Consider the following 288,358-nt stretch of genomic DNA (forward strand, 5'->3'; position numbering starts at 1 on the left):
CATGGCCATACTTTTCCTACAACTTTTTTTTTTTTCCCTTATAGCGTGATACTCATCGAGTATGGAAGAGACACCAGGTTAGAGACCATAGGAAGTGATGTGCTTCTATCACTGATAGATTGGCATAAACCACCACAAAGAGATGAGCGGAAGTCTAGTTCCTTCATGTTTTCCCTGTTAAAGAGGTGATTGAAAACAACAACCCAACCCAAGCAGTGTAATCTAATGAGATGTTAAAAATAGGAAGAAAGAAAATTCAGGGAGGATAGCCAAAATGGTTGGTTATAACATAGGGAAGAGTTTTGTATGGATACTTAGTTTCTTTTAAAATTCTATAAGTGTATAAAAAGAAAGTCAGGACTTAACAAAGACACAACAGGGTTTCTAGAAGGCATGAACTAATTTCTTATCAGGTTTATTATGGTTGGTGACATTCATAATGCAAACTTGGGAAGAGCTTTGGGAAGCTTTCTTAGTTGAACAATAGAAATGGTTACCAACAGGTCAGCCAAGAAGGTGCTGTCATTGGGAGAACTCTAAAGGAAACAAGATTGAAGGACCATTGGGAACAATCTTGAAAAACTTCACAGATGTGCAAATGAAGTTCTCTTTATTATGTAATTACTAATGCTGAACTGTCCCTGGATTTTTTAAAGATGGGACACAGAAAAGATTTGCTGAAATTCAAACAGTACTTTGCTGGAATCAAAGTGGAAGGATTTCAGATATTGTGGAGTTTCAGTAGGTTCTACCAGAGGATGCTGCAGAATTTCTATGCCTGGAGATCTGTGAGAGGAGAACAGATTTTCAATGGGAATGTCACTGACATGGCCTGGGAGGTAGAAGGAATGGATTAAGAAATCTCTCAAAGCTCCTCCCATTCATCCTGAATCTAAGACTCTGGGTCCTAAGAAATGAGAAAATACTCAGGGAAGAAAAAATTGACAACCTAAGGAGAAGGAATGACTCTAGATGAGTGTTTCTTAGTCTACTTTTTTTCCCCATTATTTTTCTACTGAGGAACTTTTTTGGCATTTTACTCTTACTCATGTCCTCCCACCCCTTATTCCATCCTTCATAAGATTTTAATACCACATAAATACTTCGTATCTGATTATGTGCTGTGGTACTTTGGAGGGCTACAACATATTATAAGATCTAAGATTCTCTCTCCGAGAAACATTTGGAAATCCCTCTTAACAAGAAGGTTCTCTGAATAAACCATGGGTCTGAGTGGGAAGTCACTAAGGATAGGAAGATACAATGTTACATGTATTTCAACTCTGGCTATATGACCATACAAATTCTCATCAGCCAGCATGCCCACATATTGCCCACACAGGCAACTGTCCTGTTTCTCTTCCTTCTGTTAAATGGAAAGATATGAATCCTTTGCCACTGGTATATCATCTAACTGCAGTGAGTACTCTCTTTGGGGATCATGGACTCTGGTTATTAAGAAATGGATGCTTACATGTATAGCTTCACCCTCTATAAAAACTAGGCTTAGTGAACTTCAGAGCTTAATAATGAATCATAGACATTGATAATGGTTGGACCAGATAGATAGTACTTGCAGCCACTGATCCTTCTTAATATTATGAAGAGATGTTAGACATGTGCTTCCTGATGTGATGCAATAGGAAGAAACAACCTGACTTACATAGTATTCTTGCAAAAAAAAAAAAAAAAAGAGCATAATGAGGAAACAATCAGGAAACCAACCAAACAAAATCCTCCAGATTGTGGGACTTCCAGGAGTAAAGTGGCTCAAATTCTTTAATAATGTCAGTCAGCTGGGTACAGTGGTGCATGCCTGCAATCTCAGCAAGTTGCAAGGCTGGCATGGGAGAATCACAATTTCAAGGTCAGTCTCAGCAATTTAACAAGACCCCGTCTCAACATAAAAAGATTTTAAATATGAACTGAGGATTTTGTTCAGTGGTAAAGTGTCCCTGGGTTCAACACCCAGTAGGAAAAATGATAATAATGATCATAATGATGATGATGTCAGAGTCATGAACTGATGGACACACTGCACCATGTACACATAACACAACACAGTGCCCCACAAACACACCTCACCACACGTATACACAAAAGGGAAACTCTAGTCCATTATCTAAAGAGAAAAGCAATAAAAGGCAAAGTGTTATTCTTGATTGAATCCTAGATTTAAAAAAATAAACTATAAAGAATATTTTGAGTCAATTGAAGAATTTCAAACAGGGATTGTGTTGATGTTCAGTTTCTTGGAGGTGATAATGACACTGAAGATGATCAGGGCAAGGGTCATATTAAGAGGAGCTTGATGAAGTATCTTAAAGTTTTATGATGTCTACATCTTATTTTCAAATGATTGAGCACTCAGAACATGTATTTATGGTAAGAAAGAAAATGGAGCAAAATGTTAATTGATACACTTAAGGGCATAAGGATGGACACTCATTATAATCTTTTAACTTTGAAATTTTCACTCCCCCTACTCCCACTCAAGTGGGAAAACAAGGAGGAGAGGGGACCAGGTTGGGAGAAAGAAGCAGGGTTGCCTGTCTCTGACCCAGAGGAATGGAGAAATCTGGAGCCTTCCAGAAGCTCAGATTCTCTATTTGCAGTAAGAGATTTGTGGAAGACAAAATCAGGCCAAAGAGTTAAATTTTTTTTTCTATGAAGACTTTCCTTAGAATTTGCCAAACAAAGTTCTGTGGGAATAGGAACATCCTGTAATTAAAAAATACAAGAGCAGTTTTCTAGAATTTACTCTAGAAGAGTTGATTAGTGCAATTAGCAACATAGCCATGAGGAGAATGTTTCAAGAAGTACAAAAAATGTTTGGATGTTTAAGTTTATTTCATACAGTTAGTAGACAACAACTTTATTAATGACAAATGTCTTCAGATTCTAGCCTTCCATTTGATTAAGCATCATTGAAATGCAGGAACATGTTCAACTTTCTAAATGCAAACATCCTGTGGTTTTCCATGGTACAAAAAATCTCAAGGGCATGGGCTCCATTTCTTTGTCCCACCATCCTGCATTCCCAGGTGGTATTGCATATTACACATTTCAGGAATTAGGGGCTCTTGTTTCCTCTGTATCCTTAAGACAGTTTCCCTCCACCCCAGTCAAAAGTTAGGATGAGAAAAATTCTTGCCTATCTTGGCCTCTCCAAGTTACTTAAGAGAAAAAAGAAAGCTTATTGTTGACCAGCGTGAACAACATGGAGAGAGGTAGCAGCGTTTGGGTTCCATGAGACAATGTGTATAAGATAGGAAGCAAGGATCTGTCCACGTGGTTGGGTCAGTGTCGAAGGCCACTGTGCACACAGTCAGCCCTTTCTTGGTTTGGACAGAGATTTCATGCCCTCTAGGCTTTCGTGATAGCCACAAATGATGTTAACACATTATGTATAATAAAAGAAATCCAGAGTCGCTCATTTCTCTTTTAATTGTTATTATATTAAGTGTGCTAATACATTCTTATCTACTTCCCTCCACCAACAGATAATTCATTACACTCAAATATCACTGGAAGTATTATTACCCCCTCGTCACAGGCTGGGCTGACAGGACCCCGGTTTTTGTGAATGAATCAGAGAAGTCAACATTTCATCAATTACAACTATGTTAGGTTTCAAAAGGCAGGGCACAGTGCAGACTGTGTTATTCTGTCTACTGAAAGAGAAAAATTGGGGAGAAAATGGAATAATGAAGTTAGCTCCAGCTCTACTGCCACCTTGGTAACTGGGTACAATCAATGGGACTTTCCAGAAGTTAATTTTGTGCCATAACATAACATGGCAGAGGAGAAAGACTGGTTGAGTTTCAAGCTCAGAGAGCCAGTAAGTAAGGTGACAAATCAACAGAGAAGGGTGTATCATTGACATACACCAAATAACCAATTGTCCAGCCAGGACTCCCTGCTCTTTACAGAACAAACACCGCACTAATGTGGCTCAGGGATCTTACTGACCATTCTTGGTCATTTGTAACTTTCTTTTATTTCTCTTTTCTGGGAAACAGGAAAGAATATCAATAGAGGAGAGTCAAGGAATGATGCTTACTAAAAAAAAAAAAAAAGTACATTCTGATCAGGGCAAACTGGTAACTTGTTAGCTTTCTGCGAGTGGCCAGTCTCTTCCCTGGAGTTAGATTGTGAAGACCCTGTTTGGAACAGAGACAAGCCAGGCCCTGGAGTGGTCCCTGATAGAACTGCTTCTTAGGGAAATGGCATGGAAGCTGCCAGATGGGCTTCAGATCTCACAGCTCCACAGCCCTGCAGAATGTGAAGCCACAGGATCCGAGACCCAAAAGGAAGGCTTGTTATAGAAAAACTTGCTGTGTATCCAAAGTTCCCAAATTCACTTGGTACTTAGAAAGCAAATGACTGAAAAGTCAACCGGCTGACAAGACAGGTAAGTGGAAAGGTCCTAATAAACATCTCAGTCTTAAAACCTGAATTCCAGTAAAGCTGAGGCGGCAGGTCACTGGCAGAACCATGACATGCACGGAAGCGCAGAGGCCCCTCCTGGACGATTCCTGAGCCGGAAGGGTCAAGGGCTGGTCCTTCTTCCATGTTGTGGTCTTCTGGTCCACAGGTCTGGTCTAGCAGCACTCAGAGGGTTAAGAGCACATGAAGTGAGTGGGGAACGTGTCTCTCGGGGGTCACTGATGGACTCCACCTCTTCTGCTCCGGGAAGTAGGTGCACCGTTTCATCCAGGGAGGTCCACTTTCTGTCCACCTGGGGCTCCAGGAGGAAACGGCTTTCCTTTCTTCCGAAGGACGAGATGGAGCATTAGTGACACATCCTGCTCGTCATCTCTTTCTGGAAAGCAAGGAGAGAAGGATGGTTAGAAGGAACTATAAGCACAGCAATGATGGGATGAGGATTCTGAAGGCACTCTCAGGACCTGCAGGTTGCAAGCATGGCCCATGAATAAGGTTCAGCATGAGGATGTGTTCCATTCAGTCCACAGGCTTATTTATTTATGTATTTTCTTTAATTAAGGTACTGTTTAAAGAGTTTTACTGTCTTGCCAAAAATCCATGTTGCTTGCTTTTTCTGAAACTTTGTAAGATCTGGAGCCACTGAGCAGCTGGAGTTGAAGAATGGCTGTCCTCTTCAGACAGACAAAATGCTCTCCAGATTGTCCCAGTCCCCCCCCACACACTCTCAGTTGTGTCCCCAAGGGAAGTATCACTTGCCAACCAATATGATAAGTGGATTTGGACAGCTATTGTTAGAGAACAACTTCTCTTTAGCTAAGTTTCAGTCAAAGTTGGGAAAATGAATAATTTCAATATGTAAAAGTCAATAAAAAGCAGGAGGGAGGACATTCTTCATGGAAATGAAGACTGTACCAAAAGTTTCTGACGTGCAGGCACCTGATATTCACCCATAGACATCATGTACCTGGCCTTTGCGGGCATTCACGGATCCCAAATGTGCCATCCTTTCTCTTCCTCTGGGATTCTGCATGGGCTGAACCCCTTGCCTATGACCAGTTCCTGCCACATCCCACCTACCCCTCTTTAACTTGGTTAATTGACATTCATTTTCCCAACTCAGAAAAGATGACGTCCACCTTCCTGAAAGAACTTCTGGCACTCGATACCAACCACAGTGGAAACATCCATTCCCTCCACCTGTGCACACCTGGTCCTGGCATAGGGTGTACTGTTTGGAACCTTTGTGAGTGTGTGTGGGTGCTGGGCATGTCTGTGGGCCCTACTGGACTGCACATTACTAAGGGTCCAGAAGAGGAAACACTTCTCATATTACAACACATGCTTCAACCTTTGTATCCCCCACTCCCAGCACAAGACTGGGCACCGGCTAGGGACTCCTCTTTCATCTCCAAGGATAGTGTGGGTAGCAAGCTGAAAATGAGCTCTGTGCCATTCAACATTTCAGGAGGACAAGGACAATGTTATTTTAATTAGATGTGTGAGTTGTTTCCAAGTTGCATCCAATCACCTTGGCCTACAAAGCAGGCAACATCTGAATCAAAGGAGCTCGACATGGAAGGGCCCAGGTGCTCAGAGAGAGTTATGTTCTAAAACCATACAAATGTGTTGGTTAAAGAAACAATATACAGTGAAGAATCTAGGCACTTTTGCATCCCTATAATACTATTAAATATGGAAAATGACATACAAATGCATATATTGAAAAATTAAGCAACCATTTACTTATACATATTACTCATATTGCGTAGATGCCTGGGAGACAAGACTGCTGTATTCATGGAGCTGCAATCCATTGAGGAGAAAGAGGTGTGGATCACAAGCCAAAGCACCATTTCATCAATGTAAGAATTTATCAGAGGAGAGGCTATGAAGCACAGAGCTACCAAGCTCACATGGATTTCAGTCCTATTTCTGTCACACACTGCCCACCCATGTGATCTCCCCAAACCTCCAGATCTTAATGCCTAGTTTTAGGCACACTTTCTCTAACCCCATATTCCCCTCTTCCACCCTTTCATAGCACCCGTCTTCACAATTGGACTCATCTATTATTTTCCTTCCTCCTCCTGGATTCATCCTTTGTAAAATCCTGTGGATCTGAGAGAGAAGGGTTGTGCCTGTTGTTTGCTGTTGCATTCCCAGAGCTTGGCAATATTTTGTTTGATCAAGGAGTGAACAGGTCTTCTATGTCCTCATCCGTAATGCAGAGAGTGATACTGACTTGAAAAGGTCACAGCAAGGTCAAGTGTATTAACATATGCTCAAAATACCTTAATTCTTTTTCTGATCTCTTCCTACAGAAAGATGTGGTTCAGAAGCATGAACATGGAGGCAGTCTTTCTTGCTGTGGGGAGGAGGCCTTGGAGACTTTGATTACCACTAGAGAGATGCAAACTTTAGAAGGGAGGACCAATGGGGGTGGAGAGATGATACCTGACTAGGTATCTGGTGTTGCTATGATTGAAGCAGAGGGAGCTGTGACCAAAGCAGGATGTGGATAGGTGAGTGCATAACTGTGCAAAAGAAGAACCCATGCTTCTGGTGAGAGGAATAGATAAACACCATGGCAACTCTGCAACAAACTTGCTGTTCCTTTTTAAGAGGCTCTTGTGGTTTTTTGTTTGTTTGTTTGTTTTTTGAGAAATAGGGCCTCACTAAGTTTCTAGGTTGGCCTCAAACTTATGATCCCTCCTGCCTCTGCCTCCCAAGTCTCTGGGATTATAGGCATGTGCCACCCCACTTGGCAACTGAATTGAAATGTCAGGTGTGTTAACTTTTGATGAAAGAGACAGGAAAAATGAGGTGGGAATGTAACAAGGGTATGTGTGTACATTTGAAAGAAAAATAAAGGAAGATAGTAAATATGGGATGGAAACAATTTTAGCTTTATATCAAATATTATAATTATTTGCAACAGGTTAGCACTTTCAGAAAGAAAGAAACTAGTGTTTGTTAAATACCCATAAAGTGCCAGGTGCTTTGGGGTGGTTATGTCTTTGCATCTGTATAACCTTAAGAATGAATTATGATCTTCATTTGGCAGAAGAGTCCTGGTCTCTGGGCAGGATGATTTGCTGAAGATAAATAGGAAAACTGCAGAGACGAAACAGGAGCAGTTGCATCCATTAAACAGAGGCATCTGCGTATCAGTCCCAGTGTCTGCTGTTCCGCAGGTGTTATGTCACATAACCCTGACCCTGACACATGAAAGATGTGCCATCTCTATGGAATTATGAGGAGGCAAGTTCAGGGAAGGAAAGTAAATTATCAAAGTCACGCAGAATATGGCAGGTGTGGGATTTAAATTTAGGCCTATCTGGCTGCAAAGGTCAGCTCTTTCTACTATGCAATTTTAGTTTAAAGTTTTTCAGACATTCTTAGAAATATGCATTCAAGAGCTGTTGATGTATAAATTAATGACAGGTAGCTGTAAACCATTTTCTGAATTTTCAAGATGCCAGAAATATTTTTTTTCTCCACCTGGACTTATGCCAATTTGAATCATAAACTGCAATGAAGAAATACTAAAACAATTGTGCCACTGAAAAACTGTGGATACTAAAAATATGAAAGTATTATTTTTCTTTTTTAAAGATGGGTGAGGGTGAACAGTTTCAGAGAGGATCTAGACTTATCCAAGGTCACTGAGTTAGTTTGTGAAAACTTAGGATTGAGGCTTTCCTCACAGTGTGCTGCCTCAACATGAAGAAAAAATAAATAAATAAAAACAAAACCCTGTTTCCTGGGATGGCTGTTAAACTTTACAGGGAAAGAATGGTGGGAACGGCAGATCAGAAACTTGACATTTCAATTGGACCCCCTTCAAAAATCTACAAGTCCCCAAGTTGTATGCTAGCACTTGTCCACTGGATGGCGCCAATCCGCCGTTTAAAGAAAGCTCGTCTGCGGTGTGGGCTGCGGGGGCGGGGGAATCCAGCGGCCGTCCCCATCAGAGCCCTCCCGCAGGCATCCAGCAGGGCCAAACACATTCCTTCCTCCAGGGGACAGTGGTTCAAACTACTTCTAAGTAGAGTGCTAAAACGATTTTGCCATTGTTGGAGTCAGGGACGCCAGAAGTATTAAGACAGACCACTGAAAGAATTCCAAAAGGTGCTTTTGATTTCCGCAGATGATGAGAATTTTCGGAGAAATGTTCATAGAGCCTTACTCGACTAGTATATCAAGATTTTTTTTTTCTTTTAAACACCAGTTTCTTTCTTTTTTTTTTTTTTTTAATGTGTCCAGGAATAAAGCAGAGGTTTGGTTGAGCCACTCAGTATGGTTTGGTACCTGGTTCTCCACTGCCAACAGCTTGACAAAGGCTGTGGGTAGCCAGGTCCCTCCACCCTCTGCTGACCTGCTAATCCCCACCATTCACCACCCCAGCCAGGCCAATGGGGCTTCTAGCAGTTTCTGGGAGGCTGTTTCTTCTCCCTGGTAAATCCTTTCTGCTTTTCTATGCCTGGCAAATGTTCATATTCTTCAAGTTTCAACTTCAGCTCCCAGAAAGCAACTAATGCCCCTTGTGGGTTGCCCCAAGGCCTTGCTCACATGCCTTACATCACTTTCTATTAGAGTGGGAATTCATTTCATTTTTGCCTCAGTCCTAGAAAACTCTTAAAACTCTTTGTTTTATATTAATGTATGATGAGGGATATTTCTTTCCAAGTCACCTGCAGCATAGATGGTTTGAGGGATCCAGCTATTTTAGGGACAAAATAGAAATTATGGGTCTAACATGAGTTTTTTTTTTTTTCCTGTCTAAATGTAATTATGCACGTTTTCTATTTCTGATGTTTTGAGTTTTGCATAGTCTCTGCATTTTTATTTTAATACTCATACTTTTTTCTAAAAAAACAAGTTATAGTAATTTAGAGAGAAATGAACAGGGAAGTAGGTGCAGACTCCAGATTGAATCATATTTGGTTTTAGAAATGAAGTTACAGTGACCTTTGCCCCTAGCTTTTGTGGGGAACTTCTTCAATGTATATAACCTCTTTTTAAATTGAAACCGTTCTCCATTTGTTAGCCATTTCAAGAAGTCTTGGTATCCACAGACCAAACTTCCAGGAACTCTATGAGTCAGATGTTACTCTTATCTCTCAGCTTACCTATTTTTATAACTAAAGCAGAATAAATGGTCAAAAGAAATGCAATCACTTGAATGAACAATTTCTGACCCAGTCAAGACTACAAAGAAGACAACTCTTAACTCCTATTTTACAGCACTATGCCATTGCACATTTTAGCAATCTATTTTTTTACATAAAATGCATATAGAAAAAATATTTACTAGGTGTTGGCCATCATGCCAGCATAACAATTTCAATAGGTTGACTTTAAGCATTATGAAACAGGTTCTGAAAAACTGACATCACCATAGTAGACTCAGAGACCACTGCTCAGGCAGGGAGGAAACAGGGACATCATCTAGTCCAATGCCTTCACTTTAGAGATGCAGAAACTCAGATTGTCAGAGAGCAAGTGTCCTCCCCACTCTGTGGATCTGGAAGAGGAAACCTGTGTCAAGGAGTCCTCAGACTGGGCTTGGTATGCTTCAGTTAAAACCCAGTGTCACAGGATGGCACCCCTTAGCCTAAACTGCTGTCAGGGCTCTCCACGACTTTCCTGTTAATTCCCAACTGCAGCATCCACTGCATTTCCTGAGCGGGGCTCCTCCTACCCAGCCTCACCTCTGCACTCCCCATCACTCCTCCTCTCTTGACGCACCCATAGCCATTCTCCTACGGATGCTTTCACTTGTGCCTTTCTTCCCAGAACATCCTTCTCTCAACTCCATCACCCTTCAGTTCTCTCAGTCTGTTGTCACCTCCTCAGGGACATCTCTTACCCTACGTCACTCCCCTACCATCTGCAATAGGTCTCAGATGCTCCTTGTCCAGTTTCCCTTCATGCTTGTAGCACCTTCCAAATCATTCTGTGACCATTTATTACTTTTGTTCTAGCATGAGGCTACTCTCAAAGAGATGGATCAGATCTCATTTTCGCTTGAACCTTGGTACAAAGCACATATCAGGTGCTTTGAAAATATTTATTAGACTAAAATTAATTGAAAAGCAATAATCAGGCCAAATAACATGAGAAGCGGGGGGGGGGGGGGTGTGCAACATGCACTGAGTACCTCCCAAGGTAGAGGGATTTACACTTAACTCTGTGCACTTCTTTCTCACCCTACTGACAAACTAATTTACAGATGAGGAGTCACAGGCTCAGAGAATTGGAATATTGAGTCTCTTTCCCAAGCTCACCTAATTTGTAAGTACAAGAATAAGGACCTGAACCCAGACTTTGTTGACTCCAAAACAAGCAAACAAATAAAAACCATGCTGTTCTCACTACTTGGTGGGGGGAGGAATAGTATCTTAATATATATATATATATGAATAAAAGTGCTACAACAACAGCATCTTGAGACCCATGTCTTCCTTTTGTTCACCCACTTTCTACTAATTCTCGGAAACAATAAGGAGAAAATGAATATTCCAATAAAGAAGTAACTGAGGAAGAAAGTTCAGAGACAAAAAGAAGGTGGGTGTCAAAAGGTCAGCAGGGGTTGAGAGAAGCTTCGAGACCTGACTTTTATGTACTATGTACTTGAGCTCCTCCCCTCATCAGCCCCCTCCCCTCACTAAAAATCTCATGCTTAAAATAGGTAGTGAAAAGTATACAACATAATGCTAGATTTGGATCTAATAGAGAAGCAAGTTGCCTGTCGGCTAACATGGTGCACTGGGTACAGGACACACATTCTATCTATATCTGTATCTGTATCTCTATTTCAAAGAAAAAGGAGACAGAAAACAGGAGAGCTTCACTGCCCGGAGCACTTTCCCAATCAACACATTTTAAGGGTTATGCAAGATGATGGCTGCTCAAAAACAGTGAAATTGAGTCCACCAGTAAAAGCTGTGGAGGCAGCAGCCCAACCTCTGGGGATCCCTTCCCAGACCCCATGCTGGAGTCTGGCCTCCTCTCTTCTCCCCTCCTCACCTCTGTTCTCCTCAGGCCCATGCTCCACTAGAAAGAGATGGATCTAGAATGGGCTTGCACAGAAGCTCAGGGTGGACATTTCTGCTGGGCTGGATGTATATCACCAACATCCTATAACTGGGAAGGTTAGGCACTTTGTCTGTAGAGGCCAGGTCAGAAAGATGGTGTTAGGTGGTGCCTTTCACCTTACATTCAGACTCTCCATACGTATTCATATTATATCCATTTGTTTCTTGAACTATGAGCTATGTTTTTCCCCTCTTCCAGAAGTGTATGGAATAAAAATGTTGGCCATCTCAAAAATCCCATTTCTCCCACAGGGGTCCCCCTTTCCTCCATTCTGAAGAGCTGTGCTGGTGAGTTCTTTGCCAAGGTTTCACCCATCCTCCCTGCCCACCCTCTCTCCTGCCAACACCCATCTCTCCCTCAGGCCAGATTTCTACACTCAAATTCACATGGGTATTTTGCTCTTTTCTCCATCTCCAGATCTAACCCCTTATGCAAAAGCAAGTCCTTTGGTCCTGGCAGTGTTCTTGAAGGAGTGATGAGGAAGAGAACTAAGAAATGTGGATTGGCATCAGCAAGGAATGCTGGGGAACTCGGCTGGTCTGGGATAATTCCTGTCAGTAGACAGCAGCAAGGATCAGTGAGGTTCCTTCTGCCATCATGGCCCCAGGAGAGGCACGGTGATGCTGATGTCAAGGGTATTCCAGCATTGGGCCAGCATGATCTGAGGGACTGTGAAATCAGAAGAAGTAGCTACAAAAATAAAAATCAACTGATCTCTCTTCCTCTAGCAGAAGGACTCAGAAGTTCCCATGACAACGCACTGCCATGCAATGATACCAGTGTGTGGCCCAGGTGGAGAAGATGACTCTAAACCCTGCTGGTATCTTCAACAGTGCTGCCTAGGAAGATGAGGCTGAAGATACAAAGAGGCTTAAACTGGTCCTTACATCTCCATCTCGTCCCAGATAAAGTACCAGCAACTTCATGTGACCTTTATAATTTTAGGACCTGCCTCCCTCCCTTGGGCAGCCCAGCACCCAACCAGCTTCTATATGTTTCTGTACTGTTCTGCATGGAGTGACCAGAACACTCCAGCTCACACTTTTATGTCTATAAAGCCACCTAGCAATTTCAAGGAAGGGCACAGGACTCTAGTGTGAGGAAAGAGAAAGAAAAGCCCAGTAGCTGGTGGCTAAGGACATAGCCTGGCAGCTGGCCCTCCCTCAGACAGGGGCACAGTGCATTGCAAGGGAGATCCAGGACAATTATCAGGCTGTTTGCTGTAGGGAAATCCCTAGAAAAACAAAAGAAGGAAAAAAGTTAAGAAAAACAAACAAGCAAAATATAAAACATCCCAAACAACTCTTTGCCCGTTCCCTGTGGGGAAGCTGGAACTGTTGACGGGTAGAGATGGTCTTTGAGCAGCTCTCTTGTGGCCTTGGGGCTCAGGGAAGCTTTGTCACAGGGCCACAGCTGTCCAGATTACGATGACTTCCACTCTCAGTGGTGAGGGATTCCCCTCTCGTTTTCTAGAATCCAAATAGCTTCATGAATCGGAGGTGGTAATGCTGGCCTTCTAAATACCTTGACAATTCCAGGGACAGGGATCTTCCCACCCCAACTCTTGTGAATGTGCAGGGAACCCCACCGGTGGGGCCTCCTGGGCAGGACCTTCTAAGGAGTCTTCAGTTCCATCTGGGCAGTGTGAGGATGCAGCCTGGCTACACAGAATGCTCTCCTGGACCATTCCTAGCTGCTTCCCAGGATCCCGTGGGGGGAATGCTGCAGGTGGGGAGCTCTGTGTGCCGCCAGGGAGAATCTTCATGTCCCACACTCGCCCTGGACTCAGAGCTCTTCACTGTGGCCCCGGGGCCTCTGAAGCAAGGAGCATCTAGCTCCTCTGCAGCTGTCAAGAGGGCAGGGCCTCTCAGCTGGAAGCTTCTGTTCCGAGGACGCCAAACTGACCATCGAGTAAAGAGCACATTCCTTGCCAGGGGTCAGGAATGAGGCCTTAACATTATTTTCAAAACTATTTTTGTCATGTAGTTGTCATTTGACAGGAACTGAGAAAGAATTCCAGTAGGAGACTGACCGTAGTGACCCTAAATTGTTGGAACAAGGCCTTATACATACGTACATACATACATACCTACGTGTGTGCACACACACATTTAAAAGTTGCTTGATACATGGCTGGATGGAAGGACGAATAAAGTAGTAGCAGGCCACAGGAGAGTGAGCAAGATACAGCCATGATAACAGAACCCTAACTGATAAACAGAAGTGTCTTCCTCTCCTCATAGAGAACTATCATTCCCTGTGTCTCTCCTGTGTGCCAGGCACTGTGTTTGGTGTCGCACACTCATTATTCTTCTAATCAGTCCTTAGAGCAGTCCTGGGTGGCAAGAGGTCTTGTCCTTACTCTAGAGAGGGGGATCTGAGGGTAAGCACCTTGGCCAAGGTCACATAAGTAGTCATTAGGGTCACCAGGATTGAAACTTGCCCATCCGTATCCCATGACATCCTGCTGAACACCTTCATTTGTATCTTCACATCTCTCAGCTGGGTGTCTGAGCCAGCAGCCCTGCCACACCCACACGGGCCACAGACATGGGGAGGTGCAAGCAGTAATGGGGACATGCTGCAGGGAGGTCCACAGGCAGGGATACTGTCTTTCCTCGCTTGCTAGCGAGGAAAGTCTGAACTTGAAAAGGAAGGCAGGGCGGCCAGATTTAAAAAAAAAAAAAAAAAATTAAAGTTCTCCAAACTCTATAAATAAATGTGAGCTCCAGCTAGCACATAGGAAATGAAAATGTTCTTTCTGCTGTCTTTTAGGAATGTGGGTGACAAATAAGCCAAATGAAATAAAAATAGAAACACTCCAGGCCAGACCTCCCTAAACTGGAAAGAACAATATTTATTTGATTAATTCTGTTCCTAAACAGAAGCCCACATTACTGACACGGAGGGTGTTTCCACAATGTGTGTGTGTGTGTGTGTGTGTGTGTGTGTGTGTGTGTGTGCGCGCGCACATGCACGTGCCAACAAATATGAAGGCTCTCAAGTACATGTATACATGTGAATGGATAAACACATACCCGCCACCCACAGAGAATATTTATCCATACTGGTGTAAGAATCAAACTGCTCTTTTTCCAAACCCTACAAACATTAGAAATAAGTCACCAGAGGTAAACATATCCAGCCTCTGGATTTGCACTGGTTCATAGAAAGGCAGAGCTGCATATTTCTTAAGTCCTCTCATTGAACCAGGAGAGATGAGTGACAGACAGGTGGGGCTGCCTCCGTGCCTGAGGAGAGCCAGAGTGTGAGTCAAAACTGCTCCTCAAAATCCCCTCCCTGGAGCCCTGCAGGGACCTCATGTTTTTGAGCACCCTGACTGGCTCTGCAGATAGACCCACGGTGCCTTGCCATGCTGGTGCCCTGTTACCCCCTGACTAGGACAGTACAGTGGTGCAACATGATTTCTGTAGCCCTCTCTGACTTTCACTGCTGCTCTCTCCCACTAACACCCAGCTGGCCTCATTAGCCCCCTAGGAGGTCTGGGCAGTTATAAGGGTCTAGCCCCTCACTCCCACAATTGCATTCATCAGCACAGCTGGATGGGTGGCTGGCAGAAGCTCCTTGTGCCCTTATTTGGGGATGAGCCACATCTTCTATGAGGAATGGAAGATCTAAACATGGCCCACTACCCACCTGTGCCTGACTCTTTGAAAGCTGGGTGTGGGAGGACAGGGTAAGGAATCCTGACCTTGACTTTCATCAGGGATAGGCGGAGGTGAGGCTACAGGACCAGGCTTTCACCAAATGTCAGACAAGCTAAATGGGCCTAGCTTTAATGATATTTAAGAAGCCCTGAAGAAACATGATTTGTCATTTTGGCGGTTTTCTGAATTTCAGGGCATGGGTCCCTGAAGGAAGAATTTACCTCCCCCTGGGAAAACAAAGAATCCCATAGAAGCTGCCAGCTCTGCTGAACTTCACTGTGGGGCAGAGCTGCCATCACTTCATAAGACCTCTATTGTGTGTCTGATGAAAACATATGGGGAATTTTCATCCTCAGTGAGCCTGGAATTTAGGAAGTTTTGTCATTTCTTAGAAGGCTCATTACTTTGATAGAAACAAAGTATTACTTTGATGAAGTAAATAGACCTGGAATAAACTGGAAATTTTGTTTTAATAAAATCAGATCCATAGATGCTTCTTGACTTGCAATGGGATTATGTCCCGATAAAGCCATCACAAGTTGAAAACAGTGTAAGTCGAAATGCATCTAATACTCTAACCTACCAACCGACCATCCCAGCTGAGCAGCACAGCAGAGTGAGGTCTGTTCCCCCAAGCATTGACATGGCTGATGGGAGCTGAGGCCCATGGCTGCAATCTGGCATCTTGACAGAGCATCTTAGCACATTGCTAGCCTGGGAAAAGGTCAAAACTCAAAATCCAAAGTGTGGTTTCTACTGAATGTGTGTGTTACTTTTGCATTATCATAAAGAAAAAAAATGAAAAATAAAAAGTTGGACCATCATAAATTGAGCTGTTATAAGTTGAGCTGTTGTAGTTATTTGAATACCACCAACTGAAATGTTCTCCAGCTCCCAGAGAGAAAAAAATCGAGGCTCCTCAGAGCTTTAGCAGCTGAATCACGATTTTGTGTCCTACTTCATCACTGACTCTCCTCTCTGTGAGGTGGCCAATGGTGTTCCCCCTGTGGAGAAGCTGAAACTTGGTTTGGTGACTTGCCCAAGGTTATGTGATTAATACTTGGCAGAGAAAGAATCTGAACCAGGACTACCATTCAGATCTTGTCAACAGGCCTTGGAATCCTGTTTTCCCTAATTTATATCAGGGACCAGAAAAGTACAGCTCATGAGACAAATCCAGGCTTTACCTGTTTTCATGTGACCTATAAACTAGGAATGGTGATTGCATTTTCAAACAGTTGAAAAAAAAATAAAAAAAAAATCAAAATGTGCATATCATATGAAATTAAAATTTCAATGTCCATAAACAAACCTTACAGGAACACAGCCACATCCAAGGGCTCTGTATTGTTTGTGAATGCTCCCATACCTCAACAGCAGAGCTCAGGAGTGGTGACGGAGACCATAGGGCTCATATGCCCAAACTTTCAGCACTGGGCCTTCTTCAGAAAATGTTTGCTGAGCCTTGCCTGCACCAGGCCAACACCACAACCAGAGGGGCTCTATAAAGTCCACATGGTTACAAATGGATGCCCACTCTTTCTTTCCAAAATTGATCTGGCAATAAAAAGCCCATTATTTCTCCTATCTCAGGAGACCAGTCATGCCACACCAGTAAGTTCCTACACACCTGAGGCAAGAAAGGAGAGAGCTCAGCATGCCTGCAGTCCTTGACAGGTAGATGCCTAAGGCTTCAGAGGAGGGGGGAGGGGCAAGTCCTTTTATTTCCTTATTCTCAGACTCATGAATATGAACCACGAAAATGGTATGAGCTGTACCTTTAAGAAATCTGCCTACCAGGCTAAAGTGATTTGTACCTAGTGGAGTTCCTTATTCATTTGTTCTTCTGATATCTTACTATGAGAAAGGAATTTTAGAATTTTTAGCAATAGGGAACATTATGGGCTATTGTGATTATTCTGTGTTTTACTCTCCATAGAAAAGGGAAATTGCCTAATGTATTGGTAGGTAGCAGTTTGTAGCAGCACTACCTCAGTTCAAAAGAAATAAAAGATGTCCTTTTTCTTTGCATACTTTTGGTTCCCAGTTCTGGCCTCAATTGTATCTCCTAAGACCTGCTCATATGTGAGAAACAGCAACAATAAAAATAAAAATTACAGGCCTCAAGAAGGAAAGATCTAGAGCTGGATCGTAGTAATGGTTGCACAACAAGGTTAGTAAAATTAATACCACTGACCTGTGCATGTTACATAGTTGATAAATTTTATCTTATATATATTTTATCACAATTAAAAAACATTTTGAAAGCTTCATAACTATCGATTTTGGAAAAAAATAAATCTTCAAAAAGGAGGATTTTTATATACAATTCCATTAGCAAAAAGTTTTTTTAAAAGTTCTCAGAGAAGGGGTTTTGGAAGATATGAAGACTTATTGGGGAAAAAATTGAACACTACTGTGTGTTCGCATATATGCTTGTGAGAATATGTACCAGAAAATATCCATTTCCAACTAATTTAATTCCCTCTGTTCCTGCTGCCTGTCTTGGAATTAAAAATGTTTTCTAAAACTCTTCCATTTAGAATGATCTCTATCAGTGCAAAATGCCAAGTACCCTTTCACCAGCAACAGAAACCAAAATAGAATAACTATGTTTGAGAACTGCTTAGAACTGCGCCATCATACACCAGTGACACCACAGGCAACCAGCACAATCCCTGAGCACTTCCTGAGAGTCCCCTGTAGTGCACAGAGGAAGGCTGTTAAAGAGTGAGTTCCAAAGAAAGAAAAAAACCACAATAGAAACCTTAAGCTGAAAATGGAGTTCAGCCATGGGCAGGAGTGCCAACCTTAATGAGAAGTCTTCATCTTTAATCACTGGGCTGTAAAGCTAAAGCTGAATGTGCATGTGGTCAAACATCATAACCATTTCCCATCAATTTGCCAAGTTTTCCAAAGGTCCATAGGTTAAAACCTCTCAGCGTGTGCTGCGAGCACCCTGATGCTTTCCACCAGCTCCTCAGAGCTCGGGGGTGTGGGGTTGGTTCTGAAGACTCTTCTGTGTGGAGCGCACACAATAACAACAGCTGCTCACAGCCCGGGCCTGGCAGCGACGGGGTCAACACTCTCAATGCCAACTGGCAGTGACACTGGTCTTGTCAAGTGAAGCTGATGACAAAGGAACAGCCATGCTCTGTATCCCTTGGTCTCTTCAGCAAGACAGTCACTGCAGACCAGCAGTACCACTCCAGTACAAGGCAACATGCTATGAAGTTGACACTAACTCCATCAAATGACCTGTCTTGTCTGCTTCATCCAAGCCCTATACAACCCAGTTGTCCCCTCAGTTCCCAGCATACACACAAATACTTCACTTCATCTGCTTGCAAATTCTGGAGTCTCAAGATCAAGAAAATTTCTTAAAACAGTACTGTAAGTGTAGACACTGTACATGTGTAGCCAGGTTGTAATGGGCCAGAACCTCTCTTGCTTCCCACGGGCTCCATCTGAGGGCAAATGGATAACTCCTGAGCAAATCTGCACTCCAGGAAGGAACATTTTATGCCTGAGATTTAGAAATAAAATAATTGCTCTAATTAATTTCCACCACTTAAAATTCTTCACCTAAAATGTTCTAATTGCCTTTGGTTTGGAAACACTAGGTGTCTATGTCCACAATGAAACCATTAGCTGGAGATGCATGGTGGATGCTCCCTCAGGGTCTGACCTGTTAAGTCATATTCATTATCTATCTGGCTTCTGTAGGCTAAGGGTTTGGGTCTTTGGATTCACAGCCATTAAATGTGCTGAGGGGTCATCATGTCTTTTGAGTGGCCTCAGCACTTGGCGCCAGCTCTTTACACACCATTATCTCATTTGAGTCCCTCAACCATGAGCAACGCATTGGCTCAGCTGAAGTGACTTGACCATGGTCTCACAGCTAGACACTGCTGAGAGAGGGACAGAACCTCTGTTTTTGGACCTGGAGGCCCCTGGAAATCATCTAGCTGTTTTAGTCATCAGAACCCATTGGGGTAAGTATGTCCCTGAGGGAAAATCCTCTTCAGATGTATTTCATTAGCAGAGTATTGAATTTAAATGATTCAATAATTAAGTAAATGAATTTAAAGTGGTATTCATAGAATTGTGTATAGATTTGACTCATAGAATTGTGTGTAGATTATGTTCTGCCTGTGGGTGGCCCTTAAGATTCACATGTAGGAACCGAATACCCAATGTCATAGTATTAAGAAGTAACTTTTGGGAAGTGATTAAGTTATGAGGGCTTTGCTCTTACAAAAAAAAAAAAAAATGTTCCAGAAGTTCCCCTGGCCTTCTACCACGTGAGGATGCAGCTAGCATGAGCCATTTTAGAAGGGGATAGATAGCAAGCTGTTATGGCTTGAATGTGAGGTGTCCCCCACAAGCTCATGTGTGAGACAATGCAAGAGGTCTGGAAGAGAAATAACAGAATTGTGAATGCCTTAAACCAATCCTTGAATTAATTCCCCTGATGGGATTAATTGAGTGGTAACTGAAGGCAGGTGGGTTGTGACTGGAGGAAGTGGGACATGGCGGGGTGTGGATTTGAGGTATATATTTGTATCTGTCAAGTGTACTCTTTCTCTCTGCTCTCTGATCATCATGGGAGCTGCTTCCCTCCACCACACTCTTCTACCAAGATGTTCTGCCTCCCCTGGAGCCCCAAAGAATGGAGCCTGCTGTCTGTGGATTGAGAGCTCTAAACCACGAGCCCCCAAATAAACTTTTCCTCCTCTACAGTTGTGCTGCTCAGGACTTTTAGTCACAGCAGCTAAAAAGCTGACATACACAAGCCTTTACCAGACACAGAATCTGCCAGGGCAGGGATCTCAGACTCCTAAGCCTCCAGAGCAGTGAACAATAAATTTCTTTTGTCTCTAAATTTCCCAGCCTAAGATCTCTTGTTCTAGCAGCCTGAAAACACTAAGACTGGCCACTTTGGGGGTCTGAAGTAAAAATGAACTTGCTTAATTCCTGGTTCCATAAAGCTATGTGACATTGGACAAATGACTTTACCTCCTTATCTGATTTCCTTCCTTTCTGAAATGGAGTATTTCAGAAATAAAAAGAGTATTTATCTCACAGAACTGTGTGCAGATTAGTGGGTAATACATAAATATATTTCCTGTAGTACCTGGCTTATAGCTTTACTCAAAAATTCTCCATTATTATATCAAGGATTAAACAGAGCTAATAGAAAACATTTAGTGAGCTGGGCACAGTGGCGCATGCCTGTAATTCCAGCGGCTTTGGAGGCTGAGGCAGGAGGATCATGAGTTCAAAGCCAATGTCAGCAAAACAGTGAGTCACTAAGCAACTCAGTGAGACCCTGTCTCTAAATAAAATACAAAATAGGGCTGGGGATGTGGCTCAGTGGTCGAGTGCTCCTGAGTTTAATCTCAGTACAAAAAAAAAAAAAAAAAAAAAGAAAAGAAAACATTTAATGAGGTCTGGAGTCTAAGGTATGGTGATGATAGCTGCCCACAGGGGTTGAGAGAAACATCATTATGGTCTAGACAGGGTGCTGGGTGTAAGGTTGACTCATGGGGAAGGACTGGGGTGGGAAAGAAATTCTGAGCTTAGAAATAAAAGGAGAGGGCTACATGCATCTAAAAGTGAAGAGGTCACCCTCTAGTTCAGGAATCTTGTTGACCTCCAATTCTTCCCAGACATTTGAGAACAGAAAATTTGGTATTAGTTTCAAAATGTGATGCCTGGATCACCAGCATCCGAATTACCTGGGTGCCTATTAAAAATGCAGACCCATGAGCCACATACTGAGGCATCATAGGTAGGTGGTGCAGCCCATGCATCCAGGTCCCTCACAAGCTCCCCAGATGCTCGTGTACAGGAAAAAGTTTGAAAAGCCCCACACATAATCTTACTGGGGCATACCTAGGGTGTCCATGAGAACCATCTGGAGAGCTTTATTTTATCTTGGAGATTCTGATTTAGGGCTGGGATAGAGCCTGAGAATTGGTATACCTGAAATTGCCTCAGGTGATGTGAAGCAAGGAGAGAGAGAAACTGACTTGTAAACACCTGTTTGCATACCTGGAACAGCTATGGTGTATGGGGACTTAGGTCACGGGCCTGGGAGACAGATGCATTTCTCAGTCATGGCATCCATTGGGGCCAGTAAGAAGGCTGAGAGATGAGCGGTTTGACTGACTCCTCTGGGCACCCTCTGAAGAACCCCACACAGGCCTTTCCATCCAGCTGCTTTGGAGCCTGATGTTTAGGTCTGCTGCTTTTAACTTTAAAATTTATAGTAAGAGACGGACAAAGAGCTAAACGAAAAGTTTCCTGCCAGTGGGTTCCTCATGTCTCTCTCTGTGACATGGATCACTTTTTTGTTATTATAACCAACTGAAATGCAGATATTCTAATGGACCCTTAGAGATGAATGGCTACTTTTTTAGTTTTGTCTTACTAATTACCCAGGCAGCAAGGAAGTCAAAAGTTTTCAGCAAAGACTTGTCAAAACATTGATCTTCGGAATACTGAAGGTGTTTTAAAAATATGTTGGGGGCATTTCCTAAGAATATTTTTTAAAATAAAATTTATTGAGGTATATTTTGTCTTCAGTAATATGCTTTTATTTAAATGCACATCTTGATGAGTTTTGACAGATGTCTGGTCCCATGTAACTAACACCATAATCAAGGTACAGTGTTTCTATCACTCCTGAAAATTCTCCCTTGCCCCTTTGCAGTCAAACCCTTTGACCTGTCTGGGGCCCCTGCCAACCACTGATCTGCTTTCTGACACACTGGATTAGACTGTTCTAGAATTTGACATAAACAGAATCAAACTGTATGGGCCTTTTGCATCTGGTATCTTTTACTCAGTACAATACTTTTAAGAACTCTCCATAGCATGAATTATCAGTGAAATAATATTTCGGTTGCTTCTTTCATGTACCGGGCGTAAGTGTACGAGGGCCACAGGATCTTACTTCAATGGAAAGAGCAGGTTTCTGGAGTGGACAGCAGGTTACAGTGAATTGAAAGGGAAGTGAGAAAGCAGAGACAACTGGCTAGATTGGCTTCTTCCCAGGAAGGGGAAGAGACAGAGATCACAATGAGGTAATGGGAGTTTTCACTGAGGCTGGGGATTTCTAAGTGAATAGATAAGGGTGGAAAGTATGCTTTACCATTTCGGACACTAGTCCATAAAAGATGATGGCTTCCATCTTGGTTACCCTCTCTGGAATCAGGGCATCCAGGGAGTGAGCAGGGAACTAACTTGTAGAGTGAAGAATAGTCATCCCCCAGGAAGGGGCAGGTAAGCTGAGACCTGCAGAATTAGCAGGACTTAGAGAACACGGAGTGTTTTGTATACAGAATGGCTTGGAGGTGACAACACATGGCCCATCATTCAAGGAATGCTGGCAAGTTCCTTTTGGAATAGACTATATCTCTTTTCATTTAGATCTACCTGCATGCATTTATTTTTATTTGTTTTTCCAGTTAGATTCATGCTCTAATTGGAATCTATTAGCACTAACATGGTGGAGCTAGTATTGATTCGTACTCTGTCCCACTACTACATATAGCTGTACCTTTGCCAATGGCTTGCATATCTGACCTTCATACATAAGATTACATCATGAGAAAAGGTTCTAAGACCATACAAGTGGCCATGTGAGACCCTAGATGGGAGCTTGACTGTAATCTTATCCTCATGCCTTTATCTTGGTGGGACAGATGGGTGATGAGAGAAGACATAGTGTTACATTTCAATAAGTAAATCCTTCCTTCCTTCAAGCCAAAAGTTAATACTCATTTGATGGTTGTTGGAGCCAAAGAATCTGGTCTTATCTGGCCGGGAAATTTGAACTAGTCTAGACCACACATAGCAGCCAAAATTTGGCAGGCTTGCATTTGGGCACCAAGCCATACTGACTATTCATTCACATTTTCATATAAACGCTCAGGAAGATGAATTAATCCCTATTGCGATTGATATTTTGAAGCAATTTCCAACACTGTAGAACACAGAAAGGGGGGGGGGAATTCAATAAAGAATTGGTATCCCAGAGACCAACAGCACTCCTGATATTTTAAGCTCTTTCCTGACATGGAAGGTCTGATGTGAGTCCTGCAGAGAAATGTTGAGCTGACAGCTTTGAGTTTTATCTATTCTGTACCTGTAAAGTGGGAGAGAAGTGGCTTAGCAAAGAGAAGCAGATCAAACCAGGGGCTTAAAGAACAAAATGGAAATGGCCCATTCAGGTAGCATGGGAACAATTTAGAATACATGGCAGCCATCAGTGGTATGAGGGTATCCCTAGTGTGTTGTGGGAAGGACCTCTTGAAGATAGAACATTTGATCTGGAAATGTTGGACAGAATGTTCCATGATGATGAAAATGTTCAATAGATGTGACATGCAGTGCAACAGCCCTAGTCATCACATGTGGCTTTTGGGCATTTGAAATGTGGTTAGCAAGATTGAGAAATTATATTTTACTTTCATTAATTTTAGTTTAAATGGCCACGTATGGCTAGTGGCTACCATATTAGGTGGTACAATTCTAAGAATTAGACAAAAGGGTATCATTCTTTGAAAATGTGAGCTTCTTACAGAATGGAGATATGTGTTACTTGACTGTTACTCTGTGCTCAGCACAGTGTCTGACGTACAAACGTATTCTTTAATAGATACCCAGAAGCCCTAAGAGGGGCTTACGGTACAGAAGGTAGATCACATTAAGACTGTGTAGTCAGAATTTCCCAAACGGTATTTCAGAGCTTCAGACTTACAGAATGCTTGGTGGAAGAGAATCCTTGATCAAAGAAATGCTGCACATTCTATGTCTTTCTTAGAGAGTCAGGATGCACATTAGCAAATTGAAGAGACCTGAATTGCAGCATTAACTCAGTGTTTCCCATAGTTACCTGACCATGGAACCCCCTTTTCATATAATTTCTTTTGACCTCCCTTAGATCTAGTAGGTTCTGGGGAAAATACTTTGGGTAACAATGAGTAATGATGGGAGTAGAAGGAAAACTTCCAGTTAATTCCTAGAAGATAGGAACACTTGATTTTCAGCACATGGCCAGCAGCAAGTAATAAAGGTTTACTGAATGGTGTAAAAGGCACTCTGCTCCAGGCCAAATCAGAGGCAGCCCATAAACCAATTCCCCAGCTGAGGTCAGAGAGAGGACGGAAGTGTGCACGCAATTCTAAACATTCTCAGGCTGCCATAATGGGCACCTGCAGAGCACCACAATAATCCAGCACCTGAGAACTAGATGCAATAGCAATTCAAAACAGAAAAAGAGAGTTATTAATTGTTTTAAGCCTGCATTTTAAAATCTAAACAAAATGGCTAAATATTGAGAATTTGTTGTAATTAGAATATCAACCCCCATATAAAGAAAGGATCAATCAGAGATATCAGATGGTGTGAAGCAGGAGGGGGCATGGACATTAGTAGAAAAGAAAAATGATAAAATGGAAATGATTGAGACCAGGACAGAGGTTTGTTCCTTAGTACTTTCTAAGGCTTGAGTTTTGCTAATATTTTAATAAGGAAGGATTGGAGTTAAACATAATTAACTATAGTTTCAGCTAAATTTTATTTCTAGTTATTGTGCATGCACTTATCCTTAAATGTAATCAATTGTGTAAAGGCCATTACTTGGTATGGATTAATTTCTTTTTAACAAATCCATTTTTTTTCTCTTTCAAAACTTAAAGTTAGAGAAATATAAACAAATCTCTTCAGATCAAGTTAAAGAATCTGAGCCTTTTATTTTCACTGAGATAGGAGAGAGCCAACATAGTTCTCAGTCCTGGACCTACAGGCCTCTTGTCCTGTGAGCTCCAGTCTTTGTTGTAAAGGCCTTTTATATGTATGAGGGTTACTGATTACAGAAATGATACGTGTATGTGATGGAAAACCTGAAAAGCCCCAGAAAATATCAAAAAGAAGCATTGCCCATAATTCCATCCAGAGAGAACCACTATTGACATTTTTTGCTATATTTTCTTTTTCCACTATGGACATATGATTAGTGATTCTCCAATACAGCGCTGGAACCTGCTTTTATTTCTTAACATTAAGTGCTGACAACTTCCTGTGGGCACCATTTTCAACCCTAATTGATTATATTTTTAGGCCAGGAAATTAATTGAACTATATCTTACCCCTGACCTGATTAAATACAAAAAAAAAAACAAAACCAAAATAAGCAAACAATAAAGAGCAGAAAAATGAAACCCCAAACCAATCACCTACCATACTATAAAATAGAAGTAAAAGCTCCCTGGACATCAACAGGGATGAAAAAATAGAACTGGCAAAGACACGCTGAGTTTGCACAATGCAGCTCCCTGAGAATAATGACATATTTCTTTGCTGTTTTTCAAATTGACACATTTGAGTTTAACTTCCAAAGCTCCTAAAATAATCTCTGGCAGGCTCTCCATCTCACCTCTGGGCTTTTGGGTTGCCCTAAGCAACCAACCGCCAGCTGATACCAACACACACACACACACACACACACACACACACACACACATACATGCACATCATCCAAAGAGAAAAAGTCCTGTGGATGCAGACTGCAGCTACTGACTGTACCATGATGGGCTTTAATCCATGAAAATCCACAAAGGCCTCTCTAAGCAGAGAGAGGTTAGCTTGGATAGAAGATAACAAGCCTTGGGACATGTCAAAGATCGTAATCTCAGTCAGCCAACATGGGGGACTCTAGAGATTATTTCTTTTACAGATGGGAAAACAGAGACCCAGAGACATTACAAGCCTTGCTCCAGATCAGACAACTAATGTGGTAACTTAATAGTGGGAATGCCATTGTAAAGGCCAAAATTTGCCAGACTCATGGGCTGAAGATCTTTCTTCTACAAAGACTGTGTCCATGTTTGAGCCATTTGGCTGAAAGTCAAGGAACCTGCCTAACAAAAAGCAGTCTGCAGGCTTTTGTACAGATGATGTTTCAAAAGAAAAGGTCTTTTCAAAGGCCCCACAATGGCTTTTCATTGCCAGCTATTGTGGAGAGCTGCTTGGCTCATGTGGGAGGCTCTGCTTCTTTTCACAACCCTGACCTGATCTTGCCACTGCAGGCCAATCTTGGCGACTGCACTCACCCAAGTTTCTCCAAGGGAAGTGCAGGCACAGTCGGGCCATGTCTTAAGGGAACACAAGGTCTGCTTTTGCTTAGGCTCAGATGGGGGGTTTCATGAGATGAGGCTTTCTACATCTTTGGTCTTCAAATGTCTAGTCCTCAAACTGCTTTAAAAAGTTTCCATCTTAAAGTGATGAAGCCTAGTATGAAGGTCCATCATTCGTCAAGAGTTGCCAATCTTGTGGGTGGGGTGGGACCTGTGCCCCAGTGTGACAAAATGTCAGAATGAGGGATGGAGAAGAATGTGACTCACATGTTTAAAAACTGCCCACCACACCTCTCTGAAGTAATGGCGACAAGTGTGAGGGTAAGAAATAGCAGTAGAGTTGACAAAGTATCTGGAAGTCAAGAAAGGGAGCCACTGCTTATTTCTTGAAGACACTTGCACGTGGTGAGAACACAACCATGGGTGTCACACCACGTGGGAAGACTGAGGAGAAAGAACCAGTAGGACTGGGCTGTGAAGCCCTCTCAGATGGAACTTCTCTTCCCTCCTCTTTCTTGCTGGCTTTCCCTCTTCCTCACAGGCTTTTTGAGGAGCACTCCTGGCAAATACTCATCTTTCGATGTTTCTCCTTTGTTTCACTTTCCTGCCCCACTCAACTAACTCCCAATCCTAGAGGAGAAAAGACAATGTGCCAAAAATTGTATTTCTCAAAATTTGAGGATAATTTTCCTCTCAGGTCTTTTTCTTTAAAGCGTGGTCTGCAAACCAGCAGCACCACTGTCACCTGGGAGCAAAATGAACACTCTCAAGTCCCATCTTGTCAGACGTATGGAATCAGGATTTGCATTTTGGCAGATGATTCCTATGCACGATACAGTTTTGAGATGTACACGGAGGGTGCTTGGTATTAGGTGCTAAACCAGATGATTCTGATTTGCATAGCCTGGATGAAGCTCGGTTCTGCATGTTTAAAAACCCCATCCTCAGGGGACTCTGACGCAGGTAGTGTGTGGACTCCTACAAGGAAACACTGACTGAACCACAGATCTGCGGCCCAAGCACCCAGCCAGAAGTAACAGAATAGCCCTGCTGCAACCCTTGGTTTCACAGCAGCACCTCTACAAAGTGGGTGATGGTATAATCATTTTCCTGGTTAGCAATAAGGAATGGGGTCTGGGGGAAAGAATGGGAAGGCTCTGGACCTAGGTCACTCAAGGGTCAGAGGCTATATTAGGGTGTACCTTCCTGTCTGTTCTTCCCACCTTGCCAATCTTTCCATTCCTGCCCTAACCAGCTCTTCATTCACAGCTACTGCATGGCTAACAGCCCTCATTGAGTCTGATCTTGTTTTTAGTGAAAGGCCAACAAAATACTGCTGGTTGTTTGTGCTTCTTCAATCAGGGCCTGGCCCATTTTCCAATTACCAGCATCATTTGGGCTCCTTTCCTCCAACTCTGAACTTGCTTGAGTTCGGGTCATCTTCAGCCAATACATTTACATGAGAAATGGATGATCTGTCACATCTGTCAGTGTGCCAGCCTCCCCCTCCCTGTCAGATAGCAAGTGAAATGGCAAGTGTTTCCCTGGGTTCCCAGGCTGCTGGCTGCAGAGGTGGAGCAGCAGGTCCCAATGGGAGGCACAGTGCAAGCCCTGGAGGCTGACAGACATGCTGGCCTTCACTGTGCTGGCCAGTGTGACCTTTTCTCAGCTTCTGAATTCCAAACTGTATTCCCACTAAGAGGACTGAGAGGGTGACCAACTATCACAATTTGCCTGGGACCAAGGTTTTTCCCATGACATGGAATTTTCAGTGCTAGAATTGGTAGTGTTGGTCACCCTGTTTGGCATACCAGGACACAAAGGCAGTGTGAGAGCATTTGACATTTCCTGGGTGATCCATCTGGAATCTGGGACAGAGATCATTGAGGGCTGTGGCCACCTTTTTCTCTGTCAAGTCTGAAGCTTACAGTGCTTCCCTTCACTCATTTATGCCTTATTTTGTTTTTAATCTCTGTTACAAATTGGATAGGGTAAAGTATTATTTCCAAAAAGTAAATGGCTAAGGAAGATCTGCAGGCATGTTCTGAGGTAAGGAAGGTACAAAGGAATGGCGGGGGGGTGCAATCCCTTTGTCCCTAAAGTACTCTTCCCAATTCAAAAACATATTAGGTATTTATGATGAACTAGGGACCATGGAGGTTTATGTCCTGCTTATTCCCAGTCCTCAGAGAGCTGATAGCCCCATGGGAGAGACTGATTTAAGTACAGTTAATTATATTTGCTTCAAAGCTACCTAGGGGTTCATTAAGATGGAGAAAAGGCTGAGAAACCTAGGGAAGAATTAGGGTAATTCTTCCATACTATGTGCTAAGTACATTTCTTACATTCATGATGTCATTTAACAGCTAATATTTCTTAAGCATTTACCATGTGACTAACCCATTTCATTTTTAGAACTCTATATATACTTATTCCATGAATGAAGAAAATGGGGCTTTGAAAAGCTAAGTATCTTACTTAAGGTTGCAAATTAATAAATGGAGGGTCCAGGGTTGGAACCCAGTGAGTCTGAGTCTTGTCTCCTGCCTTGTATGACACTGAATCTCCTACCCTTCAGTGTGCTGGATCCTCAAAGTAACCACATGCCAGATACTCAGTCAACGTCACAAGAAAGCAGCTGGTTGGTCTCTGGGAGCAGAGGGTGGCTGTGCGTGGTGGAAGCACAGAGGAAAGAACGTGGTGGGTCTCTGAGTTCTTCACTGGAATCCCAAGGCATGACTCCAGGAGCGCACCACGGGTGCTGTGAAACCTCTGGGAATGCTAATTTTCTAAAGAAAACTGTCTGGACAAAGGGTGCCCTTCTGGCCCCTGGCTCTAGTAGAGTCTAAAGAATGTATGAACAGAATGTGAAGGCACAGACTGATTTCTTCCTCATCCTTCCAGGGCTGAAGTTGGGAGAGATTCATTATATTTTATTTCCCAGCCTGCTTTATAAGCTTCTGGAGAGCCTATCTTTCTTACGCATGTAGAATATTTGAGCAACTTGCTTTGTGCAAAGAGAGTACTTGAAATAGGCAAATCAGACAAAAATGCATTGATTTGATATGCCACATCTGATCATAACGTGTTCATTGCAACCGCAGACTCAGAAGTCTGATATTCCAGTACCATCAACTTACGTAAGTTTTAGCAATAATGATCCACAAGTGTAGCACTCTTCCTAGACACCAGATTAAGCATCCAGAGCCTGACATCCTAACACATCCTCAAAAACTGTCACAGCATCCATTCTTGTGCTTTATAGGTTTTGGTTTGGGTGAAGCAAATATATCATTTCAGAAAAATTAAGTATTAAAAAATACTAACATTAATTTCCCTATAACTATAATTAATAAAACATAAGTGTAGGAAGAATATTGTTCCTACGAAATTTATAGAAATAACAAACTTCTGGGGAAAAACTGATATTTGCTTGCCCACTTCCACTGTTAATAATTCCTGGTTAATATAATCATAGTTTTTCTCTCAGACCCCAAAGTGGGCCTGTTCAGGGCCTGCCTGTGACTATGAGACTTCAAGTCAGCTCCTGGCACTGCAAGGTGCTAGAATTCCTGGGGCCGTTCTTCTTCAGTTAGAGAGAAAACAAGATTATTTTTTCTTTCTTTCTTTCTTTCTTTCTTTTTTTTTTTTTTTGATGGCAAAGAAAGGCTTTCTCTACTTGCTGATTTATACTCAGCTTTATCCTACAATGGTCTTTATGCTTCTGTGCATAAAGGAGAAATTGACTTTCTGCTCTATCCATCTGATATTCTGTTCCTTTAGCTCAGCAACACTGAACAAGTGGGCACTCAGGATAGGCCTTCTTTAAGGCATGCCTTTGGGGAAGGTGTTTTTCTTCCACCTGTTGATACTCACTAAAGGGAACTGAACTCAAACCCTCAGACGCAGAACCATGTCCTCCACCTCTTCGTTGACATGGCCCCTCCCCAATCGTTCTTTTGTCCTTGACATTTTATGAAATTAGCTTTATCAATGGTTTCCACTCTTTTAACTTCCCTGAGTTATTTGCACAACCTTTTCTTCTTGTGGTGGCTGTTTACCCTCAACAGCCTTTATAAAGGACAAACTAGTAAAACTCCACCATCAATGAATTTCAGTTTATTTCTATTTGAGTTGTCCAACTATGTGCAGAGATAACTCAGTTTCTGCCCTCACCCAGAGCTTTCTAGAAAACTGTTGAGAAAGAAAATGAAGAAGGTTAGCTTTTCTTTAGCCAATGATATAACTTTTTTTTTTTTTTTGGTATCAGTGATCAAATTCAGGGGTGCTTAACTAGTGAGCCACATCTGCAAATCTTTTTTTTTATTTTCAGACAGGGTCTTGGTAAGTTTCTTAGGGAGGGCCTTGCTAAGTTCCTGAGGCTGGCTTTGAACCTGTGATCCGCCTTCCTCAGCCTCCCTACCTGCTAGGATTACAGGTATGCACCAGGCTGCTATATCTTAATTGTATGCAAAAAGTCTTGCTGTATTTCAGAAGAGTTTAGTGATGCAAAGAAAAATATTTTTTGCCACGTACTCCCACAGCACGATCATAGATTGTGAATTGAGAAATTCTAAAGGTGACATAAAGTTCATCAATATCTTCTTTGCCAAATACAGGTGCTGTACTATACTAAACATGTCTTTTATTTTTTGTATTTTGGTTCTTTTACATCTGGGCCCTATTGATCCTGGAGGCGCTGCCCCTCCCAGCAGCACTGGCTAATTCCTAGAGATAGTAAACAGCTCTTACCCAAACTGTTCACACAACAGCCAACACAAACCAGCCAATCCAGAGCCCACCTCCTCCATCAGGCTCTCACACCAACAGCCCCAGGGCCAGGACCAGACAAGTAGGAACAGCTCCTGTGCCCCAGAATCTGCTGAGATTATTCAAACTGGTGAACCCTAAACCTGTTTATCCTGCCATTCCCATTCCTTCTCATGGAAACTCCAGAAAAGGCTCTTGCCCGTTTTTTCCTTGTTCCCTTGGTCTCCTGGCTGACCCTTGTTTTTGGGTTGTGTGAGTATAACAAAGTCTTTTCAATGGCAGTTGTCTGACCTGTCAACCTAGATGTACCTACATCATAAAAAACCTATAATTTAAAACATGTAAATAAGGAGATTCAGGGTGGCAAAAACAGATATCCTGTCCCCAGCATTCTGGACGTCACTCAAATAAATTTAGATGAAACTTTGGTTGCTCTGTGAGCTGTACTAAGCAAAACTACCACTTTAACTGTTTTAAAAAAAGAAACGTTGATTTTAATACAAAGCAAAGTATGCTACTGTATAAGAAAGTACTCAATCAAGTGGAAATTGCTATGATTAAAGTGTTCACATTAAAGTACCTACCGATTCCAAAGGGGATGGGATTTTTAGGGTCCTAAAATTCCAAAGCACCCCTTGAATACAATGGTGAAAGTAGCTTAGAAAGAAAGTGAAAATAAGCCTCACTCACCTATACACAAATCCTAATGCTTCATCTTCAGTGTTCTGAATTCTAACACATTCACTATAATTTCACTATAGTGGATTCACTGTGAAGGCACTAATTCTTGTTTAAGGCTTACTTCCACTCTTTCTCAAAGGCAATTTTACTTAACTTTGTATGCCCAACAGCTGGCACAGAGTAGGTGTTAAAATATTCATTTACTGATAGAGAAAATAATTCTGAAACATCCTTGTGAATAATGTAAGCGATACCATAAGAGATCCAAGATGCCCCTTTAAGATATTAAGTAAGTAAGTGAATGGTTTCAGAGTTGAGAATTAAAGCTACTTCCTCCAGCCCAAACCACCATACCCACCCCCTACATTATGCCACCTCTCAGGAAACAATCTCAGACACTTAATGGCAACAGTGGACATCTTGGAGTCTCTGGGCTCAGCTGACTACTGAGCCCTCTAGTTCTGCAACTCTCCAGCTAACATTGTAGGCATTTTCCATGGGCCTGGCAATGCACTGTGGCAAATGGCTGAGCTCCTGGGGGTGATTTGGGTAACACTTACCAAGGGCTCTAGCTCCTTGCGGTCTATGAGGTTCATCTCTGTGACGAAGTAATAGAAGTGTTTGTAGCAGGTGTTGACATGAGCCTCTGCGCCCATCACAATGACCCGGTCAAAGTGGTGGATGTAGACATGGACGAAGACTCGGAAAAGGCGGCACAGGATCTTCTTGCAGATCTGAAGAAAGTTCTTTGGGAAGGGAACACCTAGAGAAGCAAAGAGGGAAAGGCATGAAACCACAGTGGTAGGAGGGAGTAGTGGGGAGGTGGCAAGTTAGGAAGTGCTTTTCTGCTTCTGTCCAAGGGGCAGCTGCTGCACTCTAGCCCAAGAGGCCAGAAGGGGATGGAGGATCAGGGTTATTAGAGCTTCTGATTTCTTAAGATAATTCAGAAACCTGCTGTTGTATGTGAGTCTGCTGTGTTTTATGTGATTCTGCTGTGTGTGTGTGGTTTTTTTTAATGTTAAGTGGAAGTTTAAGAAAAAAAATACAACACTAAATAGATGATAAAACAGAACATCTCTCTAAGTTAGGCTTGGTCTGCAAGCCAGCTTGTTTGTACATTCTGGTCCAAAACCTCTCCCAAGGTACATTGTTTCTGAGGTAGGCAAATTCAGCAAACTCCCCAGATACTATGCATTGGTAAGAGTTAGGGATTATGTTTCCTAAAACAGAAAGGGGGAATGACTGGAGAGTTACTCAGATTTCCACTGCTCTCAATTTGGCCAAAGCAGCACCGGGCAGAGTGGCAAGCCCACCTCCTTCCTCCCTCTCAAACACTATTTAAACTCTTATTATTTACACTGTCTTTAAGTGGCAGCATGTTGTAATGGATTCCTAAGTTAAACAGACTTTGTTTGAATTCTTATCTTCTCCTTTTCCAGCTGTTTGACTGTGGGCAAGTTATTGAACCTCTGTTTTCTCGTCTGTAAAAGAGAAATGGAAACAAAACAAAACAGTCATAGTAAGACCCTCCATGCAGTTGGGAGGATGTTACCATGAGTAAGAGCCTCTACCGTGCCTAGAACACTACAGTAACTCACTCAGTGGGACTCCCTACTCTTCTCTCTGCAAGGTAAGGTCCAGAGCACCTAGCTTCTGGAAAACTTCCTCATCAAGAAAAGACAGACAATGACCAGCCTTTCAGCAGAATTGCAGAGCTCTGCTCAGGGAATGCCCCAGGTTCCCAGGATGCCCAGAGTTTTGCTGTCCTTGCCTCCATGGGGACCTGGGGCAGTTGCCTGCTGTGAGACTCTGTAAAGGGATCACCTGGGTCCCCCAGGGCAGGATGAGAGAGACAGGACACAGCTGGCAGTCGGCAGTGACAGGATCTGCCTTTCCCAGGGTCCCCGCACTGATATTGGCTTTTCTTTAAAAACAAAATGGCAATATATCAAATGAACCCAGGGAGAGTCTCAGGCAAGGCTTGGCATCTGACTCTCTGGGTAACAGATGCTGGGGTGTGGGCGTAAGGGGGTGAGGTAAAGCCAGGGGGAAGGTGGAGGGCAGCCACTTGCACAGCCTATGGGCTTTCTCTGCTGGACCAGGGCCGCTGAACCACTGCTGGAGGTTAGGGAGGGTCTGGAGCCTTCCACAAAGCCCAAGTCCCAGAGGTGATGGGATCCCTGCTAAGATAGGTGTGTTGACTTCAGAAGGTGAGTGCTGTAACTCTTGCCAGAGGGTTAAAAATGTTTATCTTCACAACGCATCTGTGAAGTAGATCTTATTAGTCCCATTTCATAAGATGACCAACTCTGAGACTCTGAAGCATGACTCAACTTGCTAAAAAGTGGCAGGGCTGGGATTTAAACCAAGTCCGTCTGATTCTCAAATCCAAAGTGTGAGTACATCAGGAGTGTGACTGGCTTTCTTGCCTGGGTTAGAAGCACCACACAAAGGGGTCCCTGAGGCTTACTCCTGGGTTTTTTGTTGTTGTTGTTGTTGTTTCTTTGGTACCAGGGATTGAACCCAGAACCCAGAGGAACTTAACTACTGAGTCAAATCCCCAGCCTCTTTTTATTTCTTGTTTGAGACATGGCCTTCCTAAGTTGCATAGACTTCCTAAGTTGCTGAATCTGCTTTGAACTAGCGATCCTCCTGCATCAGCCTCCTGAGTCACTGCACCACATTGCACCCAGCTGAGGTGGTGCAGAAACATAAGTATGCATAAGAAAAGGGATGGAAAAAGAAGGGCCCAGAAAAAGTCCACAGGATTGGAAACCACATCTGGAGGCAATAGAAAGTCAGCTAATGTACTCTGCTGCCTACAAGAAAAAATGTGCTTTTCTTTCCCAGGCCTTACAACCATGGACCTGGGACTAAGAGTGAAAGCTAATATTTACTGAGCACTTAATATGTTCTAGGGCCCATGCCAAGAGCCTGGTAAGTGCTGATAGAGCTCTCAGAAAAGCCCTTCAATTATTATTTCCATCTCAAATTATTATTTCCATCTCACAGATGAGTAAATAGACTCAGGAAAATTAAGCAGCAGCTCAAGGTCACCTAGCAGGCAAACAGAGGAGGTATTTGGACCCAGGTAGCCTGACTTCAAGGGCATGAGCCCCTGGTAGCCTGAAACCCAGTGATGCTGCTCTAGGGCTCTACCCTCACCTCCAGCTCCACAGACCTTCCTTTCTGGACTCCTTCAGCTTACCATTCCCTCCCCTGGCTCTAGTCTGGTGGAGGTTCACCAGTTGCCAGGAGATGTGGGGAGTTCCAGCTGTGCCAGTTTCTCTTCCTGGCCCCAAAGGCAGTGCCTGCACCCTATGTGCTAACCACAGTGAGGCAAAATCAAGGACAAACAGAGGATGTTCACAGCAATTTCTGCATCCCTCCACATTATTCCCAGGCTGCTTTTCTCTATCCTGCCTCTGCTCAGCTCTGAACCCCTGGGCTCTGTCCTCTGTTTCTTACCTGGTCTCTGGCCTTGTCTCTGGCCTTGATGGCATTTGCCCTTGTCACTTCCCTTTGGGTTATAGCTTTAGTGTGATTGAGAGAAATTGATTTTGGAGTCTGGAAGACCTAGTTTCATATCCTAGCCCTTCTGTTCACTGGCTGAATCAGCAAGTCATATAATCAATCTAGTTTATTATAAAATTGATAAGCATATTTACTTTATAGCATTCTTATAACAATACATATGCTGTGCCTAGACCTTTGTAGGAACTTTGGAACTAAGCTTTACTTTGTTATTTTCTATCTGAATTCCTTGGGTAGATAGGTATTCTGGTTTGGATCTAAAAATGTCCCCCAAGGAGCTCATATTTTAGGTAATGCAGCAATGTTCAGAGGTGAAAAGACTGGATTATGAGAGTTGTAACCTCATCAGTGGATTAATCCCATTTGATGGGTTAATAATTTGAATAGACTATTGGGTAGTAACTGTAGGCAGGTGAAATGGTGCTGGAGGATAGGCCACTCGGGGGATGCCCTTGGACTATAAGTGTCATGGCCCCTCTTCCTTTCTCTTATTTTTGGACACCATGAGCTTTCCTTTGTCATGACGTTCTGCCTCACCTCAGTCAAGAGCAATGCTATCGACTAACCATGGACGGAACTTCTGAAACTGTGATCCTAAAGTGAACTTTTCTTTCTCTAAGGTGTTCTTCTCTGGTATTTTGGTCACAACAATGAAAAGTGTAGGACCCCAGGCTCGGAATCTCTTGGTTCTGGCTACACAGTTGGGCCTGACTTGCACTATTCCTTCTCTTGTGTGTGCTTTGTTCTCCAAGAGTGAAAGCTGAAAACGGGCTCAAGTCAAGACACGCTCAGCAGGCATGACTTATCACCCCAGGCCAGTTCTGAAAGCTGAGCAGCAGTTGGGCATTCTAGGGCGTCTGGAGCCAAGGGGGGTTTCCCACTAAGCTAGAGATAAGATGCAGGCCACAGAATGTGGGGTTCAAAATAGGAGAGCTACAGGCATTTGAGAAACTTGTTTGATTACTCAGGAGCCAGTTCTATAGTCCGTATATATGTTAAGCCTTTCCTCCCTTTCTCTCCTGCCTTCCAGACATTCAGATGTGTGTGTGTGTGTGTGCGCGTGTGCGTGTGCACGCGCACACACATACATGTATTTTAAATAAACCTTCAAAAGATGGGAAGTAGAAAGGATCATTCCCCTAGATATAAAGAACCTGTATGAACCTCCTCTTTGAAAGATTCTGGAATTTCTCATCCTGTGTAACTATGGCAGCAAGATAAGGCCAGAGTAATCCACTGACCCCAATCCCTTCAGTGATAGAATACTGACTGATTATTTTCTTCTTGGTGCTGCGAGGAAGTATCTAGTCTGAATTAAACAGCCACAAAAAATGGGAACCCTGAGTGATCCTGAGATATGCATGGATGTCAGTTAATTCCAGAAACAACCTGAGCAGTGGTATTGTTATTTCTGTATGTCAAAACAAGGAACCTGAGGCTTAGCTCAGCTAAAGAACATTTGCTTCATGCCACACAACTAAAGGAGATGGAATAGAGATCAGAGCCCAAGCTCATGTACATCCTGTGCCTTCTGGTGCCAAGAGACAGATGATTGAGTGTCACTTAGCTTACTTGCAGAAGAAGCTCAAAAAAAAATTTTTTTTTTTGTTCTTTAAAAAAGTATAGTAAGAAGAATGAAAGACTAATGGATTATCTGAAATGGACGCCTGGCTACTGACAGGGGCAGCTTGAATATGAGTAGTGTATTCATGGTGGAGTCTGAGCCAAAGGCAGTGTGTGGTCCACAGGGCACCATTCGCTTTCCTCCTGACCAGAGCCAAGCCCCTCCTTCCACCCTTTCCACCTCTTTTGAGTATATAATATACTATGTGCCCTTTACTTCAGGATTTTTCAAGATGTATTTTTTAAAAAATCATAATCCTGGGAAATTCTTGAATGAAAAGAGAAGGCCATGAGTTCAAACATATTTGCAAAAATGCCACTTTCATAAAAGTTTATAATACAACCAAGTGTAGTAAAGGATCTCAGAATACCTGTAGCAAAAAATCCCTTTCCTCATAATACCTGTTGGTTTAAAACAGTCTGTAATCAGTCTGCTCAGGTTTCATTTCTGGCTTTACCACGTAATAACAATGTAGCCATATGCAAATGGTTTAGTCATCCTAAACCTCAGTGTCCTCATCCCAAAAAACCCAGGATATAGTAATGTTACCTGTCACTCAAGAGGTTCTTGTGAGGATTGAATACATATGCATATAAAAAGCTTTCCTTAATGCCTTGCAGATGGTAAGCACTGTATTGTGAGCTAGTTTAATATCCCATTGACCAAATGTTCTTTGCAACATACTTTGGGATTAAATTCCCTGTATGTTTATTTTTAGGAGAGCAGTCTTGGTATTAATACATCAATTCTGAACTTGCAGGAACTTAAGAGTGGCAGATACTCAATTAAACACTAGGTTATACTCTGCTTTACATTATTTTCTCATACATATGTACTTATATATTGCTGTAAGTACTGGGGGGAAAAGACTGTCTCATATTTTGATTCTACTCTTTAAAAATACCTGGTACGAACAAGGCAGGTGATATGTCATATCGAAATTGAATCAGAAAAGACCAGTGGCATTATTTAGTCAAGACATGAATCCATCATCTCCTATTTGGGAGAGGAAAAAAAGCCCACAGCAGAAATAATACCTTTTTTTTTTTTTTTTTTTTTTGCCTGTCTTGATATAGTCCTGGCTTGGAAGGCTGCACACTACTTTTGGGAGAACTCTGTGATGCAGAATATTTTTGATCCAGTTTTGGGGTGGCAAGAAGGAATCTGAAACTCCTCTTTTGATTGTTCAAACCGCCTTTCTCTTTTCAGTCCAGTTTTTCAGGTGATGAGAGTTAATTTTCAGTCACTGTACTCCACTAGAAAGTTAATGCCAGACAATATTAACTGAAATTATTTCAGTCTTAACTGAAATAATATATCTTAAGGGTTTGGAGTTAGACTTTGACCAGACTTTGCATTCAGACTTTGAACTCTTAATTACACAGATAGTTTGATGACAATAATTCCTGACAGGTAAATATGAATCAATAATATAGAAAGCATCTAACCAGAAGTCTTTAAGTGACTTGTAGTCTCTCATTAGAATCTTGGAGCATATTCTTCGCCCTTCCTTTTTCTCACCCTCAGGACATCCTGTGACTCTCAGATTAAAGCTGGGAAATTTCAGACTCCAAGAAGTTGGCCTGAAATGAGAAAATGAGTCTAGACGGGTGCTCCACAAAGAAATGGTAGGCATCCAGGTGTGGGCAGATGACCTGAGGCTCGGATGACCCTAGGTCACGTGGAGTGGCTTGGTCTGGTGGGTAGGTCAGTACTGAAATGGAGTTAGTGAACCTGAAACAGAGCCAGGTTGAGCTCCGATTTCAGAATGGGACCAGGCAACCAACACGCCTGGGCAGAGGTCAGGATCCAAACCAGTCACTCTTATGAGATTCCGGCAGGAAATTGCTTAACAATTAGACCCAAGGCAGGACTATAGATTGCAGGGAGGAGGCTGGCCCTGGAGCTAGGGCAGAGGGGGAGGGGGAGGTGAGTACAGGCCTGGGGACTCTCTGGAAGCAGGAGAATTTGGTCCTCAGTCAAGAAGCCAGCATCTGACAGAGCCCTGCAGAGTTTATGCAGTGTCTAACCACAGCTTTCTGATCTCTAAGCCGAATTCAGTGAGAGAGCTAAATGGAGCATGGAATACAATATTTCTCTGGGGCCCGCCTGTGGATTTGCTCTCATCTCTGACTTAGCAAATCTCCTTTTTCCTAAATGAAATTCAATAAAAATTCCAGCAATTTCTCAGCTTCAAGCCATTTTTCTTGCTTCTTCTATCTCTCCTCTTCCCTCCTTTTCACTAAGTCCTCACGTGCCCCATTCAATTCTTCCTTTTGGGGCGCTCCAGAGAGGAAATAAGTTGCCCATGTGGCTTGTGTTATTCTTTTTATCCTGTTACGAAGACCACAAAGGGAGAGTCCCTTACACAATGTGGAAATGCTTTGGATGACAAAGCCAGACAAGATCTGGGGGATGTTTCTGAGCGATGGTTTTCTCTTTGCTTCTGAAGAGAAAGGCTGATGGTTGCCAATGAGACTCTATCCTGTGGTCAGTGCTAGGCTGAACTTGGGCTTTGGAGGGATGGAGCTTAGGACTTATCTCCATGGACCCCAGAAAACTGCCCTCAAAATACCTCAAGTTCTGCAAGCAGTTGGAAGATATTCCACCCTTTCTCTTTCCTTAATCAATGTCTCTTCTTTCTTTAGACCTTAGCTCAATCTTCCCTTATCCCACATTCAGGGTCTCTGGCATCTGCTGCCCTGCTCCTGAAATTTTCCTGAGCACAGATCACAAGTGGTGACTCCACAGTATCTGTGCGCATCCTTGCCTCAGGTCTGTGCCCAACCCCGTATCCCCCATCCACCCACTCCCACCCCGACCTTCAATCTCCTTGAGCACAGGGGCTGGGTCAGTCTCAAAATTGTCTCCTTAGTGCCTAGCATGAAGCCTGGAGTGGGATGGGTGTGAAAGCAATACTTGATACCTCTTGGAATGAGAGTCAAACTCCTCTGACATCTGCTTACCTGAAATCAAAGCTCAGAAAGATCATGGGGCAAACTTCTAGGACTTACAGAGCTAAGTCATGAGAGAAAGGGATCTGAATTCAAGTCTGTCTTGATTCCAAAGCCTCTACTCTTTCCACTCTGCCAGGAAACTTTGCAGAGTCCACATGGCTCCTTTTATCTTGCTCCAATCCATTTGTCAGAATTAGGGAAACAAAACTTATTAAAAGATGAAGGTAGAAAAGGGTTGTCTGGTTCTTACTTCCCCAAAGTTTTGTGCCAGCGTTAAGGACACTGGTTAAGGATTTGGCTCTGGAATGCTCCTACTTGGGTTTAGATTCCAGCTGTGAACTTCCATGCTTGCTTGCCCTTGAGCAAATCTGCTAACTTCCAAAAGGTTCCTTTTCCTTATCTGAGGAATATCGACACTGACACTAGCTGTGCAGGTGATTGAAGCCCTATGCCACAGACACACAGAGGAACCCAGTGAATGGCAGCTGAACCTTACAGATGGTTCTTCCTCATCGTGGCACCAGGTGAGAACAAGTAGAGCAGGAAGTGAAGCTGCCTTTTCCCCCAAAGGACAAACTCTTTCCTGGAAATCCGATTGGAAGAAATGCAATATATGGGAACTTCCACGTGACACATGACAAAAGCCAATGGCTGGCCAATCTTTTGGGGACTCCTGATGGCACATCATAACTGTGACAGGAAACATCCACTTGTATCCTTTAAACTGCTATTCATTCCTGAGAACATTGGCATTGTTCTTTCTGTCTTTGGAGTCCAGGAACAGGGTGCCACATGTGAAAATCCCTCTACAAGTCATAAAAATCACTCATTTTCAATAGCTCATGAATAAAAACAACATCCCACACACGTGGGAAAAGAAAACAGACCTCCTCTGGCAGTGTGGCTGAGAACACACTATTTCCAAAATCTTGCAAAACAAAATGCAATTGGATTATGAGGGGAAAAAATGAATTCAGATGTTTCTTAAAAATATGCAGTCCCCTCCTCTTAGTTTACTTTCCTCCTCCTTCATATGAATATTCCCATCCCCCACCTCTTGCAAAATGTAACTATCTACGTGTATATATTTATCAAAAGAAGCCTCATGCTCTTGCCGATGCTGATGAATTCAGCTGCGGAGGACCGATTCCTGCTAGCAGATGTTTTGTGTTATCTCAATATGTTCCTCAAGAAAGTGTCTGTTCATCATGCCAAAGAAAACAATCCCATGCTGCAAGACTTTGTTCCTTTGCCTTTATATATATATTTTTTAAAAAGTCCCCAAACAAACTGACAGCTGCAAATGGTTAGAAATAAACTGGTTACTACTCTGTTCTCCACCTCCCATTCTCTGCCCTTCCTTAGCTCCCTTGTGCAACCCTCCAACCTATCATGGTGGTTAGACTCAAAGAAAGGAAAAGAGACTAACCTGTGATTATCTGTTCTAAACGGATTGTTAATTCTTCCAGACATGCTATTTTCCAGGGACAGGAAGTGCTGTTTCAGCCACCCAAAGGAGTGACTGTAAATACAGTGTGCCTGCTTGTCACACTTCCTGCTGCTCCCTCAGTGCCACTTCTCAGCCACCAGAGGCTCCCCTCATGCTCCTCTCCAGAATGGCTGCCTTCGCCATCTTGCCCTCTTTCACATGGCATGCACACGGGTGGAAGTCAATGAAGAAAACTTGAGAAAAGTGTCTACTGTGGACGGACAACAAAAGCTACTGAAAACAATCCCTCACTCGTGCAAACCTGCCCAGTTTCCTGAAAATCAAATGGCCCCAATGCATGAGATGGAACAGGCAGAGAACAAGATGTTAGTGAACTTCAAGTTAGGTTAGAGAATCACTAGTTTGATCATGAGCCCCAGAATTTGAAAATGATCTAGATTCCTTATCTTGGATGTGATATTGTGAGTATATTCATAAATAAAACTTCTTTATTCACCAGCAAAATCTTTCTCCCATTATGTGAAGGGCAATTAGTACTAAGTCTTACTTGAATAGTTTCTAGTTCATAAATTTCTTTCCAACTCCAACAGCCTCTTTCCTAGCTCAATTTACCATCACCTTCTGCCTGGCTTATGTGGCTCTCCAGAAACCGAGCTTCCTTCTTCTAATCCAATTTCTAATTTCCAATATCCTGGTGGCAAGAATGGGATCTGCTAATATGCAAATCTAACCAGGAAATAAGTCTTGCTGCATAAAACAATAAAGCAGCTTCCTACTTCCTCCAAGGTGAAATCAAAGCTATGTAACATACATCCATTCACACACATGTATCTCTCCATCCTCATTGTCTGAATCCTCTCAACTTGCATGCAGAACTCCAGACACTTGGAGCTAAGATGCTCTGGCTTGTTCCCTTCTGGGTGTCTTCACATGCAGGAGGATTGGCAGCTGGAAACCTCTTCCTCATTTCTCTTTTTTTTGTGTGTGGCTAACTCCCACTTGTTATTCAAACCTCAACTAAGCTATCACTTCCCCAAGAATTTCCTCCTTGCCCACCACACCTTCAGTCAAGTTAGGCATGTCGTAACACCCTGTACTTCTCCTATGATTGTACTTAACTTTGTATTTTATTTAGAGACAGGGTCTCACTGAGTTGCTTAGCACCTTACTTTTGCTGAGGCTGGCTTTGAACCAGCCAACCTCCTGCCTCAGCCTCCCAGCCCACTGGGTTTACAGGCATACACCACTGTGCCTGGCCAAGAACTGGAGAATTTTGAGGAATGCTGCTCAGATGCTTCGCAGAATGTTCCTCATTTGGGTTTTGTCTGATGTTTTAATCTTGATAGTCAGATAGCATTGGTATGTTCTGGAGACAAACACCACAGAAACAAAGTGGCTTTTCCTTCCATGGTATCAAAGTTATGTGCTATGAACCTGATTTACCTGTACTAGTGTTAGCTGTGACCACTAACATTTTATTTAAAAATTGGGAAACAATAATATGAAGTTCAAGAATTCTAGCTTTCCTCAGAAAACCTGGCATATCTGGGAACTAAAATTCCCACAAGGTGATAGTAGTGTCTGTTCTCTATGCATGGGAGATACTGTACTTACCTGGGCAGCTCCATTCATGTATTCAAAAGATTGAAAGGATTACAAAAGAATCATCTTATAGTCTTTTCTGTTTGTTTCCCAGTGGATAAAAATTTTGTAATGTCAAGGAATGAATCTGTTCACAGTTACATCTCTGGCATCTCATGCAGGCCAGAACATGGTGGTTCTCAATAAGTATTTGCTGGGTGAAAGAAATGGACTGGAGGTTCATAATCCTCCTCAATTTTGTATTTGAAATTCTAAACCACAAGCTGATGATATCAAGGAGGTAGGAGCTTTGGGAGATGATTAGGTCACAAAAGCAGAAATTTTACAAATGGTATTAGTGTCGCTATAAATGAGATCCCTTTTCCATCTCCCATGTGACATTTTGGAAAAAAGACTGCCATCTTGAACCAGGAAGAGGTCCCTCACCAGACACTGAACCTGCCAGTGCTTTGATCTTAGATTCACCAGCCTCCAGAACTACAGAAATAAATACCTGTTGTATCTAAGCCACACAAGTTTAAGCTATTTTTGTTGTAGTGGCCCAAGTGTTCTAAGACAGTGAATAAATGAACAAATGACTACACAATCCACAGTAATGTGGGGGTGATGAGGAGCTTTCTCTGTTTGGGTTCCCATTACTTTTTCCAACTCCCAGCAGTGGCCCTCTTAAGTCACAGTTTTTAACCATTGCTCTGTAGAAAGATTCCCAGGGAATTGTAATAGGCTCATGTTTACCTTGACATGCAGTGAAAATTAATGCGCATTTATCTCTTAATAGCTCTGAGAGACATGCATCTTTTCATCAGGTTTTTAACTGATATTGAGGATAAAACTTCTCCTTCCACAGGTTGCACTGCATATTTATTAATATTCAAGTGCCTACTTTCATCTAAATAGAAAGGTGTGAAATGTGGCTTTCCAGAGTTTATAAAGTTTACAACAAGCCAGGATTGATGGAAAAATAACCCTGAAATACACAACGAAGAGAGAACATAGGAAAAGTAATTGATCCTCTTTAGTGAGGTGGGAGGATCTAGTAAGAATGATGATTGGAACCCAATTTGAGGGGTGCTTTGCAGAGCCAGAAGAAAACAGAAGTTCATCTGAAGCTGGAATACAACTATTGGGGGGATCTTCTGCAGACAGAAGGGGTCTAACAAAGGGAAACTTGACAAAGAAGTTCAAGGCAGACTCCGCCTGCTTACGCATGTAAGATCCAAGGAAGGTAAAGTTGATTGGATCCAAAGGAAACCAGAAATGTTCTAAATTCTGATCATGGGTCAGTGTTGACCTACATTCATGGACTAAACTATGTCATTTAAGTAAATTATTTACTTGAACATGTTTGAACCAGGAATCCTGTATTCCAAAGATTTAAGGTATTACAAAGGAACATAAATGAGTCAAGTAGGCTGGGTTTAATATGATAAGGAGTGGCATATACTTTGACAATCTACAGAGTACACAGAAATTATACAGGAAAGAGTATCTAGTGTGATACAGGAAAGGAACAAAGCCTCTCAGCCTCAGCTAATTGTTACACAGCAGGAAAATGGGTCCAGGATCGCCAGACCCCCTGGTCTTCAAGAGAATCCAGAAGTCTAGACATGTCTATGAAATCTTCTCATAGTTGAGTTGGTTAACTCAAAAATATTAAACCATTTTTCCAACATTTTACTTAACATGATTTTTATATGTTTAACTCATCCTGGAAGTCAACTACAAGATGACGAGGGAATGTCAAAGAACAGTGGAGACAAATATGAAGGAGAATGGCCCAAGCTAGGACCATCTGAGCAACTAAAGAAACACAGTAGCACTAGATTATAACCCAAGAATGTTAAAACTAGATTACAACATTCATGAACCTACACTGATATAAATAAATGGTTGAATAATAAATGGGAAGTTGACAAATTTCCTGTGCAGCAGAATTTCAAATAATTTATGTACATACTCTCCTCTGCAGGAGAAGGGGTCCTTGAGAGTGGGCTACACATGATGACTTGCTTTCAGTGGGGAGAAACCTGACAAACAGGACCTCATCCAAGCGGTCACAGCTAACACCAGTACAGGTAAATCAGGTTCATAGCACATAACTGTGATACCATGTGAGGAAAAGCTACTTTGCTTCTGTGGTGTTTGTCCCCAGAACATACCAATGCTATCTATCAAGATTAAAACATCAGACAAAACCCAAATGAGGAACATTCTGCGAAGCATCTGAGCAGCATTCCTCAAAATTCTCCAGTTCTTGGCCGGGCACAGTGTTGTATGCCTGTAAATCCAATGGACTAAGAGGCTGAGGCAGGAGGATGGCTGGTTCAAAGCCAGCCTCAGCAAAAGCAAGGTGCTAAACAACTCAGTGAGACCCTGTCTCTAAATAAAATACAAAATAGGGCTGGGGATGTGGCTCAGTTTCAATCCCCAGTACCTGCTAAAAATTCTCACTCAGTTCTTCAAAAATAAGGAAAAACAAGGAATGTCTGAGAAAAATATCATAGTAGAGGAGCCCAGGGAGACATAGTAACTAAATGTAAAGTCCTAAGTATCCTGGATGGAGCATGAACAGTAAAGGCATTAAGGAAAAACTAGTAAAATCTGAACACAATGAAATTTGGTCATAGTGACATTCCAATGTCAGTTCCCTAATTGTGACAAATGTAAATGTAACATAAGATGTAACCAATATAGGGAACTGGGTAAGGGAGACATGGATCTTCCTCAAATATCTTTGCAATTTTTCCATAAATCTAAAACTATTCTAAATTAAAAGCTTATTTATATGGACAGCGAGGGGAGTCACTTTGTGAGTCAAAAATATTTGATTGGTTCCAGGGGCTGCTGAGTTTGTCCCTCTGATGTATGTGCTGACATTTCTGTGTTTTACTGACAAAAATCTCTAATCAGGACTGTCTACATAATTTGAAGAACCCCTTGTTCAAAAATTATTCAGAATTTCAAGACAGTGACAACAGAGAATTAAACCAAGCACAGGTTCCGTCTGAGTGCGGGTGCTGTGTGTTAGTGCAGGGTGTACACGGGTGAGGATGGTGCTGTCTCCCTTTGTACCAAGATCCCAACAGAGCTGTCCTGCCAAGGGGCATCCTTGCCAGATGAAATCCCATCACATGCGCTAGATACTAGGAAATTAGCAATAGGCAAAAAAGTTAAATTGGGTGATAAGTCATCTGGTACTGAAAGTGACCCCAAGACCCCCATCAGGTGCAGATACCCCTGAGGTTCATCCCCTCACCCTCTCTATTTTCTCCCTTCTCAACTGCAACATGATCTATTACGACGGAACTTCTAAAGAAAGTGTATTTTTTAAATTCTAAAATTAAATACACAAAAGATTCTTAGGGTTGTTTTACAACATTTATGATTAAATGTTTTAATTACATTTGCTTCCAAGAGAAACTTTTACTTTCTGAGAATCTAATAGTATGAGATATTAATATATGTTACTATCTTTACCCAAATCCAACCAATCAGTGACCTAGGGCAAGTTATCTCTCCCATTTTGCAGATGAGAAAATGGGAAACTCACAGAGGTTATCACTTGTCCAAATGATACAGGTAATGGAGCTGGAATTTTAACCCTGATATAGCCTGCTCCAAAGCATCAATTTCCCAAAGAATAGACCATTTATCCCTCAAAAAATCAAGGCAGTTCCTTTACAATCATCTTTTAAATTAACTTCATCATCAAGAAAGTACCTCTCAATAGTTAGTCAGAGTTTTGAAATCTCAATTGAAATAAATTACCAATTAGGCCATTAGGGAATTTTAAGGTCCTTATGAAACATGAACTTTGAGAAGAATCTAAGAGTTCAGGAAATTTGTCTTTTAGAATTCGGAGGACTGCGGGGATGCAGATGACCAAACCAATTGCCCCTGAGATTCCAAGGCAGAAGTGAGACACTGAGGGCCCTAGCCTACGTCAGCCAGCAGGAGTGTTTTCTTTGGACTACGTAGTTTTGAAATGCTGCCAACATTTAAAAATTGGGAAACATAATATGAAGTCCAAGAATTCTAGCCTTCAGAAAAACTCAGAAAACCTGGGATATCTAGGAACTAAAATTCCCACATGGCGACAGCAGTGTCTGCTCCCTATGCATGGGAGAAGCTGGACTCACCTGGGAAGCCCCATTCATGCCACTCTTTTGTTTTACCCAGCCTGGACCTTTAAAGAAAACAATGCCTGTGGCTACAAATGGACTGTACAAATGGTAGGCACTGCTGTCTTTTTCTTGGGACAGGTCTTCTGCTCTCTAGGAAGGAGGGGCTCTGTCCATCATAGGCCACATCAGGATGGTGCCCACTGGCCTACCGTCTGCTCCTTTAGGCTGGATCACAGTCTCAGCCCTTGTAGAAGCTCCTGCCCAAACACTTTTTTGCTTGTTTTCTTTTACAAAACCTTGTGGTGGTTGGTTACATGAAAATATCTACTGACCAGAATTGGAAAAATCATTCCCTTAGCAACACTGCCTCTGAGTACCTCAGACTTTCAGATTTCTTCTTTTCCCAGGCACCACTGAGCATTGTAGTGGAATAGTCCCTTTCACATGTGGTAGTTGTCACAAATGTGCAGAAGGCACCATTGGCTAGTTGTCTAAAGATAACTAACCCAGGGAGCATGGACAGATAGACTTCTGAGAGTGACAAAGTAAATATGCTTGGTATTTTGCAACAGGGACAAATATCTTCTCCCTATGTCTTTTCTTTAATATTTATAAGTCATTCTCAAGTTACATACATTTGACTTTCTTATTACCTGCATACTGCACAGTACATGTGGACATTGCTAGATCTCTTTAATATGACACATTTGATCTAGGATACATTAATACAGTGATGCTTTGGTGACATTGCACAGGAGCACAACTGGCCAGCTATACTTGTTGAAGGACAGAACAAGAGCAAAAGCCTACCCCATCCCTTGCATCCTGAAAAGCCCAGGGAGCCACCTTGCAGAACAAAAGTCCCCTTGCTCAGCACCAGGTCCCTAGGTGCCTTTGAAAGTTCTCGTCTTTCCTGGGCTCAAAGGCATAATAGTATCCTTTGGGACTGTAGTTAAAATGTTTTCTAGTTCTCTGAAAAAGTTTCTAACTTATAAATTTATCGTTTGTATTTCACATAGGTGTTATAGAACACATTTTAAACAGCAGGTAAATGCCCAAATTCTTTTTTTATTCTAAACATAAATATAATATTGTTAAAAAACTTGAAAATGATGTCAAGTATAAATATCATTATCATTCATAATCCCACTAGGAAATAGCTTCTGGAAATATTTTGGTGTTAACTTCTGTTCTTTTTGCTGTGTGTGTGTTTCTTTAAAACATAAGATTAGAATCATACTTTATATTCAGCCTATATATTCCTTTCAGCACCTAAAATTCATTATATTAATTTTTTTCTTTCTTTCTTTCTTTTTTTTTTTGGTACCAAGGATTGAATCCAGGGGCACTTAACCACTGAGCTACATCCCCAGCCCTTTTATTTTATTTTTTTAATTTTTAAAATTAAAAAATTAAAATTGCTTAGGGCCTCCTAAATTGCTGACGATAGCTTTGAATTTGCCTCAGCCTCAGCCTCCTGAGTTGCTGGGATTACAGGTGTATATCACCATGATCGACCTAAGTATTCTTTAAGAACTCATAAAACTTAACATCAAAACAAGTAATCCACTAAAAAATTGGGCAAATAATCTGAACAGACACTTCTCAAAAAAAGGAAAGAAAGAAATACAAATGATTTGGTATTGTGTGACACACCTATAATCCCAATTATTTGGGAGCCTGAGATAGGAGGATTGCAAGTTCAAGTCCAGTCTGGGAAACTTAGTGAGACCCTGTCTCAAAATAAAAAGTAAAAAGGAGCTAGGATGTAGTTTAGTGGTAGAAGTCTGGGTTCAACCCCAAATACCACCAAAAAAAAAAAAAAAAAAAAAAACTCAGTATCTTTAGTTATCAGGGAAATACAAATCAAAAGTACATTGAGATTCTACCTCATTTTATTCAGAATGGTTATCATAGATGGCTATTCATATTATGTAGAAAAATGATAGAACTGGGCCCAACATGGTGGTGTACACCTGTAATACCAGCAACTCAGGAGGCTGAGGCAGGAGGATCTCAGGTTCAAAGCCAGTCTCAGCAACTTAGCAAGGCTATAAACAATCTAGCAAGACCCTGTCTCTAAATTAAAAAAAATAAAAAGGGCTGGGGATGTGGCTCAGTGATTAAACATCCTGGTACCAACAAAAAAAAAAAAAAAAAAAAAAGAGGAAGAAGAAGAAGAAGAAAGAAAGATAGATGGATGATAAAAGTGGAAGACATCATGCTACATGAAATAAGCCAGACACAGAACGACAAGTATTGCATGTTTTGCATGTTTTCTCTCATATGGGAAAACAGAGAGAGAGAGAGAGAGAGAGAGAGAGAGAGAGAGAGAGAGAGAGAGAGAGAGATCCAAATGTATAAAAGGGAGTATTAAGGAAATAGAAGGGCAGTGGTAAGAAATGGAAGGGAGGGTGGAAATGATTAAAGCAAGATATATACATGTATGCAAATATCTCAGTGAAACCTATTGCTTTGCATAATTAATAAGAATTAGTATTTATTGTAACAATAAAAAGGACACAAGTATTCTTATTGTATATTTCTCTCTGTAAGAAACACATTGTTGCTTTACAAATTCAAAAAAATTAAAATTAAAATCAACAAGGATGGGGAAGGTGGGGATTAAAGGCTGACTGAAACCAATGAGCCCAAGCACATTTCAAATGAACACCAACCACATGAAAGCAGTCTGGGTGGTAGGAGGACTGCAAACAAATCCTGAAGTTCTCTTAGGAGGTTTGTTTTTGTGGTGGTTGGAGCAGAGCAATTCTGAAAGTATTTTGGATATACTATGAGAAGAGCAAATGACTACATGTACTAATGTTACTGGGAGCCAGGGTTCTTATGTGGAAGGAAGGCAAGAAAGAATTGACGGGGATGGACAGGAATACTGAGGAGACTGTGTGACTTTAAAATACATAAAGCCGGCTGTCCTTGGATTTCGCATCCAACATTGAGCAACCACAGATCAAAAATAAACTTTTAAAAATTACTCTTTAATGAAAAATTAATAAGTTTTAATTTGAACAATGAATCATCATAACCCATCACATAGATTCAATAATTATTAGGACAAAGTAATGTCTAGAAGACACTACTACTATCTTTGGCAGTTAGTCTTTGATGATTTTCCTTGACTAGACTCCTAGGAGTGGATTGTATCCCACACTTTATTATTAAAAGTTCATTCACATTTTATATTATACTCCATGAAAGATCTGTTTGTTTTATAGAAAATATTAAAATTTCCCCAAATCCTGAATAAAATCAGGTAGCATTATTGATCTTGCTATGTTCACACTCCCTGGCACACCACTGAGCTCCCTGGCTGTGTGCACACCCCAGTTGGAGAAATACTAATATGGACTCAAAAGCCGAAGTCCTAAACAGCAGTTAGAGCGATCAGTACTCTTCCTTTGAGTACAACAGTGGTTCTCAACCCTAGCTGTGTGTTTGAGTTATCAGGGAAGTAAAAAAGAAAGAAAACTGAAATGCAGTGTCCTACTCTAGAGCAACTGAGTCAGAAATTCTCCAGAACTTCCCAGCCTAGAGCAGAGATCCTTAAAAATGTGGTCCCCTGACCAGTAGCACCAGTAGTATCTGGGAACTAGTCAGAATACAGCACTGAGTCAAACACTTCTGGAATAGGGTTCAGCAACCTGTCCTAAGATGTCCTCCAGCAATCCAGATCCATGCTAAATTTAAAAATCATAGGCCTAGAATGTTCCTTTTTGTGTAATCCTGGCTTAAGGAGACAGCCTTCTTAACCACGTAGTAAGATTGGTTGGAAATTCACAGAATCTGGTGCCAGACAGACTTGATTTCATGCCCTAGCCTGCTAGTTACTGGTCATGTGACCTTGAGTATGACATCCTCTCTGAGGCTCAGCTTTACCAGGTAAGGCATGGAGTATCTACCGCCTTGGGTTGTTGTGAAAATAAAATGAAAAATAAAATAGTGAAAGGTATTTTCCAATGTAGGTGGAGCTTGCTAAGTTTTGGCTATTATGACACATCAGAGAGTCATTACCAGTGGCCTAGGGATCTTGAAGTAAGCTCTGGAGTTGGAGGAAGCCACTAATCTAGAGATCTGAACATAGGAAACAGATGTCTTTATCCTGACTTCTCTGGACCTAAGCTTAAATTGAGATGACACCTGCCATAGGCATACACAAATGAGTCTTCTGGAACAGCTGTAAGTCATTCCCTTAGGTGCTGTCTCTAACCTGTGGAAGTGCTGGCAATATAAGGCTAGAGAGCCATGAGTGCTCACCTGGACCTAAAAACTGCCAAGGGTAAAGAAGGGAGAGAGCACCCTCCCAACACTTAGACCAGCATTCTCCAACGGGAGCCATGAGAAGCTCCGAGAAGGCTTGTTTAAACATAGACTGCTGGGCTGTACCACCAGGGGTTAAGTGGTTCTGGTAGTCGGGTGGGATGGGGTGGGGGTCCAAGGATTTGCACTTTGAACAAGTTCTCAGATGATTCTCCTACTGACCTGACCACACTGACTATGCTGAACTGAAAACACTATCTGAGAGTTTATGAAACTGGAAGACAACTGAACTGAGACTATAATCAAAGCTTAAGAAGTGGAAGTTGGTTTTGGGGACTTTCACATTTCTTCTGTTAAATTCAAATTTCCTTTGACATGCTATTTAGATTTGCTCGAGAATAAGTCTGGCAAGTTTACAGAGTCAGGGTTGGCAACATGTATATCGGAACTGCAGGTCCCATGGAGGTTGGTGGAGTGGGGTGAAGGGGCAGGCTGGCTGCTCTGCCCTCATGGGTGGTAGGGAAAGAACTCAATCATTCACTAGCAGACCACCAGATCAGTTAGGACCTACTCCCCACTCCCAAGAGGCTGACACGTATCAATCCTTTAGGATGTTAAGTGTCATCTAATCCTTCCTGCAATCCTATGATATTTTACTTGTATCCTCATTTTAGAGAAGTAGGAACTGATGCTCAGAGAGGAAACAGACTTTGGGAAGTCATGTGCCTAGTAATAGGGATCTTCAGGTTGAAACATCAGATCTCAAAACCTTTGCATTTTGTCTTTCATACCCACACAATGGGAGAAGATTCCTTACTCCTAGACTGAAATGACCAATGCCTGAGGATGAACCAGGCACAGTTGGTGGGGACATCCTGCATCTGAGCTAGATCAGCTAATAAGGATAGACTCTGTACCTGTGTCTGAGTAAGCAGGGTGCAGCCCTCATTCCTCCCCCACTACCTTCCACCATGCTCTGATCTCAGCATCTGACCAGGAGGGAGAGTTGGCTTGGACCCCATTCAGTGTCCTCAGGAATGTGGCCAGGATGACTACATCCCCTCTTAGTCCTAACTTCAAAGAAACACAGCCAGGGTTTAATCCAAGAACTCTAAGAACCAGAGGTCAGCTTGGCCAAATGATCACGCTGGTGAAGGATGAGAATTGGGTGTGCCAGAGACTGTTCACCTCCCTCTCCTATGGCTCACTCCTTGGATTTCTGGTGTATTCTCCCAGCCCTGGCTGGCCCTGATGCATTCCCTGGCAAAGAACCACTCCTGGGGCACTGGCAGAGTCTGGGCATGTGGTTGAAGTATAAGGGGAGTTGAGGTCTTAGATAAGGAGGGTAGAAGAAGACTGGAAGGATAGGAAGGATAGTCATTTGGAAGATGAAAGGGAGAAGAAAATAGCAAGCCACTTGCCCAGAGTCACAGAGCTAACAGGTACTGGACTGGACTTTAAGGCTATTTCTTTCTGACTTTAACACTTGTCCTCTTTCTACTACTTTATCCTGCCTCCTTATTGCCCAAGGCAACCTCTTCATTTTTATTTTTATTTTTTTATAAGAGAGAGAGAGAGAGAGAGAGAGAGAGAGAGAGAGAGAGAGAGAGAGAGAGAGAGAGAGAGAGATTTTAATATTTATTTTTTAGTTTTCGGCGGACACAACATCTTTGTTGGTATGTGGTGCTGAGGATCGAACCCGGGCTGCACGCATGCCAGGCCAGCGCGCTACCGCTTCAGCCACATCCCCAGCCCGGGGTTTCATTTTTAGATCAATGTGAAAACAACCTTCCATATTGCCTGAAGGATCCACAAGGGGATATCTCCAGTGATGGTAAGCTCTCCAGGAGGTGTTCAAGGAGAAGCCTGGAGATCACTCGCTGAGGCTGGAGAGAGGATTCAGACAAGAGAAGATGAGGTTACACATGACACCTGTCTGTGTTGCTTGTTAACAGAATTGATTCCCAGACTCCTCTCTGATTCACATTTTCTTGAGGGCAGTTAGAAATATGGAATTTTATAAGGCACCATCAGGGATTCTAATATGTTTTTATAAATCATTGTGCTTTCCTTTAACTCTGAAATACTGACTGTAGAGTGTTCATGTTGGTGATAACAATGTCAACAACACCTGAGTGTTGACTCCAGGCCAGGACCAGCAAGTAGCTCAAGAAGTCCTCACAATGACACCTACTGCCCTCCCCTAACCCCAGGCACTTTTCAAGAAGAGGACACAGGCAGAGCAAGAGTATGTTTCCTGCCCAAAGTCACAACACAAGGTACTAGAGGAGCCAGGCTATGAGTACAAGCAGTCTGAAATGATCCAAAGCTATCAGGTCCAAGAAAGGTTCTGAATGAAAGCCAGCAGAACCTAACCTCCCAAATAACAAAAACTGCACCAGGAAAGTGAAATAGACTCTTAGGCTGTTTAGGGTGAATTATGCCATAATTATGTCGTAAGTTTTAAACAGACTTAGAGATGACTATGAGTTTAAATTGTTGCCAAGCTCTCAAGGCATAAAGAATTTTATTTTGGAATGTGGTCTAAATGTATTGTATTTGTTTTTCAATTTAAACATTCCAGCATTATCTAAAGTGTACTCAGGCGATTCCTACTTCCATTTCTTCATTTAAAAATAAAACTTGCTGCCAGGTGAAGTAGAACACACCTGTAATCCCAGCTATTCAGGAAGCTGAGGAAGGAAAATCCCAAGCTTGAGGTCAGCCTGGATAATTTAGCAAGATCCTGTCTCAAAAAAAAGGGGTGGGGTGGTGGGGGGGGCAGACTATGTAGCTCAGTGGTAGAACATCTCGGCCCCCAATCCCTAATACCATGAAAAATAAACCAAACCAAACAAAAAAAAATGCTCATTAAAAATGGTTTTATCCTCTCATGGAATTTTCAAACAAAGTTTCATTAAGTTTATTGACACAATGGTTAAAACATTAACCTCAGTGAAACCTCCTGATGTGTTAATTCAATAGAAACTCCCATGCCTTTGTGGGAAAAGCCGGGTCAATACCTGTACCTTACAAGAGGTGTCCCAGCCCTCACCCACCAGTGGGTCTGGAGGCCATACCAGGAGAGCAGCACTTTCTCAACCAAATGTGTTCTTATTTCCTCTCTCAGGGTGACTCTTAAAGTTCTAGATGGAACTAGAGCAAGCATGGAGAAAGACGAGAGATTTCTATATTATGAGGGCTAAAGCCAACAGTGTCTTTCTTGGTTAAGTGCCTTATCAAAAAGTGGATTCTGGGCAAAATGGGGACTGGGGGAGGTGGTCCATCTCCTGACCCTCACCACACAGTGCAAATCTCCCTTGTGCCTGCTTTCAGCCCAAGGCTCTGAAACTATTCTAATTATTTAAGGTTATTTCTCTCTAAATATATATCTACTTAGGACTAAGTGAACTCCAAGGTTGTTTCAAAATCTGATGAGTAGGGAAAGAAGCCCCCCACACACACACAAAATAAATTAAGTCCAGGGGCTTCGTCAAAGTCACCCAGTTGTGTGGGACACCCTTTGCTTCAGACACCATATCAATACTCTTTCAACATGAACTTTTCTGCCTCAAGCCCCAGGCTTCCCATAATACAGTAGGATCAACCTAATTATTCCCTGACTCACTCACCCAGAAACCAGAAAGGATGTGTTTTTTCAGAAGATCTGTGCCAACCCTCTCCTCTCTTCCCTCCACCCTCATGGCTTAAGGCAGAAAAAAAACACCTAATAAATCAAGGCGCATGATAAGTTCCTCATGCTGACTCAGGTACATGGCTCCTTGGTTCCTACCTGGGCTGAGTAAAGACAAAACCAAGAATTCCCGGAAACTTGACTTAGCAAGACATAATAAAAACCTAATAAATGTGAACTTGTAGTGAGATACTAAGGCTCTCTGTGTCATGAAAGATGAAGGGATATATGCAGGGGCCAATCATGGTATTGCTACAGAGCAGAACTGGCAGAAACAGGGTGCTACCTGCAGTTCCTCCAAGGGGAGAGAAATGACCCAAACTCTTTTCTCCCGGTGTCCTATTCAAAGTCCCATAACTCTATCATGAACTTCAAAACTTTGGTGCTATGAGGTCTTTACAGGTGAAACATACAAATGACTCAGCAAATAAAAACGTACTGAGAAAGAAGGTATGGGGTGGGGGAGAATAAACTGGATAATAAAAAATAAGATTACAGTAGATGGGGTAGAGAGAGAAGATGGGAGGGGAGGGGAGGGGGGATAGTAGAGGATAGGAAAGGTAGCAGAATACAACAGTTACTAGTATGGCATTATGTAAAAATGTGGATGTGTAACCGATGTGATTCTGCAATCTGTATTTGGGGTAAAAATGGGAGTTCATAACTCACTTGAAGCTAATGTATGAAATATGATATGTCAAGAGCTTTGTAAGGTTTTGAACAACCAATAAAAAAATTAAAAAATAAAAAATAAGAGCTACATAGGGGGAAAGGATGTAGAGAGAGAAGAAAATGTTCAGTACACACCTACCATGTGCTGGGCATGATACAGGCTTTTTATATAAAAAAATTAAAGCAGTCAAGAGTGTTTAATCTGGGACCACAGATTATTATTATGTCTTGCCTGAGTTCACACTATGGCACATGGGTGCTTGCACACGTGGCCCCTCCTCATGTGCCTTGGAGGTAGTACCAGAATTCACCCACAGGGTTATGAAGACAGAATGAATCCATTTATATTGGAGTCCTTATGAAAAAGCCTGATAGTAGGAAGTGCTATAGAAGGAACTACTAACATGCATAGGGGTTCTCATTTACTCTCTCCAACTCACTTTGATTTTTATGAGGGAGTTAGGGTCCAGGCCTTATAGTTGGAGAAATTGAGGCACACAGAACTTTAATCTAGAGTCATGTGAATAGAAAGTGGAGGTTCAAACTCATTTGAACCTAAGTTCAATTAAATAAATAACACAGACTCATGAAGGTGACATGAAAAGAAAAAAAAGTTAACTTTTTTTGTTAAAGAGTGGACAGATGGGCTAGGGTGGGTCCTGCATCAAGTCTAGAGGAGCATCGGAGCTGTTCATATGTGCTTGTGAGTAGAGAGGGGAACCTTTCCTGGAAGCAGATTATTTTCCCTTTAAATCAGGACGGAAATACTCTGGGAACCCAGTAGGCTGGTGCCTTTGAAGTGTGTCATATATGTAGGTACATTTCCTGCTTGGGTAATAGTGGACTACGACCTTCATTTGATATTTATACTGCATTCCATCGTAAACATCGTGGGCACTTGATAATGATTGGGATTGCCCTTACCTACTCCTCTCTGTGTTGGCATGAGATTAAATTTACATGTATTATCCAGATTTCTCAAAGTCTGTTGTGATAATACAAGATGTTCCTTAAAAAATAACGGCAATCAGAGTTAAATAAAATGCTTTTACTTTAGTTCTCCAGGAAATTTCCTGGTGTGTGTATATATGTATTCTAAAGATTCTGAGAAATTTCACAGTAAAGAAAACTGCTTACTTTTAAAGCAATGTTGCCTAAACCTATTTAGCCATAGAACTCCTTTATATGTAATAGAAACTTTGGGGAAACTGAAACCAGCTGATTGAACTTTGACAACCCTACAAAGGAGGAATTATTAGTCTCATCTTCCCGGTAAACAAATTGAAGCTCATCCAGTAGACGGCAGAGTCATGGCTAAGACACCCACATCTCTGCCTCTGGAACAGAGGTTAGCCTTAACTTTTTTTTGTTAACTTTTTTTGTTTGTATGTTTTTTATCCTGCAAACATGAAGAAACAAGCAGCCATCATTGATAAGAATGGTTTGCACATACTCTAGCCTGAAGCTAAGACTTGGACCAGCAGCTGACCTCTGCTGGCATTGAGGATTAGCTCCATGAAAGGGACTGGGAAGACTGTTATTTCGAAACTCAACAGCTCAAACAATCCCAATCCATTTGTCTTAGCAACTCTGTGGCCTTATTGACTGATGAAAAATAGCTGGTCATTTGGCAGGCCAAATCACTCTCATTAAAATGATTGTTCTGCAGTGATTCTTATTCTTCCAGAGAAAACAGCAGTGGAGGCAAACTCACTTTAGATCTGGAACTTACACAGAGCAACATTCTTTCCAGCATTTCCCTGGCACATCTGAGTATTGGACAGAATCATCCCTGTCCCTGAGTCCTGCCAAATGCCCTGTAGCCCAGGCCACCCCGCTGATCTGCCAGAAAGTAACATCAGCGACCAAGGCAAGTCCTTCTGTCAAAATGGCATCTCCATACTCAGGGAGATGAGCTTGGGTGAGACTGAGGAGCTGAACCTGGTCCTTGACCAGCAGCCCCAGTCTACAGCCCCTCGGCTGGGATGCAGATAGTTTCTCCTAAAGCACATAGTTGTTAGGCAGGACCCATCAAGAGGAAGCAGGGTGAGCTCCTGGGGACAACTAAGGGTGGAGATGGGCATCTTTCCCTGGAAATAAGCATGAAGTCAAAACTGTTTAATTTCTGCTCCATAGTCCTGCAATGGGACAGGAAGCAGGAAGACTAGGAAGGAGAAAAAGGAGGATCTTCAGAGGAAGTTTCTCCGAAGGTGTTTTCCAGTTGAGTCTTTTCCATGGGGTTTAATGTGCTCCCCTGAATCCTTATATTCAACTAACACTTTTTAAAAAACAAAGCAGGACACCAAGGAACTGTGCTATTTCCCTAAGTCATATCAACCCAATCTAATATAATGAACACTTCAGAGGGTCAGGTCCTGTGCTAGGTAAGGTGAGATACAGTGGCAATAAGATACAGAAGAAAGTAGGCCAGAATAGACCAGTGGTCTTAAAACTGTGTTCTGCTAGTTTTACATAGGCACCTAAGAGGCCTTCAAGTAATGTGGGGGTGGTGAGGGGCTGATGGTGTGGGGTCCTTTTCCTGCCCACCTGCCCTCTCTCTCTCATTCTCTTTCCCCACCAACTTAAGCAGCTCTTTTGTTATCTGTTCTGTGTTTTTCCCTGTAGCAGAGCTGCTGGGAGGTTTAATTTATTGATGTCTGAAAAGCCTTTGGGAATTTTTTATGGTTTTCTGCTGGACTGGCCTGGGAGCAGGATTCTTATTAAGCATGCAAAGGCAGATGCCCATATTGATTGCCCTAATGGGTTCTGGCACAGGAAACACACTTAGAGTTCAGTGTTGGCTGAGTCCTTTCAAGTGAGCACAAGCACCAGTCAGGCCTGGCACTTACTCAAGCATCTGCTTGCTCCCTTCCACAGTTGCTTGTGGCAGCTGCTGGCATAAAACCCTGAACACCCTGAGGTTTGGACACGTCTCATGCAAACAGCTTGGAGAAGGACACCCTCCACACCTTGTGCATGGGAAATGAAGAAAGTTCTCAGATGCTTTCCCGTCAGACATGTCTAGGAGTGGTTTGCAACCTGGTGATCTCTGGACACCTGGATATCTGTACAGAAATGTGCAAGAGGCACAAGGACAATTCATCCTGCTGCCTTTTTTCCTTGGGCTATGGTGCTCAAAGGCGAAAGCATGTGGAAAGCACTAGGTGCCCAAGAATGGGTCCAAGGTTCGAGTCCTGGCCTATGACTGTCTTACTTGTGATCTTGGGCAAGTGACTCCTGTCGTTATGCCTGTATTTTTTCATTTGTAAATCATGGGACTGTGACTGTTCTTATCTCATGGAATTTAGGGGTTAATGTCTCCATATAAAATAAGTGCATGGTAAGTGCCCCATACATTTTAGCCATTTTTAATATCATTGTTATTATTATCAACATATCCAAGAGGAACAACTCAACAAGATCAAAGGAAACATCCAATAACAGCAATAACTCATTGATGATGTTGGTCTGGAAGCGACGCTTGTCAAACCAAAAACGAAAGCACATTGAAGAAACTGCTTTGTTGATGGCAATTTTCTTTCTCTTCAAGAATGGCATGAAGAACTTCTTATTTTTTTTTTCAGATGCTAAAATGAATAAATCCAAGAAGCTTCTCTCCTTACAGAAATTTACCAGATGGAAGCTTTTTTCAAAGGAATTTCAAAACCTATATATGTAGCACAACAGGGTCATGTGGAACCCTATACTGGCTGTCATCACATTTCTTGATGGCCCTTATGGCTCAGGCAGCCTGAGTTCCACTGATATTTTATTAGCTACAGGAATTACATTTAGAGCAGGTTTTGAAGGAAAGCATCACAAGCTTATCTTTCCAGGGGCTAAGGCAGCCATCAAAGTATCACCTCAGGGCTTTGTGTTATATCCCTCGTCCAAGTACACACCCCTCCGTCATCTATCTGAGGAGTGTCACGAAAAATTGTGAGCTCTCATCCCTGCAAACCAGAGACTCTGCACACCTGTAATCTTACAGCTACTTGCGGTTGCCTCATGATACAAATATTTGTGTTGACTTCTCCGTACGATCTGGAAATAGCAGCAAAATGTGGCAGAGTTGCTTCTGGGTTCCAAAAATAACAGTTACAAGTCACAATCACTATGACCTAATTGAAGTCTTTGCCCTAAATGTGGCTTGCTACAAAAGCTGAAGGTGGATGCCCCCTTTAAACAGAATGGAAGGAGAGAGATGAATGAATGAATGAATGAATGAATGAATGAATGAATGAATGAAATGCCCATTTAAAATATCATTGGTGGGAATCAACTATTTCTAAAATTCTACAGAATTTTTTTTTACTGAAAGGACTTTCAAATTTAGAAATATGAGTCAGGATTGTAGGTAATGAGTCTTAGCAAGAAGATTTTACACACTCATACTCTCTTCCATCAGATGCATGCCACTCCTTTGGAAACACAGAAGGTAAGACCCTATATCTGCTGTTACTTAACTATCTGTGTGATCTTGGGTAAGTCACTGCACCTCAGTTTCCTCACTTTATTTTTTTTAATAGAGAGAGAGAGAGAGAGAGAGAGAGAGAGAGAGAGAGAAGAGAGAATTTTTTATTATTTATTTTTCAGTTTTTGGCGGACACACCATCGTTGTTTGTATGTGGTGCTGAGGATCGAACCCGGGCCGCACGCATGCTTGAGCCACATCCCCAGCCCAGTTTCCTCACTTTAAAATGGGGATGATAATAACAGTACCAAAGGCATATCATTGTTGTGAGGATTCCATGAATTAACAGGTTTGAAATGTTTGGATCTGTGTATGGCACACTGGCCTATATAAATGTTAACCACCACAACTACTGTTATACCATCATGATCTTCACCAAATTCTCCTGTTACATTCTTCCTCCTCCAAATGCCCTGAAGTTCCTTGTATCAGCAATATCGACAGGACCATTTTAAGGCTTTTAAGGATAATGGTGTCTTCACCAAAAGGTCATTACGAGATCTCATTAATCAGTGATCTGGGTGGACATTTCAAGTGGATTGGAAGTCACCTTGGAAGACTGGGAGGCTGGCAGTGAAAACAATCACATTAAATGAGGAAGAGTTTGTTTTGGGGGCAAGAGGTACCACCAAAGGGTTGAAATGTCTTCTTTTTTTTTTTTTTTAAATATTTATTCCTAAGTTTTAGGTGGACACAATATCTTTATTTTACATTTATGTGGTGCTGAGGATTGAACCCAGTGCCTCTAGCATGCTAGGTGAGCACTCTACCACTGAGCCATAATCCCAGCCCCCTGAAATGTCTTCTTAGGGACATACTTCTCAATTGTCCTCCTGCAGGGGATATTTGTAAAGTCTGGGGACATTTTTTTGATGGCACATTTGGGAAGGGGTGTTATTGGCATCTGGAAGGCAGAGACCACAGATTCTTCTAAACATTTCACAATGCACAGCATAGTTTGCCACTGCAAAGAATTATCCCATTCAAATGTCAATAGTGCCAAAGCTGAAAAGACTGTTAGGTAAACTTTGGTGCAAAAGCCCCCTGGACCCTCAGATGCTGGGATATATTGTTAACTTCCAGCTGCCAAGTGCTAACCAAAGGTGCCTGGCCCAATTCTAAAATGGTGCACATGAGGTGCTACTCCTGTAGTGTAGCAGCAATTTATTTCAGATCAAAGATTTAAGATCTCACTTGGTCCCCCCAAACCCATATAGTTCTCATTTTAGCACTGACCAGGAGCCTATTTATTTCCTTCAATACTTTTAGTTCATGTACTGAAGCTTCTATACATTCCAGGCTCTGATCCTTCAGAGATGGTTCTTCAAATGTGACCTATCTAAAAATATCCAATTTATTCTTTTCCTCTACCTCCTACACATGCTCCTGCCCCAATATTACCCATCTTAATAAATCCTTTGACCCTCTTTCTTGTTTCTCAAGTCAAAAACCCAGGCATGTAATATCCTCCACTTCCTGTTGCACACATCACATTAGATGTAGATCACATTGTCTCCACCTCCTAAATTCATCTTGAATGCTTCCTCTTTTCTCTGCAGCCATTGCTTTCTCCTGAACACTGCAGATAACTTTCTAAATCATCTCCTCACTTTTATTCTTGATAATTTCTAACTCATTCTCTACACAATGGTCCAAGTCATTGTTTTAATAATAATAAATTAAAGGTTATCACTCTTGACTCCTTTGATGGCTTCCCATTAATGCTTCAAAGGAAATTCAAACCTTTTATATGGGCTTGAAGAAGCCTTATAGCGGAGTTCTCAAAGAGCTGCATCACCTGGAGCTTGTCAGAAATACAAATCTCATATCACCTCACTCAAGTCAGAATGGCAATTATCAAGAATACAAGTAACAATAAATGTTGGCAATGATGTTGTTGGGGAAAAGGTACACTCATATGTTGCCAATGGGCCTGCAGATTGGTGTGACCACTCTGGAAAGCATGGAGATTCTTCAGAAAACTTGGAATGGAACCACCATTTGATCCAGTTATCCCACTCCTAGGTCTATACCCCAAGGACATAAAATCAGCATACTACAGTGACCATATCAATGTTTATAGCCACTCAGTTCACAATAGGTAAGTTATGGATACAATCTAGGTACCCTCCAGCAGATGAATGGATAAAGAAAATGTGGTATATATATATATATATTACTAAGTCACATAAAAGAATGACTTTGTGACTTTTGCGGGTAAATGGATGGATCTGGACACTATCATGCTAAGTGAAATAAGCCAATCCCAAAAAACCAAAGGTCAAATGTTCTCTCTGATATGCAGATGCTAACACACAAAAAGGGGTGGGAGGAAGAAAAGAAGTTCAGTGATTTAGACAAAGGAGAATGTAAGGAAGGGAAGGGGGATGGGAATAGGAAAGAGTAAAATGAATTGGATATAATTTTTTATGTTCAAATATGAATATACCATCAGTGAAACTCCACATTATGTACAACCACAAGAATGGATCCTTATTAGAATAAGTTATACTCCATGCATGTACAATATGTCAAAATACAGTCTACTGTCATGTATATCTAAAAAAGGAATGTAAATCTCAGGCTCCTCCCCAGACCTGCTGGTTCACCAACTCAAGGGGTGCAGCAGCAATCCATGTTTAACAAACTCTCTGTGTGCTTCTAATACATACTCAATTTTGAGAATAGCTGCTTCATGTGCTCTGGTTCCTGGCTCCCCGTCCCTGATCACTTGGTTTCACTCTTTTTTCTGATTACACACAGCCAGACGGACTTCTTTCCAATTCCTTGAATATACCAAGTTCTTGTCTACTTCAGGTCCTCACACAGGCTGCTCTTGCGGCTGGGGCACATTTCACATCTCTCTTCTCATGCTGCAGGTCCAACTGAGATGTCCTCCCTGACCCCTCTCTTGTGGTAGCTTTCCACCTTTGATTTTTCTGTAGCTAAAACCAATGGCTTTCTTCACACATTCCCATGATTCATTATATGCTATCTTTATTTTCTAGTTTACTTACTATTCTCTGATTCCTTTATAGTCCATAGGGGTTGGTGGGTATTATGTGAGGGGGGCCCCCAAGAGTTTCTGTTAATGCAGGAATATTCAGAGGTAAAATGATTAGATTATGAGAGTTGTAACTAATCAGTCCACCCTAGTTTGAATGACTAGGTGATAACTATAGGCAAGTGAAGAATGGTTAGAGGAGGTGGGGCACACCCTAGAAGGGTGCATCTTCCCTGTGGCCCCTTCCCGGTTTCTCTCCTTGCTTCCTGACCCTGCCATGAGCTGAGCAGCTTTCCTCTGTTGGGGATGTGCTGCCTCACCTGGGGCCCAGAGTAATGGAGTCCAGCCATTCTGTGGACTGAGATCTCTGAAATTGTGAGCCTTAAAAAAACATTCCCTTCTCTAAGTTGTTCTTGTTGGGTATTTTGGTCACCGTGATGGAAAAGCTGACTAAAACAGTAGGCTAAGTCTGTATATAATGGATATACTACAGGGCTGAGTTAATAATAGGTGATCAATAAATAAACTCAAGAATGAATTGACAGTCTTAAGGCACTTTCAGGCAGGTGCAAAAAGAGAAAAATACATGGCATGGTGCTCCAGCTCTCAACCTTGATGAAGGCAGACATCATTACTTGATTTCCACAGTCATCATGGCCTAGCAATTTTTCAAGCATCAACTCAAAAAAAAAAAAGGTAAAAAGTTAAAAAATTACTTAAAATGGAAGTGGAAGTGACAAGTACATTAATTTCCTAAAATCATACTTTAAAAGCCTAATTGCTATTGTGTGTGTGTGTGTGTGTCTGTGTGTGTGTGTGTGTGCCATGTACTGCTAACATTTCATAACCATTAGTTCCCACACAGGGTAACTGACAGAGTAGGGATCTGAAGCCATTTGCCTGAGCTCATCCCTGAATCCTTTCACTACAGTGAGAAAAACAGATAATAGTTAGATACTGAGAGGGGAGCACTTCACCTACTTCAAGGTGTCAGAGGGTGGTGTAGTCTGAATGTGTGCCCCCTCAAAATTATTATGTTGGCATCTTAACCCCCAAGATGATGGCATAGTAGATTGAGTCTTTGGGGGTGATTAGAAAGTGATTTTGGAGGTGATTTGTGAGGGAGGAGTCCTCAGGAATGGGATTAGTATCCTTATAGAAGAGACCCCAGACAGCTCTCTCTCCACTTCCATCCTGAGGACACAGGAAGATGTTGGCAGTCTGCAACCTGGAAGACATCCTTTACCAGAACTGTCAGCACCCTGATTGTGGACTTCCAACGTCCAGAACTGTGAGAAACAAATTTGTGTTATTTATATAAGCCACTCCAGTCTATGGGATTTTGTTATAGTATCCTGAATGGACTAAGCCAGAGGAAATCCTGGAGCTCTAAGGCTTGAGTTAGTCAAGCAAAGAAGTTCAAAAGCAAAAGCATGAGCCTTTTACTTAAAAAAGACATCTTAGTTGGAAAGTGGAAAGCTTTGGTAAAATGCACCACATTCATAGGTGGATGTTTGAGTATGTTCTATTCAGAAGTAATGTTGCTACCTGCCTGTCACCTTAGCACATTTTTCACTGAAAATGTTTTTTTTTTTTTAATACTGGCAGCATATCTGATCTTAGTAAAGTTTATTTATGTAAGTGAACAGTAGGATGGGGTGCAAAGTGCTTAGAGGGTCTTTTGGAGAAGGGGCACAGCTTTTCAAGTTATTCTTGTGCTGTGGATAAATTGAGCACCTGTCCTGTGTTAATAATCCCTTTATAATGAGTTGTTATTATCAGAAATATGCTGTTCATATCAGAAATATGACAGCAGAACATGTTTGGAAACCATAGACATAGATTTTTAAAGCAATTTTAATGGAAGTGTTTATACTAAATATCTTCTCTGAATGTAATTAAAAAGTAGAAATAATTCTTAGCTGATTTGCAATAAAGGGAAACTGCACGGAGGTGGGATTTGTAGCATAGCTCTCTCTTTCATGGCAACCCGCTGATGTCACAAGCAGGACTGAGACTTTCCCAGTGGATCCAAGATTCAGTTTGGAAGGTTCTTCTGTGTAATTAAGCATAAAAAGGTCTACAAATTTAGGTAACCTTCTTTTTAAAAAAGATTAACTTTACTTAAGTTGAATTTGGAAGGAAGTGCTTAAAGCAAATCAGAAAGTTCTGCTCTAACATTTTAACAAGACATGGATGTAGATATGTCATATAATTCACAAATCTGAGTTTGATGTGATGTCATGCCTCTGTTTCTCTATGGAAATAATACAGAATTCTCCATGCATAAGAGAGATCACTTCCTATAACACCCAATGCCTTTATATTAGAGTTCCTGAAATTATTATCCTCATAGAAGTTGCATCCGAATCCCCTCAGAGGCTTGCTAAAAATTCCAGAACAGCTGGATCAGTCTTTGAGAGTGAGGCTCTGGGGTGTGAAATTTTAATATTTTTCAGAGATTTCTTATTTGAAACCATTTTTTGGGGGGTACTAAATAAAGGAACAAGAAAACATTCTTTTATCACATACAGAGGCATGTAATTCATGAAAATCATCAACACTTAATAGGCCATAGCACATACTGGGTCCCCAGGCTGTGGGCAGCACCCCACAGGTCAAGCAGGGGCATGGAAAACACTGGCAAGGATGGAAGGAAGCAAGATGGTGTGGCCTGGTAGTACTAGACTGCTGGGTTTCAGAATACTGCCAAAGTGTTAAAATTAAAGTAAGTTGTCTACTTGTACTTTGTCAACAAGGTCAATTATAAAACTCTCACCAATTCTCACTCTCATTTCATAAAAGAAAAGGCATTTAACAACAACAACCAAAAGAAAGAAAAGAGAAAAAAGCTGGAAAGATAAAATATCAGAATAAAGGACATCCCTCTACGTGGATAAATGCAGGAATAAAGATGGGCATTTGAAGTGTGCCCTGTTATCCTCATTTACTGATAGCATCACAACACTGATAATTAGGAAGCTCTCAGGTATTGGAAAGACCTGCATTTAGTAAAGAAAGTTCTAAGTTCTGGCCTGGCTATTATATGACTTGAACAGCACTAATAAAACTGATGTGTCTTGGTTTTCTTACCTATCAAGTAGGGAGAATCCATCTTAGGGACTGTTAATGACCTTACAGGGATTGATCGACTGGCATATAGAAGGGACTCAAATAATGAAAAAAAAAAATGTCCTCCAACTGGGTGCAGTAGGGCACTCTTGTAATCCCAGTTAGTTGGGAGGCTGAGGCAGGATGATTGCAAAGTCAAAGCCAGCCTGAGCAAGTCAGCAAGACTATCTCAAAATTTAAAACAGGGCAGGGAATGTAGCTCAGAGGTAGAATGCTCCTGGTTTCAATACCTAGCATGGAAATAAAAAATCCTTCTTTCCTGCATTCCTCTTCTAATGGATTTACAATCTACTAAGAATCTTGTTGGACTAGACATCAAAAGACTTGAGAGAGATAGAGATAGAGAGAGAGATAGAGATAGAGATAGAGATAGAGAGAGAGAGAGAGAGAGAGAGATGCTTGAGATAAAAAGGAAGATAAAATGCTGGATGGACCCCAGCATTTTATTTGCAGCTCCTCTCTTGCTTTAGATTCTAATGGAGTTCCTCATTAGAGCAATCTTGGCACCTTCTACTGAGTGTCTGAAACAGCACTTCTCTGCCTTGTTTGTCACATGACGCATGGGGAATAATTAAATAGCTGTCACACATGTTTACAATGCTTTTTCTCTTATGCCTCCTCTCAAATGAGTTACTTCCCCGAAGTAAATACAGGCCAGGTAATCATTTGTACAGGATGAAGAGATGTGTGTATATGCATACCTGTGTGCTTCTGTGTATGTGTGGGTGTGTGGGTGTTGTGGGAGGCAAGGAGGGGGTTGCTCAATTGTGCAACTCCAGGGGCACCATTCATACTCTGTTCTAAGGGAACAACGTCCCATTGTTAATCATGACCCTAGGAATTGAGCAAGATAGTGGATGAGGTGGAGAAAGGCATATAGATAAATATTATTTCACAAAGACCTCAACATGAACTCCAGGAATTTGTTAAGATAATTTCAGAGCCAACATTTTTTGAGTGCTTATGTGTTGAACACCATCCTAAGCACTTTATGTGCACTGTCACGTTTTACCCCTCACAAAACCCTGTGGTTATTATCCCCACATTCTAAGTAAGGAAACCAAGTCTTTAGTAGTCACTTGCTCAAAATCACTCATGCTTGTCAGTGGCAAAGGCAGAATTTGAAACCAGGTGTCTGGAACCAGAGTCCAAACTATACCACTTTTCTGAACCATCCGCCAAGTAGAAAACACAGGGAGAATGGAGATCTTGTTTCATATTCATAAACTCTCAGGGAGGATTGTTTTCCCTTCTTTCCTTCCTCTTAGACAGCAGTTGGCTAGGTCTGGCTCCTATTTTACCTGTGCCATGATAGGAAATAACTGCTTTGTTCAATAACCTGTTCAACAGTCCCTCTAGCAATGGTGTCTCTGTTTCATTGGGGCAGGGACACTTAAGCATTCAAGGTTCTCTCAGAATAAGTTGGTCATTGTACGCACAACCCCCCTTCTTCCAGAAGGAACCACAGACGCTCTGCTGAACTGGAAGAAAGTAGTAGCCAAGCGTCCTGTCATCGAGCCTCCTCCACGATCCCTCTGGTCAGTGGTTATTCTGGAAGTGGCTCTAATCTGTCATGGTAAGCGGCTTTTGGAAGACGCGCTTTATTAGCTACCACCAAGAGCTAATAGACCATGTCAGGAAGTCTCCCTAAGCTGTAAAAACATTTCCAAAGGTCACTGCCAACACTCCGGACTTCAATTACTTTTTAAAGGAAAAGCAAACAAAAGCGGAGGTCTAGAATTCCAAAACACAGAACTCCCAAGTGAAGCGTTCTCAAGTGAGCTGTCCAGGCTTACAAAGCCATCCTCCACCAGCCGGTGAGCAAGCCCTGTCCAGAAGCTGTCTTGAAGTCAAGGACTAAAAGCCCCAACCCAGCAGTGGGGATGATGGTGAAGAAGGAAAGAGGACACAGTTGTCCCTGGGTATCCACAATGGATTGATTTCAGGAACTGGCAGTTACCAAAATCTGAAGATGCTCAAGCCCCTTCAAATAGCACAATATTTACATCTAGTCTGGGCATATCCTCCAGTACACTTTAAATCAATTTGAGATTACTTACAACACTTAATACAATATAAATGCATGTAAATAATTGCTATGCTGTATTGTTTAAGGAATAACTACAGGTAAAAAGCCTGTACATGTTCAGTATAGAAGGAGCCACCAGAGGCCTGACTTTTTGATCCACAGTTGGATGAAACTACAAACACAGAGGGGGCCAAATGATTTCTCTTGGTTATTTAGATTTGGTGCATGAGGCATCTAACTCTCATCCCTACTCATACTTCCAGCACCTAACATGGACTCCTTTGTAAGCAATAATAGAGAAGTGATTAATTTGAAATTAACCCCAGTATATTAGACATTCTTCTTAATAAATTACATTTTTCTATTCTAATAGTAAACAGACATCCTAATTTTTTTTTTAAAAAGTAGTAAAACACATAAAGAAAAATGAATTACATCACCTTAAAACCTGACAATCTAGTTTGAGGCCCACTGGATATTTCTTGCATCAGGAGGTTTGCTTTGATTTGGGGATATCTCAAGGCAAGTGTCTGTAAGTCAGGGGTCCTACTAGATTGGAAACATTAATAAGCACTGAGATATCCATTCACTGCTGTTCTGAGGTCCAGCCACAGAGGAGACAATAACGTTTCATTCTGGCTCAGGATAAGAAATTTAGTCTTGAAATCCATATTTTGGGATTGAGCGAAAGGTCATCTGTAGAGTTATTAAGTCAAGGTGTCATATTGGAGAAGCATCCAAAAACTGTTGAGTAGGGAGAGGTTGGTCAAAGGGTATCAAGTTTCAGTTAGAAGGAATAAGTCCTAAAGATCTACTGTACTGCATGCTGGCTGGAGTTGATACTAATGTATTGCACTCTTAAAAGATTGCTAAGAGGTTTGAAATGTTCTCACAACAAGAACGTATGAGCAGTGAAATATAAGTTAATTAGCTTGAGTAATCATTCCACAGTGTATACACTTGTCAATACACCATGTTGTACACATTAAATATATATAATTTTTGTCAGTTTAAAATTTTAATTAACTAATTAAAAACAAAACAACAACAAAAAACAAACAAACAAATATTGATACGTTGGTTTATCCCAAATGGAGAGAGACAGGTTCTATCCTGCTTCAGAGCAGTTCCTGGCCTGTTCTGAAGCGCACATTGTACATGGCTGTCCTCAGTGATTTATTGCAGGTGTTCAATAGGAAGCAAACGTGATTCAAACCCTAAACATTCCAGTGTTTAGTGATCTAGTCAATAACGGGAGATCCCGCAGGGCTGAGCTGCTCCTTCCACTCTGCAGTTCCTGTTTTCTTTCTCCTCTCTTATTTTTTAATAAAGACAATCAAAGTACTAAAAGAATCTAGGCCTGGGGCAGGGATGTAGCTCAGTGGTAAAGCTAGTGCCCAGCACCAGGCCTAGTTCAATCTCCAGTGAAGGAGGAGGAGCCGCTGCCTAGGCCTTACAGTCCCTGCTCGGCCCTGTGTGCTTCTCTCTGTGGGTCCTTGGGCTGCTCCACTCAGCTGCATCTTCACCAGGGACATCACAACAGGGTGAGTCTCAGGTGCACTTAGAGGGTTAAATGAGACATGCTCTTAAGGCAAGAAGCTTGGCACCTCATAGGCATTATAAAAAATGAAGAATCCGCAATCATTGTGTTGCTAGATGAGGAGCTCTGAGAATAGGGGTCATGTTCTCTCTTTTGGAGTCTGAGCACAAGGTGCCTGGGACACCCAAGGCGGGGAGGCTCTAAAATGTTCAAGAGTAAATGAATTTGGCTGCATTTATTTCACTTCCTTTCCTGGTACGTGTGTGTGTGTGTGTGTGTGTGTGTGTGTATGTGTACATACATATGTGCACACACACACACACACATACACATATACATACATATATATATATTTTTTTTTTTCTTTTCCAAAAACAGTAAACTACATTTTCTCCTGCTTCGAACAGTTGTATCATCAATAGTATGGGTAAGGTTATCCAATTCTCTCTTATTCTTATTCTAGAAATATTTATATCTCTCATATTATTTTTTTCTATCCAGCCCTCTTTTCCCCTCTCTTTTTGTAGCTTTCCTCCCCAGTCCCTGGAGTTCCAGCAAGTGCACTATTTTGTTTTCTACACCCTCATACCGATGTACCCCTGGTCTCCACATACCCATAATTATCAGTGACTCTGATAAATCCTCTTTCCTATTCAGGTTAGGCAATCAATTCCTGTTGCTTGCAACCACAGGGCCCTACCTGACATGAATCTTGTTTTTAATTCCTTTCCAGTCATGTTTCTTTTCTACTTCATGGATGGTTTCCCATACCATTCTTTGACCATCCCCCACCAAATTGAACCTCCTCCACTGAACCTGGCTGAATTTATTACATTCTGTGAATGAGAGGGGCAGCTGTTCTCTTCTAGTATGTTCAACCGTCCTCTTAACTGTAGAGTAGTTCCACAAAATTCAGTTACCCACAGGCAGTCTGAATTTTTTCCCCAATGTGCCCGAGGGTTTGGCTCTAACCATTCCAAAATGGTAATGCACAAGAAGTAGCTACCATTTGCTTTGACTTTCCATTTTACCCTGAGGAAAAAGGAGGAGAACCTTTTAATGACTTGAGCAAGACCAAATCACTAAGGGACAGATTAGAACAATCTCATGATATTAGGTTTTATCAAATCTTATTAAGAAACTTACAAGAAAATAGTATTTTAAGAACTGTCCAAGCAAATGTCTTTGTAAAGTTGTAACATCTACAAAATAATCTTAAAATACAAACAGCTAAATATTGTTAAAAATAAAAGGAGATCAGGGAAGAAAGAAATGTAGGAAGAGAGAGAGGTGTCAGGAAAAAAATGCTTGGTATTATTTCTTAAGTAGTGCAGAAATCTTAAAAAACTGATAACTCCAAGTCATGTGGCAGGCTAGGATGAGATGTTGTGACTATGAGAGGGGAAAAGAGGGCTGGATAGAAAAAAATAATACAAGAAATATAAATATTTCTAGAGTAAGTAAATAAGAGAGAATTAGATAACCTTACCCTACTATTGATGATACAACTGTTTGAAGCAGGAGAAAAATGTAGACTACTTAAAAAAAAAAAAGATCAAGATTGCCATGTTAACAACTCCTTTTTAAAATAATTAATTAATTGATTGATTTTATTGGTGAACTATAATTATAAAAATAGTGGGATTCATTGTGACCTATTTGTACACGCACATAACAAAATTTGGTCAATGTCATTCCTTTGAATTCAAGGTTTTTCTTCGATTGAGCCATAGACTAGAGTTAGTACAAACATCTGAAAGCATTACCCAAATAAATGCAAATCAATCAGCTCTTCACTGATTATTCCATAAAGCAATATATTTCAAAGGAATACATCAACCTGCCTTAGTATTTTGAAGTTTTCACTAATTCCAGGTGGCTACCTCCTCCCTTTGCTCTGATGAGTACAAACTATGAAAAGGATTACATCTCTTTCCTTACTAAAATATAACTTTTGGAGTTCAAAGAATCCAATAATGATGATAGAGCCTCCCTTTTGAGGACCTATGTCATGACTAGTTTATAGTTTATAATTTGTAGTCATTGTCTATGTGTGTGCAAAGAAGTGCTTCCAAAATTCTTTTTTTCTTTAAGAGAGAGATTTTTTTTTAATATTTATTTTTTTTAAGTTTTCGGCGGACACAACATCTTTGTTTGTGTGTGGTGCTAAGGATCGAACCCGGGCCGCACGCATGCCAGAGGAGCGCGATATCGCTTGAGCCACATCCCCAGTCCCTTCCAAAATTCTTGAGAGTTCACAAAACCAATCAGTTCTCTTAGACCAGGTGAATGGTTTTACAGGCAAATGCTCTTTAGACCAGGGTGTCCTCACCTAACTCAATGCACATTTGGGGCAGGATAATTGTGTGAGAATCTGTCCTGTACACTGCAGGGTGTTTAGTGGTAACTGCCCACTAGATGCCAAATGTAACAATGAAAGCCTATCTAGACATTGCTAAAAGTTCCCCGAAAAGCAAAATCACTCCTCCCAGTTGGGAACTTGTGCTGTAGGCCATCACCAGTTGCTTATTAACTTCTCCTTTGTCTTGATAGAAAATCCAAAGATAAATTTTATGGTGTACTTCCTCCCCAGCCTAAAGATTGCCCTTCTGGCTATCTGAGTAGACACTGAAGTGGTTTTACCTTTAACTACACAGCATCCCTAGGAGGAGCTCATGTGTTATCTTCATTTCATTGTTGAGGAAAAAAAAAAAAAACTGATGTCATCCAGGGAGTCAGAGATATATAGTGTGTCCTGAAATGCTCCCCCCACACCCCGTCACCTCACCCAGTTGCCTTCTTCCGTTAGGGAAATAAAGTTTGCCCTGCAGGATTTCATGGTTCAGAGAAAGAAATAACCAATGACAACCATTTCTTAGGTAATGTCGGGCAAGTGATCTCATCTCTTAGAGCCTCCGTTTTCATAGCTATAACAATGAAGACAATAATTATACCTCTAAAGGTTGTTGCTTGGAATTGAAACACATGGCTTACATAAAGCAGAGTCCAGTACACAGTAGTTGAGCACAATGTTAGGTCTTTCATTCCCTCCATATGGGGAACCTCAAACCAGGACCATGATATGATCTAATTAGGAAGTCAAGATTAAGACTAAAAGGGCTGAGTGGAAAAGCAAGCAGAGCATATACCATCTACCACAGACTGGAAGAAAGGGGAGACTCAGCAATTATGGAAGAAAGCACCTCTGAGCATCTTAGTATTGACTGTGTAATACTGCCAAGTCTTTCTAAAAATGCAGCAAATTATTCAAAAGGTACATAAAATTTCTCTCATTTTCATCTCACAATCTTCATTCTTAGCTGTTTCTACGTTGGAGCAACCAAGCATATGAAACTGCTGAGGGTGGACTCTATTTTATCTGCAAATGGCAATTAGTTAGGGGTCAACTTAAATTGGTAGGGGGATGGTAAACTCATATATTTGAAATATTAAGTCTCTAAATGGAGATCAAATAATTTCTTATTTGTGGGAGAAAAATGCTGAGGAAACCATGCCCATATTAGATCTATCGGGATGTGTAAAAATTCCATTCTTCCCCATCTTTCTTTCATAAACCAAAGATGCAAATTTATAGAGCTCCCTTAAGATCCTACAACTAAATCGGGCATGGTGGCGCACACCTATAATCCCAGTGGCTCAGGAGGCTGAGACAGGGGAATCACAAGTTCAAAACCAACTCAGCAACGGGGAGGCGCTAAGCAACTCAGTTAGACCCTATCTCAAAATAAAATACAAAATAGGGCTGGGGAAGTGGCTCAGGGGCTGAGTGCCTTTGCCTTTAAGTTAAATTCCTGGCACCACCCCATCCCCCACAAAAAAAAAAAAGATCCTACAACCAAAGAGGCAGGAGGCAGGTGCTTGATATCAATTCCCAGCAGCACTCTGAATTAATCATGGGGGACTGGTGCTTACTAGGCAAGTAATCTATTACTGAACTACACCCCCAACCATCCAAAAAGTGGTTTTAAAACCTTTACATTGGGTGGACATTGTCCACATCGCACATCTGTGGCATTTATTTAAGTGAGAATATACATATAAATTATTTACTTTGCCTTTGATAGAGAATAATAAATAACACTTATAATAATTATTAACTGCATTGCTAAATATATATATATATATATATATATATATATATATATATATATATATATAATTTTTCAAAATCTGGTCCCACCAAACCTTTTTCTTGCCTCTCATGGGAACACCTGCTTTTCCAAGGGCACAGACTTCCTCCCAGTTCCATGAACTCAACAGCTGTTGTATATCTTCCTGCCTTTGAACATTCTGTCCCTGTACCTTGAGGGCCTGCTCCATCCTACCTTTCCAAACCACCCTTTAGGAGTCCTTCCCTTCTCAGATGAACATTTTCTTATCTTTACCATAGTAGCTCCCATATTGTAAGTTGACTCATTTGGTTACTTGCCTCTCTGTTAGACTGTGAATACTTAAGAACAGGTGAGACATTACTCATATCTTTCTACCTGTACCTAGCAAGGAACCTGAAGGGGCGGCTGGAGACCTGGGTGCAGTGATGGTTCTTCTAAGGTTACATTAAGTACTTACTTAAAAGGGACAGCTTTTCCTACCTCCTTCCCATTCCTTCTCACTGTGATACACATTACCTGTTACAGAATGTGCATTTTGATCTATCTGTGACAAGGAACAGAAATCCACTCAAGCTATTTAAATAGCTTGGGGGATTTGTTGTGATGGAACACAGTACCCCAGGACAGAAGATGAAGCACAGAGGTGGAACGGGGTCAAGGAGCAAAAGAGTGGGGACTAGAAGCTCTTTTCTCCCCACAGGCTATGTGGCCTCCCTTCTATGCCTCAGTCCAGTCCCTGAAGCCCTTCTCTTCTCTTTTTCATTCTGTGAGACTGTACTCCCTCTTCGTGGGACATAAAATGAGCCGTGAATGGCAGCCTTGGCCTGGTTCCCATTGCCTTTCAACTAAATGGCTAGCACTGGACTAATGACTTCCCATTGGGCCTTAGCATAGAGGTCCTGAGAGAGGGCTCTAGTTGACTCAGCTCTCCACAAGCCAAACCATTGGTGAACCTAGGTGTCTCAGGTCAGGTGTCCACCCTGGTCCAGTCACCTGTGTTAAGAAGGGGTGGGATCAAAGGCATAGAAGCCCTCTCATCTGGGACTCTGAGAGGGGTCACAGGCAGCACAAACACCTCCAATGGTGCGTTCTTCCACACCCCAAAGAATCTTGCCCTACATGTTTTTCCTCACCCCCTCTTCCTGGCAGCTCTGCTAGTATCCAAGGGCTAGATAGAGCACATCCAGCTGTCAAAAGTTAAATCCTCCTAATATAATAATGAGATTTCGAACCATTAAAGAAACTTCAAAGCAAGGAAAGTACAAGACAAACACAGGTAAGCCCAAAGCCAGAAACATGTGGCGAAGGTAGCAATCTATCTCCTATCTCAAAACAGCCTTTGAAACATGAGCATCCACAATGATTCAGGGAACTAAACATTATTTCATCTATGACTCTACATAAAAGGTGAGCATTATGCTCCATCTATATCCACTGACCCTCTACAACAGCATGGCCCATAACATGAAGCTATTTCTGGACTTGTGACCAAGGGAAATTCATCTAACTTCTCAATTCCAGTTTCTTTATCAAGTGGAAGTAATAAAATCAACCCTGTAGGGTTCTAGTGCATGTTAACTGTGACAATTACAAGGCTCATATTCTAATGCCTGGTGCACGGGAATCTGTCACTAAACAGGAAGTATTAGATTGAACCATATGGGGGTTGACATTTTGGTAGATCAAGCTCATATTGTATGTTTCCTCTGTCAGGGGACTTATTATCTTTATTATTATTCTGTGTTCATATTTTTCTACTGCTAAATGGTCAGCTCCATGTGACCTTGAACTCTGCCCATCTTGCTTCCCACACAATGCCTGCTACAGAGTTGGCAGATAGCAAGTGTTTTATCTGTATTTATTGAATGAATGAACGCTGATCATAAGACTGATGCCAATGCACCTGGGGACAATTATCAACAATATAGGACTTTACCCCATTGCCTGGTATACATTAGGGCACAATAAATGTCTTAAAAGAATTAATGAGTGAGCAAGGTAGCGTAGCAATAAAATTTCAAGACCATAATAAAAGGCCAAAGAGACCATCAAGTCAGTAACCACTGCTATGACACTGGTTTCTGGGTATCACCATCAAAAAGCACTGAGTAGCCTACCTTTGTTTTCACATTTCTGGCAGGTTCTCTGGTGTCATGTCAATACTATCAGTGTGCACTGAACCCTGTGAGCCTCTAGGTAAATGAGAGAGGCAGCGTGTGAACTGCTGCCTGATGAGCCAGGGGAATTTAGGGCTGTTGTGTGTAGATTCAGAAGCCTGCTGGGTTTTGTCTGCCCAGAGACAGCTGACAGTTTTCTACCCTGCAGTGAGCCTTTGGATGGAAAAGACCTGTCCAAGGGACTGTGAGTGGCTCATGCTACTTAACCAGTTTTATCCTAAGGGCCTGCTGGGTTGATTCCCTGCATCTCTCACCAAACTTCCAACTCTCTAGAGAGGAACAGATCAGAAGGGGAACAGTTTAAACAAAACTAAAAAACAACAAACCAAAAAAAACAAGCCAAGTGTGGTGGGGCATATCTGTCATCTCAGCAACTCCAGCAACTCTGAAGGCTGAGGCAGAAGATTGCAAACTAGAGGCTAGCCTGGGCAACTGAGCAAGAGCCTGTCTCAAAATTAAAAAATAAAAAGGGCTGGGTATGTAGTTTAGTTGTAGAGTGCTTCTGGGTTCAAGTCCCAGTTCTGTTATTAAAAAAAAATGAATAAAAATATAAATATAAATAAATGAATAATCTGGTATCTGGTCCTAATGATCACCAGGAAAACAGGAGAGGGCCTGGAATCAAGAAAACAGGAAAAAGAATTACAGTAAAAAAGGAAGACTTAACCCATCCATACATGTCTTTAACATTTCAGGTGTTGGCCAGTTTATGTCTCTGCATTTAACAATGGAGTCACATTTAGGTTGGGTGTGATAGAACACTCCCATAATCCCAGCTACTTGGGAGGATGAAGCAGGAGGATTGCAAATTGGAGGCCAGCCTAGGCGATTTAGCAAGAGCATCTCTCAAAATAAAAAATTAAAAGGGCTGGGAATATAGCTCAATGGTAGTGCATTTGCCCCATATATGTGAGACGTTGGGTTCAATTTCCAGTCTCTCTCTCTCTCTCTCTCTCTCTCTCTCTCTCTCTCTCTCTCTCTCACACACACACACACACACACACACACACACACACACACATTTTAAATAGGGGAATGATTTTTCTGGTTCTGACAACACATAAAGGAGAAAAATGTATCAAAGGCAGAACATACTTACATTTAGAAGAAAATCAATCACTTTATATGAACTTCAGAACATAAGTATACACATATAGAGAGAAGGGGGGAAGAAGAATCACTGAGGTCTACAAAGATGAACATGTTGAAGTTCTGTCCAAGTATCTCCAACACAGCTTAATGCTTGGCCCCAATCCTTGTGCTCTCTGTACCTTCCGGGTTCAGAAAAAAACTCAGAGCAGAACATCAAGGACTCATTTCCAAATGAGGCTGAGGTTGCTGCCATTCCTCAGGGTTCTGGAGCTGCTCTTTTCAACTCAAGCTTCTGTTTACAGAAGCATTACCACAGGATTATAATTATGGGTTTCGCTTAGGTATAAAGAAGGCCTGAGTCCTCCATCAAAGAAAGAGGAAACAACTCACTCAGACATGTGGAGTGAATCTTTCACACTCACTGCCCCATGGAATTCCAGTGGTCTGCAGGGATTGGGGCCAAAGCATGAGCCCCTGAGGCATGGAGAGCTTCAGTTCATGCTGAACTGGAGGGTCCCTCTGGAGAAGCTGTGGGGCTGGGGGAGGCTAGGAAGCTCTGGGCTCCTGCGGGGCCAACTCTCCCACCTCTCAGACTTTCTTCTGCTCTGGGGAAGTGCGGTATTCTCATTTCTCCTGTAAAACTTGAAACCAGAAGTTTCCTCACGCTCTGAGGGAAGGCTATCTTGGCTCTAGGAAGGTGGGGAGAGGCTTAAGGGGTTTTCTCTGGCAAGACAGTAAGGATCTCCAAAACACCTATTTGCACCCAATATTGCTTCCTTTCAACTTGTTTTTCTTCTTCTTTTTCTCTCAATTTTGGCCTTGACCCTGAAACTTGGTCACTGCATTCTTAGATAACCCATCACATCTTTGACACCTAGAACCCAAGCCCTGATCCTTTTTCACCCAAGCTGGTATCTGCACTGAGTACTCACAAGCCTCTCTATCTTTAGTGGCTGTTTTTGGCCACTGAGCCTGGAGCCCACAATGCTAAGGGCTCACTGATATCCTAGGGTCTCCTGCTGACCTCTGACCAAAGGATTACACAGCAGGTTCACAAAAAACCCTGTGCCTTCAAAAGAATGTGGTGAGCAAAGAGTAGAATCTTCTGGCTTCCTACCTCATGAAAGCTGCACAGATTAACATCACAGGTGACTCAGCCACTGGAATAATGAAGGCACTGCTCTGAAACACCCAATAGGCTCTTGTCAAATTGATGAGACAGGGAGAATCTGGGGGTGAAAGTGAGAAACATTCTCTTCCTCAGAGAAATCTGCTTGACACTATCCAGCATCCATACTGGACAGGGAGCAGACAGTCTTCAGCCCATCTGTGTTCCCAAGAACCTACATTTTTGCATTCAGGTGAGAGAGAGAGATTTCTATCAACTCTGAGCAAAGGAGAAATCCACAGCCTTTTCAGTCTACTTCCTCCTGGGGCCTGGGACATTTGCATTCCATTAACATTCCGTTACATAAAGCTAATTTTCCCAGTGCATTGTTATGCATCTTGAAAGAATGTGGTAGCTGTATGCACAAGACCTACCATCAATCACTGGTCATTAATCCTCATTGAATGTGACTCCTGCTGCAACCTATCCTGCCTGTAGTTTTGGCTTCAGGTTCCATGGCTGGGCCAACTGAGAGCATGCCTCCTGGTTCTCCTCCTTCTGACTCCCCCATCACCGACCCCCCAGCATCATTGTCAGGGAGTGCACTGGCTCTGGGGAGCTTTAGGCTTAATGGATTTTGCAGAATTTCCCCTTCCTTCCTGCTACAAAGCTCCAGCTTGATGTGAAAGCTGCCATGATCCTGAACTCACGGCACCTTGTGTCTTGAGGAAATCACTACATTGCCTCAACCTATAGAAGCAGCTCCCAGCTTAGAAGTAACAAGTATACTTTATGGAGTGCTTACTGTGTGTCAGGATGATGTCACATATACAATAATCACATGACCTTGATAGAGGGCATGACTATAGTTGAGGACACTGAAACAGGTTATTAAATTAGGTCAGGCCACATAGCTAGTAAGTGATGGACAGGAACTCATCCATTCAACAGATATTGTTATTTTAGGGGGAGAATTGAATTCAGGGGCACTCAACCATTGAGCCACATCCCCAGCCCTATTTTGTATTTGATTTTTTTTTATTGGTTGTTCACAACATTACAAAGCTCTTGACATATCATATTTCATACATTAGATTCAAGTGGGTTATGAACTCCCAATTTTTACCCCAAATGCAGATTGCAGAATCACATCGGTTACACATCCACAATTTTACATAATGCCTTATTAGTAACTGTTGTATTCTGATACCTTTCCTATCCTCTACTATCCCCCTTCCCCTTTGTATTTATTTGATTTAGAGACAAGGTCTCACTGAGTTGCTTAGCACCTTACTTTTGCTGAGGCTGGCTTTGAACTTGTGACCCTCCTGCCTCAGTCAACAGGGCTGCTGGGATTATAGCAAAGCAGAAACCCACAGCCTTTTCACTCTACTTCCTCCTATGCACCACGGTACCTGGCCATTCAATAAATATTATTTACCCCTTACTATGTGTCAATTCAAGAGCTTGGGGAGACTTTAGTGATCCAAAACAGGCTTCCCACATAGAGCTGACGTCCTACTGGGTTTAAATCCAAAGCTACCTAATCTCAAAACTGTACCTTATAACCATTTATTTCATGGCACTCCCTAGTTCAAGGAAGGCCACAACCCCACAAAGATTCACTTAAAAATGTTTGATCATAACCACAATGAGATATCACTTCACATCTATGAGACTGGCTACCAGCAAAAAAAAAAAAAAAAAAAAAGCTAAGTAACAAGTATTGGCAACAATACAGGAAATTGGAACCCTGTGCATTGCTAATGAGAATGTATAATGATGCAGCTGCTGTGGAAAACAGTTTGGCAGTTCCTCAAAAATTTAAACATAGAATTATTGTAAGCTTGGGCAATTCCACTTATAGATATATCCCCCAAAGAACTGCAGGCAGGGACTTGAACACATACTTGTATGCCAGTGTTCATAGCAGCATTATTCATAATAGCCAAAAGGTGAAAATAACTCAAATGTTCATCAAGAAGTGAATGGATAGTGAATGTGAAATATTCATATGATTAAAAAATTATTCAGTCTTTAAAAAGGAAGGAAATTCTGACACTTGCTATGACATGAATGAACCTTGAAAATATTATGCTAAGTGAAATAAGCCAGACACACAAGAACAAATTTGTTATATGATTCCACTTACACGAGGTATCTAGACCTTGCAAGCTCATAGAGACAGAAAGCAGACACTGAGAGAGGAGGAAAAGAGGTAACTATTAATAGGTACAGAATTTCAGTTCAAGGTGATGAAAAAGTTCCAGAAAGGGATAGTGGTAATGACTGAACAACATTATGAATGTGTTACTGGATCATACACGTAAAATGGTGAAGATAGTAAATTTTATGTTGTACATGTACTACAACTAAATAAATAAGTAAAAAGTTTGATCATAGTGGAAATCAGCCCAAGAACAAGAAGTCAGCACCAATCTTAAGAATCTTGGGAGTCTGGAGCACATACCTATTCTTTGTCATTTGTTTTAAAAATGAACAAACATTTCTGACGAGGACACTTAGGGAAGTAAAAATGTCAGCTCTTTACAACCTCAGCTCATCTCCTATCCAGTGTGTCATTTACTCTGAATGTAGTCGGTATAGTACAAATATAATGAATAAGCCTGATGAGGAGGGTGGCATGGGAATATTGGCACCTTTGAATCACCCAGTTCAAAAGAATTTTTAGAAGCGCCTATAAGAGTATTGCACCTGACCGGGAAAGTACTTAGAAAAGAGGAAATTTTGCCTTGTGTTTCTGGAAGGCCCTTCATTTTAAGAGCTCAGATGCTTTTAAGATGGGTGTATATTTTGCATTTTTTCTGGAGTGAAGCGCAGGCATACTGACTACTCATGGATTACAGTTCTAACCAGGGCTTTGCATCTCCACTACTCCCAATCAGACTTACTGTGGAAAAGGAGGGTGCCTGTTGGGCTTTAGGCTAAGCACATTGCCCCCAAATAGCACATAGACCAGTGCTGCTTACTTTAAAAATAAAGTTATTATGTTTCTTTTCCTGATTTATGGAATTAACAATGCTCACCACAGAAAATTTGGAAAATGTGAAAACAAACAAACAAACAAGATTTTAACCCATCAAAAATGTTGCCCCATATTTAAAATGTTCCTTAAATATATGATTTTATGGATGTCTAAAATTGTATAGTATGTGTCATTCAATATTATGAAGGAGAAGACAGAGCTTGGTACAAACTTGGTATCATTGAGAGTCTGTGAGGAAAAGATCCTCATTACTCTATGCATGCAATTCTATGATATGGATATTATGTTTGTAACAGGGTTTGCTATGGCCATGACTAAGGCATGCATTAGGGACAGGATCTGGAACTAGCAGGAGAGGTTTTCCCTAACTAGTGGCTTCTTTCCTGCCATCTTTTTTTAGGAACTCAGCACATTGCTTTCTCAGTCTGAAATCCAGTTTCTGGGAAAGTCTCAGGATTTGAGAGAAAGGTATTACTGTTGAGGGAAGGACTCCAGTCCTTTCTAAAATTTTCTGAGAATGAGCAAAATTTCATAGTAAATCAATGTTCTCTAGTTTTTCCATCAAGTCACTTGAGGTTTCTACTAACCTCTTGGAATTCGTGTGGAGCTCACAAGCCAGTTGTGAAGTCATGGATGGTCAAGAGAGCTTGGAGGAGCAGGACAGTCACTATCAGAGCACACATGTTGCCTCTTTGGGACCTTTAAATCAATCGTCTGTGAATTTCTATCTGATCTCCCTTAGAGTTTGGCAGAACTTTTAGAAAATTTGAAGCAGCAGTAGGTCTACTAAATGAACCAACAGAAAGAATCCTGCTCACACTTGAGGAATGACAAAGAAATAAATAAACAATACAAATGATAAAGAAGAGAATGAAGAGGGGAGCCCAGGGGAATTTTATGGCAGTGGAATTATTCTTATGTGATATGGCACTGGTGGATATGCATTTGACAAAACTCACAGAATCATACAACCAAAAGAGTGAACCACTTCAGTTCGTAATGAGTCAATTTTCATTCACCATGTATACAAATGTACCACACTAATGCAAAACATTAATAGGGGAAATTGTGAGGGGGAAGACACATATGAGGACACTCTGTTCAATTTTCTATAAACCTAAAACTGCTCTAAAAATAATTTGCAAATTAAGAAGGGAGGAAGATACTTGTTAGCCCCAAATCACTTCTTATTGGTGGTATTTTACCCAGTTTTAATCAAGTGAACTGATACAATTTACATAGTGTGTGGCGAGATAACATGGGGCAATAATTTTTTTAATAAGCCAGTCTTATCTAGAAATCTGCCTTTAAGGTAAAAAAGTAAATAAAAAATAAAACAAATTTAAAAAGGAAGAGCAGCATGCCTGCCCCTGTCAACAGTAGTGGTTACAGAGAGGCTGCCAATCATTCAGGCAAAACCAGGCTTGGCCAGATTCCTTTGCTAACTGGAGATTCTTCCCCAAAGCAACATCTTAAAAATTCCTAGTTGACCCCTAATAAAGGCGAGGGATTCCAAGATGAAGCCCTCATCTTTCCAGGTTCAAAGGGTCACTGTCACACAACAACCTCATTCATACTGTTTATTTTCTATACTTGCATGTCAGGAAATACTCAATACTAGGAGTTGATATTCTTGTCACTTCTGCAGTTATTAGCTTAATTTTTTCTTTTGTTTTGTTAGTTTTCCTTCCTGATTTCTAAATCAAAGCATTGAGTTTCACTTTCCCCAGAGTGAGTCTTCTGGATTTAAATCAAAAATAAAGCCAACATTCTTATTTCGGTCTCAGGGAGGATAATGGAATTCAGGGCTGAGGGCTAATGCAGCATCAACTCTGAGGAAGAGGAAGGCTGTGCCCCTTCCAGTTTTAAACAGAAGCAGTGGCCCTGGCAAGGTAGTTAGCTTATTATAAGGGTCATCTAAGTTGATAGACCATAGCTGCCTATGTTGCAGTTAACTTCTAAAGACCTACTCACATCCCAGTGGTGGATATGCTCCATGGCAGTGCTACCTATGGGATATTACCCCTGCAAGGCTGCAGCCAGTGGAAATGTGGACCAAGCTGATGGACCAATCTGGACAGTCAATTCATATGAATTCTCCCGTGAAAGGCTCCCTTTAAAAACTTAGCTTTAGCCCTCTGTGGGGCCAGACTACACAAAGCCACCCAACGAAGTAATAACAGTCCAACCCTCTGTTTCTGGCTCCCTTCCCATGCTTTGTACCCCAAGCAGGGTACAAAACAGCAGTGAATAGTGGGAGAAGAAGGAAATGGAATCCTGCATATTTCTATTGCTCCATTCCCCTAAGGCAAATGGCTCAACAGTAAATCTTAGTGCAGCAGAGAAGAGAGGGGCAAGGGTGAGGAAGGCATCTTATCTTTGGAATGTTATTTTCATGGGTTGGGCTCATTCTCTTTACTGAATTGGTACTCGTGTGTGTGTGTGTGTGTGTGTGTGTGTGTGTGTGTGTACATGCGCACATGTGTGTCTTAAAGTCACATAAGACCGTTATTTCCTGTGAGTGATTAGGAAAGCTATGTCCTACATGAAAGTTATCCAGGAACAAGAGGACTACTGCATTGAACAAGCTATCTCAGAGGAGACAGAGAATAAAGTTGTGTTTTCGTTGGTAACACTGGTCATACCCACTGATGAGTCAATTATATACATGACCAGACTTTGTTTTAAAAGCTTACTCTTGGCTATTCTGAAGAGAGTAGATCCACAGAAGGGCAAAGGTAAAGTTGGGAATCAGATTCCTGGTATTCCTATTGAGAGATGATTACAGAAATGACAATGAAGAAAAACCAAATCCAACACGCATTAGAAGGTACAAGCCACAGGATTTGACGATGGATTGAAAGTGAGGAGGGGAAAGAACTCTTCTAAGTTTCTGTCCTGAGCAACTGGGCAGAAGATCTCAGCAAAACCGTAGCTGGAGAACCCTGCAGGAGGAGCAAGTTTGGCATAGGCAAGAGAAAGCACCCCTAGTAAAGCCAAGCCTTAGCAAATCATTGAGGCTCTTATAAAACAAGTCTTCCTAACAGTTTTGGCTTCCTTGGGGTTCCTCAATGAACGGAAGGCAAATGCTGGAGAGGTATTTTAAAAACTGACATATGTGTTGGCTGGAGTTAAGCTTTCATTTAGCTTGGGAGCAACAAAGTATCCCGTAACATCTCCACACCAAGCCTCGCTCTGTAAATCTGGACTGGGTTCTGATGGAGAAATACATGTGATCTCTTTCACTGCTGCTTCCCAAGGGAGGGGCTTGCTTTTCAAAGAAGAAAACGTTTGCCTGCTCTTGTCAACACATGACAACTCCTACAAGTACCTTTAAATGGCTTCAGAAGACATGGGAGCATGGCTGTGAGTAACCATCATTCCTGGCAACAAAAAAAGAAACTGCACATTCATTTCCCAATGTCCAGAGCAGAAACATCTGTCTGAAGCCACAAGGCCTTGGGGGATGCAAGCATCTGGAACGCGGGGGGCTCATTCATCTCAACACCAGACTGTTCCAGATGTTTGCAGCTGCCGGGAACCCATTCTGAAACTCATGGCCTCCATTCAGCTAGTGCTGGCCAGTGGGATGACCCTGAGGATTCCCCACATGAGGCAAAACCCACTTCTTGCCTCAGCAAAGCAAATGGGAGGATTAACTTTAAAACATCAGTGTTTTGAATGAAAGGGAGTTTTTCTTGGCTCCCACTACTGAGGTTACATTCCCTGTGGCCCCAGATTTGGTGATAAAGAATGGGTTACACGTGGTGTAATTTTCAAAGTGCTGCCTCACTACTTAAATCAGCAACGTAATAACTATGAGGTGAAGTGGTAACAGGATTATTTTTTTTTCCTCCCCAACAAGTCAAATGCATGTGGTTCTTCCAAGCAGCTGTTTGTAGAAATCGCTGTTCAGATCTTCACAATTCTCACAATTCATTTTTTTTAAGATTGTCACAATTCTTATACACAATAAGGAAAAAAATCCTGTGAGAGTCAGGTTGTACTGTTCTCTGGGTATGGTTTTAAAATATTTTGGAATGAAGGAGATTTTAGAAGATGGCTTTATGCAGGTGTACAATTTGTAAAGACAAAACTGCCATTTTCCCCCCTTAAAGGTAGTTTTACTATTTGCTTCCAAAGAAATTACTTAAAATTTTAATGTAATATATATCCATTTCTTTGGTTTGAAAATGGCTGTAAGGTTCTGTAATATGTTAACAATGGGAGAAGCTGGGTGAATGGTATATGGGAATTCCATGTAGTATTTCTGCAACCTAGGGGGTTTAGTTATTTCAACTTATGAAATAAAAATTAAGAATTGGTTCTGTGGTCTCTGGGTTTTTGTATCTATTATCTCCCTCTCTCCGAAAAGTTTCTTTCCCATGGATGAAACATTAATCTGCTCAATTGTGGATGGGATCACGAAGAAACAAACAAGAGTGGCACGAATTTTATATCAGTCTAAACTTTCCAGTAATTGTCCCCAACTTGCTAGCAGCACACCATCAGCTAACTATGTGAGAAAAATCCTCATCTTTCACTTCAAATGGAAGAGGTCCTGGCTGATTCAAATGGATTTGGCTTTAGATCTAAAAACAACTGAATGCTCTGGGAATAACCAAACAGATGTGCGTCTGCTTAACTGAAAAGCTGTCTTGCTGAAGAAAACACAATTCATCACATCTGGTCCTCAACTGCAAGATGAGTGGATTCTATCACTCATCCGGATTTTAATATGGAGCTTGGTGCAACAATCTATTTAGCTAATTCATGCGCATATAGGATTCTATTTGTTTTTCATACACTGCCACACCAGGATGATCTGTAGATGATCTTAAAGGAAAAAACATTTAAACTTTGTTGATAATTGGATTTGCAATATGTTTTTGTCCTGTCATAACATGTTCAAAAATGCATTTGTGGGCTGGAAATGTGGCTCAGTGGCTAAGTACCCCTGGGTTCAATCCCTAGTACCAAAAAAAGAAAAATGAATTTGGGATTAATACAATATTCTGACTGAAAAACTACATGTACCATATACAAGGATTATTGAGTTCTATTCAGAAATTAATTAATTTGATTTGTTAGGATTTAATAAATTGCACTTGTGGAAATCAAGCTTTGAAATTTCCCTTCATGGCTGGCTGCAGTGGTACATATCTGTAATCCCATTGACTTCAGAGGCTGAGGCAGAAGAATCACAGGTTTGAGGCTAGCCTCAACAACTTAGTGAGACCCTGTCTCAAAATAGAATTTTAAAAAGGCTGGGGTTGTAGGTCAGTGGCAAAGCTCCCCTGGGTTCATACCCAATACAAGATACACACACACACACACACACACACACACACCACACATACACACACACATACACACACACACTTCCTTCATGATCTTGAAATCCCTCAAGACTTTACAGGAATGCTTAAAGATCAATTAGCAAGAGAAATCCAGTAAGTGGCATATTGAAAAAAAAGCTTTTCTTGGACTTGAATATAAGTAAGCCTGGTAAACTGGCCATAGGAGAGGAACCTCAGAGAACATCTGGTCTAATCCCCATGGTTGTTGTTGTAAAACAAAGGCAAAAGACAACCACCATGAGTCTGTGAAAGAGTTTATGAGTTGGGGGTGGTAGCACATGCCTGTAATCCCAGCAGCTCTGGAGGCTGAAGTCAAGTTCTCAGCTAGGCTCAGCAACTTAGTGAGACCCTAAGAAACTTGATGAGACCCTGTTTCAAAATACAAAATAAAAAGGGCTGGGGATGTGGCTGTGTGGTTAAATGTCCCTGGGTCCAATTCCAAGTACCAAAAGAAGTGTTTGTGAATGTTAGCATAATCCTGGACAAACTGATGAAAGAGGCGCACACACAAGTTGTTCTCTTTAGTTACAAGGTGGGGTGTGGAATTGGAATGGGATGGAACACAGGAAAGTTTAGGCAGTTCATTGCTTAAATTGTTGCTATGAGGATACAGGATGAAATCCTTTTATAAAGAAAAATGCCTGAATAAATATAGCAGAGAGGGGGTGGAAGAGAAGGAGAGAGACTGACATTGCTTGAAACTGAACAATAAAGTTGCTTTGGAGTGCTCTGGCTGCAGCTTCTCTGCTCATAATCTCCTGCCCCCAAGCCTCAGGAATCAACTAATTCTCTTTCCTAGGATACCCTCTTAGCTTCTCCTGTGCTCAGTGTCCCCAGGGAGAAGAAAAACACCAGTACTTGGGTCTTCAGCAGCCAAGGGATGGCAACAGGGGCGATGCTTACTGAATGCCTGAAAGGCACTTACATAGACCATCTCACAGGCTCCTTGCATCAGCCTCTGAGGTGAGAACATGGGAAAGTCACAGCATAGTCACTGACCCAGAGCTCATCCTCATGATAGTCACTGTCTCTGTGCCATGCAGAGCAGCTTGCAACCATCTTCTTCTACAGGGATGGGGAGCAGAGGCCTTCTCACCTGCTTCAAGGTGAGGCATGAGGGGCCCAAGTGAGAGAGGAAAAAAAAATTCAGTGCCCATCTCTGCTCACCCCAGTTCTCCTCTTAAGCCATGATGCCCTCTACCAGCTGCTGGAGTCATTCTTTTAAAACACAAAGGGACAGTTTCACGTTTCTGCTTAAAACCCACCTCCAGTTTCCCATTGACCTCAGAATAAAATCCAAAAACCTCACAGAGGCCTTTCATGCTTTGATTTTCTCCAACTTTCCCCATTTCCCACTCTAGCAGCCTTGACTTCCTTGCTGATCCTCAAACATTCCAAACACATTCCCACTCCAGTGCCTGACATCCGCTCTCCCCTGTGCTGTAAGAAGCTTTCCCAGAGGTTCCAGGCTCCCTCCCTTATGATGTTCAGGACTTGCTCAATATTGCTTTCTCAGAGTGGTTTTTCTGCCCTCCCTGTATAACAAAGCCCCTCTCACTCTCTCTGGTTTTCTTCCTAGCACAACTCAGATGCGGGTGCAAGAGAGTAAGGACTTGGTCTTTATTATTTTCTGCAGTATCCCCAGAAAGTATGGAAACACTGCTTGGAAACTCGTAGGGGCTCCCTCCGTGTTTGCTGAGTGAATTAGTGAATGAAAACAAGAACAAGTGAACGAATGCTACCTCTCCTCGGGGCAATATGCTATAAGTGAAAAATGGTAAAGATAAATAATTCAGGTCACAAATCTGGGGCAGATCCTGCTTTCTGAATAGGTGGCTGGCTCAGCAGTTTCACTTCGGATTTCATTTCCCACTCTTTCCTGAGTTCACTCACTTCATCTTCCCCCCATTAAAATAAATCAATCATCCATCATTTCCATGCATAAATTAAGTTCTGTCCAACTTAAATCCTTGCTTTGGTAAGGGTGAAAATGCCAATCAACTACCTTGGTGGCATTTTTCTCATTTTGCTGATTTGGTCAGACCTAGGTTAGCGTTAGGTACTTTGGAGATGTTAAAGTTATTGATGAAATATAACCAAGGTGTCACACTGCATTGAGACAACTGAAGACAGATTTTATCTTTCTGTTTTCAAGCATTTGCAATATGTAGCTTTATAGCTTGCCAACAAATTCAGGCGAGTGCTGTACTTCTTAAGCTTTTTGTATGACAATCCTTGTGAGATCAGGCTCTGATGAATATTAATGGCTTTGAAAAGATCCTATCTGGAGGAGATAATCCTAGGGCTGGTTGAAGCATGTATACCACTAATTCTACTTTGGTTATAAATTTCAGCTCCAGAAACAATTTGTCAGGCACTTGTGTATTGTGATATTTAAAAAAAATTATTAAATGTATGTGTAAAAATTTAAAAGATGATCTTGAAAATTAATTTTCTCTGTCCTGAATCTAGACAGGTAGTAGGTGGGAATATAGATCTGTTAGGTCTAGTTAGGAGAAAAGTGCTGCTCAACTGTCATCTGAAAAGAAGTTGAATACTAGGTGGATCAGCCCAATTGTAATGAACATGAAACCTGAGAACATCACAGGGTAGCGGTTTTGCTTGTGTTCCCCAGGGAGAACCAGAAAGGACATTCCCTACCTGGACGTCAGGACACCCAGATGCTGTTCATATTCATGAACATTTCTGGTGCTAATTATGCATCAGGTACTGGCCCTGCCTGAGGGTGTCATTTTGCTTCTTTAGAAACCTCAGGGGCTGGGGATGTGGCTCAAGCGGTAGCGTGCTTGCCTGGCATGCGTGCGGCCCAGGTTCAATCCTCAGCACCACACACAAACAAAGATGTTGTGTCCGCCGAAAACTAAAAAATAAATATTAAAAAAATTCTCTCTCTCTCTCTCTCTCACCAAAAAAAAAAAAAAAAAAAAAGAAAGAAAGAAAGAAAGAAACCTCAGGTTCCTTATCTGCAAATTAAGGATAAACCCTACCTTGCTGATTGTTATGACTATCAAGGGTGAAGAATAAAACTAGTAAGCATTACAAGTCTTTTGGTTATTACTAAGATAATTGTTGCAAGTAAATATAATGTTTCATCTTTTATGTGTTATGAACATGTTTATATGTTTCATATATGTCATATATATATCACATATACATGCAGATAAATAGATAGATATGTTATAAACATCTTTGGCCCCCACATGTAAGGTTCTAAGGGTAAGCTGCATATGGTGGGTACACACCTACATATAATTCTAGCAACTCAGGAGGCAGTGGCAGGAGAATTCTAAATTGAAGGCCAGCCTGGGCTACTTAGCAAGACCCTGTCTCAAAATAAATAATAAAATGGGATGAGTATGTAGCTCAGTGGTAGAGCACCCCTGGGTTCAATTCCCAGTACTGAAAAAAAGAAGATTATAAAGGCAATAATTTTTTCTCTCTCTTTAAAAATTTACCAAAGATTTAATTTTCCTCAAGTAAACAACTATTGATATGACTGAAATAACTTGTTTAATATCTGCCTTCACCACTAAACTAGAAGATAGGTGACTTGCTCATTCTTTTTCAAACACCGTGCTTTCACTGTGCCTTTACACAGTAGGTACAAAACCCACACACATATGAATAGACTGTAACTCAGAGTCCATTTTCATTAGAAGAAAGTATCAAATATCTAGCTAGAAATTGTTTTCAGCCAAGGGCTTTCCAATTGCTTTTATATATATTAACTCATTTCATCCTCAGAGCAATTACACGAAGGAGGTACTAGTAGGCCCACATTATAGGTGAAGAAATGAGAACCAGAGAAATTAAGGTACTTTATGGAGGTGAGATAGCTAGCATGGGGTGGAACTAGACTGGCTCTAGATTCTGCACCCTTAAGCTCAACCCTAATCCAATGTGAAACTTCTGTGTATGCTTTCTATATACTTGGCTCAAAACTCTACCTCGCTGATAGCTAATCATCACCAATGTTGTATTCGTCTCCTGATATACCTTAGGCTTAAGGGGAAAAGACATTTAGAGATGTTTCTGTGGCTTCGCAATGACAGGAAGAACAAAAATAATGTGCTTAGAAGAAATAATTAGGTTAATTTACGGGTTCATCACAAATATCCCAATAGCCATGGCCAAGTGAAACCAGGTCTTCAAACCTGCTGACCAGAGACAGAAAACTTAGTAGAGTTCAAACTGAAGGAAGTGCAGGCAGGACCTGAGTGAGGGCTGCATTTCAAATAAATTGCCTTTTGCCATCTTCCTCCTATTTCACTTCATTTCTCACATGTTCATATGTGAATCAAATCCCAGAACTACGGGAAAGACCAAGTGTGGGTGAATCCTGCTATTGTAAAACACAGTGGAGGTAACACTGGAGGCAAATCACAAGTCTCCTGGGACCCCAGACTACACAGTCAACATGCTGTTTAACCCAGTGGGAGCTCAGCAGCAGCTTCTGAAAACCACCATAAAAGAAGTTCTAAAGAAGGCAAATTCTGATGGTGAAGTTAAGAAAAAAGGGCAATTTTTACTGACCACAAATCAAAATACATAAGACTGGAAAGCCAATCTGCCAATCAAGATATACATATTACGTTTCTACCACTTGCCATAAGTGATTAGGTCACAAGGGTTTCATTAATGCAACAATGGCCATCATCCATCTTCCATGTTCATGCTATCCTTCAGAACTTAAATATCCCCAAGGGTCCCCATGTGTTAAAGCCTTAGTTCCCAGGAAGGTGCTACTGAGAGATGGTGAAATTTTGGAAGTAGGTTCTAGTGGGAGGTCCTTAGGTCACCAAGAACATGTCTCAGAAGACAATTGTGAGACACCGAACCCTTCCCTTTTCTCTCCTTTTTTGTTCTCTGGCTCAGTTTTGTTCTGCCACATGCTCCTAGCATGATGTGCTGCTTTGCTACAGACTCCCAAACAATAGGCCAATGGATCATGGACTGGAACCTCCAAAACTATGTGCCAAAATTTTCTCCTTATGAGTTAATTATCTCAGGTATTTTGTTATAACACAAACCAGAATTCTAGAGAGTAGGTCCTTGATATCCCTGGCCTGCTTCAGCCTCTTCTGAAAACAGCTACATTTATGCTCTGGGGTTCTGTAAAATATGCCAGCAATCTCTGAAATAAAGTTTCCCCCATTACCCTTAATTTATTATTTGTTTGCTTAAACTATGAGTTTATGTTACAGAAAATTCCTCCTTCAAAGTCATTGGAGACAGGTTTATTTCTAGAACTCAGTGATTTTCAGAACGTAGAATGGTTTTATGGTGTATATACTGGCCCATTACATAACACCCCCAGCAGGACCTGGAGCAGCACTCTGGAATCAAGAACATTAATATCCTTGCTGGGATACATAAGGATGTTCATACTAAGTTAAATAAAGAAAAATATAATTAGCCTCATGCCAGATAAAAACACTTGTGGTTTTCAGATCTTTTCTTGACTTTAGAATGGCTGATAGTGGACTGTCTGCAATTAAAGTTCCATAGAGTGGACTTTAGGAATTTGGAAGGGGTCAGGGTAGGATGGAAGGCAGGGTCAGTGTGCTCATCAGAAAGCCTGCAGCTCTTTCATCAGCCCTGTCTTCACTTCATTTATCTTTTCCTAGCAGACCCCTCCCCAAGGCCTTTCCAAATGTGATGTACTTTAAGCACACATTTTACCATCTATTCATCGACCATATCACAGAAAGCCCCAAATTTAGGACTGGAAAAGTCCTAGGGAAGGAAGGAAGGGAGACAGACTGGAAACTGACAGATCCATGAAACTTTACACATCGTAATCCCAATTCCTCCAACTGAGAGAGGAGGGTAACCTGCTTCTCCCTGGGAAAGGGGAGTGGGAAAGTCCAGTACTTCCTCAGTCAGCGCTCACCACAGCAGAGTGCTGTGCTCCTTTGCATAGAAAGTCTCACTTCCTCCTCTTAGCAAATCTCAAGAGGCAGGTGCTGTCCTTTAACCTGATTTTCCCCATGACGTCACAGAGACTCAGCAAGGATGAGCAACTTGCCTGTAAGGGCAGGCTGAGAGTTCAACTTAGATCATGAATGCCAGAGCCCACACTGATAACTGTTTAATTTGGTATAGATAAAGTCACCTACGTTGAGTGTTACTTGAAATGAATTTTCTCGGAGTTGCAGGTACCACTTAGGAAGGAAAGAAGGTCATATGTTGGTGATGGTTCTGTTTTTGTTTCTGCTTGGCGTGAGCAGGACAAGTAGGCATCGTGGAGCCCAACCCCATTTTTTTTTTTTTTGGCTCCACCAAGTAGTGCCCAGCCCACTTCCATCCCCAACTTGTTCCAATTTTGTATCTTCTGGGTCACAGTGCAGGCACAATCCTTCCTCTAACAGTAGTCACAGCAAACTGAACGTCCCGTCTATGTCATTACTATAGGTAGGAATGTATTGGGGGGCGGAGGCAGTCTTAGGGAAGAAGAGAGTTTTTCAAGTCAGCATCTGTTGAGATACCATGTTGGCAGAGATCATGCACATGGAGCTCCAGGCAAGTGACCAAGCCACTGTGAAGCAGGTTTTTTTTGGTCTGGGCACACATTCCACTCCTGCGGGGATTTCTGAAGCTGACTTCAGAACGTAAGTGTCGTTACTTGTCCGGGAACTCTAGTTCGTGTCTAGGTGGCAGCTGCTATTTCTTCCACGGAAGTCCAGGCTCAGTTGATCTCTAATCTCAGAATAATACATGATACTCTCCCCCATAAATGAAGGGGAAATGAAATCCTCCAGGTTTCCCAGGACTCATTTCCCTCACTTGTACTTCTTCATTCTCTGCAGCCTTATTGCCTAGACCTGGAGGACTGACTTCCATCAGAACCTCCCTCACCTCTGTATGCTTTAGAGCAAGCTCTCAGAGTCCATTGCAAGCACAGAGAGGTGAAGGGGAATGGATTGGGCAGGACACTTGATCTTTCTTGCAGAATTCCATGCTGGTGTAGGCAAGATGGAATTTGCAAGCACATACTGGATTATTATTCTAGATGCCAACTTTGCAGAGGATGTCCAAGTTTGCGATGAGCAAAGGCAGAGTGAGGTCTACGTGCTCTCCTGAAAGCAGAACCTGGCATTCCAGGGCAGGGAGTACAGAAAGCCCCAGAAGCCTGACTTCGCCCTGGTATGCAGTAGAGTTCTGAACCCCTTGATGCAATCCTAAGGTGGCACAAGTTTATTCTTCTCTCCTACTATAAGTCCAGTGCCTCCTTGGAGTTAACATTCAGCCAAAGGAGAATTTCAATATCTCATGGGAAATCAATGTGCACACATCCTCAGGGAGCATCTGGTTATCTCTGGGGAAAAGGAAATGCCAGCAGACATGAACCACTTCACCCACTAGACAATTTCCACACAGCTGATGCCAAACACTCTTTCAAAGTGACCAATTTGAAGAGGGGCATCTGCACCAATAAAATCTTTCCACATCAGCCACCTCACCTCTCTGTCTTACTCTAATGGTGCCTTGATGTCAGTCCAGGTGGTCGTGTCTTTGGAATAAGTAGGTACTATAAAAGTCACGACTTAAAGTCTCAGATTTTCTAAGCAGCTTGAGTGATGGATTTAATCGCTTTTTTGGCTCATCTCCCCCCTACCCCCAAGATCAAATAAATAAAAGGAATGTGCTGAACCTGAACAATGAAGATTTTGTTCATATGTTTTGCCTTGTCTTTGATCTAGTTGGAATTTGTGTTTTAATATTAGTGGGAAATAATTGCCTTTGAAATTTCAGTGTACCTGTCCCAATTTATTTCCCAGCATGTCCTTATGAACCCTCACAGAGGCTGTACTACTTCTTGGCTTTTCTGGTTCTGTCTTTGCTCCCCCTGTTCTGGGTCAGGCTCCCCAGCAGGCTGGCCAAATAAGCCCACCTGGTTCCATCTTGCCAACTAACTTGGTAGTTAAACCTGTGGACCTAGCCTGAGCCCAGCCCAACAGTTTCAGTTCTACTGAGTGGTGCACATCCCACTTCCATCCCCAAGTGTTTCAGTTTTGTACCTTCTGGGTCCCACTTTAGGCACAATCCCTCCTCTAACAGAAATCACTGCAACGTGAATGCTGGTCTGTGTCTTTTTTATAGGTGATTCATGCATTCATGGCTATTTATTGAGGGGCTGCCATGACATAGGCACTGAGGCACTGTCAAAGGGGTCAGATGGTAGCAAACAAACAAACAAACAAACCACTGTTCTTGTCATCAGAACTCATGAAGTGGATGAAAGTTGAGAACATTATGTTAAGTGAAACTAAGCCAAACTCAGAAACACAAGGGTCATACTTTTTCTCTCATATAGGGAACTAGAGAGGAAAAAGGAAAAGAAAGGTGGAAAGGGACATCTCATAAAAATCTAAGGGAGACCAGCACAACAGAGGAAAAGGACCCGGGGAGAGGGAGGAGGAGAGGGAAAGGAGAAACACTAGGGAATGATATTGACCAGATTATATTGTTATATCGTATGTATGCACAGATACGTGACAACAAATTCCACCATTATGTAGGACTATAATACACCAATAAAAAATATGGAAAAAGGAGCTCATGATTTAGTAAGTTGTGCCTCCAACAGGCACATGGATTGCCTGAGGATAGTGTTAAAATGCAGATTTTTTTCCCAGTAATATGATCTCAGGTGGGGCCTGATATTCTCTTTTTAATAATTTTCCAGGTGACCCCCAACACAAATCAGGCTTGGAGTAGAAGGTAGGAGAAGAGTGGACCAGAAAGTAGAGAGGGCTGAGAGTGGCCACACAGATATCCATGATACTGTAGCCAAAGACCCACAGGATGGGACAATTTGTTCTCAAGAAATAAAGAGAGGCAAAGGTGAAAGGTGAAACAAAGTAAAAATGTAGACTTTCTATTCACCAAAGTCCCCAAACCTAAACAGAAGGAAGTATTTCAAGATAATGTATTGACAGGACTTATTGCCAGGGAAGACAACAACTCATCAGAAGTGATGGCTACAGGATGGCCGGATATAGGCACCAGGGCCCCCAAATGTACTCAAGATTCCTGTGCCTATTAATTAGCACAGATGCAACACACTCAAGGGGACCAAGTGGGCTGGGACAACAGAAGCCAGTGTAGATAAAAGACCAGGTGGGCTGGTTTATATTTTGGCACTGAGTCAAGTCCTGGGAGCTTTGCCAAATTCTGAGGAATAGTAAAGTCTAAGCAATGTATGAGCCTGAGTCCACCACCACCTACCTGGTAGATTGGGGACAGTACTCAGGCAAAGTTAAAGAAAAGAAACATGACATTCTGTTTATAGTCAAAAAAAGTTTTCCCCCTTGATTCATGTATACTTCAGGAACTCAAAGTGTTAAATCTGTATGTGACACCCACAGTCTTTAGGAGATACTCTGACTTTAGGTTCACAGGGTGTATGTCACCACACATAGGAAAAGGCCCAGAGCAAGACTTCCAAAATTTCCAATGCTTCTCACCAACCCTAGGAATGTCCTTTTTTTTTTTAAGTTGTAGTCAGACACAAAACCTTAATTTTATTTATATGTGGTGCTAAGAATCGAACCAAGTGCCTCACACATGCTAGACCAGTGCTCTACCACTGAGCCACAACCCCAGCCCCTAGGAATGTCCTTTTTACACTCATTTCAACCAGTAAGTCTTGTTTGGGTTTACAACCTCATAATAATAGTCTCAGATGAGCTATGTGGAAAGTCCAATTAGGCAGGACAGTCAATAAACCAGCCACTGCATAGCCCCACACAGAAAAGCGTGATATTTGGAGATATCTCCATGGAGGGACGTGGAGAATGAGCAATAGTATCTAATAGCAGGCATCAGCTGAAATCCTATGATCTCTGAAGTCATAGGAAAGGATAAAAGGGGGGGGCAAAACTGTCCTAAAAATATTCTAATCACACTGGTCACAGTGGCACACACTTGTAATCCCAGCAGCTCAGGAGGCTGAGGCAGGAGGATCATGAGTTCAAAGCCAGCCTCAGCAAAAGCAAGGTGCTAAGAAACTTGGTGAAACCCTGTCTCTAAATCAAATTCACAATAGGGCTGGGGATGTGGCTTGAGTGCCCCTGAGTTCAATCTCTGGTACAAAAAAAACAAAAACAAAAACTGAGTTCAATCCCCAGAATTTTAATCACATTTAGAGCAATTCAGAATGAGAAAAAGAAAAAAAAATCTGAAAATAAACAGAGGAAGTATTCTTGGAAAAAAAAAACAATCATATTCTTAAGTTTGCTGTAGCAGTTTCTTTATGGCAAGAGGAAAAACTGGGTTTAGCACTAGAGTTAGGAATCTGGGGAAAGGAATGCACACATGCTGTGGCTGTCACACGGATGGGGAGCTTAAGCCAGACCACTAACAGTGCTGGTAGAAGTTGTGCAGTTTCACGGTTCCCATTCAACGTCATGAAGCTGAAGTCTCATAATAGTGATTTTCAAGAGTACCAGTCAAGGAATAAGCACCATAGCCAGGTGAAAGCACAGATGACTTCTCTAATGACTACTGTGAAACTGGGTGTGTGTGGGTGCAGGGGTGGGGGGATGTGCTAAGGATCAGAAGATCCAAGACAGTGTTTAAGACAGCAAGGTCAGAGGTTGCTGCTCAGGAGTGAATGCAGCAAAGCTCTCAGGAGCTCCAATGGAGTCCACCAGTGGGCCCTGGAGGGACACAGACTGCCTGGTCAGAACTTCCCAGAGCTGTTGCTCAAATGGATCAACTTCTATAGTTTTAAGAGGACATCTCTGCTCCTTCAGCATGTAAAGGCAACACATGCCCATCTTCTACTGGGCACACCTTCTCAGGATAGAGAAGCATGGAGGAGATGCTAAGGCCTTGAAGGTAGGCATCTGAGCTCACAGACTCTTCTATCCCACGCTGCATGGTCTCAGCCAGCCTCTCGTGGTCTGGGATACCTCCCTGACTCTCTCAAACAACAAGGGAAGAAGTTTCCAAGGAAAATCATAAATGGCAAACGTTTATGGATCCACGGTGTTCAAAATGTGCTCTCTAAACTTTGGAGTTTCTGCCTCCAGAGTGAGGGAGACCACTTCACCTGGGAGGAGGGGGTAGCATGGGTGGTACACTGCAGCCAGTGCAGATCCAATTTTACTTATTTTATTTAAGTTTCTGTGTCTTTGTTTGAAAAACATAAAAAGGTTTGAAACCACCAAAATGGTATGTCTGCAACAGTAACATGACACCACATTTTGATAGTTAACACAGTATAAGAATTGAAGCTAAGGTGGAATTCAAAGGAGATGGAAAATTCTTAAAACAGGTAATCGTGAAACGCAAAAGCTCACTGGGCCACTCGTCTTGCCTATTCCGTGAGGATTTCTGTGGCTGCTGTTTCTAAGCATATTCTGTAAAGTAGGCACAGCTCCTGGTTCTTACCGCAACGCTAACCTACTGAACTTTCTCCTTCAGACCAGTAAGCACATGGGTTTCTGTTGCAGTTTGTTAGCCAGTATCCTGCCTGACAGAAGGGGAAAAAAAAAGAATTTCCCAGTTAAGGATCAGATTTCACTTGAGACTCCTTAATCTCAAGAATTTGGTCACTGCTAATTTAACCTTTCTTTAAACAGGTCCCTCCACTCGGCAATGTGCATAGCTAGAAAAACTGACTTCTGTGATTGGGAAAATTCCCCCCTTTTCTTAAGATTTTTTTTTTTTTTTCAGTACTGGAGCTTTAACTCAGGACTTCACATATTTGTTAGGTAAACACTCTACCGCTGAGCTATAGCCCTAGCCCTTTTTATTTTATTTTTTTATTTTAAGACAGGGTCATGCCCAGGCTGTCCTGAGCTTGGAATCCTCAGTCTCCCAAGCAGTGGGGATTACAGCAGTGTGCCACCATGCTGAGCAGAAATTTTCACTTTTTAATACTGGTTTTCCACCCTTGAAAGGTCATTTTCTATATTCTCCAAGGAGATGCTAACTCACGCTACAATTGAAAAACATACAAACGAACCCCATGAGTCACCTCCAAAGAATGAAAAGTTAAGCGGAACAACATTATTTTTCTCATTTAACTACAGATACAACATGCAGCTTTATTTTAGTTGTTAAATCACAACTCCTAACCTCCCTCCAAACATGTCTAGTGGCTTCATTACCATATTGGAGAGGAAAGCCAGGAAAGAAAATGGAGACAAGGAAAGACAGGGAGGCATCTTCTTGGAGGCTCCTTACCCTGACTTCACAAGTATCAGAGGGAGTCGGACCCCATCAGGAGAAGAACCTTAAGCACCTTCTAGAAAAACAAGGCCTCCCTTGGGAAGGCCAGCTTGACCTCAAGTGGCAACGGGAGCTGCTTACTACAGACAGAACATAAGGGCCTCCATAAATCTTGCTTGAAAACCAAAGCACAGCACAGATGGGGGTCAGCCTCAGAACACTGGCCTCTCCCCTCCCCACCCCCATCTTCTTTCAGGCCCCCTTCTAGTCGGCTTTTAAAGTTTCAGGGTTGGGTGACTGGGGAGGTGTGAAGCTGGGAATGTAGGGATTTTGAAATGCAAAACTCTGAGGCAGCCCCAGAGGAAGAAAGAAGGAACATTCTGTCCCCAATGACACCAAGCCGACTTAAATAAGTTTGTTTGTTCAGAAAAGGTCAGGAAAGTCGTGCTTTTCCCATTAAAACCGTATACAACCAGTCAACACAAAGGATAAACACAACTCCATGTACCAGGAGACCCACGGCTTGCTAAAAATTCCCCCAGGCTCTCTAGCACATGATGCTCGTGTATCCCACACAGATGAGCTGACTTCGCAGGCACCCGATGCAGGTGAGGCGAAAGCGAAGCCAAAGACACCTTTGAGGGCGGGAATAAATGAAAATCAGCCCAGGAAAAAGGTTCAACATCCATTAGACGGTGTGCTTCAGAAAAGCAAAAGACATGGGACAAGCAACTGGTACTTTCAGAAAAATAAAGTAGGGGCCTGTTCAGCTAAGAGAAATTAATTGACGGGAAGAAGGCAACCTGTTGTTCAGGTGGTCAAGGGAAAGAGTAAAGGACCCAAGGTTTCAATTTCAGTCATTTCCATAAAATCTATTTCAATCACCCAACCATTTCTTTTTTTCCTTTCTGTTCATCCCTCACCCACTCTTCCTTCCTTCCTTCCTTCCTTCCTTCCTTCCTTCCTTCCTTCCTTCCTTCCTTCCTTCCTTCCCTCCTTCCCTCCCTCCCTCCCTCCCTCTTTCTCTCCTTTCTCTCCCTCTCTCTCCTCTTTCTGAGTTTTTTCCCTGGGTAGTACAGGCAATTCTAGCTCCATTATAGAATCATTGCCAAAGGATACGTTGGAATAATCTTCAAATTTAGAAATTCTAGTATTTTCCTATTGAAATATGAATTTCCTATTGGTAAATAGTATTTTCCTTTTGTTTTTACTAATCTTTTTTCATCTGGAGATGGTAAGCTTAAAGACAGGGAACACTTTTTTGTTTTGTTTTGTTCTAATTAGTTATACATGACAGTAGAATGAATTTTGACACATTGTACACAAATGGAGCATAACTTCTCATTCCTCTGGCTGTTCATGGTGCTGAGTCACACCAGTAATGTAATCATACATGTATATATGGTAATAACGTCTGTCTCATTCTACCTTCCCATCTCCACTGCCCACCCCTCCCCTCACTCCAAAGTTCCTTCATCCCCAACCCTGCCCCTGGCCCCCCTACTATGAATTAGCATCTGATTATAAGAGAAAACATTTGGCCTTTGTTTTTTGGAGATTGGCTTATTTCACTTAGCATGATATTCTCTAGTTCCATTCATTTACCTGCAAATACCATAATTTCATTCTTCTTTAAGGCAGAGTAATATTCCATTGTGTATATGTACCACATTTTCTTTATCCATTTCCCCGTTGAAGGGCATCTAGGTTGGTTCCATAGTTTAGCTATTGTGAATTGAGCTGCTATAAACATTGATGTGGCTGCATCACTGTAGTATGTTGATTTTAAGTCCTTTAGATATAAAACGAGGAGTGGGACAGCTGGGTCACATGGTGGTTCCATTCCCTGTTTTCTGAGGAATCTCCAAACTGCTGTAAGGGAACATTTTTGTTGTTCTTTCTATGTCCTGCAATACTTCCCCCATGCCCAGGGCATGGCAGGCATTCCATATGTCTCTTCTGAATTGAAATGAATCTCCCCTAGGGTTGCATACCACCCCCAACCTTTTCTTACCCTCAGAATAGAGACCTTAATTGAGGATCCTTTCCCATAATGGAATGTTAGCACTTGAGAGAACCTTGGAAGTCTTCTAGTCGCATCCCTTCCTATCCAAAAATGGCACTGGGTAAATACAGCATTCTTAATTTTTAAATACACATGGGGTTTAATTCTAAGTTCTCCATGTCCTGAAGGATATACTTGCTTTGCTCTCTTCTTGATTCTATACCCCGTGTGTGTGTGTGTGTGTGTGTGTGTGTGTGTGTGTGTATGTGTTGTGGGGGCAGGAGGATGAGGAGAGTAAGGCTCCAAGGATGAAGTGAAACTGGAAGAAGAGAAAGGAAATTGTTTCCCCTCTTTTGGTGAAAACACAAAAATATTCCCCAGTTACATGGAATGGTCAGTTTATCTGAAAGACAGACAATAATGCTAAAGATTAGATTCAGGGACATCTTTTCCTGTTCTCTGAGAATACTCTCTTTTAAGAAAGTCAACATTTTTCCTTTTTTACTAATCAGATTTGCTGATTTTCAACCAGGGAATCCCCAGAGTTTTAAATCAGAAGTTGTGTTCCCTTTCTCCCCTCTTTTCTAGCTCCAAATATATTTCCCACCTACATCTGTCCCATGCTGTAGCTGTTCCCATCACCCATCTTAAGTAGTAAGATGGTTTTAAACTGAGAGGTAGCCAGGAATCAAGCCACATGGATAGAATGAAATCACTTCTGGGTGTTCAGTGGATATAGGGTGCAAATCCCTCACAAAAATCAGAGTTGCAAAAGGTCTCGAGCTAGACCGATTTGGTGTCTTCTACCTTAAAAATAGAATTATGTCTCTATGTTTTTCATAGAGCCAAAGATACTAAAGGAGCCTCCAAAGCACTATCTCCACCCTTCCAGTTAATCAAGTCTGAAAAAAATTCCTGGAAGCAGAACAACGAAGGGAGGTTGCACAGTGAATTGTCAAGGCCTTCAGAATTCCTGTGATTTATAGACGAGAACAAAGCTTTTCCGTGCATGTTGAAGGTGCACGAGGTTCTTAATTTATGGGTTCAGAGTTGCAGGCTATAGCAGTAAACCTGCTAAGCCACTGAATCACTGCCAAGGCTGACCTTCATGCAGCCTGCAGAGGTCAGACAGTCTTTTCTCTGCGAGTCAAAGAGTTCTTGGCAAACCCAACACTCTTTTGGTTGAAGCAAAGAGCAAAGCACTTGAACCAACAGAAGCTCAACCTAGGCAGTCTGCTGGAAAGCAATAAGAGCAGGAAACACTGCCCAGCATCATGAGGGAAGGGAAACAACTGGAAAGTCAAGACCCTGGGTGTAGTTCACCTTCTGGGAAGATGTGGTACCCTTATGTTTTGTGCCTTCTCCTACAGAATAACATCCTCTGCTTTGGAACTGGGAAGGGGAGGTGCTGGTGGGGCTCTGTTAGGCACTGAAGTAGACCAGAAGGTCTTTGGGAAGACAAATGCTGTCTGATACATGTTTTGCCTCCTCTAGACTGTTCCTCGTCCCTTTCTCTGTGTTTACTACCATGCATTTGTCTTTTCTGTCCTCCTGTTACTTAACCTTTCAACACCTTCTTCCTGGCAGCAAACTCTTCCCTCTGCTCATGGGGATACCATTCTTTCCTGGTTTTCCTCCTCCGACTCCTCTTCAAACTCCAGTGATTCTCCCTTCTCTATCCTCACTAAATGTGTCACCCAGAGCTCTGTCCTTGGCTTTTGCCCTTTATTCATTAAATTACCCACTGAAGTGATCTTGGCAACCCCAGGACTTTAGCACCACATACATGGTGTAGCCGAGAGCTTTTACATGAACCCATATATACGGAGGGCTCAGGTACATATTGTATATACACCGGACTGGTCCATATTTTTCCATAGGTATCTCAGGAGCACCTCAAACTCAACTCATTTAAACTTTTTACCCGCTAACAACTCTTCCTCTAAGATCTTCAGCCTCTGGAAAATGATTGCTCAGTTGCTCCAGGTGGACACCTCGGAGTTGCCCTTTATTCCTCCAGGGCCCTGCTTACCTCATATATTCCATCACCAACTCATCTCCTGAAGCCTCTCTAACCTACTGATTCTCTCCAGGTGCCCGTCATCTCCTATCCAGACCACTGCAGTGGTCTGGCCACCACCTATCACCTACACTCATATATCCCAATACAGCCCAAAATACGAGTGTAGATCAGATCCCCCCAAAATACGCCTCTTTGACATATTCTTTCAAGATGATTATTTGGAGAAACTGCAGACCTAAGAGTTCTCTAAAGTCTGCTTTTCAAAAGAGAAATTCACACCTACAAAGGAAATGCCATTTGTAAGGGGGTCTCCTCTGTACCAGGAAGAAAGGGAGGGCTGAATGGGGGGGACATGAACTGATATCTGCATAATAAGCCCTGGTTTGTTATGGTTTGAATATGAGGTGTCCCTCTCCAAAGTTCTTATGCTAATGCAGGAATGTTCAGAGGCCAAGTGATGAGATTATGAGAGCTGTAATCTAATGGGTAGGTTAATCTATTTGCTGGATTAATCATTTGAGTGGACTAACTGGATGGTAAATGTAGGCTCATACAACATGACTGGAGGAGGTGGCTCACTGGGGACATGCCTTAGGGATTATATCTCACCCCCCCCACACACACACACCTGGCGTATTTTCTCCCTCTCTCTCTCTCTCTCTCTGTCTCTCTCTCTCTCTCTCTCTCCCTCTCTCTCTCTCCCCACCTCCACCCCCAACACGCCCTGCTTCCTGACTGATAAGCTGACAGCTTTCCTCTACCGTGACTTGCTGCCGTAATGCCTCACCTTGGGTCCAGAGCAACAGCATCAGTGACCCTGGACTGAACCTCTAATAAAGGCCAAATAAACTTTTCCTTCTCCAGGTTGTTCTTTTGAAGTATTTTGGTCACAGCAATGCAAAGTGGAATAACACACCCTTATTTTCCCTGCTTTTTCTGGCCATCTCCTATCACCAGGATTCCCGATGTCCTTTTATCCTTTGTTTCATCAAATGACAGTATTTAAGCCTGAACTTTAAACTCTCTTTCTTTGAAATTTACTATAGAGATTTATTCCTTTCTCCAGGTTTTCTCCCATGCATAGCATGTGACATACATGTTAATAAACTTCAGTTTTATTTCTTTTGGTTAATTTGGTTTTTGCTATTGCAGTACTGGGGATTAAACCAAAGGCCTTACACAAGATAGACAAGCACTCTACCACTGAATCCCAGCTCTTTTTAAAATTCTGAGACAGGGTCTCACCAAGTTGCCCAGGCTGACCTTGAACTGTGATTCTCCTGCCTCAGCCTCCCAAATAGCTAGGATTATATACAAGTGTGTGCCCCAGCACCCAGCACTAGTCTTTGTTGTTGTTACAAGGATTCCCTGTTAGCAACTATAAAAGATTCGGAAAAATTTATTTGTCCCCTATTTTGATGTCTGCATCCTTCCTTGCCCTTCTCCAATCTGGGTCCAAACCAATCCTTTTAACATTCAAATCTTATCACTCACTCACTTCTTAGAGGCTTAAAGTCTCCAGAGAACAAACATACTCTCTTGCAAGGTCTCCAAGACCCTGCTATCTTTCAAGCTCCTTATCTATCACTCATATGTGCCTTCTTTTAGTTTTCAGGAATGCCACACTTTGCTCACCTCAAGGCCTTTGCATCTATGGTTCTGTCCCTCTGCCCAGAACTCCTCCATTCTACCCTGATGCATCCCACTCACCCTTCCATCTTACCTTAAATATTACTTCTGAGGCACTCTGTTAAAGACTGTGTGTGTGTGTGTGTGTGTGTTTATACAGAAGTAATTGTGGGTGGTTTTTGCACTTTGCATATTTGGCACATTGCATTTTCTTCTACTAAACTTTTCACACTTGTCACTGTTTATTTCACCTGTTCCTTCATCACTTTGTGCCAGCCCCTACTTGAGGCCTGAGTTTGCAACACTGAACAAGAGGGACCCCTATATTCATTGAGCTTCCACCCTTTATAATATCTCACTCCACTACTTGGTTTTAAGTTTCATGAGGAGAAGGGTATGTGAAATATTTAATAAATATCTGCTGACTGATTGAATGACCTCCTGAAGTAACCACTGTACTGGGCACATTGTAAATAAATACATATTGAGTTGGACAACTGCTTCCAGGCTGTCATGTTTGCAGAAAAAAAAAATATTTCAGATTAATTATGACAATTTTCATTTTATTATTTGATTTTTATTAAGAAATTATTTGTCCTCTTATCTCTGTTGCAATTAGTACAAATAATAAATGTGCAAAACAGTTTCAGAGTGAAAAATAATGAGAAGAAAATTAAGGGATGGGAGTAGTACGGTCTGGTGGTAGAACACTTGGCAAGTGTGTGTAAGGCTTTGGGTTCGAATCCCAGCACTGGGGAAAAAAGAAAGAGGAAAAAAAAAAAGAAGAAATAAAAGGAAGTTAGACCAATTATCTAATAAAGTAAAGGGATTTAAGTCACATTATATTGAATGTTTAAAGAAGTCCTCTCCAAGGAAGGGAAATTTGAGCTGAGACCTGAATTATCAAGAAACCAGCTACATATAAATCCAGGGCCAAGGGTTACAGACCTAAGGGACAAGAAGGGCAAAGGCTTGGGGGTGAGGAGTGGAAGGAAGAACTAATTTGGGGGCGGGCGGTGGTTGAGAAGCATAAAGAAGGCTGGGGTGGCTAAAATCTGGTGGGCAGGGGGAAAAGAAGCAAGAGAAGGTCAGAGAAATAGCCAGGGGCTTGCTCAGGAAGAGGTCCAGCAGGCCATGGTAAGGATTTAGGATTTCATTCTGGTTGCAGTAGGAAGATATTGAGTTGGTTTTTTGGGGTTGTATTTATTTATTTATTTTTTAAATTTTAGCAGAGAAGTAATATGATCTGTGGTTTCAAAGAAAATAATTATTGGCTATAGGCTGAAGAGTTATGCCCCTGTTGGCACTAAGATCTCTTAGAAAGTCAAAGATAACTAAAGGAAAAAGGAAAAAGAGATCTGATATTCAAAATAGTTCACTTCCCTTGGGCTATTATATAAAGTTTTCCATATCCTTCAGTCCTTTTGGTAATTTTTAAGTCTTCAACTTAAACAACTGCCTTCAGCTACGACCAACGGCAGAGCGTGGTCATCCGAGCTCTGCCTTTTGAAACTCACTGATGCGTCTTACATTTGTCAAGCTCATTATTTATGAGCAGCGAGCTATATAGTGACGTGAGAGTCATCCTCAGGGACACATCTGCCTGTCTTAGACTTGCCACGGCTTACCTCCAAGGAAAGAAGAAGGCTTCAGTTTTTTTATCATGTCATTAAAGAAACATGCTGTGGTATTTTTAGACTGGACCCTTCTTAAAGCATGGGATAATGACTTTGCTGACTCCTATTGATAACAAAAACACATCCAGGAGCTATAGAAACAGTGATGCCAAGTTACTATTTCTCAAATTAAGAAGGGCTGCTGAAGTGGATGAATAGGGACCCCTCTGCATTTTTTCCTTCTTCTATTTAGTTGTAACACAATTAAGACAGATACAACTAGTTTACCTTGCAGACGCTGGATTCACAGACAGCAGCCACAGTAAATAATCAAAAAACAGTGAGAATTCTTTGTTATTGTTTTTTGAATCAGGCCCTTGTCACATTGCCAGGCTGACCTCAAATGCAAGAGCCTCCTGTCTTAGCCTCCTGAGTGGTTGGGGTTACATGCGTGCACCACCATGCCCAGCTCTGAGAATTCCTTTAAGGAAAAAGGCAACAGCAGTTTTACTTACTCCCCCATACGGCTGCTTCCACTTCAGCAAAAGAGCATTAACTTTAGAAAAAGTCCTATCAGGAAATTCAGGCACTAGCAGCCAGAAGAGAACTTGTGTAGAGTTCTGAGCTCCCTGTTGAGAGTGCTGTGCCCAGCCAATGCTGTGGCTGACTTTAAAACATTTTTTTTTTTTTTTTTTGGTACTGAGAATTGAATCCATAAGTGCTTTACCACTGAATTACATCTCCAGCCCTTTTTAAAAACTATTGTTTTTTATTTTAAGACAGGGTCTTTCTGAGTTGCTAAGGCTGGCCTCCAACTTACCATCCTCTTGCCTCAGTCTCTAGAGTCACAGGGATTATAGGCATGCACCACTGGCTGTGGCTCACTTCAGAACTGCTGTTTCTGAATAGAAAGTAGAGGTCCCTTCAGTGGAAGGAAGTTCGAGACCCCTGGTAGATCCAAGAGGATAAGGGAGGTGCTTGGTGCAATCTCAGCAGGCAGCAACTGAGGGAGCCCTACTGGATGCGCAGAATGCCGGGGCAAGAGGACTAGATACTGGCAAGGGAATTAGAGATTGGCCAATGTTCTGCATGGAAAGGATTGGCATTAAGGAAGGGGGACTCTACCATTGGTCTGGATATCAGTGGTAGGACTCCTTTATGGAAAAACTGGGCAGAACTTAAATAGATCTAGTGGGTCTATTTATTGGGTAACTTTAAAAGTTCACTTTGAATAGTATGAAGTTTCCTCAGAAAACGAAAAATTAGAACTACAAAAGATCTAGCTATACTGCTCCTGGGTATTTTTCTGAAGGAAATAAAGTCAGCATACAAAAGAAATAACTGCATACTATTCATAATAGCCAATACATGGAATCAGCTTAGGTGCCTGTCAACAGATGAATGAATATGGTATCTATCACAATGGAGAATTATTCAGCCATAAAGAATGAAATCCTGTCATTTGCAGGAAAATAGATGCAACTGGAAGACCTCATGTCAAGTGAATAAGCCAGATATAGAAAGATAAGCAGCACTAGTTTTCTCTCATATGTGAAAACTAAAATTAAAAAAAAAAAAAGATCTGGGAGTAGAAGAAGAACTATTAGAGAAGTGGGGAGTAGGTGGGGGCAGGCAAGAGAAAATAGAAGGGAGGGTACATGACCAAAGCACAACATATGTAGGTATGGAAATGTCAGTGAAATCCACTAATTTGTTCAATTAATATACATTATTAATAATTATTCTTAAAAGACTAAAAAAGAAAAGTTCACATTGACAATGTCTTCTTGTCAGATTGTCCTGGAAAAGGCTATGATACTTTATCTGAAAACCCTGAGCCACGGGTGTTGGTCACATTTCCCCTAGGCCAACAGAGTGCCACAGGGGCCCTTCCTCAAAGGCCAGCTGCTGTATAGCACAAGATGGGGGGTGTGGGGTGATAAGGGGCTGTCAGAGATGAAATGCACACCTGTGGCACCTGAAATAACATCAAGTCCAGTCAGCCCACGTGTCATCCTAGACTGATAAGTACAGCCAGGTTCCACGGCCATTTAAAGAGTCAATGTGCTTTAGTCAACACGGGCCAAGTGAGAGAAATGACTAAGAAACCAGGGCTGAAATGTCCACAGAAGAAAGTACAGAAAACTACCTATAGGGTCCTTATTTCTGGAACTCTGAATGGTTTATTGGTATGTGCAGCTTCTAATTTAGAAGAAAACCACAGCAATTCTTGGCAGAAATACAGTACTGACAATATTATTCATAATAACATCAGCTGATATTTACTGAACATTTTCTACATACAAAGGCCCACGCATTATCTTATTAAAACCTTGCAGCAACCTTAAGCTCCAGGGATTCTGGTGTTAAAGAGCAGGAAAGAGGGTCAACAGACTAGGAAGTAAAAATGAAAAGCAGACAGATAGTTAGAATCCATACTCTGGGTTGAATATTAAAAATTGCAAGCACCAAATTGTATCGGTTCTCTCATTTGTTAGCTGTGAAACTATAGGGCATAACATGCAGCAAGTTGGCATACCTTCATCTTCTTCCCCCTCCCCCCCTTCCCTTTCTTCCTAGCCAGGAGACTTTTATCTTTAAAAGACACCCATACAATCAACCCTCAGCACACACACACAAAATTATTGAAGCATCTGTCTCATCTTATTAATGGTAGGTTTAGACAACTGGCATAGGTCTTCCTAGTTTCAAAAGGCCTTGAGTCAAACTCCACTTATTCCAGGTACAACGAAAAATTATCAAAGTCATGAGTTGAAACCTTTTATCTATGTAGAATCTCCTGTCAGGGCCTCATGCCTTAGTGTCATCGAAGAGCTAAACATTCTGCTCCTTCAAATTATCCTTTCATTTTTCATCCTTCACTTTACATTCCCCTCTCAAGCAGTCTTTGAACGTATTTATGTTTGTAGATTATGCAAAGGCATGCAAGTACCTGCCAAGAATGCTCATCTCACAGATGCTCCTGGCATAGTGGGAAAAATACACAGAGGAGTCAGAAACACCAGCAGGTCTCAGCACACGTGACCCCTGTCACCCCTCTGAGCCTCATTCCCCTTATCTAGAAAATAGGCAAAGCCCACCTTTTTTAAAAGATTGTCATGAAAAGTAATGAGCAATGAAATGTGTCTAATCTACAATAGAAACTCAATGAATGGTAGACACCATTATTTTAGTGTCTGCATAAAATGAAAGCTAGATAGGGCATAACCTGCTTAGCAAGGCAGGTATGAGATTGGCCTCTGACACGAACACTGAAATCACATTTCTTGGGGCATAAAATATTTTCTAAACCCCATTCAGAAACTAGTCTGTCCATAGAGGATAATTCAGAGCTGCTCCTCTGCAGGGTAAAGCAATGCAGCCATGTCTGGCTTATGCTAACCAATGGCTGTCTCCCTCATGGTACCGTCTATTATTAAATTCAGTTAATGCTGAATTGAATTATCTATGGAAAGGGCAGGGTCCCAGATAATCCAAAAGAGCATGTACTGTGCTTTATAAATCATTAATTCAATTTCTTTTCCATAATAACTACTTTAATAATATTAATAAAAACCTGGATAATGCTTTGCATTCTATAAAAATCCACATCCTTTGATGATGGAGAGAAACTCATGACCTCTCTGAGTCAGAAAGAAAGCCCTCCTGAACTTCAATAGCTGTTGTATACAATTTGCAAGGTAGGTAAGAGAGGTAGTCTCTAATGACATTCTAATGTAATGTATGAGACAATAATTATAGCAATGCCATTCAAATTTTATAATACTTCCTACATGCACATGAAGTACCACCAGTTAAATGCCTAGTCTGAATTAGTTCATTAGATCAGTGTGAATACAGTGCTGAAGAAATCAGAGAGCTAATTTTTTTTTCAGAGACCAATTAGCATCTTTCTTTTTGTGGTCCCCCAAGAGTATATGATAGGGATACCGCAGTGACTAGGTAGAGTGAGGTGAAAAGTCATCAGCTCTCCTGGATAAATACCACAAAGCATATGTCCTACTAATCAATGGGCCCTCTGAACCTTGCTTTCTAAGAGGTTTATATTCCTATGATACTATGATGTACCTTCAACCAGAGACATACTGTGAAATTCTCAACGCAACCTCAATTTGTATTTATTCAATCAACATTGCCAAGTGCATACTGCGTGCAGAAGACTGCCTCCGCAATTGCTTTATCTATAGCAGGGGTTCTCCAAGCATGTATGGATCCTTGGGAGTCCTTTTGGCAACAAGTATTCAAGTTCAGGAGAGCTTTCTCTCTGGGTCAGGGAGGTCATGGGTTTCTTCACAACATCAATTGTTACATAGCTATGAATCCCTGGGGTTCCTTTCAGAGGTACACAGAGTCTTCCCCTTTCCAACTACACATCTGTGTGAGCCTGAACTTGAAGCAAAACAACATATCAGAATCCACTGTTGTGCAGAAGCAGATGTGAGAATCCCTTAGTCTACTATAAAATCACAAGTTAAAGAGACTTGTAAAAGGTAATATCATGCCATTCTTCTTCCTCAGAAAATTTACTTTGTTTTGGGAAATACAATTATTTTTCATTTGAAGATATTATTTGATACATATACATTAAGTTTATTATTTTTAATGAGTTGTTAATTAATATTTCTAAAATGTCCTAAGTTTAATTTCTAATATGATAATTACTAATACATATAACCCACATAAACAAAAGATTTCTCTGGGATTTTCAATAATTTTTAAGAGTAGGAAGAGGTTCTGAGACCAAAAGAGTTTTGAGAACCACTGTTCTAAATCTCTCTTATTTGAATTTACAGCATTTCAAGTCCCTTTGTCCTCGTTGTCTTGGAAGAATTTATTGCTATCTAAAATGATCAGTCATCCATCTTCCTATTATTTTAGCCTGCGCCACTCTGGAAATACCAAGTTCCTAAGCGTCCATATCTACATAAACTATTTCTCTCTTTCTTTTATCATTCTAACACTGAACCTCTTCAAGCATTAAATGGTGTGTTACAGTTGGATATGCTGGCACATGACTGTAATCCCAGCGACTGGGAGGCTGAGGCAGGAGGATTGAACATTCAAGGCCAGTCTTAGCAAAATGATGAGATTCTCAGCAAGACACCATCTCAAAAAATGAAAAGGACTGGGGGATGTAGTTCAGTGGTTAAAAAAAAATTTATTAAGGATTTAGCAGGGGAAAAAAATCAACTACATCTGTGATTTTACAGATTTCATCTTTTATTTTCTCTTTCTGAGGAGTTCAAGTTAATCCAATCAGGCACCCCAACTCTTCAGTGCCTTCATCATTAGAGAGGCCACTCTCTGGACCACCTTCTACTCTTATACACTCTTCTGAGTTGACTCAAAAGCCAGGCACTCGGACTTCAAGAACAACCACCAGGGTTTTTGATAAGACGGTGACAATTTAGTTTGCTTTTAGGACACTTCCTGACCATGCCCAGAATTTCATTAGCATTGGCACTAGATTGGACTTCAGGGTACCAATGTGTGCATGTCTGGTCTCTTCCATTGAGTTGTCAATGGTCAACTTTAAATAATTAAAAGAGGAATAGCATATATATGAAACACATTCTGTTTTTGCACTTATGCATAATCACTAATCAAACACAGCATTTCGTCTCATGAAAGAATATTCTGAGAGAACACAGCCATTGTACTTATCTCATGTCCCTAGTGATTTGATTCAGTTTCCAGTAAACGGAAATGTCTGCCATTTACTTCACTCATCTTCAAATTGAGGAGTAGGGAATAAAAAGAAAGAAAACATAAAATATCCCACATAAACCTACTTTTGTTTCCCTTTATCCTTTTAGATGTCACCTGTAAATGTGGCTTGGATATTGGGAAGAAAGGAGACAAACTCTTTCAAGGTAATCATGAAGGTATTTTCACAAGCACATTGAAACTTTAAACAGAAACATACATGAAAAAGCCAATCTAAATTTTTCAACTTGAAAAGAAATGTTTTATCTCTATCTCTATCATTTTAAGAGTTATAGACATTGCTTTCCTCTTATTTGTTTTTAAGTTATTCTGTTTTTGGAGAGGAGAAACATCGTAATTTCACTGAAGGTAGCTTAACAAAAAGCTCTATAGATCTGTAGTTAGGCAAGTCTGGATGCTAAGCCTGGATCAACCACCTATTATACAGGTGACTTTGGGAGTAAAAATGTACTGTTTCCTTATTTGAAAATAGGATTAGCAATAATAATAGTCAATCAGGGATACTGTGTGATTAGAAAAAAAAATATACATATTTGGGGGTGAACACAGTGCTTGCCCCCAAAGTAGGTAATTAAAGTTAAAATATAACTATATTTTTTGAACTTTGAAATTACTGCCTTACACAAAAAAAAAATGGAATATATGGAATTTATTCAGCTGATATTCAAGTTTTGATTAATTGATAGCCTAATGGATGTGGAAAAATTTTTTTTCCATGATTATAGTAACTGACATTATCTATGGCTTTTCTCAATTTTTACTTCAACCGAGAGATAAATGGACATAGAATACTTTAGGTAAAATTCTATAAACCAGGCAGTATAAAGTACAATAAATCAGAGGTCTTCCCTTTTTATGTCACCGTGAAAAGGAAATTAAGCTAAAATTTATTCAGCACTTAACAAGAACAGGCCAAGTGCTTGACTTGCATGATGTCACTTAATTCTCGTTACCTTACAAAGAAGGTTTTATTATTCTTACCCACTTTTCAGATAAGGAGAGAGTCTTGGAGAGGTTCAGGGATCACCAAGTTTACATAGCACACAGGGAAAGGAGAAGATCTAAATCAGAACTGAACATGAGCCCTTGACCTTGACACTAATTCTGGAACACAGAAATCAAATGGGTCATTATTTCACATGCTTCGATAGCTACTGCCCTCAGATGTGTCCTGGGACCTGGGACCAATTGTTGACATATTTGCTCACATTTCTCTTCAGAGACATGGAAGATAGCTGGCCTTAGTGGTAAGCTCTTTTTCCCCACTATGGGATGGCCACATATCTGATGGCCATAACAGTGAATCTCCAATATTCAACAACACTCTTCCTTCTGCTGCAGATGGCTATGGCAGGTTCCCTAGCTAGGCCAGGCAATCACAGTGATGTTGAGGGAAGGGTTAGTGATCGCCCAGTGCTGAGGCCAATTTGTGCTGTCCCATTAGGCATTAGGGCTCCATCACTTCAGCTAGACCAGAGGCCAGGTGGGGAGCCTGCCATTGCCGGCAGGTTGCCAGGGGATGTGACAGAGGAAGTGGGCAATAAACCAACATCCGATTATTGCCTGAAGCTTCTCCCTTAAATCATCACTGCTCTCCAGTGCTGGTGACCTGGGCAGCGTGATGGGAATCACTAAAAGCCTACTGTTTTGTCGAAGAACATTTTTTTTTCCCCTTAGAAATAGCTAAGACATCAGTTTGTCTCCTGAGAAGGCATCTTAATTTCTAAAGGATCCATTAAATGTATCACTAAAGATGTGTTCAGGATTCTTTGCCAAGCTTTCTTTCAATATAAAACTTTACCTGAGAACTAAAAATACTGGCCAAGTGACACAACGAGGCAGCCACCTCAGGACTTTCAGGAATACATTTGTTCTTTAATATACATTATACAGTGGCATCAATCGATTTATATTTGCACAATAGCAACCACTTCACCAGGCACTACTTTCTACAGTGTCAAGCTGGGTGCTGCTGCCTACAGCAAAAACAAGAAGTGAAAGTGGCTTTGAGTAGGCCACATTTGCTGCACATGTGAAATGTCCTCTCCAGTTCTATTGTGCACCCCTTCCTGCTTCTAGCTGTCAATGCCAAGGGAAATCAGTCTCATCCCTGCAATGTTTACTGTTCCTTCCACTGGCTCCACAAGATAGAGCAAAAGATGAGGGGAACATGAATGATCAACTGCGCGCGCAAAGGCTAGATCTAATTATGAATTTTCCCCTGAGGTTCCTTCCTTTCTCAGTTCCGTTCATCTGATCAGTCTACTTCATCACACTGAGACTGTGTGGTATGGAGGAAACTAACATTTCAACCTTAGCCACTCTATGTCCCAACATTGTGCCAGGTGTTCTACATGTAGCATGCTATTTAATACTCTCAACAGTCCCACCAATGCATCTGCAGACAAGGAAACAGGCTCAGAGAGACTGAACATTTGCTAATAAAAGTTGATGACTAGGATCACACTCAGGTCTTACAGGGACTAGTATGTCTTTTCCCTTTAACCACCCCTCCTCCCTTCCCAAACTGGCTTGTCTTCCCAGATCATCCCTTTCACTAGAAGACTGAAGGGGAAAAATTGATTATGTGAGGGGAAACACAGATAGAATTATCAATTAGAATTTGAAATTAGCATGAAGTTTTAAAGAATGGTTTCCTCTGCAGAGGCCTCTACAGGTAAGACCTCTCTAGGCCTACAAAGGTACTCGGTCAATCCAAAGGGGAGGCAGGGCACTGGTGGGGAGCAGAGAGAAGGCCTCTGGGGTCAGGGCCCTGCTGCTATGTCCCCTCACACTTGGTGCTGAGCTGGCCTGCCTCCCCAAGCACCACTAGCTTTCAGGACTCAGCCTTTGTTGATGCCATGGCTACAAGTGACCAGCCACTAATGGAGCAGCAGATGCCCTCTTCCCTACTCAATTATGGCCTTTTTTTTAAATTGCTGGCCTCCACTGAATATCACATGTCCCAATTTCCCTTCCCAGCTGGTGCTGAGATGTAACAACTTGTCACCTGAGATATGGCCCATTAAAATTACATTGCACAGGTAATGGAGAACCCAGAGCAAGTCAGGACAGCAGGTGATTAGCCTTAACTTACAGGACTGTCTTCAAGCCTCTGTCTCCACTGTCTTTTGCTCTGCTTCTTAGCATATTGGAGGCTCTTTCAAGGGGTATCTCTTGGGATTTGTTGAGAAGGGATGGTTATTTAACACTGTCCTCATTAACTCAGCCACCAAGTCACTAAAGTATCGGGTCGCAATATAAGGGTAGAGTTGTGACCCTCCACAATGCACCATCAATTCTCCAGTGGCAGTGGTGGAGGCTTGGGGGAGGGGAGTAGATTCATCTGTCTCTGCATGTTTTCCACAAACAAGCAACTGAACAAAGTGGGTACTATCAGATTTTAGAAGAGGCAAGTTCTTGAAAGACACAGAGTCTCAGACTTCCCACCTGCAGTAATTTGCATCAAATGTAGGAGCCTGTTGCAAGGCCCTCCTGTGACTGCTGGTTTTCTCTTAGGATGTTCTTTAGAGAGGATTCAACAACTGAGGCAATAGGCAGGGGAAATCCAAGGGCAATGCTTACTCTGGGGTAAGAACACCATGGACTTGAGAGGTTGGTGTAGTGAGAACAGGGCTTTGGAGCCCAGCTGTGTTCTCTGTGCTGCCTGTGTGATCCTCGGCAAGTTATATTTTTGAGTCTCAATTTTCTGGTCTGTGAAATGGAAATCATACTACTACTGCCTGATGAACTTGTTTTACAGGTTAAATGATGTACCATACATAAAATATTAAGGTAGTATAAATTCAGAAAGTGGCAAATTTCCTTTTATGCCCTCCCAACTAGTAAATTCCTAGGAACCAAACAATTTTACCAGATTCCAAAAGCAAATCCTGTTTCCAGAGCCTTGGAAACACTTCCCAGTTCACAAGCCTATTCAGGGGAGGCAGGCAAGAGGGGGCTCCACTCCTGGCAGTAATGGTCTGAGGACACTTACTCTATTTTTGAGATATATAATCCAAGTAACCTTACCCAACATTGGTTTTAATAAGCAGAATTGCCCTAGATGGGACCAGTGGGCACTCCCTGACTTCTCTAGCTAATCTGCACTCACTCTCTGCTGTGGTTAGCTGATTTGATATTGAACATGAGCAGGTTTAGCACTCTTGTCTTTGGAAAACCAACAGTAAAGACCCTTCCTAGTGGCTGTCTCTCTAAAGATTTAGGTGGTCATCCCTGAAGCAAGGATTTGGTCTAGCCTCCCAAAAAACAGTAGAATTTTCCAAAGCCTATGAAAGATGACAACCTGAAGAATTTGTGATTTCCATCACAGAGTGATTCAGAAAGGAAGTCTCATACTTTTTGTAAAATCTTATTGAGTCTTAAAATACAGTTTATTATTCTGCAGAAATTGTCTAGTAGTCTCCATGCATTTTGGCTAATAGTTATATAGAAATGTCTGGGGGTGGAGGGGAGAACACTAACATACATTACTTTTAGTAACTCATGTCTCAAACTCTGGGATATGTGTTTACACTCATATTGTCTCATTTAATCCTTACAATGGCATGATAAAGTCAGGATTATAATCCTTAGTTAACAAACAGAAAAATGGAAACTTAGAGATAACATCACATGGCAGCTCATAAAGGGCAGAGCTAATTAATTAAACCCAAATCTGTGTATGAGTCTACAGTGCTAGTTCTACCATACTGTAAATACATTTTGTTGAATGCACATTTTTGTCTTGCCAGAGTTACGTGGATTTATATCTAAACTTAAAAATATAAGGGAGACACACAGCAGAAAATTTAAAAGTTAAAACATACACGCTAATTATAAACTGAACCCTTCACCATCTGAGAAGCCCATCCCTAGGGGTATTTTTACATTCTCACATTCCTTGCCACAATATTTTGAAGGAGGATGAAATCAGATGTGGTCTCATGAGAGAGATTGCCAAAGGGATACAGCCATTTCCACAGTGCATCTGACACTGGATAAACTACTCATGTTAGAAAAATGTGCAGAGTGATTTTAGCAACCAGCCATCTGGACATTATACAAACTGCTCAAAGACAGGGACTCTGGATGCTTTGCTCTGTTGGTAACTAAACCAAGACCTGATCCTGCACAGCAAACATTCATTGAATGGGTGAGTGAGTGAATGAATGAATGAATAGTAGCAGCAGGGAATGGTGGACTAGCAATGGGTTTTTATGAGACTAAGGAATCTTCTGCCCCATCTCAGAAGGGAGCATGGAAGTTACAGTACCTGGACACATTCCCGAGGCATTTTGGTGGTGATTTTTTTTTCTTAGAGGAGCAAAAACCAAAACAAAAACCATATATTTAAAAGTTCTAGGGGGAAAAAATGAAAATTTCTCCATCCTACATGTCTAGCTAAAACCATTCATTGAAAAGCCTCCAACCATTGAAGGAAGATCTGTGAAATAATGATACACACTATGAACCATAGTAGAGTGTGATGACAGCACAGGTTTTTTGACTAAACTCAAACTCTTGACTCCTAAATTCTGTAGTAGCAGTGCAAGAGTAAGAAAGCCCTTTATCTTGTTTAAATGTCAGCTTTCTCACTGGTAAAACAGAATGTTAACTTCATTTTTACTCCATTTGAGCTACTGTAGGAATTAAGAAAGACTAAGTAGCAGGTACTGTCTAGTGTTCAGCAGGCTCCGTAGAGGTGAATTCACTTCCCTGATCTTTCCTGACACAAGACTATTTGGGGAAGGCAGGGAAGAGGGGGCTCCACTCCTGGCTCCCATTTTATTAAAAAAAACAAACCAACAACAACAACATCACACACATGCACACACAGAGGTGGGTGAGCTTATGTAATTGTGTTTTATATGTTCTTATTCCTCCTTTTCAAAGACTTTTAAAAAACAAATGAGTCAGAGAAGTTCTAAGCTTTCTACCCAATTTTTTCCCTGAGTTTCAGAACTAAAATATTACCTTATTATATAACAGGAAAACAGGGAAGCCAGAGAGGCAAGAACACAGAACTTATTCTAATTAGACAGCAACAGAATCTTTTTTTTTTTTTTTTTAATGTCTTGTGGTTTTCTGTTTTTCTGTCTTGGCTGTTATCTCTGAAGGTGGTTACAGAGAGAATCCAGGAGATAGCCCTTGCTTCTGAAGTTTGCGCTGTTTTAAGGACTTCCCAGAAACATCTGTTGAGTTCCTTACCAAGGAAGCCCTAGGCGTTCAAGGGAAAGTGGAGGAGACTGTGGTTTACAAGGGAGCCACATCTGTTTGGTATTCTCCCATCGGGGAAAGCTGGACTTCTGGACCGGCATGGGTCTCCTTGTTAAACTTGAATCTAGCAACAGATGAAAGCCTTTCTTAGTGTTTCAATGGCAGAGACCAACAGCCGTTTATATCCTTTAATTCCTAACTCAGGGTGAAGCCTTCACAGCTGTTGGTATTTTCCGGTTCCATTTCCTTGGATCACAGTGGCGAGGAAGTGAAGTTTGACCCCCCTCCCAGTCCCCAGGCAGGAACACAGAAAGATGCCCAGGATTGAAAGCTGAAAATTCTAAGCAGAAGTCCCCTTTTCTTGCCCTCCCAGAGATCTGCTGTTTGCCTAGAATTCTTTTTAATGTTATCCGGACAGACATCTTGATGGTTTCCATGATAATGAGTCATGACAGCGCAAAGATCAAAAGGAATAAAAGTAGGCTAGAATCAGGGGGAGGAAGAAGAGGCTGAAATGGAGTGTAGAAGAGAAAGTGGCTCCTAAAAGTAGGTCCAAAAGACACCAACAACATCTGAGAGCAAATCACAGAGAGACGTGGGATGCTGATGAATATCTTCATAGTGATGGGGGATGCTGGTCCTTTTTAATCGACTCCTAACATTTCACCTTGGAAAAGCTAAACAGAAAACGAAACAAGGTAGAAACAAGGTGCAGAAAGTAACCAAGAATGTTGACAAAGAGATTCAGAGACATGTGTTACACTTGCTTTGTCCATCAGTGCCATAAACATATTGGGACTTGAAAAGATTATTTTGCATCCACCTGTTCATCCATCCAATCATTTATACGGTAAGAGGACTGGACTTTGTGCTGGGATATTCAAATGCATAGGATGTTTCCTATAATTTTAAGGGGTTCACATTCTAATGGGTGAAAGCTTCAATGGAGGACATAGCTCTCAGCTGGGCCTCCAAGGATGCTCAAGGATTGCCTAGACAGAGAAGTGGATGGTTATAGAGAGAGCATGGGGCAAAAACCAGAATAGGAAACTGAATGCTTCCGTGGGAAGAACAAGAATTCTGGGTGGTTACAATTAACGGAAGAGTGGTATGTGTTTATGAAAACTGAAGGTTCATAAGGAACTCAAACAGCTCATCAGAAATAACCCAATTAAAGGGCTGGGGATATAGCTCAGTTGGTAGAGTGCTTGCCTTTCATGCACAAGGCCCTGGGTTCAATCCCCAGCACCACCAAAAAAAAAAAAAAAAAGAAAGAACTCAATTAAAAATACCCAAAGGAGCCTGTAGTCCCAGCAACTAAGAAGGGCACAGGATGACAGGATGAGGATCACAAGTCCAAAACCAACCTCAGCAACTTAGCAAGTCCCTAAACAACTTAGCAGAGACCCTGTCTCAAAATTTTTAAAAAAAGGGCTGGGGATGTGGCTCATTGGTTAAGTACCCTGGATTCAATCCCCAGTACCAAATAAATAAATAAATAAATAGAAATTTTAAAAACAATAATAAATAAAAATACACAAAGTATCTGTCTGAATAAACTCTTCTAAAAACAAGACTTGCAAATGGCCAACAGGTATATGAGTGGATAATGAAAACCATGGTGTATGCATAAAGTCGTATTTATCCAGTAGATGAATGGATAAAAAAATGTAGCATATATACACAATGGAATACTATTCAGTCTTTGAAAGGAAGAAAATCCTGTCATTTATGGATGAACCTAGAGATTATGTTAAGTAAAAAAAAAAAAAAAAAAAGTCAGGCTCAGAAAGACAAATAACATATGATCTTATTTATATATGAAATCCAAAAAAGTTTAATTTGTAAGAGTAGAGTAGAATGCGTGCTACCAGGGGTTGGGGAAGGGGTAGCTGGGGAGATGTTTGTCAAGGGACACAAAATTTCAGTTAGCTAAAAGGATTAAGTTCTTGAGATCACTTGTACAACACAGTGACTATAGTCTTTTTTTGTTGTTGTTCTAATTAATTACACATGACAATGAATGCATTTTGACACAATGTATACAAATGGAGCACAACTTCTCATTCCTCTGGCTGTACAAGGTGCTGAATCACACCACTAATATAATCATACATGCATATGGCATAATAGCATCTGTCTCATTCTACTGTCCTTCCCATCCCCACTACCCCATCCCTTCCCTCACTCCCCTCTGCACAATCCAAGTGTTTTTTGCTGTGTTTTGTTTTTTCTTTTTTCCTTTTTTTAAATTAATTTATTTATTTTTTATTATTTCTTACTTACATCACAATAGAGTGCATTACATTCCTAATTTTTTTGCATTGCAATTCTTAATACACCTTTATACACAATTTATCAAATCTCTGTTTTGTTTTTTAAATACAGGTTTTTAGGTCTCACCTAAGAGATTCTGATTTAGTTGTTAAAGGGAAGGATCAAGAATTTGTATTTTGAACAGAAGGCCCAAGTAATTCTGACATAATAAAAGTTTGATGACTCTAACTTATATAGCTTAATGTTTCCGAAAAGGTGATGACAATCTTTCTTCTGTTTTTTAAAATAAAGATACTGGGTCAAATTAGGAAACACCACATACTAAAGTATTCTCTTCTTGGAAATTTATAATGCACAGCGACATATTAAAAGTCCTGTGGTAAAGAAATCAATTTCACTCAGGATTTCCCAGATGTATTTTTCCATGGGGGTGGGGTGGGCGAATCATAGTAAAAGCTCTCAGAATACCAGTGTGCTCTGGACCACGGACTAGATAGAACTGAAACAAAGGAGTCGACTTGTTCCCTGAGCATACTGAATAAGGAAATGTCTAGAAAAAGAAAGCAAAGTCAGTGACTCTGGGGGACATGGAGGCATCCACCCATTTCCTCCGAAGTCTAAAACCTCCTATGATGCCCTGTTTTCCAAGCAGACAGCCAGGAGCTGCTTTGCTCTCAAGTAACACACATGGCTCTTCATTGCAATTCCTGTTCAGCAATGCTATCTGGTAACCACAGCTGCCAGGGAGAAGGAGTGCCCAAAGTTCAAAGTATCCAGGAGCAGGCACAGGGGAAGGACCAAAGAGGAGGTATCTTTGTGCACATTTATCTATCTTTATTATTATCATATGTTCTGCTCAGAGCTTTGCCCATTGTTTCTAAGTTTTCTGGAAGAGGAAAATTCCTCCCGGCACTCTAAGTAGCCTCTGGCAGTCAATGAAAGTACAAAAAGACAAGAGCCTGAGGAATTCCCATCCCTCCCAGGTGCCCAGAGGAGTTTTTTTTTAATCTACCTTCTGTGCCTCTATGCACACTACCATACAGTCCACCTCCTTCCTGCTTACGAGAGACAAGAGATAAAGAGGGAATTGGAAAAGCCACAGCAACAGGATTCTGACAAATCGGTTTGTGTGCTGAATATTTCAAGATGTACCATACGACACCAATCAATTTATACACATTTTTTTTTTTGGTATAAACTTAATTACTTCCATGTGGCCCTTCTCAACTTTCCACATGCCTCATGGGGACACCCCCCATCTAAAAGTGATTTCAACAGTATGCTTCAAATACTTTTTTTAAAAAAATGCCTCAGTCATCTCAGAGCTTTTCAAGAAGGCTTTCTAATAGCACAATATTTATTCAATCATTCCAGAAATATTTCCTGAGAGCCCCCACAGGCTTCAGGACACTGTACTAGGCACTGCAGATATGATAATGGAAGTAGAGTATTGTTCATTCCTGTTGAGCCCCAGGAATAAAACACTGAATTTTAAATTTAGCCCACCAATGTTCCACAGCAGAAAGAAATGCAAGAGACAGAGAAGGTTTGGTCCTTCCTCTTAAGTTTCATGGCTTATAGTACAAAACAAACCAAAGCATTTGCATTTCAAGAGTTCTGGCAGGTCCAGCAGCTATGCAAGGGTTGGAGTTAACAGTGCAGCTTGGAATTAATAAGTTATGATAGGAGAGGGAGCAGAATGCCAGGATCTTCATTTCCCCAAAATGTGAACCCCTATTTGTTTGCTTCCCAAACAAATTCATGGATTCCCACACTGGAGCTTATTAATCCTAAAAGATAAATATTGCCAGTAATGCACCAGAGTCAATATAACCTTAAGTAGTCAATCAATCAAGAAACAAAAATCTTACCAAGATAACTGGGTAAGTGTGGAGTCTAGTCCTAAGAAAGCCAATAAGATCAAATCTAACATTGGATCAGATTTCTCCAGCATGTGACGCAAGTACCACTGGGGGCCACAAAATAATCGTCAGTGCTTCATAAATGATTTTTTTAAATTTCAATAAGGTTCTTAGGTATGGAGAAAAAAATTACAGGTAGAATTTGAGAAGTTGGGCATCATGGTAAGTGCCAATTTCAATAAGGTTCTTAGGTATGGAGAAAAAAAATTACAGGTTTATGACTGATAGAATTCGAGAAGCTGGGCATCATGGTGAGTGCCGTAATCCCAGTGACTTGAGAGGCTGAGGCAGAAGGATCACAAGTTCAAGGCCAGCTTCAGCAATTTAGTGAGGCCCTATGCAACTTAGTGAGACCCTATCTCAAAACCAAAGCTAAAAAGGGCTGGGGATATGACTCAGAGCCCCTGGGTTCAATCTCCAAACAGAAAAAAGAAAAGATAAAAATAGAATTGGGGGAAACACTGCCATGGGTATTGTCCAGCGTCACAGGCAGCTGGGGAGAATCCCCTTCTGCACACTTTTTGAGCTTGGGTAGGGATAGGTATCAAAAAAATAAACAAATACAGCCCAAGAAGCTGGTCATAGACTTACCCACACATGTTGGAAATATATCCTCATTATTGATCTGGACCTCGATCCAATCCATAAGAAGGTTCATGTACTGGGGAGCTGGCAATGCAGTCGGTTTCTTATACTTAAGGTCATCCTGCCACCGATACTCATATTTGGGGCCCCCTGACATCACAGGGCAGGTCTGCTCGGTACAGAATTCACAGATGGTGCCATAGATGAGGTTGATACGATTGAAGAAGTCCACCACGTGCACCGCCACCCAGTCATTCTGGTCTTCCCCACTAGGCAGCTGCACGGCTGCCTTCAGGTCCACGCCTGAGTTGAGGGACGCCTGAGCCCGCTTGTGCAGCTCAAACCTCTGTGTGCCAGGTTCAAATTTTCTCTTGGGCCGAAAGGTCTTGTCCTTGTTGAATACCTGCTTCAGGGCTATAGACATGGTTTCCTCCTTCTCTTCCTTTCTTTGACAGGAAGCAAAAAGGCACTTGGAACTTTTCAGTGAGAGATCACAGCCCAACAGCGTTTTCCACTGCCAGCCTTCTGGCCCCAGCCTTGCAGCCTCCAACTTATAATCTCTCTTAAATGGCCCCTCCCATCTTCTTCTTCAGTGTTATCCAAGGGAACTTCATGTTCCTTCCTAAAGGCAGAAGAGAAGGGAATTTGTGAGTGGTCTGTTTGCATTTAAGAAATGACAGAGCAGGGCATGTTGGCACACATCCGTAATTCCAGTGACTCAGGAGGCTGAGGCAGGAGGATCACGAGTTCAAAGCCAGCCTCAGCAACTTAGCAAGACCCTAAGCAACTAAGTGAGACCCTGTCTCAAAATTAAAAATAAAAAGGTCTGGGTATGTGGCTCTTTGATTAAGCACCCCTGGGTTCAATCCCTGGAAAGAGAGAAAGAAAGAAAGAAAGGAGGAAGAAAAGGAGAGAGAAGGAGGGAAGGAAGGAAGAACCGATGAACGAACAGAGGCTTAGGCACCATTTCCTGGCTGTGGGGCTTCTATTTAGGTATTTAGACAGGAAGTTAAACCTGTAAATCTGCACTGGTGCAGTGAACCATACAAATGACTATAGAAGAAAAGGTATCACTTTCTTCCTTCTCCACCTTTGTCAAATCTCTGCTGGCTCTTCTCTGGGTCAATGGGCCTCTCTAAGGTAGCAAGGGCAAGTGTGTGGGCCAATGACCTTTATAGTCTCCTTTTCAGAGCTTCCTCCATTGCCCCTCCTGAGTAAGTATATCATTACTCCTCCTTTTCCAGGAAGAGATGATCAGAGCAGGAATGGCTATCTCACCTAGCTGGCTAATCAGAATTTCTCTCCAGGGAATTTGGAATCAAATTACAAATTCCAAATTCCAACTTTTGTTGGATATGATTCATGAAAGGTAATGAAAACTGGGTCTGGTTGAGCCCTATTTGGACCATGTGTAGTGAAGTTGAGAAAGATGAACTGTAAAACCAAAGAGGAAGAAAGCAGAGAAGAGAAGAAAGGAAGAGGGGGAGGAGGTGGTGAGAGAAATAGTTATTAACACTCAGAGACACAGATAAAAGATCAAAAGGACTTAGGGAGAAGAGAAAAAGGAGACAGACAATGAGAAAGGAAAAGTGGTTTCTTTAGTCTCAAATAATCTAGGAAGTGGTTCTAAATCCTCTTGAAGCTTAGCTGTGCTTCCTGCCTTTGGGATCCATTTGTTTTTCCTACATTAGTCCAATAAATCCCTTATTTTAATTCAGCTAACTTGAGTGAATTTTGTTTTTCTCCAACAATTCTTAATTATGACAGGATGTCACCCCTACAATATGCCACTTTTTTATATTCTTAATATCATAGCCTAGCTAGCTAGCACTTTGCCACAGAGTTGTCCAATAGAACTTTCAATGATAGTGTGCAAATGTTATACATACACACACACACACAACACACACACACACACACACATATATATTTGTGCAATACGGTATAGCTAATAGTCACATGTGTCTAATGAGTAATTGGATTGTGGCTGTGTTACCTTTTACTGCATCTTAATTAGCTTAAATGTAAACAGGCCCATGTGGCTACTGGCTACCATATTGGATGGAACAACTTTTAAATATTCAAGGTTCTCTTCTCCAATTGTCTCATTTGACCCTCAAAAAATTAAGTGAAGTTTATCGATTTATAGCAGCTACAGTAAATTTAGAGCAGGTATTCTTCTTCCTGAATCTCTAAGAAATAAAATTACTTGCCTAACGAGGTTCTACAACTAGTAGAGGACAGAGTTGGGACTGAAATTCTTTCATTGACCCCTAGGAAATGCTCTTTCCATGTGACCTGATTTTATAAAAAGTGACATCTTTCTTTTTTTTTTTTATTAGTTGCTCATGACAATACAATGATCTTGACATATCATACATTTGATTCAAATGGGGTATGAATTCTCATTTTTCCATGTAAAGTGATATCTTTCAACCTGCCTTCAACCTGCTGGTTCATGAATATCCCTTTAGCCAGAGCTTTATCTCTTTTTACCTTTTATTCACACATTCCCCCCAAAGACTACTAGTTTAAAGTGCTGGAGGTGAGAGCTCCCACCCACAGGTCATACTCTTAACAGATTCAGAAGAGCCCATCATGGAATCTATTTAAAAGGACTTGAAGCACAATCCCACTGAACTGCTTTATTCCCACCTGGAATGGATTCTGTTGTCCCATAATCAAGTGGCCTGGTGATGCATTTGATCTTAAGTTATTAAGGCAAAAAAATATTCCTGAGAAATCTCCATTCCCTCCTACAGATGCTGCTCTTTGCTCAGAACTGCTGGCCAGACTGCTGAGTGGCTCCTTGCACTCTCTCTACCTGCTCACTTCCTCTCTCCCCACCCTGCCATCTTGCTAAGAAGGTTTTCACTGAAATACCCTATCTGGGAGGTGGTTCTTTTCCCTCCTTCTCAAAGTCATTGAGCATTCAGTGCCTCCCCCAACAAAGAGATCCATGTGGAAAAGCAGGTCACAAGGCTCGCTGCCTGAGGCAGTCTGTAAAATCACACTCCAGGGAAACTGCTCTGGACGCTAGGGAAAGGAAGGGGCAATCTCAGCCCAAAAGAAGGAGTGCGCTTGCCTGGCATGCGCGTGGCCTGGGTTCAATCCTCAGCACCACATACAAACAAAGATGTTGTGTCCGCTGATAACTAAAAAATAAATATTAAAAAATTATCTCTCTCTCTAAAAAAAAAAAAAAAAAAGAATAACTTCCCAAAAGCTTAGCCTGCTTGAAAACAGGCCTGAGAAAAATGGAGGGTCTTAAAAGGGCATTTCCAAAATAAAAGGGTGAGCTAGAGGTTGGGAAGATAGAGAGAGAATGGTGAGGATTAAAAAAAAAAAAAAAAAAAAAAAGACAATAGTCCCTCTATGTCTCCAATGCTTAATTGCTGAGAGTGAAGCAGTCACAACCCAGCAGCTGCCTTTCCAATGTCTCCAGTAAAGAGGACTGGCTGTTCTGTTATTCTGATAATGAGGGTACCATCCATTCCCACGGCCCTCAGAGCATCTTCTTTCATGGCTTTATATGATTCTGCTGTCTCCTGTGGCCTGGAGTGTCCACTTGTGTGTGGACACCATTACATGTGCCAGGTTCTCGTGCACACCACAAAGTCTATTTGTCACCTCAGATGGGAGCATGTGAATGGGACAGAATGATCATGGCAAATCCTCAAAATCTTTTAGTGGCTGGTACTGGGAAATTTTTTTTTTTAATGTTAAATCTCGTTTGAAATTTAGAGATTTTTTTCTTCTAGACATACTTAAATAACAAACTTCAAGATATCAGTCTCTTGAACTGAATGGGTGTTTACTCAAAACTTAACCAGCTTTAAAATGACCTTCTCATTTTGTCTCCATTTAACAGGCTTCCTTGGGGGGAAAGACATCTTTGAAGGCTTATTTCCCAGCTGAGTCTCTTAACTGTAGCTCTTGGCCACCATTTATTAAATTCCACGTATATCACTAACATTCCTGATCCTCCCCACACATTGTATGGTTGAAGTTATGACCATTTATTTTTTAAATTGAGGTTCAACTAGATGGAATAATTGCTAGGAATCACAAGGTTATGAGATGGGAAGGCTAAATTTTGAACCCATATCTCTGTCACTGAAACACACATGAAGGTTTCTCACTGAAGCAGTTTTCACCTTATGAACCTTATGTTTTCAAAGTTCCTGCTCCTGTTTTCAATTTCCTCACAAATAAGGCTATAAGGGAAACCAGAATGGGCAGTATCATCATCCCCATTCTATAGATGAGCACAGAGAAGCTCTGATCTCCTAGTGCTGGATTGAACCTGTGAATCATTCTGATGTGGCTGGTCATGAGGTTGACTCTTCTGGGGAAAACTTTTCCTCTACAAGGAAGTTCTTAGGGAAATGGTTGGTCAGGTGGGCCCCCATGCTTAAAGACAACAGCAATCAGGATGGGTAAGAACAGATTCATCAGGCCACCAAATGACTGAACAAAGAGGCATCATTTGTGTCTTGTGCTAAGTGTCAGGCATAGATTTTGAAATGAAAAAGGGAACACCGAGCACTCCTGGCCTTACTTTCCATCCCCTATCCCAACTAGGACCCTATCTGTGATTGATTCTGACAGCTAACTAAATGGTTAGAGCAATGTTTGTCACATGTTAATGTGAGACTCCTGTTAAAATGAAGGTTCTGATTCAACTGGTCTGGGTGGCAGCTAAAAGTCCACATTTCTAACAAGCTCCCAGGTGATGCCAAATCTATTGGTCCATGGATGACACTTTTAAGTATCAAGGCCTGACCTAACTAAAGGATTTTGTTAGAAATGCACTCTCAGGCTGCACCCCAGACCTAGTAGATCTAAATGTGCACTTTAACAAAGTCTTAGAAGAATATGCTTTGAGAAGCCTGGGGTTGGAGGGATGCCTGCCTGGAATAAACAAATAAACTTTCAGTTGTTTTGCTGACAGTTTGCTTCAACTCTTCAGTTGAATGTGCATATAATTGGTGGGAGGGGGTGAAGAGAGACTCACTGTTGTGAATACAACTGCCTTGGCAGATGGTGACAATGACCCCGTTTTTTGATCTGGATCGATTTGGATAGCACAGCACCCAGCACCTAGGAAGTCCCCAGTGTATACCTTTTCATAGTGCCAGATGGGAAGCAGCTGCTGCTACTGCAGTCGCATGTGTGGAAGTTTCTTGGGCTCAGTAAAATGTAGCACTAGCAACAACACAGTGATTATTCTCTGTCCTTATCTAGTATCCAGAAAGAAAATGAAAAGTTCTAAGTTTTGCACCCTAGGTACAAAATCTAAGCAAATTTTGTTAGGAATAGTACCTATTAAAAGGCTGATTCTCAAGAAACATTTGAAACTAATTGCTCATTCAAACAATAAACATCTACTAAAGACCTTTTATTTGCCAGGGTTAAGCACTAAGGACACAGGGTTAATTAATTAATATCTGGGTCCTGTCTATGAAGAGCTCATGATTTTGTGTCTAGAGTTGAGGTGAAGCTGAGATTTTGCTTTTTAATGCTATAATCTTAATGCACCAGCGTGGATACCATGGATATCACCAGCATGACTCTCTGGGCTTATTACTTGGGTTAGGAATGAAAAGGACAACAAGAAGTAAGATCTTAGGAAAGAGAAAACGGAAGTCCAAATAAACAACATAAAACTGACAGAAGCTCCATGCATTCTCCATATTTTATGCTTAATAGGTCAATTTTAGCAATAAACCATTATGCATTACAAAATATGCCGAGAGAATTCAGCCGGGCTACAAGGGAATGTTGATGAGGTAACTAAGCAACATTGGCAACATAAGTTCTTATTTTTCTTTTCCTATTGATGTCTTCTGCCTCATTAGCTGAAAATCAGAGTCCTTGCCAAGGATAAGGAAGAAATGAAACAACTCCCACTCACTCCGGAGAACTCCGTCTTCTCCAGCTGTGACCACCTCTGAGACACCTTGGTGGAGTAGAAAGGGTAAAAAGGACCAGGAACAACAGGGACCAAAGTTGACACATGGTGGAGGAAAAAAAGTTCAAAATCTCATCTGTGGGGAAGGAAGGACCAGCTGGCACAACAATTCACTACAAGAAGATCAGAAGAGAAATTCCCCAGGCAGTGCAGTGGTGCACGCCTTTGTAATCTCAGGGACTTGGGAGGTTGAGGCAGGAGAACCACAAGTTCAAGTCCATCCTGGATAACTTAGCAAAGACTGTTTCAAAATAATAAGGGCTGAGGGTATAGCTCAGTGGTACAGCTCCTGGGTTCAATCCAAAGTATTGTAAGAATAAATAAAAGCCCCAGAAACATCCTACACAAAGAAGGTACAATGTCATCTTTGTGATCAGAGCCCCCAGGAGCAGGAACAATGCTGGCACAGAGCCAACTTCACTGAATATTTGCTGAATGAATTAATAAAAGACAGTGGATAAAGAATACTTTACACTAAAGTGAAACCACAAAAGTGAAACCAAATCAGACCTCCTGAGTATAGTTATTTGGTGATTCTACTTCAACCTGAAGCTCACTGCCAACTCACTGAGTATGGATATGCAAACTTCTAGGCTGTTCTGCAGCTACATGCCCACCCCCTGAAGGAACAAGAGTCCCTCTCCCTTTCAAAGGGACTACTCCTTTCCTCTGTGCTATCTAAAATTCCTGTTCTTCAGAACCAAAGAATGACAACTGTGATTTCTCATCCTCCCCCTCTATTTTTCTCTTTATGGCTAGAATAGTCCTTGGAACTTTCCTCCTACACCTCAAATATTGAATTAAAGTAGATTAGGTTTTTATTTTAGAGTTGTGTGTGTGCGAATAAAATGAACATCATCTGACTACCCCATGCTCTTCTTAAAGGATGTGCCTAACGCTGCCTTTCTGTCCACCCTTGTGCACTGTTTTACTCCTAATCTCAGTAGATGCTATATTTGCTGAAGAGACAACCCCCAAATTGAAGAAGATTCCTGTCTGATAAGCAGTTTTACTTTCTTTTCTCCCAACTAACCCACCTCCTCAACTTAGAGCTGCTGTATCCTTGCACTTTGTTAAATCAGTTGGGGGAAACAGGGCTGCCTCACATGAATCTTTAAAGACATGCACAATTTCAGAGTTTCAAAATACCCATGTTATTTCTAAACACAGACGAAGTTAGGAGGAACAGGTGCAGCCCTACACAAGTGTGAATGTTGACCCTCACTCCCCATCATCTTCTAGCACTTCAATACCCAACTGAGTTGCATGCTTGCTGTCTCATCTGCTTCTTTATTTGCGATGAATGCAAACATTCTAGCATTAAAAGTATGAGTAAGAATTCCAAAAATGAAAATATTTCATGCCACTTACATGCTACTGCAACAGCAATAGCAGAAATGGGTGAAGGCATAGGTAGTTTTGGCAAAGACCCATAATAATTTACCATGTCCCACCAGAGGAAGACTGTTACATCTTCATTGCTGTGACCAAAACGCCAGACCAGAACAATTTAGAGGAGGAAAAATTTATTTTTGCTCAGTTTTAGAGGTTCAGTCCATGGCAGGCCAACTCCATTGCTCTGGGCCCAAGGCAGAATATCACGGTGGAAGGATGTCGTGAAATGAAGCTGCTCCACTCATGGTGGCCAGGAGGCAGAGAGAAGGGAAGGGGCTGCAGGGAAGAGGAACCCTTCGAGGGCATGTACACAGTGACCCACCTCTTGTAGCCACACCCCACTGGCCTGTTGCTGCCTACTTAGTTCAGTTAAACTAGAAAGGACTGATTAGGCTACAGGTCTCATAATCTAATCATTTCATTTTTGAATATTCTTTCATTAACCTAGGACTTTTGAGGGACACCTCATATCCAAACTGTAACATTCTGCCCCTAGTCCCCAGAAGTTCATGTCTGTCTCACAATGCAAAAGGCATTTAGTTGATTTCCAAGAGTTCCACAGTCTTAATAGTTCCAGCGTTTCCCAAAATTCTAATTCCAAAGTCTCATCTGAGACTCAAGGCAAACTCTTGGCTGTGAGCCTCTGTAATAATCAAAAGTGAGTTACATTCATACAGTATGTCATGGCACAGAGTAAACATTTCCGTTCCAAAAGGGAGGAACAGGGCATGAAAGGAAGGGATGGAACCAAAACAAAATCAAAACCCAGCCAGGCAAATGGGTCCTGTAACTCTGCATACAGCATTTAGGTCACATGCCTGTAAGATGTGCTCTCCAAAAGACTTGGGCAGCCCTGCTCCTTTGGCCCAGCATTCATGACCTTTCTCAGCCTGGCCTTTCCATAGCCAGCATCTTTTCTCAGAAGACAGTCCACATTACTGGCATCTTTTAATTCCTAGAGTCTCCACTCCAGTTTTGGCTTCACATTCACAGCTTCATGCATCCCACCTGGGGAGCACCCCCAGGGACTCCGATTTTGCTACACTTTGTCTGGCTTTCCAGACCTGCCACTGAAATCTCCAAGGAAACCTCCATGACTCCTTAACTCCAACCTTCTGCATTCCTGCAGAATCAGCACCATGTGGCTGGCACCAAGGCTGAACTCAGTTGCCCCAGTAGTTAGGTCCCATGGCATCATGGCTAAAGTGGCCTCTGAGTGCCTAGGTGACTGAAAAAGAGGAAACAACTCCCTAAGACCATATATATATATATATATATATATATATATATATATATATATATTGCTGAGAATCAAACCCAGTGCCTTGCACATGGTAGGCAGTGCTCTACAGCAGAACCACAACCCCACCCCACCCCATGGTCTCTTAAAGGAGTTTTTGCTTTTAAACCCTTGAGCCTCAAGCCATCTTTTCTATTATTTCTGTGCAAAGTACTTGACTTCTCTTTAGTGGTGGTAACATCTTCAACAATAAACCTTCCTTGTCATCAGTTTTACAGGCACTATTTTTCTGGCCAAACTGCAATTTTAAAATTCTCCTCTGCTTTCTGCTCCCAATTATTCCAGTAAACCTGACTAAAAGATGTTAGCAATACTCATGACACTGATTGAATAATGTACTGCCTTGAAATTTTCTCCACTAGATTAATTAGTCCATCACCTTTGGCCTCACACAAAGTCTCAACACATGGTCAAAATATAGACAATTCTTTTGCCAGAAAACAACACAAATGTCTTCTAGTCCAATTCACAATAGAATCCTCATTCCCCTCTGAAACCTCACAATGAGCACGATCTTTACTGTCAGCATTCCTTATTAGCATTCTAGTCTTTTAAGCTCCAAGTAGAATTGCCCACTAAACTCCACTAACAACACTCTAAGGCTTCCCCAGCCTGCATCTCCAAACTTTTCTAAACTGTTTCTACAAAACAGATCCAAAGGCTGCTGAACCACAGGGTTAGGTTAGTCACAGCAACGATCCCACTCTTGGAAGCAATTTTTGTGTTAGTCAGATTTTCATCACAGTGGCCAAAATACCTGACTAGAACAATTTAGAAGAGAAAAAGGTTATTGTGGCCCATGGTTTCAGAGGTTCAGTCCATGGTGGGCTGACTCCATTGCTCTGGGCCCAAGCTGAGGCAGAACATCATGGTGGAAGGGTGTAATGGAGGGAAGCTGCTCCATTCATGATGGCCAGGAAGCAAAGAGTGATGAAGAGTAAGAGACCTCAGGGAAAATGAACCCTTTCAGGGTATATTCCTAGTGACCCACCCCTTTCAGCCATGACCCACCTGCCAACAGTTACTACCCAATTAAGTCTACTTAAATTAGGATGGACTGATTAGGTTACAGCTCTCATGATCTAATCACTTCATTTCTGAATAGTCTTACGTTAACCCAGGAGCTTTTGGGGGAATGTCTCATATACAAACCATAATAGGGATCTTCAGTAGCAAGAGTAGAAAGGGCGGAAGATAAGGAAAGAGAGGAATTTACTTGGTGTGTTTTAATGACACCACATACTCACAATCCATAAAAGAAAGAAATACCTTTTAAGATTTTTTTTTCTTTTTCTTAAAAAAAGAAAATAAATGTTCTCTTAAAGGCTTTTTAGATACCAGTACAGACTGGCTTGGTTTGCTAGCAATAAGGACAATGGAGAATCTTTGGCCCAAACTTGGGATAGGATTGATCTAACCTTACCACAGTTTTAAAAATAGATAGTGAAGGCAAAATTATTATAAGAGCTCAATTGACCCATTTAATCTTTATAATAGACATTTTAATAATTTTTATCGACATTTTAAAAGGAACAAGAGAAAAGGTAAAACACTTCTTCAATTCAATAGAAATTTGTGATATTATTTCCAGATCTTTTGACCAGTTAGAAAGTATTCATTTTCTAATATTCATTTTCTAATATGGTGGTTAAAAAAAAACATGATTTGAGAAACATAATATCTATGTCAGGTGAGGTAGGAGAAAGGTAGATGAGTAGGGAACTAGAGACAATGCTAATATAACAACTGAAATAAAGAATTAAGACAGATCAACCAATACCAGGAAAAAGATCATTGTCAATTAACATTTTCTTTCTTGTTTCTTTAAGTTAGGGTATGACCAAACATTCTTGGAAAAGTTTTACTTTAAAGGAAAAATGTTTGAATTCAAGGAAGTTGGCTCCTATAACTGTCAACAGACTGATTTACCCTTAGCCATTCTGAGTGAATTTGAGACCCAGAGGCTGGAAATTTTTTTATCCCTGGCTCTAGGGGAGCTTATGTGTGACACATTGAGAGATCTTTGCACGGAGATGAAGAAGCCAAAATGGGCTGGCAGATTGGAAATTGGAAAATAGAGTTCTAGTTCTCAAAAGTGTACAATTTTAAGCTTTCGGGGACCAGGGATGGTTAAAATTGACACCAATCACAGGCAAAACTTAGAGCCAATCAAGCCCAGTGACCACAAGCACAGCTTCTGCAGGGTTGCTATGAGAATTCAAGAGGTTATATGCAAAATGTTTGGCACATAGCAGGTACTGGGGGAAAAAATGTTGCTATCCCATCTTCATCATTTGGATTTCATGATTGTGAAAGTTTTAACAGAAAATCAGATTCTCGAGAGACCAAACAGCTACTCAGATTCTATCTTAGGAAGCTTAAAATTCTATTCAACCTAATTATATAATAGTAACAATATAAACTGACATTTATTGAGGACTTGATATTTATTTCAGTCTTCACAATGTTATACATAGGTATTATTATCCCTATTTTATACTTCAACTGACAGTAAGATAAAAACTTTGTTCTAGGTCATAGAAGCAGTTAATAGCTCAACTGACTCTAAACCTCTTCACACTGACTCTAGACTCTTTAGACAGTTGGATGATACAAAAAACATAGGACCAGAGAAGTTCTGGGGCACATCTAAGGGGGTCAGAGAAGGAAACGGGAGCAACACAGACATAGCCCTACGTCAGAAGACATCTTTCTTGAACTTTTGTGGTCTGGAGTCAGAAGACTTGAATTCAAATCTTAACAATGACTTCAACTGGCAACATCTTTGGACCAAACACCCTTTACTATCCTCAATTTTGTCTTCTTTCAAGATAGTGACACTTATGTCTCAAGGTTATTGTGAAAACTAATAGAGATCAGGCCTGTAAAAACACTCTGTAAATGGAAAACAGCTATGTGGTTGGTATGGTGACTGGTACAAAAGAGAACTAATATTAATATTAGTGATCTGATGGTAAGTCAGCATTCCCCAGCATTTATAAATCATTTAGGGCATTCCAGTATTTTTTTCTGCATGTAATAAAATCTAGTGCACATATTTTATTTCATGAATTTGGACATACCATGGCAAATTATATCTCTCAAGTTCTCCCACTAATTCTTCAATGCTTTTCAGAATGAAGCACCAAATCTTGTCACGCTAAGGTTTAAAATGCTCTACTGTTAGCATACACATTAGGTTATACTCCAGATATAATCTCTGTATTCTAATATGAGGAATAACTTTTTAAACTATTTACAAAGTTACTAGGAATACAGAGATCTTTCTGGAAGATTAAGGCTGCATCCTTAGAAACTCTCAGGAGAGAACAGACCAGCCATGAATATCTACCTCAGAGCTTTTCACACTGTCTAGATGCAAATAGGAACTGTGGCACACACCTGTAATCCCCAGTGATTCTGGAGGCTGGGGCAGGAGGACCTCAAGTTCAAAGTCAACCTCAACAACAGCAAGGTGCTAAGCAACTCAGTAAGACCCTATCTCTAAATAAAATACAAATAAGGGTTGGGGATGTGGCTCAGTGGTTGAGTGTCCCTGAGTTCGATCCCCATTATTTTCCCCAAAAAAGAAATAAAACTGAGATAAAAACTAAGACAAGTAATTAATGATGCTATCAGCTCTACCCTTGGAAAGATATTCACAAGTAAAACAAAAAGATTGAAATAAAAATGAGTCAAATGAGCAATGGCAAACCCTGTACCCACCTTAGAGACTAGAAAATATCCTACCTTTAGAGCCACAATATGTGGGCTTAAGTCCATGGTCTGGCCATCAACTCATTCCCTCTGAGGCTAGGTAGCTAAATGAGGCATTACTACCAACAGTATATTTGGGGGACAAGTGAGGTAATATAACTAAAGACAGGCAAACATCAAGTATTAAGTTTATTGATCCATATTTATTATATTATCAGTTTTCAGGCTTCATGAACAATGGGGATTCCCAACCATCATTATTAGGTCTAATCTTTGACTTCTTCCCCACAAGACCTTAGCACCTGAGCCTCACAATGTACAATATCTCAGAATCTGTATGAGTGAAGCATCATTTCCCCACGCCTGATCTTTATGAAGAAGAGTTTTCCTAAGCACAGTACTGGATTATCTTTGTCCTTTTACTAATGTTGTCCCAGGAGAAGAAAAGGAACTAATTTATCTAACTGATAAATTCAAGAATAACTTGAACATGCTCAAGTGATTTAGCCTTCCCTTTTTTTCCTCTGGAGAAGTTTCTACTCCTTGAGAGTAGTATGCTATTTGCTGCTTCCTCAATTTCCTATCCCTGTGAATGGAGGAGGCCTGAGTTCTCCAGTACTGCATGGAAAAAAAAAGGTAGGTACATTTTGGGGTTAGATTTGCTCCAGACCTATGGCTATATCCTCTAGTCTGGCTTCTAGAAGTAAAGTCAATGACTGTTTTTGTGGTTTTGTTTAAATCAACTTCTTAAAGCTATTTATAGAAGAGTAATAATACTTGTTTTTTGGGCATCCCTCTTGGAAACCCTGTTAGAGATTGTGCAGACTGGCTTGCCAGTGCAAAGCAGTAAAAAGTTAGCTGTTTGGGGGCTTTGTTGTTGTTGTTGTTGCAGAGACTTGTGACAGCAGGTCTTAAAGAACCCTGCTCGAGACATAACTCATTCACTGCAGAAGGTCTGTGGTTACACACCAGGAAGGCCTGGGAGAGACTCCAGTCACAGGGTGCTTTTAGCCCAGATGCTGCCCAATTGCTGGCACAAAGAGTGAGACTACTTAGAACAGAGCACCTCCTATCTGAGAGTGAGCTTTGGCCTGGCAGTCCCCTGTTCCCGTATGTGGCTACCATCCAGGACATGATATCAGAAGTGTGCTCTACAGGGAATTTAAAAACTTTCCAGCCACCCAGATAAGGCTTCTCCCTTGCCCAGTTTCAATTTCATCAAACTTCTTCCTGGTTCAATTCCAACCCATGGTAGGAGGGAGGAGGTAGAGAACCAAGGAGGAAATAGCAAATCATCTCAGTCCTGTGCCTTCTGTATCTTGCATGCATCTCTGACATGCAAACCCCATGACCTCACACTACACTGTGTTCTTGTGCCCACATGGCTAGTCCCTTCATCAGTCTGTGAGTAGACTCCATTGCAGCACTAGGACCTAAGGCAGGACTGGCAGGAACAGAAGGTCAAGAACCTTTGTGGTTAAAATGTTCATCTAAATGACTGCTAATCAAATACAACACAGATAAACAGTGCTTCCTCCTGCTGAGAGTACCATACCTCCATAATCATGATGAGACATGATCTACCTAAGAAACATTCTCAGAAAATAGCTACTCGACTCAAAGAACCACCACAGCTACTGGACATGCTGTTTCCCAGGCCAATGTAAACAGCTGGCATATTTTCCTTTTGCAGCATTCAGTGAAAAGTCAGCTCCTTTGGAAGCATGCCCGACCTTAAAAGAATGTTTAAAAACTCAGGATGAATCCTTTGTATAGACCTTTGCATGGTGCTACAAAGACCTCTACCTGTGTACTCTGTTTAAAAATAAGTTTTAAAAATATACTTTGAAGGAAAAAATAATGGAGAAGAAATGAATTAGCTTAAGGATTTTTTTTTCTATTATAAAAAGAAAAGGTAACATATTTCCTTTAGGGCAAGCTCTACTTTGTACATAGATGCAAATATGGAATTAAATTCCATCATTATGTATAATTATAATGCACCAACAAAAATAAATAAATAAATAAAGCAACATAAGACTTGCTGTATAGTTATAAAAAAAAAAAAAAACACAACTCTACTTTTAAATTACCCTTTCCCAAGTTGTCTCTGCTGATGCGTCCACCCTAGTCCTACTGTCTCTTTACAGTTTGTAACCCAATAAAATACCATGCACCAGTTCTCCTCATGCTCTGACCTTTTAAACATCTTTATGTGTCTGCTGGGGAAATCTGACAGCAAAATCGTTGCTGATAAGATTTCACAGCAGAAAGAACTCTTGAAGCATCACTTAATTCAATTCAACCTCTTATTTTGTTAAAAACAAAACCAAACACACCTAATGCCCAGAAAAGTGGAGTGAATTTTTTAAGCCCACAGTTAGAAAAGGCCTGGGCTGAAAGTGAATCTCCATGCCAATGTTCTTCCCACTGAGCAACGGCTCTCCTGAACACTTGAGCAAGGCAGATGCTTTACTCCCCTTGGAAACTGCCCCAACTTGACTTCTCTTTAGGTAGGCAGGTTTTTTTAAGCCCCTGGTGGTTTTTTTAAAAGAAACATAACTCTAATATTTCCCCCCAACAAAGTTTTACACAGGTTTAATACATTTATAAAATTAGACCAACATCCTCTCTTCTTTAGTGAAGTTGGGAGAGTCTATCCTGTTCCCAAGTCACTTACACCTTAGAGAACCTGCAGGTTTGACTTTATCAGACAACTCGGAAGATCCCTAATGCCCACTGTGCTTGTCAGTGACAAAATCTCTGTCCCTGCCCTTTCCCCGGCCTGCCACCCACCATGATCCTCCACTGGCCTTCCAGGCCCAATTGCCACTGGGTCTCCTGGGAACCCTCAGTTGGTGCCTCCTTCAAGTGACCTTTCCTTACCACACTGTTAGGAAGCAGCTGTTGTCTCTGCTTTGTTCCAGAGCTCTGAATCTGTTACCTTTCCTTTGTATCAAAACAGTTTGAACCATTTGCTATTCTCATGCCTCACTCCCAGCTATGACAGAGCCCACACACCCATCTGTCAGTCACTGTGAGTCCATCAAAGCAGGTTCAAACATGGAGTGCCCCTTGGGTGGAGGTTCAGCCCACTCCTTCCTTTCTCTCCTGACCCTTCCCTAACCTGCCTTTGTTTCTGCTTACTCGTATTGCACTCATTTTGATCTCTTGCTTCTTAGCAAATATTTATGGGTTTGACTCTTCCTACACTCTTTCCCCAGCACTGGCTCCCATTTATCCTTTTTCTCTTTCACTTTTCTTCTTTTGACCTCAAAGTCCTCAGGACTCTAGTAGAATGGTGGCTGCTGAATTTAAAACAAAAACCAAAAAACTCCTATTCATCCTGAGCCATCTGTCTACTGACTGACTATGGAATTGCCACTGGGTCTCCTGGGAACCCTCAGAAATGAAGGAAGACCAAGATCACTTGAGGTACATGTTTAAAATGTAGGCTATTGGGTCCCAGCCCTCACCTTTGAATGTGTTGGCTCAGATGCACTCGAATGTTTCAGAACATTATGTTTCCCTCCTGAGCCAGAGAATCTGCTACACCTGCTCTGGCATATTCAGGGGTCACTGGACCCGAAGTTATTTGCCCAACAGAATGGACATGATAGAAATGTGGTCATCTGAAGAGCTGAATTTCCTGCAATAAGAATGACAGAAAAAGTCCTTGGAGGACTAACCTGAACTACACTGGAGATAGAGATGGCCCTTCCTCTGCCAGCTACACCACCCATGGAGAGGATAGCTTCCCCTGTGTTCTGTGTCTGTTGGTCCCTGAATCTTAAAGTCTGGTGGTTAAGGATAAATGAATCTGAGATCAAACGGCCGAGTTTGACTCCCAGGTTTACCATTTTCACATCTGCTGCGTTCTTGATCTTATCATAATACATCACTACATTTTATTTTCCTCTTCTGTAAAATGGAGATAATAAAATGATGATCTACCTCATAGTGCTATGGTCAGAGTTAAATGACATTATCCAAATAAAGCACTGGACAAGGCATAAGGTAAGTATGTGATTATAAACATTAGCTTCAATATATTCAGATATATATGTGCCCCTCCTTCTGGGCAGGGAATTTCTTAAAGCAGATCCCATAGGCTTCCTTCTTTCCTCCTTCCCTGTCACAGAATACACTCTTAGTGGACTGTCCCTTGCAACACTGTAGTGGTGTTCAAACAGGACAGTAGGCGAGAAGGGGTTAGCATCATCAGACCTAATACACAGTAGGCATTTAATAATTGTCACTGATTATTGAAGAATGTGACCCATCTTGACCCCTTTCAGAGAGAGAGGAACAGCAGAACTATCCCCTATCAGGCCTAAGGCACTGGCTTCTCATCCAGCCACTGAGCAGACCTGCCTTTCCCCAGGGTGGAGCACAGGTCAGGAGGCTGCTCCAGGGACTGCATGGCAGGCTGGCTAGAAAGCTTGTGTTGACTGGACACTTAGGCCTATTATTTTGTTGTGAATCCAAGCTCTCCTAGCAGTGCCAGAGAAACTCCTCCTCAGTTAAAGGATGCTTTTTTAATACCAAGTATCTTAATTCTGATTTTCTTATGTAACCACAATGTGTAGACTTGCCAAAAAATGTTAAAAATAGAAGGAACCAAAAATCAAAGAGAAAAGCTTCTCATAGTTTCTAAACCAACTTGCATGGAAACTGTTGCCTCACAAAAGCATGATGGATGTGATTTTCTTCACTCATTTGGGGGTGCTGTATTTGTTTTCCTGCTTTATTCTTGGGGTAGTTTTATTTCTTTTTTCCCACACTAAAACAATAAAACCTACATGAGGGGAGAAAAAGCCCTCAAAAATCTCCAAAGCCCTTACGAACTTTTGCCAGGAGAAATGCCCGCTGAGGCAAACCCATGGAAAACAACTGCCCTTTCAGGCACTGGGCTGAGCCAAATCCCTGCAGGGAGGACTTGCTTTATTTTTGGTCCAAGCAGAGTCCAGGAAACCACATCCACTGACTTCTTATTCATTTAAGAGTCTACATTCATCAATAAGTCCTGATGAGTAAGCCCCCATTAGAGAGTCCTCTATTTGCAAGAAAAAAGAGGAAAGAGAAACGTTTACTCACTATTCCTAGGAAAATGGTCTCTGTCCAGCAAGAGACCCAAACAGGTGTTTGGTAACAGCTCTTTCTCTATTACCTTCAAATTGTACTGTATTCTACGGAAAGAAAAAAAGAAAGGAAAAAGAAAAGCAAATTCCTTTTGAAAACAACATGGTGGGTGGTGTAGAATTCTATAAAAATTCTGATAACCATAAGCATTTCTTCCACCAACTTTAGTTACTTAAAAAAAATTCAAAAGCCTAATATAAGTGAAAACTGAAAAATACAGAGTTCCACAAAGACAACTAAGAATGTCATATAAAAAAAGAAATCTAAAAACCACGTTAGTACATGTAAAATGCAAACCTTACAAACATTCGTATTTTAAACAACAGATACCTGTTCCAAGATTCTAAAGATTTTATGTGCTTATACAATGAACTGGTCCTCAGTTGGTCTCCTCTAATTTATCCTAACATTGAGCAGCTTCTAGAAAAAGACAAAACCTGACAGAACAGGGCAGTATAGCCAAGGAGCTCTGATTTATTTCAGCTTTGAAAGGCCTCTACAATTGGATTCTCATTTTTGCAGGGAATGCAATCCACAGGACTGAGCTTGCTGTCCTGAATAAAGTACACGTTTTTCTCATCTAGCAGAGTAATCTTGTGAAATGTGAGCACAACCTGCCAGGTTGTCTGCAGAAGGCACAAGGGGGAGGGTGGGGTCATGCTGGGACAAGGAAGGAGGAGTCACTCCAGGTTTGGAAAGCCTAGCTCCCATGGCACCAAGCTCACAGGAGGGTCCTGACTTCCAAGGTACCCAGCTTTCCAAGCAGGAATCACAAGAGGAGATGGAGCTGCAGCCCCGAAGGCTAGGTCCCTAAGCTAATCCACCTGACCCTCTTGTGGGGAGCAACACAGGAAGGGAGAGACAGAGGGTGGGGAAAATCCCAGTTCCTCTCCACCTAAGGCTAGCACAAACAGTGAATGTTGATGATGGACCCCATCAAGACCTCCCCCAGGCTCATCATAGGTCATGTATTCCCCCTAGATCCACATCCCACCCAACTTTGCTCATAACAGGAAGGTACCTTGGATTTCCTTAGGAAAGTTACCAGGACAATCTAAGCTTTCAATGGGGCACATAACCTAATAGCAGACATAGGGCCATGGACTGAATGATGATGGTCCTCTAAAATCTATACACTGAAATTCTAACCCCCAATTTGGTGATATTTGGAGTTGGGGCTTTGGGGGAAGTAATGAGGTCAGATGGACTCCACCTTCATGAATAGAATTAGCTTTCTTATAAAAAGGACATTGAGAGCTCTCAAGCCCTCAAGAGGGTCCACACCAGAACTCAAACATGCTGAGATCCTGATCTTGGACACCCAGACAACAGAACTGTGAGAAATAAATACCTGTTGTTTATTCGCCACCCAGTTTATTATACTTCATTATAGCAGACTGAACTAAGATACATAAGCACTTGGAACACTAATTATTTCATTTTTATAGTAGTCTAGGCTTCAGATGTATTTAGTTTTCTAAAGCCACCTCAGATTGTGTGAGAAGGAGATGAAGTAATTCTTATAATAATTTACATTTCTGCCAACCATCATGGTAAATATGAGGGCCCTTTTATATAAAAGAACTTTCAGACTAACAATGAAATAAAATCTCATTGTTCCAAGTCCTACTAGAAGAACCTGAATTCTGAAGATGTAGAAGAAATGATTCAAGTGGATCTTCCCTAGACATCGAGGGCCCAAGCTTATTTTTTTTCATCTCTCTTACCAAGATTGGACGAATAAACCTTACCCTTGCCAGCAAACAAGTAAAGGCAATGGCAATTTTTAATGGCACAACCCAGGTCATCATACACTTAACCAGTGACTATGATGACGGGGATTGCAGGAGCCTGCTGGTTAGAACATTTGTATCATTTGTGATGAGACACATAGTTATTTCCTGTTCTAGGAAATTTCAGATGAAAGCCAGGAAGGGAAGAGACATTCTGACAAAATCTGGCAAAGTCTCTTGAGGATCTACAACCTCTCCCCGTCTGGCAGTGGCAAATAACCCCATTAAGATGAACTTTGAAATCTGGTGCAAAGTTTTTGGAAATAAATCTAGTACTAGAAATTAAATTTTAAATATGCAAACTCACCTTTAACAGTCTATCACAAATTGGGTTACAGTGGTTAAAAGATTTCTAAGATGGCTCGCAATGACCTCTGCCTGCCGGTATCCATGCTGCTGCATAATCCTCTCTGCTTTACTGAGGGCTAAAACTAGTGACTTACTTCTAATGAATGGAATACAGCAAAAGGAATGGGGAACACTTCAAACATCAGGTTATAAGGGACTGTGACTTTTTCTTGCTGGACTATTTTTACTCTTGTTTGCTCATTTTGACAAAGTTAGTCTTTTATAACTATGAGATAATAATGTTGTTTTTAAGCCATTAAGTTGGTAGGGGGATATTTTGTTATGAAGCAATAGATAAATAATAAGGTTGTTTAAGCATCATTGTTTACAATCATGCACATGAAAAGAAAATGACCCAAAAGTCCATTCAGAAGGAACTATTTCCAGAGTGATACATTCATACAAACAATACTGTGTAGCCCTCAAAACACTCTGAGGTCAATATCTGATTTGAAATGGAAAGAAGTCCATGAAAATGCAAAACAAGTAGCAAAAAACAACAGGAGACTTCTAAAATATGACAGATACCTATATTTCCACTCCTGTAAAATCCGGACAAGCTCTTTACCCAGTGTTCCCATGTCAGAAAAAGATTCTAGTTGCCTAGTTGCTCTATTATAATATAAAACATTTCTCACCTAAGCCTTCATTCTCTCTTTCTTTACAGGTGCCATGGACCAGACTGGTTGCCCTGCTCCTACTTATGCTCCTCTTCAATCTATTTCTAGACAATAGCCAGAGTAGGACTTTAAAAATATAAGTGAATCGGGCCACTACTTTCTCCGAACCCTGTAACGGCTTCCCATCACACTAAGAATAAAAACCAAAGTCGCCATGTTTGTTCACAAAGCCATAATGTACAGAACTGGCCCTTGGATACTTCTTCCCCTAAATTTTTCTCTCACTCACCTGCTCCATCCACATTGGCCTCCTTGAAGTTTCTACAACACACAGAAGCTGCTATAACCTCAGGACTATTAATTTGCAAGGATGTCTGTAACACAATATCTAAAACTGGGTGACTTAAAAAATAGAAATGTATTATCTGTTTTGGAGAACAGAAATCTGAAATCAAGGTACTGGCATTGCATTGCCATGTTCTCTGAAGAGTGCCAGGTAAGGATCTGCCCAATCCCTCTCTCCTTGCTTCTGGTATTTTTCTGGCTATCTCCAGTACTTCTTGGCTTGCAAATTCACCATCCCAATCTGCACCTTCATTTTCATCTGATGTTCTGGTGTGCATGTGTACCTCAAATTTTCCTTTTTTGTGAAGACAGTAGTCATTTGGTGTTAGAGATCTTGCCTATTCCAATAGGACCTCAACTTAATGAATTATACCTGTAAGGATCCTATTTCCAAATAATGTCATATTCAAAGGAGGTAAGAACTTCAATATGTGAATTTTGGATGAGAAACATAATTCAACTCATAACAAGAGACTTTGCAATTGTCGTTCCCTCTCCCTAAATAGAGAAACTCTTTCAGCCAGTGCAGCTGCCATGAGAATGTCTTATAGACATTCAGCTTACAGGGAGATTAATTGTCCAGGAGTTAGTTACAACTGTCTTGCTTTGAAATCCTTCTCTTGAGTTTGTGCCAAAGCCATGCTTCCCACCGACTACTCCTAATGAGTCCCCGAGAAAATCAGGGATACCAAGGCAATCCTGTTCCTAGGAGATGAAAACTCACATGACACATGGCTTCAGCTCAAAGACCCCCCCAGCAGCCTCACCAAACTCTCTCAGAATGGCACAGCACTCTAGGATGTTTCCATTCCACGTTTATCCCATTGCTTCTTCACCTGGGATCAAACTTGCATCACAATCTGATGAGCTTCCCAGGGTCCCACCAGCTCCCTTCCCCTTTTTCCCTTACAGTCAGAGTACTCAAAATGATTGCACTTGAATGCTCTGCTATAGCCATCTTGAAATTCTTTTTCTTTTTTCTTTTTATTTAAATTTGCAATAAGGAGCCCCATATTTTCATTCTGCACTGGCCTCTGATCTTATAGAAGTTGCCTTAATAGATCTCTTGCATAGATAATCCTGCCTTGACATCTGCTTCTCAGATTACCCAAATGGAAATCCCAGATATCAGCATGACTCTTCATCACATTACATAAGCCTCTGATCAAAGGTCCCTTGCTGTCCTCCACAAAGCACATTCATCTGACCTGTTCCTTCTTTGTCCTACTTATCTTGCTTTGACTTTCTTCATAGCTCCATTTGATTTTACAGTATTTCTCTTTGTTGTCTGTTTTGTCTTTCCTTTGAGAATGTAAACTATGGAGGGGGTAAAGATTTTGAGTTGCTTATTTTTGTACCCTAGATATATAACAAAGCCAGAAACATGAGAGTCAATAAAGAGTGTGTGAATGTTGAACTGAACTCACTCAAATACCCCTTCAGTTTCAAACATATATAAAATATAACCCAATGTGACCATGATAAGAATGTACCATATAGACTTATACAACGTAACTGTTCTTTTTTATAAAAGCCAGACATTTGAAAACCTTCATCTATGTGAAAAAAAAAAAAAAAAAGACTAGAAAAAGTACCATTGTCCCCTAAGTAGATCAGGGAAGGCAAGTAAGTCTGCATTCTGATCTTCTTGGGGTGAAAAAATATATACCTAAAGAAAAAAAAGGATAAAAAGAACAACACCAAGCCTGTGCCATGCACAAGTGTATTGCCCCAACTCACATTGCTTAGATTCTGCAATAAATCTGAGCCAATAAAACTTGAACCACAAAACACCATTAAAGTGTTCCCAGAATCAGGGAAAATTCTGCAGAACCAAACTCAAATTGCTAGATAGAAATATTTTCATAACTTAGGACACACAAGCCTCCCCCTCTTTGCTGATCAAACCAAAGAACCAAACCACTCAGAAGGAGGAGCCAGCTATACATCATGAAGAATTAGCACTCAAGAACCCATGGTAATAGAATAACTTGACAGGTCTATAAACTATGTTTTAAAGTATTTTTTTAATAAAAGAAGGAAAAAATAATGAAAGACCCATCCTCTATGAAAAAAGAAAGGATAGATTTGAAATAAAAAATGAAAAAAAATACAGTAAGTCAAATCCTAGTTATGCTGAAAAAAGAATTATTATTGTGAAAGATGGATTTGCAAAACTATTCTGAATGGAACAGAGAAAAAAGAGAAAATGTCAAAGAGAGGTTATAAGACATGGAATTAAATCAAGAAAGTAAAACATTTTTGGGGCTGGGGATGTGGCTCAGTGGTAAAATGGTCACCTAGCATGCATGAGGCACTGGGTTCGATCCCCAGCACCACATAAAAATAAAATAAAGATGTTGTGTCCACCGAAAACTAAAAAATAAATATTAAATCTCTCTCTCTCTCTCTCTCTCTCTCTCTCTCTCTCTCTCTTCTTTAAAAAAAAAAGAAAGAAAGTAAAACATTTAAATGGAGTTCGAGCACTTTTATACCGCTGTTGGTATTGTAATTAGTGCAACCACTATGGAAATCAGTATGGAGGTTCCTCAAAAGACTAGGAATGGAACCACCATATGACCCAGCTATACCACTCCTCAGTATTTATTCTAAAGAATTAAAGTCAGCATACTATAGCAATACATGCACATCTTTGTTTATAGCAACACAATTCACATCAGCCAAACTACGAAACTAGCCTAGGTATCTGTTAATAGATGAATGGGTAAAGAAAATGTGTTACATATACAAAAAGGAGTTTTATTCGGCTATAGTGAAGTTTTATTTAGTCATATTCAGGAAAATGGGTGGAACTTTAGAACATTATGTCAAGTGAAACGCGCCAATCTCTGAAAGTCAACGGTTCTATGTTTTCTCTTATGTGGAAGCTAGTGAGGAAAAAGGAAAAGAAAGGTGTATGAAAGAATCTCATAAAATTAGAAGGGAGATCAGTAGAGTAGAGGAAGAAGACCAGGAGGGAGGAAACATGAGAGGGAAAGGGGAAATACTGGGAAATGATATTGGCCAAGTTATATTGTTATATCTGTGCACATATAAATATGTAACAATGAATCCCACCATTATGTATACTTATAATGCACCAATAAAAATGTGGAAAACTTTAAAAAATAAATGGAGTTCTGGGAGGAAGGAAAAAGAAATTGTGAGAGAGGCAATATTGAAATGATAAAGCTAATAACTCAGCAGAAATAAAGCAATACATGTGTCCTTGAGCTAAAAAATTGCAAATTCCAAGCAGGATTTAAAACACACACACACACACACACACACACATATTTAAGAAACGGCAGAACATTAAAGTCAAATAGAAAGTCATAAAAACTACCAGAGATAAAATGGTAAATTACCAACCTAATAATGGTAGTCAGATTGGCAGTTTATTTGTCATCAACAATACAAAGGCCGGAAGATTAAATAATAACATATTCAAAATGGCACAAGAACATAAAAACTGTCAAACTAATATTCTATATCTAACTAAAATATTGCCCAAAACATGGGGGTGAAATAAAAATATATTCATACAAAAAAGAGGAGGATATCCAATTTGCAGACCCTCCTTGAAAGAAATACCAAACAATAATAATGTATTTCAGTATAAAGTAAACTGAGAAAAAGAAAAGATAAACAACAACAAGGGAAGAAGATAATAATCATGTTAATAAATTTATAAATACCTGTACTTAAAAATCTTTATCAAATGAACAGGGAGAGGAGTTATAAACTTGAAACTAAAATATTTACAGAAATAATATGGAAGGGCAATTATGTAAAATATTACAAATTCTTTGTACTATTTTATAGGGGAACGACAATTTTGAATAATTTAATTTTTTTAAAAAAGCTAAGCATGCATATTATAATGGGGAGATGAGGAAGTAGGTGAGAGGATAAGGAAATAGAGTGTAACTTCTAAGGTAGTAGAAGGAAAGAAAAAAGAAAAAGAACACTCAAATGAGACATGGGCAAACAAATAAAGCCACATAAATTTGCCATCAGCAGATCGTCATTAAAAGAAATTCTAAAAAATGCCTTTCAGGCAAAAGGAAATTGACCACAGATGTAAGTCACATAAGAGGAGTTGACCAAGTAATTTCTATGACATAGAAAGATAAATGTTTCTGAGATACTAGAAAAAAAGTAAAAAAAAAAACAAGAAGTGGTAAAAACATAGGTAAATGAATGTAGACAGTGACTCTAAAAGAATAAGAGAAACCCGGCACGGTGTTGCACACCTGTAATCCCAGCAGCTCAGGAGGCTAAGCCAGGAAGTCTGTGAGTTCAAGGTCAGCATCAGCAACTGCCAGGCACTAAACAACTCAGTGAGACCTTGTCTCTAAATGAAATACAAAATAGGGATGGGACTGTGGCTCAGTGATTGAGTACCTCTGAGTTCAATCCCCAGTACCCTCCCCCCATAAAAAGAATAAAATAAATTTAAAAGAACACAGACTTAAAATACTCAAAAACTAGCATAGGGATTGGAGGTATAAATGGGAAAGGTGTTGCTTAGAGGAAGATAAAGGTATTGATCACTTTGGGATTCAGTAAGCTCAAGATGAGTGCTGTCATTCAGGGATCATAGGACAAACAGCATGAAAGACTCCAGCAGATGTATATTAAAATATATCGGCTAATATAACAAATGTCAATCAACTGAACACTTCAGCTAAAAGACAGTCACAAATAGCAGTGCTAACTGGGGCAGAGCAGGTCTTATCAATGAGTAAGCAGGGACAGGAAGGCAACAGCTCCCAGCAAATGGCCACCTCAGGGTCCAGGTTGGGTTGAAGTGCTGGGAGTGTCTGTCTAAAGGGGGCAGTTCTCACAGACCACAGCCATGCGGGAACACAGGCCAGGGCCATATAGGCCAACTTCCCTGCAAGGCGGGAAATTCAGCATTTTATGGGAAATCTGATTGCTAAAGATTGATCTCTAATTTTTTTAAAAAAGCAAACATACATAAAGAAGAAGAAGAAGGAAGAAGAAAAGATTAATCTAGGTGACAGAGCAAGGAAATAAAGTGAAGCTAATGAGAGGGGGGGAAAAGCATGGTAAATACAATGCAAAAGCATATCGCAAAAGAGAAATTGAAAAAAGAAGAACGCTCGCAACATGCATGGAAGTGATGGCTGGTACTAAAGCACACTGTGATCCACCCTGTAATTTCCACCCTGTTCAACCTTATCATTTGGCTGAAGACGCCTAACATTAAAGGACGGGAAAAACACTGAATAGTCCAAACAGGAGACACATGGAGCCCCAGTGGTCACTCTAAAGTCAAAATAATGTCTGGATGTTTATTCCGTCAGTTCTGCTTACACCCAGTCTCCGTGAGGCCTACTGGATACCTGGGTTTGCCTCGCTGTTAAGAAAAATCATGATATTGAAGAAAATCATGATGTTAAATGGAATGGTTCATGTCTGAAAAGATGAAGAAAGAGGAAAAGAAAATCAATGGTGTTCTCCTTAAGTTACTCTTTGAATCTGCTACTTGAGCCTGTTCCTGGGATGTCACTTCTTTTCCCCAAAAAGTTTAGTGTGGCTGCCAAAGCCTTTTGGACCTAGCCTACCTGTGTCCCAGTCCCTGACTCCACATGTTTGTCTATGCGGGATCCTCTGTCGGGATGCATTTCAAACCAAATCCACTCCCAGGAGAAGCATTCTCTAAAGGCTGCTTGAGGTTCCTGATGAAATAGCTCTGTATGAGAATGTACCAGGTGGCTATTTTCAAACTTAGTTGAGCTCTGTAAAAATATGTGCAATGAGGGCTGGGGATGTAGTTCAGCGGTAGAGCACTTGTCTCTGCCTGGGTTTGCAAACATATATATATATATATTTGGAGAGAGAGAGAGAGAGGGTTGTTTTCATTGCAATTCTGGAAGGCATGGAATAAATGGGCTGACCTGATGAGGCTGCTCCCAGCAAGGAATGCACACCCTATGGGGACAGACTCCTAGGGGGGTCTTGCCTATGGACAGGCTTCCTGTTCAGCTGCCTTAGACACTGAAAGCATAGCTACAATGCATACTGCTCACTCTTTTTTCAGGGTGCATATAGAGATTTGATGGCTTAAAAGAGATTATTGTCTGTAGAACATAAAGAGAAAAATAGAAAATCTGTAAACATTTAAGTAAGTATCTATAAACATAGGATGCTTACTTCTTCTTTAATTGTTAAATTTATTATTTGAAAATATTTTATTACCTATGAAAACAATTGTAGGTTAAATTTTCTTAATTTTAAAGAAGAGAACTGTACTACTCTTGAGAAATCTGAGTCAATCACAAATTGAATGAGTTACTTATAGTCAAATGATTCCAAAAAGCAAATTATAAACACATTTTTCATTGCTTGAAGCAAAAATAATGTTTAATGTGGGGTGTGGGTGCACATTGATATGTTTGGTATGTGTGTGGGCAGAAAAGGACCTAGGGCCTCAGAATGTCTCAAAGATCTGGTCCCTTATGCAGCTGGAAGGTGCAGGGGGTGCTGGGGGAATATGAAGCAGTCCAAGGGGAATGGCATTGAAATCTTTAATAAAATTACAGGCCCAGGACAATGTTGAATTCCACTGGATTTCTTGTAGGACTGTATACAGGATAAGGCTTTGAGTCCAGGTAGGAATCTGTGGAAGTGAGGAGCTAATAAATTCTGGAGCAGGAACAGAGAGACAGAGGAAGGCCTGAGGGCAGAGGTGCCATGCTGAGCTCAGAGAGCTGATCATCAGGGTTCAAGACAAGTTCTACCTATGTTTTTTGAGAGGCAGGGATGCACCCAATGAAAAATGTTACTGCATTTCATAAGGTATGCTCTTTTGAAAACGCAGGGCTTGTTAAAATTGTCTGGAACTAAAATAGAAGTGGTCAGAAGTGTTTTATAAGGGCTTCCAATCAGAGGTTCACATTAATTTCAGAGAAAAAGGTGTCAGGGCTAAGAAAGTTCTGCCACCGAAGACCCTGATCCAACAAAGTCTCCCAGAGTCTCCATGGTAGTAGCTTCCTGTCCACCAAGACCTTCCAGTTATATTAGACTTCTGTTAAAAATGAAGAAAACCAAACCAAACCAAACAACCCAGGTGGGGCAGCAAGCCATCACAAGAAGTGACTACATCTCTGTATAAAACTGATGGGTGGAAAGTAATACACAGAGAACGCAGTAAAGTCCATTATATTAAGCTGACTTGTACTTTTAATAAAAAGATGTAGAACTTGAAAAATATTAAATCTCCAATAGAGTCACACCAACCTATCAACATTGAAGGACCACCATAAAGGTTCCATGGGGAGTAGTCCCAGGATAATTCCCTCCTATTTGCTCCAGACCATCTGCTCATCCCCATACTATCTCACTGCCTCACTGCCTATCCACAACCTCTTTTTCTCTTCCCCTCTCTCTCTCTCCCTCCCTCTCAGAACTCAGAGACTGACTCCATCCATCCTCAGACTTTTTCTGCAAGCTCTTATATCCAGGCATGGGCTCACCAGAGTACCAGCTAATGAAGTAGATCCACACAGTCAGATTGGGTAACCCACTTTGGAAGGGGACTCTGGGCCACACACAGATATAGTGCCTATTACACCTCAGTTAGTGGAAGTGTGACACCTACCCTTTAATCTTGACAACATATGAGCCGCCCAGGAAAATTAGCCTTTTTACTATTTTAAACAAGCACTCAGCCAAGCTCAGAATGAGCATTTTCCAGTGCCAGGTGGACAGTTTCAGCTGAACATTTCATTGGCATCCAGTCTACACACTGATAAAAATATCAGTAACAACAGAGATCATAGCAAATTACTTTTTTTTAGTATTTATTTTTTAGTTTTAGGTGAACACAATATCTTTATTTTATTTTTATGTGGTGCTGAGGATTGAACCCAGCGCCTCATGCATGCTAGGTGACCACTGAGCCACAACCCCAGCCCCAGCAAATTACTTTTATATATGACTTATTTCATAATGTGAACTCATTTAATCCTCATAACAATCTATAAAGTAAGTTTTCTTATCATTTCCATGTTATACCCAAGATTGCATAGTTAGGAAGCAGCAGAGCTGAGATTCAAACCTAAACAATCTAGTTCCATAGTATAGACTTAGCTTCTAAACCATGTCAAACAAAACCAAGCACATTGCTGCCACAAGATCAGAGTCATTCTCCTACTCCTCCTAATGTTAACAAGGTCTTTTTTTGTTTGTTTGTTCATTTCTATTTTTGTTGTGTTTTGTGATACTGAGGATTGAACCCAGGGGCACTTTACCACTAAGCTACATCCCCAATCCTTTTTATTTTTTATTTTGTCCTGGCTGATCTCAAACTTATGATCTTCCTGTCTCTGCCTCCCAAGTGGCTAGGATCACAGGCAGGCACCATGGAGATGAGTTTTTGCAGAAGATAGCCATATACAGAGTCCAAAGGGATTCAGGATAGCACTATTAGAGGCAAGGCAGAGTAGGAAAAGCTCCCACTGGAGGAAGTCTGCCTAGCAAGAGAAAAATCCTGACAGGAGCACGGAATTCTTCTGTAAGCCTTTAAAACACTACAGAAGGTGGTGGTATCTAACTCATTCCTTCACCATCAGTCTAGTTCTTTCAGATCCTCTTCTCACACCTTCATCATCTTAGGTCCTAAAAAGTAAGCTGCGTTTATCCACAGAAATGCTTAATAACCACTACTAAAACTAATTCAGGTAGTTTTTAAAAAACCTTGTGACGAATAACTGTGGTCAATATTTTAACTTGTCAGTCCTTTTAGAGAGCAATGTAACCCCCAGATCAACTTAAAAAAAAAAGAATATATATAAGGTAAATATTATTATATACTAGTTTTAAAATTGTTATAATATATATTAAGTTTTATTATATGTAAATATGTAGTTAAATATATATATGTGTGTATATATATAAATATATATTTATATATAAAATATATATATATAATTTTTTTTTCAGTGCCAGAGATTAAACCCAGGGCCTTGAACATGCTAAGCAACTGCTCTACCATTGAGCCATATCTGCCCCACCTTTCCCCTAAACAGCAGATTTCAACAGATTCCAATTGTGTTTATATTTCTTTCTTGTGTGTAGATCTGTGAGCCAAGCTTTATCTTTTATAAGCATCAAAGTTTCATTTAATTAAATGGATCCAGACTTTTGAAAGAAGATCTGGAACAAGAACGCCTGATAATAGTAACTATAGGAAGGAAAACATATGACTTCTAACTCTAATTCAAATTCCATGCTAGGTTAATAACACATGAAGGCAACAGATAGAAACGATTCCCTGTGAGTTGGTCAGTCACATCTCACATGAACAGAAACAGAGTGGAAGCTGGTCATGTGGCAACCAAGTGTCAGAGTTTCACATGTGATTAGATGAGGAGTTCATAAGCAGCCTTTCTGTGAAGAACAATTGTGTACAAAGTAGAGAAAAATGCAACTATGTGACAACTTTTATGTAATAAAAATTTGTTTAAATTTTGTTAATTTAAAAAACAAACCAAAACTTTTACCTAGCATTTGACATTTAAACACCATCTAATCCCCTAGCTTTGTATTAATTCTGGCCTTCTATAAGTGAGAAGCAGAAACCCACCCAGGCTGGTGTGAGTAATGAGAGGAGTGGTGCTTTTAAGAGTGTAATATTGCAAGAAAGAAAATGTGGAAGTGAGGGGAAAGGGAAAAATAATACAAGGGGGAGGAATGAATTACAGTAGAGGGGGTAGAGAGAGAAGAGGGGAGGGGAGGGGAGGGGAGGAGGGATAGTAGAGGATAGGAAAGGCAGCAGAATACAACAGACAATATGAGTATGTCAATATGTAAATCAATGGAAGTGTAACTGATGTGATTCTGCAATCTGTATACGGGGTAAAAATGGGAGTTCATAACCCACTTGAATCAAAGTGTGAAATATGATATATCAAGAACTATGTAATGTTTTGAACAACCAACAATAAAAAAAATTTAAAAAAAAGAAAAGAAAATGTGGGCTTCATGTTAATTCAAATAGGAGACGAGGTAGAATTTGGCTTCATGGGAACTGGGAGACTCAAGGCAATTTCAGAGTTCTCAGTGCTAGAAGATAATTCTTCATGATGTTCCTAAAAGTTTTACTCCAGACTATCTTTTCTGGAATATCTGCATGGCAAACAGCCTGGGAAGCCAGGGGGTAGGATTCCCTGCAGATCAGAGGGGCAGGTTTGTTTTCCTGATCAGCCTAATAAAGACAGAACATCCTCTGCCCAAGGATGTGTTTACTTTCCAGGGTAATAAAGATAATGTTACTGTCTCTAGTGGGGAGGATGGGCAGGTCCCCTTATAAAATTGGGAGTTTCCTAAACCCAGTGTTACTCAGCTCTGAAAAGGACCCCAGTGCTCACAGAATGCACTTGGCCCACCTCCATATCACCCCTGTGGGAACTGGGGATCAAGGGAGGATGGATGTCAACCTGATGCTTAAGCTGCCTGCTGTGCCCTGAGTCATAAACAGAAAAGACTGTGTTTGGGTTCATTGTTTCCTTACCAGCAATTTAGTATCACTAAATCACTCTATGCTGCCACATGATACTGCTTGGCCACTAACTCTTAGAAGCAAAAGTCTATAGATCTTCACCTTTGTGTCTGCTATTAAAACAACTCAGCTATCTCGACAGAATTCTCAAATAAGTATTTCTCACCCTGATGCTACATGTCTTTCCTCTCCCTATTGATTCTACTAAAATATCATGATTTCTTTCTTCTCATAACTTTGGTTCATTCATAGCCTATCATTTGCATCCTTTCAGCTTCCATGGCTAACGATCTGATATTGTTTACCTCTAAAATCAGATTTCTGAGGGAAATCAATTATTGCATCAACTGTCTGAGGGGACAGAGATTTTTGAAGTCAGGTGGGTCCACAGGTCTGCCAATATTCAGACTGGCTCCCCTTGAGTCGGGGGACCACCCATGATGATTACTTATCTGCTGTCCAAGCCTCACACCTGGCCTACCATCTTCTGCTTTGTGTTGCCCCTAAGGCTGGTAGTCTACAAGCAACTTTTTTCCTAAGCTCCTTTGTCCACTGATTCCCTGTTGTATTGAATTCAAGAAAGGTGGAGGAGGGTGAGCATCAGGCCAATTCTCTTGGACTGAATCGTTTCAGTGTAGCAACTGCTGTAGCAGTAGCAAGAGTGAGGTGATTCAGAACAATGTCTAGCTCAGAGCCACGTTCAGCCTAGTAGATAAAATGGAACATTGCAAACATAATTTCTTACAGAGAAACTCAGATTGGTGTCTTATCTCTGAAGTATTCATGCCACACCCATCAAGTAGCACTGATTTGATCCTGTGGAATACCCTTTGCCTCCCCAGCAGAACACCATGATATCTTGGTCAGCACACAAAGGGACAGTGGCTGCCATGATGTATGAATTTCAAGGCTGCCTGTGGTCACTTATCTGGTGCTATCTGGTGCGGGGTCTGAGAGAAGGGCAGGTATGGAGTTATAAACATTCCATGGCAGAGGCCCAGAATTACTCCTACATATTCTGGAAAGATTGGTAGCTTGCACAGACTAAAAGCAGGGGGTTTGATGATGCCGGTGGGAACCTTAGATAATTATGGTTCTCACCTTAGTATTGGAAAATTTGGATGCCACTGCCAAGTTTGTTTTTTGTGGCCATTTTGGGCTCATTTTCCAGGTTTTCTCACATGTGCCTTTTGTCAACTGTATTCCCTTTTACTTTTCCTAGTCCATCCTCTTTCACTAGCGGTTTTCTTCCCTTGTCATTTAAGCTTTCTCAGCTATGCATAGAAATCCAACAGAAGCCTTTTGTGTGTGACTTTGCCTTGCTCCCAGGCAGTTCTGAAAGCAGCAGGTGCCTTCTAGGCAAAGGCTTCTATTAGACCTCAGACTGCAAATCCTGGGCTCTCACTCTCAAAAGCAGTCAGATGAACTTAAGTCAAAAACAGGTCTGGTTGGGGTTAACTTGCACATCTTGAACTAAAGTCACTTGCCTTGACATATTCCAAAAACACACTAAAACTTATTTCTCTCATCATGGGAAGAGAGAAGGACTATGTTTCTGGTATAAATTGTATAGAATACATCACACAGGAGGAGGCAAGGCATGCACTTCCCTAAGCAAACAATAAAACAAAGCAATAAAATAAACTGTGTGTATGTGGGTGGGGCTGGCCTATGGGGTACTAGAACTACAAGTGGAATAACAAACTTCCCTAGCTGGGAATAGGCACTGGAAATGGAAATATCATACCAGATAGGGAAAGAATCTATTTCTTTTTGCTCAGCAAGGCACTAAGGTTTAATATCATATGAATAATGTCCACCTGTATAACCATATACAAAGCATGTTCTCTCCACTCTCAGTCCAGATGCATCTCTGAAATAGGCAAGCTGAAAAGGAAAACAATGATAAAACATGGCTTGATGTTGTTTATTGATTGATTCGTGTGTGTTTGTGTGAGAGAGACAGTAAAAGAAAAGCCATAAAGTACCAATGGTTTCTAACTGCAGGGTAGTTGTCAAGTCTAGAGAGAAGAATAGTGAAAGAGAATGGGGAATGCCTAGGAGGGTTTATTTCTTGAATAAGAAAGGAGGGATCTAAAGCTTTTGTAGAAAACTGTATCTGCTAGATCTGGGTGGTGTGCATTTAGGAGTATAACCTGTCACCTTTTATTTCTGTTTATTTAAAATGCTTCATGGTGTAAACATGAAATGGTGTCATAGGATTCTTCAAGTCATAGTTCCTCCTTTAAGCCATCACAGATGGGTTAGACAGAGAAACTGTGGAAATCACATTCACAAAATGTATCAGAAGAGAAAAAAAAAAAAGACAAATACACACACATCTGTTTCCAAATTATTTTAGGAATGATCCCATCCATCCCACAAACACAGCAGCCAAAGTGATCCTTCTGAAGCCCATATGTGATCAAAGTCCCATGCTCAGAGCCCCCAGGGCACTCCAGTGCCTTCACAGCATAGGAAAAACACCTGGTCCCAGCCTCAAAGATCCCTCTGGATCTGGACCTTGCTTAGTCCTTTGAATTCAATGTTCCAGTCAGAATATGCTTCCTGGGTGCCCCGAGGGCTGCATTCTCTGACTTCTGGGCTTTGTGAATGCCATATCTGTTTGCCTTGTGTACTGTCCTCCTTTGGCACTTCCTGGCCTTGCCTGTGGCTCCCTCCTCCTTTCCTTCAGATCTGAGATTAGACAGGCTTCTTTCTGGGAAGCTGTCCCTGCCTGCCTGAATCTGGATTAGGTGTCCTCCCTCTGCACTTCCCATGTCATAACTCTTGCCATAAGGAAAGCCAGTCTCCTAGTCCTCTCTTTCCCAACAAGAGAGTGAGCTTGTGTTAGCAGGAACTGCTTTGTGACCTCTGTGTGCCTGGTATATGGCATAATGCCTGTGGCTCAGCAACCTTCAGTAAACATCTACTCGTAAGTGGAGAGTGCCTGCGTGACTGGATGAATGGATAGCTCCAGAACCAGCACTGACCAGCTTCCCTAGTTACTTCTAGTCCAGGGTCAAGAGGCCCAATAACTTATTTTCTGAAACACATAAAAAAAAATGAAAATCTTTCAGTGTTTGATTTATTAAAATGGTCACTTTTCACTTAACTAATCAAATTCAACAGGCCAATGTGCCGCACTTACAGATGAGAATGGCTTATTCAAAACTGTTAAGAGACTGGGGGAGAGAATAATGTAATAATTTATAAATTTATCATAACAAACTCCGGGTAATTACACTATCAATTCTTGAAGGTAGTGTATTCAGACATCAGGACCAATAGCACAGTTCATTAGAGCTCTGAGGAGGTCGTTTGCTTCTTGAGCTCACCAATGTGAAATGGCAACCCAACAAACTTCTTCTGACACTGACAAGCTTGCCCTCTGTGCTGCACACACAAATCCTCACCTGGCTGACTTTCTGCACATCTGAGTCCTCTTGTTCAAGGTCTCTGTCCAAACACAGAATTCCTAACACTGCTATAACACCATCAGCCCAATCCCCAGCTGCACAAAGGAAACTGAGGCCCATGCCTTCAGTAAGCCAACAGGTAGCAAGCACTTAAAATGCATCAGGGGAAGCCCTAGGCCCTGGGGAGACAATTAAGATATAGTTCCTGTGTTAAGGGTGCTTATGACTTTGGGAAGGAGGTTCTGACAGCTCCCACCACACACTTACCATGAAATGCTGAAAGTGTTATCCTGTTTGCAGAATTATGATATTCTCAAACAGGAAGAAGCAAGTGGAAGTATTTAGGAGAGGGTCTTAAGAAAAGAGGTCTTAAGACCCTCGTTTAAATACTACCATCTCTGGGAGATGAGATTTGAAGTTGGTCTTTTAAAGATAAGGAGGAGTTTGGTGGGAGATAAGAAACAGCATCCAGGGAAGAAGGAATAGCATGTGCAAAAGCCCGTGTGAAAGCACTTGACCTACTGGGGAGGAAGCTGGTGTGGCCCAGGACTTAGCAGTGGCAGGGGCAGTCTAGACAGGTTCCTGACCTGCGCAGAGGTTCCCTGGACCACTGCCCACCTAGCCAGGTTTCTTTCTTTCTTTTTTTTTTTTTTAATATTTCTTAGTTGTCAATGGAACTTTGTTTTATTTATTTATATGCTGTGCTGAGAATCAAACCCAGTGCCTTTCACCTGCTAGGCAAGCTCTCTACCACTGTGCCACCACCCCAGCCCCTAGCCAGGTTTCTTGACTCTTACTCCAGGGCTCTTTTCACTGGACCCCAATGCCTTTATTATCAATAAAATGCAGGCATGTGAAAGGACAATTTTTTTTTAATAAATGCATCAAATGCTGTGGGCATAATGGGAAACTCAAGAGGAGGCCTGAAGGAATTCCAGAAAAGCAAATTGGAAAGGGAAATATAGCAAGGATGACAATCAGAATAAATAAGATGCCAAACAGCACATCACAGAAACTTTGTTTAATTTAGAAAATAAGATATACCAGGAAGAGGAAGATGATAATAACAGGGATAAAAATTGCGACAAATGTTCCTAGTACTTTTGCTTTTAAAATCCTCCCTCACATGGTACATTATTTCTTCATAAGAATAAAAGAAATTATATATGTGTGCATGTAATATATGTATTACATATATGCATAACACATGTAATTTTTGTGGCCAAAATTAACTGTAATCCATAACTATAAAGAACAAGATATATCATTTGAGGATATCACTGGAATTTAAATATAAAATAGATACCTTCATGATAAGGGTTTTTTGTTTTGTTTTGTTTTGGGTACCAGGAATTGAACTTAGGGGCATTGGACCACTGAGTCACATCCCCAGCCCTATTTTGTATTTTATTTAGAGACAGGGTCTCACTGAGTTGCTTAGCACCTTGCTTTTGCTAAGGCTGGCTTTGAACTTGCGATCCTGCTGCCTTAGCCTCCAAAATTGCTGGGATTACAGGCGTGCACCACCATGCCCAGCATGATAACGGATTTAACACCAGTTCCATACAAGTCAGATGGTTAGAGAAACAAAGTAGAAGCGCATTCATACTGTTTCTTAGGGAAGAAAATGTTTTCCTCACAAATGATGGGAGGCTTTGAAGTTGTGCAAGGAGCAAAGCCACAGGCGAGGAGAAAGGAACGAAATGTTCTTTCAAGGCATTTGGGGCCCTCAATAATTTTGCCAGAATAAGTGATGTCTCTCTCTAAAAATCATCAAACTGCTTAATTTTGGAGAGTGAGAGAAATGATGTTAATATCAGCCCCTCTTGTCCATACGTATTTTTGTACATCCTAGGCACCTTTGATATCACTACCTGTGAAGGCCTCCCTCCTCAAACTCCAGCCTGAGATGCCTAAACTGAAAACAATTTCTTACTTCCTTATGCAAATAGAGAATCTTTGTAGTGAAGAAAAAAGAATATCACAAATGAAATTTGACAGTAGATGGAGTGCTGTCCATGACAAGAGTGAACTGCAGACTATGTTTTTATAAAACTGAAAACCCTATATGTGCAAGTATTGGCAGATGTTGGTATGAAGCAGGAGAAAGGGTAGAACTTTGGACATTGCTTACCACTGTGGGGTAGAAGGGAAGGGGCTAGGGGACACATTAACTCTTTCCTCAAATAGCCTCATAATGTTCACGTTTGTTACAGTGATCAAAAAATGGTACATTTCCCCTTTAATCAAACAGGAGGAAAATAAATAGTAAAGAACCCAAAAAGGAAAATAAATCCCATGAATGAAGATATCTTTTTAAAATTGATTCAATGAAAGCATTCTCTGAGGGGCTGGGGTTGTGGCTCAATGGTAGAGGGCTCGCCTTAAAGGTGTGGGGCCCTGGGTTCGATCCTCAGCACCATATAAAAATAAGTAAGTGAAATAGAGGTATCATGTCCAACTAAACTAAAAAATAAATATTAAAAAAGCATTCTCTGAGTAAAATATATTCCATAGCAAAGAAATATATTCCATATATTCTATAGAAATATATCCCAGGTAACTAACAGTCTCACAAATGACAGCCAAAGTGAAGTATATCTGAAGATTTACAGAAAAGTAATTCACCAAATATCCAGCACTACCAATTAGGAGACAGATAGTATTCAACCACTTACCAAAATTGCCTCTGGGAACCAGCAGTGGCCAGGCATCATGCCAGCAATTTGAGAGCAATTATGAATTTTATCAGAGCAGAAAATAATTAACTCCAGTTTTGGAACTGTTTAGGTTTTAATGTGCTAAATTTCTATCATGAAACAGACAGATAAAAGGAAACTAACTGAGTGTTAACAAGTGTGAAAAGGAAACTAACCCAGTATAAACAAGTGTGCAGGGATTGTGCTCCAATATTTGGAGGTCTAAGGGGAACTGAAGTGGGATGAGCAAAGCTTTGGAACCAAGAAGTCCTAGGTTCAAATTCTGGCTTGGTTACTACTTGCTGTGTGGCCTGAACACATCTCTGAACTTCTGTGAACTTCTATTTTCTAAGGGGCAGAATGAGGATGAGTATTTCTCACTCTTTCCCCTCCCCTACCCCAGTACTGGGTATTGAACTCAGGCATTTTCTACCACTGACCTTCATCCAGCCCTTTTTATTTTGAGACAGGGTCTTGCTCATTTGTCCAGACTGGCCTCAAACTTGTGATCCTTCTGCCTCAGCCTCCCGAGTCACTGAGATTAAAGACAGGCACTACCACCCCCGGCTAAGGATGAATATTTCTATCTAGCAAGTTGTACGGGGAGGAAAGAGTAAAATCATATATTTAAGCAGCCACACCTGGAAAGCAATAGACACCCAATAAAGGAAGCTATTATTACTAAATTTCTGCATTACCTATTGATCAAGACTGAGCTCTCTGCTCACTCTTCTAAGAACATATATTTGTAATCTTCTGCCATTCTATTTATGAGGAGTTTTGTTCAGGTGACAAAATTTGGATCCTGGAGATCTTGTTAAAATGCAAATTACAATTCAACAAGTTTGAATAGGGCCAGAGATGATGCATTTCTAACAAACTGCTGTTGCTGCTGGTCTATGGGCCACAAGCTAAATGGCAAGGTTCTGGGGTACAACAGCTATAAGTTAAAAATTTTTTTTAAATGGGGGCTGGAGATATAGCTCAGTTGGTAGAGTGCTTGCCTCGCATGCACAAAGCCCTAGGTTCAATCCCCAGCACCACCAAAAAAACTGGGCTCGCAACTCCTTGAGGGCCAGCAGCCCATCCATCCCCACAGCACTCAATTCAGACACTCAATTAAAAATAAAAGTCAGTAAGTGAAGGGAAGAATGGGTCCATGAATGGCTTGAAAAGTGAAGTTCAGGGAAATTGTTGTCAATTAGCATTTAAAAGTATAAATGAGTTCACAACTTTATATTTCTTGATTACAGAGTTAGCTTCACTTATCACTGAAGCCAAAGGAATGGGTTAACCTGCTCCTAGCACTAGCAAGTCTTATTCACAGTTTCTCTTTTGCCTCACTCCACTAAACCCCTTTCCCCAAATAATTAACCAATAAACTCACCCTGCTTGAAAAGAAGAATCAGGAAAATATCAGAAATCAACACCAGTCACATGTCCACCTAATCAGTAATTTTTCTTTTGATTTACAGGAACCAGGACGTCTGGAATGCCTGCTGACCTGTGGACAACGTGTCAAGTGAACCGATTACTGTGAGAATTAATGACTACTCCGGTGCCCACCTGGCTATGGCTGAAATGAAATGCTCTAGAAACCCCACAGAAGCTTTTGTGTCTGTGACTCCTGGCAAGACGGAATTTTGGAAGAAGCTCTCCATCTTCCAACTTGCTGGCTTGTTGCCAATAAAGCTGTTTTTTCTCCTGTCACTCTTGTCTCTTGAGTCATTGGCTTTATCAGGGAGCAGCGGAACCATGGTTACATTACTAGTGTTGTTGGTGTTGAGTGCTTTATTGAGCTTGATAACAACCATCTGAAAAGCTCAATAGAAATATAACATTTCAAGAATTCACTCTACTGTAACATAAAAAGAAAGATCTAGAACCTCCTTCTTTCCAGGAAAGCCTCCCCACTTCAGGGAACAGTAACTACATGTCCCAGTACACCAATGTAACAACAACTCTTACAAAACAGTCGTACTGACAGTGTATTATAATTAGCATAGCTTCTCTTCTAAGGCATTTAACAGATTCATCTCTCTATGCTCTTCCAATTTATAGATTTTTCTAAGTGATTAAGGATCACTTAAAACAAAGAAGCAAATACCCATCATCACACCTATGACAAAATGGAGCATGTTTTCCAACTGAGTTTTTCCATTATAGAATCAACTTGTACAATGAAGTCACTGTACTTTTACTTAATGCTGCTGCAGGAATAAGTGGAGATCAAATGTGCCAAGGAAACCACTGAAGCCGAATCTGGTTTTATTGCTAGGAGTTAGAAACCTGTTAAACTCAGAAAGACCACTGAAAATTCCGTATTAGACAATATTAAGAAACAACTGTCCAAATGTGATCTATTTACACAGCATGAGTCTTCTGATTGGAGCCTCTAGTTGTAGTCAATTGTTCAGTTCAAGGCCTACCTTCCAATGGCTCTTTTGTTGCAAATTAAAGATACTACACACGTGGATAGTAGCGTGGCAACTACTCAGCTTCACCAGGTATGTTTGAAAGTTTAGTTCTATAGTCTAAGTGTTCAAAAACATGGGTGTGGCTAACCGTGGCTAATCTTCTCAATAGAATAATAGGGCTCTAATAAATAGAATGCATCCCATTTGTAATAAGGGACTGTAATTAGGTATGTTTTAAAATCTAGCTCTGATTTAAACAAGCCACCCCAGGCAGTCATATATTAGTAATTGTCAGTAAAGGAATCCATCCTTTCTGAACTCTAAAGCTTCCAGAGAACTTTAAAACCTCATTGTGCAGTTGTTATAAAGCATTTTATTTTCTTGGTCCCAAAGGTTTTCAAAGCAAATGCATGTTCCCCAGCAGACTTTTATGTTTTCTTACATAAGAGTCAGTTTTCCACTGATAATCTAAAACAAATGTTAATTAAAGTGATGGTTAAGATGGCCCACACTTTCCCCAAACATTTCCATAGCAGGCACACTCCACTTTCCTCTTCCCATATTTTAAGAAACTCTAGCAAGTGTTAATTTTCTTCTTTGGATAAAAATACCTAGAACAAAGCAGTCAAAGAATATTCAGACCTGCTTCCTGGAAAGACTGTCTTAAGCAGCTCACTGTTTGGGGCTGTCACACAATGCCGTGGGAAGGTTCAATTCCTATAGTCTTTGTGGAGGTCACTTTAAAGCCCAACTATCCTTTGATTCACAAATTACTCTGAGAATGTTTCCTAAAGAAAAACTGTGGATTTACACAAAACTTGGATGCAAGAGTTTAAGCACCTGGTTATCACAACACTGTTTATCGTTCTAATTTGCAAAACACAACTATCCAAATTTCACAGAGTATCCAAATAATGAAATTCTACCTAGATATTAAAAATGCTTTCATAAGACACTTAGATATGAAAATATTTATGATTAAGTCATCTAGTGAAATAATATGTCTATAATTCTGTTTCCTAAAAAAAAATTAGGACTTGACTGAAAGTCAAGTTCATGATAATTACTGTTAGATAGGATGATTTTAAATGTCTTCTTTGTACTTTTTGGTAGTTTTACTCTGTAATTAGGTTGGAAACTGTTTTCCTCATTTTTTCTTCTTATCAACATGAAAACAGTCTTTACGTATGTGGAGCCAATCACTAGATTAGTAGGAAATTAATGGATTTAACTAATGATGGGTGAACATAAAATCCACTTACCATATAGATTTGGTTTTAACTTCTTATATTTAAATAAATTCTTCCCAGTAGATTCTCTACCACCTAGTTCCAGTTTCAACTAGCTGCTCCTTTCTCTGAAACAGTTCAGTAATTCCTAGTAAATCAAAATGAAACTCCAAGACAGATAAGGAAATAAAATGTGCCCAGGGAGCTGGCCTGGATGCTGTGCGGAGGGACGGCAGCCATGCCTGTGAATGGATGAAGCGCTTAGACAGCAGGATAATGGAAGAGGGAAAGGCTATTCAGATGACAGCTGCCAACTCCCTCTCCTGTCACTCTGCTGCCCACCCCCTTCTCCGGGCCTTGATTCCCAGCCCACAGGAACACTGTGGTGCATGTGGCCTTCATGGTGTTCTCACACTCCAAAAGCACAGAGGATAAAAGGCTGCTGTGTTGAAAGCTTGTGCCTCATAGAGTAACAAGGATGCTAAAAGTGCATAAAAATACGTGGCTCCTTTTCATATCAATCACAGCATTTGCCAGGCTACTCCCCAATCTGCTGGGAGGTACAAGGGTGAGCATTGTTTAATTGGCTTTGGGAATCTGAGCTGTGCTAGACCTTTAATTAGAAGTTGTTAGAGTAAGCGTGTGTTGTGTGTGTCAGGGAGGGGCAGGCCGGCTCTGCCCTGGTCTTAGTAATGTGCACTTAAAAGAAAAAATTCACTTCTTATTAAAACAAAGTTCAAGGTAGCAGGACCCTAAGCTTTTATTCATGACCTTAATCTCTTTGTATACAAATATGGCTTCATATAATGCTTCAATTGTTTTATTCTTCAATTGTTTATCCTCAATTTCAGAATTTTCTTATCTAGGCCAACAAAGAAAACTCAGATTTTCAGAATTGGAGTTTCACGCTCAAATGTGTTTAGCTGCCAGGTAGATACAAGAAAGATGCACCATTGAAAAAGGGTAGTTCCTCAGCACCAGCTGTGTGGAATCCATGGCTGGATCTCCTGATTTTTTTAGAGTAACCGAAAATCCATATTTTCATGTGAAACCTACGTGTTTTTACACAAATAAAAATCATTGTTCCCCATGAGCAAAACAAAACATCTCTGAGGGTCAAAATAGGCCTACGAACTATACATTTGTAACCTTTAATTCAAGAAGAAAAAGATCTTAACATAGGATTTTCAAATGCACTAAATTTATCTGTTCATGCATATAAACAGACTAGGAAAGAATCATGAATTTAAATTCTAAACTGCCTGACCAATTTATCCTGGTTAAGTTCCTAAAATCATTTGGGGTCTGTTTTCCTCCATTAATTAAAATAAGAATAATGTGCTAGGGTTTTAAAATTTAAACATTTTACCCAAGGACTTAATAGGGAAAATGCATTTATTTTTGCACTCGGAGATACTGCTGATTTGTCTCTTTTATGTGTGAAAAGAAACGAGGGACAAAGAAAAGTCATGTATAAGGTAGAGCATGAGGCTGGAACACAAAGTCCTGTCTCTTTATGATTCAGTGATGAAATAAAAACTTCTCTAAAGGATGACCAAGAACACAAGCCTATTAACCCTTTAGGTTCCTGAAGTAAGTCATCATGCAAACAAATTACTTTTATGGTAGTCCCAGTAAGACAAACTCAGGTTCTCACTTCAAACTCTTGGAAAGGAGAACTGTGAGGTGATACATCTTTGTATGTCTTTAACAAGTGGACTATTAATCACATTTACAACCATGTATATTTTAAGATTAGTAACTCAGATGGTCACAGGGATGTCCAATTTAATGAACATTCCTAGAGTCCTAGAGCTGACACTTCAATATTCACTAATTTGCTTTCTACACTTGGCATTTCTTGATTAAATGGCATCTTCCATTTTATGAGGGAAGTGAGTCATTTGGGGAACCATTCCATCTTCTGAAGCACAAGTCAAAGCAAGAAATAAATGATATCCCCTGCCCCCCACTGTATCAGTACAGGAAACCTGTATTCTAACAGTGAAAGAGCTCAACTTTGGTGTATTATTTGTTTATAGATAATATTTGCAACTTTCAGAACCCTGTCGATCAATGAAAATAGCACAGAATTCAATTTTTTCCATGAAGTTCTAAGTTGAAATAATATGTAATAAATAAGATACTAATATAGATACCAATTTCACTTTAAATGAGTCTAGTTCACCCTGTTAGTGTCTTTCTTTTGGAGTCTCAAATTTCCTGTACTAGGAAAAAAGAAAAATAAAACTGTGATCTATAGATATAAGATAGATTGTGAGAAATACAAAATTCCTTTGCAAAGCTGCCTTATTTGCTATCCAAATTACAGAAAGAACAAATAAGAGTCCTTACTTAAGGGTTACAACCAGGCATCCTTTAAAACTCCAGATGCAACAATTGAACCTTTAAAAAGACACAATTTGTGAGACAGCCATATACATGGAATGATGTAATGAACTTCCAGCAAGGAAAAGAATCCAAGAATTGATATAATTAGGGCAGCCTCTGGTTTGTTTGCTCAACAAGAAGAAGTTACTGGGCAAAAAGAAATTTTAAAATAACAGCTGAAGTTTTACCTTTGACACTCTTTTGGGAAAAGATATCCTCAATAAAAAAAAAAAAAGGGCAAAGAATGGAATCTGACCCAGTTTGTCCCTGTCTTCTGCCACCAGGTTAGCCCTCTTATTTCTTTCATGTACATACCATCCCTCTTCCCAGTTCTGCAGATCTCCAGTTTCTAATTGTGATTTCCTAAGTAAAGTGCTGCAAGCTCTGTTTTTATATTTCAACTTCTTACTATCAGATAAATAAAATAATGAGAGAATTCTCCTTTATATCAGCACACCCAGCCATGCAGGACCTAGAACTATCCTAGTAAGGTCAGTCATTGACCTATATATCCTACACCATATCAAAACCAAATAATAATATTTACATACTTGAATCCAACTCTGTCTTTACTATTTGAATACTTGCTGTAAGATTTATCTTTCACCCTTCTCCTAGAGCCAGGGGCTACATAACTAACTCTTTAACTTGTCATTGTATATTCAGCATTTTATCTCTAAATAACTAAAAAATTCCAGTACATCCCACACTGGATTACAGGTGTGCATTTAATACAATCTTGAAAAGTGAAACACCTTTGGCCAACTGAGAGCAGTTATGTGGAGACTACAGTCCAGAGATGGCTAAACATGTGTCAGGTGCCACTCTTTCCTGGGTATACAACTGTCCCCGAGTCAGACAAGGGCTTTAGCTGACTTCAGAATCTTTCTCCAGGCAGCCACTACCTAAGGGTCATACTTGGTTCTTCAGATGAAAATTCTTTATCATGTGGCCTCCAAACCCTCTGTCCACCAGGATGTCAAAACTAAATTCTTATAGACGGCAGTGTCTTCCTTCTTTCTTAAGAGAATATCACAAGGAAGTAGGCAGGACTCTCTTTTTATCTGGTATTTAGCCTAAGCCTTAAGATCAGCAATTCTAAAACACAGCTGTCAGCTCTCTGTGACAAAGTCCTCTATTATCCTATTTATCTCCCTGCTGAATTCTTAGCAACCACCCTCAGAGGTCTGCTGACCCTTTTTGGAGGGTGGGGGGTAGAGAAAAGTTTCTCAAAGCCATAAGTGCCAGCAGATCAGTCACTTCAGAGCATGAGAGGTGCTGACCCCATTGTTTCACAATTCAGTGACATTGGAGCCAGACTCCAGGCATGTAATTCTTCATGAATAAAGACCTGAAGGTGGTTAACAGGAGGTAGAACATGATGGGTGCTGGGGGGTCTAATAACTAAAAGGAAAAAGAAAATAGGGGAGGGACAGGGAGATTAAAAAAAAATGTTCTCTTGTTTTTACATCACACCTATATTTTACCAGAGGAAAAAAAGCCCAGAAATGTCAAACCTAGCAACTATTTATTTCAAGTTCTTGTCACTGTCTACATCTGCTCCAATTCAGAGCCCAAGTGCCCTAAAAAGACAAGATTAGACCAAGTAACAAGACCTCCACGTTCCTTCAAATTATCAAGTTGCAGTAACTGAAAGCCAAGGTGGAGGCTGATCAATCCACCATGTTGAGGCTACTGTTTTCTCTGGGGAGGGGAGGCTGCCACTTAGCCTAGAAGGCAGCCTTGCCTTCTTCCTCCAGCAGTTCTGACCTGCCTGGGTTCAGCACCCTGTCAGCTCCCCTCTGCTCCTGTCTCTTCTCCCTGCTTACAGTGCCCAGATTCTGACTTGGGCCTCGATAGAAATACTGATTGGATCTCTGTAAAGGTTAGCTGGCCAAGTAGCACCAGAACCATGGAAAAATCAGTGTATTGGACCCTTAATGTGCTGTCCAGATTTCTTTTAGATAAGTGTCTGTATGCTCCCAGTATTTGGGAGCATTGGAGGCTGACGGCTCTCAAGGAATCACACTTGGTTAGACAGAGACCCCTCAGGAGGGAGCTTGCCCCATGGGGGATAGGCAACCTGCATCCACTAACTGGCTGATGGAGGCACCCCTTGCCTTGATGAGCGACAATTCTTCAGGCTGTCTGAGCTCCACAGCCCCCTGTTTATCACAGTCAAGTTCTCCCTTTGCCCAGTTCTGCTCCTTTATTTATCTTCTGGGTGTTGTTGCCATCAGCTGTCCACAGTAAACCTCCCACAGGCAAATCTCAGGGTCTCAGAGACTGATTCCTGAAGAACTGAACTATAACCCTCAGAAACAAGGTACAAATAATGCTTCATTATTGTTTGCTCAACTTTAAGTCCATGGATTGTTTACTGAAATCCTCAACACTTGTATCAGCCAAATTTAGTCTTTGGTATTCAGCATATGCATGAGAGCACCGCCAGCCTGTCCCCTAGTCCTGTTAGACCAACTGTAACTGTTGGACTTATGCCATAATTTTAATATACATAGTACTTATCCTGCATGATTCTGATATGCTTCATTTCAGTGCCTACAGGGTATTTTATTAGTAACTGAATGAAGTATATATTCAGTGGCAAGTTCTTCAGTTCACAAATTATTACCTAAATAAAAGATGTACCTCACAGCTAGTGACCAAGCACATCACTTTTTTCAAAGTCTGTTGGTGACTCATTTGGTCACTGTAAATCTGAACAGTGAGCATGAGCCAAGGTGATAGCTGTTTCCTGGAGTTTGAGGAGGTAAGGAAAGGTCAGCAAGAAAGCAGGACCCCTAGGCCAGATGCTGGGAGCAGGGTATTAGAAAAGTCCTAGGAATATGTTAATTCATCCACCCATTGCCTTCAAGCACAGAAAAAGTGGGACCAATATCAATGCTCGGGTGTTAGTTTTCTGTTGCTTCCCTAACAAATTATCACAAATCAGTGGCCTAAAACAACACGAATTCATTATCTTACAGTGTAGAGGTCAGGAAGCTAGAACAGGTGGCAGGGTTAGGTTCCTGCTGGGTCCTATAGGAGAGAACCCATTTCCTCACTTTTCTTGCTTGCAGAGGCTGCCTGCATTTCTTGATTCATGGTCCTGCAAACTCCGCCCTCTGCTTCTGTCACTGTGTCTCCTCAGACTCTGACCTGCCAGTCTCCCTCTTATAAGGACCCAACAATTACATTGCAATTACCCATTTCAATGGCTTTAACATAATCCCTATGAAAAATCCCTCTTGACTTGTAAGAAGTAAATTCATAGGCTTTATGGTTTAGAATATGGACATCTTTGGAGGAATATGAAGTCCCCCACACCCCATCAGTTTTTCCCAATGACTGGTGCTCTCTGGACAGTGTCTGGCTTTAGGCTGTCAGAAAGACAAAGCTGCCTGCAAACATCTGTCTACAGAAAAGCTCTCTTGTTTCTGACAAAAAGCAATCAAAATTGTCAAATGACCAATGCAATTTTTTAGTGCTCATTATTTTATGTAAGACACAAATTCATTCATTCAATAAAATAGTATAAACAGAAACGTTAAGTTTCATAGTTTCAGCCAAATATTAGTATCAACATATATTTGCTACAGGAAGGAAGGGAAGGAGAAAAAAAAGGAAGGAGAGAGTGAGGAAGGAAGGAAAGAGGGAGAAAGCTCCCCATACACTTCAAGTTCCTCAAATTTAAAGTTTTCAGTCCAATAAAAATATCCAATACTTTCAGTGACAAGACGTACTTTATTTACAACTTTATTTCCTTTCAACAGAATTTTAACACATCTTCTGAAAAAGAAACAGAACTTTAAGTGGCTCATTTAATGAAAGTAAGGCGTTTATGTGGTAATAGAAAAAGAGAAAGGGAAAGAAGATAAAAGAGGGGCAAAAGGCATTTACAACATAAAAGATGAGTTTCTCAAGCTTTTCTTTTGTTTAAAATCAAAGGAAACAATGATATTATGTGGTGATCATTACTGCTGCTTATGTTGCCCAAATGAAAGAATAATTTTGTAATCTTCCATGGAGATGGCCATCAGATTTTAGATATTGGATTTCTTTCCTAACATTGTCTTCTTGGTCCACTCTATTTAGATCAGTGTATCAGAGTTGGTTCTCCAAAACACTAGACCCTCGGGATGTTAAGTGTGATTTTTTTTTTTTTTAAAGTATGTAGTCACATAAATTTAACATGTCATGGGTTAAAAGTTGAACGTTGAGTCTACACTTACCATTTGGTTTTCTAGATTTCTTTAACTACAAAATCCTTTTGTGGTGTTTCTGGCAAAACGAGAATTTCAGGGAATCAACTCTTGGAAAATGGATGCTTTCTTTGTGGTGGTGCTGGGGATTGAACCAAGGATCTTGAGCATATAGAACAAGCACTCTACCAACTGAACTACATCCCCAGCATCCCTCAGGATGCTTTCTGAAAATCCTTCCATCCCCTCTTTTAACTGCCTGATGCTTCTGGTCCTTCCTGCGGCCTGTCTCTGTAGTTCCACACAGTACAGCTCCTGGGATACTCATCACATCTGCTGCTGTGCAGAGACCTTGGCAGACCCAGGCTTTTGCCTCTTATCCCAGGAGCAGCAGTGTCTCTTGCTCCTTCTACCACAGAAGCCAGAAACAAATTCCAGCCACACCCTGGAATCAAGTAGGCCTGGTCCCCGAGGTTAGTCAAACTGCAGAGACTCATAAACAGCTTCCAAGCATCTAAACTGACCACATAAACAGGGAAAGGACTGCACACTCCAGAGGCAGAAAAAGAGATCCGAGTGTGTTTAACTCATCTTATCAGAGCCAGAAAGACTTTACCAGTCTGTTTTTTAAAAGCTATTTTTGAGAGGTTAGGGTTGTAATGTTATTAGGTGACAAATTTTCTTCTTTATTTAAAAAAAAAAAAAAAAGGAAAACATGACGTGCTCAAGACAACTATTTTTGACATAAATAACATTTTAATGGAAAATGATGCAGACTTTAGTTTTATGTGACACTTACCAAGATGTACAACTTTTTTGTAGCCCTCATCCTTTAACTATAAAATGAGGATAAAAATATCCATCTTGCAGCATTCTTTGGGTGACAAAGTGAAATAACAGATGCAAGCTAGCAATGCTATGCCCACTGCAGTACTAACTGGCGATGGTACTCAGGGATCTTCTTCTATGTGTTGATCCCTATGGGAAACAAGCTCCAGGAGGTCTGGTCACCCCCCCACCCCCAGTTTGCTGTTTTATTTATTTATTTATTGTTGTTGTCATCTTACTATTTTATTCTTTAATTGACAAATAAAATTGTTATGTATTTGTCAGGTACAACGTAATGTTCTGAAGGTATGTATATTGTAAAATAATTAAATCTAGCTTATAACATGGGTTCTGGTTTTTAAAGAAAGCCAGTGACGATATCTTTCTACCAACATAGTTTTTTTTGGTTTTGTTTTTCTTTTCTTTTTTTTTTTTTGTAAAGAAAGCATGTTTCTTTTTAAGATGGCAAAGTAATCATTTATCTTGTTATCTGTATAACCTTGAAAAGAAATGTTAAGTATGTTAAGTCTTTTACTTTAAAAGTATTACTTCTTCTACTCTTTCAAAAAAGAAAGTAACCCTGCTAGAAAATTAACTATGGCTGACAACTCCAATTCCCTCCAGGTGGGTTTTAAAACATCTCTATTGGACATCTGCAGTGTGCCCCATCATGCCAGGCTAGCACCGTGGGAGCTAACTTATAATAGTGCAAGTACATTTTGATTGATAGACTGTTTTTCCAATGGATCAGGAGCATGGCAAAGGTGAGCTAAGTGTTCCTCAAACTGTTCTCTCTCTTTTCTGGGCATGTGACATTTCCTGGAATCCCCTGAACTTAGCTGTGACCATGTGAGTAAGTGCCAGCCCCTGTAATGTGAGTGGAAGTGGTATGTGTCCCTCTGCACCTAGCACATGTAGCCCTCCATGCACACTTCTCTGTGCTCTTGCCCCTGGACCCCAACTTGATGAGGGTCAACTTGACCCCAACTTGATAAGCCTTGCAACTTGGGAAGCCACGTGGAAGATGGCAGAGCCTCAAGATCCAATGTCTCTGTCCCTGATTACTGTTTGGAAAGGGCCTGGGCAGTTCACATACCCCTGTTCCAAACAGAGGAGCCAGCAATGTTCTCTCATGTTTGAGCCATTCTATATTTTTAGATGCATTTTTTTTACAGTAGTGAGTATCTGGAAGTCCTGAAATTTTTACAGAATATTATGAGATTATTTGTAAAAATATGTACTAATCAGTGGGTACCAAATCAGACACTAGCTCATAAAATAACTAATCTAAATCTAAGAGATCATTGCAGACTAGGTTCTACTAGGTAAACCATCAGAGGCACCAAAAGTTTAAGAAAAATGTTGAAAATTTATTTGAAATGTAGAAACTTCTTTTATTTAATTTTTCTATGACATAAGAAAGGCTGCTGATGTTCAGTTTCAGGGACAAGAACATCTTGATCCACCCTATTAAGCACCAGTGTTTCAGGGAAGTACAGTTTGAGTCAGAGCATTAGTACTGGGAGACATTTATGTGATTTAAAAAAAAAAAATCAGAAAGAGATGGCATTGTATTCATCTATATTTCATAAATAACAGATTAGGATCACTTTCTTTAAAACTTCATTATTTCTTAAGTTATGATTTTTGTGTGTTTATATAACTATAAACTATACACACATATCCATAAAACTATAGTTATCTGTGATTTAAGTAGATCATGAAACATTATTTAATTAAATGTAGGAAATACAGGGATACTCACTATGTCCTGTGTGCATACAGGAACTACATCAGGAGATACTTTCAGAAATTTAAGCCTCAAGCCAAACCTGTGAAATTCAAACCCTAACCCCAACCTAAGTAAACCAATTAAGTAAATTATTTATGCCATTATCTAACAAATAAGGACCTAACCTAGTTTAAGGCCATGGAGTTAAAGATCTAATGCTAAATGTGATTACTTACTTACTGGTTACAAAAAACTATCATGTTTAATTTGGTACAGACCTTATAATCAAATGGATAATCAGTGGCACTTTTGGAAACTGCCTTTGGTGATAACAACAAGATGTTAGCCTGGACCCAAAAGGCAGCATAAGCAATTTACTAAATCATGTCTCAGATCAGTCTCTCACCTCATGCTCCTGACTTTGCCTAGACCACCAGAGTTCTCACCTGTCTGCTGAAATACCACTCTCAATCTGGTCTCCTTGCTTCCATGCTTGACCCTTTTCCAAACTGTCCCACCACAGGGCCACCAACATGTCTCTTCAAAGCACATGTCACATCCTACCACTCTCATTTAAAACTCTTTCATGTATTTTCATTAGTTAAATAATCAATTTGGAATGCCATCATGGCCTACCATAGCATACCCAATCCCAACCATCCCAGTAGCTGCCTCTCTGTTCCCTTGACTCTAACTCAACTAATCTTTGTGTTTAGATATCCCAGGCTCTCTTGCATCAGGGTCTCTGAACTGGCTGTTCTCTTGGGCCTAAATGTTCTCCTACCAGTTCTACATGGCTGACTTTTCTTCATCCTGCAGATCTCAGTTCATCTATCACCTCACCCAACCACTCTCTGGTGCTATTTATTTCCTTCAGAGCACTTATCCAACCTTATAATTGTACTTTTATTTCCTGAAATTCTGGACACTTTATGAAGATACTAACCTTCTCCCATCTGTTTTTTTTTTTTTTACCATGTTGTAGCAGGCATCATATCCTCAGAAATGGATGATGGATAGAATGTAGTAGGCTCTTTCACTATTGTTGACCTAGCAACTGGGACCAACCATGAGAATCTATATTGCCATATTTAGCAATAAGCATTACTGTCCTGTCCTGACGCAGATGTTACAGGGCAATCCCAATTTCTGTTCTCTTAACTTCATCTCCACTGAGAATATAAAGAAACTTTGGTTCTGTGACCATTCACATAGTTCTTTCCACATAATGAGTTTTACTCTTAAAGGAAAAATACTCAATTATACAATACGGATAATCCCAAGGGGATGTGTTAATACTTGGATGTAACATTTGGAGACTCGAGGATAGCCTGGCTTTAAATTTTAAACCATACAACTTATGAAGATGTTCTTTCAGGGAAAATAAAAATTCACTTCAAGGTAGAATGAACCCCCAGGCTGCCTCCTTAGGTGGCTGCATCTAGTTCCTTGGAGCAGCGCTCAGCAACTCAACCTGTGACTGTGTGGACATCCAGTATGCGCTTTCCCTTGTTCATGGCACAGAACCATCCCACAGGATAGCTTGTTTCCTCAGTCCTGACCAAATGGGAGAGAGCGGTGCCTATAACTTCTTTTCCCAAAAGCTCCTCTGTACATTTAATACGAAGTACTGGAAGGACTGGATCTGGGCAACAGCTCTGGAAATGCCACAGCAGTCTGTGGAGAGACTGCCAACTCGTGTGACCACACTTTTCCCCACTTTAGATGATGGGGAGGAAACACTACCTCAGGCCAACTGCACAGCAAAACGACTTCCTATAGCTTGACATGAGGAACCCACTGAACCCCTGCAGAGTGCCTGCCACAGAACAGCACACTGGCAAGGACATCTGCCCACCCAAGGGAGGTTACAAGATTCAGCCCTGCCATGCACACAGTGGTGTTTACTCCTGTGAGGTTGTTGCCAAGGTCTCTGCCCAGGGTATCCCACAGTTATCACTTTGAAGGCCTACGGGGGAAACTCCTCCTAGAACTTGGCATCAAGAAAAGCTCTGCTTCTACTGAGGACAGTCTTGTTGTTGCTTTGTTGGATCTTTTGGACACTGTAAAACTTTTAATTGATCACATTTTCTACGCCTGCAGAAAACACAGGCCAAAATATGAAAGTCTCTGCAATAATTACCCTGGACATTATGACACGCATTCTTATGTACTAATTGTACCCCTGACTTCCCATTTTCTTCCTCTTATTTTTCCCTTAACTCTGATTTATTACTCTTTACTCCCTTGTATTGTATATCTTTAAGTAACTTTCAAATCATTCCTCCTCCTCTTTACTGAGGATAAGAACACTTCATTGTACAGTGGCTGGAAGAATTAGAGAAAATGTGTCTAAAGAGTTGGCACTTGAGGGCTGGGGATGTGGCTCAAGCAGTAGCGCGCTCGCCTGGCATGCACGGGGCGCTGGGTTCGATCCCCAGCACCACATAAAAATAAAATAAAGATGTTGTGTCCACTGAAAACTAAAAAAATAAATATTAAAAAAAAGGGTTGGTACTTGAGTAATTGTTATCTTTTGTTATTATTAAAAAATCTATGCAGATTATTACTAAAGAAAACTTAAAGATGATCCCTGGGCTAATCATGTTGGTAGATTTTTGAGAACTAACATCACCTAGTGGCTAACTCCTAATAACATTGTGCAGCACATTTCTTTCTAACAAAGACCTACAGTTAAACAACTTTCAGGTGAACTCATTGTCATTTTTTACAACATACTGTTTTTTACAACATACTGGAAATGGTGCAAGAACCTGTCCCTTTAGGCCTTCCTGCAGCATATCTCCTACTATAGATTGACTGTGTCCTCCCAAAAGACATATTCAAGTCCTAACCAGCAACACCTATAATGTGACCTTATTTGGTAAGCGGTCTTTACAGACTGAATGAGGTGAAGATGAGGTTATACTGGATCATACTGGATTAGGGCGGGTGCTAAATTCAGTGAGCAATGTCCTCATCAGCAGGCCATGTGCAGGGGCCTGTAAAGGGACACACAGGAACATGGAGAATTCCATGTAACTATGGAAACAAAAACAACAGATCTAGAAACCAAGGATGGCCAGCAGTTACCAGAAGCTAGAAGAGATAAGGAAGGGTTCTTGCCTGGAGGCTTTGGAAGGAGCATGGCCATCATGACTACAGAACTATAAGAGAATAAATTGTTATAAGCATCCACTAATACATCCCCCTACCCCTACAGCCCCAAGTGGCCAAAGTAGAGCAACCAAATCAACCTTCAGTCTGGCTGACTTTGCCAAAAACTCACAGACACGCATTTGGCAACAGGATGTTTTCCATGGGGGTTATATTCTAGAATGGCCCAAAGAGCTTGACCTTAGGATATAATGGATTACTTTCTCTTTAATCTTCAGATATCTCATATGTAAAATGGTGTAATCTATAATGTTAGGTGTAAGTCAACAGCGGAAAATAGGGCTTATTGGGAAGGGCTGCATTCAAGTGTGGTACTGAGGACAATTCTGCAGCCATCTGGGCAAAGTGGTAGAGACAGATAAACAGTTGAAGTATTCCCTCTCCATTCTCCTGGTGCTTCTGGCACTATCCTCCTTGGTATTTGTCCTCTTTTGCTGCCTACTCTTTAAACACAGGAGATTTTCAGGGTTCTGACCCAGTTTCACTTCTTTTCATTCCATATCTATTTTCCTTTGCTGTACTCACTAATTGTTATGGTCCGAATTAGGATCTATGGCTGCTAATACTTTCAAATCCTCTCCCCGGATCTCCTGATCAGTCTCTTGTTCTAGCCTAGACCCATATGTCCAGCTGAGAAATTACCAACAACACCTGCAGGCCTGCTCACCCTTCACATGCAATCGCAGCTAGTAAACTTGCACTGGTAAACTGGCACTTCTCCCTAGTTTCCCTTGGCCTCTCTCTCACTCTCCTCTTATTCCAAATAAATTGTCTAGATCTGCCATTCTTAGCTCCCAAGTAATTCATTCATTTCCATACCTACCTACATTGTCCTAATTCAAACTTTTACCTTTTAAAACTGAGCTCACTGCCTCCGTGAACTCCTGCAAGGGATGACATCTGTCTTGTCTGCCCTGTTATCCTTAGAATTTAGGATTGTCTAAAACCATAGGCAACTGAGGATGATGAAGATGACAACAGTGAGGACAGCTATCATGCACTGACCATTTACTATGTACCTGGCACTCCTGTCAGCACTGAACATCTCCACAAGCATGATTTGGCTAGGTATTCTATATTATCCCTATTTATAGAGGAGCACAGAAAGTTTCAGTGACTTTCTCAAAGCTGCACGGTTTAACAAAGAGAGTTGTTGAACTGATCAGAAATTCCATTTCCATTATAATATATTCATAGGATAAAATACTGAAATGTATTTATTCACCAAATGTTTATTGAATGCATGCTATTACTCAATACATAGAGTGCCTGCATTGATACAGTCCTAGGCACAATTTGATGCATTTGATGTATCTGATGAATGTGTTTAATGTTGTATTCAATGAATACCTAAAAAAAATTAATTTCAGATACAGGGACAAAGTCCAGTGTCTCTCAGGAAACCCATTATAAGCCACTTTTCCAGGAGAATGACTTTAGGCCTGCACTGACCTAGGAGGCTGAGAAAATGGAGTCTTTATTCCTATAATGATAAATAACTTTGTAGAAACAGTACAGGTGTCAGACTCAAATCAGGGTTTTCTCCTTTGCTAGGCTTCTTACTAGAGCTGAGAAGCTCTTGTCAAAGTCCAGTAAGAGCCTGAGTTATGGCTACTCTGTCTGGCCTTCCAGTAGAGACAAACTATCTCTGGATAGGGGAGCTGCTCCTCTGGGAAGAGTCAGAGGGAAGGGAGCTCTCTACATAACACTGTCAGACTTACATTTTTGGAGTCAAGGTGAAGGGCCCTGGATCTCCACCCAACTTTGGGCCCAAGTAGCAGTGTGACCTTAAGCAAGCCACCACTCTCACCTTCGTAGTTGATGTTTAAATAAGTCCTCTGAACTCTACTTCCTATGATTAGAGTCTCCATGTCACTGGCTTCATAGGGCAGGGGTATTACCAGAAAGAAAAATATCCCCTCTGGCTCTAGATTGTTGGTAGACACCATTCCCAATTGCAGGCATTGAGGGATACTAAAGAAGCTCAAAAATTTGCAGCACATGAATCTTCTTCCTAGAGAAAGATCATTTGATTTTTTTCCCATAAAAATGCCTTTCTATGCTCTTCATGAATGTCAAGAAACATTATGATCACATATGAGCTCAACAGTAATTAGGTAAGTGGATGGAGTGGGAGAATATTATGCTAAGTGAATGAAGTAAGCCAATCTCAAAAAAACCAAAGGCCAAATGTTCTCTCTGGTAAGTGGATGCTGATCCAAAATGGGGAGGGGGAGGCATGGGAAAAATGGAGAAACTTTGATTGGGCAAAAGGAAGGAGAGTGAGAGGGGTGCACAGGGTAGGAAAGACAGTGGAATGTGATGGTCATCATTACCCTAGGTACATGTAAAGACTACACATAGGACGTGATGCTATATTGTATACAACCAGAGAAATGAAAAGTTGTGTTGAAATTGTGTATAATGAATCAAAATGCATTTTGCTGTCATATATACCTAATTAAAATAAATTTAGGGCTAGAGTAGTGGCTCAGTAGAGCACTTGCCTAGCATGTATTAGACACTGGGTTCAATTCTCAGCACCATATATAAATAAATAAAATAAAGGTCCATTGATCCTGTAATAGAATAGCACTCTGCACATAGTGCTATGCTAAATAAATAAGATTTTAAAAATTTTTTTTAAAAGAAACATTATGACCACATACGAGCTCAACAGTAATTAGGAGAAGACACTTCCCTCATCTCTGCACCACCAACTCCTTAGATTTTTATCTGTCCATCACCCACGCCACTCTGGTCATTTCTTCCCAACTATGGGCACTCTCAGAGGTTGTCCAAGAAGAAGTCCACATTTGCTCAGTGAATAAAGGGAAGGATTATCCTGGATGGTGACATCTTTCATTGTCACCATCTGAAAGTCCTACTACTAGTACTCCAGAAGTGAAAGCCCTATTTGGGCTCAAAAACACAGAGAGAAGCCTACAGTGGAGTAAAAATGTGGATGGAGTCTCTGCTGGTAACCCCCAAACAGAGAATACATTTTACTAATGGCGCATATTTATTTACTTAAGTACTTATTCCTCATGGTGAATTACTTTTTGTCCAGGATCATTTTCTAATGATTCAAAATTATTTTTGTGTAAGAAGTTACTATGTGCATAGTTTCCAGCATGGCTATAAAAGAGAAATGGGTGTTTGTTTGTCCAAGAGCCTCCCTAATGGTGATAAGATAAAGTGACCACTATTGGGAGTATCTAGGACAAAGAACTGGCCATGTGGAGAACGGTCTTAGAACTCAGCAGTGTTGCCCACAGTGATGAATATCCATCAGACTTGAGAACCACAAGAAATCACGTCAGCCATTTGATTCAACCCTTAATGTCTATATGTAACAGCTGCCCACAGATAAAAAAACTGAGTAAGTCACTCTTCTAGTCTGGAGGGGAAGATAGAGGAATCAACCAAACAATACACAAGTGCTTGATATCACTAGAGTAGATACAATACAAAGTGCTTATGACTTACACAGCCCCAGAAAATTTCAAAACAGAAGCATCAGAAGTAATAGATGACATGAAATGGTTACTTGAGTTGCCCTCTATCATTCTGTGAACTTCTCAGTCCACCCCAAACACCTGACTTTGTCCTCCTTACATCCCTACACAAAAAGAACTAAATGAAGAACTAACTTCCCTGTTGAGACATGGCTTCGTTTTCTTCATTCAATCATCCAACAAATAGTAACCGAGCACCTACTATGTAATATATGTAATATGCTATTACAGAATCAGACTTCAAAGCATATTGCAGTTTTTATAATAGTATTTTGACAATTGAATAAACACATGTACTAGTCCTCCCATCCCCACCCATGGAAGTGATCCAGGCCTCTCAATCTTTGAGGGTCCTACTGAACATTCAGGAGGGAGCAACAAACAAGCCAGCAACTGTATGTGCTATCATAAAAATGTGTGTATAAAGGGGAGAAGAAAATGAGGTCACATATCAAACTGTTAACTAAGTTACGGCTTGAGAGAAGAGTAGCATGATGTGAGGCTGAGCTTTCAGGCAGCCTTCACTTCCCCTGAAGGGTTTGAATTTTTGCAGTATGGACGCATCTGTGTATTATTTGTGTAGTTGTTATAAACCGCTATACCAGGTAGAGAATTCAAAGAAATACAATCAAGAAAGGGACAGAGGACCCTGTGAGATGCTGGACCCCATGAGGAGGCAGTGAGATTGAGTTGATAGAGCTTACAGGGTTGGTCCAGGCTGTAACAGCTACAACTTTGGGGAGACCATGGTCTATTCACCCTGAGGGAAGTTCTGCCTGGCCTGGATGCAAACCTCCTATCCCTGGGCTCTCTCCCGGGCTCAGTCACCTTCTGATCTCCCAAACAGAATGACTCATGTTAATGTACCAAGTAACAAGATGATCAACAAGATACTCTCATCCTGATCTGAAACCTGCCTCTTCATGGGAAGCAATAAATCTTAATAGCAGATGCCATGTGCCTCTGAGCTGAACCAAAGCTAGCTTGTCTAGACTGAAATGTCTCATTTCTCCATTTTGACAAATAAGGTGCACCTTGTTCCCCACTGTTAGCCTTATAATCCCCACAGACTTAACATAGTTCCACGAATAAAAGGGCAGTCCCTGCTAATCAGCTTCCCCTCTGAGGTCAGACTGACTACACAGAGATCACTCCAGGTCATGCTAAGGAACTAAGAACCTAATATTACCAATCACAACCTGTTAATGACAGACTGGGCAGTTGTGACAGACACATTCTAAGGATAAAGGTGTTTTCTTAAACCGACATTCAATTTTCTGATCATCTTTTGAGATACAATCAGGTGACAGGGCTTCAACAGTACATAGGCAAGACCAAGTAACTAAGCATTCCAAAATGTTTCTCATCGCAGTGATCTGTGAATGCATCCATATGTGTATACAGTGATCTCTTTGGGGTATGTGCTATTCTTAGAAACATGTGCACAAGTAAAGCCAGCATAGAGAATGAAATCAAATGCAATTCTGTAGGAGAGAGGGAGGGAGGAAGGGAAAAAAGGGAGAGAAGGTGGGGGAGGGAGGGAGAGAGGGCACACAGAGGAAAGGCTTCCAGTAAAGTCTGTATCATTTTCAAACTCTGCTCAGAGAGCTTGCATGGTGAAGAGACTGGCCAGATAAAATAAATTTGAATTTTGGATAAACAAAGAATGTGGGGTTTTTTTTTTTGTGTGTGTAACAGTTTATATCAAATATTGCATGGCTGATCAGTAATTTTATTTGCTAAATCAGACAATCCCAATGGTGGAAGAGGGGCAGACATGCATGCCAACCATCTTTCCGTCTTTGTCACAAATATTGTCAATATCATCATCAATTAACATTTACAGAACATGGGGAAGGAGGTCCATGCTACAGGAAGGCCTAAAGTTTTATCCTCCTACTTGAAACATTCCAAAGGTGCCTATTTCTTCAACTGTGAATTCCTTGAGATCATGCACTAAGCTTTATTCCTCCTTATGTGCCACTTGGCCATGATTTATATGTGATAAGTGCTTTAAAATTTTTTTTTCAATAAGTGAGGATATGGAATGGCAGTAAAGGGAGGAAATTTTGGGATGAGAGTATAAAAATGACAACCATGGTCAAAATGGTTGAAAAAAGCCAAATATGTTGCCACTTCCATCACCTATGAGCAGAAACTCCTTGTCATAATAAGGCTATTGAACAACCTGAGTTTGGTTAGTATTGCTGAACTATCTAAACAAGTACAAACCATACTGATCATCATGGGCAAGTTGGGGTATAGAGTGGAGAAATAGATTAGATTAGGAGAGCAAAACTTACACAATTACCTGTTTCAAACTTATAATTAAAGAAGACAAGGCACTGCAAAAGCTCAAAAGAGGAGAAAGCAAGTCTAACTGGGACTAGGCAAGAAGATTTTAGGTAGAAGATGTATGAGCTATGTAAGAATGCATGGTCCTCCCTGGGCACAGTAGGAACACAACTGTCTGTAATCCCAGTGACTTGGGAGACTGAGGCAGAAGGACTGAATGTTCAAGGCCAGCCTCAGAAACTTAGCAAGAACCAGTCTCAAAAAGAAAAACAAAAAAAACAAAAAGGTAAATAAAAGGTCTGGGGATATATCCCAGTGATAGAGCACCACTGGGTTCAATTCCCAGTGATGGAAAGAAAGAAAAAAGGGGGGCGGGGGCAAGGAGGGAGGAAGGAAAGAAGAAAGAAAAGAGAAGGGAAGGGAAGGGAATGAGGGAATAAAGGAGAAAAAAAGAAAGCGTAACCCATGATCCTTAGGGGTACTTTGCATTTTATAGATGGTGTGTACATGTGTGCATGTTTAAATGAGTGTGTGATCATAAATGTATATATTCATACATACACATGTCTTTTTTAAATCAAAAGCTTCAAGAATAGTATATTGAACTCCCACATAACTCTATGTTGCTCATATCAACTGAATTTGGAATTGAACCTTGGGGGAAACTGACATTTCCTTTTGAAATACTCCAGAATGGACAAGTTTAAGTAAACATATAGAGATTCCATTTCAGATATATAATAATTTTATTTTTAAGTGTATCTTCTTCTAAAAACTATAGTCTTGTCTTTTACTGATCACAGAAAATTTTAAATTTTAGATAAATAAAAATATAAGAATAAAAATTACTCATTATTCTTCCAGTCAGAGATAACAACTCAAAAATTTTAGCATTTATACCTCAAGATTTTTTTCCTGTACATCTATGCATATATCTATATTTAACAAAAAACAGCATCAGAATCTACCATTGAGGATCTTGTTTTTAAGCTACAAAGTGTATTCTACCCAAGGGACCAAATATAGTAGCATACATAATTTTTAGTGCTTGCACAGAAGTCTTTATTGACAGTTTACTGAACCAATTACCCATTGCTGTACATTTAAATTGTCTTCCATGCTTTAGCTGTGATGAACTTCCTAAGAGCCTAGTCTTTAAGGACGTCATCATTATTCCTTGGAGATAAATTCCCAGAGGGAAAATTGCCAAGTCAAAGATTATATACATTTTTAAGGCTTTTGATCCATAGCCTCCACTATTTTACCCTCTATGAAGGTTGTGTCGATTTATAATCTGATAAAAAGGGTCCACTTTCCTAATTCCTTTTCAAACTTAGTCACCCCAAGAAATTTGCCTAAGAAATCAGGTTTTATATAGCTAGAAAATATAGAGTAATATATGCAGAAAATTTTTTATTCATAAGACACCAGTCCAAAAAGACAAGATTTTAAGAAATCTCATTTATCCACAATGAGACTTTGATAAAGCCAACTGATTAAGACAAGAATTTTTAAGCCATTTTTTCAATCAATGACCGTGGTTGTTGTGGAATTTTGGCTGCTTACCATGTTTAAATGACTATGTTGAAAACCAATGTATTTCTTTTTTTAGAAAAATGATAAAATAAGGTAGACTCATTTAATGACATCCCATTTTATTTTCATAGGGAAAGGAATCCATTTGCTTTGACCATGATCAGAAGATTATTTAGTCAATCAAGTTAAATAAGGATAACCATCATTACCATACTGGTCCACGTGTGAATTAGCTTGGCTAAAATGGATGGTATTCTACCCTTTATCCTCCTTAGTGAAAAACAAACACAAGAACAAACAAAAATCTTTATAGTCCAGAACCAACAAGCAAAAGTTTTAAAACTATCTAAACTATATCTAAAAAAAGAAAGAAAGAAAATGTATAATACCACAAAAAAGAAACGTTTGAAAGCAGAAAAATATTCTCCAATATACAACTAACTGGAAGATTTCTAAGGTATATGAAATGCAAGCAAGGCATGGATTTAACTGAAGGAAAGAGCATTTGTGCAATACCAACCTCTTCTAATGGCAATAGAAAACTAAACCATGTCAGTCTTTTATTTGATAAATGCCACGCTAAATTGACCAACTTTGTTCAACTTTTTTTGAGACTCAGAAAAAACAAATAAAAAGAAAATATTCAAATATTGAAACTTAATTTATCAAGACTGAAAAAAAACTAAATTAGATTATGCTCTGGTGACCTTACTATCATCACAGTTATCAATGTCCATGATTAACTCAAGGAGAGAAGATTTTTGACTATAGGCCCAGGCATGAAAATATATTTTCTGAAGCATCAATCTCTATTATGTAACAGAGTAGTAACTTTTTTAATTAAAAAAATATATATATTTTTCTTTTCCAGTTCTGAGGATCAAACCCAGGGCCTCCTGTGTTAGTCAAGTGCTCTACGACTGAGCTACATTCCCAGCCCCTCTGTATTAGTTTTATATGGAGATTCTTTAGTGCTAGGATAGGCCAGATAGGCTATCTAGGCATCTAAGGTAAAGCAATGGTAATGCTGTGCTCACTTTTCTTAAAAAAGAAAAAAAATCTGTTTTTTGTCAACCAAAGGTAAAATAGCTTCAGGGGCAAAAGAAAGGGGTTACAACCCTGACAACCATCAAATGAGAAATGAGAAAACTCCTCCCCCTAAAGAAATTCAGGTATATAGAGTCCCATGAAAGAGAACTTAAAACAGCATTGTCAACCTTGGGTGTGGAGATTTTTTGGCTTGGGGAAAAAATATCAAGGTTGACATGACCCCAAAGTACACCAGGCTTGCTCTCCTAGTGGATCTGTTTATGACCCACATCCTCTGTCAGGAGTGTAACTTACTAAAAGTTCATTTGGGCACGTTCACCTGGGAAAACCTGATGCTTCTGAACAAGATGAGCAATTCAATTCCTGTAGAATGTTTCAGAGAAATCCACGATTTTGAGTTGCCCAAAGAGATCCTATTATCCACCCAGCCTGAGAAGACAAACATCAAGTATGTTTTCTATGAAACGTTCACACAGGCCATCAATATCTTCAGCCAAAACACCTTCAACTCCAGTTGGGACGAGGAACAACTGGTACAACTCCAAAGCAACTTTTATGAGCAAGTGGAGTACCTGAAACAATGCTTGAAAAAAGAGAATAAAGAAAAGAAAGATGTGAAAGCTGATGAGAAAAAACACTCAGGAGCTGGGGTGCTCCCTCTGGGCAACCTCAAACTGAGGAGATACTTCAGCAGAATATACAATTTCCTGAAAGGTAAAACATACAGTCGCTGTGCATGGGAGATTGTCCGAGTGGAAATCAGAAGATATTTCTACTACCTTAAAAAATTCACGACACTCCTTACGAGGAAATAAGGTATATTTTTTAGAATGAAATTCTTATTTCCTCCAAAAATCTTCCCCTTGTCCTCCGTCTTCATCTTCCTTTTAAGGATGCTTGTACTATCCTAGAATTAATCCTGTCCTCAGTCAGACTGCTGGCAGTTCATGAAAGGTTTGTTGTCTCTAGCTGAAGCCTGAGCTTAGCACATCAGCCACATTTGCCTCTTAGAAAGTCCTGATGACAGATTTAAAGGATGAGATTTCCTCTCCATCTTATTCTACTTTTTCTTCCTTTTTCCTTTGGCCATTTTGTTTAGCTTTGCTCTACCACCTTCAAAAGTCACCAGAATAATAGCTAGAAGATATGGAGAATGCTGCAGAATATAACATCCCAACGACCTACCCCTCTGGTGACCAAGGTTGTTTATTCCATAAAAGTTCAGCACATTAAAAAAGTTTATAGAAGCTCTGTGGAGCCAACCCCTCACTCCTTTCCCAGAGGAAAGAGGTTGACATTTCTGGACATTTGCTTGGCAGCTTGGTTGGTTTTAAATGATGTAGTTTGAAGAATGGTATTCATAGTGATACTTAGATGGAGGATTGAATTCGATGACCATTAAGCTTTCATTTAACCCTTGGGAATTTATGACTCTGAACAGAGTGCTCATCATGCCAGATGCATACTGTCTGATTCCTACATCTAAAGGCAGAGAAAATGCTAGAGAAAGTAAAGTATGAATTTTCACTGTTTTTATATATATATGCCTAAAATGAATGACTTAGAGTCATTTTATGAAAGAATTTTACGTTGGATTTTTCCAGTTACAAGACTACTGCCTATCAGTCAAGTAAAGTAGCCTTCCTGATAATATATACTACTTAGATTTCATCTTTTATCTTTTTAAAAAATTATTTTATAACCAGATTACCTAGGTTATTTACTTAACTCTTCTCATATGGCTTCTTGTCTATTTTAATTTGCCACCTACATGAATGAATTTTCTCTTTCTCTTTCTCCTCTATTCCATTTCAGAATCCTCTACCTTCATTCAAGAATTAAGCCAGAGGGCTGGGGATGTGGCTCAAGCCGTAGCACGCTCGCCTGGCATGCGTGCAGCCCGGGTTCGATCCTCAGCACCACATACCAACAAAGATGTTGTGTCCGCCGAGAACTAAAAAAAAATAAATATTAAAAATTCTCTCTCAGGGGAGGGGGGAGGATAGTAGAGGATAGGAAAGGTAGCAGAATACAACAGTCACTAATATGGCAGTATGTAAAAAATGTGGATGTGTAACTGATGTGATTCTGCAATCTGTATTTGGGGTAAAAATGGGAGTTCATAACCCACTTGATTCTAATGTATGAAATATGATATGTCAAGAGCTTTGTAATGTTGTGAACAACCAATAAAAAAAAATTCTCTCTCTCTCTCTCTCTCTCTCTCTCTCTCTCTCTCTCTCTCTCTCTCTCCTCTCTCACTCTCTCTTTAAAAAAAAAAAAAAAAAAAGAATTAAGCCAGAGAAAGTGGTTACACAAATGAGGGTGAAATGTACCTGATCCAGTTCTTGGAAGACTTCTCCTGCTAATGCTATTAACAACACATTGCTAAAGAGTTCAGATTCAAGATTGTTCCAAGTGCAGGATTCCTGGCCGAAAGAGCCAAAGAAAGTCTTACCCTAAAAGCGAGGCAAATTTCAGCCAAAAATTTAGAAGAGATGTTTAAATGAACAAGAAGCTGTGGATCATGGCAAACAGGTTATCAGCAGAAGGATCAGACAATAAAATGAATTAGTGTAATCCCTTTAGCAAAAACAACTCATCAACAGAGTTCTTCCAGATTGGGGAAAAAAAAAAGAAAGAAAGAAAAAGCAGCATGAGCTATAAAGAGTTGGGGCATGCAAACTACTAAGCAGAAAATATATGCTTGATTTTTTTTTCCTAAGAATTTCTACTACCTTTACCTGCTCTAATTACTAGGATGATGGTGGTTACTTTAGTAATTTATGGTTGTAGTTTTGCCAAATATTTCCCTGCATGAGGGAAGATAACTGGCAAATAAAGGTGACACTTTCTAATCAATATAGATTGTCTGATTGTGTGGCAGGAACAGCCCTCACAATGGTATGCTTTTATAAAGAGCACATCTAACAAAAGAGAAAGCAGAACATCCCCACTGAAATGAATAGTCAAGGACACCAATGGGCATCACCATAAAGGAAGAAGTAGGAAAAGTATTTAATCTCACTTTCAACTTAAGAAATGCAAATAAGGCAGCAATAAAGATCCCTTCCCATCTGTATGGCAAAGATGAAAAACAATAATATAGAGTGTAAGTAGAGGGTAGGATATGCAAAACAGATCCTCTTGCATATTGTTAGGGAGATGATAAAGAAGACAATATGGCAATCTTAAATATCCTAAAAAGTATATCAACTTCTTTCAGAAAGTTATTTATTAAGGATACAATTGGATAAGATTGTTCCCTGGAATGCTGTTCATAAAACTACCTCCTCCTCCTCTTCTTTTTGTTTCTTTTTAATTTTCACTGTGTTTTCTATTTTTTTCTACAATAATTTTGGGGGGAATTTTTTAAACTCTAAAATTAAAAAAGATAAGCAAAAGCTTATCTTCCCCTATGAGAACCCTGTTTTCCTTATATCCTTTCACATTTTAATAATACTTTGTGGGGGCTGGGGTTGTGGCTCAGTGGTAGAGCACTTGCCTAGCATGTGTGAGGCACTAGATTAGATTCTCAGCACCACATATAAATAAATGAATAAAATAAAGGTCCATCAACATCTAAAAAAGTTTTTTTAAAAAATAATATGTTTTGTGGTACTCCTTGAACAAGCAGTACCCAAAGCAGGCCTTCTTATATAAGGCCTTATTGTTGTTTTGCTGCTGCTGCTGCTAAATTTAAAAAATCTTTCCTTGGTGATCATTTTCATAATGAAATTGAAGTGTCTCCCAGTACTTCAAAGATTTTGCTTTTTTTTTTTTTCTTTTGGTGATGCTACTGGTAATATCCACAACTTGCTGGGAAAGTTATCTGTGTGACCATATTCCTGACTTAGCAGTCTCAATTCTCTGTTAAATGAAAGCTCAAAAGTTCTGTTAAGTCAGGAAAGGTAAATCTAGACATGTGCAGGGCCCAGCACAATAAAATTTCACTAAAAATCTCTGAGTAGGGACTGGGAATGTAGCTCAGGGTCACAGCACTTACTTACCATGCAGCACACAGTAGATACTGGGTTCCATCACCCAGCATGCCAAAAAAAATAAATAAATAAGTTTGAATGGGTACAAAGTTCACAAAAGTCCCCACATAAGCTTCCTCCTTCCCCTGCACTGGGGAGGGATCAAAAGTTGGAGAGCGGGAGGACAAAGGACGGGGAGGTAGCTCAGTGGTGGAGTGCACAAGGCTCTGGATTAAATCTGCAGTAGGGGGTGGGGAACAGGAAGAGAAGAAGACTGTAATTGAGTCTCCTTGGGAGAGAGACTGATTGGGACTGGGGGAAGCGGGAGGAACCGGCAACACCGGGTCAACCGCAACGCTAAAGAGAGGTATAGGTTCCAACAGGTGCACAGGCTCAGCCTCCCCTGATAGAAAACCGGCTCTCCAGAAACCATGTGGGGCACCTTCCTTCTCAGGGTGGCTAATTTGCTTTCACCCTAGTTCCTTAGTAAATGGTTCACACTCAATAAGAATCAGTTTTGCGTATCTAATTTTTACAGGCAAACAGGGCCACCTGTAACCTACCAGGCGCACTCACAACGGAACTTGAGGGCATCCCACGCCACTGTTCTCAGCGGCTTGGAAGCAGGAATACTGCTCTGGCCCTACCTGCACCATGTGCAGTGGTCTGCTTTTTCTACAATGCAGGGAAAGGACTTGGAGTTTGAACTTGAGCCCTACGAGAAATTAGAACCTCTCCATATACTCTAGAGTGAGTCACTACACCACTATTTCCAAGTAGAGTCTTGAGGTTCCTAAGTTATCAGCATCTCCAATCTTTATGGAGAATCACATGCTTTCCTGCCCTGGGAAACTCAAACCCCAGAACCTCGGCCTTATGACTACCAGAGGTGCCCTGGCCCACGTCCATTGCCCTAGCAGTGGCCCAGCCACAACGTCTTTAGCTAGAGATTGAAATCCTCCTGAACCAACCGCTGAGCACCCTCGATTGGAGCAGAACCTTGCTGCCACTCTTTTCGAAAGCAGCATCCCTCTCGGATTTTCATCCTTTGCGGCGCCCTTGGGATAAGATCTGAGAAATGCGCCCTGGGCCACAGGCAGCAGAGGAGGCGGGGAAAGAACAACTTTCTCTCCGCCCTCTAACCACAAGGGTAGGGTCGGGCTCTTCTCCTTCCCCAGCCGGGATCCCAAACCCGAGCTGGCCCAGGGGCTGGCAATGGAAGGAGGGGGAGGGAGGCAAGAGGTGCTTCCTTCTCTCCCCAAGCCCCACCAGATGTTGGAAAAGCAAACAATAGGGGAAACGTGGAGAAACAAAAGGCCATTCGACACGATCTCAGTGGCTCGGTCGCCGGGTCCCTGTGGAAAGGGTTATGGGAGGGGGTCAGGAATGGGGTTGGAGCGATCTGGAATGGTTTGGGGGTCCCCTGGTAGCGTTGGGCGCCACAAGTCAACCATTCACTCCAATCCCCGCGCAGGGGTCCAAAGGTGGGGTAGGGAAATCAAAGAAAAGTTTAAGGGTTTCCACCTTCATCGTGCAGGGAAAGGCAGGGGCTGCAATTCCCGATGTTTGACAGTTGGCCTAAGAGTTCAGTAGAATTTGTACGTCCTATATACCCTCCTTCCCTCTGTGAAGCATCAACATCCCGTCAGCTGGCGGGAGGGGGGGGGGAGGGTCTAGGGAGCCACCCGGTTGAGGGTACAGAGTTCCCTACTCATTCCCAAATCGAGCCACTTCACTCAAGATCAAGCCGCCCAAAAGCTGTCCCCCTGCTCAGACGCACTTTTGTAAAAGTTTGTCTTCCCGCCATCCACAGCCCAGCGCGCACCCTGCAGGCATAAGCGATTCGGAATGGCACCGGGATGGATTTGCACCCTAAAAGGAAGATTTTCTTGGCATATCTTTTAAAATAAAGGCCCCTGCCCCCGATTAGAAACTGGACCCACGTTCCTGCCCGGGAAGTGCGCACCGGGAGCCGGCCAGAAGCCGAGACGCAGGCACGGTTTAAAGAGGGCTCCAGCCCCGGAAGCCCGCGGGAGGCGGCTAGAGAGCGGGTCCACCACCTCCAGGGTGCCTGTTGCACCGGCCCCAAGTGCGCCCCACACCTCTGCCGCCTGGACGCAATCCGAATCGAGTTGCTGCGGGATTGTGCCACCTTCCCTCGCTGGGAGCGGGGTTCTTACCGTGGGGTTTTACCTTCAGCCTGGGGCCCTGTCGGCTCCCTTTGCCGGGTCAGCAGTAGCAGGAGCAAGAGAAAGAGGGAGAAGGGGCGACGTTTGCCGATCCACGCGAGGGACTTTCTGGTCCGCGCGCTGGGCTCCGGCTGCAGTCTCCGCGGCTCCAAAAGCAGCCCCCACTTGCACCCAGCACGCCGCACAACCCTCCCGGGCTCTACTATCGCCACGGGGCGCTGAGCAGGGACCTCTGGCGGCCGCCTACGGAAAGGCAGCTACTTGGGGGAGAGAAGTCAAGTCGCCTTTAGAATCACCCTCCCTCCAAAAGATTTGGAACATGGACAGTCTAAGAGAGCTCCCAAACCCTGGTGGCTAGGGCGGCAAGAATGATGTCGGATCCAAAGGATGCCTTCTAGGCCCACGATGGCCATTTCCAAGGCACCCAAAAAGGAGCAAAAGGCTCACCTTTTTTGAGATTTTCTGACTATTGAAGAATGCCACAGACACAGAATGGAGCAGTAATCATTGGGAAATACTTTGGAATTTCAGCAGATTAACTAGAACAAGCTGGGAGCCATGGAAAAAATATGAACTTTGAAGCAAAACCCACACAGCCTTCCACTCTCTATTTGTGTGATCTTGGTCTACCTAGGACCTTTAGGCCTCAGTATTCTTCTGTGTAAGTTGAGGGAAGAGGAGAAATATGTGCTTCCCAGGGCAGACAGGGAAGTGGTTGAGAATAAACTAAATATAAAAAATATTCTTAGTTCATAGAAGTTGTCTAATATGAGCTTCCTGCCTTTCTGAATGAAAGAATTGGATCTTCTATTATCTTTCTATTCTTCTTATGATAGCACCTTAATACATATTTTTACATTTTACAATTTTTACTTTACAGTTTAAGGAGGTGTGGAAACAGTAAGTAGAATCTCAGATATATAGAGAAAATATATGTCCTCCTCTTTTTGAGGAGGCTCAAAAAGATTTTTCCAGGTCTACTAAATGAGAACCTCTAAAATCACTTATTTTGCAATATCAAGTCATCTCTGATATTGCAAGAATAATTCAATGAGTAATCACAGCCCAGTGAGATCAACCTGGATTAAAGGATTCTATGTAATTCTATGTCATTTGGGCAATAACATGTTGTTGACTGTGAATATAAAACTCAAACATAATGGAGGAAAACTACCTTTTACAAAAGTGCAGTCACCAAGCAAGGTTTATTCTGTCACTGAGGAAGACAAGCTTATTTACAAGCTCCCCAGTCTTTACACACACTCAGACCCCCGTCACTGCATTGAAAGTTTTTTTGGGCACTGTGGCAAGCAAAGAGCTTATCCATCATGCAGAACAGTTAGGATGAAACTGTCTCTTAATTACATCACTTAATCCTTTTCAGTCCTTCTCTCACTCATTAGTCCCTAATTCAGAGGAGAACGTTAGCTCCTTGAATTCTCATTACATGATATTTTATTCCTGTCAAGAAGAAAGGATAAATAAGATTCTTTGACTCAGAAACTAAAGTAGAACCTTGAGATACAACTTTTGCCCTTAGAGGTAGGGCTCATCCCTCTGGGCACAGATAAGCAGGTCATGGACAGAGCTGAGGGCATTCAATTTGACCAACAAACAGGAGCAGAACTGTCTCTGTCTCTCTCCTTGGACTTCATCCTCGCCACTAGGGAAAAGAGAGATTTTTATCCCACTTCTATCCCTGTAGTAACTCCTTTCCTAGGGAGGACTGGCAACTGGGAGAAGTCTTTGGTGTTCCCTGGCTAACTTTCACCTCATCCACTCTTGGATCCAGCTGCTCTGCCTGTGACCAGGTGACTGGAGGAGGAGGATGGCTCTACCTTCAGCATCTGCTCTGAAGGGCCATCATTCTATATTTAAGCCCTCCTTGGTCCCTCTGGGCTACATCTCTATCCATGCTACGAAATGCTCCTAGGCTCCCAGAAATGCCAGGGAAGTTTCTACCTTAGACCTTATCATTGTGACCTCTGCTATAGCAGTCTTTCTGATGGCTCAGCTGCTTCATGGCTGATACTCTCTCGCTTCCTTCAGCTCTTTGCTCAAAAGTCACAGAGGCCTCCTGTTTCAATCTTATTTAAAATCACAATCATCCTCTTCTTCTGACACACCCTGGCCACATTCCTTACTCCAGTTTTCTCCATAGAATTTACTGTAATCTGATACACTATATATTTTACTTGTTTTGTTCATTGCCTATATTAGTATTCTGTGGCTGCAGAACAACATACCACAAACTTACTGCCTTAAAACTATGCAAATTTATTACCTTATAGTTCTGGAGGTTAGAAGTGCAATATAGCTCTTGTTGGACTAAAATCAGTGTGTCGGCATGGTTGCATTCCATTCTGAAGTCTATAGAAGAGATCCATTTTCTTGTGTTTTTGTTGTTATTGACCAGCTTCTAGAAGATTGTCCATATCCCTTGCCTCCTTTTTAAAGCCAGCAATGACACGTTGAGTCCTTCTTTTACAGCATCACTATGACTTTTCTGCCTTCCTCTTTCATTTTTAAGGGCTGTTGTTGTTGCCCTGGGTCTGTTGGGTTTCCTTCTCTATGTTAAGGACAGCTGATTAGCAAACTTAATTCCTTCTGTGACCTAATTCTCCTTTGCCCTGCAGTATAACATATTTGCAGGTTATGGAGATACATTGTGTAGTCTCTAGGCACTGTTATTCTATCTACCCATGCTTACTTTTTCTACTAGAATTAATGTAAACTCTTGGGCTGGGGATGTGGCTCAAGCAGTAGCACGCTCGCCTGGCGTGCGTACGGCCCGGGTTTGATCCTTAGCACCACATACAAACAAAGATGTTGTGTCTGCCGAGAACTAAAAAAAATAAATAAATAAATATTAAAATTCTCTCTCTCCCTCTCTCTCTCTTTAAAAAAAAAAGAATTAATGTAAACTCTAAGACACAGGGACTTTGGTCTATTTAGTTCATTGCTATATCTACAGATTAGCTCAAAAAATGTATAGACACTTGACATTGACTGAAAAACACGTGTTCCCTTGAAATTGATGTATTAAAGCCCTGACTCCCAGTTCGATGTTTTGGGGGGATGTAATTAGGGATTGATGAGGTCATTCGAGGTAGGCCCTTATTATAGGATTAGTGGCAGCAACAGCAGAGGGAGGAGAAGGGAAACAGGAGGAGAAGGAGCAAGGGGAAAGGTGAAGAGGAAAGTAGGGAGAAGGAGGAAAAGGAAAAAAGAGCCCTTTTTCTACCATGTTAAGGACACAGGAAGAAGGCAGCCAGCTGCAAGCCAGGAGGAGCCCTCACTAGAAATCAAACTGACTGGCTCCCTGATCGTAGACTTTCCAGACTCCAGAACTGTGAAAAAATAAACATCTGTTTAAACCACCCAGCCTGCGGTATTTTGTTATGGCAGAATAAATGGATGAATAAATTATTGAATTAATGAATAAGAGGCCTCACTGTAAGCACTGCAAATGTTTAACATCTACTAGGTTCCCAAAATATGTCAGATGCCTGCTAAATACTTCACATGAAACAGCTCATTTAATTTTCATGAGATCCCATGTGGTAAGTACAGGTGCCTATAGGTGACTATAGGCTAGAAAGTTGAAGTAACTTGCAGTTAGTAAGCACATAGCCAGATTTTACACTTGGCCTTGTGACCTGAACTCATAGCTGTGAGCCTCACACTGCCCTGCCACTGTTGTGTGTCAATGGGCAACCTGGATTTTGCCCTCACAATACTTAGGCTGTAAGAACAGCAAGAGAAACACAAAGAGCACTGGTGCAAGAGAAGATGGGGGTGGTTAAGATTTTTTTTTTTAAAGCCCAATAAATGTACATGGAACACAGACACAGGAAAACAAAAGGGCTGAAACGATTGTGCAGAGTTTTAGGGTAGATGAAGTATTTGAGCTGACCTTCGACCTTGAAAATGGGGGACATTGCTGGAGTTAGGTTCAGATCATTGAGATAAAGAGAACCACAGAAAAACATACAGAAAGGAAGAAAAAATTGAGACGTATTCTGGAAATAGAGATTAATTTAGTTGGTATGAGGACCAGGCAAGTAGATAGATGATAAGGGCTGGGGTCCCAAATGCTAGGCAAAAGATGAAAGGAAATTTAATGATTCTTGTTAGCAGTTATCAATAGGGAAAAATTACCTGCAGCAACTGCCAAAGTAATGTTCAAGCTGTTAACTCAAAAAGCAATAAGTTGAAGAGAAAAATCTTCTTGCTGGTTAAAATGTTTTCGAAGAATGTTCACACTGTTTTCCAGGAAGACTGAGGCAGGAGAATTGCAAGTTTGAGGCCAGTCTAGGCAACTTAGTGAAACCCTGCCTCAAAATTAAAACTATGTTAAAAACGGGCTGGAGATGTCTCTCAGTGGTAGAGTTCCCCTGAGATCAATCTCCAGTTCTGAAACAAAAAGAAGAAAAAAAAAAAAAGCTGGGGCCGTGGCAATTTTGAACCAATAATTCTGAGTCTAGAGTAAAATCTCATATATCTTAGATTTTAAGGTTCTAAAAGAGCAGAAATGGACAATAAGGATATGTAGCCCGTTCCTGACCTCTGGACAAGCATTTTATTTTCCCATTTCCATTGCATAAGTGAAGTATCTGGTTGAACAATTGAATTCTCAAGATTTCAAAACTACCAAGACACGGGCATTGACTCCAGATCTTATGTACATAAATGCTCTGTGTACGTTGTGTCTTCATATGTATATGGAAAAGGCCACATTTGTCTGAGATGAAGTTGTCAGCTTTCAACTGACTTCTCTCCGGGTTCCTGTGGAAGAAATTTGAGGAATTCATGGATCTTAACTGCAAGCTCTCCCAGGGAAGAGAGGCCAGGTTCATCTGAAAGACACCAGGGAGACAAGGTGGTGTGGTGATTAAGGGGGTGGCCTTCAGGGTCAGAGAGACCCATAGTAACTGAGTCTAACTTCTCTAAACCTTAATGGCCTCATCTTATAAAGTGGGGATATCAATAAAAGTAGTTATATGAATTTAATGAAGTAATGCATAAAATGTGCCTGGCACAGTGCCTGTCCCATGGTAAGGATCAAGGCATGCCACACGTTGTTCTTTCCCACACATAATTCTCACACCACCCATAGGTAGATCCCCCCTCTTGTGAAGGTAAAAGACCCTAGCACATGCTATAATAGTCACACTGAATCTGGAAACTTCACTGTCCCTTGGGATGTTAGCCTCTGGAATTGAGAACAAAAAGAGAGTATTTCCAGCTAGTTTGGTATTGAATGAATAACATTCACACTTCTCACCCATTTCTATCATTTTCAAATTATACGTTTCCTCTAAAAGGAAAGCCACACTGGTCTTCAATGGTATGTGAGCAAAAACCCCCAAAGATTCTGTTACCAAGCCACTTCCTTACATCTTTCCCTCAAAAGGCACTGAAAGAGTAAAAGGGTGCCATCATAGCAAGATCCTAACAGGTGGCAACAGAGTAAGAAGGAAGAAGCATGTTTGCCTCCTCAGTGACAAGCTGAGATCCATCAAATGCTCTGGACAGCAGTGCTCAGAGTTCAAGGGCTACTTGATTTTGATGAGAGGCTAATCTTATTCAAATTTGCTGAATCTGATTACCCAATGTTCTGGTGCTCCGAGGTGTACTAATTTTAATGGTTACAGGCAGGTACATAGAAATGGCAGTCATTCTCATGCCTTTGTATCCCGAATGAAGAGACATGACACATCTAAGTGAGTATCTAGCAAATCTGCAATAGTAAAGCATACTTGTTTTCAAGACCCTGACTAAGCCCAGGGCTCAAGGGATTGTCTCACTGTTTTATGGGAACATCTGTGATAATAGAATTTATATTAATGAGCCCTGGGTCCTGAAAATGAATGTGTGTGGCTCCTCCTAAAGACAGAAGTAATGGAAATTCAAACAAGAGGATAGACAGATAGATCCTTTTAAGCAAATCCAAGCTGTAACAAGAATCATATATTATCTTAAGGAGTGTTTTATGCTAGCACAATGCTTAACATTTAACAATAATGACACTCTCTGTCTACAGTAATTTCCTCTGAAACCCACATTACGCCAATCACATTTTGCAGAAGTGGAAATGAGGTATAGAAAGGTCAAGTCTGGGAGTGGGGCAGAACCATGACACTGTTCAAAGCTGCACCTGTGACAGCTGTTCTGGACAATGTAGTGTGCAGTTACAACAGCAGGCATTAACCTTCCACTCTATAGGAATGGAGTGAATGGGTTTTTCCAAGTAATTTTCAAGATAATTTTATGGAAAAGAGTATATGTTCCTTGCTCCCGCTCCTGCTCTGTTTTTATCATTCATAGTGACCCAATGTTCCTTCAGATCTTCCTACTCGACTATGTGTTTTCCTTTTTGAAAAAAATTTTTTTTTTCAATTTTTAATGAGTGATTCTCCTGGCATGATGGTGGTCTGCCTCAGTACTTTTAATGATGCACAGGAATTCTCTCATCATAAAATGGATTGGTCTAGTTATTGTGCAAGGAAGGTTAGTTTCCAGGAGAACCAGTTTCTAAGGTAATCACTCCTAAAGACACCCTAGGCAAAATCCCCCAAATCAGTTCTAGAGCGATACTTTAGTATCTTATTTTCCCAAACTTTAGTATCTTATTTTTCCCACATGGTGTGTGCTTAGTAGTTTTGGGAACTCATGCTCTCCAAGCAATGAATTCAGAAAAGTATAGGAAGATAAGAAAAGAAGCTGCTATGTCAGGGATGCTTCCAACTTGACATACCCAATACCATTTTCCAAATAGGAAAATAACCAGGATCTCAAGTAACTTTCGCAAGCTGATAAATGTTTTGGTTTTTTTTTTTTTAATTGTTTATGTGATCAGTGCCCACCACCATCATGAACAAATCAATCATCAGTCTCCAGCCCCCTTATATAGAAAAAAAAGGAGTCTTTTTTTTTTTTTAAATCTCCTCTGCCTTCCTTGATTGCTTTTGAGAAAAAAATAAAGAAATGTTCTACTGTCAGACTGAAGGCAGCTTTTGAAGAACTGGAAACATCTCCAAACCACCCCCACTACCTTCCTTTCATAAGAAAATAAACAAGACTTTTTAAAATTTCACATCCTAATTAAGGCAAGAAACAAAAGTCAGAGTACTAGTCATTATGATCTTTAGCATCCAGCTGTCCTTAGGACTCACGACCCTATTTTCTCAAGATTCCAATTAGGTTTGATACACCGTTCAATAATCATTTCCTCTTAAGAAGCTATTTCACCAACTGGAAATCCCCCTGGGCTGAAAATTATTGAATTTCTAAATGGCTTCTGACCAGCCTCAATGGTGATTCTATTTCATGTCCAGCAATACAAAAGACTTGCGTTGCATATTTAACAGCCCTGATGATGCTTTTCAGAGGAGAAACATCTCTCAGAAAAGAGTTTTGGTAAAGTTTTAGTTAAAAATTTCCCCATCTATTTTTGCCCAATGCTCTGTAGATATGAATCCAAAACCAGCTAACTTCCTCCCCCTTCCCTCCCTTCCTTTATTACTTCCTTTTCCCTCCTTTGTTTTTAATTTTCTCTTCCTTTCTTTGATACCTGTACCAAAGAGCATTACTCTAGGTAATTAATCAGGACCCCAGAAAAACAACTCTTATTTTTATAAAATTGAATTACACATTCATCCCCTTTCCTGTATGTTTTCTGTTGGTTTTTTTTTTCTTTTTCTTTTTAACATATGGTAACCCAGGTTTTCATTTGAAGTGGCTCCTCATTGCAGCCCCAGACGCTAAAAGGAAAACATATGGCAGTAAGAGAATCCTGGGGCTGGAAAGGATCTCCACAACCCCGAACCCCTAGGAGAAAGATGGAAACCCAGATGCATCAGCCACCAGTCGAGTCTCAGTTTGTCCGTGGCAGCACCACTACTAGAACTCAGATTTCTTGGCTTTCAGGCCAGGTGTTTTTCTTGGTTCAGGAGGGGATTCCACTATTGGCATTGACCAGTGATCTTGGAGCTCTCTTGTTTCTCATCCTTGCCTTCTCTCTACACCTTTACTCCACTATCTCCCCAACACCCTGACCCAGGCTATAGTTCACTGAACCTTCTTGGCTGATGACATAGGAGTCTGGCATAATCTCTTTAAAAATTCCTTCCTTTTGCGAAGTTTGTTTGCCCAAACCACTTTATTTTTAATCCTACCTGCAATTTCCTCATTCCTTGGTTTAGTTTTGGAGTTTTGAAAGAATACACTGGAACTCATTGGTTTTGCCTTTTTCCTTTTGCCTCACACATAGTCCATTGAGGCTGACCCCTTTCAGCAGAACTGCCCAGATGACCCATGGTATTGAGCATTGATAAATAATTGGTTATGGTTTTAAGTCACTGAATTTTATTGTTGTTGCTGGTGGCTAGGACTTGAGCAAGGGCCTCACACTCTTTCACTGAGCAGCACCCAGCCCTGAAGTCACTCAATTTTGCAGTGATTTGTTATATAGAATTATTGTGACAAAAATAACTGATACAAATAATGTAGAGGCTGTGACTACTAAGCCTTGGCTTTTAGGCAAACAATAAATGTTTGCCAGTCTAGAATGAACTGGCATATAACTTATTATTCATCAATAATGGCTTGAGAAAATATATTTTGGTAGAGGTCAACAACAGACCATTAAGCAGCTATTAAAAACAATGAGTATAAATTCAATGAGCTGTTTAGAACTTATGCATTTTTCTAATATACCTTAGACATCAGTAAAGAAAGCATGTTATAAAGCAGCATGTAACACATGCTCCCAGTTTTTAATATTTAAAAAGACGACATTGTGGAAATTTGTGGAAAAGGACCTAAGAGTATGTCAAGAAGTCAACAATGGTTTTCTGGGTGAAATCATAACAGGTATTTTTAATCTTTCTTTTCTATACTGCTTTATCTATCTTAAAAGGTTTCAATTTTATTTTTATAATAATGAATAAAAAAGGTCATAAGAAATATTTTTATGGAGTCCAAGACACCTGGAGTGAGCTACCCTGATACGACATTTCCTATTTACTTCCCTAAAGCACTAGCTGTGTCACTGAGGACCTTGGAGGGCACACAGGGAGAGGGCGACACAGTTAGTCTTTGTTTCACTCCAAATGAATGTGCTGAGTCCTTGCATTGTTCCTGAACAGCTCTGTTTTGAAGCTCAGCATTGGGCCACATTCAGCTCCTGGCTGGAACTCTGCAATTCTGCTGGCATTGGCAGAAGCTATATATGGATCCCGCCTCCCTAGTGTGGTGTGACTATGGGGGCCTACCAGGGTGGCTCTCAATCAGAAGTAGCAAGTAATGGCTGGTCTGCCAGGACCTCTTCTGTCCATTTCTGCTTCACTGTGTCCCTCTTCTCACCTTGTCTTGGTGAAGTGTGCCAACATGCAGCCTTTCCCCACACCCTTCCTCGGGCACAGAAACTCTGCCCCAGCCCATGGGATTCCAGCAGGCTCCAGTGACTTCAAGGGCCCCACTTTCTGGGCATTATGTATGTACATGAGCCAAGCAACTCCCATCAGAGTCGCCCTTGAGATTTCATACACGGACTCTGAGGTCACCAAGCAAGGATGATATAAGCTGGAGTTCTCCATGTCTAGAACATCCTCCTCTCACCACTCCTGAATAAGGGTGAACCAAGCTATAAGATAGGGGAAAGAAGTAGCAAAAGAAGCAGCTGAGGGGGACATAGAGAGAAGGCATCGGTGACATTATTTGAGTTCCTGTACCCAGTTTAGTGCCTAAAGCCAATGCCAACCCTGGAATTCCCAGTTACAAGAGTCAGTAGTTTCCTTTTTTCTTTAGTTTGAGTTGGGCTTCTGTCACTTGCCACAGTGAGAGTCTAATACAATTCATAACTTGTCAGAGAAATCTCAGAAGGATACAGTGAAGAATTGGAAGGACCCTCAGGGCCATTTGATTAAGTATCTAGTGCAGCTCCAGAACATGTATATAAGGTAGAGGGCAGGGAACTAACATCTTTTTGAAAATCTATTATTGCTAAAACTGTTCTAGGCACCAGGCATTTTCACATAAACCAGCTCATCCGGTCCTTCCAATGACCTGGGCTGGTAGGTAAAATGTGATTCCCACATTTTAGAGATGGGGGAACTTATCTGAGATTTATACTGTGCTTCTTCAGTGCTCTAAATCATGACCTGGTGTCTTCTCATATCCATCAAGCCTAAAATAACTAATATTAGTGTTTAGGGAGGAGGGCTTAGTGCAGTATACCAAAGATAGTGCTCTGTCACAGCTCTCAATTTAGTGCATTATGAAGTGGCTAGTTTCTAGACCTCAGGTGCATACCAGGCTTCCTTTTGCTGTCTGCTGTAAGACTGTTCCCACAGCTGCAGGAGCTTGTTCAACCCAGGAGCCAACACAGTCTGTGCTGCAGTGAAGGAGGCTGGTCACATTCTCCGGGGACAACCAAATGTGGAATGAGACCAGTGAATGAATGCTTGAGGTGGGTGATCATGGGAGGCCTTCTTCATGTTTTTTAGACACTCAAGAAAAATTTAACACCAGTTGCCGGAAGTGGTCACTTGACAAATTTATTCTTACTTTGGCTTTTCCTTTGTGTTCCAGTCTGCCCGAACTCATGGAATCACTTCCTGGATAAACTAACTGCGCTCCAGTCTCTGTCTCAGGAGGATTTAGGGAAATCCAAACTGAAATACTTGGTTCCTGGTAGGCTGGAAATGAAAACCATCTTGTGTGCTGACCACTAGGGGAAGAGGTTTTTATTGTGAGGCATATAAGAAAAATAAGCTCAGGGAGAGGCCCTGAAACAGACACTGAATTCCAAGCCAGGAACTCTATTAAGAAGTACCTCCTATATAAAAATTCCTTTGAGAAACAACACTCAAAGTGTGGATTAAACATGCCCCAAAGGAAATACATTAAAGTATTAACCATTTTTTCCTCCTGAGTAGATCTTCAGTGCAAGTTCCTCAGAGCTTTCTCATTCTCATGTTATTCAATAGTCTTGATCTGCTTTCTGAGGCATCTTAATTCTTGTCACTGCAGATAATGACCCTTTTTCCTCCTCCTGAAATTAGGTAGAAGCCATTTGACTATCATTCTCCATCTGGAAGGCAGCACTGAGTTGGTCTAGGGTCTGGTGTTTGCAATAGAGGAAGGTCAAGTTCTAATCAGCTGGGTGACTTGGTCTCTAATTCAAGTTTTGCTATAGAAACAAATTTCCTGATGTGTCAACTTGATTGAGCTATGGGATGCTCAGATAGCATAGCTATCATTATATCTTGGTGTATTTGTGAGGGTGTGTCTGTGAGGGTGTTTCTGGAAGAGTTAGCAGTTTCAGGAGACAAGATATCTTCATCAATGTGTGAGGGCATCATCCAATCTGCTAAGGGCCTGGAACTAACAAAAAAGCAGAGGAAGAGAAAATCTGCTCTTTCTTCTGGTGCTGGGAAATCCTTCCTTACTGTCCTTGAACATTGCCTGGTTAGGACCATCAGTGCCCCCACAACACACACTTCTCAGGCCTTTGACTAAATCATGTCATTGGCTTTCCTGCTTCTCCAAATTGTAGAAGGTGGACTGGGATTTCTCAGTCTCCATAAACATGTGAGGCAAGTTCCATAATAAATCTCTGTATGGATGGATGCATACAGAGATAATCTCTTATTGGTTCTGCTTTGGTGGAGAATCAAGACTAATAAAACTCTCAAACCCAGTGGCTAAACACTGAAAAATTTAATGTCTTGCTTATGTAACATGCATACCTTTATGGCAGCTGAAACAGAGGCCCTGCTCTAGTATCTTTCTCAGTGAAACCTAGGCTGAAGAGCAGTCACTGTCTAGTTAATGGTCACTGTGGCAAAGTGAAAAGGAGGCAGAGCACCTACTTCCATACTGTCTCTTTTAACCATTCATCTAAAAGTGATACTGTTCATGTTTCATTGGCCAGAAAAAGTCATGTGGTCATGTCTGAGTTCTACTGAGAGAGAACACACAATCCAACTTCCAGGTTGAGAAAGGAAACAAGCAGAGTGTGAAAAACTGTCAGTCACATTTGGATAATCATTTACCTGGGGTCGGTGTTCTCACGTGCTATGTGTATTTATTTTAGGAGGTTATTATCAGAGTTGAATTCAAAACTGCCTGTAAAGGATATGGCACAAAGCCATTATTCAATAAATGTTGATAATTTAACCATGATTTTTTTTTGTATTCCTTTATATTCCTGAAATAAAATGTTAAAGTTTTACCCCTGTCTTTTCACAGATCTCTGAGGATTGAAAATTCATTAACTATATTTTGTCCATAGGTTGCATTTTTCTTTTTCTGTATGGGGGTAGGGGGATTAAACCCAGGGGCATTTTTGTCACTGAGTAACATCCTCGGCCCTTTTAGTTTTTTATTTTGAGATAGGATTTTACTAAAGATATGGAGGCTGGCCTAAAATTTATAATCCTCCTACTCCTGAGTTGCTGAGATTACAGGAGTGCACCACTGTGCCCGGCCACAGGTTGCATTTTCTACCCTTAAAGACAATTATTTGTGCTTTTTCTTTGAATCCTCCAAGTTCTGTCCATTCTAAGATATGGTATCTAGCACAATGTTTTCTACATAAAAAGGATCTGAAAACCACTAAGGAATGAGAACCTACTTTGTTTTGAAGGGGAGCTCTACAAATATGAAGTGATAATTGCACTTATAATCTATAACATGCATTACTCTAGTACCCAAACTCAGTATAAGTACATTAGAACAGTATGGGCCTCATTAGAGAGAACATAGTATAGTGGTGCTCAAAAAACTAGGACTGGGTACAAAGTTATTATAATAACATGCACTCTGTTGGCTGAGTATGTTATTACAGTTTCAATGGGACCATTATTTTGTCAACAGAATACATGGTGAAACCTGTAGGGGCTTCCTCTGACTTCATGAGAGTCTGTAGAATCTGGCTTTCCCTGGGGAAGACAGGAGCCTGGTAGAGTCTGAGCCAGAGCCTGAGGCCTAGGCAATAGCCCCTCCATCCCTCACCATCCTGGTGTTTGATTTGGGAAGCCAGTTTTTCCAGAATTTAGTCATAAGACTTTCTTACCGTCTTTGGGTAAGGTCTAGGCTCCTGTCCCCTTCTTGTTTCCACATAAGGTCATTGACCCTTAGTTTTATAAGGTGTTATTTCTGCAGAATTTGGACCAGGGACTCTTTCTATTCAGCAAGTGATTCTGCTCATGTGGACCCTAGGGCTGTTTACATTTTCAGGAACTGCTATTTCGAAATTCTAAAGAAGTTTATTTTGTGTAGTGAGATTGTGTTTGCCAGATGAATACACTTGGTCAAGTTATTTTTAAAACTTTTTTTCCCCTTAGCTCCTTAGAGAAACTCTAGTCTCCTCTTATTTTGTGACTCTAGGCCAGGAAAAAAAAAAAATATGCCAATTCTACTGAGGGAAGTCAGAGAAAAATGTCTAGCCAAACTGGATCAAAGAAGGTTCTCAGCTTTGAACAAAACAAAACAAAACAGAAACCCCTCTACCCTGAATGCTGGGATAGGACACTATATGGTGCTAGTTCCAGGGCCTTAAATCTTTGATGCTCCTAGAAGGCCCTGCAAATGTGTCTCAAACTGCTACTACAGATATACAGGGTGGAGGTGGGGGTAACTGGGGGTGGGGCTAGATATTCATCCAGAAGAAACATTGGCTACTGCCAACTGGAACTGCCACAATACAGCAGCAGGGAGACCACTAGAGGCTGGAGGCAGTCAGGGTGTAGAGCCACAAGCCTGACCTGGTCAAAAGCCTCTGGGTCAAAAGGCCTGAAAGGACCCATTAGGCTACCTTGCACACATTTTATTTAATAACTGATTTTAAAAATAATTCTTGGGCTGTAGTTGTAGCTCAGTGATAGAGCACTTACCTAGCATGTGTGAGGTCCAATCCTCAGCATCACGTAAAAATAAATTAATTAAATAAAAGGTACTGTGTCCATCTACAACTACAAATTTTTTTAAAAAATACATAAAAACTAATTATTTAGGACATAGATTTTTATCTTTTGGAGCATCAGAGACCTCTTTGGGAATCTGATGAAGGTTATAGAAACAATATCTGAGGAAGGTTTTGGGGGAAAAAAAAAACCCACCACTCAGAAAAATATATAGACATGCAAATTTTTGCTTACAATTTCAGTGGTATAACTGGGATAACATTCAAGAACCATCAGGAAGATTCATAAATCTCTTTGCTTCAGAATTTGGGGAAACATCAAACCTGAGATTAACAGCATGTACATACTATTCATATACTCATTCAGAACTAAGCTACTGTTTCATAGCAGGCACTATGATGGAAGATGGGGAGACAAGTCCTCAGCCATGTGCAGCTCAGTCTAATGGGAGATATAAACAAACTCATAATAATTATGCATAATAATGAGTTAAGTGCTGTTAGAACTGTAAGCATAGGAACTAAGAGCCCCAAGTAGAGAGCAATTAATTCAACATGTGTTTAATAAAATTATTATGTACCAGGCAATTAGGTAGAAGTTAGGGCATAGAGTAGGTCTCTGGCTCAGGGAGGCTTAATGTCTGGAATATTCTAAATCCAAAGTTAAGGGAGGGTCCTAGAATAACATGACACCCACCTAAGGTGAATCCTGACAAGTGAAATTTACCCAGGTACATGGAGTGACAGATTCCAGATGGTGAGAGCAGCATATATATGCACAGGTCCAGAAGAGCAAGGTGAGTTGGGGGAAACTACAAAGAGCTCATCAGGACTCCACACATATAAGTGATGAGAGGAAAAAGCAGAAAGATATGCTGGGGTCTGCTCCCAGAGGCCCCTGTGCTTCACCAGGGTGTATGGACTTTATCTTCTGTCAAAAGTTGCCACTGAGGGTTTTAAAAGGAAGTTTGTGAAAAGATCAGTTTTCTATTAGAAACATCACTTGGCCTTCTATGGAGAATATGGATTAGGCAAGGGGGCATGGGGTGGTGAATGGATGAAATCCTGGACCAGAAGGAAGGACGCTGATGAATTAATCAGGATGAGGAATGATGAGTCCTCAGCATGACATTAGAACTGAAAAGCAAGATAGGGCCTCTAGACAGTGCCTCACATTCACTGCCTCATTCCCTAGAACAAATTTCACCTAAGGCAATGCTCTCTGTTCTGTGCAATGAGGTAGTGATGGGTTCAAACTATTACACTAATCTTGCTACTAAGGGAGTATCACCTAGAATCATGACTTTTCTTTCTTTTTTTCTTTTTTCTTTTTTTTTGGTACTGGGGATTGAACTCAGGGGCACTCCACCACTGAGCCACATCCCCAACCCTATTTTGTATTTTATTTTAGAGACAGGGTCTCAGTGAGTTGCTTAACACCTTGCTTTTGCTGAGGCTGGCTTTGAACTCACGATCCTCCTGTCTCAGCCTCCTGAGCCGCTAGAATTATAGGCATGTGTCACTGAGCCCAGCATGACTTTTAATGCTGGGATGTGGAAACTCTAAATTTAATTGCTTAATGGTGATAATGACAATGGTAATAATAGCTGAAAAACAATTTTATTTGTATTTCCTCTGTCAATTATCTTTCCAAGCACTCTGTATTAAGCCAATTAATATTCAAGCAGCCCTATGATGTAGGCTCTATTCTTATTCCTACTGAATAAATGAGGATACTGAAGCCCCACAGAGAACTTAAATACTTTGCTTAAAGTCACACAGCAGGTAGCAGAAAAACAGAAAGTTGAACCTTGGTAGTCTCATCCCAGTACCCCTGCTCCCAACAATTCTATTTTTGCCTACAATAACAACCAGAAACATAGTCTTTCTCCATAGAATTAATATAAGCATTAAAAATGACTTGTTTTCCCCATTTGTTCTGAATGTTCTGAACAAACACAATAAAAAGGTTTCCACATCACTCACATCTCCAGAAACGTCAGAGAGGTACATAAAGCAAAATGCTGGGTGTGAGTGTTTTTGCAGATTCAAACTCCAAAGAATAGAAAAGCAGAAAAAACAAACAATGGTGTTTTTACACAATGAATGCTGTTTTCCTTTAGACATAAGAGAATTTTAAAACTTGATGAAGCCATTCAGCTTTCAAAGCATTCCACATTCCCCACCCACAGCAAATGCCAGAAAAGTGTCAGTTTGAGCCAACTCTGAGTTCAGGAATGATTTTCTAAATACTGGATCAGATTTCTTGAATGTCCACACTCCACAGATGGATACCTACCATTGTCTTGATTGGTCTGATGAATAGTGCTTAGGAATTGATCAACCAATTTGAAAAGAACATTTCAGCAGGATATGACAGGCACAAATGCAGAAACATAAAATGATAAGGCATTACTACTTCAAAAGATTGAACACTGTGGCCTAAAGTCTTTGAAATTTTAAAGCTGGGTTATGCATAGGCTCAATTTCAATGAAGGTCTTTCTGAAAAAAAAAAAGTCTTGATTATGTTCAGAAAGTAATTTCCTCAATTTGTGGGAAATTGTTCTTTTTAAAGAGGAAAAAGAAAATAATGTTTATTATATTCAGTTATTCATTTATTCAACTAATGGTTTCTGGAAGCATGCCCTATGTTCAGCGCCATGTAGACACTGAAATATCCAAATGGAAAAGCATAGATTTTTTTTTAATAGATCTATGTGCTAGCATAGATCTAACATAGCTGGGGAGATGGACAAGCCAGGGAATTGTGTAATAAATGTGACACATATGTACTAGGTGCACCTGCAGAAGGAAGGTCAGAGAGATGAACAGAAATGTGTTGCCAAGAGTTTGGACTTAATTCTGTAAGTGATGAAGACTCATAAAGCAGAAATAATTGATTTAATTTCAGAATAATCATGCTATTATCAATGTGGAAATCAAAGGGGGTAGAAATCAAAGGCAGATTGAGTTCTACCCTTTATAAAAATCATTCCACAATACTTTGGTGCCTCATTTTTTGTTCTCCAATCCATTTTCCCTTGCTCCCGAATATACATAATTTAGATATTTTCTAACTTTAAAAAGTGCTATTTAGTTTCCACGTTTTTGAGGTTTTTCCACATATACCTCATTGGTTTATAATTTAATTCTTCTATGGCTGACAAAATACTTTGCATGGCTTGAATCCTTTTAATTTATTGAGACTTGTTTTGTGTTTCTGAATATAGTCTACCTTGGTACATGTTCCATGCACTCTTGAAAATAATGTGTGATCTGCTGTGTTTCACAAATGTCACTTAGTTTACTTGGTTGACAGTCTTGTTGAAAATTTCTATATACTTATTGATTCTATATATTTATTGACATTATTTAGAATTGCTATGTTCTCTTGATGGATAACACTTTTATCATGAATTGACTGTTATGCTCGAATTCGGGACCCCCAAAGACCACCAGAGACCCAAGATCGATGTAAGCAGCAAAGAGGTGTTTATTGCGAGCTAGCTCGGTCCTCCGTGTGCACACACAGCAACTGGTGACGCTGAGAGGCCCCGAGCCCAGGGTTTGCAGCATTTTTATACATTCTTTGGAGAGGGCACTGACTTCACATACATCATAGCCTCTTTTAGCAAATCATCACACACCTCGGGAAAATTAAATAACAACTCTAAAACATGATTAGCACATTCACTGGTGGGAACAAGTTGGGTAGGGGTGATTGGTCAGTACAAAAGGGGTATTCATTTGAACTGATTGGTTTAACCCAAGAGGGGTGTACGTGCTGAACTACATGGTTTCCCAACTTGTTATCAACCATCATAAACTACTGGGAGGGTCATCTGGCATCCCAGGTATTTCCCTGTCTCATGCTGATTGATGGCTGCTAGGGGGCTGCTATGGATCCCCACCTAGCCTGACTGAGTCAGGGACACCTGGCACAGCAGATCTCTCCTGTTATTTGTAGATAAACAACTTAGCAGGGTGGGAATGTGCCTAGGAGTGCTCTGTGGGTTTCTCCAAGGACAAAGGCCATGTCCCTTCCTTGGACAGGCTTTGCTCTGAGATAGAGGCTGGTTTTTCATGACCTTCTTTATCCCTGGTGTGTTAGTTAATTTTTCACCACAGTGATCCAAACACCTCACAAGAACAACTTGGAGGAGCGAAGATTTATTTTTATTTTTGCTCAGTTTCAGAGGATGATAGTAGATGGCCAGTTGCTTCCATCTGCTGAGTGAGGCAGATCATGGTGTAAGAGTGTGGCAGAGGAAAGCTCTGCTCAGCCCACGCAGCCAGGAAGCAGAAAGGGTGGGAAGGGGGAGGGAGGGAGAAGGGAGGAAGAGGCCAGGGAGAAGATCAACCCTTCTAAGGACATGTCCTCAGTGATCTACTTCCTATAAATAGGTACTACCACCCAGTAGTCCTTTCAGCCATCCATGGATTTATCCACTGATGAAGTTAGAGCCCTCATGATCAAATCACTTTCAGAAAGCTTTACCTCTGAGCACAAGAGACTTTTCAGGACATTTCAGATCCAAACCATAATACCTGGTACTATTCTTTGCTCTGAAATCTACTTTGGTTGGTATGAATATTGTTATCCTAACTTCTTTTGATTAACATTAGTATGGGGTTCTTTCCTTTCCATTTTAGTCCATTTGCATGTTTCTGGGGATTGAATTGAGGGCCATCCTACCACTGAAGTTACACCCCTAGGCCTCTAAAAAATTTTTGGATTTTGAAACAGGGTCTTGCTAAGTTGCCCATTTTGGCTTCGAACATTCATCCTCCAGCTTCAGCCTCTTTAGTAGCTGGCATTAGAAGCATACACTGCTGCATCTTTATTTTTAAGGTGTGCTTCTGTTGGCAGCCTACAGTTGAATCTTAATTTTTATACAATTTGACCATCTCAGCAACTTAATTTTTTTAATTGATAAAAATTGTATGCATATGATGAACAATATGTAGATCTCACATGTATTCGAGTTCATTTGGCATTAATCTCTTTTAATTGCAATGTTTAGAATGCTTATAACCCAAATCTCTTTTAAAATAATTATCTTTATGTAAAAATAAATGTGGAGTTTATAACATATGTAAAGATAAAATATGAGGCCACAATAGCACAAAGGTGAGAAGAAAGAAAGATGTATACCACTGTAAGGATGTTTTTCTTCCTTTTTTTTTTGGTGTATTAAAATTGTACATACTAGTGAGATTCATTATTACATATTCATATATGCTTACAATTTAACAATATAATTTGGACAATACCATTCCCCAATATTGCCCCTTCCCCTTCCCTTATTCCTCCCCCTGGTTCCTTTCCTTTACTATACTGATCTCCCTTCAAATTTCATTAGTCTCCCCATTCTTCTTTTCCTTTTTCCTCTCTAGCTTCCACATGACAGAAAACATATGATTCTTGATCTTCTGAGTTTGGCTTATTTTAGCATAATGTTCTCAAGTTCCATCCATTTTCCTGCAAGTTACATAATTACATTCTTCTTTATGGCTGAATAAAACTCCTTATGTATACATATCACACTTTATTTATTCATTCATCCACTGATGGACAACTAGGCTTGTTCCATATAGTATACAGAACTATACAGTATACAGAACTATAAGGATCTTGTAGGTCAAGTAGTATACCACTTGAAGATAAACTGAAAGTTAAAGATGTATAAAGGGCTGGGGATGTGGCTCAAGCGGTAGCTCGCTCACCTGGCATGCGTGCAGCCTGGGTTCGATCCTCAGCACCACATACAAACAAAGATGCTGTGTCGGCTGAAAACTAAAAAATAAATATTAAAAAAAATTTAAAAAAAATAAAGATGTATACAATAACCTTAAGTCAATTACTAAAATAACAAAGTGATGAACAAACAGCTAATCAGGTAACAGGTAGCAGAATAATAAAAAGTAATCCAAAAGGGGGAGGAGGAAGAGGAGGAGGAGGAGGAGGAGAAGAAAGAAGGAGGAGGAGGAGGAGAGGGGAGGGGGAGAGGATGGTGGTGGGGGAAGAGGAGGAGAGTGGGGGAGGAGGAGAGGATAGTGGTGGGGGAGGAGGAGGAGGGTGGGGTGGAGGAGAGGATGGTGGTGGGGGAGGAGGAGGAGGGTGGGGAGGAGGAGAGGATGGTGGTGGGGGAGGAGGAGGAGGGTGGGGTGGAGAAGAGGATGGTGGTGGGGGAAGAGGAGGAGAGGATGGTGATGGGGGAGGAGGAGGAGGGTGGGGTGGAGGAGAGGATGGTGGTGGGGGAGGAGGAGGAGGGTGGGGTGGAGGAGAGGATGGTGGTGGGGGAGGAGGAGAGGAGAGGATGGTGGTGGGGGAGGAGAGGATGGTGGTGGGGGAGGAGGAGGAGGGTGGGGAGGAGGAGAGGATGGTGGTGGGGGAGGAGGAGGAGGGTGGGGGAGGAGGAGAGGAGAGGATGGTGGTGGGGGAGGAGGAGGAGGAGGGTGGGGGAGGAGGAGAGGAGAGGATGGTGGTGGGGGAGGAGGAGGAGGGTGGGGTGGAGGAGAGGATGGTGGTGGGGGAGGAGGAGAGGAGAGGATGGTGGTGGGGGAGGAGGAGGAGGGTGGGGTGGAGGAGAGGATGGTGGTGGGGGAGGAGGAGAGGAGAGGATGGTGGTGGGGGAGGAGGAGGAGGAGGGTGGGGGAGGAGGAGAGGAGAGGATGGTGGTGGGGGAGGAGGAGGAGGGTGGGGTGGAGGAGAGGATGGTGGTGGGGGAGGAGGAGGAGGGTGGGGAGGAGGAGAGGATGGTGGTGGGGGAGGAGGAGGAGGGTGGGGGAGGAGGAGAGGAGAGGATGGTGGTGGGGGAGGAGGAGGAGGAGGGTGGGGGAGGAGGAGAGGAGAGGATGGTGGTGGGGGAGGAGGAGGAGGGTGGGTGGAGGAGAGGATGGTGGTGGGGGAGGAGGAGAGGATGGTGGTGGGGGAGGAGGAGGAGGGTGGGGTGGAGAAGAGGATGGTGGTGGGGGAGGAGGAGGAGGGTGGGGGAGGAGGAGAGGAGAGGATGGTGGTGGGGGAGGAGGAGGAGGAGGGTGGGGGAGGAGGAGAGGAGAGGATGGTGGTGGGGGAGGAGGAGAGGAGAGGATGGTAGTGGGGGAGGAGGAGGAGGAGGGTGGGGGAGGAGGAGGAAGAGGAGGAGGAGCAAGATGATGGATTTAAGCTGCCATACCAATAATTATAGTAAATGTTCTTTGCCTGACATGCACAAGTTCTGGGTTCCATCTCCAGCACTGGGGGAAGGGAAAGGGGTAAATGTTCTAACTGCCCCAAGTACAAGTCAGAGACTGTCCAGGTGGATGAAAGAGCAAACCAAGATGCAAAAGCACTGGTTAGGTACCTCATAGTTTAACTGATACAACCTAACAAGTATTTGAGGTGGGTATTATTCCATTTCAAATATTTTTAAAAATGAGCCTCATTTATCAGTTCTAATAGTCTTTTGGTATAGTTTAAATTTTTCCATATATAGAACCATATCCTACAAACAGGGATAATTTGACTTCTTCCCTTCCTATGCATATGACTTTTTTTTTTGTCTTACCTAATCACTCTGTTTAAAACTTCTAGTATTATATTGAAAAAGAACAATGGGAGTGAATTCCCTTGTCTTGAATTCAGTTCATGCAGCAACATACAAAAAGTTGTGCTTTTCCATATACCAAGAATGAATTTGCTGAGAAAAAAGATCATGAAAGTAATCCCATTCACAATAACTATAAAACAATTCTAAAATTCATACCAAAAGACCCTGAATAGCCAAAGCAATCTTGTGCGAACAGGAAAAAGCTGGAGGCATCACAGCACCTAATTTCAAGATATCTTATAGCGCCACAGTTAACCAAAAGAGCATGGTACTGGTATAAAAAGACACAAGACCAAAGGAATAGAATACAGATTCCAGAAATAAGCCCATATATCTAATCGATTCTCAACAAAGGCACCAAAAACATACATTAGAGAAAGAAAAGCCCCTTCAAATAAATGGTACTGGAAAACCGAATGTATACATACAGAAGATTGAAACTTGACTCCTCTCTCTCAGTCTGGAAAAAAAAATCAATTCAAAATGAATCAAGGACTTAAATTTAGAACCTGAAATTACTAGAAAAAAAATAGGGGCAACACCTAAGACATTGGTAAAGGCAATGATTTTTTTTTGTTTTTTTGGATAGGACCTCAAAAGCACAGAAAACAAAAGCAAAAAATTGACAAGTGGGATTATATTGCACTTAAAAGTTTCTACAGAACAAAGAAAATAATAGAATGAAGAGACAACATACAGAATGGGAGAAAATATTTGCCAACTATTCCTCAGTCAAAAAGTTAATACCCAGATTATACAAGGAACTCAAAACACTTAAGGAAAAAAAAAAGTATTAGGGCAATATTAGGGCAAATATCTGAGCAGTTACTTCTCAGAAGAAATACAAATGGCTGAAATGAAAAAAATTCTCAATGTCATTAGTCATTAGAGAAATACAAATCAAAACTACAATGAGATGCCGTCTAACCCCAGAATAGCTACTATCAAAACAAACAAACAAACAAACAAATAAATGCTGGAGTAGATATAGAGAAAAAAATACTAAAGAACTTTTATATACTGGTGGTGGGAATGTAAATTTGTGCAGCCATTATGGGAAATCTATGGAAGTTCCTAAAAAATTTAAAACTGGACCTATCAAATGATCTAGCCAAACCATTTTTGGGTATACATCCAAAGGAAACAAAATCAGCATACCAAAGAGACACCTGAACACCTATCTTTATTGTGGTACTATTATAATAGCTAAAATGTCCATATACATATCCACCTAGATATCAGTCTAGGTATCCATAACAGATGAATGGATAAAGAAAATTTGGTCTATTTACACAATGAAATATTATTCAGCCATAAAGAACAACATCTTGTCATTTGCAGCAAAATGGATGAACTGGAAGTAGAAGACATTGTTAAGTGAAAAAAGGCTGACAGGAAAGACAAATGGTGAGTGTTCTCTCTCCTATGTGGAAGTCAAACTGAATGTAGACTAGTAATTATAGAGCTTGGGAAGGGAAAGTGAATATAGACAGGTTGGATTTGATCATGCATGCTGTATGCATATTATGGAAATATCACATTGAGCCCTTTGATATGTAAAATTGATGCATACTAATAACTTTTATAAAATTATAATTAAAAAGTAAAAAATACTTTTTAAAAGATCCTCAGAAAGGTTCAAACAACACAGTAAGGTACTATGAAGTGCTATAGGTCCATAATACTTGCTTCCTTCTCTCTTTAGTTCAACAACAGAGTACGAGCTACATTGAGGAACAGTGCTAGGTGCTGCGTTGCATGGAAACTACAATTGTCCAGGAAGATATCCAACTCCACTAGCTGTGTGACCATTGGCTGCAAGTTATACTTCTTTAATAAATCTTTTCATATTTAAGATGAAAATAATGAGCCTGATAGAGTTATAGTGATGATAGACTGAGAAAGTCCAGTGGATAGGGTGTGTTAATTGAGAGTAGCTATCTTTGTAACTTTAAGCTATACTCTGTAGATTCTAGGAGAGACACCAATTTGTGCAATTACACATCAAAATCTAAATACTGTTATTTAGATTTTATTCAGAAGTGACATTCATTATTTTTCTGTTTAGCCTGTAGCATCACAGAAACATATCATATAAATAATTATATCATTTTACTTTATAGCATTTTATGAAGCTTTGGTTTCTTCTTTGAGAATGTTACTGATGAAATAAATCACTTTTTTTTTTTTTTTTAAAGCATGGTGGAGTTACTGGGAATTGAACCCTCGGGTATTTTGCCACTGAGCTATATTCCCAGCACTTTTTACTTTTTATTTTAAGACAAGGTCTCATTAAGTTGCTAAGGCTGGCCTTGAACTTGTATCCTTCTGCTTGGGCCTATTTAGATGAAGGAATTAAAAATCAGTTTGTGCTTGGCAAATCAGTTTTGTTTTAAAGAAATCTTTCAACCCAACAGCTATATTTATTAATAAAACTTTTTTCATGGAGTGAAAATGCCAATCCCACTTCTTGCTTTCCAAATTAAAGAGTTCAGATTACTTGTACTTTTATCTTGGATACCAGTACCAGATACCTAGAATGAGTAACTTCAGGTAATATTAATATCATTATAACAGAAAATTTTTAAAAGTTTACTTAACTACTATTTTACATTTGAAATATGTTAAGTGAAAAATTAAAATGCCATCCTGAAAGTTAAACAAAACACTATTTTATTTTTTAAACATAAGAGTGCAGCATCATACAGCACCTTTAAATATATTTTCTTTGAAGATAGAAAATTTAAAAAAAGATAGTTTAGATCCAACATGTCTGTCAGCCAAATCAGAAGCTAATCAGTCTTCCAATATCATAATAGTGTTTTTTCCTAAACAATAAGTGAAAGAGACAAAATTTCAAAGATATTTTATTCAAAATTCTCCAACTAGGAGAAAAGGTAACAATGTTTACACATGCTTTAATAACTTATTTCACTGTACATCTTACGTTCTATACAACAATACAATAAACCAACAAAAGAAAATAAGTCAGCACTTAAATAGGGATCTACCATATAAAAGCATTGAGCACATACAGGACACTAAAAGATGGTATCTACAAAATTTTTCTTGACTGAGCTACATGTAGTATATCCATCTTGTTCAGTGTTTAAGATGTCTACCTCTTTCTGACTCATTATGCAAAAGCTATTATGACCTTTCAGAATAGAACATATCTTTTTCATTAAATTTTGTAGATGGGAGCAGAAGGGCTCTATCAATTTTATATCTTTCATCTACTTATATTTTCCCTTTCATGTCACTTCCAGTTTTAAATAAAAATATCTGTGTTTGATATGCTCCTATGTCAATACTTCTCTAGCAGAGAATTATGTTAATTATTTTTTAGCCAGTAAAATGGTCCAAACACATTAAGGAAAGTAAAGAAACAGACCACTTAGTTCTGACAAAAATAGCACCTAAAAAAATATCACTTCCGTCAAGTTTCTCCTGCTGCTCTTATGTGATGCAGGCAGCAAGGCAATAACTTCCAATACGTGGGCAGAAATAAAAGGTGGAAGAAGACCAAAAACTGTTTTCTGTTCTCAAAAGATCTTATTAGTTAGTATATTCTCTAATGCATTTTATAAACTTGGATCACCATGACTGCCAAACCAGGTAAATGATAGACTCTGTATGAGAAAAATAAGTGGAAAGGACTGACCAGTGGAATCCGAACTTCTTCCAAGTAATTATACTTTCCATGGGGGGGGGGGGAGGCGGGGAAGGCACAGGAGGTGCACATTTCTATTTGGCTTGAAAATAATAAAAATTAATCTGAAAAGTTGGCAACAACTACTAAAACAATTCAATTTCCTATATTTTCCTGGACAGAGCTTAACCATATTGGATGTTGATAACAGTGATAAACAAAAACCACACTGAGTTTACCATAATCAGGGACTGCACATAACCGCCTGACATTTTTATATAGACTGAATTCTAAAGACTAAATCTACAAAGTAGGTTCTAATGATTAAATTTCAATAATTATTGAATTATTGATCAATCTCTTCTTCCTATTCAAGCTAACTTCTTTTCTGTGGAACTGAAAATTTTAAATGCTCTAAATTTGCAGATGATTGCAAAAGTCTTACAGTAATCCTACACAACAAGAAACACCAAAAAATGTCAAGTCAATTACTATGATATTTGCAGAAGCTAACTCAGATTTCACTTTGATACGTGTAAACCATGAATCATAAATTAAAAAAAAAACCAGTAGTTGTGGTCAAATTTATATACTATTAATATATCTTTAAAAGACAGCAATAGTATTTGTTATAATTGTAAACAGAAGTCCCCAAGAGAGCACATCTAGAAAGAGAGATATTCAATGTTAACGATGCACCTGACATCCCCTACAGACCTCTTGTGGCAACTGTAGTGTAACTAACTTTAACTGCAATGCTGAGTAGGACTCTAGGGGCATAATTTGGGGGAATGATGCTTCCCACACCATGGAACTATTTCAATAGCAATAGTGACTGTGATGAAATATACTCAATAAATTCCACGTTTAAAAAGTCATTAGGACATCTCGTTCTTGTACACTTGTGTAGAAAGGTCTTCCAAAGATAAAAGAATGTAGGCCTGGTTTGATTTTCTCTGCTAGAGCCATTATTATGTTAAGATCGCCCTCTGCTGTTAAATCAAGGTCTATCTTCAGATTCCGAAGAGATTTAAAGGGCTTTTTCCCCTTCTGCCTACAAATAAAAGAAAGAAAGAAAGAAAGACCCAAACATTATAATACAGCAAATATCAAAAGGGAACAAAACAAAAACATACAAAGGCTTTTCTTCTGTAGAGGACTGTTACTCACGTATCATCTTCTATGTATTTTATTAGTGTCAAGGCTTTTCTGTGAAGGACAAGCAGAAACTGTGCAAGGAAAGTACTCCTGAGAGATAAACCAGGTTTCAAATGAAAGACCTGCAGGAAAATGAAACATTTTAACACATAGATTTCCTACCATTCTATGTGTACAGCATGTTTCTCTGACAGTGTTGGGTGTTACCTGGCATTTTCACTAATGCCCTCTAATATACAGGAGTGTGGTAGCAGCACTAGACTGAAAGCAATCTGAGTTTTTATAATTTCCTATTTATTTTGGTGCACTCAAATTCTGCATTCTATATCAAAATATATCCATGATCATTTATTTTATTATGAAAAAATCATTATGTAAGTTATTTGATGCTGTATTATCTAACTTTTTCTAATCAAATCTTAAAATTGAAGCTCTCAGAAGTTAGGCCATGCTCATGGACTATGGTTTTGAAATACATATCTATATTCTAGCATGGGTAGGAGAAATGTGTGCTTATGTAGGGGGAGAGTAGAAGGGTTTTACTTCGGCATGAGAAACATGGAAATTGCATGACTACAAATTATCCTTGAACTTTGCAATATATCCTTGAACTTTGCAATATATCACAAACTACACAGACCTGGATCCAAATTTTCCAGTTAACATAAGGATCTCATTATTTCAAAGTTACACGTATGACAGTCTCCTGGCTCAATCCCCAGAACAACATTACAACAATGTTTTGTTATATAAGAAATAAGTCCCAGGTATCTATCATTTTCTTCAAATGTGTAATTAAGTAAATATTTTTAAAAAATGAGACAATAAAGATGTTATAATCTAAACAGAAGTATACTAAGTTTTAAGAACATTTTTGGCTCAATAAAAGCAAATAAACAACTTACCTCCCCTCAAAAAACAAAACCCCTGAGTGAGGCTAGCATTTGAAATTAAAATATTTATTTTCAGTGGGAATGCTGGATCTTTAATTGTTAATGAGGCTAGTCTCTACTAATAATTCATAAGAAAAATGATTTAGGAGCTTTAGAAAGATCATAGAATAGGTACTACAAAAAAGAGAACTTAATTACATGATGTTTCAAATATATAGCACAAGCACTATATGATATGTTTGAAAAGAAAACATTTAATCATTCTGACAATGGATGGTTCCATGTTTACCTGATCCAGGAAGGCTTTGACTAGAGTGTCTCTGTGTAAGACATCCTGGAAAATATTCCTACAAAGAAAAGAAAAGGTCCAAATGTTGAAATGGCTGTTTAAGACACTTTCTACAACCTCTCACTCCACAGTCAATAAGTTAAATTCATATAAATGGTATATCATGCATAAACATATTTATTAGATTATAGATGTACATTTTTGGAGATAGAAAATATATTTCCAGAGGCTGGCTTTGGGTATTTAATGGTACAATGTGTGTTTAGCATGCATGGGTCCCTGAGTTCAATTCTTAGCACCAAAAATGAATAGATAAAAATAAATAAATAAAATTTAAAAATACACAGATCCAAACTCAAGGATATTATTGGTGTTTATCAGGTTAACATATAATTATTTTTTCTAAATAATATTCCCACACTATGGAACTACTTCAGCAGCAATCATGATTATGATGAAATATACACAATACACCAGGAAGGGTATGTGTACATCTACTAATCTATTTCAGAACTCTCATCTTACACATACAACAAAAGTCTTGGGGCTGGGGATGTGGCTCAAGCGGTAGCGTGTTTGCCTGGCATGTGCGGGGCTCTGGGTTCGATCCTCAGCACCACATAAAAATAAAATAAAGATGTTGTGTCCCCTGAAAACTAAAAAATAAATATTAAAAAGTTCTCTTTTTTTTAAAAAAAAAGTCTTAGACAATTAATAAATATAATTGCTAATTCTGACAATCTCACAAAAAAATAAAACCAGCAGCAAAAATAACACTAATGTTATCACCAAAAACTAAAACAAATCAGTGACATTTGAGTGGGATCAAGGAATAAACCCAGTTGATAATGGGCAATATCACAACTTCTGGGTTAGCATTAAGAGGACACCATCTGCAAACAACATGAACTAGAAACCTAAGAAAGTGTCATCTACCTTGGCAATGACCAAAGAGAGAGAAGTCAAGACATAATACCCACTTGAAATGATTTGTGTCTAACACAGCACCTAGGACATACCAGATGCTAAAACAAGAAAGACTGTTTTCTTCCCAGGCCTCACAGCCTTTCATCTTTTCTCTTCCATCTTCCTTAGGTTTCATTCAGATCAGAGAGGTAACATAACATTCAATAAACGAAGTAATTTTTTAAATGAAAGAGAGACTGAAAATAGTAGATAGAGATCATCATATTACTGATAGGAGGGATACAGAAAAGAATAGGTGGTGCAAACTAAGTAAGAGAGTAACTCAAGTTTCTTAATTTAGGAGATGAGTGTAACTAATTACAGCAGGAACTGAGAAAGGAGAAGTCAACATTTCAAGATTATTGGCTGGGCATTAACAACACCACTTTTCAAGCTTTGAGGAGAGATTGTGACTATAAGGCCCAGTGTTCTGGTTTATTTCATTGAATGAATATCTCGATCATATCTGAATTGTATGAAGCAAAGTATCTAAAAATATTTTCAGTGACTGGATTTTAATATATAGACAGTGACTAAAATTATTTTTATAAGTTAAGTTGAGGTAGAATGCTTGTCTAGTATGTATAGGTCACTGGGTTGGACCCCAGCAGAGCAGGAAAAAAAAAAAAAACAGCTCCCATACATAGAAAAAGTAGTATTGTTTAAAACACAAAAAATGGTAAAATGAGTCTACCACAAATTAAAGTTTACACATATTCTTGTAATCGAAACTATTTTTCAAACTTTTATGTTCAAAACATTTAGGGTTGTAAATAAAATTTTAAATTTATGACATTATTATGCCATGTTCAGCAAAACAAGAATAGCTGGCTTAAACATATTTACAAAACAAAACAAAAACACTAAATGGTTGCAAACCCATTCTTTTTTTTTTTTAAATACAGCAACAACAGAACTATTTTCTTTCTTTCTTTATTTTTTTTGAGAGAGAGAGAGAGAGAGAGAATTTTTTTTTAATATTTATTTTTTAGTTTTCGGCGGACACAACATCTTTGTTTGTATGTGGTGCTGAGGATCGAACCCGGGCCGCACGCATGCCAGGCAAGCATGCTACCACTTGAGCCACATCCCCAGCCCGCAAACCCATTCTAAAGTTTACTAAATTCTCTTAATGGAGCTCCTAAGCAGGCAATCAATCAAAAACAAAAAAATTCTAAGCCTTTTAGAAAGTGCAGATTAATTTTGATAAATCTATATTCATACCCAAACTACTAATATGTGAAAACTCAGTGACATGGAATTCCAATTTGGCCAATGCTTTTTTTCTGAAGCAATTCCTCTAAAACTTTCTAAATAGCCAATGAGAACACTGGAGACCTGAGAAAGATGGACCCAAATTAAGTCATCTTTATGCATATAGAGACCTATGTTGCTGGGGATTCCTTGGACATAATGTTCTTATTCTGTGCTTTTGGTCAACATTTTACTATGGCTACTATGCTACATGAGTCTGTTGCCTCAGTTCAAAATTTTCCTTAAAAGCAAAGCATAGAGCTACTCAATCCAATTTTATTGCTGCTTTATATACTTCAACCTGGGTTATTATAGTTATGGTGTTTTGAGTATATTCTATGTGCCAGCACTGTGCCACGCACTTTTAATTGATTCAAAAAACCCTAGTATACTACAATTCTTTTTCTGACTTCAGAACACCATTTAAGTATTTTCTTGAAGTTTTATAACTATGAATTATCATCATCATGTTTTTTTCCTTAAATGATCCACAATCAATATTTAACTGTCATTATTATTCTTTTTAGTGCACTGATCACACTTTGTGGTAAGAAATGACTAAGGCAAATATAAAAATAACATAAAATATATTACATGCAATATAAAACACAAAACATAATAACACTATATTAATGTATTTCAACAGTTTAATTTTTTTTTCACAATATCTTTATTTTGTTTATTTATCTTTTTATGTGGTGCTGAGGATCGAACCTAGAGTCTCAGACGTGCAAGGCGAGCACTCTACCACTGAGCCACAACCCCAGAATTATTTAATATTTATGTACAAGAAAAAAAGACTTGGAATTACTTTATATAATAATACTGTTCAGACTATTATACACTAAATTATAAGTAGTGAAGGGAGGCTATCTGATGCACTACTATTAACCATACTATTTCCTACAGGCTATGAGCTCAATACCTATTTGTTAAAAAAGTATTTAAATGTTTCTTTTAAGAGCTAATTTTAACTTATTTTAGGGGAAACACAATAATATTTTCAAAATGGATAGCTTTTGTTTTTTTTTAAAAAAAACAGTTGATTAAATATTTTTTAAGCATCATTATGCTAGTGATATTTCTTTCCTTTTAAATATAATGTGTTTGTTTTTACTCATAAAAGATTCATATTGTTTGCCAAAATCAAAAGGCAGAGCATTACATACAAATCAGGAGTGAAGCTCTCATCTGTGTAGATGATGGTGTCCTGTGCCATGTCTTCTTCTGAAGTGGCTCTCCAAAATGCTGTCAGCTCCGATCTCATGTATCTACGCTGATTATAAATGTGTTCATGACAGGGTGGCATCTGCTTCACAGTATTGACATCCACATCGATATGTGTGGTGGGATATGGTGCATACATGACTTGACGGAAGGGCAGTACAAAGCTTCCAGTTGAATCCTGTCAGAATGAAAAGAGAACTTACTGTCTTACATGCCAAGTGATATGAAGTTTTTTTTTTTTCTAATTAAAACAATGGCTTTGATTTTATTCTAGAATTTTATCATACCTTACAGACAGAAGTGTTCATTACAACATCAGTTTTAAAGCAAAAACATGAGAAACACTTTAAGCATCCAAAAAGAAGTGATTAAATAAATTTTATTTTATTTATTTATTTTGTTTTTAAAGAGAGAGTGAGAGAGGGAGACAGAGAGAGAGAATTTTTTTAAATATTTATTTTTTAGTTCTCGGCGGACACAACATCTTTGTTGGTATGTGGTGCTGAGGATCGAACCCGGGCCGCACACATGCCAGGCGAGCGCGCTACCGCTTGAGCCATATCCCCAGCCCCATGATAAAATAAATTTTAAATCAATTTATTATCTAATTGATAAAAATAAAATTACTGAAAAGTTCATGTTGAAATTGGAAGAGGTTTACAAAATATTGTGAAAAAGCAGGTTAGAACATGCAGAGTATAATTCAATGGGGAGAGGATGAAGAAACTACATAATTTACAAAGCTGAATTAATATTTCCAGAGATTTTATTGTTTCAATATATTTTTCATTTTTAATTGACACATAGTAATTATACATATTTGTGGGGTATAGTATGACATACATACAGAAGAAAAAAATACTAGAAAGATATGTGCCAAATAATAACTGTGGTTATATCCAGGAATAGTGGTGCATGTCTATAATCCCAGTGACTCAGGAGGCTGAGGCAGGAGGACTATGAGTTCAAAGCCAGTCGGAGCAACTAAGTGAGACCCTGTCCCAGGATAAAAATAAAAAGGGCTGATGATGTTGTTCAGTGGTTAAGTACATCTAGGTTCAATTCCTGGCATCAAAAAAAAAAAAAAAAAGGTTCCTTATTGATTGTATCTCATACCTATTGTGTATGAGATACTATGTTATGAAGAGAACATAGAAGCTATTTCACTCTAATAATGCTGCAGTAATCATTTTTATATTATGTCAAGGTATTTTCTGGAAGGTTATATAATTTAGATTTGCATGGAGAACTCCTGAAATAGTTTTTCATTAAATCAGTTTCAAGTTTTCCATTAAGCATCTGGTACTGATCTCTTTCAGGATAAAATTATATAATAAAATGAGAGGCTGCTGAAGAAACCTTTTATGTTATGCCTTTAGTAGAAAGAAGTACAAATTTTCAAATTTGTAAAACTTAAATTAGAAACATGATTCTTTAGTTTATTTTAATACTATTCTTCTGAGTGCAGTACAGGCATTTTACTGTGCTGAATTAATAATTTATAAAGCTGAATTAATATTTCCAAAGACTATTGTTTCAATACATTTTTTATCTTTAATTGATATATAGTAATTATGTATGTTTATGGGGTATAGTATGACATTTCAACACATGTGTTCAATGTGTAATGATCTGATCAGGGTAGTATATCAATCACTTCAGATATTTATCATTTCCTTTTGTTGAGGATGTTCAAAATTCTCTCTACTAGCTATTCTGAAATATACAATTGATTGCTGTATTAATTCATAATAACGTGCTACAGGACACTAGAAGTTATTCCTCCTATCCAACTGCATCATTATACTCATTAAGCATCTTCTCTCCATCCCTTCTCCCCCACACCCTTTTGAAGTTCTGGTAACCATTACTCTATGCTTCTATGAGATCAACTTTTTAGCTTTTACATGTATGTTAGAATATAGATTATTCATCTTTCTATGCCTAACTTATTTCACTTAACATAATGTCTTCCAGTTTCATCAATGTTGCAGCAAACAACAGAATTTCATTTTTAATGACTGAATAATTTTATTTATCCATCTATTAATGAACATCTAGGGTGATCTCATACCCTGGCTGTTGTGAATAGTACTGTAATAAACACACCAGTGAAGACGTTTCTTTGACATATGGATTTCATTTTTATTGAGTACATACTCAGTAGTAGGATTGTTAGATCAAATGGCAGTTCTATTTTTAGATTTCTGCGGAATCTTCATATTGTTTTCCACAATGGAGTGCTAATCTATGTTCCCACCACAAGAGAGCTCTCCTTTTTTTTTATCTTTGAAAGAATGTTATTTTTTTGAACATATCTACTCTAACTGGGGCTAAGATGGTATCTCATTGTCATTTTAATTTGCATTTCCCTAGTGATAATATTGAACATTATTTCATTTGTTTATTGGCTATTTGCATACATTTGACAAATGTCGATTCAGATAATTTTTAAATCTGATTACTTTTTAAAAATTTGCTGTTGAGTTGTTTGAGTTCTTTATACATGCTGGATATTAATCCCTCATCTAATGAATAGTTTGCAAATATTTTCTCTTTTTCCACAGATTGTCTCTTCCCTCTGTTGACTGAATGTTTCCTTTATGGGGCCAAAGCTTTCTAATTTGAGACTATCACATTATTATTTTGAATTGATTTTGTACAGGTTAGGAGATAGTGGTATAGTTTCACTCTTCTGTATACAGATATCCAGTTTCCTAGTACTATTCATTAAAGAGACTTTCCTTTCTCCAATGTGTACACTTGGTCCCTTTGGCAAAGATCAATTGGCTGTAAATAATGTGAATTTGTTTCGGGATTCTCTATTCTGTTTCACTGATGTATGTTCATGTTTTTATGTCAGTACCATGCTGTCTTGCTTACTATTACTTTATAGTATGTTCTGAAGTCAGGTATTAGGCCATCAAATTTGTTCTTTTTCCTTATGATTGATTTGGCTATTTAAGGTCTTTTGTGGTTCCATACAAATTCTAGGAGTGTTTTCTATGAAGGATATCATTGGTATTACAAGAAGAAATGCATTGATTCTGTAGATTGCTTTGTGTGGTAAGAACATTTTTAGAATATTAATTCTAGTCCATGAACACTGGATGTCTTTCCATTTTTTGGCATCATCTTCAACTTCTTTAATCTGTTTTATAATTTTCATTGTAGAGATCACTTCTTTGTTTATATTACTCCTAGATATATGTTTTTGTAGTTATTGTGAGTAGGTTTTTTTCTTGATTTCTTTCTCGAAATTTTGTTATTATTATGTCAATCAGTACCATTTGTATGTTGACTTTTTTATCTGTAAATTTACTGAAATTGTTTATCAGTTCTAACAGTTTTTTTTGGTGAAGCCTTTAGGTTTTTTGATATATAAAATCAAGTCATCTACAAACAGGGGTAATTTTATCTCTTCCTTTCTTATTTGGGTGTCTTATGTCTTTCTCTTGCCTTCTTGCTCTAGCTAAGACTTCCAATATCACACTGGACAGGAGAGGTAAAAGAGGACATCCTTATCTTGTTTCTAATCTCAGATGAAATTATTTCAACTTCTCTCTAATCAGTATGAAATTCATTGTAAGTTTGCCATATTCAGCCTTTCTGGCATTGAGGTGTGTTCCTTCTGTACCTAATTTTTTAAGGGTATGTGCAACATTTTAAAATATTTTAATACTTATTTTCTTTCATTTTGCTATTCCTACATCCTTAAGAAAGCATTTACTATGAAAGAATCACACAACCATAAGGAAAGTATTTCTTCATTTCTTTGACTATAACTGAGACATCAATAGTAAATTCAATAAAGTGCATAATTGCTTTTCCCTTAATTATTGAAAATAATTATCAATTACCGTTATATGTTTTAGTCTTTGAAAAATAAACTCAATTAAATGAATATAAACTTTTTCTAATATGTATTAGCAATACATACTTTTTCAAATGTGTATATTAATATATATATATATGATTTACTCAAGTCTTACACACTTTTAAAGATCTTTAAATTTTTTCAATAAATTTTCTATGTAAATACAAAATGGTAACACAAAAATTCAAATTGGTTCAGTAAAAAGAAATATTTAGAGGTGCAACCTAATTCAAGCACATATTTTAAAAAAAATCCTGAGGCTATACACTTATCTACACAGGAAACCACCTGGCAAAGAAAAGATATTTCATGGTGTTACACTGACGATACTAAATATATATTCATAAGATAATATAGTCTATGCTCAGAACTATGTAAAGGAAGTCAGTTCTTGGGCATTAAACAAAATACTTCAAGTATTTTTACAAAGAGTCTCAAAAATTATTATTATTATTTTTTTAAGTCAATAAATTTTTATTTAAGGAATTTCCATTGTGATTCCTTTGTTGTCCATTCCAAGAACACCCTTTTTAGAAGATCTGATGCTTATCTGTTTGTTTCAAGAGCCCAGATGATTTCACAATTCTCCACCTAAGTTATTCAGGATTTAATTTCTTCAAGTAATTTGACTTTAGGATCCAAATAGGAGAAAACAAACAGCCAGAAGCAATATCAACAAAGCCTTATACTTTGGGATATAGATGGATCTGCTTGGTTCTCAAGTGTTGACACTTCTCTAATATAAAAATCACCAAGTTCAAATTATATTCACTCCTATTATCACACTCAGTACTGCAAATGTGGAATATGCCAATATCTAAGATAAAAAGAAAAATTAGGTCTTTCATACTTTTTAATTGTCTTGTAGTTACTTCCCACAGGCCTAACAAACAGTCCTATGAGGAAAGCAAAACCACAGAATTACTCTATGAGGCGTTTCCAACGACGAGTGGCTACAAGAGAAGCCCCATCGGGATAGACCTCAACCTCTCAAACATTATTTTTAAAAAATGGTTTCACTTGTGATAAATGGAAAGTATACCTTTAGCAGGCCTTGCACAAAGAGTCCTGACTCATATTTAAATGATGATTCTGCTTCACATAATCTGGAGCATTTTCTCTCTGCTGGAGTCAGAAAAAGGCATAATGTTCTCACTATCTATAAAAGAAAAGATTATAGCATTAAAATATGAAGTAAAAAGACCACTGATTTGCTTATGAAAAATTTTTTAAATTAAAAATTTTAATTGTTTTGTCAATTAACATAAAAATATAAATCCTTAGTCACCTGGAACAGTCCATAGGATATAACACTTATTGCTTACAAAAGGTGATTTTTATGGCCAAATGAGTTCAAGATATGCTTAGTAAATTAACTGTATGGTGTCTCAAAACCTGTAACTTTTCTTTTCTTTTTTTGTACCAGGATTGAACCCAAAGGCACTTAACCACTGAGCAACATCCCTAGCCCATTTAAAAAAAATCTTTTTTTTTCTTTAAATTTTGAGACAGGGTCTTGATAAGTTGCTTAGGGCCTCACTAAGTTGCTTAGGCTGGTTTTGAATTTGTGATCCTCCTGCCTCAGCCTCCCCAACTGCTGGAATTACAAGTGTGCACCACCACATCTGGTAAAATCTGTAATATCTGAATACATATTGTGACTCTCCAGGTGAAAAATATAATATGTACCTTTTCTCATACTTATTTGACATATTTGTATTAGGTTATTAATTTTAGTGGGAATTTATGACCTAATACAGTAACTGGTTATATCTCCACCCAGCAACAATTGTTTTTCAAGCAAGTAAATAACTTTCAAGAATAAAACTAAGTGCATTTAAATTACCCAAGTTATAACTTATGTTGTAACAGTTCTACATGTAAATCCCATTATAATGAATATCAAGGAGTATCCAAATTCTTAAACCAAAAGAAAATTAATTCTATTAAATTTGACTTAATATAAACATGCTATTGGTGGGGGTTCAGAAAATACTGATTCTAATAGCATCTGACCTAGGGTACAAAATAAAAATAAAAATGAGCCATATAACTGTTGGAATTCAGACTAGAGTGATAATGTTAAAGCACAGTTTTTTAATTACAGAAGTGGAAACTTTTTTGTCAAAAAGACAAAAGGCAAGCTATTCAATCTTAAGAGGATAAAGGATGAGAAAAAAAATTTTTAAAATATTTTTTTAGTTATACATGGGCACAATATCTTTATTTTGTTTATTTCTTTTTATGTGGTGCTGAGGATCGAACCCAGGGTCTCACACATAAGAGGCGAGTGCTCTACCGCTGAGCCACAACCCAGGCCGGAGAAAAATTTTTAATAAACAGAGCCTTCCTCCTTTCATAATGCAGACTGAGAAGCACTTCTAAAGAACTCTAAGGCTTTGTGGGGGTGGGTCACAAATGGGAAGCCACATTTTTGGGGCAACACAAATAAGATTAATAGTCTCTAGATGAAATATAATGAGAGAAGAATATTAATCTCTCATAAATGGTTGTATAAGAGATATAATTTTGGCAAATTAAGGCTCATGTGAATACATGGGATGACAAATTAAACAAAAATAATGAATAGCTTTATAAAACAAATAATCACCTCCAACATATCTCTTGTTTAAAATGTTGTTAAAAGAAATTAGATTTGCTTAAATTGATAGACATATGTACTTATCTCTGGATTCTTTCTAATTTCTAACTAATGGTCAGTGAAGAAAAGTACAAAATATCTTAATTTACCGACTAATGCTTGGAAATATAACTAATCGTTCACTAATTATTTACTCAAAGCACTGAAGGAAGTAGTCAAAACATTACTGAATAAAGTACAGCCTCCACTTACCATCTAGAAATATTAGCTCCCTAAAAAGGATAGACATGGGGTAAAACTCAAGGCAATGAAATCAAGATGATCAAATGCAGTTCTTCAGAACTAGTATTATAGGCCAGGCTATATGGGCAATGGCCAAACAGACTCCATTTTACCCTAAGATTCCATGTCATGTAAGAAATCCTTCTCTCCTGGGAACACCCTGCCTCTGTACCCATCAACAGTTGCTTGGCATAGCATGTGTGACAACACAAAATGGCAATTCTTATATAATGTAAAATTGTTCTCTTTGTTTCCCATTTTTCTTGAACAAAGTACCCTGTCAAAGAATGATTGCCTAGACGTTAGTTACCATTCTTTAACTTGTATTCAACTGGGTCATTTTGACACACTTTCCCTTCTGTTTATGATTTTAGATCTCATGACATTTGTTTATGGTTTTGAATCATAGCAACAGCCACTTATGATTAATGTAGTTCTGGAATATAAAGGTAGACTCACAGCCTGGGATGGAATCGAAGGGTGTAGACTTGTAGCCTGTCCCTTGGCCTGCCAGTTGGTGAATTCAGACTGCCTGCTGGTGAATAAATGTTCCACCTCTTGCTTTAAGATCAACTTAGTGATTTATTGCAATCTTGCCATAACACTAGTACCAAAAGTACATAGCTATCTTTATATTTATTAAAGATAAAATTGGGAAATAGAAGGCTTTTAAAAGCTATCTGATTTTAAAATATTCTCAAAACCCTTTATACACAACTGAGATTGGTGTTTATGAGTTATCAAAATGAAACTGATAACTGAATTCCTATTCAAACAGTTCATTTCAAATTCATTCTGCCATAGGGTATCACAATAATTCGCTAACATTTTATTTTATCCTTATACTATTAGACCATTTGAATTATAACTTAACATGTAAATGACAATCCATGACATGTTAGTAGTATTAAAATTCAGATCATAGTCTATGTTATAAAATGAATTACCTTATTTACTTTCTCTGCACTGCTGCCTACTACAACAGAGCAGCCACAGGTTTGCAAGTGTGAGCTGATGGCACTGTAGATCAATAAATAAAACAGATTTAAAACCCTGGCTATGAAACAATTTCATAAATTTAAAAAAATAGTAAATAAGCTTCAAATAACTCAGAGTAGTTTTACATGATAAACACCAACACCATAAGTATAATACTATCTTTTATTTGTATGAAACTTCACATTATCTAGGGGCCTTTCACAGAGATTGTCTCGTTTGAATATTAAGATGACCCAGTTAGTAAAATATTATTTTATAGCTTAAGAAACTGATATGTAGAGGGGTTAAAGCCAAATGAGATTAAAAATAGTATATGAATGGCTGACTTAATAGATTTAATACTAAAGGGCTTATGATTCAAGCTATTAAGATTTTTTTAGGTTAAACATGCCTGATACTCCATCATGAGCCTAGAGGAAAAGAATGTAAACATAAAAGTTAATACTTTATTTTTTCACTTCTCATTTTTAAAAACAAAGTTCACGATTATCTGGAAATGTAAAGAAATATGAGATAATACATGCAAGGCACTTGGTATTAGGAACTAGCACATAGGCGCTCAAAAAATAGTGGTCATTACTATTATTTTCCTTAGAAGAAATATAAATAGAAAATGTGAGCTATTGGTTCATAAGTGATTTTATGTGCCAGGTAGTGTTGTAAGTGCTTTATATGATTTATCTGATTCAATGCTCACAATAACCCTAGAAAGTAAGTACTATTATTCTTCCCATTTTACAGATGAGGAAAAGGAGGCACAGACACCTTAGGTGGCTTATCCAAGGTCACACAACAGTAACCCAGGCAGTCTGGCTTGAGAGTCACACTCTTAAGTACTAAACTTCATAGTTAGATAAAAAAGATCAGCACAAATAATTTTAACGAATAATTTCCATTTCGAGGCCTAAATTACTTGAGGCTATCTATAATACAACTTAATTTAAGAATTCTTAATTTTAACATCAATGGGAAGTAAAACAAGAAACCAGAACGAAAGGACCAAGCTCTCTTGTCTGGGTACTATGGAAACTCAGCATCTTAAAACACTAAAAGGAGTAACAGCAGATATATCACAATGAGTGAAAAAGTAACACAAGTGTTAGTTCAAATATGCAATGTTATCCTTAAATTGTCTGGGGAAGTAGGTATCATTATTTTCTTCCTTCCAAATCTTGTTATGGGTGAGCATATAAGATTTGTATCTGTTTCATTCAGCATTTAGGAAATGAAACAAAATTCTTACTTGAGAAGAAAGCCTTCATGACAACTGTCACCAATATCATCATCATTGAGTACCGTATCAGCTATCTAAAATGCACCCAAAAAATGAACAAACAAAAAAATTAGTCTGGGTAAAACAGGATTGAGAGAATGCTTTTATACCTAAGTTTTAAAGTCTAGGTTCAATATAACACATTGTTCTCATTTTGGAACATCAAGAAAACCCATAAAATAATCTCTTTGAACTATCACAACCTTTTAAAGAACAAATGTGAAAAGTGGTCAGTCAGGTTAAGCAACATTTTTTACAAGACAACTTCCTCTTCTGAGCTGTCAGAATCAAGGGACCAACCTCAATGACAAAGTCAGAAAGCAGTAAGAATATTTTCCAAAGATCTCTCTCTATACATGCATAATGTGTGATTTAAAATGTTCTCAACAAATGATTAAGGAAACTAAATTAGTGAATGTAAGTAAACTTCCATTAATAGTCATTAATTTGCACATTGCTTTGTTGCAAAAAATACTGCATTAAATACTTTAATGTTTCTATAAGTTCTGGAATTTTCCCACTTTAAGGAAACATAAAGGTGGTAAAATAACTAAATTTAATTTTGCCATGACTATCAGTAATAAAAAAACTGATCATAAAATTCAGGATTCTATGTGTGCTTATTTGTGGCTAATACTTCATCTGAATAGTATAATGATAAAATGCTTACCAGCAAAATTAGAATGTTATTAATATATATAATAGTAGAATAATTCAGGGGAACTGATAAAGGTTACCCCCATAAGAACTTACATCTATTTCTTCAGGAACACTGTGAGATTTCATAGATGAAAGCAGTTCCATTACAGGAATGACTTCTCCAGTAAGCATTGGAATAATACTTTGACCCTGCACAATAAAGTAAAATGAAGAGAAGACATAATAGAGGACAAGATGGGCAATAAAAACTTAAAATGAACTTAAAGAATTTTCATGCTATTTAAGCTCATTTTCATTCTTTTAGGAATAATTTTTCTTTAGTAAGCATGGACTCTTTGGTTTATCATTTACTATTATATGCAACAAATAAACAACTGTGCCAAATTTAGAAAGAATCTCCTTTGATATCTAATTGAGTTATAAAAACTTTATTAATTAAAGGCAATCAAGTTATGAAAGTCAAGCTTAAAAAGACTTTGAAATCCTTACCAAATAACTCATTAGTAAAACTTCAATAAATGGCCATCCTCCACACTGGAAATAGGGTATAATCTATCCAAAGGCAAATCAAATCATCACAAATATTTTAAAAGTATCTTAAATAAGGGTGATTCCTCATTTACTTACTACCACACCACCATTCAGTTTTGCAACCAATGTAAATATGTGAAATTTTAGAGATGCAGACAAAATTGTCAAATCTCTATCTTTCCTTACATTTCATGAAATAATTTTATTCAAATTCTTCTCTTTTATCTTCAAATTAGATCTCTGTTATCCCTATATCCATTTTTTTTAGTACCTTAACTCAGCTTTTCAAAGTCCCTTATCATTTAAATTGCTTAAGATTTAAATGTGCTGCTACCTTTGGAAATTTTATCCTAAGTCATAAACCTCTTTGCATAACAGGCATTTTATTATTTTAAAAAATGTATTTTATAGTAACTTCCAAAATTAACCACACTCATTGCTTTTGATTTTTAAAATAACTGTTGAAATGCTTGTTTACAATTATAATTAATACAACAAATCTTATAAGAACAATGACTCAATCTGTGTTGAACTTCCATCTTTGGTAAGTGATTTACGAGATGACAGCTATGAACATCCAAAATCAGCACTCACTAAAATTGTTTCATACTATTGTGTCATTTCCAAGCAGAATTTATTTTTCAATATAAGGCTGTTGAAAGCACATAATGTGAGACATGCAAGACTCAATTATAAGACAACTCCCCCTTTTCAGAAATAACAATTTTAGGAAAACATTTCCCTTTAGGTTTAGGCTCAGATAATATTTTGGACAAGGAATCTCAGGCATTTATCTGACTCTAAGTAAATGAATAGTCTAATGATCAATAGCAACAACAAAAATCCTATAAGACTGAATACAGAAGAGGATCTTAAAAAAATATATACATGTATGTATGTATATGTGTTTGTATGTGTGTGTGTATGGCCCCACATACATAAAAGAAACCCCTGGGGATTTCTTTTCCTCCTTGTTCTTCTCTAAATTGAACTTCTGAGTTTCCTCTCTAAAGTCTCCAATTTGTCCCAAATATCCTTTCCTACTGACACAGAAGGATAAGATAGCAATTTTAAGAAAAGCCCTTAAAAGAGGCAGAAATTCATTAATCATGGCAGAAACTCATTAATCAAGGTTTCTGGTTTTAAAAAAAACAGTTTTACTAAAAACAGAATTTTATTTGGTCCTAAATTTCCTTATCTTGAGATAATTCTATTTAATTACTCCATAAGTATCAGGTTAGAGGTTGGTGAACCCACTAAAAGCAGAATTTCATTTGGTCCTCAATTTCCTTATCTTGAGGTAATTCTACTAAATTACTCCATAAATATCAGGCTGGAGATTGGTGAATCACTACATTCCTAGGGACCTGTTTACCAACCAGCAAACAAAGTAAAGGCAAGCTTCTCTGGATGAAGGGAAATCTTTTCTTATAAGTTTTAACCTTTTCCCCAGAATTACCTCATTTGATTTGGAAGGTTATTTACAGAAGTACAAAGATGATAATTTTGCAAAGATTATTTTATAGGCTTTAGTATTTTCTTTGTTAATGCCCCATACTTTCACAAGAATTATTTTGCTTTTTTTGCAGACCTTGTACATGCTAGGCAAGTGCTCTTCTACTGAGCCACACCCCAGGAAGCCACACCCCTAGTCTCTCATTAGTATTTAGAAAACTAAATATTTTTTAAAGCATCATTCTGTCCCAGTCATACTGAGGAGAACCAGAGCAAAGGCAATGTAGCCATGCTTAAAAGACTGGAATTTTACAAGAAGAAACAAAAAGGGAGGGTGGCCTATCAGAGCAATAGGAGTAAAGTTAAGAACATTTTCTCCACTGGCGATTCCCTTCAGGAGAACTTTTCTGCCCCACAATGAAATGGACTGTATTTAATTTCTATGAGGGAAGTTATCCTCTTGTAGTCATGCTTCTCAAACTCTTAGCATCTATTATTCCCCAAGGTCATTCAAAGGTACAGGATAAACATGGTATCTTTTCTTAAGGAATCAATGTTACTGAATGTCTAAATGGTAAGAAGCTAAAAAATGTCACTGGCAAATTTCAATATTAAAACAAACAGATATATCATGGAATAAAATATAAGCTGCATTAGTTTTAAAGATACAGCATGAGACTAAAGAAATAGTCTTAAATGTGCTTAAAGCTGTGTTGAGTCCTGAACACCCACTCCTCATCTTTCAGTTACTCATATACAGATATCTGAGAAACAATACCTAGAAGATCATATATACATTTTTAAAATTTTTATATGAACAAGTTTTCCAAAAAAGGGAGCAAAATAGTAATTTGTAGATGTAATTATCATTTCCCTTTATTTATTTATCTCTTCAGATGTAAAATATAGAAACTTTTTGTCCAGTTTATTTTATATGAAGACTGTTTATTTTCAGACTCACTCTGTCAAACTAACATGTCGTCAAGGCCTTATAAGGAGCCAAATGCCTTGTATGTACATATGCTATGGGAATAATGGGATATGACTGCATGTAATCTGCATTTTACCTGATCTTCCATTCTCTCTGTGCCTTCTAAGACAATCTTCTGGACATTTTCTTGCCTTTCCTAAGCAAAAGAAAATTTATTTATTAAAACCACTGCATTTGAATACTTATTTTTTCAATATAGATATGTTCTGTGTAATTTACTTTATAGAAAAAAATATTCTCTAGAGGGAACTAAAGGGAGCAAGGCAGGATGAACCCAACAAACCCATGCTTTCATAGACAGTATAAAACAAAATACCCTTTATTCTGCAGTGAAAAAAGAAATATAATTTAGCAGGAAACAATCAAGTTTACACCTGCAGTTTCAAAAAGGAACATGATAAAGCATTTTTAAATGAAACAAAATCAAATTGAATCTGAGGAATACAGAGCTTGTTTATTTTAAATGATTTTCATAAACATATGAGGAATAAGGAGGTGAGTCTACAAAGAGCAAATACCTATTCTTTAAAGGTGCTATTTCTCCTTACAATCTGTTAGAAGTCTTATACAATTAATAATGCCTTAATAAGACTTTCAGGTTAGTATTAAATTGGAAAGTAGGAAGAAAACTTAAATTTGTTCTTTCAAAATGCTAGAAGAATAGTATTACTCTGCATTAAAAAATGACAAAATCATAGAATTTGGAGGGAAATGGATGGCATTAGAGCAGATTATGCTAAGTGAAGCTAGTCAATCTTTAAAAAACAAATACCAAATGACTCCTTTAATATAAGGGGAGTCAACAAGGACAGGGTAGGGACGGAGAGCTTGAGAAGAAGATTTACATTAAACAGGGATGAGAGGTGGGAGGGAAAGGAAGTGAGAAGGGAAATCGCAGGGAAATGGAAGCCGATCCTCAGGGTTATACAAAATGACATATAAGAGGAAAGGAGGGGTAAGACAAGATAATACAAATGGAAGAAATGATTTACAGTAGAAGGGGTAGAGAGAGAAAAGGGGAGGGGAGGGGAGGGGGGATAGTAGAGAATAGGACAGACAGCAGAATACATCAGACACTAGAAAGGCAATATGTCAATCAATGGAAGGGTAACTGATGTGATTCAGCAATCTGTATACGGGGTAAAATTGGGAGTTCATAACCCACTTGAACCAAACCGTGTAATATGATGTATTAAGAACTATGTAATATGTTGAAAGACCAATAAAAAAAAAATAAAAAAAATAAAAAAAATAAAAAAAATAAAAAAAAATAAAAAATAAAAATAAATAAATAAATAAATATGATTATATATTAGAGTACAGGATTTAGTGGGAAATGATAATTCCCTCTAGCTTAACCTGCAAAATTAAAAGGAATATCTATCTCCTAGAAACTGTTTGGTCCAACCTTCTCATTTTATAAATTTGGGAACTTGGCAAGTTAAAGGGACCAAAGGTTCCCAGCAGATAGTTTCTGAAACAAATGTTCTAAACTATTATACCTACACATTGTAGTAAGTACAAGACAAGGTCATGCAATGAAATAAAAATAAAAATGTTTTAGAGTCAAAAGCTCCCAAGACAAATCTAAACTCTAAAAATTTCTTTTTCCTCTAAACTTTAGCTTTTTGTTTGTAATACAGAGTTACCACCTCCTACCTTCCATGATTACTGTGAAGACAAATTCATCTATATCCAATGGGGTAGACATAAACATATGTTGGCTTATGTCAAATGTTAAATGCATATAATTTCCAAAAATTAGATAAATGTGTCTGAAAATAAACTCTGAATGGCTATGTTAGCATGATTAACAAGCTGAGAAACCACTCACCTTATGCATCCATATCCTTCCTTTCCGAATAATATGTGTTAATCTATCAACACACACTCTGTGAAGTGGGAGATAGAAACTAAGCTCCGTCTGTGGAAGTATAATTGATAGTCCATAAGTACTCCGATCTCCATTCCAGTTGCCATCGAAGATTAATGAAACAATAATTACTCCTTTTTCAGATAAGACAAAAAACTTTACATCTATAGCCCCACTCTCTGCATTTCGAAGAATTTCTCCATTTAGGGTGTGGTTGGCAAGAAAAGTTATTTCTCCATCACTGAGAAGTACCTGATCTGTCTTAGGGGCCCAAATATGCCTTACTCTAGGACCAAGAATATTGTCCCAGTAAGCAAAGGTAGCTGCTAATAAAGGTGATTCACCACTTAAAGCAATCTCTGTCTTGGCAACAGCAGGAGATGGTGGTGGGCAGAGAGTAGACATCACTGCATCCCAAATTTCACATTATCCAAATATTCCAGAGATATCTAGATGAGAGCATACAAAGCAATGATTAGGTTCAGCAATTTTAAAGATATCCATCCAAACCCCCAAAGAGACGAATATTATAACTAAAGCTCATACAACAGACCATTGTTCCCCAAATATCTGGACTATGTGCAATTCTACCATGATTAGATATTTGGTTCTTAACCATTATAACTAAAGAGGGGCAAAATAGGAAGGGGAAGTCTCAGCTAGACATGGTGATACTTCTTGTGGGTTGAACTGTGTTCCCCCAAAGATAGGTTCAAACTCTAACCCCTTATATATGTTAATGTGACCTTATTTGGAAATAGGTGTAATTAAGTTAAAATGAGGTCATATTAGATTAGAATGGGTCCTAATTCAGTGGGCTTCTAAGGGGAAAGAGAGAGATTTGGAGACATGTAGACACAAAGGCAAGACAGCCATGTGAAGACCAGAAGATAGAAACTGAATGATGCAACCACAAGCCTGAGAATGCCAAGGACTATAAGTAACACCAGAAGTGGAAGGCACAAGGAAGCTTCCCTACAGCCTGTAGGATCATGTTCCTGCTGATACTGGACTTCCAGCTTCCAGAACCCAGAGAGAATGGATGCTATTTTAAGTTATCTAGTTTGTGATGCTTTGTTACCCTAGCCATCTGACAGTAGAAATACCTTAAACCTGCCAAAAAAAATTTTTTTTCATAAGATGACAAAATCACATGTCTGAAGCTACAACAACAAAAATGATTAAAAAGTTTGGTTATCCTTGACAAACTCTCTGGGAAACAGGATACTGAAGCTCACTACTGGTGAGCAGAAGGGTAAAAACACTGACAGGTGAAAATAAAGATAAATACATTTAATACATTAGTAAAGAAAATGGTATAGTACTTTACCATTGTGAAGAGAGTTCAATACTAAGTGGCTAAAATAAATGCTTCAGTTATTAGAATAGGAAAAAACAAACAGAATGGATAAAGCCTGTTCAAAGCTTTCAATCTGCTGAGGAAACAGACATAGAGAACACAAACAAACTTGCAGCCAAGCTAGAATGCAGGGCTCAACTCGTATATCTTGATCCACTCAAAGACATCACTCTGAAAGTGTATATTCTATGTAATATTAGTGTAAACCTAACCAACCTTGCAAGTACTATAATTGAAGACTTATAATCAAAGACTGAAAGTAAAAACCATTAGGACAATTTCATTTAAGCAAGTCTAAAATTATGGATTCTATTATCATAATGTAATGGAGAGCAGCTACAGGTGAATGCTGATACACCTGTTTGATGACTTTGGAGCTAACATTTGATTTATAACAAAATTTGTGTCAAATTAAACCATTTTATATTAAGGAATTTTATCTACATATTGTCAAGAGAGTTCAGAGTCTTATGAAAAGCAGTGACTTCTATTTTTAAAGTTTGTGGTGAATATTTTTATCATACTATGAAAAGGCACACAAACTATGGCAAAACACTTAATGGTGAAGTATGTACGAAAATAGTTAACCAAAAAACAGTATTTACCTGTGTATTTTTAATTTCAAAACTTCATTTAGGTAATATTTGTGTTTTAGTATATGTCAATTTAATAAGTCTTAAAAGGCCACAATGGATATGAGCTGTATCGCTTGTTAAAAATATCTACTGTTTTGAATATAACTTCAACAGTCAGTTTACAATGACTGAATACAACAAGGTAATCTGAGTTAGAACTGTTATGATTCTTTTTCTGTCATTATCAACAATAGCAAATGGGAAGTGGAGGCAATAAATTAAAGTAAACACATAGCCATAAAATCATATTGCAAAACATTTCTTTTTTATTCTTTCTTTTTGGATAAAAAGGTGAAAATCAAAAAGGCAACATTACAACTCAAATTATTATATTGAAATTAAAAGAATTTCCTAAACAGGATTGAGAGCTATAGCAAAATCTGATTGAAATATGAGAAAACCTTTTACCTGATTGTGAGAACTAAATTACTAACAATCACTAATTACATTCAGTCTCACTCCTAGTATTAGAAAGAAAATGAAGGCTAAAAATCATGTTGAACTGCTTAGCTTTAAAAGCTGACAAAAGAAATACAGTAGTTGCCCCTTATCCTTGGGGGATACCTTCCAACTGGATGCCTGAAACTACAGATGGCACCTCTCTATATATACTGTAAACTCTAATTTATGAATTAGGCACAGTAAGAGATTAACAATAAAATAGAATTGTATAAGTTATGTGAATGTTTTCTCTCTGAAAATATTTCATTGTACTATACTCACCTTCTTCTTCCTATGATAATGGGAGATAATACAATGAATATGTGATAAAGTGGAGTGAATGACATATGTGCTGTGACTCAGCTTTAGGCTACTAATGACCTTCTGATGATACATCAGGAAGAAGACATCCACTTCAGGTGATCCTGGATCATTGAATCATGACAACATTGATGTTAGATGTTAGCAGGAGACTACTTTGATGGTTGAAGATCTACCAAGTTCAAGGGAGTTTTCTGGAAGAAAATTTAATCAGAAGTTGTCTCTAACTCATAGGGTTGCTGCAGAGGTTTTAATATTATGGGTGACTTTAATGCTGTTCTATCTGAAGGCAGTATTCCATAATTTTGCCCTTTAATGTCTGTGCAATTTCAAATACTTCAGCAAATTTTAGAAATGTTCAGGTTGCTAGTTCTGTTTCAGTTTCATCTTCCTCTTTCTCTGCAGATTACTAAATAAGTTCTTCTGATTCCTCATTTTTAAAACTTCCCAAAGGCCCTCAATGTTTTTCTACTTCTTCATCCAGCATTTTGGCAAATCCTTCTCCACCAACTTGTCTTACAGCTTCTCCAGTATTTTTTTGTATACTGCAGTAAATGGCTTGGTGCCACATGTTTCAGAAACTTGCTGATGCCTTTGTGTAAGTTCAATGCTTTCTGGTACAATGTGCTGCCGTCACTCACAACACATTTTCTGTTTATCATATATCCATAAATTGAATGTGTTTTCCATCTTAACTAAGCACTTATCACACACTGTGGCTGTAACTTTTGTAATTTGAGGCATACCAGCAAGACTAGCATAGTATTTTTTCCTTCTTCACAATTTCACAGAGAAAAGATTCATTTTTATCATAGATCTTAGCAATGTCAACATACAGGGTTTTTTCTTTCCTTATTGAGAACTTTTACCTTTTCACTTAAAGAAAGGAACTTATGTCATTTTCTCTTGCATATCCAAATTGCCAGCATCCTTACTCCTGTGTTTTGGGCCATTATTAATTAAAATAAGGGTTACTTGAACATAAGCACTGCCATACTGTGACAGCCTACCTGATAACCAAGATGGCTACTAAGTGACTAATGGGCAGGTAGCATTACAGTGTGGATACACTGGACTGTTCAAGGACAGCTGGGTGCAAGAGAGCAGAAAGGTGTAAGACTTCATCAAGCTACTCAGAATGGCATGCAATAGAATTTTTCATGTATTATTTTTTAACTATATTTGAATACATAAACTGAAATCATGGATAAGGTGGGACTACTATAACCTAAGAAATGAAATGTCACAGAGAAGTATAATTAGGAGAGTTGTAAAAATTAATTTAATGCTTGAATCATCTTTGGTAAGAAAAACCCATATGTACAAATGTGGCAAAAAACATTCAGCTGAAAACTAATATTTTTATCTACATATTTTATGTACATGTAGTGTAGGCTACTCCAGGTTATCTAACATTAGTCATATAATCTTTTTAGGGAAGCAAGGATCCAAATTGGGTGAGATGGTGGTTTGCCATTCCTATAAAGAAAGAACAGGGTTCCTGAGGGTTTACCCAATACACTTTCTAAAAATAATCCAATGTGTATGCAGACAAATTATATTAATTAGCATCTATTTAATCTATTAGCATACTGGTAAATTTGAGCTTTTGCTTCTTTAAACTTTTGCTAAAAATCAGCTATATCTTTCCTGAATGGTATTTAGAAAGTTGACTGGTCCACTCCACTGCTGTGAATCAGAATTCTTCTATGATAGGCTCTCATTCCCTATAACAATGTTTTCTGTTTATTTTTCCCAGACCCAAGAGAAGCAGGTCCTAAACCAGCCCACTTCCAAAACTGGGGCTGCCTATGGCTACTTTAAGGATAGTGAACTGCTTAAAACACTTTCTAAATTTTTAACATCAGGCATTACTCAGAGATGAAGTTCCTAATATCACTATCGAGCCATCTCTCACAGATCAAAGTTTCTCAGATTAACAGGTAAGTTAATCTACCACCCCTTGGAAGTACGCAATTAACACTGAACCAATAATAATCTTGAAAGAAAGGAGTCTCCATTTTTTTTTAAAATCTCTTTCTCTGAAAGTAAACTTTAGACTGCTAACATAGCCAAATAGAGATTTTATTAATTTCTCAAGTGGAATGTAATTGTTTCCTGGAGGAGGTAAATACTGGCTTGGTTCTCAATCAAGAATATAGTCTGCAATTTTTCTCACTTTTGTTTCATAAAGAGCACAGTCATACTGGGGCAATTTCCAACAGATTCAGTTTTCTTAAAGTGGCAAGGGCATGGTGGAGGTGCTGGTTAACAGCACTTGTGTAACAGAGGTTTCAGATACCTGTGGTCAAACTTGATCCCAAACTATTAACTAAAAATCCCCCTACCCCCAAATCATAAGTTTTAAATAGTACACCATTCTGAGTAGTGTGATAAAATTCACAGTCTGCTCCAAGGATGTGAATCATCCCTCTGTGCTTTGTATTCATATAGATATATTCATCTATATATTCATATACACTACCTGCCCATTAGTCACTCAGTACTCCTCTTGGTTATTATCATAAGACTGTCTAAGTATCAAAGTGCTGGGTTCATGACAACCTTTATTTTACTTAATAAAGTTGAAAGTACAATGATATTTTTAGAGGGAGAGAGAGAGAACATTCATAGAACTTTTATTACAGTATTTAGTTATAATTGTTCTATTTTATTATTAATCTCTTGTGCCCAATTTAAACTGGATCATGTCTGTATGTAAAGGAAAAAACAGTTTATAGTGTTCTATACTATATATAGTTACGATCTGTGGTTTTAGGCTTCACTGGAAACCTTCTTATGTATACACTAAAGATAACTACTCTGTATTTCAAATATCCTGGTTCCATATAGTTTTTTTTTAATTTTTAGTTGTAGATAAACACACAGTATCTTTATTTATTTTTATGTGGTGCTGAGGATTGAACCCAGTGTCTCACACATGCCAGGCAAGTGCTTTGCTGCTGAGCTACAGCCCCAGCCCCCGGTTCCATATAATCAATACCCCATATGTCATAGTCTTGTTTTCCATGATGCTCCCAGGTTATGCTAAAAGTGTCCCAAAGTTTGTTGAAGATCCTAACAGTCCTTTTTTGAACGGTTTGTACAAAGTAAAAGTAGTGCCTAATTGTGTACCCTCGCCTTGCACCACTGGTGATGGACAGGAACAGAATAAACAGAATTTATTCATCTGCGCCTAACAATCTGGGCGTCTGAAAGGGGTAACCCTCCTAGGCCAATGCACGAGACTTCCCACCTTTTCCTGAACACAAGTCCTGGTGGAATTCACCCTGATTAGAAAGACCCTGTGTGGACGCAGACATGTAATCAGTGCACTTCTTTCTGGAACAGATTACCATCAGCCAAGTGATACCTAAGTCACAAGAGTCACTTCCTTTAATAAATGTTTGCAATCTCGGAGCTGTGAAGCAACCAGGCCATGTCTCATAGACTGGGAATACACTCTGCCTAGCACTTCTGCCCACATTTACAAAACAGCACTCCTCACAAACTTCTACTGATAATCTACAGGCGACCAGTAGTCGGTTCACACCCCATCGCACCCGGCGCTGTCTCCTCTCGGCAGGAGCCCTCTCCGGCTCGCCCAGAGGGGCCGCGCGCACTCCGGCTTTCCGCGGGCCAGCCCCTTCGGTGACCAAGGCTCCCTTCCTCGAGCCCGCAGCGGAAGCGCAGCTGGAGGTTGCCCCGGGTCTCGGGAAGAGGCTGGCTCGAGGCCTGCGGGCGAAAAGCCGGGAGAGGCCCGAACCCATCCCAGTCTCCGTGCCACCGCCGCCGGGGGCCGGGATGCAGGCAGTCCTACTACGCTAAAGCTGGAAAGCCCCAGGGCGGCTTTCAGTCCGGGAAGAGAATGAGTCGAGCGCTGGGAGAAAACCCGCGATCGCCCCAGTGCCGACCCGGCAGGCTGACCCCAAACTGCTGGTCTAGGACTTGCCAGCTGTCCACTCACCCACTCGCCGCCGCCAGAACCTCCGCCACCGCCGCGGGCGCAGGGACCGCAACCGCAGCCCCGCCCCCGGCCCGCCCCTGGCCCGCCCCTCGTGCGTCCTACAGCTCTACCGCACCGCCCCACGCCGCAGTTCCTCTTTCGTTCTCTTCTGGTTAATATTTATCAGTTCGTTCCAGGTTCTCTCTTTGCGAATACTAAGAAAGAAAGTGGAGGGCAGGAAGGGTGGGAAAACAAAAACACACGCCACCAGCTCTAGTTAGACCCGCCCCTAGAGAGAAGGAACAGGGCAGCACGCGTGGCTGACGCGCCGACCGCCATCTTTTACGTGGGCGGAACTTGTCCCTGCTTGATGCACGCCTATTTCCTAGTAGGACACCGTAGAACACTCTTTGACGTTTTCAATGTGTGAGTGTCGTTGGCGCGTGGTGAAAGGAGGCGTCGGGGCGGGCCGACTTGCAGGTTCTTTTTCCCAAGACGTGTTGCGTGAAAAATGTTATTGTGGCGTTAACCTAGATAGTTGGTGTGGCAGTAGTAGGGAAATCTGCTGGACTCTGAGAAAGCAGAACAGAGTAAGTGGTTGTCAGGTAGTGGACGTTCAACAAATATTTGATGAATAAGCGCCCCCCCCGCCCCCGCCGCGCCTTTACCATATGGTTAACTAGAACACGTTTATGACTCCTTGACAAGCACAATATATTAGGGCATTACCCCTCATAGGTCGTCATTGCAATTTTAGCATTTTCTCAAGCATGATTGCCATATTTGTAAACATCATTTTTGCTAACGCACAATGTGAATACTTTTTTTTAACCTTGGAAAAATGCACTTTATGTTTGATATGCTTGGTGATTCTTTTGTTCTGCAAGTGTGCATATACCTCTTTTGCCTTGCAGATGAATAGCACTTAACTTTTTTTTCAACATTAAAAGTCATGCAGTAATGTTTTTTATTCCCAGAAGAGAGAAATACACAAAGTACTTTCCATCAGTCTATACCTTCAGACCCCTTACTTACTGTTACCATTTGTCAAGTTTTCACACTATGTTTTGTATTATGTTCTTCATTCCATAAGGAATTATACCTCATTTATATGGGAAATTGAATGCATAGAAACAGTAGAACCATGATTGGGAAGCCAGAATGGGGCTGGGAAGCTATAGATCAAAGGGTAGGAAGTTTTAGTTATGTCAGATGAGTAAGTCTAGAGACCAAATGTACAACATGATGGATAAATAGTAATATTGTGTTCTGTACTGGAAAATTGCTAGGAAAGTTGGTTTTAGGTACTAGCATGCACAAAGGTAACTATGAGACAATGGGTCATTAATTTTTTGACTGCAATAATCACTATATATGTCTGTTGAAAAATCATATTATGTACTTTAAATATAAACAATAAAAAAGAATTACACTTAGTTTTCCTGACATCTTTGGGCTATAGGTATTATTCCTTGTTTTTCCCTTAGGAGATCATGAGGGGTCAGAGAGAGTAAATTATTTGCTCAAGGCCACCCATTTAATTGATTCTGTACAGCATCCAGCAATTTCAGGGCCCCTGATGTGTTTAGGACATCAGCTCGATACCAGGTCTATTACAGCTTTTCTCAGGTAACACCTGTGGTGATTAGTACTAACACCTCTATTTCAGAGTAAGATTGGAACTTGGATTAAGTGCCTAGGGAAGGAATACAACTCCTAAAATAGTTTTTCCTACTTCAAAATTTTGCCTAGAAACAAAATAATTCCATTGTCTCCAACGGATTTCTGGTTTGTGCAATATCATTCCTAGAACAGTTTCATTACAGAAATAATGAAACACAGAGGCCTAAATTCTGTATAACTCTGAGAAAAAAGATAAATTGTAATACAAAAGTGGTGCACACCTGTAATCCCAGCGCCTGGGAAGGCTGAGGAGCATGTTTTCCAAGTCAGCCTCAGCAAAAGCAAGGTGCTAAGCAACTCGGGTTGAGACCCTGTTTGTAACTAAAATACAATATAGGGCTGGGAATGTGGCTCAGTAGTTGAGTGCCCCTGGTTCATTCCCCTGTGGGCCCCACCCCCACCCCAAAGTAGCTTTGTATGCATGATGTTTTGTGCTCAATGAATGTGAATCTTTTCCCCCACATCTAAATGAACAATTATTTAGCCTTTGTGTAGCAGTGCAGTAGCTTGTATATTTTCCATTGATGTGAAGCAAAATAATAAAATCAGGAGTGAAACAATAATTATAATTTAGTAAGTTGGTTCATAGTGCTTGTATTGCCTTAAGGTCTAGAATTGGAGGACAAGTATTCTAGCATACATCCCTTCTTCAGAAAACCAAACAGAAAAATGATATTAAGTTTTTAGTAAGGTGATCCATGTTAGCCCACCAAAGAATCGTTTGGAAGGACTTTAATCCGTATCCCCTCCAAACTCTTCATCTTCCCAGAGAAACCACCTCAACTAATTCTACCATCTTATTGAAAATGAGCTTTGCTATATATCCATCTCAGGAATCATAATCCCATATTTTCCAATCAGAATAACGATTTAAAAACCCTATGTAGAAATGTTTGAATTATCCACATAAAATTAGCATTCAATCATAGAAAGTGGCCTCTCTAAGGGAACAGTAAAGCAGATAGAAACAGAGCTGCTGTAAGTATTGTTTCTGCTTTTGATTACTTATGAAACTTGGGGCAGTACTTCTCTGTGACTCAGTTTCTTTAGCCACAAAATGGCATGCGTAATAATTTCTCACAAGGTTATGAAGCTTGTGCAATTAAGCAAGCTAAGAATTTAGAAAAATACATTCAAGAATCGATGACTCTAATCTCAAATTTAGTAACTATCCAGGGATAATAGAAGCAATAACAAATGAGTTATAAGTTTTTTTGAGTTATGTACATATTTATACTTTTCATAAATATTATATCTTAACCCAAAGAACATTCCTGCTGCCTCAGAAGTGCCAGTTGTTTCTCATCCTGTCTATTAATGTGTTTCAGGAATGTAATATCTGCTGCTTTAGAGTTGGAGCTGAGGGTTTGCTGATTAGCTCCCATTTACCAAGATTATAGCAAATTAGATTTAACTGTGATTGGCATGTGAACAATCTGATGTTGGACATGGATGAGGAATATTGCTATATGAACCACCGTGCATTTAGTTTCTTTTAAGTAATAAGATTTTATGTGGTTGCTTAAATCATTGCAGACTTAAAATATGCACTTTATGGTACATTACCTTTTGGTGAAATCTGAGTGAACCAACACACGATATAGGTACATCCAGGTGTAAGCTTGGTTCTTAAATATGGAAAGGTAGTTCCATGAGCCAAGTGTGATGTAATGATTTAGATAGATCTCTTTCTGTCTCTCTGGAGCTAACATAATATAGGCAACACCCCTGCAAGAGAATGTCATTAAGATCCAATTATATTTCTCTTCAGCTCCTCCTGGGACTCACAATTCTATAAACACTAAGCCCATAATCCTCTCAATGAGAGGAATTTCATCATCTACTAGGAATTAGCCTCTGTTCCTTCCACATTGGTGTTCTGTATCTTATGAAAAACAGTTGTGAGTGACATAAGGCCTGAATTAGAGTTCCCAGATAGGGGTGGGTGGCTCATCAGTATACACAAAATGAAAAAAAAAAAAAGATGTGGGAAAATAGAGCACCATCTTCTTAAATCTTAAGAGGAGCTGGGGTTGTGGCTCAGTGGTAGAACCCAGCAAGCTTGAAGCACTGGGTTCAATCCCCAGCACCACATAAAAAACTAAATAAACAAAATAAAGGTATTTTTAAAAAATCTAAAAAGCACTAGTTTATGGAAGAGAAGAGAATTTGAAATGCTCTAATTTCTTTAGAGGTTGAGAGAAGTTGTACTTGATAGGCTGGTGGTCATATGGGATGGACTTTAGATGTGATGAATAGTGCACTTTGATGCTTTTGATGCTGCTCTATATGCCTGAATCTCAGAGGACCTGTTCAGTTGAGCCACAGGGTTCTCAATGGCAAGGACTCCCTTTTTAGCCCTGCATTTTCTAAACCCAGCTCAGAATATCTTCCTGCGCACATCTGCCTCATTTTACCCTTCTAGTTGCAACTCTGTTTGGATTTATGCTTATACTTTATTGTGCTTACTGACATGCTGCTTTGTAAGCAGGTTATTTTCTGTGTAGTGTGCAATAGTTGCCTCTCATCTTTGTCACAGAACCATAGGCTTTCACCCATTGACTCCTCCTTTAGCATGTGTCAGATGATTAGCAATGCCAGGTGGTTGATTGAAACTTCACTCCAGCTACGCAGGAATGTATTCTTGGCCCAGAGCTCCTGTGATGCAATTGCTTCTTTTTGAAAATAGCTTTTGCTTTTATTTGAGAGTCAGGTCACACTGATTTAAAGTGGGTGAGAAGCTATGGGGGAACTAATATCTCTGTGTAGCCTCTTTGCTAGCGTCCTTGCCCCTACTATTTCAATAAAGAAAAGAAAAAAATCTGATGACGCACATATGTAATTTTAGCTACTGGGGAGACTGAGGCAGGAGCATGGCAAGTTTGAGGTCAGCCTGGGCAACTTAGTGAGACACCATCTGGAAAAATATGGGGGTGTGATGGGGGTGTAGGGGTGGAGATGTAGCTCAGTGGTGGAGTACCCATGTGTTTAATCTCCAATACTAGGGCAGGGGGGAAGAAACTTTAAAAAAGAAAAAAAAATCATAACTAATGTCTCTGGACTAATTTAAGTTATTTAGTTTTCAAGTGTTTTGACATCTGGTAAGTTTTGACATTTACCTTTTTTCTTCATTAAAATTATCTTGACAAACTTGTCTCTTTCTCTTCCATACAGTTGTAAGGTCTGATTGCCTGCAAATTTTTCACAGATAACTTTGTTATAGTCTTATTGGGTTGTGTGAATTTATAGATTCATTTCTCTTCTTTCCATTTATGAGCATGGCATAGCTCTCTACTTACATCGTCTCCTATCATCATTAATTAGGTTTTATAATTTTCTTTTTATATCTTTTGTGAGATTTTCTCCAAGTTATATTTGAATTGTGTTTTCACTAAAAATTATTTCTTCTAAAAATGGCACTCTCTACTTGTTGCTGATATTCAGTAATGCCAGTTTTATATGTTCATCTTGAATTTGGCAACCCTCCTAAATATTCTTGTTGGTTATAAATTTTAAAAATAAACAACAAACAAACCCCCAAACAATCCCCAAACCCAAGAGCTACTAGTCATTTAACTTTCATGAGCTTCAGCTTTCAATAGCTTCCCATTTCCTACAGTATCCAGGGTCCTAAGTGTGGCTCCACAGTCCCTTCACAATCTGCTTCAGTTGACTTTCCAGAGTTCACTCCTACTGCCCTTTCCCATTTCCCTTGCTGATCCCGAGTGCTCACTGCTCTGTGACCATTCACACCATTTATCCAGCCCCATCAGTTAATAAGGAAATCTCATTATCTATATCCATATGCTGCCTCCTACATGAAGCCTTCCGAATTTTCCCTTTTGGAATCAATGAATCATTGCATTGTGCACTTCCACTAGTAATACAAAAACCAAACTTTATATTCACAGGCTACATTTTTAGGGCAAATGGTGGTCATCCAATATTGACAGACCTAATAGAAGCTATTGGAAGTGACACAGTATAGGGTTTAAAGGCATGAGCTTTAGAGTCAGATCAATTTAGACTTAAATTCTGTCTCAAGCACTTTGTACCCCTGGGTGTTACTAAATGTCTTTGAGCTGCAGTTTCCTCCTCTTGAAAATGGGGTTGCTTTAAGGACTAGATAAGATGATTCCTGTTAAGTGTTTGTCCTGATGCCTGCATGTATCAGTAATTGCTTAGTAAGATTAGCCACTATGACCACATGCTGGATGCTCAAGGATGATTGCTGAATAAATCTATCCTAAGCTCAAGTCTACAGATGAAGATAGAGGAAAAGTAACTTACCCAAGGTCACAGCTTTAGTTTGGGGCTAATCTATAACTAATACTTTTGCATGCCATTTACCAGGGGAGACCTCTTTGTCACAGGAGGGCATATAGAGCCAGGTGAGGTGGTATACATCTGTAATACCAGCAGCTTGGGAGGCTGAGGCACGAGAACTGCAAATTGAAAGCCAGGCTCAGCAACTTAGTGAGGCCATAAGAAACTTAGCGAGACCCTTTCTCGAAATAAAATTTTTAAAAAAGGCTAGGAATGTGGCTCAGTGGTTAATCATCCATGGATTCCATCTCCAGTCTTCCTGAGGACAGAGACCTTGTTTTGTTCACCCTTTGCCTCTAAACTTAGTGAATTCTCAATGAATGTTGAATACAATTCAACTCGAGAAAATTTCCATCAGTGACAAGTATAAATTAATAAAATCCCTTTAATCAGTGTATAGGTTGCACTTAGCAAAATTTTACTCAGCTCTAAATATGGCACATGCTCAAGTAACATTAATGATAAAAAGTGTGATTTGAACATTATTGCATTTTTAGGTGACAAAACAATAGAGCACTTAATCATCAAGTTTTATAGATAGAGTAGACATTTCATACACTGCTAAGCAAAATGAATAAGAAATTAAGACACATTTTATATTTGCAATTGTATCTATGGAATTTATCATCAGTTTTAAATTTGCCTATAGAAGATTTAAAAGTATTGCTTTTACAGAAGTAATGGTATTTGAAAAGTTGTTATTATAAAGGATTAATTATTTCTTTTTTAGGAGCAAGGAACTGAGTCATAGGTAGTAACTCTGATTTCAATAATATATGAAGGAACAGACTGCTATATAATTGTTTTTCATCTCAAAAATATGTGGAGAGACATACATCTTAAATAGCTTACCTGGAAAATTACAGAATGTCTACCTTACTATATTTAAGATTTTGCAAAATTTCACATACATTATAGACAGATGTGCATCTGTCTATAGTAGTATAGAATGTAGTATAGAACAATAAACTGGGTGGATAGATAGGAAGGAAGTTATTATTTTCAAATCACAATATTATTTCTCTCAAAATTTATTTTATTGTTATTAATTTTATTTTTATTCTAATTTGTTATATATGACAGCAGAATGCATTACAATTCATATTACACATATAGAGCACAATTTTTCATATCTCTGGTTGTACACAAAGTATATTCATACCATTTGTGTCTTCATACATGTACTTAGGGTAATGTCCATCTCATTCCACCATCTTTTTTATACCCCTTGCTTCCTCCCTTCCCCTTACTCCCTTTTGCCTTATCTAGAGTTCGTCTAATCTTCCCATGCTTCCCCTTCCAACCCTACTATGATTCAGCCTCCTTATATCAGAGAAAACATTTGGCATTTATTTTTTTGTTATTGGCTAACTTCACTTAGCATTATGTTCTCTAATTCCATCCATTTACCTGCAAATGTCATGATTTTATTCGCTTTTATTATTGAGTAATATTCCATTTTGTGTATATATCACATTTTCTTTACCCATTTATCTGATATGAACATCTAGTTTGGTTCCACAGTTTAACTATTATGAATTGTGCTGCAATAAACATTGATGTGGCTGTGTCTTTGTAATATGCTGTTTTTAAGTCCTTTGGGAATAGACCAAGGAGTGGGATAGCTGGGTCAAATGGTGGTTCTATTCCAAGTTTTCCAAGGAGTCTCCATATTGCTTTCCATATTGGCTGCACCAATTTGCAGTCCCACCAGCAATGTATGAGTGTGCTTTTCCCTCCACATCCTCACCAACACTTATTGTTGTTTGTATTCTTAATAGCTGTCTTCTGACTGGAGTGAGATGAAATCTTAGAGTGGTTTTGATTTGCATTTCTCTAATTGCTAGAGATGTTGAACGTTTTTTCATATATTTGTTGATTGATTGTATATCTTCTTCTGAGAAGTGTCTGGTCAGTTCCTTGGCCCATTTATTGATTGGGTTCTTTGTTACTTTGGTGTTTATCTTTTTGAGTTCTTTATATACCCTAGAGATTAGTGCTGTATCTGATGTACAAGTGGTAAAAATTTGCTCCCAAGCTGTAGGCTCTCTATTCACCTCACTGATTGTTTTCTTTTGCTGAGAAGAATCATTTATTAATTCTTGATTGCTTGCCAGAATTCCTATCTTCATCCCAGTGCTGGTGAAGACAATGTAAATTGTTAAGAAAATTGTTTTCTTTTAGTGCCTTCTGGAATGTTATATAATTTTTTCTTTAGCCATTATTGCCAAAATTCCTATCTTCATTCTAGTGCCAGTGAAGACAAAGATAAAACTAATCTACAGCTTAGTAAGATAGTGCCTTCTGGAATGTTATATAATTTTTTCTTTAGCCATTATTGCCAAAATTCCTATCTTCATTCTAGTGCCAGTGAAGACAAAGATAAAACTAATCTACAGCTTACCAATAATAAGCCTACTGTTCCTTTGGGAAGAGGTCCTTTTACCCCTGTGGGAATGATTTGAACTCCCATCTCTGGAGTTAGTACTGATCTGGCGGAGGCGCAGATGTCCGACCCTGTGCTCCCTCTGGTTTGTCTGATGAGGGATCTGAAGGACAATGTGTCTTGGTCACTACCCTGATGGGGTTGCTGGGGTTGCTGGGTTCCTCCAGTGCTCCGTATATTTGTGGTTTGGGGCCCTGGAGCATTGGGGCTCAATTCTTGTGCTATAGGAGTCTTATTAAGGAAATAGGGGCCTAATCTGATATGATGGAGATTGGGGCCTACTTTTTCCTTCTGCTAGACACAGGGTTTCTGGTTTAGTTCCTAGGTCCTTGATCTACTTTGAGTTGAGTTTTGTGCATGGTGAGAGATAGGGGTTTAATTTCATTTTGTTGCATATGGATTTCCAGTTTTCCCAGCACCATTTGTTGAAGAGGCTATTTTTCCTCTTATGTATGTTTTTGGCACCTTTGTCTAATATATAACTGTAATTATGTGGGTTAGTCTCTGTGTCCTCTGAATTTATTTTCTTACCCAGAAGCAACTCATTGTTTGCCTATATTCTATATGCAGGATGTTGAAGAGAAACAGTCTTCTCACATTGCTGATCACATCTCAAGTGTCAGTTCCTTTTACCAAATAGTGCTTTAAGAATGAAGATACTGCACAGGAAATGACACAGGATATAATACTATAGCAGTTTTTCCACTCTTAAACTAAACATTACAAATCCAGAGATGTGCCGTTTTCTTTTGTGAATACAGAGGAGAAAAGAAGAGATAAAACCAAGTGGTCCGTTTGATGAATAGCAAACACCTAACTCTCTCCTAGTTTTTTTACACTGAGATCCAATTATCTCCCACATTTCTTGAATTTTCACAAACTATGTGTGTATTCAAGTAGAATTAAAAAAAAAAGAAATCCTAATGAAGAAAAAAAATAAAAAATGAACAAAGAATTGTAGTTCAGATAATTTAAAATGTTTAAATAATGTCCTTGTGTGGGGAAAAAACATTAGAAAAAGTGTAGTTCAAATTCATACTTGGTGTAGGGCAGTTTGCACAGTGTCCAGCTCAGTTTGCCAAGTGCTTGTTAAAATTAATTATCGTACAGCAGCTTTCACTGTCTAAGTCGAACTCCCAGAAAATATGCTTGGAGTGGAAAAATGCAAATTGTGTTATGAGGTAATTTTGCACTCTAGGGACAGAATTTTTTTTTCATCTCACATTACTTCATGTTGGAAAAGGTTCATTATTATTTATAAAGCAGAACAAGCCCCAAAGCCAATCCATTTCCAGCCGCATTGTCACTTTCTGCATTCCAAACACCACTACATTCCCAAATGAATAGGCTAATTTTTTCCTTACAGAGCCATAAAACTTGCTTGGGGTATTACTAACTTAAGTGACAGCACTTTATTCAAAATAATTCTTATTCTCCATGAAAAGCATTCAAACTCCTTATTTTGATGTGGCCATAACTCTGGTGGAAGAGAAATAGGCTTATTGCTTGTTTACCACTATTGAATTTTGTTTCTCTGAATACTGTGGTCCTATAACACTGGGGGCTGCTAAAATCCTTTAGAGTATGGGCTTAGAAGACAATTATTTACTACTTACAATTTTATATGCACTCCTAAAACTTATTTTTCAAGTGTATTTGATCAGTGAGGTGATTAAGTAATTCATTCAATGTAGAATGCTGTAATATCCTATTTTGCAATATCTAAACATTTTTATCTAATTAATCATTTCAAATGCATCCTAATTCTACAGTAATTTAAGGCAGGGTACTTTTTCTGGGGTGACTGGGTTAAGTCATGTGAGATGAACGTGTCTTTCTGCAGGGCTCCAAAGTTCCAGGAGAGCCAGCGTGTTGCAGCTAGGAGGTTTTTCATTTCAACATAAGAACTTGTGACAGTCAGAGCTGCATCATATGGCAGCAGTGGTAATCTCCTGTCAGGGGAGTGTTCAGAGGTGGACTAGCTGTACCAAAGAGGCCATTCAGATATTCCATGTTCTAGTCCCAAGAGTCATGATTTAATGGCTCCTTTCAGTGTACGTTTCCTCTTTTCATCGATGCCTGGTTCCTGCAACCCAAAGAGCACTTACAAAGTGAAATCCTTTTCTAAGTGTAAGACAGGAACAGAAACCTTCAGTTCCTCTTCTGATTCTGGCCAACCCATGCAGAGAAAATATCTGTGAAGGCTGTCAAAGGGAAAAAGCTTCCTGAGATGATAGAAGATTTTAAATTGGAGAGGAATAAAATAAAGAAGTGAGACTTTTTAAATTGTAAGTTGCAATCCAACTCTTATTTCTGAGAGATACTTTTGTTTTAAGAAAGAACAAAAGACTATTGGGGGAGTCTAATTTTGCAAGGTTATTCACTTTTTGATCTTTGGGTAGAAATCATGGGGTAATGTCCTTCCTACTACTCTCCTGACCTCCTGCCTTAGGAAAAATCAACCCTTTTGGGGGCAGTGCTAATTATGGCAGAACTTTTCCTGAAAAAGACTTAATTTTTATGATATCCAAGGCTCATTTATAGTTTTTCTTCCCTTAAAGCCTTTCTGGATTATTTCTTCCAATAGGACTTTTTCTGTTTCTGGTCTAGAATATTTATCTTTTAGGATTTATTTGGCTACTATTGGGCTCATTTCAAATTTGAAACAATTTCATCTACTCAGAGGTGTTTGGATTCATCATTTTGGCATAATGATTTATTTAATGACATAGAGGTTGAGAATGTGCAAGTGCGTACTGATACCTTCACAGTCAGAGGGGTACACACACAGGGGAGCTAGGACAATGACTTGTTCCTGGTATAGTCTCTGTTTCATTGTGTTCTTCTGGAGAGATAAACTGCCACTTGCCACCCAGAAGACAAAATAAAATATATTTAGGATTCACCAGAGTACAGTATTTTTACATCAGGAAGCAATTGTCTACTTCTTGTTGGGCAGCACTGTTGAAGGTATATTTAGTAGTAATTTTAATCAGCTTTTCACTACTGTGACCAAGAGGCCTGAAAAGAACAATTTTAGTTTATTGGTCCCACACTTTCAAGGGTCTCAGTCTGTAGATGATCAGCTCTGCAGCTCAGTGCATCAAGTGTGGCAGAACATTATGGCAGAAGAGTGTGGTTGAGGACAATGCCACCAGGAAGCAGAGAGAGACTCTCCTCACCATGAACAAATATAAACTCCAAAGGCATACCCCTAGCAACCCACCTCCTCCAGCCACATCCTATCTGTCTATAGTTACCACCCAGTTAATCCCTTCAGGGGATCAATTCACTGATTAACCCAATCATTTCAACTCTAAACTTGCTGGCATTGTCTCACACATGAGCTTTTGGGGGACGCCTCATATCTAAACCATAATAGTAGTCATGTTGGTTTGTAGGGCTGATGTAACCAATAACCACAACCTAAGGAATTTCAAACAACTTTCTTCATTCTTTCACAGTTCCAGAGATCAGAAGCCCCAGTCAAGTTGTTGGCAGGCTGTACTACTCTGGAGGCTCTGGGGAAGGATCCTTCCTTGCCTCGGTTTCTGTGACAGTTGACAGTCCTTGGTTTCCTTAGTTTGTGAAAACATCACTCCAATCTGCTGCTCTAATTTTACATCCCCTTCTCTTCTGTTATAGAGACACTTGTTATTGAATTTAGGGCCCACTTGGGTAATCCAGGATAATCTCATCTCAAGAGCCTTAATTTAGTTACATGTACAGACTTCTTTCCCAAATAGAGTAACATTCCTAGTCTCCAGGGATTTACATGTGGATATTTTGGGAAGGGATGTGTCACTGGACCCTCTACAGCAGTACAAAACCTTCTCAGGGATTTCCAGCCCTTATTCACTGGCAAGAATCTACTCCCTCTGGCCGTTGGAAAGGAGCAGAATTTGTGCCTTTGTTCCCATTTCCACCATCCAAATCAGTGGTGAATCATATAAAGGTAGCACAAGTAGATTTAATGCCCAGCACTTCAAACATGTTTTTAGTAACCCCATTTTGACTGATTCCAGGGTCATATGTCCACATATTTATCCCTTGTGCTGTGCCATGGGCAGGTGGAGGGCAATACTTATTGACCTCCTAGTCCTTAATAGCCTGCCCTGGAACAGAGAAATTAAGCATTCATACCCACAAGCCATCCTGTTGGAACCAGATTACTGAAGGAAATCATTTCTAGATGTGGGTGTTGCTATAGTTTGTGAGAGGCTTCATCCCCAGGGTCACACTATTAGGAGGTGGTAGAACTTTTGAGAGTTCAGGCCTTATGGGAAATTACTATGCCATTAAAGTCATGCCATCCAAGACAATAGTAAGACCTCAACTCCTTTCTCTTCCTCTCTTTGCTTCTAGGCCATAAGGTAAGCAGTTTTACCTGCCATTTATCTCTGCCATGGTATACTGCTTAGCCACATGCCCAAAACAATGGGGCAAATTATTTATGGACTGGAACCTACAAAACTGTGAGCCAAAATAAATCTTTTATCTTATTAGTTGGTTATCTCAAGTATTTTGTTATGGTGAGGGAATGCTGACATAAATATCTTCAGAAAAGTTCAATTCCAGGACCAATTACAAATGTTAGGAAAGCAGCTCTAATTTTGTAGACACTATTTCACATCAATAGAAAACAACATTACAACACAAGATCAATATTTCTGATATCATGCTTAATGTTATTCTTTGAGAATGACCAGAAATTGCCATTTATATAGAGATGTGTTCTATTTTGATAATGCTAGAGAACAAGTAATGACTTTGGAGAACATAAAGACTAATGTTCCCAGGGTCAAAATTTACCCCCTAGTCAATGTAACATAAAAGCCACTAGTACAGCTTACCTGAAGGGAAAATGAATTCCAACCCTACTTTCTTTTATCTGTAATAATATATTATTCTAGTCCTGTGTCTATTGCATTTATTTTTTAGACTTGTTTTAAAACTGAAGAATATAGCACATATATAGAAAAGTACACAATTCTTAAAACCACAGCTCAGGGGATTATCACAAAGTAAATACACTGGATAGTCACCATCCAGGTCAAGGAAAAAACAAAACAAAACATATTGGGAGGCTCACTCTCCCCAGGAGTGATCCGCAAGCCCCTTTTCTGGCACTACTCTGGCCCATCTCACCAAAGTAGCTTATATCTTGGCAGCTAACAGAATTAGTTTTGCCTGTGTTATAGTTTTATATCGCATGTATACTTTAAACCTTTTAAATCAAAACATATGAAAACCATCCCTTTTGTGATATCCCTTCTTGGAGGTAAAAATAATTGTTTCTTTGTAGGTACCTCTCTGTCTGTAATATGAGTAGTTTGGCCCATAAATCATTATCATAGAAACTTATTTGTAATTTACATGAGAAGTCAACATGAAAAGTAATATGACTTGGTGATCTAACACACAGAAACAAATGGAATTATTTAAAATAAAGATAAATGAGCACTGGATTTTTCAATTTGTAAATTATCTGGTTATCTTTGCTTCATTCTTTCTCTTGGTAATTGTGACTTTAACATTTGGGACACAGTAGCATTTGCTTTATTATTTTAAAACATTTTTTTCTACTTTCTTGGTCTCCTGTTAGAATGCATTTTCCCAACAAAATGCTTCAATGTTTAATAGTTAAGACAGAAATGACTCTAAGGGGTGAGGCTGTAGCTCAGTGGTACAGTGTTTGTCTGGCATACTATGTGTGAGGCCCTGGTTTAGTCCCAGGCACTGCATAAAAAAAAAAAAAAAGGAAAGAAATTGAAATTACTTCTAAGCTAATAATGTGTAGATGTAGAGAGGCTTAAATTTGGTGGCATAAAATTCTGACTGACCCCAAGTCCTAATTAACATATGTGAACATTATATTTACTTCATTCAAGGGTGGAATGGGATGTGAGATACAATGAAGAAGGAAAATGGAAAAACCACAAGGAATGTGATTTGCAAAGGAATCAGGTGTAAGGTATAATCCAAATTCAAAAATATTGAAATGTTGGAGAAAAAGTGCATTCTTAAAATCCAGGAATCATGTTATTGTCATCTGCTGATGACATTGTACAGAGATACCTAATGTTGGTAGAATTTCTTGTAAAATTTTTTTTAAAAAGTAAACAAACAAAAAAGTCTCAAAAAATCACTCTGGAAATTTTATTAACGTCCATTAGTTGTCATTAGAAGTAGGACCAAGTTATCTTCTTGAGGTAGTGGGAACATTTGTGTATCTTGTCATTTTAAGATCTCTCCTTGCCCTTAAATGTTTGTTCCACTGTCTACCCTTCCTTTCTACCATCTAAAGAATTCCATTTTTTGAGTTAGTCCTTTGAGTATCATTTGTGCAAGATGCCTGGGAAAGGAAACTGGCTGCTTGGTTTCTTCTCTGGCTTTCTCTTGGTTCATTTGCATGGCTTAATTGTATATGTTAGTTAATTGTCACTATTAAAAGCACAGCTCCTGACCTGGAAGTAATGAAGTACAGGACACAATACCTCTTAATTTCCCAACTGTGATCTCAGTTTACTGAGAATAGAAAACCCCTTTAAGGTCTGAGAGTGCTTGACTCACATGAAGGGAGTTTCCCAAGGGTGTAAAAAGAGGAAGCCCAACTGGCTCGGTAACCCTGTGTCTAGATTTGAACACTGGCTCTTTTGTATGGGCTTTTAGGAGTGGTCAGTAGGTGCCATTTTTAAAAAATTTGCTTCACTTTGACTTACTTGCAAATGCATGTAGTTATGCAGTATCATTGCCATATCTTTGTAAATATCTGAGCAATTACTTTCTTAATTTTTTGTTAAATCATCTTAGTTTTTGAAGTATTATTTTAAGGAAAGATTTTATATCACTTTTATAATACAAAACCACTACCACTTCCCCAAAATGTGAAAGAAATAATAATAATAATACCTTTTAAACCATCTGCCTTTTTTTGGTAAGTGGCTTAGAAGAATAAATTGGGGATTTGGAATTAGAAGATGAAACTTTTAATCTCAGATCTTCTACTTTTGAGTTCTTCAATTTCGGGAAAGTCACTTAAGTGCTCTAAATCCCAGTCTCCTCATTGGAAAAGAAAAAAAGTGTTATTCTTTGAGAATGACCATAAATTGTCATTTATATAGAGATATGTTCTATATGGGGAGGAAATAATAATGCCCACTGCAAAGGGTTATCATGAGGATAGAGATGACACTTACAATCCTAATATTTGCCTTCCTTCTTTCCAAATGACATTGGATCAATCAGGCTGAAAAGGAAAATGGGTGATTCCCTTTATTTTTATTTTTTTAATTTTTATTTTTATTGGTTGTTCACAACATTACAAAGCTCTTGACATATCATATTTCATACATTAGGTTGAAGTGGGTTATGAACTCCCAATTTTACCCCAAATGCAGATTGCAGAATCACATCGATTCCCTTTATTTTTAAGCCTAAAGTCAAGGCAGGTTTGGCACATGGGGCTCATCTCAAGTGAAAACACCCATCTCATTGGTTGGCAGTGGTTCCCTGGTGAGGGAGGTGTGAGACCCCACTGTGACCTATGGATAGATGATGTCTGCTCCAAGCTTTGGGGGAAGAAGGCTGATCTCAAATATGTGACACCACTTAACTCCTGCCTCCTCTTCACCAACCTCTCTTGGCTCTCCAGAATCTGCATCTTGGAAGTCATGTTCAGCATATACTATCTTCTCAAACACACCCTCCAAACTCCCCTCAAGTCAATCATACAGAGTTTTCCCCCACCCTGAAACAGTCAGTGTTCCAAAGAAAACATTCAGGCTCTTCTCATTCTGTCACCACTTTCTCACTCCTCTGAAAGAATTAACCTTCCAGTAAAAGGAGTTCTTCTTTAGAGAGAGAAAATGGAAAGAAGAGCTGCCCATGTAACTGATACAGTTGTTCTACCACTTTCCACGTCCTGTAATGTGTCACAGAAGGTTATTGGGCACCTGCCCAAGGAGGCTGGGGTGAAGGAAAATTGTATGAGTCTGGTTAGTGTTAATGAGGTTAGTGTTGAAGTCTTCAGGGCACTTGCTGAATGCTACTTTATCAGTCTCTGCAAATAGCTCCCATAATGGGAAGTGCTACCAAGAGTGACACAGTAGAAAAAGCATGGGGCATAAAAGACTATTTATGACACTTCCCTTTTTTCTAGCTCAGACTTTGGAATGAAGGTAAACAAATCATTAACACACAACAAAATTATTTTTTTAAGCTTTAATGTTCTGCCTTGTAGGGAAAGAATACTGTGGAAGGAAACTTGACAAAGAATACTTTGGAGAATTTCACTTTTAAATGACATTTTGATGTCAACAGATTCTAAAGGCTGACGTCGACATTTCTAATATGTGTCCATTACTATTTATACAATAGGTTAAGTGTTGCTTTAGGGAGTTTAGAATTGTTCACTTCCAAAGAGTGAAGAGGATGCTTATTATTTTTCTCATTACTTCTCTTTACAATTTGCATTGCTTTTATCATCCACAAACTGCTCCTTGGTAATTTTTATCACCAGCAAACCTATATCCTGATTGGCTTCTCTTGAAATAGAGGGTATTGTTAAGTCACTCAGGATAACAGATATTGTACTGATGGGACCAATTAAAATGAATTGTAGCCCAGGGAAAGGTGCTTTGTGAACCATTACAATGTGACAAGGATGAGTTTGGAAATAATAACTTATTTTATGACCACATTTCATAATCTTGCTCACCCAGATATTTATGACAATCACATTCTGGACCCACATAAAGGACGAGATAGAGGAAGATAAACTGGCAAACATGATTTAAAAGGAACTGATGTTTATTGATGAATTTATTTCAGCATTTCAAAGGATTTTCAAAAAGGCATCTTTTATAGACAGCTAAAGGAAGAGGGCTGTTAATTCGGTTGACATCTGAAAGCTTTTCCACACCTCCTCCTCATTACACTTTCCATTCTTTTGCTCCCCTCTCCATTAGACATTATAGAACCTCTGGGAAATTGCATTTGAAAATGACCCCAAATCCCTCAAACATTGACTAAAGGCCAAAGTTAGGGTGTGTGACCTTTCTGTCATTTTTTTAAATCATTGAATCGAATGCCTAAGCTGTACAGTTCCTGTCATATTATTTGAAATTCTGATTTTAGTGATTATATGAGAACCTTCTAATATGATGAGGGATTTAAATAACTCACTACTAGATTTTTCTTTTTCACTTCAGCTTCATCCCAAATCTCCCTTACTCAAACCTCTTCAAGGTTTATCTTTCTGGCTGCCGAGGAACCCCCAAATTTCTGCCTGGCTTTAATGGCTCAGTTCCCTCACATTCTCTCTACCTCCCTCCTTCTCTAGCCTCATTATTCTCTGTACTCTCCCTCACACTGCATCTTATGCTCCCTCTGTTCTTCCTCTTACCTTCTCCCCTGACTTTCATTTCATCAATGTAATTCCCATATTGAGCTTTTCTTTCTCTCTCTCTGCCTTTCCAAGTCAGAAAGACCTATTCAAGGCCTATTTTCTTCCAGGGACCCAGGCTAGGCCATTCTGTAAGTTCTCCTTCCTCTGAAGTAGTTTTTAAAGCCATGCTATCCAGCAGAAATAAAATGCAAACCACATAGGTAGTTTTACATTTACTAAAAACAAGTAAAATGAATTTTGACAATGTGGTTTATATAAATTAACATATCCAAAATATCATTTATACATGTCATCAATTTAAGATCAGTGATGATATATTTTCAGTTTTTCTAAGTCTTAGAAGCCTGGTTAATATTTTATAGCAGATCCCAGTTTGGACTGGCCACATTTCAAATGATCAATATGGTTAGTGACTATTATATTGGACAGTGTAGGTTTAGAGTCTATACTATATTCTCTAGCTCTAAAACATATACATTCTTAAATCACATCTTTGTGTTAGGACATAATTACAAACTACTCCTTGGCTTTGGAGGTCATGTTTTATAATTCCTCTGTCTTTAGAGTTCATTCCTAAGTATGTAGTAAGCTGTTAGTCATTGCCTGTTGATGGATTGGTGATATTAATCTTATCTGTGACCTCTTCAATACAGCACACTTACTCCCACTACATCTCCATGCTTGAAATTTTCCTCTTCTCCCCCATACTTGTATTATGATTCAATAACCATAACACCTGTGTTGTGTTAGATTTGAACCTTTGTGTGTATGTTAGATAGAATTATAAGAAATAAAATGTGCATTATTTTCAGTTCTGTTGCACTAGAGAGCAGCATTTTCACAGAATACACACCATTCAGACAACTAAGGCAAAATAGGATTTATAGCTGAAATCAATGGAGTAATTGCCTCCATTGTTCTTCTTTACTTTTCTAACGGAGACCTGGGCAAAGACAGTAACAATCTTATGGTAGCAGGACTGAACCATGAAGCAGAGACTCTCTAATTTGATTATAATGGCAAAGACACAGTTTTCCAAGCTGAAACCAAATCATTGGGCTGAGAGTAGCTTATAAAATAGCAGGCAGGAAAAGAAACTCTAGAGAGTGCCAAGACAGATGAGGGGACCTGAAACAGAGGACAAGATGAGGAGGTTATTAAACTCTGTCATGGTGGCTAAGTAGGGATAAGCAAGTAGTCTATACAAACCTTACCTATTTTACAATTTTACAAACAAAATGGGCATGTGCACTATTTCTAGGCCTCTCATCAATGTACTTCAAGACAAATGTCCTCAAAACAGAATATCAGTATTCTAATCCTAGAACTGTGCCAATAAACAATAAATCAAAGTTCATAATTTGTCTGATCACATAAATTATCATATTAAAGTTACAGACATTATCTTCATATAGTCTAATGCTTAGATCTTAGAATATTTATTTAGAATCTATCAGTTGGTCCTTATTAAGTACAAAATCCACTTAATAGTAAAGTCTTATTTCTGCTTCTTATTGGTGATGCCAAATATATTTGCCTATTAACTTTTCCTCCACATCATATCCAATATATCTGTTCCTGAACAGAATTGCTTATCTTGGCTTAATTTTATGTGTTACAATTTCTCCATTTAAAATATTTGGGGTTTTTACAAACTAGTGAATTTCAATAGCAGGATCTTCATATCATAGGCATTTCAATGAAAGCAAAGCTACAAGTAAGCACCCATGGTGCTTCAAATGAGGGGCTTGGGAATTTGCTGTGACCTAGGTGTGAAAACTGTCACATTGTGCTACTGATATTTTTCCCTCAGGACCTATGTATGTTGTCCATGCCTTGGCCAATTCCTTCATCCTGAATACAGAGTTGCACATGCACATGCTGACTTCTGAGAAGCCTGGGAGATCCTTGTCTCAGTACTCACTTACCACTTGCTAAGCGATGCCTACAGTGCTAAAATAAAAGCATCTTTTTTGCTTATGTATTTTGTCAGTGGAAATGGAAATGTCTACAGATGGAAGACTTTGCTTATTGGCAATTTATGCCAATGTTTGGCAAATTGTAGGTAATCTTCTGAATGGGCCAATCCATGATGCTTATTTTTTTCTTACTATGTTTTTCTTGTTATGTTTGTTTTATTTATTACAATGAGTTTTTAAGTATTTTAAAACTAATAATAAAAAATGGGTTTTGTCATTTAAATGTCATTTTGTCATTTATTTTAAAATTGCATTTTCCAGTAACTCATTTTTAATGCATTGTCCAAAAGCATTTGTCTTCAGTGGGTCTTTGGTCATAGTTTAAAAGACACTTATTTTATTCCTTGGTATATAGAGTAGGCAAGGGTTTCCCTTTCCTTCCTTCCTGGTCACCATCTGTCCTACCTTAGAGTACATTTTGATAGGAGGAAGGAAACATAAAACTTTGGCCACCAGAGGGAGGGAATAAAAAAGAGGGAATACAGGTTTTAATGAAAAACAGGGCTGTCCTTGTTATTTTGCCTAAAGCTAGTTTCTGCATCTATTTACAAATCTCCAATTCTGTGATCTCTTATTCAATGTTCTCTATGTTCAAGGCATTGTCCTTGGTGCTAAAAGGGACTGGGTAGTCTTACATTCCTCTCATTAAAGCTTTAGTGTTTCCCAAATGTGCCTGCTGTACATCAGAATTACATGGAAAGCTTTAGAAAAAGTATAGATTCCTGATTTCATCTGAAATCCTACTGAGTCAATATCTCTGTGGGTGGTATCTGCAGTATCTTTTCAAAAGCTTTTCAGTGATTTTGATGCCTGACTTGGTTTAATTGTACTACTTTTAGTCCTTTGTCACCATTTGACATAAAGGATGTAAATTAGAATTAGCAACAACTGGAATATGAAAAAAATGTAATCATTACCTCAATAAGCATATATTAAGCACTCTACTTTTCCACACAGTAGATACAAGGAAGTTGAACTAGTCAGGGTTATTAGTACTAGATGCTATAACCACAATATTCACACTTTAATTGAACAATATATAATAGAGCTTTATTTCTTTTTCTTTTGTTGATACCAGGGATTCAACTCAGGGGCACTTGGCCACTGAGCTACATGCCCAGCCCTATTTTGTATTTTATTTAGATACAGTGTCTTACTGAGTTGCTTAGTCCCTGGCTTTTTGCTGAGGCTGGCTTTGAACTCATGATCCTCCTGCCTCAGACTCCCAAGCTCCTGGGTTTACATGCACGTGCCACTGCGCCCGGCAAGCTTTACTTCTTAGAGTACGCTGCAGATTTGTTCTCATGGTGAGCTCTTCTCAAAACAATGAATCAGAAATGTATGCTCTTTCAGCTTGGAACACCACCATCTTTGCCACAAGCCCTCCAAGTTACCCACGTAGGGGAAGAAGGAGAGGATCATGCATGAGAAATGTTTGTGAACCAGGCCAACAAGTAGGATACATTCCATCTGCTCACACTGCCTGTCTAGGAGTAGTCACAGTACCTCGGTTAGATGAAAGGGGGCAAGGAAATGACCTTCCTGAGTGTCCAGGAAGGAAAGAAAGTGATTTGGTAAATACATAGCATCTCTGCCACAGATATATAAAGTGTAGTCTCTGTTAGTCTTTTAAGCAACCTCATTTCTCCCAAGGTAGTGGGAAATAAAATCACTGAAGAGACACAGTTTAAGCAAGTACAAATTTACTTCTATAGATTTTATGAAGGGTTGTAAATGGTGTTCTCCTAATTCTCCCAAGGAATGCAGGGTAATGGAGGCACTTGCTTTTGCATTATAAATTACATCATTAGTGCATATCTATGAGGTCTCCAAATACTGCTGTTCACATTCTACATTCCATATATGTGTTATGTAAATATATATGTTTTCAGTATTTTCAAATGAACTCCGGAACAGTCGACCACTGAGCCACATCCCTATTTTTTTCCTTGGAGATAGAGTCTCACTCACTATGTTGATCAGGCTGACTTCAAACTTGCAATCCTCCTGTTCTAGTCTTCTTAGTAGCTAAGATTACAGGCATCTGCCTCTGTGCCCAGCTTATGTTCCAAATACTTTTAAGCCAAATTTTCATTTGGTCTATCTTTTAGATTAACCATGGACCAAGGATATGATGGTGGTCCTATAAGATTATATTGGAGGTGAAAATTTGCTGTTGTGTAGTGATATAGCTATTGTATAGTAAAGCTGGTTGTATAAAAGTATAGCACATATAATTATTTATAGTACATAACATTTTCCAATGATAATAAATGACTATGTTTTGGTTTATGTATTTGCTATACTAGACTTTTATTTGCTATACTATGCTGTACTATACTTTTCATTTTAGAGTATACTCCTACTTATTAAAAAAATTTCTGTGAAACAGTATGCCACCTTATACCAGCAGCAGTCTCATGCATACTGTGCTTACTGTATTTTAATTGCTGTATTTTCATTTCTTTTATTTGATTTAGTCTCATGTTGTTTTGTTTGTTATGGCTCTAGGAGTAACATATGCCATACATATATAGCATATAGACTAGGTATCTTGTAGGATATGGCATTTGGGTTTATGTAAGTATACTCTATGATGTTTGCACAATGATAGAATTGTCTAAAGGTGCATTTCTCAGAATATATTGCTGTCATTAGGTGATACATTATTTTGTATTAATAAACAACTTTTTATTAGGGTAAGAGATTAACCATCTAAAATTGCTTTCTGTTACCAAGATTATGTGCTGAGTAATTGCCCTTCTGAGTAATTATACTCCTGGGATATAACTTTAGGAAATTTATATATATATATATATATATATATATATATTCTCTACCTATCTATCTATATCTATTACACACAATTGTTCTTTGAACCATTATTATTACTCAAAATATGTACATTTTAAAATAATCAAATGTACATTTAAAAAAATCAAATAGAAAGGAATGGTTAAATAACTGTTGGTATATACTCAAATGATATATTAATAATTATATTAATGTTAAAAACTGATGACTTTCTAGCAGCTTGAAATGAAGTGTATGACATAATATGGTATTAAAATACCAGTATACAAAGATGTGGACATTCCCACTAGTAAAACAAAGATTCACTAGTAAAAGGAGAAATCAGGGAAAGCAATCAGAGGACAATGAGGTAAAGCATAGAATCTGTCATTTCAGTGAAGCTTGAAATATGGACAAATGAAAGGCAAGAGAGGCAGGAAAAGTTGAAGTGCAATCCATTCATCAGCTTTAATGCACTTGCATTGTTGTAGATCCCAGGAGGAAATAAAAAAGAGATGGTTTTAAAATTGTGCCTCCACAGGCCCTTGTCTTTACAAGGTCGCAATTTCATTGAGAGCTTTTTGTAAACTTGGGAGCATTTTAGTTATTAATATATTCAGATGATATTTGAAATTCCTCAACAAGGTGTAATTTATCTTTTGAAATAATAGCCTTTATAGAATGCACATGATGCACATACAGTACTAAATATTTGAATTTAACAGTTTTTAGTACTGCTCTCTGCCCTTGAGTTGAGTTTTGTTTGAAATAATCCGAATATTCTCTAATAGCAATGCAGAGGATAAACATACATAAAAGACTCATTATTTTTGCTACTAAACACATTGCAAAAATAATATTTATTATGCTCTTAGGAATATGGATTAAAAGCAAAATGATTTACCCAAAAGATGTCATGTTCTGCAAAAGCATACTTTGACTTTGAAAGTAGACCAGCAAGGTTGGAGCACAGAATCAAAAGGCCAAAGGGGGTTTGAGCAATCATATTTCCATTACTTGCTTTCATGCAGAACTGCAGCTAACCCATCTTAGAAAAATGAGACCCTGGTTTTTAATGACATCCAGGAAGGCATACTGTAATCATATTGAGGAATGGCTTTGGGAGTGGACAATAAACTTGTCTGCATATCAGTGTTATTGCATTTGAAGAAACATTGCTTAGCTATAGAAAGACCTCAAGGATTAAAAATGCCTGTGTAAGGCACTAGCTCTGGGGCAGCAGTTTATTTCTCTGGATTTCCACAGTCCATGTGCAGAGAAGCAAAACAGATTCATATACAAATCGTGTATATACATACATGCTCATATTAATAAAAATAACCAATACAATCATTTCTACATAGGACTCCATAAGTAACAGTAGTTTTATTATTAAATAATGTGTTAAATATCTGCAATCCAGCTGTAATATCTTAGAAAACCTAGTAATGTCATTCCTTCCTTATTTAAAAAATATTTATTGAGACTGTAGTGTGCAAAATATCACGTTAGGTACTATGAACCTTCTACACACAAAAAAGGGTGCTGCTCTCAAACACACTTAGCAGTGGGGAGGAGACACAAATAAAATGTACCTAGGAAATATGTCATAGAATGTGAAAGGATATGGATGCCTTGCAGTTGAAGCTAAAGACATTGAACTTGGACTTATGACCATCTGTTCTCTGGGTAAGCACATTCATTCTTTCAATAGATATTTATTCAATGACCATGGGCCAGGCATTATGTTGGTAATGAGTAAGCAATGGTGAAGATGATCTAGATCCAGGTCTCCTCAAGCTTGTAGTTGAGGGATAGGTATGAAGCAAACAATCTCCAAGCAAAGTAAAAATGAAATTATCATCAGTGCTGAGAAGGAAATGTATTCATTTCCCAGTACTATCATAGAAAAATCCTATAAATGTGGTAGCGTAAAAGAATGCAAGTTTATTTTCTTATAGTTCAGGAGGTCAGAAGTTGGAGTTCAAGGTGTTGGCAAGGGTGGCTCCTTTGTGGAGGCACACCCCCTAGCTTCTGGTGGCTACTGGCAGTCCTTGGTGTTCCTTGGTTGGTGGCAGCACAACCCCAATCTCTGCCTCCATTGTTTCATGGCATTCTCCTAATGTGTCTGTCTCTGTGTCCAGATTTCCCTCTTCTTATAAGGCCAGCAGTCATATTGGATTTAGAGCCCACTGTAATTCAATATGACCTCATTAAAACTTGATATTTCTTCAAAGACCCCATTGCCAAATAAGGTCACATTCACAAGATCTGGGATTAGGACATGGATTTATCTTTATGGAGAACACAATTCAACCCCTACCAGAAAAGAACAGGATTACATGGATAAAAGTAGTGTGGGGACTTAATTTATATTGGGGCCCTCAGAGGAACTAACATTTAAGGCATTCCTAAAAAGAATCTGGTGTTCTCAAGAACCTTTGCTCCATTGCAAGATGTTACCTAAAAGAAGGGAGAGCAGAAGCTTCCTGTTCTTCCAGAAGGTCCTTTTGAATCCCCCTTCATGTTTCTTCAGCAGGAGACATGAGGAGCATGGTCTAGGTACCCCACTGGTAAGTCACTCTGGATTAGTTATTTGGAGATGTAACCAGAGTACTTGCAAGCTGTAGTTAGGTGGAACCAGAGATAGTTCCAGTCCTTACGGATTTCAGCTATTAATCACAAATGTCATTTGGATTTTTACCTTCAACCCAGACAAAATTAGGACTTTTAAAGATATTGGACATAAGAAGTATGGATGTGGTATTACAATAATGAAGTTGGCATCACTGTTTCATAAAACAACTCAGAAAACCTCATGTGATTCTGAGAGTTAAAACTTCACTTATTGTTGCCAGTGGAGCAAAACTTGATCAGTTTTCTCCCAGAAGGCAGGCAAGAATGTAAGTCTTTTGTGAAATAAATTGTAATTGGAAAATGATACCTTGAGAAAACCTCATAAGGTAATAGAATTCTGCTGACAGTTACTACTTAGGCTATTTTATTGCAGAGAAAAGGCAGGGGCTCAACGTTCACTTTTATTATTACTGTACTTTGATCACTAGAAACTATCCTTTGATAGTATAACTAATTATACAAGTAAGTCTGGGAAACATTCAGTAACTCTCATTATTCTAGTATGTATGCCATCCATTACTGACCTCTTTCCATGAACAGTAAGACCTGAATATCTATGTCATTACCTACAGTGTTTCATTTAGACCCATTATCTATAGCATCTCATTCTTATTTTAGAACCAGTTTGTACTCCTGGACAGTGATTTATAAATGTGCTACAATGAAATCACATTTTAAAACAACCATCTAAGCTAGGAATACCACACTCAAATGCTAACCTCACAGAATACCTAAAGCTCCTCTTTTTCAGAATTCTTCATTAGTGTGTCTTTATTATTACCAATTACACTGCTCTCAGCATTTATGAATCAGTATTTGGTCCAAATAATTCACAGGACAAGTTTTACCTTGAAAGGAATTTGAGAATTCTATGTAAATGTAGTTAGTTCTGTGTTATCTTTATTTATGGGTGATGGTGTAGCATGAATAAATCAAATCAAATAATACCCAGAAATTTAACTCTACAGGATGGATTATTTTTCTCTCAGTACTGAGGATGGAACTCAGGGCTTTGCATATACAAAGCATTCACTCTGCCAGTGAGTTATATCCTCATCCCTAGATGTATTCTGAATTAGTGATTTTCAAATTCTATGTAAGTCCTGAAAACCATTCTTCAAGTCCAATGTTGTGCATAAGCCTGATGTAGGAAACAGATAAGAGAAGCTGCTTTGATTTAAAACAGGATTAGAGGCTGGAACCTCCAAGAAACCTCGAGTTTCTCAAAGTCCTGAAGACCCTGCATCAGACCAAGGATTTTAAAAACATGTAGTCCATGAATCCCTGTGGCCATAGGACTCTGCTAAGGGGTTGTGGAGTGATTATTTTCACAAGAAAATAATGCAAATTTCTGGGGGAAAACTTAACTGTGCTGGAATGAAAAGTGATATTTTGTGTCTTATTATGGGACACAAAAGTTGTATCATCATTGTTTTAATCTTTTCTTTATTATAATTGTTAACATTTAAACAGCACTGAGTTCTTCCTCTATTGAAAAGTGATAGCCCAAATTGTAGGTAGGTCTTAGATCTTTTAGTTTATCTAAATGAGACGTGGGGGAAAATGTTTGAAAGTTGTTCCTTTAAAACTATATTGAATTTCCTCTCTGTCCAGTCTTGGCAATAAATAGACAAATGAACAACTTTTCATTCCTGCACAGTTTATTTCCTCTGGCCACTTTCTGATGGAGGTGTGAAAAGCCAAATTGTGAATAGCTAAAGGGAAAAGCAGAAATAGCAGCAAAGAGCCTCATTAATGGGAGAAGCAAAATGTGAAAGGGCTTTGAGATGCTGAGAACACAGATATTGTGTAGCAGTTTATTGCTGTTATTATTCTACAGAATGTGCAAATTCAAAAGCAGCAGGAAGTCACTGCTCTGTCTCTGCCTATCTCCTAGCCTCCGTGGACTTACTCTTTCCATAGCCTGCTGTATCTGGCCTCCCACACACAGGATCAGCCCCACCTGCCTCACACTCTATTGTATGTATCACATTAGTCTTAAAATTCTTAAATCAGATCTGTTTTGCTGCAGATCTGATAAGTGGGTCTCTCTGAGTTTCATGACACAAGGCTTCTAGGGCCCCGCTACTCAAAGTGCTCCTCAGGGACCAGCAGTGTCAGCATCAGCTGGTATCTTGTTAGGAATGTAGCCTCTTAAACCTCACCTGAGACTCACTGAATCAGAATCTGCATTTTTCTAAGATTCATAAGTGACTTGTATATACATTAACTTTGAGAAGCACTGGTATAGTCACCTTTGTGACTACTTGCAGGCTCAAACTTGTCCCTAGGATCCATGCTTCCCTGAGGATTGTTGCCTGCTGCTCATCCACTTGCTTATTAGGTCTTGTCATTACTGCCTGCTCTGAGATTGGCCATCACTTTATTGGGCTTAACTCTTTTCCTTCTTTGGGATCTCATCTTACATGGACCCAAGCTGATGCTTCTCCTGGTTTGCCTTAAATTGTATGCATTGATGATCTTTGGGAACAATGTATTTGCTGTGGTTTGGAAGTGGCCTCCGCCAAAGCCCACATGTTAAAGGCTTGGCTGCCAGTGTGTGATGATTTTGGGACATGGGACCTATAGAAGACGTTAGGTCATTGGGTGTGTACCCTTGAAAGGGATTTTGGGACTCTGGCCTTTTTTTTTTCTCCTTTGTTGCTTCCTGGCTATTACAAGGTGAACATGTACTCCCACCATGATATACTGTGCTCCACAGAGTTGAAGAAGCAGGGTCAAATGACTATGGACTGAAATCTCTGAAATTGTTAGCCAAAGTGAACCTTTTCCCCTTTTAAAGTTGATTATCTCAGGTATGCGTTACAGTAATGGAAACCTGACTAACACAATATCAAACTGAACTCTCTTGCGGTATCTGTAGGTCTCAATCCACTGGTCCTGAATAGGTTTAACAACCCAATGCTCTGAAAAATAACTTTAAAATTATTTGAAATTCCTCAATGATTAATTTCTACAAAAAAATTAAGCAAAGTTTTGTTTTTTTTTTTAAGCCAGGTACAGAAAGATAAATATTGCATGGTGTCCCTCATATGTGGAATCTAAAGAGGGTGATCTCATAAAAATTTAAAGTAGAATAGTGATTACCAGAGGCTGAAGAAAGTAGGGACAAGAAAGAAATAAGGAAGGATTGATATTATTAGGCAGAAAAAAAATAAGTTCTGGTGTTCTGTTGCACAGTTAGGGGATTATAGATGATAATATATTTTATATTTCAAAGGTAGAAGAAAAGATGTTGATTATTTTTACTACAAAGAAATTATAAATGTTTGAGGAGAAAGATATGTTTGGCCCAGTTTGAACATTACTTAGAGTATACATAAATCAAAATATCACATGGTATACTACAAATATATATAATTTTTATGTGTCAGTCAAAAAATAAATTTAAAAATTAAGAAAAAAATTAGTTTATTTTTGCTCCCTACACATTTTTTATCTTTGTGTATTCTATTTTTATTATAATATTGGCTGGTACTCGTTCCTATGATCATGGTAGACAGATTAATAACCCTCCAAAAATTTCCATATTATAAACTTTGGACCCTTTTACATTGCAAAAGGGACTTTGTTGATGTGATATAGGGACCTTGAGATGGGGGAGATTACCCTATAACCTAGGGGGATACAATCTAAGCATGAATCCTTAAAACCTTTCCCAGCTATAGTCAAGAGAGATCTAAATACTTTTATTATCATAAAAATAACATAAAATAACATCTGGGATCCAAAAGATGTGACCTGTTGTTTCTGGCTTTGGAGATGGAAGAACAATGCCATGAATCAAGAATGGTGGGGCTAGGGATATAGCTCAAGTGGTAGTGTGCTGGCCTGGGTTTGATCCTCAGCACCACATAAAAATAACTAAAGATATGAGAAAAAAAAAAAGAATGGTGGCTAGCCTCTAAAAGCTAGAATGGCAAGGAATAGATTCTTCTAGAACCTCTAGAAAGGAATGCATCCCTGATTTCATTTTGGTAAGATCCATTTTGGACTTTCAACCTACAGAATGGTAAGGTAGTAAATTTGTGTTGTCATAAGCCACTAAACTGGTAATTTGTTATGGTAGCAATAGAAAAATTATGCTAAAGGAGTAAACAATTAAATATAAAGTATACAACACTCAGATGTATTTTCATGAAAATTTGCATTAAGATAAATATAAATTTTTAAAATGGTGTTATTTTTCATATATCTTTTCAAAAAAGTTTTCTAATAGTACATTTATCAATATATGGTATTATCAAATTTAGCCTAAATAAATAAACGTGAACATTTAAAATAAAATAGTAAATAAAGCTGAAGTTTTAAATATTTTGATATTTAATAAATCTGGTTATTTTATGATAATAAAAGTATTTGCATTTCTCATGTTCTATGTTCATCTAATTGCCAATATTTCACTTGTATTACACTAAGCTTACATATATACAAATTTAAATCTAATATAAAATGCTTGATGTTGCAAAATGTTCTTCAGCAACCATGTTTGATTTTTAAAAATGAATTTAATTCAGAAGTACCTCTGAACTACAAATTGGAACATGAAGAAAGCAAGAAAATAGATGCCTGGTGCTCCTGGGAAACTATACTTCATTATGCAAGAATCTATTGCATTCATGTTATTTGAAAGGAAGGATTTGACAAGTTAATTAATTTGTCTCTTCTCTTACCTAAGTGCTTCTGCCACTCAAACACTCCCTGCTATCTAAAGCAGTGTCTCTCTGATTTCAACAGTGGCACAACCCTCAGACCTTCTCAGAATTCAGATGTTTTGCCTTTTGTTTGGCAGTCACAGGACACAGGTTGTGGAAAGCACTTCTCTGGGCCCTGAATGATATGAATCTTGAAAGCAGGTATTTATGGCTATGAGTCATGTGTGATAGCACTATGCAATGGATCCTGAGGGACAGAGGCACCTGTGTTATTTCCTTAATGCACTTATTTGTGTTGGTTTCTTACATTCTAGGCCATATAAAGAACACCTCTTGCCTGCATCCCAGGGCAGTACTGAAATATCTAACATATCATCCAATCTTCCAAGCTATTATTGTCTACTTTTTGTATGAAAAAGAAAAAAAAGTTTGTTTCCTTCAAGGTTGAGTTATATTACAAATAGTCTCCATTTAATTACCTTAGTGCCAGAAGTGCCAGCTCCAGAAAGGGTGAGAAAAAGCATTTAATAAAACCCATTCTCTTTTATCAGTGAGCATGATTCACTTTACTGATTTTTTTTAATCATAGGACTTGGGCTTATTACAGGTATTATTTGTGCTGTTGGCTTCAAGTTCTTATGGTTGAATTTTCTTCCACCCTAACTTTTGTAATACACTATTCTTTCTCTTCTCTGATGGCTCTCCTGTAACCACTTTCTCTTTCCTGCAGTGGTACACCTGGCATAGGCAGTGGTCTGTCCCTGCTGGACTTTGCATCTCTGCTACCTGAGCTTCTCCCTACACTTCTCCCTGTACCCTGGGCTGAATCTGCTCCTTGTCAGATGGCTAACACCTCACTGGAGTTTTCTCCTTTTCATGTTGTATTTATTTTCCTGGAGTTGGGAATCAGTGTTGTCCCAAGAAGATCCTTGAGATCTATTTTCATTCTGAAATTCTTTTCCTGGTAGAACTAAGGTAAATGTCAACAGTTTCTATTATGAAAGAGAAAGCAAAGCATTGTTCATATAAAAGAAACATATGATCCAAGTTATTTTTGATGTAAAGAATCAATCAAGATATAATTGCTAATCTTATTCCTTGAAGAACAGTTTGCATATTTCCAATCACTCATTACAAAGGCACACTCTAACATCTAACATTTATTTTAACAGGACTTAGTGGCATAAAAGTAAAATATGGAAACTGTTGAGATATTGTTGGGTATATTGTGGTGGCAGCTCAGCCATTAGTAAGCATCACTAATATTAAAAGCTGTCTTGACATGTATTGTCCTTGCACTAAATTTGCATCCTGTGGCCACAGGTCCTCTTTGCACTGTAAGTGGACCTTTCTCAGCTGTAGAGAGAGAGAGAGAGAGATCTAAATACTTTTATTATCATAAAAATAACATAAAATAACACCTGAGATCCAAAAGCAGTTCTCTAAAGTACCTCTACCTTCTTTCTCTTAGAGGAGGTAGGTCCTTAGAAGCAAAACTTGCCTGCCTTGGAATTCCAAAGCTGAGCATCAGGGTGACCTTCAACTCTATTGCCTACTCTGTAGGATTTAGGTAACTAACTATCTTTAGATATTTGATGAGCACTACAGAGATGCTTCCTAAGAAATAATTGGTAATCTTATGAATCTTAGGAGATAAACTTAGTGGGAAATTTAAAAAAAAAATGAAGAAGGAACCAGTGAAGACTTCCTCATTTTTTTTAAACAAAAACAAAAAATCAGAGTTCTGCAATTTCTCGTCTTTTTTTTTTCCTCTTCCTTTTCCTGTCTTGCAACCTTATTGGTACAACCACAGCATAAAATTCTAAGATTATTTAAAAAATTGTGGTTATAACCAAGTTGAACTGGAGTAAGTGGATGTGATGTGCTAGACTCAGGCTTTACCAAGCTTTGCCTCCTTGGCTGTTCTTCAACAACTGAGCCCATTTGACCCACACTTAAGAATTCAGTGCTGCCCAGTTTCCTAGGGCAGTCTCTTTGAAAACAGGGTCTTTCTTTCTTTCTTTCTTTCTTTCTTTCTTTCTTTCTTTCTTTCTTTCTTTCTTTCTTTCTTTCTTTCTTTCTTTCTTTCTTTCTAAGATCTAGCTCAGTGGTTTACAATTCTGACTGCACATGAAGAACACCTAGGGAGTTTGTATAAAATACCAGTACCTCAGCTCCATTTCAGAAAAATTAAATCAGAAACTTCAGGATGGAGCCTAGGAATCACTCTCAGGTTCTTTTAATGGTTCTCTTGGGATGAACACTCTTCTATCCTGGGCCAGTGGCTCTCAATTTTGTAGTTTTTGTCCTCCAAGGGATATTTATCAATGTCTGGAGGCATTTTTTATTGTTCCAAGTGGAAGGGTGCTACTGGCTCCTAACTAAATAGAGACCAGAGCTGCTGCTCAACATCTTGTATTGTACAGGTCAGTCCCCAGCAAGAGACTTATCTTGCAAAAACATTAATTATGCCAAGATTTATAAACAGACTTAGATGAGCATCAAGACTGTGTCAAGTTATCCTGAGCTGAGTCTGTTGAGATTCTACTAGTCTATTCCAGGTGTCAGATTAGATCCTCACCTAATCCATAAGCCTCAATTCCTCTATCTCTGTTTCCAAACCTTAATATTTATTAGTAGAATAAAAGACCTCCAAAAGGTTGATGGTCGTTTTGCTGTGTAGATAGATGAAGAATTATTACTCCTAACTGCCCATCACTGTGCTCTTCCCCCATGTTGGAATACAAATGTCACTACCTCTCAACCTTCTTCTTGGCAACTATTTGCCTTTTCACAGGGGTCTCAATCCTGGAATTTTCATTTGTGTTATTATTTTATCTGTGTGCTTACATTAGTAAGTAATGGCAACAAACAAACCAACCTCTCAGTGGCTTTATTTATCCAGAGATCACCTAGAATTCAGGAAGAAAATTGACCAGCAATTTTAAGACATTTCTGTAATACAATTGTTGATAAATGAAAATGCTACTGGGGAATTTATACACGAGTAAGACAAGCATACGACTGCCCCAGGAAATCTCTGAGCATACAACTTTTCTTAGAATCAGAATAAATCAGAAGAAGAGTCAGGGAAGGGAAGAATGAATGAATAGCAGCTCCTTGCAGGCTCACAAATAGATGGGCAAACTTGATCATAGAAAGACATCTAGACTTTAATGTAACACTGCTGCCTGGGAGGATCCAGCCTCCTGGTATGGCAAAGACTTTAGGGAGAGACATCCAATAGTGACACTTTATTGCTTTGTACCCTGACTGATGGCACTAGAGAAGCAAACTTCATCCTTCTTTAGATTCTTGATATAGAGTAGGGTTGAAAGATTTAGCAAAGAAAGATAAAGGGTACTCAGTTATATTTGAATTTCAGATAAATGACAATTGTTTTTAATATAAGTATACCAAAAATTACATGGGGCATATTTTTATTTAAAATTTTTTTTGTTGATCTAAAATTTAAATTTAATTGGGCACCTCATCTTTTATCTAGCAGCCCTAATTTGGACTTTCCTTCCAAGGAGGAATGATCAGGAGTAGACTAACTAGGATAACATGGAATTGCTACTGCTTGACTTACTATCTAACACTGACTTAAACAGAGTTGATGGAGGAAGCAATGGGTGAGGAGTACTTAGGGGCTCTCTTAAAGGCTTAGCTGGAGATTTCAAATCTTACACAAAGTCATTTTGTGATCATCATATCCTTTCCATTCATGTCATCATTCTCCACAGTTCAAACTTTTTTGAAATTTCTACTTAGAAACAGCATACTACAGAGACACAGCCACATCAATGTGTATAGCAGCACAATTCACAAAAGTCAAATTGTGGAAGCAACCTAGATGCCCTTCAGTAGATGAATGGATAGGGAAACTTTGGTATATATACATAACGGAATGTTATTCGGCATTAAGAGAGAATAAAATCATGGCATCTGTAAGCAAATGGATGGAGTTGGAGAGTATAATGCTAAGTGAAGTAAACCAATCCCCAAAACCCAAAGGCCGAATGTTTTGTTTGATATGAGGATACTAACTCATAATAGGGACATGGGGGGAACATTTGAGGACTGGAGGAACTTTAGATATAACAAAGGGGAGGGAGGGGAAGAGAAGGGACATGGGAATAGGAATGATGGTGGAATGAGTTAGACATCATTACCCTCAGTACTTGTATAAAGACACAAATGGTGTGATAATACTTTGTGTACAATCAGTGACTTGAAAAATTGTGCTCTATATGTGTAATATGAAATGAATTGCATTCTGCTGTCATATACAACAAATTAGAATAAATACATAATTTAATAATAATAGCAAAAAAGAAAACTCTCATCCCATGACCACCTAGAGTTAACTTGACCTAAAATGGCTCTGCCTATAATTATTATCTACTTCATTTGCATGGATTTTTTTTCTCCTTTTTTGATGTCATTTTTATAAGGTGGGGAACCATTGCAAGGTTATTCAAGAATGAAGTATTGCAGAATTTTAATAAAGATTATTAACTCTGCTTATTAAGATTCCTTTTGCATTCTTGTCTCCTCTTACTCTGATAGTGGAAAGAATAAAAATCATTCCATAGTTGTATATTTTTTCTTTGTTTTGGCCTTCTTTCCATTGGGTATTAATTTTTCTTTAGGTCTGCATCCCCTTCATTTATTAACTTAGCTTCATGATGCTTTTCTTTTTTCCTACTTCTTAGGTCTTATTCTCATGTGGGCTTTCTACTCAACAAATGCAGTTCATGGACACATGAAGCAGAAGAGACAGCCCTGCATTAGTGTCATGCAGCTGAATGGATGAAGATGAAATTTAATGGGCTCTTGTAATTTGAGGGTTCTGGTTTTACCTAATTTGTGTGACCCTAGCTTAAGTAATAATATGATTTTCTGAGACAGGAACTTCAGTCATGAGCACTGGAAGGCATGTGGACAAGGATATGTAGTTAGTAGGTAAGCCAAGCTGACTGCTCAGCACCTGTCAACATTGTGTATACAACATTCTAGTCCTAGAGACTCAGAGGGCAACACACCTTATCCTCATAGAGGAGATGGATAATAAACAAATAAATCAGCAAATAATTACTCTCAGGTGGTGACAAGCACCATTGAGAAAAATAAGGTGGGGTGATGGATGAATGTATCCTATTTACCGAAGGAGAATGCGTTTAAAGCACGACGATCAGAGAGGAGTGACCTTTGACAGAAACCTCACTGATGGGAAGGAGAAAGCTGAGTTGCTATCTGGGGAAAACCTAGACAGAGGGAACAGAAAAATGGAAACACTTAAGCTCAAGATACAGTAAGAAGGTGGTAAGGAATGAAGGGTAGAGTTGGGGAGGGGTAAGGGTAGTCAGAGAGGGAAATCTCTCAGGAGGACCCGCTGCTTACACACTTAGGTCTGATATCTTTAACTGTACTATCTTTTTACCTTTCCCTGGCCCATAATACCCTGCCTTGACCACAGGTACCTCTTCCACTTTCCCTGCTTCTCCAGTTCCATCTGAGTCAAATCACTGTGCCAATCTTTCTCACTTAGCTTAGGCTTTTACACTTAAAACCAGGTGTTGTTTTTTAATCAAGCTTTTATTCTCTACTTTTTTTTGACACTTTTAACAAAGTGACACAACACCTTTTTGTTGAAAACAGCCGCTGATTTTATTATAATATTATTTGAATATTAGGAATATGCTAATCAATGGTATAAATAAAATGAATTCTACAAGAGAAATAAGATGCAATCATCCCACGATAATAAGATATATATTCCATGGTTTGGATTTGCTTCTTGATATCATAATTTAAACACTTTTGAAAATATCTGGAGAAAATAACAAGAATTACAAAAGATGAAAAGAATTTTCTTATTATAGCACCAAGCTTCAAGAAGGTGAAGGATGCAAAGAAAAATACACTGACGTGAAGTTTGGTTGAAGTTTTATGCTTGTAAAATTATAATATGCTTTTTTACTAGAAAACAATGAAGCTCTTAAAGAAAATTCATAATTGAAGGTTTTTTCAGTATCTAGAATTGTGAAAACTGTGATACTTGATGTGATAAATTCTGCAAAACTCTCTCTGGGTTATAAAGCCAATTTCTTCAAGAGACATTGCTGTTGAATAAGATAATTTTTACCAAATAGCTCAGGGGAAAAACATGTTTGAGATTTAAGGTGCATCTTTTGTTGAGAAGTGCAAAAGAAAGTAAAAATTTTAAGAAAAAGGCAAATTTTGCTGTCAGCTATTTTATGCATCTGTTAATCTTTTATAACCAAGTTTGCAGGGCAGAAATATAAGGAAGCAAGTTTTCTACTTGATTGGGTTACAAAACCAGGTGCAAATTTCAGAGTTCCTGTTGGAAAGGTATTTTTAGTTGTTATAAAATCACTTTTCTTCCCCAAATTTTCTGGCTTGCACAAAATATACTTTAAAATAAGAATTTTTTCTTCCCTCTTCTTATTAAAAAAAACAATTGCAGAAGCAGAAAGTCTTTTGGTCTTAGTCCCAGGATGCATTTGACAGGATGCTGAGGATCTGCCTCATGCAATCTTGGGATGAGGTTACAAGATCAGCTGCAGCAGAGGAAATGAAACTTAGACTGCATCATGAAATGAAACTTACTAGTTAGACTCACATCATTGTTGCTCAGATCAGTAGCATTAGTGTCCATATCACCTGGCAAAGAAGTGCAAATCCTCTGGCCCCACTTCAGATCTACCACAATCAGGAATGCAAAAATTGGGGTCCCACAATCATATTTTGTTAAGCCTTTCTGATGAGTTTGACAATACATGCTCAGGTTTGAAAACCACTGAATTAGATTAAGCTACCATTGGCAAAGGCTCATTTAATAAAATTGTCCCTTCCTCATTTGCTTTTCTGAACAGGCATACATTCTGCCACTTCTTGACACCATGGCCACTACTAAATTTTGAAAATAAATTTTTTCAGCATATTAAAAATATTTTCACACTTTCTCCTCTTCTCCAGACATAGACTATACTATATGCTGTTTAATACAAGAATTAGTGTGAAGTAACTACTCAGTAAATTCTAGTTCCCTTTCTCTTATCCCTCAGATATTTGCCTGCTATTCATTAACTAAAAGGAACAGAGATAAGACAACTGGCATTTCTAAAACATCCAAAGGTAAATTCAGAGAGTAAGTTGGTAATCATTTTTTATAAAGACTATACTCAATCAAGTTCAGCATATCAAATATGTTACTTTTAAGAGCAAAGCAAATTAAACACATTTTTATCTTCCTTTATAACAACCTCTTATATATTAATAATGATTAAAAATTAAGAGTACAAATATTTCTCACATTTCCTGACATTTCTATATTTTTCCCCCCATTGTGCAGGGACTCAGACCCAGGAAACAGATTCAGGGTTTGGCAGGTGGAAGAAGATGCAAGATGCAGTAAGGATAGTAGACATGCTTTATTCAGAGATGGTAACAGCTTTCAGCCTCCAGCTTCAGCTGTAGCCCTTAGCCACTTCCATTTTAGCCTTCATTTTGCCCTTCATAGCCTCTGAGTCTTTTCCAAAGGCCCCTTTTTACATGTAGGCCAAACAAAGAAGGCACAGTGGCAACAGGTTACATCAGTAGCTCATGCTCACATGTTAACAGTTACAACCTTTAGCATATATGCTGAGTTAAAGTGTTTCTGGCCTCGACTAAACATAACATAGCCAATTTCCAGCCCTGGCTATACACTAAGAACATAACATAGCCCGCCAGAAACCTAAATATAGCTATTTTGAGCCGACCCCAACATCCCCTAAAAGCAAAAAATGAAAAACAAAAACAAAAACAAAACAAAACAAAAAAACCCCAGTGCCTTCCTCATCATTTCAAAAATCTCTAGCAGCTACATGTTTCCCAATAGGAAATATCCATGGGAAGCCTGTGGATATCCAAAGGGTGGTTCTCTTAGACTCTACTGTTTTAGGATCTTCATCCCTTGAACAACTCCTATTGGCCAAGGTCAATAATATGATTTGGTGGTATTCTATTTGATGAGAAAGAATGTCATAGGAAATGAGAATACATATATTTTGCCTATTTCAACACATTTGAATTAAACCAGTATTTTCTCAGACTACCTAGTAATGATTTTCAGACTTTGGTCCATGTAAAAAAAATCATTTTATGATCTTGTTTAAAATAGAAAATATGGTCATATCTTGATTTAGTGATCTAGGGCAAAGCCCAGAGGAAAAAATATATATAGTTTTTCAACTAATACATGAGCGTTCTGGGCAGGTTGGGTCTTTTCCTTGATTCTTTGCCCATTTGTAAGTGTTTGCATAATGGGGTTTGTTGTCAGTGAAGATAAACCCTCTATCCCTGCCATGATTAGATTATCCCTGCCAAAGATAGCAATGGGGGCTCAGTGGGAGCCAAGAGAATCATGTGAATGAGTGGCACCTTTCCAAGACCAGGCTCCTTAAAGTGGTTTTGAAACATAGAAAGAAGTCAGCAGTTCACTTTGTGAGACCCCAGCACAATAACTCCTTAAGAATCCAGTGAGGAAATGTGTCGAAGAAGCTTCTCCCACTGTGTTCTGGCTACCTTTAGGATGATAAGGTCTTTCCCAGCTGACCTTGGAGAGGTGATGCGGGCAATGGGGACTGAATCAGGAAAAGGAGGAGAGTCTGGGCTCTGTGAGGGCACTGACCTTATTTGGAGCACATTTGAGAGACTTCTTTGGAGACTATAATAATGTGATGGCTTAAGAGAACAGTTTGAGGTCTTCAAATTATACTGGCTAGGCCTGTTAAGGTTGGAGATATTTGGACCTCATATTTGGAGGCTTCCTGGAGAACAACAGAAGAGTCCCACAATGGAATTTGGATTACTTCCATCATTATGTATGTCAGTGATTTTTATCTGGTAGAAAAGATGGTCTGATGTAGTTACAGGGATGGACATTCTTTATCTGATTTTTGAAAATGACTTGTTTTGGCTACCTTAATCTGGAAAGTCTGGGAGTGTCCAGAGACATCATTGTCTGTGTAGACAGTGCAGTTCTCAGGAAGGCTGATAAGGATGGGATAACTAGACTTAACACTCAGAAAAACTAAATCATAAACAGCCATATGTATTCAAAAGCATATGAACACATAAAATGCTTAACAGTTTAGAGAAGGATGGGTCAACTCTGTCTTTTTTTATCTCTTCAAAGTCTCCAAACTTTTTTTTTCTGACAACTATGTAAAAATTAGCACTCTTTTATAAAGATGAGGATAGTAAATGTTTTCCTAATACAACTAACTATAATATAATATGAATATTATGAATTATGAGATTCTATTAAATTATTACTAAGTACATTTAGGCAGCTGCAGGGAGAATCTGTTAAGTAATGATAGTTTGAATGGCCTTTTAAAAAATATCATTGAACTACATTCCAGCCTTTTTATTAAAATTTGTGTCAGTTTTGCTAAGTTAGCCTCTGGAGTAGCTGGGAAAATTTTTGTTTTTAAATAAACTTTTATGTATAGTTAACTTACAACAAATATACCCATTTTAATTATTCATTTTGAAGACCTCTGCAAATCATACAACTGTATGACTACCACCTCAATCAAGACCCTGCATTATCTTAAGATAATTCCTCTTTGGGAATTATCTATTTCTCCATCACTCCCATTCTTGGCCTCAAATACTGCTCTACTTTTTGTTACTACTTAGTTTTACTTTTTCCCTCCGTAATTTAATATAAGTGGAAACATAATTCTGTACTCTTTCGTGTTTGTCTTTTTATTTCAGCATAACTATTGATATTTGCCGGTTGTTACATAAATCAGAATTTAATTCCTTTTAATTGCTGAACACTCTCCATTGTGTGGTGATATTGCCATTTGTTTGTATAGTCTATGACTAATGCATTTTTAGGCTGTCTCTGGTTTAGAAATTAAGCTCTATGGACATTCTTGTACAAGTTGTTGGATAGGCATGTTTTTATTTCTCTTGAGTAAATACACCAAAAAGGAACCGATGGGTAAAGTTTTTATTTAAACTTTATTAATGTGTTTGTTTCATTTGTTTATTTTAGGATTTGGTCTATTTTAATTTCAAATAAATAACTTCCTATTTGTAATATAATCACTTGGTTAAATTTTTTTCTATAATTTTCTCTTTATCTTAGTTGGTGTTTACCTTCTTGAACCCTGACAGTAGCACAGATCCACTGCAGTTTTTTTGTAGTGTTCCCTATATTTCTGGAAACTGGGAACTTAGTTTATATGGAGGAAAAGGGAAATACTCTGTGGTAAAGTTTAGGAAGAAGACAACTGAGGACAGAGATAGTAGTCATCAAGATGGCCTATGAACTGGGTAGAAATACAAGATCAGCATAAGGAGAAAGAAAAATACAGAATGCTGAGTAAAGAAGCAACTTAAAAATAATCTTCAAGACCTTTTTATCTTTTAGATAACAAATAAGTCACTTTACCTTGGGTTCTTTAGGAACTCTAACGGGTGAAAACTCTTAGGTATATAATACCTTTTTATGAAAGGCAAGCAGATGTAGTATTTTTCTTTGTCTTTTTCATAACATATTATGTTGTGTGTTAGAGAACCCTTCCATATCAGGATTCCCAGAAATTGCTGCATCTTCTACCAAACATTTTGCTTTTGCTTTTTCCTTCTCCTGAATCCAGATATAGTCAACTTACTGATATAACTTGAAAGCAACTTGGAGTTAGAGATTACAAGGAATAACTACACAAATCAGTTCAGGTAAAAAAGAGGTACACAGAGAATATATAAGCCTATGTTATACTAAACTGAGGGTAGGAAACGTGGTCACATATCGTGGGAACCAGGTTAGGAGATAAAAAGCCCCTGAGAGCTCTTGAGTTCCCTGCTCTGATTGACATTCTCTGGATCTCTCAGTGGCCTTTCTGTCTCGCTCCTGTCTTTATTTCTCCTTCACTGTATCTCTTTAGCACAACACATTCTTTCAACTCTGACATTCCCGCAAGGTCTCCTTCATTCTCCTCTACACTGCGTGGGTTAACCTCCAGTAACCCAGGCAGCATAGTCTCCATTTCTTAATCACCTAACTTGCCTTGACACCAGCTCTGGCTTTAACTCCACATGACCTTTCTGCTTTTCCTGACACCACTTATGTAGATAGAAGTTCAAATTCTCAAAAGAGAGAGAGAGAGAATCCAATTGGTAATAGGCCAATGGACTGACAGACTGGGAGAGCTGCCCATTTTGGGGCAATACTTGTGGCCAGGATAGGCAGGGTCACATAATTCTCATCTGGCCATCCATCCCTTCCTTATAAGAACAATGAGTGAGGAAGTTTAAGGGAAGGTTATGCAAGGTGGAAAATTGAAATGACACAACCACTATGAATGGATTTTATGCCTACTAGAGGTGTTTTTTTTTTTTTCCCAAATCTCCAAATCTATCCTATAAGGTCCCTATTAACTAATGTTTCCCTGATGTTTAGTAGGTAGACAGGTGGGCAGGAGATAGACCAGGGCTATCAAACTAAGCATCTTGTTGAACTTCAAACTTTTCAGTTATTTTGAAAGAATATTCTCTGCTCATCTAATTAAAATTGTCTAGATTGTCAATGGCCTGGTGATTTGATTTAAAACAACTATTTTAATGCTTGTTGGATGAAACATAATGAATAAACACAGAGGTGAGTCAATGCAAGGGATAGTGATTCAAGATCTTCAACAGCAGTAAAGAACATGTTTGAATTTGTCTGTGTCTTCTGAGCAGCCATTGCCCTATCCAATGCATTAAGATCTAAGCCATGAACCTGCAACCTATATTTTGATTGGTCTAGTATGTCATAATACTTGAATTTAACAGAAGCCAGTTGTCTTTAACTCATCAGTGTATAAATGGACTTCAAGGTAATTTTTAATTTATATGTAAATTAGCTGTTTCTATAACAGCCATAGTTTGAATTTGTGGATGTGCAGAAAAGAAGGATTGGATCCAAGCAATATTTTGAAAATAATGTCAAGAAAGGCTATACAAATGATACATGACTCCTGATGAATTTGAATAGTGGTTACATTAAGACACTTTCAATGAAATTATTGTCACTGAAAATTTTCTGGAGCTGATAATGCATGAAGAAATATGTAGAACAGAGAATGAAAATGTGAGTTCATTGTAGGTTGTTAAACTATGTTAAAGGTTACACAGTTTTCCATTAGAGAGCTTCCATTTGGCAGATTTTGTATAAAAGTGTATAGTATCTTTATTGAATTCATTTTACTCCCAGTAACGCTACTTAAATATAAAGTGAATAAAACTCTTGTTTTTTAGGGGCAGGCAGAGCGAGGGAAAGGGGAAGTAGCAGGGAGTGAAACTGATCAAATTATATGAATGTACAAATATGTCACAATGACTCTTAATATTTTAATGTACCAGAAACCTTGTTTTTTGATACAAAATGATGTGCTTTATCTATTTAAATGTAGGCTTATAAGTAAACATGCTGTCATATTTATAGCTGTAGTGGGACATGTTAAAACATCATAAAACCTTAATTTTTCCTAGTTTTAATCAGAATGAAAGTTATATTAATATATACCTTCCCAAGCTTTCTAATCAATTATTTCATTATTAAGAAATAATGCAGCAGAGAGAAATATTCTGAAGGATATTAACAAAAATTATAGGTAGTCAAACCTCATTCTAAAGTTGAGTATTAGTCTTTGATTACAGTTGTGTAGCACAAAGAATAGAATACAATGGAAAGATGCAGAATGAGTTATTTTGATTGCCACTTTACTTTCTCTAATAGTTTCGTTAAAATAAAGGTTGAAAATTAGCTTGGCACAGAAGTAGTAGATTCAAGATATGACCTAGGACATACTTTCTGAGCTTTTGTGATTATAACTGGCTTTAACTCAGTGTGCTATAAATTTATTTCCAGTGGGAAATCAGTGCATTTGTTAATGATTTGAATCATTGTCATTAGGATCACTCTAAAAACACAAATCACTACCCTGCATCGCTGACCTGCCCAGGGTAGGCCTGAGTCCATCCCACCACTGGCAGACACCTGCTGGAGCTCAGGCTAAGCCCAGTCCCACCTTTCAGACCTGTGCAGGAGCCAAGGTAAGCTTGGGTACAGCCCCCTCACAACCACGTGGGAGCTCAGGTCTAACCCATTTTCATCTTGAGACACTGCAGCCATCCCTATAACCTTTCCCATCCAGTAGCCTCTACCTTGGAACAACAGACAGGGCCTAGAAGCAGATGCATCTTGGAATAGACATCCCAAATGTCTAAAGCCAATGTAAGGCCTACATTTTCAGCCCCATTTCTGAAAGACATTGCATCCATCCTGGGGCACCTCCAATGCTATCTTGAGTTATTTCCTGCTATTACCGCCATCACATATAGTGGCAGTAGCATCCATCTTAGGACACTGGCAGGGTCTGGAAGCCCAGCACCAAGGTGAGGTACAGATAATCAGCACAGATACTACAAGATTACAGGATACAAACTGTAATACCTCAGATCTGCACTGCAAGTAAGGAAATCACATAGACAACATGAATAAACAAGCCAGGATACTACAATAACAAAACCCATGGACGGTTGCAGTTGATGAAATGTCAGAGAAGGAGTTCAAAAGGTTCATAATTAAAATAATCTGTGAATTAAAGAATGACCTAAATGAGCAAGTATAGGCAAAAATCGATCACTCCAATAGAGATTTAAGAGAGCAAATACAGGCAACTGTTGAAGACACCAACAAACAGATAAGGGAGCAAATACTAGCAAGCATTGATCACACAAACAAAGAGATAAGGGAGCAAATACAGGTAGCAAAAGATTAATTCAAGAAAGTGATAAAGATTCTGAAAAAAATCAGAAATCCTTGAAATGAAGGAAACTATAAATGAAATTAAAAACTCAATAGAAATCATCACTGATAGACTAGATCACTTGGAAGACAGAATATCAGATAATGAAGACAAGGTATACAATCTGGAAAATGAAGTTTACCACACAGGGAAGATGGTAAGAAACAATGAACAGAACATCCAAGGATTATTGGGACAGAGGAAGACACAGAGTTCCAAACCAAAAGAATGCACAATCTCTTCAATGAGATAATACCAGAAAATTTCCCAAACATGAAGAATAAATTGGTAAATCAAATATAAGAGGCCTACAGGACACAAATGCACAAAATTACAACAGAGCTACACCAAGACAAATTATAATGAAAATGCCTAGCATACAGAATAAGGATAGAATCTTAAAGGCCACAAGAAAGAGGAATCAGGTCACATATAGGGGGAGACCAATTCGTATTTGAACAGATTTTTCAACCCAGATCCTCAAATCCAGGAGATCCTGGAACAGCATATACCAAGCTCTGAAAGAAAATGGATGCTAACCAAGAATCTTATAGCCAACAAAATTAAGCTTTAGGTTTATTGATGAAATAAAAACCTTCCATGATAAATAAAAGTTAAAAGAATTTACAACTAGAAAGCCTACAGATCATTCTTGGTAAAATATTCCATGAAGAGGAATTGAAAAACAACAATGAATCAGCAAAGGGAGGGATTACACTAAAGAAAAAAAAATCAAAGGAGAAACCAATTCAAGTTAAATACAAAAAATAAACAAAAATGGATGGGAATACAAATCATGTCTCAATAATAACCATGAATGTTAATGGCCTTAACTCACCAATCAAAAGACATAGGCTAGCTGATTGGATTAAAAAAAAGAAAAACAAAAACAAAAAACCCAACAATATGCTGTCTCCAAGAGATTCATCTCATAGGAAAAGACATACACAGACTGAAGGCGAAAGGTACCACTCACATGGAACCCCTTCAAAAGAAAGCAGGGGTTTCCATCTTCATATCAAATAAAGTAGAAGTTAAGCTAAAGTTAATCAAAAGGGATAAAGAAGGATATTTCATGTTACTTAAGGGAACCATTCATCAACAAGACAAAACAATAATAAATATATATGCCCCAAACAATGGAGTGTCTACGTTCATCAAACTCTTCTCAAGTTCAAGAGTCAAATAGATGACAACACAGTAATTCTGGGTGACTTTAACACACACCTCTTTCCACCACTGGATAGATATTCCAAACAAAAGCTGAACAAAGAAACTATAGAACTCAATAATACAATCAATAACTTTTAGTTAACTGACATATTTGGGAGGCCATCCTTGCACGTGATTTGAGTTACCTCCCTGGCTGGGGTAGAGGCGCTTAGGCACAGCTGTGTCAGAGCCTTCCCCACCCTTCTCCAGGTCCGAGGGCTTGTCTGTGTAGAGGCGTGTC

The 288,358-nt window shown here is 39.6% G+C and overlaps 3 protein-coding genes and 2 non-coding genes across 7 annotated transcripts; 2 read left to right on the forward strand and 3 right to left on the reverse strand.

The window, feature by feature from the left end:
* Nucleotides 1–3,253: 3,253 nt before the first annotated feature.
* Mob3b (MOB kinase activator 3B) lies at nt 3,254–190,935 on the reverse strand. 2 transcript variants are annotated; one of them, XM_026387906.2, is made up of 4 exons: nt 190,867–190,935; nt 123,042–123,657; nt 32,377–32,579; nt 3,254–4,825 (listed from the first exon to the last, which is right to left on the reverse strand). In XM_026387906.2, exons 2-4 carry the CDS (start codon nt 123,457–123,459, stop codon nt 4,796–4,798), a joined length of 651 nt encoding a protein of 216 aa, XP_026243691.1. In that variant the 5' UTR covers nt 123,460–123,657; nt 190,867–190,935; the 3' UTR covers nt 3,254–4,795. The 2 variants fall into 2 exon arrangements, with proteins under 2 accessions (XP_026243691.1, XP_077654017.1); XM_077797891.1 differs by having other exon boundaries at nt 190,854–190,929.
* Nucleotides 119,433–119,505, forward strand: Trnae-uuc (transfer RNA glutamic acid (anticodon UUC)). Its single transcript has one exon. It is a non-coding gene; the product is annotated as a tRNA-Glu (tRNA).
* Ifnk (interferon kappa) lies at nt 184,909–185,508 on the forward strand. Its single transcript, XM_026387918.1, has one exon. The coding sequence runs from the start codon at nt 184,909–184,911 to the stop codon at nt 185,506–185,508; it is 600 nt and encodes a 199-aa protein (XP_026243703.1).
* Nucleotides 190,936–215,154: 24,219 nt separating the features above from the next.
* On the reverse strand, nt 215,155–243,139 carry C9orf72 (C9orf72-SMCR8 complex subunit). Of its 2 annotated transcripts, none has more exons than XM_026387956.2 (11): nt 243,095–243,139; nt 236,332–236,819; nt 234,574–234,633; nt 231,614–231,709; nt 230,831–230,895; nt 229,536–229,608; nt 226,747–226,863; nt 221,770–222,005; nt 218,381–218,438; nt 217,211–217,320; nt 215,155–217,094 (listed from the first exon to the last, which is right to left on the reverse strand). In XM_026387956.2, exons 2-11 carry the CDS (start codon nt 236,773–236,775, stop codon nt 216,908–216,910), a joined length of 1,446 nt encoding a protein of 481 aa, XP_026243741.1. In that variant the 5' UTR covers nt 236,776–236,819; nt 243,095–243,139; the 3' UTR covers nt 215,155–216,907. The 2 variants fall into 2 exon arrangements, with proteins under 2 accessions (XP_026243741.1, XP_026243742.1); XM_026387957.2 differs by lacking the exon at nt 243,095–243,139 and having other exon boundaries at nt 236,332–236,421; nt 236,715–236,797.
* On the reverse strand, nt 226,560–226,691 carry LOC113182165 (small nucleolar RNA SNORA18). Its single transcript, XR_003300681.2, has one exon. It is a non-coding gene; the product is annotated as a small nucleolar RNA SNORA18 (small nucleolar RNA).
* Nucleotides 243,140–288,358: the final 45,219 nt, after the last annotated feature.

Source organism: Urocitellus parryii, chromosome 4, assembly GCF_045843805.1.
Source record: "Urocitellus parryii isolate mUroPar1 chromosome 4, mUroPar1.hap1, whole genome shotgun sequence".
Lineage (NCBI taxonomy): Eukaryota > Metazoa > Chordata > Mammalia > Rodentia > Sciuridae > Urocitellus > Urocitellus parryii.

Excerpts from the sequence above, each read along its gene's own strand:
- Mob3b (XM_026387906.2), bottom strand. The coding sequence starts at position 123,459 with ATGTCTATAGCCCTGAAGCAGGTATTCAACAAGGACAAGACCTTTCGG. Across the intron at positions 32,580-123,041 it reads TATATTTCCAACATGTGTGG|GTGTTCCCTTCCCAAAGAAC; the intron begins GTAAGTCTATGA and ends TTGCTTCTCTAG. Across the intron at positions 4,826-32,376 it reads GCAAGGAGCTAGAGCCCTTG|AAAGAGATGACGAGCAGGAT; the intron begins GTAAGTGTTACC and ends CTTGCTTTCCAG.
- Ifnk (XM_026387918.1), top strand. The coding sequence starts at position 184,909 with ATGACCCCAAAGTACACCAGGCTTGCTCTCCTAGTGGATCTGTTTATG.
- C9orf72 (XM_026387956.2), bottom strand. The coding sequence starts at position 236,775 with ATGTCTACTCTCTGCCCACCACCATCTCCTGCTGTTGCCAAGACAGAG. Across the intron at positions 229,609-230,830 it reads CATGAAGGCTTTCTTCTCAA|TGCCATCAGCTCACACTTGC; the intron begins GTAAGAATTTTG and ends ATTGATCTACAG. Across the intron at positions 218,439-221,769 it reads GAGAGCTTCACTCCTGATTT|GAATATTTTCCAGGATGTCT; the intron begins GTATGTAATGCT and ends TTTTCTTTGTAG.